General features: G+C 40.0%; 13 protein-coding genes across 31 annotated transcripts; 7 read left to right on the forward strand and 6 right to left on the reverse strand.

Moving 5' to 3' along the window:
• Positions 1 to 2,010: 2,010 nt before the first annotated feature.
• Positions 2,011 to 61,706, forward strand: LOC130906480 (phosphatidylinositol-binding clathrin assembly protein-like). The gene is made up of 19 exons (XM_057820862.1): positions 2,011 to 2,749; positions 20,538 to 20,680; positions 27,865 to 27,940; positions 29,639 to 29,741; positions 33,481 to 33,574; positions 36,209 to 36,320; positions 36,449 to 36,555; positions 42,566 to 42,607; positions 46,557 to 46,642; positions 49,370 to 49,472; positions 49,544 to 49,677; positions 49,854 to 49,948; positions 50,025 to 50,138; positions 50,203 to 50,233; positions 50,317 to 50,458; positions 50,726 to 50,749; positions 52,403 to 52,459; positions 53,791 to 53,910; positions 54,272 to 61,706. Exons 1-19 carry the CDS (start codon positions 2,620 to 2,622, stop codon positions 54,284 to 54,286), a joined length of 1,728 nt encoding a protein of 575 aa, XP_057676845.1. The 5' UTR covers positions 2,011 to 2,619; the 3' UTR covers positions 54,287 to 61,706.
• A 5,225-nt stretch (positions 61,707 to 66,931) lies between these two features.
• LOC130906101 (RNA-binding protein 4B-like) lies at positions 66,932 to 77,769 on the reverse strand. Of its 6 annotated transcripts, XR_009061214.1 has the most exons (10): positions 77,634 to 77,769; positions 76,718 to 76,897; positions 76,424 to 76,608; positions 74,637 to 74,801; positions 74,435 to 74,544; positions 74,005 to 74,280; positions 73,641 to 73,900; positions 67,512 to 69,454; positions 67,226 to 67,290; positions 66,932 to 67,123 (listed from the first exon to the last, which is right to left on the reverse strand). XR_009061214.1 is itself a non-coding variant. In XM_057820037.1 (9 exons), exons 1-9 carry the CDS (start codon positions 77,669 to 77,671, stop codon positions 67,649 to 67,651), a joined length of 1,587 nt encoding a protein of 528 aa, XP_057676020.1. In that variant the 5' UTR covers positions 77,672 to 77,769; the 3' UTR covers positions 66,932 to 67,648. The 6 variants fall into 6 exon arrangements, 2 of the variants coding, with proteins under 2 accessions (XP_057676020.1, XP_057676019.1); XR_009061213.1 differs by having other exon boundaries at positions 66,932 to 67,290; XR_009061212.1 differs by having other exon boundaries at positions 66,932 to 67,449.
• Positions 77,770 to 78,869: 1,100 nt separating this feature from the next.
• Positions 78,870 to 86,999, forward strand: LOC130906839 (ras and Rab interactor 1-like). Of its 3 annotated transcripts, none has more exons than XM_057821502.1 (7): positions 78,870 to 79,013; positions 79,173 to 79,243; positions 82,849 to 83,049; positions 83,132 to 83,246; positions 83,503 to 83,575; positions 83,659 to 83,750; positions 85,294 to 86,999. In XM_057821502.1, exons 3-7 carry the CDS (start codon positions 82,849 to 82,851, stop codon positions 86,259 to 86,261), a joined length of 1,449 nt encoding a protein of 482 aa, XP_057677485.1. In that variant the 5' UTR covers positions 78,870 to 79,013; positions 79,173 to 79,243; the 3' UTR covers positions 86,262 to 86,999. The 3 variants fall into 3 exon arrangements, with proteins under 3 accessions (XP_057677485.1, XP_057677486.1, XP_057677487.1); XM_057821503.1 differs by lacking the exons at positions 78,870 to 79,013; positions 79,173 to 79,243 and adding exons at positions 81,220 to 81,357; positions 81,427 to 81,551; XM_057821504.1 differs by lacking the exons at positions 78,870 to 79,013; positions 79,173 to 79,243 and adding an exon at positions 82,584 to 82,714.
• Positions 85,711 to 99,879, reverse strand: si:dkey-5g14.1 (solute carrier family 46 member 3). The gene is made up of 6 exons (XM_057821506.1): positions 99,761 to 99,879; positions 98,754 to 98,971; positions 93,774 to 94,644; positions 90,479 to 90,562; positions 90,251 to 90,407; positions 85,711 to 89,471 (listed from the first exon to the last, which is right to left on the reverse strand). Exons 2-6 carry the CDS (start codon positions 98,952 to 98,954, stop codon positions 89,339 to 89,341), a joined length of 1,446 nt encoding a protein of 481 aa, XP_057677489.1. The 5' UTR covers positions 98,955 to 98,971; positions 99,761 to 99,879; the 3' UTR covers positions 85,711 to 89,338.
• Positions 99,880 to 100,220: 341 nt separating this feature from the next.
• synj1 (synaptojanin 1) lies at positions 100,221 to 129,292 on the forward strand. Of its 5 annotated transcripts, XM_057821055.1 has the most exons (29): positions 100,221 to 100,416; positions 101,232 to 101,383; positions 101,459 to 101,545; positions 103,244 to 103,511; positions 103,586 to 103,811; positions 105,715 to 105,798; positions 105,965 to 106,042; positions 110,331 to 110,392; positions 112,928 to 113,024; positions 113,099 to 113,274; positions 115,069 to 115,150; positions 115,227 to 115,379; positions 116,200 to 116,365; positions 116,474 to 116,497; positions 118,012 to 118,203; positions 118,278 to 118,362; positions 118,535 to 118,675; positions 118,746 to 118,938; positions 119,027 to 119,185; positions 121,911 to 122,067; positions 122,167 to 122,293; positions 122,354 to 122,645; positions 122,771 to 123,104; positions 123,175 to 123,303; positions 126,742 to 126,783; positions 127,161 to 127,213; positions 127,308 to 127,497; positions 127,562 to 127,770; positions 128,535 to 129,292. In XM_057821055.1, exons 2-29 carry the CDS (start codon positions 101,260 to 101,262, stop codon positions 129,288 to 129,290), a joined length of 4,686 nt encoding a protein of 1,561 aa, XP_057677038.1. In that variant the 5' UTR covers positions 100,221 to 100,416; positions 101,232 to 101,259; the 3' UTR covers positions 129,291 to 129,292. The 5 variants fall into 5 exon arrangements, with proteins under 5 accessions (XP_057677038.1, XP_057677039.1, XP_057677040.1 ...); XM_057821056.1 differs by lacking the exon at positions 105,965 to 106,042 and having other exon boundaries at positions 100,222 to 100,416; XM_057821057.1 differs by lacking the exon at positions 105,965 to 106,042 and having other exon boundaries at positions 100,222 to 100,416; positions 116,209 to 116,365.
• A 568-nt stretch (positions 129,293 to 129,860) lies between these two features.
• cfap298 (cilia and flagella associated protein 298) lies at positions 129,861 to 137,440 on the forward strand. 4 transcript variants are annotated; one of them, XM_057821060.1, is made up of 8 exons: positions 129,861 to 129,908; positions 131,298 to 131,439; positions 135,816 to 135,983; positions 136,074 to 136,141; positions 136,211 to 136,369; positions 136,912 to 137,043; positions 137,106 to 137,201; positions 137,275 to 137,440. In XM_057821060.1, exons 1-8 carry the CDS (start codon positions 129,906 to 129,908, stop codon positions 137,383 to 137,385), a joined length of 879 nt encoding a protein of 292 aa, XP_057677043.1. In that variant the 5' UTR covers positions 129,861 to 129,905; the 3' UTR covers positions 137,386 to 137,440. The 4 variants fall into 4 exon arrangements, with proteins under 4 accessions (XP_057677043.1, XP_057677044.1, XP_057677046.1 ...); XM_057821061.1 differs by lacking the exon at positions 129,861 to 129,908 and adding an exon at positions 130,652 to 130,805; XM_057821062.1 differs by lacking the exon at positions 129,861 to 129,908 and adding an exon at positions 130,680 to 130,805 and having other exon boundaries at positions 131,301 to 131,439.
• Positions 137,441 to 137,494: 54 nt separating this feature from the next.
• Positions 137,495 to 146,780, reverse strand: haus1 (HAUS augmin-like complex, subunit 1). Its single transcript, XM_057821065.1, has 9 exons — positions 146,631 to 146,780; positions 146,389 to 146,563; positions 141,881 to 142,016; positions 141,667 to 141,801; positions 141,364 to 141,487; positions 141,208 to 141,273; positions 141,056 to 141,127; positions 140,929 to 140,976; positions 137,495 to 137,834 (listed from the first exon to the last, which is right to left on the reverse strand). Exons 1-9 carry the CDS (start codon positions 146,649 to 146,651, stop codon positions 137,790 to 137,792), a joined length of 822 nt encoding a protein of 273 aa, XP_057677048.1. The 5' UTR covers positions 146,652 to 146,780; the 3' UTR covers positions 137,495 to 137,789.
• Positions 146,781 to 147,077: 297 nt separating this feature from the next.
• On the forward strand, positions 147,078 to 155,138 carry mis18a (MIS18 kinetochore protein A). Of its 2 annotated transcripts, none has more exons than XM_057821353.1 (5): positions 147,078 to 147,673; positions 147,739 to 147,805; positions 147,888 to 148,010; positions 153,249 to 153,351; positions 154,556 to 155,138. In XM_057821353.1, exons 1-5 carry the CDS (start codon positions 147,439 to 147,441, stop codon positions 154,592 to 154,594), a joined length of 567 nt encoding a protein of 188 aa, XP_057677336.1. In that variant the 5' UTR covers positions 147,078 to 147,438; the 3' UTR covers positions 154,595 to 155,138. The 2 variants fall into 2 exon arrangements, with proteins under 2 accessions (XP_057677336.1, XP_057677335.1); XM_057821352.1 differs by lacking the exon at positions 154,556 to 155,138 and adding an exon at positions 154,151 to 154,369 and having other exon boundaries at positions 147,177 to 147,673.
• Positions 155,139 to 163,114: 7,976 nt separating this feature from the next.
• On the reverse strand, positions 163,115 to 172,504 carry hunk (hormonally up-regulated Neu-associated kinase). Its single transcript, XM_057820130.1, has 9 exons — positions 171,974 to 172,504; positions 169,162 to 169,454; positions 169,036 to 169,091; positions 168,823 to 168,958; positions 168,583 to 168,710; positions 167,852 to 167,978; positions 167,617 to 167,785; positions 167,372 to 167,537; positions 163,115 to 166,816 (listed from the first exon to the last, which is right to left on the reverse strand). The coding sequence occupies exons 1-9, from the start codon at positions 172,181 to 172,183 to the stop codon at positions 166,077 to 166,079; spliced, it is 2,025 nt and encodes a 674-aa protein (XP_057676113.1). The 5' UTR covers positions 172,184 to 172,504; the 3' UTR covers positions 163,115 to 166,076.
• An 866-nt stretch (positions 172,505 to 173,370) lies between these two features.
• uspl1 (ubiquitin specific peptidase like 1) lies at positions 173,371 to 181,452 on the reverse strand. 2 transcript variants are annotated; one of them, XM_057820108.1, is made up of 5 exons: positions 181,274 to 181,452; positions 177,146 to 177,241; positions 176,603 to 176,725; positions 175,687 to 176,538; positions 173,371 to 174,647 (listed from the first exon to the last, which is right to left on the reverse strand). In XM_057820108.1, exons 4-5 carry the CDS (start codon positions 176,497 to 176,499, stop codon positions 173,721 to 173,723), a joined length of 1,740 nt encoding a protein of 579 aa, XP_057676091.1. In that variant the 5' UTR covers positions 176,500 to 176,538; positions 176,603 to 176,725; positions 177,146 to 177,241; positions 181,274 to 181,452; the 3' UTR covers positions 173,371 to 173,720. The 2 variants fall into 2 exon arrangements, with proteins under 2 accessions (XP_057676091.1, XP_057676090.1); XM_057820107.1 differs by having other exon boundaries at positions 177,090 to 177,241.
• Positions 181,453 to 200,852: 19,400 nt separating this feature from the next.
• LOC130906147 (POU domain, class 4, transcription factor 3-like) lies at positions 200,853 to 205,326 on the reverse strand. The gene is made up of 2 exons (XM_057820127.1): positions 205,169 to 205,326; positions 200,853 to 204,975 (listed from the first exon to the last, which is right to left on the reverse strand). The coding sequence occupies exons 1-2, from the start codon at positions 205,250 to 205,252 to the stop codon at positions 204,073 to 204,075; spliced, it is 987 nt and encodes a 328-aa protein (XP_057676110.1). The 5' UTR covers positions 205,253 to 205,326; the 3' UTR covers positions 200,853 to 204,072.
• A 21,350-nt stretch (positions 205,327 to 226,676) lies between these two features.
• Positions 226,677 to 244,224, forward strand: rnf121 (ring finger protein 121). Its single transcript, XM_057821576.1, has 9 exons — positions 226,677 to 226,825; positions 234,642 to 234,679; positions 234,874 to 235,015; positions 238,479 to 238,633; positions 238,713 to 238,820; positions 238,996 to 239,116; positions 241,430 to 241,563; positions 242,207 to 242,308; positions 243,848 to 244,224. Exons 1-9 carry the CDS (start codon positions 226,748 to 226,750, stop codon positions 243,966 to 243,968), a joined length of 999 nt encoding a protein of 332 aa, XP_057677559.1. The 5' UTR covers positions 226,677 to 226,747; the 3' UTR covers positions 243,969 to 244,224.
• A 160-nt stretch (positions 244,225 to 244,384) lies between these two features.
• LOC130906895 (interleukin-18 receptor 1-like) lies at positions 244,385 to 257,796 on the forward strand. 3 transcript variants are annotated; one of them, XM_057821579.1, is made up of 5 exons: positions 244,385 to 244,840; positions 244,915 to 244,977; positions 248,837 to 248,966; positions 249,048 to 249,138; positions 256,916 to 257,796. In XM_057821579.1, exons 1-5 carry the CDS (start codon positions 244,771 to 244,773, stop codon positions 256,925 to 256,927), a joined length of 366 nt encoding a protein of 121 aa, XP_057677562.1. In that variant the 5' UTR covers positions 244,385 to 244,770; the 3' UTR covers positions 256,928 to 257,796. The 3 variants fall into 3 exon arrangements, with proteins under 3 accessions (XP_057677562.1, XP_057677561.1, XP_057677560.1); XM_057821578.1 differs by lacking the exon at positions 256,916 to 257,796 and having other exon boundaries at positions 244,385 to 244,725; positions 244,802 to 244,840; positions 249,048 to 251,984; XM_057821577.1 differs by lacking the exon at positions 256,916 to 257,796 and having other exon boundaries at positions 249,048 to 251,984.
• The last annotated feature ends 3,576 nt before the right edge of the window (positions 257,797 to 261,372 follow it).

The following is a 261,372-nucleotide window of genomic DNA, read 5'->3' on the forward strand; positions in this document are numbered from 1 at the left end:
AGTAAAAAAAGGCTTCAAAGGCTGTCAAAATTCTCTCTACTCATTATACGCTGCCTTTTAGCGCTAACTATAGGTAAAACAGCGTCTTTATAGATTGTAGGCGACAATGCGTGAGTGGGTCGTGCAGTGCATGCGTTAATTATTTAACGTGATTAATTTTTTAAAAATTAATTACCGCCATTAACGCAATAAATTTGATAGCCCTACGTTAAGCCAAAACTACTCTGGATGAGTGTAAGACATTTTGTCTAACGTTAAATACAACTAGAAAACGATTTAAATGAAAAAAAAATATATCTTAAAAAAAGGCATGTCCGCTATTTTTTTGCCGATTCCGATACTTTGAAAATGACGTGATCAGACCCGATCGATCGGCATCCTGATCGATCGGGACATCTTTAATGAAAACCTATAAATGTTGGGTGGTTTTAGTTAAAGCAGACACTGTTTTTACATCTGTGTGATTTTGACAAAGATCGGATCACATTTGATGGTGATTTAATGCAGAAATGTGAGAAATTCCAAAAAGTTTAGATAATTTTTCATATCACTGTATGCAATGCGTCAGCTTTCGTGATAAATTCTATCAACGTGTTTTTTTTAAAAGAGGAATTAACTCAATTAAACATGATTCTATTCATTTCTGTCAACGTGTATTAAAAGGACTCTCCAGGCAGATGGTCCAGAGTGGGAATGCATAGATATGTGCACAAGAATTTTGGTGTTGATTAGTCGCCGTTTTCAGACTCAAGATTACAGCTGATTTCAGTTCTGAGTCAGAGATGTTCTATTCTGATCCTAATGACGAGAAAGTAGAAAAAGCCTCAACTACAAAATGGAAGTCAAAACCTGCTTTTCTCTCAAATTTGAGAGCCAACTCTGCCTTTTTGTGAGGGCTTCATCTCCTCAAATGTTGTTTTAATTGCTGTATTTCAGACAACTTTAGTCTTTTAGATTTCCTTTTATTGATGTCATCAAGCTGAAGCGTCAAGAAAACAGTGCCTGCCCTAAATATGGGTGTCCCAGAATATTCTGAAAGCAATCACGACTGAGTTTGTTAGACGGTGAATTTAGGAACTGACATCATTATTCGACACAAGCTACAGACCTGTTACATAAATAAGTACCAATGTTCAACCCAGTAAATGGTCCCTTTAAGGTGTTAAAGCTTTGTGATGCAACACACTAGTAACTGCTGACGTGCTGCACATGCAATCCGATCAACTTCTGCCACCATTGTTTATTTCATGATGTGACTATGTGAAGGCAACATTCAGTGGACACTCCATATTGGATAAAAACACAAAGTTAAAGCATATGCGCTGAAAATACAGAAAATGTGACCACACAGCCTATTACAGCATCTTGAATTTTTCTCCATTGTTCTGCTGTGGAGTATGTCAGTGGTCGGCAAGCCATTTTAATGGTCCATTAGCACCTCCTACTGACGTTGAAAGGAACTAATTTGAATTGATGCTGTTGGTATTTTGTGAGGGTTTTTGCTGCTACATAGCGGTGGGAAACGGACGCGCACCTGTGTCTTCTTTTTTATTTTATTTTATTTTATTTTATTTTATTTTATTTTATTTTATTTTATTTTATTTTATTTTATTTGCCGTTATATCAAGACATTGTCAAAAACGTACGTCGAAACAGTCCCGAATCCATTAACTCGTATGAAATAACAGGTTACATTGTGAGATTTCAGCCACTAGTGTTTCATGAAATACTTGATAATTTTAAGCAAAATTCATGAGCCATTATTAATAACGAAATGATTGAAAAGGCCACATATTACAAAAAGATATTATGTGCGTGTGTGTGGCATTGGTCGTGTTAAATGAGAAGATGATGAACCAACTGATGCATTGAAAATAATACATCCAAATAATAAAATCGCGTTCTGCTTTAAGATTCCCTCCCCTGACCCAAGATGTGGCCCAATCTCAGACTACTTCTTTAGTCACCTGATTCATTGCACTGCCATTTTGCACACAAGTTTGACGGAGACGCACACATACGGGCACGGACGCACGCACGCGCATCACCAGCCTTATGGGGCGACCTCTATAGAGGAATTTGGGCTTTTGTAAGAAGAGCGGCTGCAGAAAGGGAAGGCTTGTTTGTGCAGGGCGACATTGAAAGGACACGCCAAAGAAGAGGAGGAAGTCCCAAAATGTCCTTTTGTCTCATTTGGACGGAGGAGAGTTGAATCATGGACGATTTGGTGTTGATTTGGTGATTTCCCCCAGTGCCACCTTCCTTCCCCCCCTTTTTTTTGCACTCGCATCAGCATCGGCCGAGGTGCGTTCAGGGACACCCGGGACGTTCCGGCCCTCAGCTTTGTTTCATTTCCGCATCCGATTGCCTTACCATTAAAGCGAATGTAGATTTTTTTTTTTTTTAAATTTTTTTTTTTTAGGTTAACGTATGACTCGTCGGTGCTCCTTTTCCTCCTCTCCTCGCTGAGACGGCAGATCCTCGCAGAGGACATTACCCACCACCTCCTCCACCCCCCCCCCCCCTCCGCTAAAGACATTTTGATCGTCCTCTACTACTACTGCCCCCCCATCCCCGCCACCTCCTCAAGGCTCCAGCCGAAGCCGCTCCTCCTCCACCATGTCCGGGCCGACTCTGACGGACCGGATCGCCGCCGCGCAGCACAGCATGAGCGGCTCGGCCATCAGCAAAGCCGTGTGCAAGGCCACGACGCACGAAGTGAGCGGACCCAAGAAGAAGCACCTTGACTGTAGGTGACAACACACACAAATGCCATCAGTGCAGGCGCGCATCACTCACACACACAAAAGACGTCTTTCGTCCTCTTTCTTTAATTAGGATCCGTCCATCCACTAAATGTGATATGTTGGATGTCATGGTACTCAGAGGCCTAAATGCATTATCATTAAGTCCTGCAGCATTTTCCCCCTTCACATTCAAGTTCACTGTCCACTGGTGCATTACTATCATTTATGCATGTGTGTGTGGTGTCCTTATCTGCACACTGCTGATTGCTTATGCATGCATTCATATGTGTGTGGATTCCTGGCACTATATAGGGATGATTAGGTTAGTAGGTTGTTCCCCCCCCCCCCCCCTTTTGCTATAAATGACTGCATGTGATGGATGGAGTGCATATAGGTATAATAGATCACACTCCTCCCAAAAAGAAGGCAAGGCAGATGCTCCATGATGCACAGTGGTACTTAGGAGTTCATTTGTTTCACGCTTGTAAGTCAGTTTACTCATATATCAAATCAATTATCCAGTTGACATGGGATGGAATGCCATCAATCCCCTTGAAAACATAGGTTTGGTAACATTTGAACTTTTTAATATAAAAGAAGTGACCATGTTTTTGGTCATTTGAATAACATAACATAACATTAGGTATACAAGTGTGGCCGACATGACCCAAAATATGATGTCTACATCCTGTATATGTGAATGCCAGGTCTCGATTATACTGTAATCAGGGCCGGCCCAGCCTATACGCAGACTATGCTGCTGCTTAGGGCCCCTGACCACTAGGGGGCCCCCAATCTGGCAATTGTTTAATTTATATTCTATTTTGTTTAATACAGTTTGCTTTATTCGACTTTTGTGAGTTTTGATACTTGATTACAAGCCTAAAAAAATAAAAGTTCTTCCTTAACTTCTTTCTTTCCTCTTTTAGAAAAAAGTTTGGCGCTATCTACTGTAAGTACTGACAATCATTTGGGGTGAGAAGTTTGAAGTATGCAGTGCAACAAAATCTGATTAATATACAAAATATGGACTTATGGCTTGGATTGCATGTATGGGTTTTACAGTACACTGTGACGAAATGGTGGGCCAAAAATATGGGCCCCTTTGCATTATTTTGCTTAGGGCCCCCAAATGGCCTGGGCCGGCCCTGACTGTAATTATATAATAATTAGATAATTACAATTATATAATATCAATCATTTTTTTTAATGAACAAAATTACATTTATAAAATGTTAATTAAAAACTACAATTTCGGGTTGTTCCGATCATGTTTTTTTGCTCCCGATCCGATCCCGATCGTTTTAGTTTGAGTATCTGCCGATCCCGATATTTCCCGATCCGATTGCTTTTTTTGCCGATAATAATTCCCGATAATTTTTCCCGATCAAATACATTTTGGCAATGCATTAAGAAAAAAATGAATAAAACTTGGACGAATATATACATTCAACATACAGTACATAAGTACTGTATTTGTTTATTATGACATTAAATCCTCAAGATGGCATTTACATTATTAACATTCTTTCTGTGAGAGGAATCCACGGATAGAAAGACTTGTGACTTTGTATATTGTGACTAAATATTGCCATCTAGTGTATTTGTTGAACTTTCAGTAAATGATACTGCAGCCATGCCCCAATGCATGATGGGAAGTGGAACCATGATGGGAAGTGGAACCATGACTGTGCGTCGTGCTACCAATGGATATATTTTCTCTGCTTTGGGAAATAACTTAAGGTATTAAGACAAGGATCAATTGCCGCCTTGCTTCCCCACATTGCTTCCCATGATATTTCTAATCATAGGGAGAGGCATTGCAAGGCTTTAGCCAAATGAAGAAAGGCTCCAAAGGCTGCCACAATTCACTCTACTCATTTAGCGCTGCCTTTTATCTCTCTATATAGGAAAAAACGGCGTCATTACAGATTGAGTGCGACAATGAGTGAGAGAGTCGTGTAGCGCATACATTAATTGCGTTAATTATTTTAACATGACACATTATTTAATAAATTAATTGCCGCCGTTATCGGGATATTTTTGATAACCCTACCTTAAGCCTAAACTAAAGACTCTGGATGAGTGTAACATATTATGTCTGTAACGTTGAATACAATTAGAAAACGATTTAATTTATATATATATATATATATATATATATATATATATATATATATATATATATATATATATATATATATATATATACATACATATAAAAGGCATGGCCGATATTTTTTTGCCGATTCCGATACTTTGAAAATGACGTGATCAGATCCCGATCGATCGGCGATCGGGACATCTCTACTACTATTAAATATATACATATATTTTTAAATATTTATTTGACCATAATAGATGTCCAATTCATTCAAACTGGGAGGAGTGGCTGTGAATACTCATCTTTTATTGCCATTGATGAAAGAGTGGCTTATTAATGGTTATTAAAGTGCTTTTTTTTTTTTAAACAACTAAAACATATTGTGAAGGGGAATTATTATTTGTGCAATAGGCGCTGTGTGTTGGATCATGTGTGCCTTGTCTCATGAGAGTTATAAGGACTTAGTGTCTGAGCGACACTGAGAATGTTCTCATCAATCACCCCCCTTTCCCAAAAAAACAAAAAATAATAAACCAATGGATAGCTCATAACTCAAAAACATATAAGTTAGGGAACTCCTATCTTAACTCTTTCACTATCAGCGCCTCCTAATTCAAGTGGAAGGGATGTCTATTATTATACTTGCCTATGTCTTTTGGAATTTTTCACATTTCTGCATAAAATCACCAGCAAATGTGATCTGATCTTTGTCAAAATCACACAGATGAAAAAAAACAGTGTTTGCTTTAACTAAAACCACCCAAACATTTATAGGTTTTCATATTTTACTGAGGATAGTATGCAAACAATGACAGTAGGGGGGAAATAAGTAAGTAAACCCTCACATTTAATATTTTGTGGGCCCCCTTTTGATAGCAATAACTTCAACCAGACGCTTCCTGTAGCTGCAGATCAGTCTGGCACATCTATCAGGACTAATCTTGGCCTGTTCTTCTCTACAAAACTGCTGTAGTTCAGTCAGATTCATGGGATATCTGGCATGAATCGCTGTCTTTAGGTCATGCCACAGCATCTCAATGGGGTTCAAGTCTGGACTTTTACTTGGCCACTCTAGAACATGTATTTTGTGCTTCTGAAACCATTCTGAAGTTGATTTACTTCTGTGTTTTGATCATTGTCTTGTTGCAGCATCCATCCTCTTTTTAGCTTCAACTGTCTGGCAGACGGCCTCAGGTTTTCCTGCAAAACATCCCGATAAACTTTTGAATTCATTCTTCCATTAATCATTGAAAGTTGTCCTGGCCCTGAGTAAGCAAAACAGCCCTAAAACATGATGCTCCCTCCACCATGCTTCACGGTGGGAATGAGGTGTTGATGTTGGTGAGCTGTTCCATTTTTCCTCCACATATGACGTTGTGTTACTCCCAAACAATTCAACTTTAGTTTCATTAGTCCACAAAATATTTTGCCAAAACGTCTGTGGAGTGTCCAAGTGCCTTTTTGCGAACATTAAACAAGCAACAATGTTTTTTTTAACAGCAGTGGCTTCCTCCGCGGAGTCCTCCCATCAACACCATTCTTGGCCATAGTTTTACATATAGTTGATGAGTGCCCAGAGGTATTGGACTGTGCCAGTGATTTCTGTTGGTCTTCAACAGACACTCTAGGGTTCTTTTTTACCTCTCAGAGTATTCTGCGCTGAACTCTTGGCGTCATCTTTGGTGGACGGCCACTCTTTGGGAGGGAAGCAACAGTGCCAAACTCTCTCCATTTGTCGACAACTTCTCTGACTGTCGGCTGATGAACATCCAGACTTTTAGAGATGGTTTTGTATCCTTTCCCAGATTGATACAAATCAATAATCCTTGATCAAAGGTCTTCAGACAGCTCTTTTGACCGAACCATAATGTACATCAGACAATGCTTCTCGTCAAGACAATTCTTACCAGTTGTGTGTTTTATAGTAGGCAGGGCAGCTTCAAACCACTCATCAGTGATTGGGCACACACCTGACTTGGTTTCAATTGCTCTTTAAGTCTCCTTGGGCAGAGGGTTCACTTACTTATTTTTCCCCCTTTTGTCATTGTTTGCATGCCTTCCTCATTAAAATATGAAAACCTATTAATGTTTGGGTGGTTTTACTTAAAGCAGACACTGTTTTTTTATCTGTGTGATTTTGACAAAGATCATATCACATTTGATGGTGATTTTATGCAGAAATGTGAGAAATTCCAAAAGGTTCAGATACTTTTTCATACCACTGTAATTCATACATGCCCAGCGGTTACACCTTCGATGTACCAGTGTGAACCAGTATAAACCGAAATGATTACAAAAATGCAAGAAGAACTAGTTCCAAAGACTTGAGTCGTTCGTCTCGTCCGTCTTGGTATCGCAACAGAGTTCAAATCAGCAGTTTAACTGTATAGTAATTGGAATGATTGCCTTTTTTCCTGAGGATGCGAGGGGTCTATTTGAGCGAGATGTTAATCTGTATTGCTTGTATGTCGCAATCTGTAATTGAAACACGTCCACTCTTTGACGGTGCAAAAATTACAGAGGGCAGAAAGACCTAGCGGTGTAAATAATGTTGAATTCAGGGAACAGATAGAAAATTCAACTGGATGTTTCTCTTCCATCCAAAATGAGATAAACTGCTAATGTGCTGCAGGCTCATTGGACTCAGTCCTTTTATTGTTGTTCTGGCCACTATCATATTGGCCCTGCAGTTACTAAACAACAAGAGGCGATCCACCTTCAAACCAGTAAATGTCACCGTAGCAACAAGGAGCTTTACAGAGGACGTTCCATCACTGGGGCGGCGTCCAAACGTTGGGAAACATGGCGATTTTCTGATCGAGCGAACCGGCAAGGGGCGACATGAGGTTTTGGCTTGTCATCTGACTAATTCTGACCATTAGTGGGTTTAAAAGCTTAAGTAGAGACCGCACACTCGGCTCAGCGCGTTCGCTTTTGTTTTCCCGTTTCGATGCGAGGCATTTATATAGACTTTTAAGGTCAGGCAAGGACACGGGGAAGAGGTGTGTTTTTGAAGAGACGGCAGCGTGGGTTGGAGCCTTTCGACGGGCCGCTGTACATCACAGAGGATGTAAAGGAAACCCCCCGACGAGGCAGTCTTTGTGTCTTTGAGCAACAATTCATGAGACGAGTCCATTCCCACTCAGCTCGCCTCGTTAAACGGGATCATAAAGTGGAGACGCGTACTTGCTTCTACTAAAGAATCGCTCTCTCCTGCAAATGGAACAGAATCAATGGGGATGAAAATAATGAGAGGCTGGCGTCTTGTCGAAGGGGATTAAAAAACACCTCTCTTTGCGGCAGACGAGTGCAAACAATGCAGCGGAACCTTTCTTTTTTTATTAACTGTACAAGCAATGTTCTGAGTAACATCTTAATTGACGAACAAGGGTGAAAATTGGTGGCCGCTACCCTGTTAAAACAATAAAGCATGACTATAAGCTAGCACTGCAGCAGTGGTTAGCATGTTTGCTAAAGGCGCAGGAATTAAACTGTCTGATTTTACTGTCATGTTTTTAAACGTACCAATTCTGTTAACATCAAATTGAACATTTTGGCTCAATCAGGGCAACTTTTGGCCAATTTAAACAGATGGAAACCAAATTTTAAAATACCTTGTTGATTACTGTATTGAATCTTGCAAATTCATAGGGAGCCTATCTCCGTCAAAGCTGACCGAGTGGAAACACAGACAAAGAGCTTTTTCCGTTGAAAATTCTTGTGAATAAATGCTTAAATCCCTGAATTTATTATAGATATGGACATAAAACAGTCTCAATTCTTGGTAAAAAAAAACAAAACGTGCAGGCAGCATTTATTTTACGTAAATATTGCGAACTATGAGGCTAGTCAGTAAGGAAATTAGCGGCCGCCATATGTAAACAAAGAGCTTTTTCCGTTGAAAATTCTTGTGAATAATGCTAAAATCCCTGAATTCTTTATCGATATAGATATAAAACAGTCTCGATTCTCGGTTAAAAGCAAAAAAACGTGCAGGCAGCATTTATTTTACGTAAATATTGCGAACTATGAGGCTAGTCAGTAAGAAAATTAGTGGCCGCCATATGTAAACAAAGAGCTTTTTCCATTGAAAATTCTTGTGAAAATTGCTTAAATCCCCTAATTCTTTATAGATATGGACGTAAAACAGTCTTGATTCTTGGTTTAAAAAAAAAAAAAAAAAAAAAAAAACAGTTAGCAGGTATTTTACGTAAACATTGCGAAATATAATGCCAGTACTGTAGCGGCTAATTTCTCCCATTGATTTTTTTTCACAAAGTTTCAAAATGCATGCATGGTACAAAAATATAATAATGACCTTGAATCCTCGAACAAATCACTCCTGAGACAAACCTTCCTGTTTGTATGCGGTACAGCTTTCATACTTTTTCAACCTAAATCCAGCGTTAGATCCCTGCATGTGTGGACTAACTGCGACCAACTGCGAATAACTGAAGCGGACTGTAGGACGGCCCCCTACTTGATGGCGTTGCGCAGTGGCTGACGGATGCGATCCGTCAATACAATTATGAAGTCTATGCCTCAACATTTGAAAATGTAAGATTTTTATTTTGCAACATGCATAACTCTATTTTTACTTTTCACGTAATAGATAAATATTTTTATGGTTTACTGCATAATAATAGAGGAATATTGCGTTTTTTCCCTCTGCTGACGATGTAAAACAATCATATTTTAATTCAAGAAAAGAGCACTTTACCTCATAAACGCACAAATACTATAAGCTAGAGATGTCCCGATTGATCGGGTCCGATCACGTCATTTTCAAAGAATCGGAATCGGCAAAAAAATATCGGCCATGCCTTTCTTTAATTTTTTTTTTTTTTTTTTTAATTAAATCGTTTTTTAATTGTATTTAACGTTACAGACATAATGTGTAACACTCATCCAAAGTCTTTAGTTTAGGATTAAGGTAGGGTTATCAAATTTATCCCGATAACGGTGGCGGTTAATTTTTAAAAAAATGTATCACGTTAAAATGTTTAACGCAATTAATGCATGCGTTGCACGAGCCACTCACGCATTGTCGCGCTCAATCTGTAATGGCGCCGTTTTACCTATATAAAGAGATAAAAAGCAGAGTAAAATTAGTACAGTGAATTTTGGCAGCCTTTGGAGCCTTTTTTTTAAATGGCTAATGCCTTACAATCCCTCTCCCTACGATTAGAAATATCATGGGAAGCAATGTAGGGACGCAAGGTATCAATTAATCTTTTCCTTAATACCTTAATGTTATTTCCCAACTCAGAGAAGATATATCAATTGGTAGCACTACGCACAGTCATGGTTCCACTTCCCATCATGCATTTGGGCATGGCTACAGTATCATTTACTGAAAGCTCGATAAATACACTAGGTGGCAATATTTAGTCACAATATACAAAGTCACAAGTCTTTCTATCTGTGGATCCCTCTCACAGAAAGAATGTTAATAATGTAAATGCCATCTTGAGGATTTATTGTCATAATAAACAAATACAGTACTTATGTACTGTATGTTGAATGTATATATTTGTCCGAGTTGTATTCATTTTTTTCTTAATGCATTGCCAAAATGTATATGATCGGGAAAAATTATTGGGATTGATTGGAATTGAATCGGGAGCAAAAAAAAAGCAATCGGATCAGGAAATATCGGGATCGGCAGATACTCAAACTAAAACGATCGGGATCAGATCGGGAGCAAAAAAACATGATCGGAACAACCCTAATGCTTACCAAATGTCATTATCATCCATCTACGAACAACGGAAGAGGAGCAATTTTAGATCGTGTCCTCCCCAAGAAGAAGAACAAGAACAAAGTGTTTGAAAATTATCGTGCAATAAAACTAGAATTGAAAATATTACAAAAATACTAATGTAAAAATGAAAACGGTCCAAAAATGACCACAAAAAAGCTTAGCGGGTAGTAAAACAAGACCCGAAAGAAAAAGCGAAAACACAGCAATCGTTTGCCACTTGCCCGAACTGACTTTCCAGATCATCGGAGTCACGTCGTGTTGAAATGTTCAACTGTTTGATCTTTTTTTGTAGTACTGATCGGATTTTGTGGATCAACCCACACTAGGCCGGGTGATACATTACACTAAAGGGGTGATTCATTGTTGACTCTGCATGCTTTGCTGCTCATTAACCCGGTCCGAGCAGGCTCTCATCAGCACCGTTGTGGTGTCGTGACCTTGACAAAGAAAGATTGGGCCTTACTCTGTGACTATTTAAACCCTCCGAAGTATTTACAAAGCGAAGCGAATGACGAGCACGTCACGCCGAGTAAATGGGATTTCATTAAGCTGCGGCCGCTCGCATCAACGACAGAAGCATGATCCGAGGCATCGTGTCATCACGCCCGGAGTGACCACACAGTGCGCAGCGTGATATCGCAAATATGGCTTGAGGTTGTCGTTTGAATAGGTCGGTTATGATGCCAACATAAATATCGTGATTTCAAATGTCATGTTCCCAAAAATGGCTGCTTTAGAGGGCCTTCTTGTCGGAAGGGAAGAATTCCATACTATTTGGGAGAGAGACAAGTCGCCTGTATCCTCATAAACAGTTGCAAAAAGTGCGTGTCGAAATAGTCAAGAAAGATGAAGCTGTTTGTGGGGTAAATATCGAACGCCATGTAGCAAAGCCTCTCTCGAGCAGTGCTGTTTTTGGCAGCCCTTTTAGTTTTCATCTTTGTCTTAGTCTTTTGGACAAAAGTATTTATTAGTATTAGTCACATTTTAGTAATTTCAAAATGTGCTCATCTACAGAGGTGGGTAGTAACTAGGAGTGCAACGGTTTGCGGTTCAAAGCCGAACCATACGGTTCGCCCTGTACGGTTCAATACGCCTTTATGAACCGCGCCTTTTCGGTTTTGCAATTAATTTATTCCGAACACTTGTGGAATGAATTGGTCGAGCTCTGTGTGCGACGTGAAGCACAGCTGTGGAGAAATTCCCGCCCCGCCGCAAGTAAATGTCCGATCGCTGTCAAGAACCTGTGTAATAGAAGCCGAGTAACGCCCTCTCTCGTTTACAAGCGAAGTGAAAGTGAAACAAGAAAGAAAACAAAAAGCGATGGCGAGCGGAGGAGTGGAGAGACCGAATTTTGAGGAAGCACTGGCTTCTTTCAAATCTGCGGTGTGGCAACATTTCGGTTTCCCAGTGGACTACAATGCGGTGGGAGAGAAAATAGGAGAGAGAGAGAATATTGAAAAAAAACAAAACAATTTGCATTGCTCAGCGCTTGTTCCCTATGCTAATGGCAACACTCGATCGGGATGCTGATCGATCGGGTCCGATCACGTCATTTTCAAAGTATCGGAATCGGCAAAAAAATATTGGCCATGCCTTTTTAATTTTTTTTTTTTTTTTTTTTAATTAAATCGTTTTCTAATTGTATTTAACGTTACAAACATAATATGTTACACTCATCCAGAGTCTTTAGTTTAGGCTTAAAGTAGGGTTATCAGATTTATCCCAATAACGGTGGTAATTAATTTTTTTAAAAATGTATCACGTTAAAATATTTAACACAATTCATGCATGCGCTGCACGACCCACTCATGCATTATCGCGCTCAATCTGTAATGGCGCCATTTTACCTATATAGAGAGATAAAAGGCAGCGTAAAATGAGTAGAGTGAATTTTGGCAGCCTTTGGAGCCTTTTTTTAATTGGCTAAAGCCTTACTATCCCTCTCCCTACGATTAGAAATATCATGGGAAGCAATGTGGGGAAGCAAGGTAGCAATTGATCTTTTTCTTAACACCTTATGTTAATTCCCAACGCAGAGAAGCTATATCAATTGGTAGCACTTCGCACAGTCATGGTTTCACTTCCCATCATGCATTTGGGCATGGCCACAGTATCATTTACGTCAAGCTCAACAAATACACTAGATGGCAATATTTAGTCACAATATACAAAGTCACAAGTCTTTCTATCCGTGGATCCCTCTCACAGAAAGAATGTTAATAATGTAAATGCCATCTTGAGGATTTATTGTCATAATAAACAAATACAGTACTTATGTACTGTATGTTGAATGTATATATTCGTCCGAGTTTTATTCATTTTTTTCTTAATGCGTTGCCAAGATGTATATGATCGGGAAAAATTATCGGGAATGATTGGAATTGAATCAGGAGCAAAAAAAAAGCAATCGGATCGGGAAATATCGGGATCGGCAGATACTCAAACTAAAACGATCGGGATCGGATCGGGAGCAAAAAAACATGATCGGAACAACCCTAATCCTAACATAAATGAACAAATATAAGTCCAAAGTGCACATTGACAGCTTACATGTTCTGAACCTCCCCATCAGAGCAAATAAAACTAAATATGATAAGCCTCCTCAACTCTTTCATTGCTCTTAAAGATTAGATCCATTTTATGTTGCATTGCCCTTAACTAACTTTTTTTTTTTTTTTTTGCTGTTCCAGAAAACATGCACATTTGAACCAATCAGAGCTAAGTATTACTGCTGATTACATGTCAGTATGTCAGCCTCTTGAACGGATAAATGAGTCCAGATGTTTTGCTTTGCTGCGTGCATTCCTTTTTTTCTTAATGCATTGCCAAAATGTATATGATCGGGAAAAATGATCGGAAATGATTGGAATTGAATCGGGAGCAAAAAAAGCAATCGGATTGGGAAATATCGGGATCGGCAGATACTCAAACTAAAACGATCGGGATCAGATCGGGAGCAAAAAAACATGATCGGAACAGCCCTACTTATAACATGTCTCCGGCACCTCAGCCGGCATCACCCACAGATATCACTTTCTCAGAGCATACAACCCCAGAGATGACACCAGTGAAAACACACGGCAGACTTCGTTAATTTATTTGCAACGCTTGACCCGCGTTACATTGTTCCCTCGCGGACATACAGTGGGGAGAACAAGTATTTGATATCAAATACTTGTTCTCCCCACTGTATTTCTCCAACAACGTATTCCCCGACATTTATGAAATGGCACGCAAAGCCATCGAAGATGACTTCGCTAAAGCACATAGTTTCGCCGTGACCACTGATTGCTGGACGTCCCGTGCTACAGAGTGCTACTACCTAATTGTGACGGTCCACTATAATTCATACCTGTCAAGTTGTACGGTCTCAGCGTAGTTTGTACAAGTGAGCACTGATTTTTAAATGTGTACGCCGTACGTTACGTTCAAATTCTGTACGTTTTTCATGCATTACATTTTTTTTCCTCCGTTTGTTAATACGTTGCTAGGCTAGGTGGCTCCAATATTTCCTGACTGTAACTGACAGCCTACAACCTACGCCTAGATATCTCATGCATATAGAACTACGTGCGAAATGACAGACTCGGTAGCATTAGTAAACAGCCGCCATTTTGGAGCAGTAAACTTCTCAGAAAGGCTCTGTTGTAGTGAACCTTCCTAGTGAACCTAAGTAACTTTTTATCTAAAATACTCCTAAATCGGCAAAATCTTGACTTGAGTCTATCTTTAAATGACGAAACAGTTTTAAAATGTTCACGTCATAAGTAGACAGAAGGGAACTAATGCAAAAACGGGAGCAATTTTATCAACTTTAACGGTTGATTCAGAACATTAAATGACCTCCAAACATAGCAAAGGTAACTACGTTTTTTTTTTTTTTTTTTTTTTTTTAAAAATGGGGAAAAAAAACAAACATAAAAGGTAACACCATTTACTTTCCCAAGTAACTTTTTTACTACTGCGTGTGTATTTCAGTAGTCAGTCACTAAACTAGCCAAAGAGCTAAGAGGCATTTTAACAGTCGAACATTTTTACATTTTAAGTGTTTATTTCATTTTCTTAAAAGCAAAGTAAAGGCAGTTAAAAAAAAAAAAAAATGCAAAAAGCAAACCGAAACCGAACCAAAACCGTGATCCCAAAACCGAGGTTCAAACTGAACCGTGGGCTAACTGAACCGTTGCACCCCTAGTAGTAACGCGTTACATGTACTGTACATGTACATCTACAGTAACTTTTTGAGAAAAAGGTACTTCTAAGAGTAGTTTTATTAACCTTTTTACTTTTACTTGAGTAGATTTGTGAAGAAAAAACGCGACTCTTACCCCACTACTTTGGGCTACATAAGAGTCGCTATATTTTCCCACTTTATTTTCATTTTATATTGATTATTTTTTTAGCCAGCGATGCCAAGTAGTTGTAGCAGCTGTAGTAGTAGCAAGTAGCTCTACCGATTTCACCAATGAGACGTCGCAACAATAATCACATGACTCCACTATACCAATCAGACGCAAGCTTGCCGTTCTATCTTCACGACAGCCTGTTCAATCATGTGGTGTCTTTAAACCACCTTAAAAATAACTCAACATGACTCGAAAATGTTGATTTTAACCTCTCTCCCAGTTTTTATTTGGCACCGATTGACCGTGGAAAACCGGAGATATAATCCTTTTAATTTCAAAATAGTAATTATCAGTGTTGTTAATAACGGCGTTACAATATAACGGCGTTATTTTTTTCAGTAGTGGGTAATCTAATTAATTACTTTTCTCATCTTGGCAACGCCGTTACCGTTACTGAGGACGGAATGGCATGCGTTACTATGCGTTATTATATTGGTCGAAAAGTCTGAGGGAGACGGACTCACCGAGACGACAGAGCAGAGCAGGAGAGGGGAGGAGGCAAGAAAGTTGTGACGCCGAGCAAACGCGATGCTAGGTAGCTCCAATAATACCTGTGGTAGCCGATAGCCTACAAACTACGCCCGCATGTTATGGTAGATATGGTAGACATGGTAGATATTACATATACTGTATATAGATATAACTAGATGCAAAATGACAGACACGGCCCTAGATGCAGTAGTAAACAGCCGCCATCTTAAAGCAGTAGACTTTTTAGGACGGCTCTGTTGTAGAGAACCTTCCTAGCGAACCTAAGTAACTTTTTATCTAAAATACTTCTAAATCGGCAAAATCTTGACTTGAATCCATCTTTAAATGATGAAACAGTTTTAAAACTTTCATATGTCAAAAGTAGAGAAAAGGGAACTAATGCAATAATGGGAGCAATTTTAACAACTTTTAACAGTTGATTCAGGGTAAAGGGTAAATTAGGGTAAAGAATTGGGCTCGGGCCAATTATACCAAAAACCTTCACAAAAAACAAAAATGGTTTTTTTTTGTTTTTTTTTTTGAGGAAAAAAAAAAGTAATTATCACCAATTACTTTGCCAAGTAACTAATTACTCTTACATTCAGGTAATTGAGTTACTAACGCAATTACTTTTTGGGAGAAGTAATTTGTAACTATAATTAATTACTTTTTTTCAGTAAGATTAACAACACTGGTAATTATGAAGGAACTCTTCACAATTCAAACTAGGAACTATTTTTTCCACAAGAGGGCACTCATGCTCTCTGGACGAATAGTGCTTCATTCGTGTAATTTTTTTTTCTCTTGTCGGAATTCATTGATTTTTTTTTTTTTTTTTTTGTGGGTGTATTTCTTTGTCTTAGTGTTGTTATGTAATGGGTTATTGTACAGTATCATTATAACAACAGTTCATATAGATAACTTTGTGCTCAGAAAAAACTATACCAAAAAAAACAACAACAAAAAAATCCAACAAAAATATACTGTAATTTTCGCACTTTAAGGTGCTCCTGTCTATAAGCCGCCACCTACCAAATTTGACACAGAAACGACATTTGTTCATAGATAAACCCTTCTGGACTATAAGCTGCAGCTGTCCCAACTGTATTTTGGGATATTTACACGAAAACATATTATCCGGTAACACTTTATTTGACAGCGGTATCATATGACTGTCATACAACCAAATGAACCACCATGAAGATTTGAACCACTTGGCTGCGAAGCTTCATTGATTCAAGAAGCTTTGTTTGGCCATCACTGCTCCCTTGGGGGAGACAGTCAACCTCTACTGCCACCTGCTGTCAATAATGTTGTCGTCCAACATGCCTCCAGGCATGCATCGCAGCACTACAGATGTAAATAACAATAAAAATTCACGTTCTGTGCTAATTATTTCATCAGTTACTCTTCCAGTTGTTTCATTAATTTCTAGTTATGGAATTTGATAACACTTTCTTTGACAGTGGCAGACTGTCATTAGACAATCATAATTATGACATGACACTGTCATGAGCATTTATAAATTCTTATAACATGTCATTTAGTGTTATCTGGCAAATTATCTCACTTTTGAATGGATGTAAAAGAACCAAGCTAGGCATAAATGGAGCTTGTGACATAATTTGCTGGATGACACTAAATCAGATCTGTCATAAGCATTCAGTAATGCCCATGATAGTGTCATGTCATAATATGAAGGTCTTATGACGCAGCTGTCAAATAAAGTGTTACCTATTAACCCAAATAAATCAACAAATAAACTGCACTGGACTATAAGCTGCAAGATTCAAAATGAAGGAAAAAAGTTGTGGCTTATAGTCTGATAATTACGGTAAGCAGTTACTCACAACATTAGTCATTACTTGTGTATTCTTTTCACCAAATACTTTTTCACTTGTACTTGAGTACATTTTTTGGACGACTACTTTTACGTTTACTTGAGTAATATGAAGTAATGCTACTCTTGAGTAAAACTTGAGTACTCTACCCACCTATGCTCGTCTATGCCTAGTTTAAGTCGACGAAATCTCATGCATATATCATCTAGTTTTGTCGACCATTACTCAAAATATTTTCGTCTGTAAAATACAAACGTTTTAGTCCAAACATAAATAAAGTTTTCCAACAACTTTGAATAAACATATATAGACGAGCACATATTGTAGCGTCAACAAGGACAACGCCAACTTCTTGATGATAATACACACTCTGCAGGAAAACTGCATTACTTTCAATTAATTTAACACGTCTAAAAGCCACGAACTGCACGTTAATAAAAGTTGTCTGAGAGTTTATAGTAAGAGGATGCTCGCCACGCTAAATGTTAATACTAACGCGAGTGCTATGCTAATGCAACAAGTTCCATTTAGTGTGTGATCACTCAACACTGACCTTTAAAAGCTAAGGCAACATTGTATCTTCTCTCTTGCCAACATAAGAAAACAAATATTACCCTGTGTTTCAAAACAAGCAAGATGGAATGCAGCCTAGCTTGAAGCACATCCTAAACTCCAGTGAGGAAAGTGAGGGAGGCGCAGCACATCTCACATACTGTGGGGCAAATAAGTATTTAGTCAACCGCCAATTGTGCAAGTTCTCCTACTTTAAAAGATTAGAGAGGCCTGTAATTGGCAACATGGGTAAACCTCAACCACGAGAGACAGAATTAGGAAAAAAAACAGAAAATCACATTGTTTGATTTTTTTTAAAGAATTTATTTCCAAATTAGAGTGGAAAATAAGTATTTGGTCACCTATAAACAAGCTAGATTTCTGGCTGTCAAAGAGATCTAACTTCTTCTAACAAGGTCTAACGAGGCTCCACTTGTTACCTGTATTAATGGCACCTGTTTAAACTCATTATCCGTATAAAAGACACCTTTTCACAACCTCAGTCAGTCACATTCCAAACTCCACTATGGCCAAGACCAAAGAACTGTCGAAGGACACCAGAGACAAAATTGTAGACCTGCACCAGGCTGGAAGACTGAATCGCTTGGTGTAAAGAAATCAACTGTGGGAGCAATTATTAGAAAATAAAAGACATACAAGACAACTGATAATCTCCCTCGATCTGCGGCTCAATGCAAGATCTCACCCCGTGGCGTCAAAATGATAACAAGAACGGTGACCAAAAATCCCAGAACCACACGGGGGGACCTAGTGGACGACCTACAGAGAGCTGGGACCACAGTAACACAATGCGCCGCCAGGGACTCAAATCCTACACTGCCAGACGTGTCCCCCTGCTGAAGCCAGTACACGTACACCCTAACCCTGTCTGCGGTTCGCTAGAGAGCATTTGGATGATCCAGAAGAGGACTGGGAGAATGTGTTATGGGTTAGGGTTTATCAGATGAAAGCAAAATATATTTTTTTGGTAGAAACACAGGTTCTCGTGTTTGGAGGAGAAAGAATACTGAATTGCATCCGAAGAACACCAAACCCACTGCGAAGCATGGGGGTGGAAACATCGTGCTTTTGGGCTGTTTTTCTGCAACGGGACCAGGACGACTGATGTGTGTAAAGGAAAGAATGAATGGGGCCATGTATCGAGAGATTTTGAGGGAAAATCTCCTTCCATCAGCAAGGGCATTGAAGATGAGACGTGGCTGGGTATTTCAGCATGACAATGATCCCAAACACACAACCAGGGCAACATAGGAGTGGCTGTATAAGAAGCATTTCAAGGTCCTGGAGTGGCCTAGCCACTCTCCAGATCTCAACCCCATAGAAAAACTGTGGAGGGAGTTGAAAGTCCGTGTTGCCCAACCACAGCCCCAAAATATCACTGCTCTAGGGGAGATCTGCATGGAGGAATGGGCCAAAATACCAGCAACTGTGTGTGAAAAGCTTGTGAAGAGTTACAGAAAACGTTTGGCCTCCGTTATTGCCAACGAAGGGTACATAACAAAGTATTGAGATGACCTTTTGGTATTGACCAAATACTTATTTTCCACCATGATTAGCAAATAAATTCTTTAAAAATCAAACAATGTGATTTCTGTTTTTTTTCTCCACATTCTGTCTCTCATGGTTGAGGTTTACCCTTAACAATTACAGGCCTCTCTAATATTTTCAAGTGGGAAAACCTGCACAATTGGTGGTTGATGAAATACTTATTTGCCCCACTGTATGACAGAAACTGTGTCCCACTTTAGTTTTTTTAGACAAAAACTGGCATTCGCCTCGTTATGTTCTGGTTTGACATGTTTTTAGCTAGTCATCGTCATGAAAAAACGGTTTGCTGACGAAATATTTTCATCATGGTCATCGGTGACGAAAACAACAATGCTCTCAAGTTATGCAACTTTCACCTTCTGTACAATATCAACTTTGATGTCTGTTGTAACATTTCCATTCATGATATAGCGTATAACACCAGAAAATGACAACAAAAAAAGCATAAGAAAACACTCGTCACACTCATCCTCATACCGATACTTGACAGCTTATGTAATAAGATAATCTTTTAAAGATGTCCGACTGATAGGCCTTAGATCACGTGACGGCCAATGTTCAAATTTGACCTGATTGTCAGTCGACCATCCGAATTCACACACCGGTGCATTTCTACAAGGGTTAATAAGAGAATAACCACAGATGTTTCCACCATTTTGTGTCTGCGTACACAAGCAGGATGGACGTCTCGGGAGGGCGAAACGTCGGGAGTCAACTCGCTTTTGTTCCTTTTCATCTCCATGGGAGGGAGGGAAAAAATGAGGTTAATTATTCATCGCAGGCCTATTCATTTTCTTCACATTATGCGTAGAGGCATGTCGATTGAGTGCCGCCGCTGGATTGACTTTATAATGTAACCCTCCATCTTCTGCTGGGATTTTTTATTGACGAGCTTGGTGAAAAAGATCACGGATTTGTCCATGCAGCTGCGATTCCTAAGTCTGTACCTCGGCTATCGTTAAACAATCATTTGCTCATTGATCTGTCTTCTGGTATCAAACCCTTATGGATATCCCCTCATAAAGGATGTCATTCGTTACGCATTTGGTTATGGCTTATTTTGTTCCATTCTATTCTATGTTGCAGACTTGATCCACTGCACCAACGAGCTGAACGTCAGCATTCCTCATCTGGCGGACACGCTACTGGAGCGCACGGCCAGCAACAGCTGGATCGTGGTCTTCAAGGCGCTCATCGCTACGCATCACCTCATGATGTACGGCAACGAGGTGAGGGCCCTGAACACTCACGCCTATTGATACAGTAGTTCTTTACTCAACAGTTTCCTTTCCTATAGTGTTTATGTATGTGAATGTGATGTTTCAAGGTTATGAAGATTGTGCAATTAATTAACCTGCGTGGCAATGTAAGAATACATCATCGTACGACACAAGTTGCTAAGTTACTGTTATAGTGATAATCAATGGCAGGGAGTGAGTTACCGCATTTCTGGACTAGATTTCACACTTTTATTTCATTTTTTTTATAGTTTGCTTTGCCTGTGACTTTTATGGGAAGGGTGCTCAAGGCAAGGGCGTAGGTTTGCATAGGGGTGGTAGGGACATGACACTACCAACATTTCAGGATGCTCAACTTGTCCCCACCAACTTTAAAGCAACCTTGTTGCATTACACAACCCCTATCAAAAAGTATGGAATCACCAGTCTCGGACGAGCACTCACTCAGACATTTTATATTTTACGATGTCTCTTGAGACCAAAGAGAGGATTATCCAAACTTCTTGAAGAAGGTAACGCGACACGTATGGTTGCCAAAGATGTGGGCTGTTCACAGTCAGCTGTATCAAAAATCTGGACCAATTACAAACAAAATGACAATGTTGTTAAAGTTAAAGTGCATACGACACGAGAAAAAAAAGTCTTAAATAGGATTATTATGTGAATTAGAATCATATTTTGAGACGATTCGACTATATACAACAATTTAGCAAAGCGCAGATGACGAGAAATTAAGTCTTTTAATCTGCCGGTTAGCCACGCCTACCAATATCGGGCCCTAGCATCCCCAACAGGAGGATGACATCAGCAGGGTCATGGTTTCATCTGATTTTGAATTCAGCCCATTGAGGGGGAATTATTCACAACGAGGAAAACGCGACAGAGAGCTGCAAAATGTCATTGTTTCAGTCTCTCTACTCCAAAATTTTTCAGGATATTCTTTTTATCCAAGTATTTTCCCCAATAGCTAAATAAATGGATTGAGAAGGACCAGTCAGCCCGTTGAGCGGGAATTATTCAGAAGGAGGAAAACGTGACGAAGAGAGTCGCAAAATGTCATTGTTTCAGTCCCTCTACCCCAATATTTTTACAGGATATTCTTTTTATCCAAGTATTTTCCCCCAATAGCTAAATAAATGGCTTGAGAAGGACCAGTCAGCCCGTTGAGGGGGAATTATTCAGAACGAGGAAAATGTGACGAAGAGAGCCGCAAAATGTCATTGTTTCAGTATCTCTACTCCAATATTTTTACAGGATTTTTTTTTTTTTTATCCAAGTATTTTTCCCCAATAGCTAAATAAATGCATGGTCATGACAGATAACAGTCTTGTGCCAAATGGAATATGAAATAATAAAAATGCATTTATTCAAGACGACATGGCAAAATTACTCCATAATGGTCAAAACTGTCGACTTCACCTTTACTGTCGCACCTCCCGAACGATATTTTATGCCACCTAAATCGGGCTTATTTCATTTCCCTTCCCTGGCTTCGGAGAATGTAAACAAACCAAGAGGCGTGACAGCTAGTCGACATGCTAACCCGAACCGAGTGATGTTTCAAAGTCTTCGAAGCGGAAAATCACACATAACTAGCCCGGATAATTTCACATGACGACTGGGTTGTCGATTGTCTTCGCCGATCGGCAAACCGCCCGGCGGAGAGCAATTTACAGCTAGTTCCTAGCTACTACGGACAGGGGAGCTCGCCGGGGAAGCAGCTGGACAATGACCATTGAACATTTACATGCCAATTCATGATCAAACGTAAGTAGTCCTTTATTTAAAGAAAGTTTGTACTGTTTACTTTGTAATCGCTGTATTCGCGGCTATTTTTAACTCAAAGTTGCAATTTCTGATCGGTCGGAAATTTTGACAGAAGACCGGGCACTTGAATGAAGAGGGGAAAAAGCACAAGCAGCATGTCACAAACTGCAAGCCACCTACATATTAAAATGATCCCAGTATTTGACATAATACAAAACATGATGTTTACTCACTTCCTGGTAAGTCCAATGGTCCCACAGTAGTAGGGGTTGTTTTGGCCAATATCCACCGGCGAATGGTAACCTTTTGAAACCCCAAAAAGGCGCAAACACATCTCCCTCTTACAGCAAGATTTTTCTGCAGCCGTTTGGTTGGTGTGATGCGGAAAATAAACGTATTAATCCGCAAAATCAGCTGAATCCTTAGTCCTTCTCATACAACACTACGGCTGTATAGTGAAGAGGACTCCTTCCTCTGTACACGTCACAGCGCCCTCTTCCTCCTCGTAGTGCGGGATTTAAAAAATTGAATAAATATATCGATCGCTTCTTCACACATCCAAGTGGTCCATTTCATTCAGGAGCATAAAATACCGCGTGTATTATGAAATAAACATGCTTTTTCGTGTCACAGGCACTTTAAGCGTACTGGTAGATCGAGGAAGACATCCTAATGTCATGAAAAACAACTAAATGCCATATGTCTTGAAAGCAGAAGATGTACAACAAGACAAATGAAGAAGAACTGGGAGGAAGCTGGAGTCAAGGTATGTGACGGAACTGTGCAAAGGAAATGGAATTTTCATACAGGAAAGCTAAAAGGAAACCATCATTGACACTTAAACAGAGAAGAACAAGACTGCAATGTGCTAAGGAGAGGCAATCATGGACTGTGAATGACTGGATGAAGGTTATTTTCAGTGATGAGTCAAGAATCTGCATTGGACAAGGTGATGATGCTGGAACTTTTGTCTGGTGCCATTCCAGTGAGATTTACACAGATGACAGCCTGAAGAAAACAGCAAAATTCCCCCAGTCCTTGATGATATGGGTCTGGGCATGTCAGGCAAAGGCACTGGGGAGATGACTGTGGTTAAATCTTCAATAAACGCACAAGTTTACATTGAAATTTTAGACAGCTTTCTTATCCCTTTAATTGAAAATATGTTTTGGGAAAATGAAATCATTTTCCACGATGACAATGCATCATGCCACAGAGCTAAAACTGTTAAAGCATTCATTGGAGAAAAACTCATCCAGTCAATATCATGACCTGCAAATAGCCCAGATCTCAACCCTATTGAAAACCTGAGGTGGAAATGGAAAAAAATGGTCCACAGCAAGGCTCTGACCTGCAAGGATGATCTGGCAACTGCAATCAAAAAGAGTTGGCACCAAATTGATGAAGAATACTGTTTGTCACTCATCAAGTCCATGCCTCAGAGACTGCAAGCTGTCATAAAAGCGAGAGGTGGTGCAACTAAATACTTGAGATGTGTTTTGATTGTTATTTCTTTGTTTGTTTCTCATGATTCCATATATTTTTCCTCAGATTGGAGTGATTCTATATTCATTTCCCTGCACTTGCTCTATAAAAGTAATATTTACTGACCACCACAACGTTTTTTTATTCATTTCTTCTAGTGTTTCTGAATGCTATAGAGTTGTACATTATTTTTTCAAGCTTTCTATCCGAGTTTGTTCTACATGATAAAATGTCTGAGTGAGTGCTCGTCCGAGACTGGTGATTCCATACTTTTTGCTAGAGGTTGTAGAAGTTTTTTTCTGCCAGAAGCCACTGTAGCTTTCGTGTTTTTTGATGAGTTTGGCTGTGCTTGTGGACAAAAGCAGTAGTGTTTTACCTGAAGGAAGGGACTAACAAAAATGGTGCCTGACTAAGACATTTTTTCAGTTATAATGAATTTCTTTATTTAGACGTACAATGTTGAGGGGTAAATGTTTATTTTTTGCATCTCTAGATAGTTAAGGGATTGGTAACACTTTACAATAAGGGTCCCTTAATTAACATTAGTTAATGCATTTTTAGACAGTAACTCATGTTTAAGTAACATGACATTCATTTAATCCCTTATCTAACATTTTTAAATATATTAATTAACATGAGTTAATGCATTAGTTAATGCATTTTAAGACAATAATGTTTAACTAACATTACAATAATTAATATAATTGCTTATCTAACATTTATGAATATATTAATTAACATGAGTTAATGCATTAGTTAATGCATTTTGAGACAATAACTAATGTTTAAGTAACATTACAATAATTAATATAATTGCTTATCTAACATTTATTAATATACTAATTCACATTAGTTAATGCATTAGTTAATGCATTCGTTAATGCATAACCAGACAGTAACTAATAGTTCGGTAAAATTAAAAAAAATATATATATATATATATAGGCCTATATAGGGTTAGGGTTTAGGGTTCGTGTTTGTTAACTTAAGCATTTATAATTTCTTAGTTAAGGGACACATGTGCTACACTTTACAATAACGGTCCAAAAAGCATTCAGTAATGGCTAATAAAGGTTAAGGGGGGGGGGGGGGGGGTGTAACTTAAGCATTTATAATTTCTTAGTTAAGGGACACATGTGCTACACTTTACAATAAGGGTCCAAAAAGCATTCATTATGGTTAATAAAGGTTAAGAGGGGGGAACTTAAACATTTATAATTTCTTAGTTAAGGGATACGTGTGCTACACTTTACAATAAGGGTGCAAAAAACATTCAGTAATGGTTAATTAAGTAACTTAATTAAGTAATACTTAACTAAGAAATTATAAATGCTAATTTAACAAACCATAACCCTATGTAGGCCTATTTTTTTATTTTTTATTTTATCAAACCATTAGTTACTGTCTGGTTATGCATTAACTAATGCATTAGCTAATGCATTAACTCATGTTAATTAATATATTAATAAATGTTAGATAAGCAATTATATTAATTATTGTAATGTTAGTTAAACATTAGTTATTGTCTAAAAATGCATTAACTAATGTTAATTAAGGGACCCTTATTGTAAAGTGTTACCAAGAGATTATTAACAAGTTTGTATTTATTGTGTATGTTATAGAATTTAAGTTCAAATATTGCTAATTAAATTTGCTAATAAAATCCAGACATTTATTCTGGAACTTTTCAAAATGTTTCTTTAGTAGTCTTTGAAAACAAAGGTTTGAATCGAATGGTGTATCACCTGAACTATTACGTACGAAAGTACGTATAAGTCAATGAATATTTATTTAGATGGATCATTTAGCCTATCAATTAATTAGGTTCATATTCATGAGAAATGTAGCCCTGACCCCCAGTTCAGTCTGTTTGGTCTTATTAATGTCCTGTCCCCAATAAAAAAGTGTACATGCAGGTTATGCTGTTATATGGTCCCTACCAGTGTTGAGACCAAACCTACGCCCTTGGCTGTAGGCCAGTGTTTTTCAACCACTGTAGTGTGCCGTGGCGTAATGTCTTGTGTGCCGTGGGAAATCATCCGCTTTCACCTCATTGATGTAAAACTGTTTTTTGAAAAGCAATCCGCAAATTTGCCGTTGCTGAGTGCCTGTGCAGTACAATGGTCAATAATCATGAAATACTCTTGCAGTTCAGGAGGTCTCAATTGGTAGCTAATTACTGTACTTTGTTGAGTGATGCATAGCAGGTAAGCATAGCGTTGGAGCTAGCGGCTAGTTAGTGAAACAGTAACAATAATAGTGATGGAAAAGGCTTTGTAAAAAGGAATGATGCGAACTCAGAATTGGACCATGGAGAAAATAATTGAATGGCGATCAGAGGAAAACAAAGACTGGTTTTGGTATTGGTATTTTTTTTAAATGAAAAAAGTGTGCTGTGGCTTAATAGAGGTTGAAAAACACGGCTCTAGGTGTGCTCTTTACTTCCAGAGTTGGCAGTTGGTAAATTTGGTAAAAAAGTCATGTTTTGTTGTTAATATGTTACGTTAAATGAGGCCTATTTAGCCTGTTGTTCACCATTTTCTTATTACTGTAATGTATAATGTTTGTTCTTGGTCTCTGATCAGATGAAATTCCCTTAAAAAAAATGAGACTTATATGCCATTAAGATTTATATAGAGTGATCCCTCGTTTATCGCGGTTAATGGGGACCAGAACCTACCGCCACCGCGCCACCGCGATAAGTGAAAAACAGCAAACTGGTGTTGTGTGTGTGTTCAATGTATTTATTCAGATTTAGCAATGGCAAGAGATACATATAAGACATGTTTTTTCACTTTTTTTTTTCCAAAGTATAAAGAAAAGACTTTTATGTATATATATATTTTCCAAAGTATAAAGAAAATACTTTTATGTGTATATGTATGTATATATATATATATAAATGTTTTTTAAGCACTTCATATAACAATTTTGTTTTGAACATGTTAATGTCCCACCGAATTATTTTCAAACAAGAATAAAGTATAAAAATGCTAGACTTTATTAAATCCTTCATTGAGCGAGTCCACTCAAATCCGCTCAAGCTGCACACTTACAATGAGTTGCCACAGCAACTGTTTAACAAGTTAAACGATGACTGACGCATGCTGCGCTTTCAAGCTTCGGGTTCCTGGCATCTGTGGCAAGATCAAAAATTAAACACCTGTCAATCATTGTTAACTTTAATAAGCAACTCCCGTGCACTGCCTGTGCAACAAAGAGCAGGGAGAGGGCGAGTGAGACTACGCGATCGGCTTGGGGCAGCTCATCTGTATTTTTTTTTTTTTTTTTAATTGAAAAAAAATCTGAGATGAGGGCTGAGGGCGCAAAGTTTGAAGCGCGAAGTAGTGAGGGATCACTGTATGTCAGTTTTTCATCTTTATTGTGCATTTTAGGTTGGCGCAACTTACACGCCATTGCAATTTAGAATCCAGAAATTCAGATAAATATGACATGAGTAATGCATTTGTGTAAAATAGCAAGACTACTTAATTATAATATAATGCCACAAGATGAGCCAAATCCCAGTTGAGTTGAAATGAAAAGCTTTCGGGTCATTTTGTGGTATAGCTAGCCTATGTTGAAATGAGGGCAGGAACTTCTACCTGAACTTTTCACAGCCGTCAATAACTGTAGTTACTTTTTTAAGGCAGCCATGCTTTCCAAGTAATATGACGAGCATGGTTGATGAAAGCAGATATTTGATTTCCTGGTGCAAGACCTTTAGTACATCCGAGCCAATTTTACATAGTGAGTCTTTTATTAGGTCTACATCCTTTAAACTCATTCAGAAGAGTTGAGGTCTTTATGTGGACAAATGACACCTCTCCCTCATAAACTCCTGTCTGCGACAGCTGTAACGACGCGGAACACGAGCACGTCGCTGATTCTTCCCTCTCTTCTTTCTCTCCCTCTTCCCTCAGAGACTGATGCAGTACGTCGCCTCCAGAAACACGCTCTTCAACCTCAACAACTTTCTAGATAAGGCTGCGCTACAAGGTGATTTATGACCCCCTTTGACTCAGCAGAGATGTTCTGCCCATTTCTCGGCACTGTACTCCATCAATAAGTCTGCAGTGAGTGCGGAAAAGTATTGGGATGCGCCTGATCAATCAGGGGTATTTTGTCAGATGCATACAAACTTATTCCTAACGCATTTGACTGTACACACAATGATATCCCCACTGACAAGGTCTATATACAGTGGGGTAAATAAGTATTACATCAACCACCAATTGTGCAAGTTCTCCTACTTGAAAAGATTGGAGAGGCCTGTAATTGTCAACATGGGTAAACCTCAACCGTGAGAGACACAATGTGGAAAAAAAAAACAGAAAATCACATTGTTTGATTTTTAAAGAATTTATTTGCAAATCATGGTGGAAAATAAGTATTTGGTCAATACCAAAAGTTCATCTCAATACTTTGTTATGTACCCTTTGTTGGCAATAACGGAGGCCATACGTTTTCTGTAACTCTTCACTCTTTGCTTGGTGTAAAGAAATCAACTGCGGGAGCAATTATTCGAAAATGGAAGACATACAAGACCACTGATAATCTCCCTCCATCTGGGGCACCATGCAAGATCTCACCCCGTGGCGTCAAAATGATAACAAGAAAGGTGAGCAAAAATCCAAGAACCACACGGGGGGACCTAGTGAATGACCTACAGAGAGCTCGGACCACAGTAACAAAGGCTACTATCAGTAACACAATGCGCCACCAGGGACTCAAATCCTGCACGACCAGACGTGTCCCCCTGCTGAAGCCAGTACACGTCCAGGCCTGTCTGCGGTTCCCCAGAGAGCATTTGGATGATCCAGAAGAGGACTGGGAGAATGTGTTATGGTCAGATGAAACCAAAATAGAACTCTTTGGTAGAAAAACAGGGTTTCGTGTTTGGACGAGAAAGAATACTCAACTGCACCATACCCACTGTGAAGCATGGGGGTGGAAACATCATGCTTTGGGGCTGTTTTTCTGCAAAGGGACCAGGACGACTGATCTGTGTAAAGGAAAGAATGAATGGGGCCATGTATCGAGAGATTTTGAGTGAAAATCTCGTTTCATCAGCAAGGGCATCGAAGATGAGACGTGGCTGGGTCTTTCAGCATGACAATGATCCCAAACACACAGCCAGGGCAACAAAGGAGTGGCTTCGTAAGAAGCATTTCAAGGTCCTGGAGTGGCCTAGCCAGTCTCCAGATCTCAACCCCATAGAAAATCTGTGGAGGGAGTTGAAAGTCCGTGTTGCCCAACGAAAGCCCCAAAACATCACTGCTCTAGAGGAGATCTGCATGAAGGAATGGGCCAAAATACCAGCAACAGTGTGTGAAAAGCTTGTGAAGAGTTACACAAAACGGTTGACCTCCGTTATTGCCAACAAAGGGTACATAACAAAGTATTGAGATGAACTTTTGGTATTAACCAAATATTTATTTTCCACCATGATTTGCAAATAAATTCTTTAAAAATCAAACAATGTGAATTTCTGGAGTTTTTTTTTCCACGTTCTGTCTCTCGTGGTTGAGGTTTACCCATGTTGACAATTACAGGCCTCTCTAATATTTTCAAGTGGGAGAACTTGCACAATTAGTGGTTGATTAAATACTTATTTGCCCCACTGTAGGTGTGCTTAGCTGTGTTTGGTTTGGTTTCATAAACCTAATACACCTTCCTGATCCCCTTGCGCTTTAGGATACAACATGTCCACTTTCATCAGACGCTACAGTCGATACCTGAATGAAAAAGCCATGTCGTTCAGGTTAGCAGCGGTGGACTTCACCAAGATGAAGCGAGGGTAATACACTTACATACACAACCGCAAGAATAAACATAGAAGGAAAACTCTCAGGAGACTTGAAGTTCCGCTCTGTGACCTCCAATTTGACCAAATTTCAAAATTGTCCTATATGCTTGTGTGATACATCATTGGAAAGCTTAAAATCTCAATTTTCTGGGGGAAGAAAATTTTGAACACGAGGGTATTAAAAAAAAATAAAATAAATACATTAAACCCCTACACCCTAACTCGAGGTGAGAGAGAATAATTAAATACACCATGATTTTAACGAGATTACTTACCTTGTTCTGATACAAAAACTCCGTGTAGCACGTCTAACCGAGTGTCAAGACACCACTGTGAATGGCCACAGCCGGACTTTTTGGGGATTTTATGGGTGAAACACGGTAATATAACAAGGGTCGCAATGCAGAATTCGCAGACATCGAGGAGTGGTCGAGATTTTCTTTTTCAAATATTTACCCTTTTAAACGTTTTTTTCTTTCAATGTTTCTTTGTTTGGATCGATTATTTATCAACTAAAAAATCGGGAAAATGCGACAGTAACAAAAAAAAAAAAAAAAATACAATTAAGCGATAGTTATGAGGTACAGTTGTGGTCAAAGGTTTACATACACTTGTGAAGAACATAATGTCATGGCTCTCTTGAGTTTCCAGTTATTTCTGCAACTCTGATTTTTCTCTTAGAGTGATTGGAACAGATACTTCTTTGTCACAAAAAACATTCATGAAGTTTGGTTCTTTTACGACTTTATTATGGGTGAACAGAAAAAAGTGATCAAATCTGCTGGGTCAAAAATATACATACAGCAGCGCTAATATTTGGTAACATGTCCCTTGGCCATTTTCACTACAATTAGGCGCTTTTGGTAGCCATGCACAAGCTTCTGGCAAGCTTCTGGTTGAATCTTTGACCACTCCTCTTGACAGAATTGGTGCAGTTCAGTTAAATTTGATGGCTTTCTGACATGGACTTGTTTCTTCAGCATTGTCCACAAGTTTAAGTCAGGACTTTGTTCGAAAACCTTGATTCTAGCCTGATTTAGCCATTCCATTACCACTTTTGATGCGTGTTTGGGGTCATTGTCCTGTTGGAACACCCAACTGCGCCCAAGACCCAATCTTTGGGCTGATGATGTTAGGTTATCTTGAAGAATTTGAAGGTGTCTCAGTAAGATGTGCTTTAATGCTTTTGCACACTAACAGTATTTACAATAATTACACCAATTATGTGTGTTTAAAACTAGGTGTTATGATTATGTTTTCCCATGTAACAGTCTATTCGCTTGTGCTTTAGTGCTTATACAATGAAAAGAGTAAGGTATCTGTTTTCAGTAAACGTCACCATAATGTTTCATTCACGGTTTCTGTTCTCAGTAAACGATACCATAACAGCTATCTCTCGGTAAACGAAACTTACGCATGTGCAATGAATGCTCTCCCACTTGTCAATAAAACATGCGACCCCCAGGGAGGGGCTGAGAGAGGCTCATTGCGGGCGAGCGTACTGAGCTGCCAGCCTTCTCCCTGGTGGCCACCGGTAAAACTCAGGATTCCGTCTCCTGTCAGATCCTTGCCTTTCATCCTTCCCTAGGTGTTTGTTGTTTTCTTAGTTCAAGTATTAAGTTTAGACCTAACATCCTCCTTCTTCATTATCCCATTTACTCTCTGTAAAGCACCAGTTCCATTGGTAGCAAAACAGCCCCACAGCATAATACTACCACCACCGTGCTTGACGGTAGGCATGGTGTACTTGGGGCTGAAGGCCTCACCTTTTCTCCTCCAAACATATTGAGCATAATACTACCACCACCGTGCTTGACGGTAGGCATGGTGTACTTGGGGCTAAAGGCCTCACCTTTTCTCCTCCAAACATATTGCTGGGCATTGTGGCCAAACAGCTCGATTTTTGTTTCGTCTGACCACAGAACTTTCCTCCAGAAGGTCTTATCTTTGTCCATGTGATCAGCAGCAAACTTCAGTCGAGCCTTAAGGTGCCGCTTTTGGAGCAAGGGCTTCCTTCTTGCACGGCAGCCTCTCAGTCCATGGAGATGCAAAACACGCTTGACTGTGGACACTGACACCTGTGTTCCAGCAGCTTCTACTGTAATTCTTGCAGATCTGCTTTTTGGTGATTCTCGGTTGAATCTTCACCCTCCTGACCAATTTTCTCTCAGCAGCAGGTGATAGCTTGCGTTTTCTTCCTGATCGTGGCAGTGACAAAACAGTGCCTTGCACTTTATAGTTACAAACAATTGTTTGCACTGTTGCTCTTGGGACCTGCAGCTGCTTTGAAACGGCTCCAAGTGACTTTCCTGACTTGTTCAAGTCAATGATTGTTCAAGTCAATAATCACTCACAAGAAATTGCTAATTCGTGTTGCTGTATGTATATTTTTGACCCAGCAGATTTGATCACTTTTTCTGTTAACCCGTAATAAAGTCATAAAAGAACCAAACTTCATGAATGTTTTTTGTGACAAAGAAGTATCTGTTCCAATCACTCTATCGGAGAAAAATCAGAGTTGTAGAAATAACTGGAAACTCAAGAGAGCCATGACATTATGTTCTTCACAAGTGTATGTAAACTTTTGACCACAACTGTAGATATCCGTGACCTATTTACAGAAAAAGCGGTTTTGTGGTGTCTGTAAACGGGGGTCTCCAGGGTAAAACGGACAAATTAATATTAATTCGGTGGCTTAATGCTCCATGAAACTGCTATGGCAGCATATAGACATATTGTTCTATCAAACACAACAGTTATTTTGGCTTAAAATACAGCAGTTTATGGGTGAAGGAGCAGAAACTGCTTTTTCACACTTTTGTGTGTTTTCCGCCATATATTATATTAATAGAGGTAAGTTTGTATTCCATTATGATGACTAGGAATGAACAGAACCAAAAGAATAATCAACTCTGTCATTCGGGAGCTTGGTAATGAAATTCAGCCTCCACAAAAGATAATACAATCATGAACATGTTAATCAACATTCTTTCTATTTTGTTATGATCATCACCCTGCTGATTCGCTCTATCGTGGGCGAGTACTCAAAAGCTATATAGTGGTACCTCTACTTACAAATGTCTCTACATATGGAATTTTCAGGCACGCCTCAACGGGAAAATATTGCCTCGAAAGGCAAAAATACAGAACGAGCTGCTCCCCGCAGCTCCCAGAGTTTACGGAACGTAATATACAATCGCTGCTCTGCCCTTGGCTAATGCCCAGCATCTTCCTGGCATCCAGTTGGCTAAGAGGAACCTCTCCTGTATGTGTATGTGTTCATCCCAGTGTCCTCTTTATTCGCCCCCTCAGGTCATGAGGTCTTCAAACGGCTTTACCTGACTGTATTACCTATCATTCTTTAATCTAATCTTTGTTTTTTACATTATGCACAACTCTCATTTGATGTTTATTGAGCAATAAGCCTAATTGTAACATGTACTTGTTCTATGTTTTGATGCATTTTGAAGCTTTATTTAATATTAATGTCTAAATTTTGGGGGGCTTGGAATGGATTCGGGCATTTACATAGAAAATGCTTCTCTACTTTTTTTATTTTCAGTTTACGAAACTACTTCCAGAACCAATTAATTTCGTAAGTAGAGGTACCATTGTATTCCGCATTGGAGGGAAGGTGGAGCCGTGGCTTATTTGAATGAGACATGACCATAATCATATGTATTAAGCATGAAAGGTGGACACAAGATCACGTGTGTTTGGGTGCTTACAGGGCTGACGGCGTGATGCGTACCATGAACACAGACAAGCTGATTAAGACGTTGCCAATCATTCAGAACCAGCTGGATGCACTGCTGGATTTCCAGGTACCGTTTAAGAGCAAACAGATCCATTGGGTATGTTTACATGGACAATTTTATTCGGATTAAAAACCTATTCGGAATAAAAATGCTTCATGTACACACCACATTCAGAATATTCCTATTGAGATGCTATTCTGAACGAGAGGGGTGGTTTATGCCAATTGATAATCCGATCGGCACGTATGTAAACGTTTTATTCCAAAATTTTGGAATAAAACGTCCTTACCTGTGACGTCAGTATTTGTTTTTTTATTCCCAAAAGCTAGTAGCAGCAGAGAGAGCGGAAGGCATGGTAGGCGCAACTTGCGCGAGACTAAAGTGGTCTGTCTATGAGACGAACACATTGCTGGAGATATTAAAAGATCTTAAAGGGAACCTCAGACTTAAAGACCTGTAGGCTCTAATAAGCCACAATTTTTCTCTTTTACTAAAATATGTTATCAGAAACAAATAAAATATTGCCATTGATTTAAAAATCGATAATATTTAGTACATGTTTTGACCTATGGAGGGCACCATGTTTTAGGCACGCAACGGACGCTCAGGGTGATGACTTAGATTGCCACTGTCACTCGAGGAATAATACCGGGTTTTTTACTGCAATTCTCTCTACGCGGCGAGACGTCCAACATATGCTCTCATCGGTTGAAGCGGCGAGTACTTTAGAGTCTTGAGTCTTTTATTACCTTTTCATTGCCTCAAAATACTTATAGCATGTGCTTCCCGTTCATACTTTTAAGCATTGTGTTTTCTTGTGGTAGCTTTAAAGCAGATTGTTGATCTCATTAGTCACATAGCATATTTAAACCAGCGTTATTTGATATTACTACGTTTAAGTATTTTCTTAGGGCATCTTTAGTATGTTCTGTCTGTTTGCATCTAAACAAAACAAGCTGAAAGCGCACGTTAGTACGGTGTTACTTTGGGTGTCAAATTCGCCTCTCATAGGACGTTTTGCCACCGTCGCACATTTTGACAAAACACCGGTTTTGTCCTACTCTCGTCTCGCCCCGTCTTTCCTGTTCATTTTGCTTTTGCTGCTCGTGTTGTGAAATATCGACAGTATTGTCATGGTCTTTAATGTTCCACTCGGTTTCAAATTGAAAGGGTTGAACAGATGACATGTTTATGTCGCTTGAGACATACTCTGGAAGCCTGGCAGCATAACCACGTGATGTTACCGCCCTGCGAAGTCGACAACAATGACGACCTACTCGTTAAACTAATTTTACAAATTGTATAAAAACAAAAACATCAAGAGGGGTTCCAATATCAAATTATTATAATTCATAATAACGTTTATCTTTTAAGAACTATAAGTTTTCTATCCGTGGATCCCTTTAAAAATGTTGCAAGACTTGATGGTGGAAAAACGGGAAAAATACATGAAATAACGCTAACGTTTAATGTCTAAATGGAAAGAACGATGTTTTGTTGACACGGAAGTAAGTAGGGCTTCCTCATCTACTACTATTTTTTCTGGTATAATCGATCATGCTGCCTTCACATGCTGTGGGAATGATGAACCTTACCACATTGGTAATTATGAGTACGTCCTGTTCATGTGCTTTTGTTGTCGTAGCAAAAATACATAGCAGACATGGACTTCATTTTGGTGTGTTGCATGAAAAAAATGTTTTAGACCTATTAATTTATCTACTACATCGAGAAGAGAGTTTGTAACCAAACATTTCATTGAACACTTGGTTCAAAAAAAGAATTTTTTATAAATGTATACACTACGTTATTATGCTGGCGTAAAAAACAAAACAAAAAACGGGTATATTGACGAAAAATCTTTAAAAACTTAGCTTCTTACTATATTTACGTTAATTACGACACCACATGAACGCAGCATCACTCACCTGTCAAAATAATTTGTTCCGACTGACATTCTGATGCATGAACACGCAAGTCCGAATCTGACACAGTGCATCTCATCATAATTTTAATCTGTAAAATAAGTTGTATGCCAAATATATTATGCCAGTTTGCTCTCCCACAGCTATTATACGCGCACTCCCAAGCTATTATGAAGAATACAGTTTTAGCCCATAATCATGTGCTTATATTTTTATTACCGGCAATTGCTCACATTCTGCTGATAAATAGATACACACACATATGTTGATTCATCACACAACGTCTCAGTACTTTTCCACCAAGCCACAGTACTTTGAGTGCAAATGTGTGTTCAAAACAAAGATATCTTGCCCGCTCAAGAGTGTGACTGTTAATTCAATCAAGAGTGTGACTGTTCAATCAATGACTAGAATACTGCCACGTTGGACAACAGTGTTGTAACTGTATTCCGCCCAGCAACAAGCCCTCATTAAAAGTTAGCAGTGCGGGGGAGTTCAGAGAGAGACTTCGATGAGACATTGGTCGCGGAACATGTCTCCTGGCTATCCCAATCTGCAGGTTGAAAAACGTCAACTCTCTGACTCTGTCTCACTTTATGCCCTGCCTTTTGTCAGCTTGCCTTGGGTAAATAACTAAGTTAAAGAACGAGTTTTAGACCCAACAAATCAGAACGCTGATTGAAGAAATTTTGTCCATGTAAACATACAAAGTGTCATGTGTGATGAACCCACGTGGTCTCACTGTGTATGTGTGTGCATCAATGCTGACCTGCAGCCCAACTCCAACGAACTGAGCAACGGTGTCATCAATACGGCCTTCATGCTGCTCTTCAAAGATTCCATCCGGTTGTTCGCTGCGTACAATGAGGGCGTCATCAACATGCTTGGTAAAAACGACACACAATGCACACAGTGGCACTCAAGCTTAAACTATTTTGAATTAAAAAATGCATGATAAGTCTCCTTTAATGACGAAATTGATGACGGTGTTCATGTTGTGACCCTCATTATGCAGAGAAGTACTTCGACATGAAGAAGAACCAGTGCAAAGAGGCTTTAGAGCTCTACAAGACCTTCCTCAACAGGATGACCAAACTGTCCGAGTTTCTCAAAGTAGCCGAGGTAACGTTTTGTCCGGCGCGGGGTCCTCCGAGGTATAAAGAGCGCAGGAATGGAAGATAAGGAGAGGGCAGGAATGTCGGCCGAAAGCTAGTTTAGATTTACTTTGCACTTTTGTTTCCACAAGTTTGTTTTCTAACTTCTTGGGGATTGTCCTGCAAGGTGTATTTGCTTTTTTGGGGGACCTAAGCCAAACTCATTCATGGGTCTACTATAAATATTTAGAATTTTAACTCATTCAGTGCCAAAGAAATTCTCATGCATCGTAAGGAATTCAAATCATCATTGGCAAATACGTATTTTTAGGTGTTTAACGGGTTTTTTGTTCTGTTTGCTTGTAGACTTGGTTAACTAGCCCACCCAATTCAAATGAAATGAAAGGAAATTCAAATGACTTCTATTGCTGCCAATGTCAGCCACTGAGTGAACAAGGATGAAGACAACTCAAAAGGATGAACTACCGTAATTTTTTTTACTATAAAGCACACCACCTACCAAATTTGACATGAAAACGGCATTTGTTCATAGATAAGCCGCACCAGACGATAAGCCGCGGCTGTCCCAACTGCGTTATGGGATATTTACAGCAAAATATATTAACCGGTAACACTTTATTTGACAGCGGCGTCATAAAACCGTCATAATTATGACATGACACTGTCATGAGCAATAATGAATGCTTATGACGGATGTAATTGAGGCTGGGTTAATACCGCAGTTCTTAATGCACAATCCTGATTTTTCGTCATATCTGTTACCGTTCAGACTGCCGTTGTCCGTTGAGCCTGTTAAGTATCATGCATGCGCACTAATTCATAGTCTGAGATGCCTTGAACAAACTGACCCGCATGCGCAGGAGCATCAAAACAAATGGTGGCTTAACATCATTCTAAGGTGATCGTATTTTGATTTCCAAAAAGAGGACACAAATAACAGACATAATTAATCACTGTTTAGTCTTATATTCAAAGTTTATATGGATTGATAGCGTGCACGCACTAAGCGTGCATGACGCACCTACATACGGACAGTTTGCCCCGACTCTCGGCCATGTAAGCAATCTTGAAATACTGCTCATTTGGAGCACAGAGAGAAAACCGTGCATTCTCAGGTTATATCCACCACCCCATTTTATTTTATTTTTTTTAATAACTGTTGTCAAGCAACCTCTTCCCTAAAAGCCGCGTTCAAGCTAGGCGCTAACACACAACCTCATCGCTACCGTGGCGCACTGTCTCTCTCGCTCTTCGCTGACGTAATTGCTGCACGAATCCTGATTTGCGGGACTTGACAGTTCAGATCGCAGCCACATTTTAGAAAAATGCGGCCCACATCGGATTTGAAATGGTCCACTGTTATGCGACTTTTCCCATTCAGACCATCAAGTTAATGCCTCACTTGAGTCGGAAAAACACGAAAAAATCGGATTCGTGCATTAAGACCTGCGGTATGAACCTAGCCTTACTGTCATCCGGCAAATGATCTCACTTTTAAATGAATGGATGAAAAAGATCCGAGCTGGACATACAGCAAATGGAGTAAGTGACACATCCGGCAAATTTTTCTCACTGCTGGACTGAAGCGAATTGTGTCACTAACTCTATTTATTAACCCAAATAAATCAACAAATAACCCGCACTGGACTACAAGCCACTACTTTTTTCCCTCATTTTAAATCCTCCATCTTATAGTCTGAAAATTACAGTAACCCTTCACTCTTTGTCTGTCACTGACAGTGATAATATCATCCAGTCCAAATGGAAACTTTGAATTCAACATCCACAACTACAATTGTCCGACATTATCGATAAAAGAATTTTTAAACGATATCGGATAATATCGACCTCGTTTTTTTCATTATCGGTTTTAGCCCAATATGCATGTTGCCTTTAAAGTGAATGGAAAAGCCTTCTTCCTTTGTACACACACTGGTCACAGCTTAGCACAGCAGTTATGCTTATTGACCATTTTATTTCTCCAAACTAAGATGCTTGGGATTTGTTATGTGAGCAGACAATTTACATTCATGGTGCAAAAATTAAATGACCAATAAATGATTAAAAAAATAATGAATACTATATATTAAGTCCATGACAGGGTGTTCCAAAATGTTTGACCCCATTTCGTAGGCCAATAATTTTGACAATTTTCGTTCGAATGACCTCAAATTTTCACAGCATGTGTAGAAACGTTTCAAGTTTTTGTGTGTAACGTTTGGCATTTCTATCTTTTCAGGTTAAGAAATGCTGTTCACTTCAAAAGAAAAGGCATTTTGCGTATAGAGTATGCTCGGACTCAGTCACCGAAAAACCTTCTTCCCAAATTTTGCAAAAAAAGGCACCAACTAAACAACAAAACAGAGAATTACGACTGCAATGGAAACTGTTTCCGAAGACATGCTGCAGTGAGTTTGTCATGAGCTCGAATACCGACTCGATGTGTGCAGAGTCACAGGCGGCGCTCATATTGCACCTTTATGAAAATCTGTCATAGAACAAACAAATATTTCTACTTTTCTTTGTAAATTTAACCAATAAAACTTATGACCTTCAACATAAAGTGTATTTAGTTTCATTAAGAGCCATCACGTATTTTCCGAGAATGGGGTCTACCATTTTGGAACACCCTGTACTAGTCCTTCTAAAAAAATTAGCATATTGTGATAAAGTTCATTATTTTCTGTAATGTACTGATAAACATTAGACTTTCATATATTTTAGATTCATTACACACAACTGAAGTAGTTCAAGCCTTTTATTTTTTTAATACTGATAATTTTGGCAAAAAAGTCAAGAAAAAACAAAAATCCCTATCTAGAAAAAATGAGCATATCATGAAAAGGTACTCCTAAGAAGCTACTAACCTAATCATCTGAATCAACGAATGAACTCAAAACCCCTGCGAAAGATTCCTGAGGCTTTCAAAAACTCCCAGCCTGGGTAATTACTCAAAACCGCAATCATGGGCAAGACTGCCGACCTGACTGCTGTCCAGAAGGCCATCATTGACACCCTCAGGCAAGAGGCTAAGACACAGAAAGAAATTTCTGAACGAATAGGCTGTTCCCAGAGAGCTGTATCAAGCCACCTCAGTGGGAAGTCTGTGGGAAGGAAAAAGTGTGGCAGGAAACGCTTCACAACCAGAAGACGTGACCGCACCCTGAGAAAGATTGTGGAGAAGGGCCAATTCCAGACCTTGGAGGACCTGCAGAAACAGTGGACTGAGTCTGGAGTAGAAACATCCAGAGCCACCGTGCACAGGCACGTGCTGGAAATGGGCTACAGGTGCCGCATTCACCTGGTCAAGCCAATTTTGAACCTGAAACAGCGGCAGAAGCGCCTGACCTGGGCTACAGAGAAGCAGCACTGGACTGTTGCTCAGTGGTCCAAAGTACTTTTTTCAGATGAAAGTAAATTTTGCATGTCATTCGGAAGGTGCAAGAGTTTGGAGGAAGACTGGGGAGAAGGAAATGCCAAAATGCATGAAGTCCAGTGTCAAGTACCCACAGTCAGTGATGGTCTGGGGTGCCATGTCAGCTGCTGGTGTTTGTCTACTGTGTTTTATCAAGGGCAGGGTCAATGCAGCTAGCTATCAGGAGATTTTGGAGCACTTCATGCTTCCATCTGCTGAAAAGCTTTATGGAGATGAAGATTTTATTTTTCTGCCTGACCTGTCACCTGCTCACAGTGCCAAAACCACTGGTAAATGGTTTACTGACCATGGCATTACTGTGCTCAATTGGCCTGCCAACTCTCCTGACCTGAACCCCATGGAGAAACTGTGGAATATTGTGAAGAGGAAGTTGAGAGACACCAGATCCAACACTGTGGATGAGCTTAAGGCCGCTATCGAAGCATCCTGGGCCTTCGTAACACCTCAGCAGTGCCACAGGCTGATTGCCTCCATGCCACACCGCATTGAAGCAGTCATTTATGCAAAATGATTCCCAACCAAGTATTGAGTGCATAGCTTATATAATTAATTGAAGGTTGACTTTTTTTTGTATTAAAAAACACTTTTTTGTATTGGTCTGATGACATATGCTAATTTTTTTGAGACAGGGATTTTTGGTTTTTCTTGACTTTTTTGCCAAAATCATCAATATTAAAACAATAAATTTGAGTGTAGTGAATCTAAAATATATGAAAGTCTAACGTTTATCAGTACATTACAGAAAATAATGAACTTCATCACAATATGCTAATTTTTGAGAAGGACAAGGAGACATAAAATAGATGTGTAACTGCCCGTTTTTTTTTTTTTTTCTCTTTTAACAAAGAATCGAGAGTTTTACGCCCATATCTACAAGGAATTCAGTGATTGAAGCATTTATTCGCAGGAATTTTCTTCTTTGTTTACACATGGCTAATTTTCGTAACTGACTAGCCTCATAGTTGGCAATATTTACGCAAAATAAATGCTACCCACACATTTTTGTTGTTGTTTTTTTTTTGCTTTTAACCAACAACTGAGACTGATTTACATCCATATCTATAAAGAATTCAGGGATTTAAGCATTTATTCACAAGAATTTTCACCCGAAAAGCTCTGTTTACATCAGGTGGCCGCTAGACTCATTCGCTAACAGAGTAGCATTGTACTTCGACATATATACGTAAAATAAACGCTAACTGCACGGGTTCTTTGCTTTTAACCATGAATCAAGACTGTTTTACGTCCATATCTATGAAGAATTTGGGGATTTAAGCATTTATTCACAAGAATTTTCACCAGAAAAGCTCTGTTTACGTCAGGCGACCGCTAGCCTCATTCGCTAACAGAGTAGCCTCGTACTTCGAGATATATACGTAAAATAAACGCTAACTGCACGGTTTCTTTGCTTTTAACCAAGAATTTTTTTGCCAAAATCATCAATATTAAAACAATAAAAGGCTTGAACTACTTCAGTTGTGTGTAATGAATCTAAAATATATGAAAGTCTAATGTTTATCAGTACATTACAGAAAATAATGAACTTTATCACTATATGCTATTTTTTTTAGAAGGACTAGTATATTGATATGTTTGATATCGGAATCCGATTTTTGGAGTTGGACAATATCGGGATATCGGTTAGTGGTTAAAAAGTCATTATCGGACAACTCTATCCACAACACATAGAATATTGCTCATATACTGTACTGTAGCTGTGCTGGTAGTGAATGAGTTAAAGAATTATTTCTTCAAATCAATGAATACTTTATTCATCTGTTTTTATGAGACCTTTGGGGAGTCTGTAAATGTTGGGGACTCAATTGCCTTCTAATAGGTTCGCTATTGTTCTCCTTGGAGAGAGAATTGGGTCAGATATTCCTAGCTGAGTCAGAGTGACACCGGCAGAGAGCATCTACTGGAGGAAGCGCGGCCTGTAAAAAAAAAAAAAGCCTGCACTGCATGCCTCTTTGCCCTTTCTATCCTTCTGTCTTCTCTTTTTTTAATTTCCGGGTTAGTCCTCACACTTGGAAGGCATCGTCACCGCTTGCTTTGCGCTTCCATTTCGGAAGAAGGTTTGGGAAGCAGACTAACGTTGACTTGAAAGAGCCATTCATGTCTGAATTTCAACAGGTGTATGTGTGTGTGTGTTCCTTCCCTCCTTTTTGCGTTCAAAGTCAACATTAGTTGATGTCACGTGACCTGTCGTCTCGCCTTGCAGCATTCATTTGAAACAGTGTGTATGTGCACACGTATTCTGGTGTGTGTGTGTATATATATATTTATATAGGTGTTTGTAGGTGTGTGCATGTGCCCTCCTCCCTTCCTCATGTGCTGTCTTTTATTTGTTTCAGTCTGCATGAAGTAATGAATGCTCAGGTTTGATTCTTCTTTCTCCCTCCTCCTCTTCCTCCGCACACCTTTTTTCTTTAAAAAAATAAAAATAAAAAAAAATCCCCTTTCTCCCCTAGTCTCTTTGTTTAACTCTTAGTTTTGTGTCGACATTTTGTTCATTTTTATTTTGCCTCCCTCCCTCCTTCCTGCCCTTTCCCTCCCCCCTTCCCCCTTTTTTGTGACACAGCGAGTTGGGATAGATCAGGGCGACAGCCCCGATCTCACACAGGTCAGTCCACATCTCATCTCAAGCAGCGTTGAATAATCCATCCAGTCGATCCCATAATGCTTCATTTTTCCAAAGCGCTCCCGTTCCCTACTCACCCTACAGACCTGTCCACACTGCAGCTGGTCCTCTCTCTTCTTCACTTCTATTTCCGCATCTTCTTTTTTCCTTCCTTCTTATGTTTCAACTTACTCCTAGAGAAGAGAAAGCACAAAAAAGGCAGAACATAATTTTACACCACAGGGGACCAATCATTTCAAAGCAAATTACATTCACTTAGTGGTCAGAAGCAACATTTTAGAAGGTGGTATTTATTGTTTTGAAGTTGCAGGCAGAAACAGCACATGGACAAAAGTATTCAAACACCTGGCCATCCAAGAAATCCAATTCAGAATAGATTCACACACTCAATGGGTATGTTTACATAGGTAATTGTCCTTAATCCGATTGAAATCAATCGTATTAAGTGAATAGGATTTGAGCTGTATACATAAAGTTTAAAGAGATTCACGTTCAATCCGCGTTTGCATGAATCCGATTGTATTGTTCTTTTTGACATGCCCATTATGTTACTCCAGTGCTTCTCAATTATTTTGTTACGCCCCCCCAAGGAAGATGTAAATGTTTCGCGCCCCCCCCCAAACTCTGTAAATAGTATCATTTGTCTATAATATTACTATTAAAAGTACGCCTCTGCCTCACATTGTATCCTTTTTTTCTATTAGAGAAAATAACAGAGATCAACTTGTAAAGTATAACTTTATTAACATTGTTTTGTTTGTAACAGAAAAGACTTAACGCGCATCAATCAATTTGCCTGAATTAAAAAAAAAAAAAAAAAAAAAAGTCACATCCAAACTGTAAAAATACACTCAAGGTACATTTTTGACCATTTGATACTGAAAAATAAACTCAGTAAATAATAACAAATTCAAATTGATTAGAAACATTAACTCATGAGGACAATAGGCCAAAAAATTTGATCGAAAAAACAAAACTGAATAGAAGAAAAAAAAAAGTGTCTTTGGACAGAAGGACAGTTTTGTTTTCGCTACTCCCAGTATCACCTCCAGTTTCCAATGATGTGGTGTTATTTTGCACTGAGCATGCTAACAGTGCTCACTGGTTTACTGATACTGAAAAACAACCAAGCGGCTTATCAATGAGATTGGGGTCTAATGTCTTTAGGTGGCGTCTTAATTGATTTGGCTTCCGGCTGTCCGCTATAATCATTTTTAGACACAGTAAACAGTGGTCTTTCCTCGTCTACCACTGTATTAAATGTCAAAGCCAAAAGGCAAACGGCCCGAAAAAAGCGCATTCTCGGAGGCCGAGGGAGAACCATGGGTGAGGGCGGTCGTCGTGACGATCCCAAGCCGAAAATGGCACCTCTCGGGCGGACACGTGAGAACCAGAGAAGACAGTGGGTCGCTGAGTGAGTCCGGCCGGGAAACGGCTTTCGAAAACGGCGCACAGCTCTCCAGCTCTTCATCAGTCTCTTCCGTGTGCTCTTGCTTACTTCAAAAATACTGCGTGCACTTTGAAAATGAGAGCGCCACTGCCACCCACTGAGTGGATGTGCAAGTACACTTTATTCTAGTAGGGCAAAAAAAAAAAAAAGCATGTTCCCCGAGGTCACACGCGCCACCCCTGGCATCGCTCGGGGCGCGCCCCACTATTTCAGAAGTACTGCGTTACTCCCACAAACCTGTCAACCCAAGGCCGCTGGCAATCTTACAAATAGTGACGTATGCCCTTACAAATTGGGCAAATTTTACAAATTTTCAGATGATTTTTTTCTTTGGTTGAGAATATTTCTTTTTGATAGAAGCAACTTTTTGGGGATTGAATGATTTAGACACAAATGTCCTACCCATAATATGGCCCAAACACAAAAAGGATTGCTTCAATCAAAGAAAACTTTTTCGATGAAAAATTAATCTCAAATATTTTTTCGCATTCAAAAACTTTTTCTATGACTGAAAAAAAAATTTTTTTTGATTGAAGTGATTTTTCTTTTTGAAACTATATTTTTCTGAAGTAACTTATTTTTTGATTGAATAATAAAGACAAAAATGTGGCCCAACCACAAATCAACATTACCTCAATCAAAAAGTTGCTTCAGTCAAAAAAAAAAAAAAAAAAAAAGCAAATAGTTATTTGAGTTTCAAATTTATTTTTGCATTCAAACACTTTTTTTTTTTTTAATTGAAATTACTTTTTGGTTGAAAATATATATTTTGGTTGAAGCAACTTTTTTTTATTGAAGCAACTTTTTTTTGATTGAAAAACACAAATCTACCTTCATATGGCTCCGCCCAGGGGGTACAATTTTTGACTTGGGTAACTACATTGGCACGACACCGGCGGGCGTACCATACTCAATGCATGACGATCTTGGCGAAACGTATTGCCCAAGCAGCCTGATTTAGAATTCCCCTCAAGAATGATTGGAAACAAAAAACACTCAACTTGTCAACTTATTATTATAAATATTCTTGTAAGCTAATTTTATTGCTGACACTACGTCTTGGGGTCATCAACAAAAGTCAAACTCCGCCTATGCTCTTACAATCCAATCACAAAACAATACGATCTGCGTGAATCCGATTGGCTAAGGTGTTTATATTAGACATTTTTAATCGTATTGTTCTTTCAATCGGATTATAAATAGAATTTTCGGACCCATGTAAACGCACCCAATGACTGTGTACTGTAAATCAACACCCCAACAAAGAAGTGCTGCTGTCGCAAGTGAAAATAAATGCTTGACGTGGCACTTGACCATTGAATAAAATGGACGCCTCACTCCAAAGGAGCCTAGACCTCTACCAACCAATTAACAAAGACACTTATCATAATAATAATGCGAGAACAACAGTCATGTAAAAAAAAAAACACTGGCAAACTAACCAACCAAAGAACACAACTCAGTGCAATAAAGAAACAGGTCCCTCTTGCTAGCTGTGGGGAGAGCAGCGAATGGTTTAATGACGTAGGTTTCTGCAAATATGCCTTGGACAGGCGCACATAATGTCCTCATCAGCACTACATATCACAGCCAAAGCCTATTTGGACTTTATGGTTTCAGCCAACTGGGATATGATAAAGCAGAATATCTTGAATTTTGAAGCACAATGCTTTGTTTGTAGTGCTTATGAAGACCTTATACGCGCCTATTCAACGACACTGAGCACTAGATACTGTATGTGTCTGTTTTTACTTTGAAACTTCCTTAGCGTATTCTCTGGAGAAGGACATCCAGAATTCACGTTACTGTCTTTTTCCCCCTTCCTTTTAAAAATAAGTATACCAGACATCTTTTCTTTGCTTGTGGGGTATGTGTGTTTTTGTGTGTGCGCGTGTGTACTCTGTTCTCAAGTAATGAAATGAATAAAAGGTCTGGATGAAAAGATCACAGGTATCACAAGTCACCATTAAAAAAAAAAAAAGTCTTCCCTGTTTTAGTGATAGTGAGTTAATCAATGTGCATACCTGTTTTTTCATCAGACGTTTGTCATTTCAAAGTGAACTTGGTTTCCGCTGCGATCAAATTGTTGCACTTTTTCTATGAAATGGCAAAATCTACCTGTCAATTGGATATGGCCGTGGAATCCAACTTTTGACGTTCCGGACAGTTTTGTATGTTGCTTGTGTTGATTATAAAGAACCTTGTTGCTGGCAGTCTGCATGGCTCAGAGTGTGGACTCTGCATGAGTGGAGCTGATCAGTGCATGCCAGACAACCAAAGCTGATGAAACCAACGACAACAACAACAACAACTATTAGCTGTCGTAGAGTAGATAAGTTTTTAATTTGATGGTGATTTGCTGCTTTGTGAGTGTGCGTATGTATGATGAGCAGGCCAATGACAACAGAAGTGAAAGTGTCCCATTTTGAAAGTGCTTGGCTGTGAATTCTAATATGACTACTTCCCTATTTTCAATTTCAGGCTCCCAGCTCACTTCTTGAGGCTCTGGAGCAACATTTAGCCTCCCTGGAGGGCCGGAAGCTCAAAGACCTCTCCACTGCCAGCAGGTAAACTCACTGAGTGTCGGCTGGTTGCGGTTAGAAGTAGTGTTGCACTGATACCATTTTTTTTGGGCCCCGATACCGATAGCATACCGATACCACTTTGTTTGAAATTTATATATGTACACAAAGTGAATCCAGTAGAACTTTTTATTGCATACCTGGTATGGTGGACAATAGTTAAATAAACCTTTGGCTCTCAAAGGCTAAAATAGTGCTAAATTCGTGAAATTAAAACATGTAAGTAAGAAGGTAAAAATACACTGAATGAATAATGCAATACTAATAATATTAATAATACTTATTTAAACCCTGAGTTTTGGCTCTCAAAGGCCGAACAGTGCAGTCTCTCTATTAGCCTCCCTCTCTGTGCACCAGCAGCAACACACACTTAGCCACTTAGCTTAGCTGACTCCTACAGCACTTTTATAGGCTTGCCACCCGTCCTTTGAAACAAGGAATCGTTCCGAATTGGGGAATAAAAGTTGCGTTCCGTATTGAACCGATACGGAATATCTAAATACATTTCTATGCATTTTGGGAGTTTGGGGGATGTCCCTTTTTTCCGTCGCCTGTACCGCTTTGGGTGCGAGGAGAGCGTCCCTTATTTCTATTTCTGAAAGGTGGCAACCCTACTTTTGAAACAGGTCTCAAATTACTGCTACATTTCTTTCAGTAAAAGACAATCAAAGTAAAGTAGAAGAAATGAGCTGACCAGGGTTTGTTGCTCCGGTCCAGCCGGTAGCAGTTGCTGCTGTTGTAGCCTCAAACTCTTTGTGTTCGTTCACATATCGTCTTCAAATGTTTTATCAAGTTCGATGTATTGAAACTGGCCGATTTAACTCCACCTCTCGAAACTTTCAGGCCGCAAATCTTGCATGCAGCCATTGTACTTGACGGAGATTATGAACTGAAATATTTCCAGATCGCCGACATTTTCCTCTTGTAGTTTGTTTTTCCTACATATGAAAAAGCTCCCCCGGCATTGGTTATGAGCAGCTATTACATATAACACAACAGAGAATGTAGTGAGCGTCAGGAGCAAAAAAGGCTGCGGTCAAGTGTTATCATACTGGACGGGTAAATGGCATCGGCGCCCTCTTTGTTGGTACTCGCCGATGCCGATACCACCATTTCGGGCCGGATCGGCCCCCCTCTACCGATACTGGTATCGGTGCATCTATAGTTAGAAGTCCACCTGCTGTCCCTTGGTTTACATGTTTTCCCGAACAGTTTCAGTTGAGTTAAAAGCCCAGCTACAAGACAAATTAAACTTGAAAGACAAGTTACCACTATACTTCGAGAATTGGAGGACCATTTTACATCCTTCAATGCGACTTTTTTTGTCTCACTCTCATAATGACGAAATTGAATCTCAAATAAAAGTTCAAAATAAAAGTATATTTTTTAAGGTATTATTTGTTACATTGTTTTGTTTCTAAATGAACAAACATTTGTTTTAATCATAGACTTTACTATCAGTTGACGGGAAACAGGGCCGCTCCGTAGAGGGCCTGTTTCCAATAACTTCAAATTCAAATATTTTCAAAACCAAAGCCGCTAGCGACCTGAAAGCAAAACAGGCACCTCCCTTAGGCAAATATGAATCTCCATGAGCAGCGGCATCAAAAACGTCAAAGTCGTTCCCTAATAAAATCCCAATTATTTTTAATATAAGTATAACAAAACTTAAATGGCTATAAAATTCTCAGATTTTACGCTAGATGCACAAAAATCACCAACTGCAGAGATAATCACCTATATTTTCTGGATCAATAGCAATATTTAACATATCATATAAGTGTTTGCCCGAAATAGCGACACATTTTTTAAAATTCAGTGCGAGTTTTCAACAGCTAATAAATCAATCAATTTTCACATCAGAAACTTAACACTTGAGGAAAGCATGCAGAATTGTCTTAATTTTACTCAACAAAAGCAAAATTAACATTTTCTATATACAATCACAGCTTATTTTGGTTGAAATTCGATGTCACTCTTGCCTCAGCACGTCTTGCCGGCTATCTGTCCCTCGTTGTTTTTAGACTGAAATGTTACATAAAATAAAACACGTAAAAACACCCCCAAAATTTTTATGGGCGCAGAAATGTCTCAATTACTAGTTTTTTTGCCATAGAACAAGCAGTTGGCCAAAAATTACCTGATTAATTTAATATAAAGTTACACTATTGTGTATGGTTACAAAATCTAACATGGCACCATAACAAAACAGGTTGAAAATTCTTGTAAATAAATGCGTAAATCCCGGAATTTCTATAGATATGAACGTAAGACAGTCTAGATTCTTGGTTAAAAGCAAAAAAAAAAAAAGGGCAGTTATAATTTATTTTACGTGAACATTTCAAGCTAAAGGTACGCTAATTCTTTCCATTCCTTTAAATGTTTTTTCAAAATGTTTAAAAGTGCATGCATGGTGCTATTTTATATAAGAATTACCTTGAATCCTCGACCAAATCACTCTTGAGACACTCCTGCTCGTATGCACTAAAAGTTTCGTCCCGTTTCCACCTAAATCCGGCGTTAGAACGCAACGTTTGTTTATCGCAGTTACGGGAAGCCGTGGCTCAATGTCTGTAGGAGCTGTATCGTCAACTGATCGTGAAGTCTATATTTTAAATAAACATGTTACAAATAGCATCATATCAGAAAACAAAAGAAGTGAAGGCTTTTTTTTTTTTCAATGATTCTGAAGTCAAAATGTTTCACCATAAGGTCCAGCACTCTTTCAAGCACCGTGTCATCCCTCTCCAGTACTGGAATTTCCCTTAGCCGAATGGATGATAAAATGGAGGACAACAGACTGCAGCAACACAAGGCGAGACATTTTAACCATTTCGCTCATTTAGCAAGAACACAATGGCCGTGATTGCCATTTCATTCATGCAGGATGATGGTCACAAGGTGATTAATATCCAGACGCCCAACGTATCGCCCAGCGCTCAGTCGGTGGGCAGTGCCAACAGCAGTGGGGGAGCAACAGACCTGTTCTCCAGCACACCCCTAGTAGCCGTCAACAACCAGTAAGTTCCTATGAGAAGAAAATTGTTCAAAACAGGATATGCAGCGGGAACTGCCCACACCAGTGGCATATCAGTATGCTGCTCCTCAAGCTAGTTCTGAGAAATTAGTGTTGCTTTGCTGTTGAAAAATGGCAACTAATGTAGTTTTTCATCACTTTCTGTGCTATTTCCTGCAGTGTGCCAAACTTGACCAATGAGCTGTTCACCCTACAGCCCCACTACACACCCCTTCAGACCACACACACTGTGCCCAACAACAACGCCTGGGGAGGTAAAGTACACACATCAGTGTAAAAACAATAAAATCGTTTCCTTCTCAGATGAGTATTGTGTTCTGTATACTGCAGGTGACTTGCTCAAGCCGGCCCCGCCCACTCAGATCCACAGCCCCGGAGCTCCGCTGCATTCTGGGAAGATGATCCCCACAGATTTGGACTCTTCATTAGCCAACCTTGTCGGGAGTGAGTATTGGATCATTGTGCGTAGCGGTTGCTTATTTGGAGCTAATTTGCTTTACTCCTCTAGACCTGCAGTTTGGCGGGACGCCAGCCAAAAGGTGAGGTGCCTTCATTTAAAAACCTGGGCCAATTGATTGCTTTAAATTGATGAAATTCCTGAGTGCATGTTTGTGTTCATCAGGCCTGAGCTGCAGTGGAGTCAGCTGGTGGAGAAGAAGCCGACAGGGGGGAGCGGCTGGCAGACCAAAACAGTGTGCACTAGCACGAACTGGACTCACTCAGCCCATCCCATTGCCCCAGCTCCCATGCCTGTCCCTCAAATGGTAACAATCATAGCCACATTGTGGCGTTTGTGTGATCTCGTTCAGCATTATCTTTCTGAGACACATGATAATCTGTTTTGGGACGATTCTGATTGCAAGACAGGAGCACTTCTCAACGTAGGCTTGATTGTTGGTATTTGGGTACCTTGTTTTAGCACTTATATTTTCTGACACAATGATAAATGGGCTAAAAGTTTGGTTTGTCTGTCAATCAATAGGCTTGATGAATATTTAATCCTTATTTTTTCTTCTTTCTTCTCTCCAAAGAATGGGGTGATCTACACTGGCTATGTAAGTACTTTATCATTCCATGAACAGTGAGGAAAATAAATATTTGAACACCCTGCTATTTTGCAAGTTCTCCCATTTAATTTTCATCGTAGGTGCATGTCCACTGTGAGAGAGATAATCTAAAAAGAAAAATCCCAGAAATCACAATGTATGATTTTTTAATGATTTATCTGTGTGACACAGCTGCAAAGAAGTATTTGAACACCCGAGGAAACGAATGTTAATATTTGGTACAGTAGCCTTTGTTTGCAATCACAGAGGTCAAACGTTGCTTGTAGTTTTTCACCAGGTTTGCACACACTGCAGGGGGATCTTGGCCCACCCATCAATCAGGTTTCTGGGCTGTCGCTGAGAAACACAGTCCGAAGTTTTCTATTTGGTTTAGGTCTGGAGACTGGCTAGGCCATGCTAGAGCTTTGTTATCCTTCTTACGGAGCCACTCCTTGGCATTGTGGCTGTGTACTTCAGGTCATTGTCGTGTCGGAAGACCCAGGCACGACCCATCTTCAATGCTCTGACTGAAGGAAGGAGGTTGTTCCCCAAAATCTCACAATACAGGGCCCCAGTCATCCTATCTTTAATACAGAAAGTCATCCTGTCCCATGCGCAGAAAAATGGTGTTCTTGGGATAGTACTCATCATTCTTCGTCCTCCAAACACAGTTAGTGAAATTATGACCAAAAGGTTATATTTTACTCTCATCTGACCACAAAACTTGCTCCCATGACTCCTCTGCATCATCCAAATGGTCATAGGAAAACTTAAGATGGGCCTTGACATGTGCTGGTTTAAGCAGGGGAACCTTGCGTGCCATGCATGATTTCAAACCATGACATCTTAGTGTATTACCAACAGTAACCTTGGAAACGGTGGTCCCAGCTCTTTTCAGATCACTGACCAACTCCTGTCATATAGTTCTGGGCTGATTCTTCACCTTTCTTAGGGTCATTGAGACCCAACGAGGTTATATCTTACATGGGGGATCCACTCCGATTATGATCGACCGTCATGTTTAGCTTCTTCCATTTTCTAACCATTGCTCCAACAGCAGACCTTTTTTCACCAAGCTGCTGGGCAATTGCGCCGTAGCCCTTTCCAGCCTTGTGGAAGTGAGCATTTTTGTCTCTGGTGTCTTTGGGCAGCTCTTTGGTCTTGACCATGTTACAAGTTTGAGTCTTACTGATTGTATGTTGTGGATAGGTGTCTTTATGCTGCTATCGACCTCAAACAAGCTCATCTGATTCAGGATAATACATGGAGTGGAAGTGGACTTTTAATAGGCAAACTAACAGGTCTTTCATTGTCAGAATTCTAGCTGATAGACAGGTGTTCAAATACTTATTTGCTGCTGTATCACACACATAAATTGTTAAAAAAAAAACATGCATTGTGATTTCTGGATTTTTCTTTTTAGATTATATCTCTCACGGTGGACATGCACCAACGATGAAAATTTCAGATTCCTCCATGGTATCTAAGTGGGAGGAATGGCAAAATAGAATGGTGTTCAAATGCTTATTTTCTTCACTGTATACTGTATGTATATACTGTACATAGTTTGTATTAAGAGATTTAGGGTTGTGTTCTTGATATACACGAGTCTAGTCATTGAAACACGAGATCTGTTGTAACGACTTGAGTCTTTCCCTACAGGCTCCAGCTCCAGTAGCTTTTCCTATGACGACCCCCCAAGTGCCTGTCTATGGAATGGTAAAATAATTAATCATCTATTAGTAGAAATTATTTACTTTTAACTAGGGGTGTAACGGTACACAAAAATCTCGATTCGGTACGTACCTCGGTTTTGAGATCACGGTTCGGTTCATTTTCGGTACAGTAAGAAAACAAAATGCAAAATATAAATGCGCGAGTTGTTTATTACACACTTTTGTGCTTTCAACAATAGGAACATTAGCCTATACAAAGCCAGAATTCTGCTCAAAAAGTAGCGGTTATTTAAAGATAATAATCCAACAACAATTTGCCTTTCAGACCCCGTGTATTGGTCAGCTTTCTTTCTGAAAGACAGAAGAAAAAAGAAGTCCTGTGCTAAAGAGAAAAGCAATCCCAATGACAAAAATTTTAACATGTATTTTACAAATGAAATGCCTCAATGAAACATTTTTTTTTCTTATGAACGGTTTTCAAAAGCTTTATTGGTGGATTTTCTCAAGTTAAAGCACCACACAGAAATTAATAAATTTAATTGTGTAAGCAGGATCTGTGTATTATTCTTATTATTTAATTACAGGCGTTTTAGCTCATTTCAATTTATTTTATTTAAATGGGCTATGTGGTATTCATTTATATTGTATATTTTATGATGTATAACTTTAGTTCCTATGTGAATATTAGTTCCCACTTGTTTTGTTGTGGTAGGAGGGTTTTGTATTGAACACGGGGCCGTGTTGGTTATTATTATAGCAGAGAAGACAGCAGTAAATCAACAAAGACAAGTCAACTGTGCCCCGATCTACCACTCAAGAGATCAGATGGACTCAAAAAGTGGGTTACGATTGCATATTAGTTCGAAAATCGACCGGATCCACCGTATTTTTACACGAGTGACTTCCGGTCTGCCCGATCCTATCTAGTAGTATTGACGCAGGAGGGCCGCGTCTCGCGTCAAAGAATAAACTGCCGTTCTTTCACGTGCGACTAGTTGAGCCGCTTCTGGGACGCGTCTAACACGCGGTCGCACTGCGACTGGTGTGCATTGGCTGACTGACTTTAACGCCCGCGTTTCACTGCGTTCTCACAGCGGCCACGTTGTCGCGCCGTTGACGTTTCTGGGTTATATACTGTCCTACCGTGTTGGTCCTCATTATAGTAGACGGAGTAAATATAATCTACGCAAAGAAACTGTAACCTGATCGACTCACAGCCTCGAAAAGTAAGGGTTACATTACGTCAGAAACTCGTTCGGTACGCCTCCGTTCCGAACCAAGCATCCCGTACCGAAACGGTTCAATACAAATACATGTACCGTTACACCCTTACTTTTAACCCCTTTTTTATTCTTCTTCCCACTCTCTGAGCAGCTCCCCCCTCAGATGAGCCATCAGATGGGGGGTGTTCCCATGATGCCCCCGCAGCCTGTTATGTACAACCAGCCGGTCCTGAGACCTACCAGTCCGTTTGGACCGATCCCGGGGACGCAGGTAATGAACACTGAAGAATTGGTCTATTGGTCTAATGTACTTTTCATTTGCATTTGGGGGCAAGCATATGGATTCCTCACTTTGGAAATGGCAAACGAGAAGTTCTCTATCTGGATAGTTTTTGGATTTCGTAACCAAATTCAATTGAGTCTACCGTTTCATGAAATTCAATGCTAAAGGGTTTAGTGATTTTTTTTCTCATCCTGTTAACAAACCAAAAGCCATACAAAGCTCTCAGTAAATAAGACGCTGCTTAATACAGCCACTGGAAAAAAAAAGAACGGCAGGGCTGTATCAATAAATCTTCACTCTTAGTGAGGTAAGATGAACCAGCGAACCCTTCATCTTCCTTTGTCTGCAGATGCACTTCATGTAGAGATAATGCTGTAACCATGGCACCAGAGCTGAGCGTCACGGAGGATGAGTGAAGACAACAGAAGGATGGCAGAGGAAGAGAAAAGGGACACAAAGAGAGGAGAAAGAACTAACACTCGGCCCTCCTCAGATATCCTCGCTACCCATCCGTGTACCAACAAGTCCCCCAAAATAAAAACGCCAAGAGGCGCCAGAAGCTCAGCACCGATATTCCACTCCCACTATTTGATTGGCCAAAAACGACCCGTGATGACGCTACAACCATTGAAGCTGCTCCATCGTCAAGTCCTGACCCAATATTCCCCTACTTCTTAGACATCCAATTCAATCGTTCCCGTTCCGGAGTTAAAGACACTGGATCGTTTCCTGGCACTTTACTCCGCGTGAACTTTGCCAAGGGTGTGCGTGTGTGTGTGTGTCCCGTGCTGGAAATTTTTATCGTCTTGTACCAATTGGTTAAACCATCTACCTGATGTCGGATATCGTCAGATTTTTTGTAAGCGTTTTTACATGTCGGTGTTCCGCATCATTGTTTTGTATCCAAATCGGTTCTCGTTTGCCAACTTTAGATTCGACCACCATGGGGTGGAAGTGCGGGGGGCATGTTTGTCAGTGTGTTTCTCTTTTAGTCCTGATGTCCAGGTTTGCCAACTGCACTGGGACTTTGGACAAAACGCGCTGAGCCACACCCAGAAGTTGCAAAATTTGGATGTAATAGCCCTGCATTACTTGTTTTTCGGTTTCCCTTTGGCGGCTGTGCAATATCATGCAAAAACCATGTCTTTTTGGAGTGTTGTGGTATCGTGCCAATCATGTCAGCATCAGGAATATGTACAGTAGGCTAATGCTCTTTTTATGTAGACGAATGCACTGAGACCCAGTTAGCGGGTCTGCCATCCAAATTGGTCAAAGGCCCCGAAGGGTATATAACGATGCGCTTTCTGATACTGAGGAAGACATAAGGCCTTTCAACAAATCAGAAAAACTAGTCTAGACTAATTACTGTAGTGTCAAAGACGAGCTTGTTAGTTTTAACGTTTCTGCATATGTCTGAAGGTCGGTGAGACACGTCTAACGTCTGTCTATCGAGGCCCTCACAAGGTGTCAGAAGTGTTCAAAGACTGGTGCCACAAAAAATATTCAAAATCCTTAAAGAACCCCAAGGAAATCAAACGCACTTTTTAAGTCTTCTCTGCCACACATTCGTGCACTCCTGAGAGGATTTTTCCTGGAACTCCGACAGCTGTTTTAAGAGCCAGCGTCATCTTCAAAACAGATCTACTTGATGACCTCCATTTCAATTTGGGAAAGACAAAAAACAGCCAGGTTAGAGAATCAGAGGGGGTGATGCTCATTCTGGATCTAAACCGGCTTCTTGGAGAGTGAATGAAGCAAGTGCCGCAAAATCTCTTTGTGGCTGTGCTTATCGATTGTCTAGACAACATTGAAGGGAAAAAGTCGTAATTAGATATTAGCTTTGAAATCTCCTGTCTAGATTCTTAGTCATCCAGGCCCTGGTAACCAAGGTAACTCGACTGTTCTTGAAAATTGAAGAGTTTTCCTTTAAGCCATGAATAAGGCTTCTGCATTCCTCAATTATTTCAGATCTGGACTCTCTTGCCTTCCAGGTGGGCAATTATGGGGTGCTGTTGCCCGGTCTGGTTAGTGAAGAAAAAAAACCGTCTTGCATACCAATTATTTGTTCGCTCGCATTTCGGCAAAAAAAACTTGTGTGATTCACTCTTCTGGTAAATTGAGGCTATGCCTTTTCTGTTTGAACAAAGCTTTTCTAGTTTGACGTCCTGCCAAGGGCGTAGGTTTCCATAGGGACGGTAGAGACATAACACTACCAAATTTTCAGGGTGCTCATATTGTCCCCACCAACTTTTAAGCCACCTTATTTGCATTATATAATGAGTTCAGTTATATGGGTAATTTAGATTGTCTTTCCATATGTTGTAAGGATAGAATTGACCCTCATTATTAAGTGAATTACTTTCATTATGTTCCGACTTACATTTACCCCAATTCACTTGCTGAATGTGCCGGTCCCTTTTTTTCCCTCAAACGCATGTTTGATTGGCTGATGACTAGAACCCCCACATTCACACAATCGTAAAAGAAATACATATCAACATGCCGCCTCCTCCGCTCCCTTTAAAGAGGAGGGATATTAGACGTTTTTCTCCTTCTTAATTCAACTGTGCATTTTGTGCATTTATTCATGAATTAAAATTTATTTTCTACATGATTTAAAAATATATATATTTGGCGGAAATCACTCAGGTAACTTGAAGTTCCGCTCTGAGACGCCCAATTTGGCCAAATTTCAAAATTGTCCGCTATGCACGCGTGATACATCATTGGAAAGTTTAAAATCTCAATTTTCTGGGGGGAAGAAAAATTTTGAACAGGAGGGCATTTTAAAAAATAAATAAATTAAATAAACAGCAAAACCCGAACTGGAGGCGAGAGCATGCGAGAGCAGAATTAAAGGCGCCACGATTTTAACGAGATCGCGTACATACCATGTTTCGAGGCAAAAACTCCATATAGCATGTATTACCGAGTGTCAAGACACAGTTGTGAATGGCCACAGCCGGATTTTTGGGGCGTTTTATGGGTGGAACATAGTAATATAACAAGGGTCGCGATGCAGAAATCGCAGACATCAAGGAGTGGTGGAGATGTTCTTTTTCATATATTTACCCTTTTAAATGTTTTTTCTTTGTTTGGATTGATTATTTATCATCTAACATATTGGGAAAAATGCGACAGCAACAACAAAATACAATTAATCGATAGTTATGAGGTAAATATCTGTTACTTTTTTACAGACGCCATTTATTTCATTGTGACGTAATTTGTTTAAAATTTGAAAATATGCGAGTGAATAACATTTTTAAAGTCGTTTTCATTTTAAACGAAATATTAGACATCAATTAATGATTCTAAGCTAAAAATGACATTTTGAATAATAAATATAATTACCTTCTTTTTATGGCTAGGTTGAAACAAAATCGGTTGTGCGACGTCTGTAAACGGGGGTTTTCAGGGTAAAACGGACAAATTAAAAATAGTTCGGAGGCTTAGTGCGCCATGAATCTGCTATGCCAGCATATAGACATATTGTTCTATCAAACACAACAGTTCTTTTGGCTTAAAATACAGCAGTTTATTCTAAAGAGAGGTGCAAGAGCAGAAACTGCTTTTTCAGTCTTGTCTGTGTTTTCCGCCATTTTTATTTGCAGCCTATGCACAATTTTTAAAAAAGTTCTTTTCATTGTTTTCCATCCACAAGTCAATTTAACATACAGTGCCCTCCATAATTATTGGCACCCCTGAAAAAGATGTGTTTTTAAGCTTCTAGTATTTTATTCAAATAATATGGGACCTTAATGGAAAAAAAGAGAAAAATCCAACCTTCAATACAAGTGCATTCATTCAGTGGGGAAAAAAATCCCACATAAAGAAAAAATTATTTGACATCAAATAATGTGTGTCACAATTATTAGCACCCCTGATGTTAATACTTTGTACAACCCCCTTTTGCCAACAAAACAAGGTCTGGGAACTGAGATGGCCATGGGAGTAGCTTGCTTTTTGTGTCTGGTGAACCATTTCTGTGTAGATTTGGCCATATGTTTAGGGTCATTGTGACACACATTATTTGATGTCAAATAATTTTTTCTTATGTTGGATTTTTTTCCCCACTGAATGAATGCACTTGTATTGAAGGTTGGATTTTTCTTTTTTTTCCATTAAGGTCCCATATTATTTGAATTAAAAAAATCTATATATTAGAAGCTAAAAAACACATCTTTTTCAGGGGTGCCAATAATTATGAAGGGCACTGTACTTGTCTCAACAGTGAGATCCAACTTACATACTATGTGGCATTGAATATAAGCATACATACAAAACACCCCCCCCCCCCAAACACACATACACACACACAGCACCTCGTCAGTTAAAAATTCTATATAATAAGGCAATGTCTCCGTAGTTCCGCAGCACCAGATAGCCCCAAACCACGCTCCCCAAAAATCTACATACAAATATGAACTTTGGGTCCGGAGTAGCCCCATATCGTATGTCGCTAATGAGAAAGAAAGAAAAAAAAAAAGGAAAAACAAACAAGCAAGGAAATATCGTCATTCCGGAATATGAGGGGCACATTTTTTAAAATCTCACCCCCCAAAAAACACAACCACTGTAAATTTCTTTATATGAAGCATTACTTCTGAGAAATGTACCCAATCTATTCGGTTTTATTAATGTCCTGTCCCCAGCAAAAAGTACATGCAGGTTATGCTGGTATAGCGTCCCTACCAATGTTGAGACCAAACCTACGCCCTTGTAGATGTCTTCTCTGACAACTCCTTCAAATCAGTGGTCCTCTCTTTCCCAAATTGTGGTCAAAAGTCTGTCCTCCCTTTTTGAAATGCATATGAACCGCTGCATCCGTACCCTAAAAAGGTGGCTGTCAATCTTGCGCCACGTGCCTATGCAACAGTTTCTTAGTCTCTCACAATGTAGAGATCATCGCACTGCATAAACTACATTGCAGAGTTTGCTTCTCGATATTTTGTTTAAGATATTTTGGAGGAAATCCAAACTACATCTTGTGTAACACCAGTCCTGGAACCTTTCTGACACATTTTTTCGTTTCTCTTTTGGTACCTGATGACAGGACCGTGTTGCCAACTGCACTGTTGAACTGACAAAAAGCACCGAGCCACACCCAGGAATTGCCAAATTTGGATGTAATCTAAGCTCTTTTACTACTCTTTGTGTTTTCTCCTCTGCGGCTGTGCAATATCATGCAAAAAAAAAAAACATGTCTTTTGGAGTGTTGTGGCATCGTATCCCTCATGTCCACATCAGGATTATGTACAGTAACACTCTTTTTATATAGACAAATGCACTGGGAGCCTTTTAGATCTAGACCGTCTCCCATCTGAACTGGTCAAAGGCCCCCCAAGAGTATGTAACGATATCCCCTCTGATAGTTAAGAGGGAAAAAAGGCCTTTTAACACAGCAGGAAAACTAGACAAAGGTAATTACGGTAGTGTCAAAGACAGGCTTGTTAGTGTAGCAGTACATTTAAGCATAGGACATGTAAAGATCTTAGCGTCTGTTGATCAGGGCCCTCACTGACAAATGAGTATGGATAGCCCGGAATGAGAGGCTTTAATGAGATGTTAAATTTGAACGAGGTCACGAGCGATCATCTTTATAGCACAAAATCTTTTGACTGCACAAAGAAAACAAAACTGCAACTCATTGCTGGGATGTACAGTATGGTCCAACTGGGCAATAATCGATCAATGGTTGTTTTTCTATTTATGTACTCAAATCACTTGGAGGCATTACAGTGTGTGTGACACAGCAGTTTGGAGGTGGCTTAAGAAGCTCTGCAACAACAACAAAAATCCTTCAAGTCAACAATCCCGCCGGGTGCAATTACCTTCCCAGTAGAGTGAGACTGAACAAAAGGCTTCGGCCTGACATTTGGACTAATGTTTATTTCTATTTTCTCACTGTGTTCCAGGGGCTTGTTTCTCAGTCGTTCGCCGACTGATTGTGTGTCCTCTGTATATAGGCGAAGCTGTTCATGTGTGTTTTTAGATGTGTTCGAAAGACGTACTGTATGTGAGACCAATGTATTGCCGAGTCTGTGTTTGAATGGTGGTGTTTTTCAAGGTGTCATAGTCCAGAGGGCTGGTGGGCTTTAGGAGTCGATGTCAAGTCATTTTTGTTTGCGTCCAGAGGAAAAAGGAAAGAGGGGGGTGTCTACGTTCAACTATCACAACTGGTCTATACACCAAGAGTGTCTTCATCGAGGAAAAGGGCAGGACAGGGTCTGTCCTCTTCGAAACAGGAACATTTTTTGCACCAAAGTCATCATCAAACGCGCAGCTTCTTCTACGTCAACGGCTGATCAGAACTCTTTAACATTTGTGGGGTTTTTCTTTTTCTTTCTGGGGAGGGGAAATGAAAGTTTTTGGGTTGATTTGCATGATTAAATGTTGTCTTTTTATTGGCTTGTGTGCCTGGTAAAAGCATGACCATGGTGAACTTTCACTTGTGTGTTCTTTTTCTATTTTCCATGAATTGACATTCATAAATCAACTGTTTTACAATGTAAGGGGGTCTGTAATGGTTTGAAGGCCGCCTTGCATGCATAAATGCAAAACGTGCAAGACAACCCACGATGAACTTCAAACCCGATTACTGTCTTCGTAAAACGTCATGAATGTCAATTGGTTTTTTTCTCCATTGTAGCTAGCCGGACATTGCGGTCTTTATTAAAGCCTTGCTATTTTCCAATGTTTGTGTGTTTCAACAGTCGCTCCTTTTTCATACTATAATGCCAGCAGCAGCACGTGGAGGTTTTGCGAATGAAAGTCAAAGTACTGTAACAATACGTGTTTTGAGTCTGGTCCACATTGTGCAGTGTATCTGACGTGTTTTGCCTAGTCTCGTCCTGTCTGTTTGCCAATCAGCTGATATTAAAGCATTCTCTGTCCGTCAAACTAGGGCGAGATCCGTGAGAAGCCTCAACTGTTACCTTCACAAGTTTAAAACACAGGTCATACAAATGTACAGAATGTTTGAACACAGTTCAAACAAAGCAGGTCACTCAAGTGAACATATCCTTTGCACACAGTTCTACAGCAGGTCATGCAAGTGTACAGATCTTGACAGGCCTCTATAAATTTATTTTTGTAACACGCAGATTACCTTGTCAAGTTTACGCCCTTGTACCTTTCCTCCTCTGCTCAGTGGTTTCCTGCAAGAGACGCAAGAGCTTCATGTTCATTAGTTGGAGAAAACCGCAAGTACCGGGAGTTTTACAAATTGGAATTCCCTCCAAAATGGAAAATATTGGATGAGATATCCTCAAATAACAAGCAAGTTTGCTAGGCGGTTTTCCAACAGCGTCTATTGAATAAATGTAGTTATACTTTTAAAAAAATATTTTAAGCTTCAGAAACAGCAGTATGATTTTTAGAGACACATGGAAACAGCGCATTGCTATAAAAGAACAAAAGTAGCTAATTTGGGTGTAAAAAGGAGTTATGCCAGGTTGAAATAATCATTTATCAGTTGGGAATTGTTTGTTTTTGCATAATGGAAGTCTACCATAACCAGCATGGAAAGGAATACAGAACACATCACCCAGGCAACTTCATACAGCTTTGTCTATGGAAGAACGTTGATGTCCTAGAATTACCTCAGTATATATAACCATCTGTGTAGACTGCTTTGACCGTCTCCACTGGCATTTACATTTGTTTGTGAGGGCATGAATCTATGTGACTCCCTTCTCATTTGCATAAAAAGTAATGGACTTGGCAGGTTTGAAACAAGATGATTTGCGATGTATTTGGAAGAAAATGGAATAAAATTTCATTTAATGCTTATTGTCAATTTTTTTAATGACTCCTAATAGAGGTGGAACCTCTGGGTATCTCACGATACAATCATACGCAAAGTTTAAAAGTGTCAATGCATGTAATTAACTTCCTAAATATTATTTTAAAATTAATAGTTTTCCGGTATTATAAAAGTTTTAACAACAAAAATGAATGAAATGAACAAAAAAAAAAATTATAACGGGTCAAAATTATTTTTCAAACAGATCAAGTGACTAACACCTTAGACCAGGGGTGTCCAAACTTTTTGCAAAGTGGGCCAGATTTGGTGTGATAAAAATGTGGGGAGCCGACCTTGGCTGACGTCCTTTACATAGAACAATATATTTAAGCAAAATTTAGCAAGCCATTCTGTGTGTCACATTTGCTTTATTATTATTTTTTTTAAATTAATAATTTCAACAATCTCACAACTAGCCTTTGTGGCGTACTCTTTCGAGTGTCGGGCTCTTGCGAAATACTGCTGCTGTGAAATTAAACTAGTTTCAAGTTGCTTCAGTTTATCGCTACGTATCTTCCCTGTAATCTTGTCGTACATGTCAGCGTGTCTTGTTTGGTAATATCGCCTCACATTGAAATCTTTAAAAGCAGCGACTGTCTTTGCAAATGAGGCAGACACAGTTGTTGCGTATTTTAGAGAAGAAATAGCCCAATTTCCACCTATCCTTGAAGCATCGGCCGTCGCAGTCAAATTTCTTTTTTTCGTTGATTATTGCCATTTTAGAAAACTGAGAGTAAAGGGTCACACGGGGTAATGTTGCTTAGAGTGCTGCTGCCTTTTAGTGGGTAAATGAGGAGCAGAATTTAGTGTGTAAGCTACTTCATATGCTGGTTGCAGTGCTGCTGACCAATTTATTAAGTCTGTGTGCGGGTCAGATGTTATTGATTTTATGACAGAGGCTGGGGGTCGGATTAAATTTGTCCACGGGCCGCATTTGGCCCCCGGGCCTGACTTTGGGACATGTCTGCCTTAGACGGTCATTTCCTTTGCTTAGCCAAAACCACCTGAGGACCGAAGAGGCAAGATGGATATACCTAATTTTTTCAAACCTAAGCTTTCAAAAGCGACAACAACTATTGAGCAAGAACCAAGGATTGAAAATATAGACCATGAAACGCCAGAAAGCACTGCCAAAATGGTGAGCGGAGTTTCAATTTGCCCCACTAAAGACGCTAATTGTACAACAGAGCCACCACCAGCAGGTGTACCATAGTCAATGGATGACGATCTTGGAGAAAATTGTAGCTGTCCCAAGCAGCCTGATTTAGAATTCTCCTCAAAAATGATGAGAAACAAAAACGCTCATTTTCAACTTATTGTTATAAATATTGTTATTTTTATTGCCGACACCGCGTTTCGGGGTCATCAACATGTTGTGCTCCCCCTACCCCTAAAGTCAAACTCCGCCTTTGGATACAAAATGATTTGCGATACAAGGCGTACGATATCGATTATCTCACGATATGGCGATACAATGATTATTAATACATGGGTCAGGGAATCGTTCTAGAACAGGGGTCCTCAAATACAAATCTTGAAGGTCCACAATTGTTAAATTTGGAGCAAGAACGGGTCCATTTATTAATTTCGGTCAAGTACAAGGCAGGTCGAAGGTGGTAAAGGTGGTTTTCTTTTGACCAAACAAAAATACAATGCACATTCTGATTAAATGAAAATAAATTGACAAAACATTTTCTTGACTTAAAATAAAAACACACACAAAAAACATGTAAGTACAATGTTTACACATGTACACTAAATAATTGACAAGATCTGTCATTAAAGTGCAAACAAAATAATTATTGAAAGTAACTGTTAAACACTGCTCAATGAGAGAAATGGCATTTGGGTGTCACAAAGCTGTTTACTCACATCATCAGCCAGTACTTAAGTGCGTCTTGTGGTTGATGAATCTGTGAGATTTGTTGATTTTTGTTGTCATTCCCTCCCTTTTTTCCTTCGGACATTGCTGCCATCACTTCAGTCATGCACTCTTTTATTATATCTCCATTAGAGAATGGCTTCTTATGTTGGGCCGACACCCACGACACTGAGTGAGCACTCTGTTGCAATTTGTTGTTGTCATAGATTTAACAATAACCTTGCTTGACTCTTGATATGACTGCTTCAACCTTGTAATTTCTTGCCTTTTCAATTCTGATTTAGGTGGAAACTTTTCTTCAAAAGAGCACAGGTCTTTAACATAATGGCGTTTCACATTTTCACTTTTAACAGCGCAATTGTCTTTAAGCATATTAAGCACATAGGTTTGGTATTTGCAGTTGGTAAAATGGGTGCATATTTGTCAGTCCATTCTTCATTGAAACGGCGATTTTCGTTGTCCACTTTTCTTCTCTTGGTCAACTTTGAGCATGACATTTTGTTAGGTTCGGTCTTCAACTGGTGGCATGTAAAAAAAAAAACGGTGGCATGTAAACAAACAAAATAAAGCGCCGGGTGCGACTCGTGTCTCACACTGCTGCGGTCCGTTCACTCTAGCTAGCAGCATGCAGGCTTTCTCAGCCAATCAGCGCATCCATGCACGCTCTCTCAGCCAATCAACGCATCCAGGCAGGCTCTCTCTCAGCCAATCAGCGCATCGTTGACATAGAGATGACAACAGAAGTGGGAACGTGGAAGATATTTGACTAAAAATGAAACTGAATTTAGCGATAGTAGCGTATAGCGTTAGATCGGTGATTCATACAAATAATATATGTTGAAACAGAAAGGTTTCTTTTTTTTCTTTTGAAAAGTGCCATTTGCTCTGGGTCCGCAGAGAGGTGTGCCGTGGTCCGGTCGTGGACTGCGGCACACAACAGAAAGACAAGTTTTCATCCTTCTGCTATGAATTAGAATGAATTTATTAGTAGACGTCCAATATATTTCAAGAGGGAGGTTTCCTCCCAATTCAAACGGATTGGTCGTCTATGGCCGTAAGTGGCAGCAAATGCCAGACAACGAGTAAATTTTGGGGCATTTCATGTCATTTCCTGTTGATTTTTGACCACTTTTCCTTTTGGAGCATTGAGGGGCCACCCAGTGGCGCGGGAAGTGGGGTGTTGAGGGTGCTGCACCTCCCCCTGGTGTTAGTGAGAAAATAAGTGTTTTGGTAGATTCTTCTTCTTTGTTATGTTAAAAAAATAAAACTTATTGAAACAATAGTATATTTAACCTTGGGGATTTAATATACATGTTGAAAAAGTTTTTTTCTTTTTGTTAATACCACCACCTGACACCTTGGCACAAAAACTGAGCGATTTTTGTCTTTATAAAAACAGCAACATTTTCTAAAATTCGAGATTGAAAATGAAGATAATTGTCCTTTGGAGTGTTAGAATAGGTAAGACATGCTGCATTGTAGCCATATTGTTTGTTGTTGCTGTTGAGCTGGCACCATGCAGAGCGCTGTTGGATATTCTTGTGCAATTTATTTGAGTGTTGTGACACAAGTGAGTGTTAAACCAAGGCTCATACAAACTTTTAGTTTTCAAATGTGTTTGTGTGTCATTGCGCCGTCTAGCTGCGGGGATTTGCATTATAATACACGGGCGCTTTTATTTCCAATAAAAAAACTACAACACACACACTGTAGGTGAAATAGAACACTGTCTTTGTTGTAGCCTAGTAGTAGTACGTATACTATTCTGCATGTTTGTGTACTACCATTGTGCACGCCTTGTATGGAGAAAAACCACGACAAATTTGGAAATAAACGGCTGTTTTTTAATGGGAAAAACAAAATAAGATCCTCAGCACCCACTGCTGTGAGTAACTTCCAGCGCCCTTGGGGTCACCTACTGTTGATTTTGAGGTATTTACAGGTCACTTCCTGTTGATTGTGGGTTACTGAACAGGAAGTGACTTAAGATTGTCCCCAAATGAATAGGAAGTGCCCCAAAATCAACAGGCAGTAACCTTTGAATACGCTAAAATGAACAGGACGAGACCAGTAAAAAAAAAACTGAATGTGAATGCTCTGGTTCCAGCGCTAGACTTCCAATCCAGTCAAAATGAATTGAATGTTGAGCGCTGTCAACGGCAGCCAGTGATCTGACGTCGACACAATTCTAATGGAAGATTTTGTTAGCAACCTGTTGGTTTCTATTTATTCTTTTCTTTTTAAAGGTGACACTTTTATAAAACAATGTATTGATTCTTAAGCGGGAGCATAACGATTGCCTTATGGGCTAAAAGGGTTGTGCCTACAGTGATCCCTCGAAACTTCACGCTTCAAACTTCGTGCCCTCAGTCCATCGCGGAATTTTTCCCAAGTGAAAAAAAAAAAGTACAGATTAGCTGTCCCGAGCCGATCACGTGGTCTCTCTCTCCTCCCCCCCTGCTCTTTGTTCGTCAGGCAGTGTGCGTGCTCTGGAATTGCTTATTAGTTAACGATGATTGACAGATGTTTCGGTTTGATGTTGCCTGAGACATGAACTTCAAAGCCGCACGCGTCAATCATCGTTTAACTTGTTAAACAGTTGCAGTGGCAACTCATTGTGTGTAAGTGAGCGGCTTGAGTGGATTTGAGTGGACTTACTAAATAAAGCATTTAATAAAGCAAAGTATTCTTCTATGACTTTATTTTTGTTAATTAATAATTCAGTGGAACAGTAACATGTTTAAAAGTTATGATTATTACATTTAAAGTGCTTTAAAACTATTTATATATATATATATATATATACATACATATACATATACCCATACATTAAAAAAAATATTTTTTTTTTGGGGTGCTCTACTTCGCAGTTTTTCACTTATCGCGGCGGGTTCTGTTCCCCATTAACCGTGAAAAACGAGGATCACTGTATACAAAAATTAATGATTAATATCACGATTCTTGACCTATAATTGAATACACAAAATGATATTTTGAAATGTGAAAATCATTTGACTTAAATTACTTTAATACTATATAATAATAAGATTTTATGGGGGAGAAAAAAGTCACAGGAAAATTTAACACTTATATGCAAAATAAATGTATAAATACAAATTTGACAATTCTTACCCCCCCCCCCCCAAAAAATATTAACACTTGTCACGATTCTGTTGTCTCACACCACGATACAGGATTGTTAAAGAGTATCACGATTTAGATATCGATACGTGTATTGTTACATCCTTATTTTTCACACTCCAAACAAGTAAAACAGTAAAGTATTCACACAGTAAAGAAAGACTGCTAGAACTGTTTAGTTTTTATTTATTGATAATTAACCATTTCAAAAGTACATCGAACAAAATGTCATTTAAAACAAAATGAGATTTTCTGTCTTACATGTTGAGAGTGGCATTGAAAATCATTGTGGTGTGAATTTAGGAGGACAATGAGGAGGTGAGTTTTGAGCGTTGAACCAGCAACTGATCCTGCGCCAGCTTTGTCAGCCCCTGAAATGGAGGGCCTAGCGGTGTTATCGTCAAAGCAAGGCACTTAACCCTAAAGTGGCCACAGTGTAGAAAAAAAACAAAGATCATCCTAAAGTGACCTACCCCTCAGCTCTCGGCGCGACAGATACGCCTGCTTCGATATCATCTTCAAAGATCACACGTATGGTCTTCAGGGGCAGGAATGTATGAGCAAGATTTTCGGCAGAAGTGGTGGAAAAAAAAAGAAAAGGAAATTTTCGGGGGGGGGAAAAAAAAAAAAGTCCAAAAAAGATGAAACCTGAAAACAGGTTGGGACGTTGGCGTGTGTGCGTCAGAATGTCTGCAAACTGTGACACGTGTTATTTTTTCTGGAGAGGCCGGGGCAGGAGTGTGTGGTCTGAGTGTTTACCTTAGCGGGGGGCCACCCCCCATCGTCCACAGCGGTTTTCGGGGGGGGCCTAACGCTGCCGTTTTCCCCCGTCCCGCGCTACAGCGGCGCGTGGTGTACGTCCAGGGCAAGGGCTCAGAGTTTGGCTCCCTCCCACTCTAGCTGCAATAATCAGCAAGAGGAAGAAGGTGGCTTGGAGCAGCAGCAACAACATGGCATGCAACTAACAAGTTTACATGGAGAAGCTGGAATATTGTGGTGTCTGTGCGTGACGATAGTTCGAGTAGTAAGCAACGAGTGAAGCTCAATATGTGGATTGTCACTATGTGTGAAAGGTAATGGAGCCAAATATAAAATTACATCCAGGTGTTTGTGTGCTTTTCCAGACGGCAAAGGGCGACCAAGCGCTATAGATTGTTGAATGGTTCTGCTCAGAACTGAAGGGACACCATTCAAAGTGTCTACTGATATTTCTCACCTCCCTTTCCAATTCATTCTGCGCAACACTACCATTTGCCACAAACCTTTCAGCTGCTTCTACACAAACCCTTCACCTCAATACATTTCTCCCACCAAGCTCCATTTAATATTTCTCAATTGTCAATATTACTGTAGAATGTCAGCTGACAACTTGTCTGATTTGAAAAGTCTCAAATGTATGAAAAGTTGCCAAGACAACACATTCAATAGAGTGCCTTTGGATTGTTGCAACACTGAGCTCACTGGCTTTAAGAATCACCTATAGAGTAAATACTAAAAATAAGACTGTAACCTGGGGAAATAACCTAAAATGTGGTTACATATTTACTCAACGAACTTATTACAGTTAATGCTGGGACTGCAACAGGAAGAAAAGAAAGCAAGCTTTGTGTGGGTTGACTGATCTTTGGAGTATCAAGATAGAGACCCTCCAATGCCAAGATTCGTCTCCACTGGTCAGTCACAATTCTTGAGTTTCTCCTCATAACTATTGTAAATACTGTATAATAGTGTCATCCAACTTGCCAAATCTATCTCATAAAATCCTGTTGAAATTACCCAAATCATACTCTCTAAACAGGGGCCAAATGGGAATGCCTACAGGTGGCATAAACCAAAAAAATGCTTGAATACGCCTTTACAAAATTAAGTAAATAGCCTACATACACAGAAAATAGTCGTTGTCCTGTCAACATTGTTTCGAACACAGACTGAATTCGTGCCTGCTAATTCCAACTGCGAGATTAATCCTGAACCCTGTGACTATTATCTTCAACAAAACAACTCTTCAACAGCTCAACAATTGTACTTCTTGTAAAATTGGAATATTCATTGTTATGTGGAACAAATTCCAGTCGGATGGAGATGCAGTGCACCAAAATGCTTCATTCAAAATTATGACCTTGCTGCCTGCCTTATTTTTCCCTTCGCATTGCGGTCACTTAATTAACCAAACTCCTGTACTCTCACATTTGCAGTTTGGGGTGTGTGTGTGTGTGTGTGTGTGTGTGTGTGTAAAGGGTGGGCGGGACTATCGGTAAGGAGGTTCTGGCGTGTTGTAAGGGTAATCATTGCGCTGGGGCGTGGGTTGCCCGTGTGCGGGTGTCTGCTCATACGGTGTGGTCGCGGAGTAGCTTCCCGCTGCTGCATAAGCTCCGGGTGTATCGTACGCTCCCGCCGCCCTGTAGCCTCCCGATGAATCATAGGCGGCCGAGGCGTCGTAGTTGCCGGAGTAGTTCTGTGACGACGCGTTGTAACTGCCGGGGGGTTCGTAGGTGCCTGGGGGTCCGTAGTCCTGGGTGGCAGGGTAGGACGATGACGCCGTGTATGTCCCGGGGGGCGGTGGGGCGGAGGTGGTGGCATCTGTTGAGGACGGGGGAGGAGGGGGCGGAGGATTGTTGTAGGCATACTGGAGGTATTGGTACTGGTGCTGGGTCTGGTACTGTTGGTATTGATGCATCTGCTGGTAGTATTCTGAATAGGATCTGCGGTTACAAAAGATGGACGCATCAGAAAGAAGACATGAACCCATCTCAATTTTACAGTAAAAGCTGTAATTGTACTTTCAGGGGTACAATCAGAGCTAGTATTGATTTCATTCAAACAAGTGGTGATTTTCATAATACTCAGAATGCTGCTTCTAAATACAGCTAGTCCCCGGGTTACTACGTACCCGACTTGCGTGATTTCGACTTCACGATGCTGGAGTCTCATCCGCCATTTTGTCTCTAGTCATTTTTTTTTTTTTTTTTAATAATGCTGACTTTTGTTTTGTGATGCATGCTTTATTTTGGCGCAGGAAGCATAGAGCTGGTAGTACTTCCACACGTGAGTAAGTGCGCATGTACACACAAAGAAGAACGTATTTGCGCAAAGGAAGAAAAGCGCACGCGCAAACACGAGCAAGAGCATATTTGATCCCACGAAGAAGTCACGCAGCTGAGTGAGAGAGGGGAAAGATTACTGCTACAAGCCTGCAGGCACATTTGTTGCTTGTGAAGCATCCACAGTGGCAACACCTGTATATCACCTTTTGTACTGCATAATGTGCGTTTTCAATTGTGTTTAAATACAGTGGGGCAAATAAGTATTTAGTCAACCACCAATTGTGCAAGTTCTCCTACTTGAAAAGATTAGAGAGGCCTGTAATTGTCAGACAGAATGTGGAAAAAAAAAACAGAAAATCACATTGTTTGATTTTTAAAGAATTTATTTCCAAATTAGAGTGAAAAATAAGTATTTGGTCACCTACAAACAAGCAAGATTTCTGGCTGTCAAAAAGGTCTAACTTCTTCTAACGAGGTCTAACGAGGCTACACTCGTTACCTGTATTAATGGCACCTGTTTTAACTCATTATCGGTATAAAAGACACCTGTCCACAATCAGTCAGTCACACTCCAAACTTCACTACGGCCAAGACCAAAGAGCTGTCGAAGGACACAAAAGACAAAATTGTAGACCTGCACCAGGCTGGGAGGACTGAATCTGCAATAGGTAAAACGCTTGGTGTAAAGAAATCAACTGTGGGAGCAATTATTAGAAAATGGAAGCCATACAAGACCACTGATAATCTACCTAGATCTGGGGCTCCATGCTTGCAAGAGCTCACCCCGTGGCGTCAAAATGATAACAAGAACGGTGAGCAAAAATCCCAGGACTATACGGGGGGACCTAGTGAATGACCTACAGAGAGCTGGGACCACAGTAACACAATGCGCCGCCAGGGACTCAAATCCTGCAATGCCAGACGTGTCCCACTGCTGAAGAAAGTACACGTCCAGGCCCGTCTGCAGTTCATTAGAGAGCATTTGGATGATCCAGAAGAGGACTGTGGGAATGTGTTATGGTCAGATGAAACCAAAATAGAAATTTTTGGTAGAAACAAAGGTTCTCGTGTTTGGAGGAGAAAGAATACTGAATTGCATCGGAAGAATACCAATACAAGAAGTATCGAAAGATCCATATGTATGTATGACCCCGTCGGCACCTTTAGAACTTGTAATGCCTCTCAAAGTCCCCCTGCTGAAGAAAGTACACGTCCAGGCCGGCTGCGGTTCCCTAGAGAGCATTTGGATGATCCAGAAGAGGACTGGGAGAATGTGTTATGGTCAGATGAAACCAAAATAGAACTTTTTGGTAGAAACACAGGTTCACGTGTTTGGAGGAGAAAGAACACTGAATTGCATCCGAAGAACACCATACCCACTGTGAAGCATGGGGGTGGAAACATCATGCTTTGGGGCTGTTTTTTCTGCAAAGGGACCAGGACGACTGATCTGTGTAAAGGAAAGAATGAATGGGGCCATGTATCGAGAGATTTTGAGTGAAAATCTCCCCATCAGCAAAGGCATTGAAGATGAGACGTGGCTGGGTCTTTCAGCATGACAATGATCCCAAACACACAGCCAGGGCAACAAAGGAGTGGCTTCGTAAGAAGCATTTCAAGGTCCTGGAGTGGCCTTGCCAGTCTCTAGATCTCAACCCCATAGAAAATCTGTGGAGGGAGTTGAAAGTCCGTTTTGCCCAACGACAGCCCCAAACCATCACTGGTCTAGAGGAGATCTGCATGGAGGAATGGGCCAAAATACCAGCAATAGTGTGTGAAAAGCTTGTGAAGAGTTACAGAAAAAGTTTGGCTTCCGTGATTGCCAACAAAGGGTACATAACAAAGTATTGAGATGAACTTTTGGTATTGACCAAATACTTATTTTCCGCCATGATTTGCAAATAAATTCTTTAAAAATCAAATATTGTGATTTTCTGTTTTTTTTTTCCACATTCTGTCTCTCATGGTTGAGGTTTATGGGGCAAGTTTATGTGATTGTTTTTGATATGTGCAGACACTAACTGATACGTACTAATCTTTTTTGTATATTGTTATTGCTGTATCAGCAGCTGGTTAAGAACACAAATTTGAAATGCTGTTATTGAAGATGAATGATGATAGATGACTTTCAATTTCATTTTTAGTTTCATTCAGCAAGTGTTGATTTCAAGAGCCGCTGAAAAAAGTCAGCAAACCACACGGACGTCTGACATCGTCATTTTAGAGCTTAGCTCGCTGTCTTGCTAGGACTTAGCTCCAACGTCTTGGCAAGGACGGTACAATGACGTATAATACATGTTTTTGGCCGGGTATTTGGAGATTTGGGGGGCATTTAGTGTTACTTAAAGGGTTAATTCCGACTTACGTGGAAAGTATTGTTATGTCGCCAGCGTAGGAACGGAATCCGTTCATCACCCGGGGACTACCTGTATCGGGTATTCCACAACGCCTCTAAGGCTGAACAATTATACAAACTCAGACATCACAATGTAGTAATTGTCAAAACGACAGCTGCAAATAAGGGGGAAACAATGTATAATGCATGTATTTATAGACTGCTTAAAAAAGTAATTTTAACACGACCTAGGTTTACGCCATATTTGTTTGGTAGGACTTTATCATTAGGGGTGTGACAATATATCGAAAAGGTGATATATATGCTCCCGCCAAGAATCAACATATCGTTTTAAAACAGGTATCACTGTTAAAAAAAATATATATTTTTTAAATCTTTCATTAGAATAGTGTCTATGTAGCTCACTGGCTGCCATTGACAGCACTAGACATCCAATTCATTTTGACTGGATTGGATGTGTAGCGTCGTCATTATCAATGGCACTGAAACCAGACTAGTGCTGCATTATTAATCGATTAACTTGAGTATGCGATTAGAAAAAAATATTCAAATTTCGTTGCTTCGATTATTCGTTTAAAGTGGCGTTGTAATGGTTTATTTTGAAAGGGTTTGCATTTCGTTTTATTGATTAGGATGGATACACAGCCCTCTGGTCTGTCTCTTTTCACATGGCTGAATCCAACTGCTCCCTGTTAAGACCAACATAAGCTAAATTTTTGTTTGAGCTAATGTTTTTTAATGCATTCATAATTAGTTTATAGGTATATTTAGCCGTTTTTTGTGGGAATATGTGTCTGAACCAAAAACAAAAAAAAACAACAACAAAAAAATAGCATTTTATAGGATTTAAGCTAGCGAACTTTTTCTTTGTAAGGTCGCCTATTGCTCTTTTATTGTAAATAGATCCTTATTTTTAGGAAAAAATACACCGTTTGAGGCTCGGCTCAGGTATTTTAATTTTTCATGTTCCTTATCCGATTACGCGATTATTCGAACTAACTAGTCCATCGATTAATCGACTACTAAAATATTCGATAGGTGCAGCCCTAAAACAGAGCATTCACAGCCAGTCTTGTCGACATTTACATCTGTTCATTTTAGGGCATTTGCAGGTTACTTCCTGTTGATGAAGAGTCACTTACGATTAATGTGGGGACAATCTTGAGTTCACTTTATTTTCAGTACCTCAAAAAATCAACAGTAAGTGACCTGTAAATGGCCTAAAATCATCAGGAAGTGACCCGTAAATTACCCCGAAAGGAAAAGGAAGTGAAAGAAAATCAACAGCAAATCACGTGAAATGCCCCAAAATGAACTCATTGCCTGGCATTGGCCACTGACGGCCTTAGAAGTCAAATCCGTTTGAAGTAGGAGATATGGCATTTGCTGCCACCTGCCCACTTTAAATGGGTTGGACGTCTACAAGTGAAAAACTTTCTAAGTCACAGCAGAAGGATGAAATAGTGATTTGGATGGATGATAGTGTACCTAGCCATAGGATCGGCTCCTTCAGCAGTTACAGCAGAAGGGTCTTCAGGTATCCCGGGCGGCGTCGGCAGGAGAGCCCGGCGTTTGGCACGATTCTGTGTGAAGGAACCTGGAGACGGGTCAGGAAGCAAGGGCGCCCGGGTCCCTCTGATCGGGCTGCGGTCCCTGTCCGTTTCTGAAGGTGACGTGTTCGTCAACGTTGACGTGGTGGAATTTGATGCTGCTGTTGTTTTTCTCCCTGCTTGCTGCTCGGCCAGAACCTGACCCATGCCCCCCAAAACGTTGCACATTTAAAAAAAAAACAAAAAAAAAACCACCCAAAATAAGCATGATATGCCATTCTCTAATGGCTTAATCTAAAGACCTTCTGTCCCTCCTGGAAGAACTTGGCTCTTGCGGCCTCAAAAAGCGTTGTTGGATCCGGCGTGTTCTGAGGCTCGTAATCCTCAGCGGAGGGCACAGCGGTGTGATTAGTCATGTCCTGGTACACCTGATCAGCGACAGATCCATAAACCTGGCTGGCCAGAGCACCATATATGACCCCATCGGCGCCTTTAGAACTTGTAATGCCTCTCAAAGCGGCGTAAGTAGGATCAAAGGACGTGGTGTTATAAAATGAGTTGTGGACGCTTTGCTGAACCTGTAAAGAAGGAAAAACAGGAGAAAACATTTAAGCCGGATAGATACCTTATCTACAAATCATTCTGTTATTGGCATTTAAAACAGAAAATGGAACCATTATAAATGTTATAACTGTTCACAGATAAACCATGTGATGCTTATTATTCACTCACTTGTATTGGAAGTCCGGCAGCAGCCGCTGCTGCTGCTGCGAGTACGGCAGCGTGACTCTGGTGATGCTCCAACGAGCCAGCTGGCCGAGGAAGCAGACCTTCTCTACCCCCTGCCAGATAGAAAGGCGAGGGAAACGTTAGGACGTCAGAGATGTATGTTACGCTTTTTTTCCCTACAGAAAAACACACAAACAAACTGAACCTCCAGTTGTCATGAGCTGGTTGACCAAAGGTTGCGCTTTGGAGAGCTCTACAGCCAGCTGACGGCCCTTGAAAATGGTCCCGTTGAGGGAGTCGATAGCTGCCATAGCCTCCTCTTTCCTTTCCATATGCACAAAAGCGTAGCCCACATTTGAACATAATCGGGCTGTGGAAGGCACAAAAAGAATTAGAGCTTCAACTAACTTTTTCTTTTCAATTATCAATTAATCAGACAATTATTTTTTCAATTAATTGATGAATCAGGGTGAAAAAAAAACATTTAATTTGCATCCCTTTATTAAAAAACAGAACATTTGAAATGAAAGGTGCAGACAATGCTCAAACAAACTGATTCCGATTTAGTTTCTGTTTTGGTCTTTAATGTTTTTTCAAAGTAAAAATTGATGTTTTAAAATGTCTAATTTGGACTACACAAAGACAATCAGTCTGGACAATTTGATATCAACCAAATGACTTTATTAACCAATTATGTATTCTATTCATAACGATTTCCTGCCTTTAAACGTCTTTGTGTAACGTGAAAAATGAAGTGCCTATACGGGACATACAGGGTTTGGATAAAATAATGGAAAAACACCTAACATTTTGGCATCATAATCATTGAACATAAGTGTTAAAGAATGGCATGAGGAACATTCCGATGAAGTTGAGCACCTCGTATCTCAACATCATTTAGCATTTATGGTCAGTTTTTGAGTTTCAATTTGGACGTTGATTTTCACCGCCATCGTCTCTAAAAGAGTTAGAAGGTATTCTAACTAACAAATTGCTTAAAATGCCTTTGGAAACAATTCACAAGTTGTATGAATCAATACCTCGGAGAATTCAGGTTGTAATTGCCGCAAAAGGCAGACCTACACCATAATAAATTAGTTTTTGTTGAATTTTTAAGGTGTTTTAAATATTATAACCCACTACTTTTTTCCTAACTTTGCATCCTTTGCCTTATAGTCCAATACAGTTTATTTGTAGATTTATTTGGGTTACTACTAGATAACACTTTGTTTGACAGTGGCGTCATAAGACCGTCATAATTTTGATATGACACCATCATGGGCACTGCTGAATGCTTATGACAGATGTCATTCAGGCAAATTATGTCACTAACTCCATTTATGTCCAGCTCGGATCTTTTACATCCATTCAAAAGTGAGATAATATGCCGGATAGCACTAAATGACATCTGTTATAAGCATTAAATAACTTCTCAAAACAGTGTCATAATTATGATTGTCTTATGACACCACCGTAAAATAAAGTGTTACCAAATACCACAACTAGTAATTAATGAAACAACTGGAACAGTAACTGAAGAAATAATTAGCACAGAACATAAATTTTGATTGTTATTTACATCTGTAGCGCTGCAATGCATGCTAAAGGCAGGAGGTTGACTGTCTCCCACAATGGGGCAGTGATGGCCAAATGAAGCTTCTTGAACCATTGAAGCTTTGCAGCCAATTGGTTCAAAGCTTCATGGTGGTTCATTTGGTCTCATGACAATCTTATGATGCCACTGTCAAACAAAGTGTTACCGGTTAATATCTTTTGGTGTAAATATCCCATAATACAGAGTGGACAGCTGCGGCTTACAGTCCAGTGGGGCTTATCTATTAACAGATTCTCGTGTCAAATTTGGTGAGTGGCTGCTTATAGTCAGGTGTGCCTTATAGTCCGAAAATTATGGTAAATATTAATGCATTTACTGTATTTTTACACACATCTTATGGATTATTATTTTTGCATTTTGGAGAGTGTGGGTGTCACCTTTGACTTTATCACAGTCTAAAACTCTCCCAAAAGTTGAAAAGAGGCTGTGCAAGTCATCTGCAGAACACGTCGCACTCAGGTTCCCCACAAACACTTTGGTGGAATTGGGAGGACGTGCCCGTGATTCCTCCACCACAAGGGGCCTGCCTCTGTACTCCTTGCCGTCGAGATGCCGTATGGCCCTGAAGCGGCAAAAAAAGGGAAACCATGGTATATTTATCCATTTTAATAGAAAATGGATGTCTCCTTCAAATTGTCAGTATTTGAGGGACTATTTCACTGTAATAATACCTGTCGGCAGCTCCCTCTCCTTTCAGGGTGACGAAGGCATACTGTCTGAGCAAGGAGCAGGTGTTGATCTCGCCATAGGGAGCAAAGAGTTTGTTGATTTCGTCTTGTGTCGCGTCTAAAGGAAGGTTGCCCACAAACAACTTAACGTTGTCTCCGCTCATCTCTTTAACAGCCAGGCATCTGCAAGAAAACATTATAAATATGAAAATTGTTGATTAGCAAGTTCAGAGGTGTAGATTCCTGCCTTAATTTCTGATTGTCCTCAATCTGCACGATAACGTTTGACACTTGATTGACATTCAGGACAACCAATGTAACTTTACTTTGATAAGCTGGAGAGCACAAAAATCAAAGAGGTTGCTTAGTTGATCATTTCTACTAAACTTATGAGGTTTTAAAAATAGTGCATCTGATTATTACTGTTAGATTTAATCGCCAACTAATGCATCGACGTGTATGGCTGCTACGTCGAACAATTTCAAAACAAAGCTAACCAAAGTTGAATATCAGACTTGACTTGGGTTCACATGGATACTGCTAAATGAATAAACCCGCTAGCTTCACGTCATGGACGCAAATGTGGGCCAGATATACTGTGGGGTGGGTAAGCACACCAATAAGGACTATCCAACCGGGGATATTCTAATAAAAGCTGTAGTGAGAAGCGACGGAGCTGCTGGAAACGACATCTTGTAGCGACTGCTGACGATAGCCAAACTAGCTTAAATATGCTAGCAATATCACAACGCCAGAGGACTATATAAGCGTCTTTCGTTTGCTTTTTCCTAATTACAGCCATAGAAGTGTAATAACAATTCGGTTCTGCGCGAGTTGATCCCGCGGTGTCACTATTCCTCGCGCGTAAAGAAGGAATAGCGATGATTTTAGCTCAGCATTTAGCCGTCGTAATGCTTACCCAACGCGGTCCGCCGAGCTGTAGTTCAAATTGCACATCCGGCTCGGGTTTCCTTGCGGCCGCAGGGGGGCGCCCTTTTTCCACAAAATAAGACAGTTTTCGCCAAAAAGAATGATTATTAATAATAACGTGTCAATGATAGGCAATTGGCTCAACAAAATAAAGATAACTTTAACGTTAAATTAAATGTCTTGGAAACTGAGCACTGTGACGTCACGGTGAAGATACTCAGTGGCGCCTCCAGAAATTTTTCATAGGGGTGGCCAGATGGGGCCACTTAAAATCTTGGGGTGGCACACCAAAACTAAAAGCCATAATTTCAGGTTTTCATTATATTATTGCAGTAAAAAGATCAGGGAAAAACTACAACAAAAAGTTAAGGACACGGCTACTGATATACTTTGGTGTATTGTGTAATATTTGATGTCACTAATGATTTAATGTGAATAGTCCATAACTGTCCAGTCAACATTTTGAGTTCCCTACAATTCTGTTTTATTGTGTTATCTATATATTAGGCATAAAGTGTACATTTACCAAAAGAAAATAATTACTGGGGAAAAGCAGGTGCTGGCAGGTACAAATAAAAGCAAGTACAGAAGCAATCATATCTTAACTGGGTATTTCCTAACACAATGTTAATGTGACACAAAAATAATTATTGCTGAATGAACAAAACATAAAAAGTACTTCCCAACAAGGATACGATATACTGGCTAGCGGGGTGGCCACCCCTGGCCACCCCCTGGTGGTATCTTAGATCAGGGGTTCCCAACCTATTCCACTAAGGCACACTGTGGGTGCAGGATTTCATTCTTACCAAACAAGATGACAACACTTTTTCCCCAATCTGGTGTTTTACAAGTGCAATCAGTTGATTGCAGTCAGGTGTGGCTTGTTTTAGCAGAAGCCTCATTGGTTCAACTGTCTCTGCTGGATCGGCTGGAACAAAAACCAGGACCCACAGTGTGCCTTGAGGACTGGGTTGAAAACCCCTGTCTTAGATACCTAAGTAACCTAACCCTAACCCACACTTTTAGGAGAACATTCTTTAATTTAAAAAAAAAAAAGGTTATTGTAATAGCTCTGTATATTTTTTTAAATGTTTAGTTAAATGTTTATTTTGCATAAAATATGTCAATCCAGTCCACCATTGTTTCCAGGTGAGAGCAGGTGAGAAGGGAGGAGCCACTGAAGGAGGTAATGAAGAGGAAACGAAGGAAGAAATAGGAGGAACGCTAGAGCTTGGAGCACGCGTTATAACAGGGCACAGTGTTATAATATGTGGAGGTGTATAATAACACTACCAGTTAACATGGATAATAATAGAACGATGTCGGGCTATCCAAAACGACAAAAAATTGTGGAAGGAACAATCAGGTAAAAGATTTCTTTTGTAAAGTTGAAGAGTACTTTTAATTCTGATGTTCAAATACAAACTGTATCCCTGCCTTATGGTACATAATGCATTGTAATGCTGTTTTGGAATATATGCGCTTGTGTAAGAGTAGGCTGAATTTTCCACACTTGTTCCCACAGCTCACCATAAGCTCCGTCTGCATTTGTACCAAGTCTGAACTTGCTGTCACGGTCCAGAATTTATCACGCAGGTGTGTGCAAAGCTTCCTGTTGTAAAAGTCATTGCTGTTGCTTGTTGAGTTTGCACGAATCACATTTTGGTTTTCAGGTAAAATTTCAGGATGAACCTCAAACACACTTCACTGGTTCTTGGTATGAAAGAATGGTTGTGCAAAAAGTACAAAACACACCCGTATATTGGACGCCGTTTGTAAAGCAGCAGATGCTGAAAATTACGACATTTTCTCGCATTTAGCGCCACACAGTGTTTAAAACTTGGTGTACATTTTTTGAGTCACTTTTTTTTTGCACATTTACAACATTATTTAGCAACTTAAATATTCATTTTAAAATGTTTTGTACCTGAATGTTTAAATCGAGAACTAAATATTTAATTTAAATCTTAAATTTATATCCTATATCCTAAAGGCTAAATCTGGAAATGGTTGGAACTAAATATTTAGCTTAATATGCAAATTCACATGACTGGAGACCGGAAGTAACAAAATAAAAGCTGGAGCACACAAAATGCTCTTTCTCCTAAATATGTATTTTACCTATATATTGTTATTATCACAATGACTCATGTCTAAGAGCAGACTGCCACCGTTGAGCAGGTTTTATTCATTTTCAAGCAACATAAACAGACAGTCTCAGCTGCTCCACCAGCTTTAAGTTTGTTACTTCCGGTCTCCAGTCATGTGAATTTGCATATTAAGCTAAATATTTAGTTCCGACCGTTTCCTGATATAACATTTAGGATATAAATTTAAGATTTCAATTAACTATTTAGTTCTGGATTTAAAGAATCAGGTCCAAAACTTCTTATCTAAAAATGAATATTTAAATAATGCTGTAAATGTGAAAAAAAAACCTCTTAAAATTTCATACCATTTTAAACACTGTGTGGCGCTAAATGTGAGAAAATGTGCTGCTTTACAAACGGTGCCCCATACCCGTAAACCCAATACTGCTATCTTTTTATGACTAGTATACAGGGCCATGCAGAGACCGATGGAGGGGCAGTTGCTGATAGATCAAAAAGGGCACATGAACAAGAATTCAGCACACCCTTCAACAAAATAATTTACACTTTAATCAGCTTTACAGTACTATAATTGGCTGTGACTGTGATAGACTGTAATTGCGAGGCGGGAATAGTGAATAGAAATCAACACTGTCATCAACACTTTCTGGCTGTGTCTCAGTCTTTGCCTCTTTTTCTTCCTTCAACCTCTATATCAAAACTTCCTTCTTCAACTTGTTATTCAGTTTACAACAAACCACATCAGATGTTCACTGAACCACAGTAAGCAGTGTTTTCAAAACTATTATTTCATTATTATCCATATTTGATAACTCTAGCACCTAATAATTAAAAAAGTAATGAAATAAAACGTTATTGAACAATAACATTGTAATTGTGTTTATAATTGTTCTATTTTATACCAGAATGTCCTTGCAAACTGTGTTATTCTTACCTACTTTTATTTATTTTTTTATTTATTTCCCCTTCAGGCATGACAAATCCAAACAAACATACAGCATTTATATGTGTTTACAATTAATTCAACCCGAAAAGAAAAGGGCTGACGAGAGAAGCCGAAGCTTATTGAAACCCGTCCCCAGTATACCTTAAAGGACGCAGAAAATATCAAATTTTTGACATTCAGATTTCGTAATGATCACAAGTTTATTATTATTATTTTTTTAAACTAATAACCATCCCCTCTGATTGTTCATTTTCCCAAAAGTCCTTAGTCGATCGATGTGCTCGTTATGTTGATTAGATCCAGTAGCCTAGTTCATTATTTATTACTTAGTTTATTCAGTTGATTCGAACCAGAAGATTGGGAATAGCTGAGGACCGATGGTAGGCCGTGTCCGCCACACTCCTTTTGTTGACTTAATCCTCGTCGCAGTTTTTGTTCCTTGCTGACTCCAGACGAACATTCATCTCAAGGTTGCGCAGCTTCGTAGTAGGTTGCATCGCCATTTCGGTTGTGGACTCATGGCCTGGGGGACTGGCGTCGCTAGGTCCTTCAGAAGGACCGTCTCAGCGATCACTGTCCCACTTGGCACAATCAGAAGCTGCCAGCAGCGCACCATAAGGAAACATCCTCGATATTGTTCCTCTTCGAGTGTGGTCAGACACAGCGGCCGCCATCTACCCCAGCTATCCTCCACAATATCCAGACGTTAAAATGTTTTCCAGGCAGGCAACGCGTTGTCCAGATTCTGGCAGGACAGTGGCCAATCGACCAGTCCCATGTCGTTACAAATTTGAAGAATTTGAAGTCAGTTGTCTGTGCATTTACAGCCAACAGATGATATGACCTTGTGAGTTCTATTTGCATTGGCTTTGAGTTCCCTTTGTTTTTTTTTTTTTGTCTTCCATTGTTTTGGGTACACTCGGTTTTGCTTCCAGCTTTGAGTTGCCACCCAGACATTATTTAACATTTGTACAAACCAGACATTATTTAACATTTGTACAGTTCTTATTATGTCCGAGTTAGCTTGAGTCAGCAACATAATTATTTAATAAGGTTAACCTATTGTGCATTTCACACAGCTGACGAGGGATCCACTGCCTTTTGCAGCCTAATCCAGCTCCCTATTTATCCCTCAACCTCATTTCCTCATGAGGCATGTCTACATAATGAAATATTAACCTTAAATTTAAAAAATCAGATTCCCGGTGGCTTTTATTTTTAAAGCTGTCTTAATTTCTTTCTCTCTCAATAACGGTGTGAAGAGAGAAAAAGAAGACAGAACGCTTAACAAGGGTGGCTAGCGGGAACAATACAAAAATATTAATTTTACCACAAAATACATAGAAATGGAATTACCAAATTATCACATTAAGATTCATACAAACACAGGAATCACAGAGAATGAAATAAAGGGACTGATTGCAAATATTAAATTTTGATCAAAATGAGAATTTAAAGATGTGTACCTTTCTCGATAACGTTGTGAAGAAAACGGACAAATATGGTTGCCTATAGAGAGTAGAGACACATGAATCGAAAAAGCGATAGGGGGTTAGGGGTAATAACAGTAATTAAAGTAGAATACTATACAGGAAAAAATTACATATTATTAATTATTGTTTTAAAAATCCTCACAATAGAACCTGGTGTAACCTGGTTTTCATTATTTGCTCGAGCACTGTTTATAAGGGTAACACCGTTTGTTTCCAACCACCAGATGTCCTCGGACTCCTCACCACACACCCAGGTCAAAGAAGAAGAGCGTGCAGGGGTGGGGGGTGTTATGCAGCGGCTTAGCGGCACACAGACAGCTTTTTTTAAAAAGTGTTTTCGGTGTTCAAGTAAAGTACTCGATGGCGTGCGTGCATAGTCGGCCAGGACGCACACACAAAACCAAAAAAAAAAATTGTCAAAAGGGGCACTTTGGGCATGTAGGGGGAGGTGCTCATGCACCCTCTGCCCCCCCTGCACGTGCCAGATTCTTGGTAGAGAACAACGATTGTACAAAAAGTATTAAAACATTTCAGAGTTGGACATGTGAATTCAAAAGTTTAATTTCACCTGTTATCCTGAAATTACACCCGAAAACCCAATACATTACTGCCATCAAACTAGTATATGTGATTTATTATTTGGTTTTGTAGATGGCAAAACCAGAGGAGCCTCTGTATGATTTCCCAGAGCCGACCCAGGAGTCAGAGCACAAGTTTGCAGGCCACCAGCGAGGAGGGTCTCTGCGTAACGTCAGCGTCCTGGACCGACTCTTGTTGACAGTGCCCGTCTGGCTGCAATTGTCAATCAACCCTGCCACCGCCCTGCACATCCTGCAGAGAGAGCCTCCTGGGGTCAGACACACGCAGAATTTCACTCCTATTTTTTCCCAAGCTTCTCTTTATGACTTGGCAGTTTGATGCTATGCCTTGCCAGACCTTCCTGGTCCGAAAGTCTCGCACATCCCAGACTAATGTGCTTTGTGTGCGCCTGGTGGATGACAGCGTGCCGTCATTTGTGCAGCAGTTTGGCATCAGGGAGGAACATTCAAGTAAGTCAAGACATTTATTCATCCGTCTTCTCTATTGCTTATCCTCATGAGGGTCGCAGGGGTGTTGGAAGCCTATTCCAGCTAACTATGGGCGGGAATCGGGATCGACCCTTAACAGGTTGCCATGCAATCGCAGACAATTACTGATAATGCAGTTAGAGGCTATTTTTTTCCATTAAAGACCTACTTTTCATGTGTTTGCCTTCAACCTCATAAGCACGTGAGATACTGACGACAGTTAATTTGTTGATTTCAGCTCTCTCCCTGGAGACATCAGCGATCAGCTTTCCAGACCTCCCGAGACTTGTTTCATTCTATTGTGTCAGCAGGTAAGGTTCATTTTGTAATCATTCTAACCACCATGCTTTGTCTTTTGAAAAGTTTATAGTAACTCATTTTACTTATGTACTAGAGATGTCTTACCCTTCCCTCTGGAGCTTCCCGAGGCCATTGCTAAAGCAACTTCCCACAAAGAGCTTGAGTCTATCTCTCACATGGGAATAGGTTGGTTTCTTAAAAATATACTATCAGCAACTACAGTGCACGTGTATTATAAAATAATGGCCCTCTGTCACCTGTTTCTCCAAATGATGCATGTCTATCATAGAAGAACACACACAATCAAGAAAGATTGCTACATTTTGAACAGAAAGTCAGGCATGAGAGAGGCCCAGCAAGTTTAAAATGTCAATGACACACACAAAAAAAATCTTACTGATCATAACACATGACACAAAAAAAAGTCTCAAGAAACCATGCCCCAGACTTAAAGGAGGGCAGTGATTTTAATGGGAAAATTCAATGAAAAAGGGGCCTCGAAAGACTGAATAAATTAGCTACCTTTACCGGTTTCACAAGTCAAAATGAAATATGGTGTACATTTCATAGACATCTGTGTTATAAGTTATAACTAGGGTTATTCCGATCATGTTTTTTTGCTCCCGATCCGATCCCGATCGTTTTAGTTTGAGTATCTGCCGATCCCGATATTTCCCGATCCGATTGCTTTTTTTTTGCTCCCGATTCAATTCCAAACATTCCTGATAATTTTTCCCGATCATATACATTTTGGCAATGCATTAAGAAAAAAATGAATAAAACTCGGACGAATATATACATTCAACATACAGTACATAAGTACTGTATTTGTTTGTTATGACAATAAATCCTCAAGATGGCATTTACATTATTAACATTCTTTCTGTGAGAGGGATCCATGGATGGAAAGACTTGTGACTTTGTATATTGTGAATAAATATTGCCATCTAGTGTATTTGTTGAGCTTTCATTAAATGATACTGTGGCCATCTCAAATGCATGATGGGAAGTGGAACCATTACTGTGCGTCGTGCTACCAATTTATATATCTTCTTTGCATTGGGAAATAACTAAAAGTGTTAAGACAAAGATCAATTGCCACCTTGCTTCCCCACATTGCTTCCCATGATATTTCTATTCATAGGGAGAGGGATTGCAAGTATTTAGCCAATTAAAAAATGGCTCCAAAGGCTGCCAAAATTCACTCTACTCATTTTGTGCTGCCTTTTATCTCTCTATATAGGTAAAACGGCATCATTACAGATTGAGCGCGACAATGAGTGAGAGGGTCGTGCAGCGCATACATTAATTGCGTTAAATATTTTAACGTGACACATTTTTTAATAAATTAATTGCCGCTGCTATTGGGATATTTTTGATAACCCTACCTTAAGCCTAAACTAAAGACTCTGGATGAGTGTAACATATTATGTCTGTGTAACGTTAAATACAATTAGAAAATGATTTAATTAAAAAAAAAAAAAATTATATATAGTGGGGAGAACAAGTATTTGATACACTGCCAATGGATTTTCCCATTGGCAGTGTATCAAATACTTGTTCTCCCCACTGTATATATATTAAAAAAAGGCATGGCCGATATTTTTTTGCCGATTCCGATACTTTGAAAATGACGTGATCGGACCTGATCGATCCCGATCGATCGGGACATCTCTAGTTATAACATTGTTATTTTCTGAAATACAAACCCATTCATTTCTTATCCTAGAATTCTGGAGCTCGCACCTCAACGTCCGGGGGCCACGGGAGCCCCCGAAGACCCAGATGAACAAGGAGCCAACGCCAAACTCCTCAGTTTCTGCTGCTAATCCACAAACAGCCTCTTCAGCTCCGCCTGCTACACAGACCGACTCAGCCAACCAGACAACTAACTCTGAATGTGACCAAAAATCAGACCCGAATTCTGCCCTTTTCCGCGAGTTTTGTCCAATTGAGACGCGCAGCCCCAGGGAGCTAGACTGTGGTTTGGGCCTCGGTGCGCTCTGCTTCATCAACCCTCTTTTCCTGCAGTCTGACAGTATCCTGTCTAAGAGACGCCTGATGAAACGCAGCTTCAAGGTGCGGGTATCCACTGAGACATCCACCCTAATGTTGCCCCCACTTGCTCCGCCGCCCCCACCACCTCTTATGCCCAAGACTAGTAGAAGGTGTAAAGCCTGGAAGAAGACTACACCCGCATCCAAGGACTCCCAGTCATCACACCCCTCATCTGTAATGGAGGAGGAAGTAAAAGCCCAACTCCCATCACTGATGGAGCATACATCTGATGACCTGGACTACATGAAGCCATCCTCAGCCATCACATCTTCGGTATCTCCTGGTCCAGATGATTCAGCTCCGCCTCTTCCCCCTAAATTGTCTCCTTGCTCCCATAACCCCCCCACAGCTTCACCACCACCACCCTCGCAATATCAATACCCATCTCTTTCACCAAGAGCTCCCTTCACACTCTCTGCTTCCCCCTATCAGTCACCATCTTTCTCCCCGAAGGTGCCCTTCTCTCTCTCACCCTTCTTTTCCAATTCCTTGGCTCAGCTGGTAGAAACCAGTCAAACACCGGAGGATGAGTTCAGGGAGGAAGAGGGAGTACCAGTAAATCAGGATAATGGAGTAGAGGATTTACGCAAAGAAATGGAGGTTGCCTTACTGGATGACACAGAAAGCTGTGGTTCCTGATAATTAAAATACAGTACCTATGCATCTGGGATAAAAGAGAAAGTTGTTTTGACTTAAGAAACAAAACCAAAGATGAATAAGAACACAACAACTTCACGAACAAACAAGTGACAAGCCAAGACTGACTCCATATTTGCAGTTCTGAGTTTTTTTTAAATTTGGTTTTAGAATGGTTCTGATGCAGTTCTAGACAGGGTCTTTTTGTGGTTTTCCATTGTTTCCTGGCTGCTTCCGACTGGTACTTGATATGGTTTCTGCAAGTTCTTGACTGTTTCTTGACTGCTTCATGATTGAAATTGACATGGTCTTTGACTGGTTCAGACTTCATTCCTAGCTTGTATCTTGATTCAAGGTACTTTTGAATGTGATTCTTGTATCGCTTCTGGACAAAGCGCTTCTGGTAAAACAAACATAATAAACTCGCTATTTGTACTGTTAGGACTTTTGTATACATCTTTGTACTGGACATCTGATAAAGTGTTCAATGTTCGCCATCAAATAGAGCAAAGATTACAGGCATGTTAGCACAAAGTCAGCGTTTTTTTCCTTTTAAGTTTAGCTTATTTTTCTTTTGGTTTTCTATGATAGCCGCCTCCTTCATCTGCAGTTGTATGAATGGATTTGAACATTACCAGAAATTTAATGAAGAACTGAAATTGCCTGCAAAATATCAAGATCTAACCCTATCAAGAATAAACTTGGTACTTACAGAGTGTAGACGTAATATATGCTTCCAAAGTCTAGGTTAGAGTTTCAGAAAAGGTATTCAAGACCGGGTTTGGGTTTGAAGCTAACTTCCTGAGAGTGTTTCAAATAGAGTTGGTTCAATTCAAGGTTAGGGTTGAAGGTAAGTTAACCATTTATATTAGGGAAATTTGATAGAGTTTAAAACTGGGTTACAGTGTGTATGAAGCAAGGGCGTAGGTTTGCATAGGGACGGTTGGGACATAACACTAGCAACTTTTCAGAATCCTCAAATTGTCCCCACCAACTTTGAAGCAACCTTATTTACATTATAGAGTCACTTCAGTTATATATGTAATTTAGATTTAGATTTCTATCCTTACAACATATGGGAAGACATAGACCCTAACATTTTCAAGTGAATTATTTTCATTATGTTCGGAATTACATTTAGCCCTTTTCACATGCTAAATCTGCCGGTCCACATTTCCCCCCTCAAACGCACGTTTGATTAGCTGATGACTTCATCCCCCTTCCCGCTACACAGATGCACACTCACACAGCACGGATAGATTCATGTCGACAACATGGCGCCTCCTCCGCCCCCTTTAAAGAGGAGGGATATTAGATTTTTTTCGGCCAGCAGCAGCCACTGTAAGTACTGTAAAAGACGTCAAAGTTGTGGAGGTGGGGGAAACACCACAAATTCTGCTACTGAAAGTCTGACCTGCATCAGAGTTAACATAACATTAAACTTTGTGAACTTGCTAACCTGCAAAACTTCTGCGGTCAGGCCAGCCTCCTCAAGGAACAGGAAATTCAAGATAGCCGGCTGTCTTTTGGATCATTGTTTACATTATGTGCATTACGGTAATGAAACGCGGTGGCTTCAGAGTAGTGCTGCAACGATTAATCGATTAACTTGAGTATTCTATTAGAGAAAAAGATTCAAATTAAATTTTGCTGCTTCGAGTATTCGTTTAAGTGGCGGTAAAAAGGGTTATTTTGAAAGTGTTTGCATTTAGTTTTATTGATACACTGCCTTCTAGTCTGCCTCATTTCACATGGCTGAATCCAGGTGCTCCCTGTTAAGACCAACATAAGCTAAGTTTTTGTTTGAGCTTTTTTTTTTTTTTTTTTAATGCATTCGTAACTTAGTTTATAGGTATATTTAGCCTATTATTGTGGAAATAAGTGTCTGAACCATTTGTTAAGAGCATTGTAAAAAAGTTTAACTAGCAGAATTTTGCTATGTAAGTTAGCCAATTGTTCTTTTGTTGTACATATATAGTCATTTTTTATTTATTATACCGTTTGAGGCTCAGCTCAGGTAATTTAATTTTTAATGTACCTTATCTGATAACTTGATTATTCGAACTAATGGTTCATCGATTAATCGACTAATAAAATTATCGAAAGCTGCAGCCCTACTTCAGAGTGCAAGTCCTTATATTAAAAAACAAAAAAACAACAAAAAAACAAACAAACAAAAAAAACGGGTCGCTATCAAAGAGTGTGTCAACTTCACGGAGACACTGACATGACCATGAACATGAAGTGACATAAAAAGAAATCTGTGAAATGAAATCACACATCAGAATTTCATGAGATACTGTACTTTGGTTCAAGTCGAGTTAGTCCAGTATGCCTCAGATGTAGATCGGTCCTTGGATCTCTCAAATTTTTTTCATCACTTTTTCCCGAATTACCTTAATATTACAATACTCGAGTCTAGGTGTACTCCATTGTCCCCTAAAAGTGGACCCAGTCTTGGAAAGCTCCCCCGTTTTTTTAATGAAGGGACTTGCACTTCAAAATGTTTCTTGTTGTTGTTGTATCGCCTGAACCCAATACACATGAAAGTTAATACAAGTCAATACAGATTTATTTTGCAATGATCATTTAGCCTATGAATTAATTAGGTTCATATCGGTGAGAAATAGAACCCTGACCCTCCTTCACCCAATCAGTTTGGTCTCATTAAAGTCCCGTCCCCAGCAAAAAGTGTACATGCAGGTTATGCTGTTATTTCGTCGCTACCAACAGACCAAACCTACACACTTGGTATGAACAGAACACTTGACATATTGCACAATACGAGTGCGCCGTCTCGTAGTAGCAGAGAAAAATATTACAATCCATTTAATTTGTTTTTAAAAGCCATGATATGTTGGCACACAGCACACTGCATTGAACCTGACCCACATTTGCATTAATATTTGACATTTCATTGTCATTTAAAGCAATTGTTCTCCCGAGTTTCGCTGAGGGAGCACGACAAGAGCATGCAGGATCCTACTGTACATGTGGTGCTTCATGTAAAATGGAAGACAACCTGTTTTTGGTCAAATGCGGGTACATGAGGAGAAACTTAAGTTCAAGGTTGGGGTTTTTCAGCTTAGCAGCGGTTCGCGGTCGTCGCTGTTTTCAGGTGTGTCTTTGTCCGTTTCACCACGTTCCCCTTCCTCCTCGTTTGCTATCTCCGTGTCATCATTGGCCAAGTCCGCTCCCATCGCGTACACCACTCTGCAAAGATGAAATATTTTAAATTAATGGTTGCTATTAACTGCAGTTAAACCGTGGTTTAAAAGCTAGAGTTGAGTAATTAAGACTGGTTTCAGCTAGCCAGTGTTGTCTTGGAATCATTTTAAAGTGTGTTTTCAGTCATAAGTGATTGAAAGGTTCCATTAGCACACTTAAAAACACAAGCATGAGTGACTTTGGTTAGGCTACCACTTGTGTAGGACATGAGTCCACTCAGCACAATGCTGGACCAACACACTTCAACGTGTTTTGATAAGGTTGAGCAACTTTCCTCTCAAATAGAATGCTAAGCACTTTTTCAGCAAGCGGCCGAGTTGCTGTTATGTGCATAAGTCACCAATATGAAAGTGTAGCTTAAAGTCCACCTAATAGTTGAATCTGAGTTCATAAGGGTGCTTCTCAAACTTGCAGTCATGGGCTGAAGGAGACGCATGGACAATATCTTGCAGTCTCTAATTGACATTTAAGTGTCAGTATTTGTGTGGCTGACAAAATTTTGACATTAGCAGTTGTAAAAACAATAAATAAAAAGAATGAAATAATAACTACTGAAACAAAAGAACATGTATTTTGCCCTGGGCAATTTTTATTTTGTTTGGTTTGTGCTTTTTAAAGCTCTTACGGCCTACTGTATCTTAAGCTAATGTTTTTCAACATTGGACTAACCCACACTCTTAATTCCAAGCAGCACCGTAATAAATGGAGTAAATAAAGGCAGGTCTTGGGGCTGACGGGGGGGGCTCACCAGCTCACTCACTCACCCCAAAAATATGGTCGGTATTGCGCAGAGCCCGGCACCCAGCAGAAAGGCTAAACCGGGGTACCAGGACACCGTGGTGGCGTACAAGGTATTGAATACGGCCACCGACACGTTAGCCGTCAGGACATCCGTGAAGGAAAGCAAGGCGAACAGGGCACCTGCATCAAAAAACATTGGAACATTTCAAGGAGAACAAGCGAGCGGTGAAATCTCGCTGGCTGGCGCTCACCCTGTTCTGACTTGGAGATGATTTTTGACATCATTGATCGCAGCACAGCAAACGGCATGATGGACAGGAACATTGGAACTCTCGCTAAGAAAACATAAAACTCAGTATTCAAAATAAGACCTCTCCATGACATGCACACACTTGGTCGACCAAAAACGGTAATATGTATACTGGCAGCAGTGGTTGCCAGAATTTTACCATTAAAGTAACGGGAAACCCCTACCGTAAGTACAGTAATTTTCAGAATATACAGTAAGCCGCTACTTTTTTCTTGCCTTTGTACCCTGCGGCTTTAAAAAGGAAGCGGCCTTTTTATGGATTTTATTATTTATTTATTTTTTACAAACATGCTTTCTTGTTAAATTTCTTTCCTTTTTTTTTTTTTTTTTTTTTTTTTAAATGATAATTACACATTTTTACGGAGCCCCTAAAGCAGGGGTCCCCAAACTTTTTCCTGTGAGGGCCACATAACTTTTCCCTTCTCTGCTGAGGGGCCGGGGTTAGTTCGTAACAGAAAAAGTGTGACGATTGCAGGAGTGCCTAAATGTAAAAATTTATTGTTTTTCAGAAAGCCACAATCAACCCTTTCTGAATTCTTCACGGAACAAAACTAAATAAAATAAAAATTATAATATAATATAATATAATATAATATAATATAATATAATATAATATAATATAATATAATATAATATAATAACACTATTAATTAAATAGATAATAACCAAATAACCCTCTCTGGGTTCTTCACAGAAAAAAGCCAGGAAATAAATAATACTATTGGGGGGAAAAAAAACAAACAAACCCCTCTCTGGTATTGTTTAGGGGCCGGACCAAATGTGGAGGCCGACCGTACCCAGCCCGCGGGCCGTAGTTTGGGGACCCCAGCCCTAAAGGTATATCGACAGAAATTAAATTTAAATTTAAGCAATCTGTTGTGCACCAGAAACAATCTGGTATACATTAGCATTATATAGCATTTAAGCTAGCAGAATTTTTCTATTTAAGTTAGCCAATTGTTGCATCGTTGCAATGCCTCTCATTGTTGCAAAAGCGAGAATGCTAGTTTTAGACCGTACGTTGCTATCTTAACCAAGAAGTGGGTCAACATAGACATGCCCTCGCAGACAACTCACGTTATTACTCCTTTTTTCTGCTGGTAATCTTTCAAAATAGAATATACCGAGTAAACACTGCTGCTAAGGAACTTGTAAAAATGACTATAGCCATTACGACATATTAAGGATGTTTTCTTCATACATTTCCCGAAGCCAAAAACTCGGGAGGAAAAAATGTGAAGAATGGATAAACTTGTGTGGACGTCAAAAGATCAGTTTAACGCCCGCAAGGTGAAGCCATTCACATTCAGATGCAGCAAACATTTTGTAGGGGGCCATTGTCCTACAGAGGACGAAGAGGTAAGCCATTTTGATATTTTTACTTATTTTTTATCGTGGTGTTTTGCCATGCTGCTTCTGTCTGACAATGAATGACCTGAGAAAAACTAAAATGGTATCTGACTGCCACTTTTGTTACCTTTTCTGTTGTAAAAACAACTTTAGTAAGGGGGAAGTGTAAATAAATTATAGGATTTGTTATTAATGAAAAAATTAAAACTGTCACTGAGTAGCACTTGCGATCGCTACACAAAAATAGCAATATAAATGACCCCCAAGAACGGTCAGAGACATAAGACAACCAGAGGATATAATATATAAGAAAACAGGAGAATGTCATTGTCAGTGGCGTAAGGCAATGCACACAAGAAAAAGGTGTCGATAAAAAAGCTACCTAAGGATCAGGTCAGCTCTTTTTCAGCCCTCGACTTTCAAGCCATTTCTTTAACTGAACATTTGTATGTTCTTCCACATCTTTACCATTGAATTTGGCACCAGGGACATCATTTTCGGACAGAATTGGTAGGTTTAACTCAGTAAACATGTCGTTCGTACACTATTTCCATGCATTTACTATTATGGACAAACAGGAGGTTGACCCGCCTAGCAATAATTGCTGAAGTCATGAATACTAATGAGCAAAAGTGACCTGTTGCTTGGGGTACGTATGTATACCAAATAGTTTCTGGTGCGCAACAGATCGCTTCAATTTATTTTATTTCTGTCAAATTGACGATTTTTTAAATTAAAAAGCATATTGTTCTTTCAACGTACAATACGAAGAGATTTTACAGATTTCTGTTGCTTTTCCTTTTTACAAATAAAACGACAAAAAAGCCATTTTTTTTCAATGTCCCTTTTAAGAGCTCCGTATATTTTAAAAGACTGGCTTTCCAAATTTTGCCATGACATAGCTCTCAGCCGCTACACCAGCACCGATAAAGCTTGCCAGAAGCTCGTCAGACTTACTCAAAAACTCATGATTTTATAGATTAATATGGCTCCATCTGATACTATATGCTGCTACAAAAGAGTAATTTTAATGGATGGGCATCCACTATTTGCTACGACAAGAGAACGCGATGCTAGCGTTGATTAGCCGTTTTCAACTAGTGCTCGGGGGACTTCATTGCCACAGTATGCTACAACAAAGCTGCTAGATAAGGGCTAGCGCTAGCTGGTAACTGTTTTTAAGAGGATTTCATCCACTTTAAGTTGTGAAGGCAAGGTAAAGTGGATTTTATATCTTTGCAAATGTAGTGACCTGCTTTTGAAAGTTAGTTTGTTTTCAAGCATTCAGACAACACGAGTTGGTGATATTGATGCTTGTTTATCTGGTTGATAATTATATTTTTGATCAATCAAATATTTCTGTGCAACACATATGTAAATATCTAATGCTAAGATATGGACACCTGCGGCTTATAATCAGGTAACGCATATATGTAGATTAGATTTATTGAAGAAAAATTTGGTGAAATTTGGCTAGCGCGGCTTATAATTAGGTCCGTTTTATAGCCCAGAAATTACCATACATGAAAAATTTCCACACGTTATCTGTTTGATGGTGGCAAGCTATTAGCTCAGTAGTCAGCACGCTTGACTGCCACGGTAATGTTGCGGCATCAAATCCTGATTGGAGAATGCTGACATCACCATCACAGTTCAAATGCAGATTTTTTCACAGTAGTTTGTTGTTATTTTGACAGTAAACATTGAAGGTTTTATTGTTTTTTTAACAGTACAATTCTGGCAAACAAAAGATGCTGATATTTTACAGTGAATTTGATAGGTTTTTCTTATAATTTTTTTTTTTTTTTCAGTAAAAAGCAGCTAGCACACTTTTTTCAAGTCTTGAACAAAGCTGACAAGTTTCGAGAATGTGAGTAGGAGCTTACCTAGAAACATCATCAGCGTGGTTTTGGAAAAGGCCACTATGATCATACCGGTGGCCAAGGAGAGGATGCCCACTAGCACGGTGAGCAGCTGAGGGGCGCCACAGTAAGTCAATGCAGCTACGCCCAAAAAGCTGAACAGGAAGATACTGCTGGAGAGCGCGGCGCCATAGCCGATGAGAATCTCGGTCCAGCACAGCGGCTCATTTAGCTCGTATAGAGTCAACAAGGAGAAGCTTCCCACATAGGTGAAGGACAAGCTGGTGAAGATCAACAACAGGAGCGCCAGTAGCATACGCCGCTCGGCACCAGCATGGGCGAACATCCCGTAGATGGCGGAGAACATCTTCCGCACTGCCAAGCACCGGTCCGGCTCAGCATCAGCTGGTCGTGTCACCGTCTCCTCCAGGAAGAAGATTGCGTAGAGCAACACCAGGACCTGGCAGGCGGCCGAGGTCAGGAAGGGCCCATTGAAACCCGTTGCCCTCAGAAAGTAGCCTGTGGACAGTGCAGCCACGCCCGACAGCAGCCCGATCATCATATCCAACCCGGCGATGCGTAGTGTCATCTTCCGCCCACTGCCGCCGCTAAGGTCGGCAACATACGCGAAGCACCCTCCTAGGAAGGTGCCCAGGCCCCCGAAAAGGGAGAACAAGAGTGAGGCACCCACCAGCAGGTAGATGTTGAGCTGCAGGTAGGACACCAGCAGAAGGGACAGTGTGTACAGCAGCGTGCCAACCAGCGGCAGGACAATGGCCACCTTACGCCCAGCGCGGTCGCTATACGCCACCAGCAGGAGGGTGACCAGCAAAGAGGGCGCCACTGAAAGAATCTGAGTGTACAGCGAGAACAGCGAGGCCTGCTCCTGCACTTTCTGCGCATGACATAAAAAGACAGAAACAGTTTTTGTATGAGGAACTGTGACAAAGCTGACAAGGAAGAACTATTAACTTATGACAGTCCAAATCAATAGAAATCGAAGCTATTTGTGTATGATTTTATTTGGGAGGCACAGAGACTGAATTTTGAGTGCTAACTTGTGGACTGCGCTTGATTATTAAGTATGCCATTCCTTTAAAATCCAACAAAGATGACTATGATCAACCCTAGTGGGCTTTCCTGGAGTGAGTATTTTAGTTTTGTTTGTCCCCTACAGTGTCAGGTTCCTTGTGTTTTAGCTCCTGTCTTGTCTGTCAACCAATCAGCTTCATTCAGCAGGTCCAGTCCAGGTCTTCCTCTATATCTTGTCAATTTGTTTGTACTTAGTTCCCTGCTTTCTTTCAGCCTCTTCTGACTCCTTATCACCCTTGTTCCTTGTCTTTTCCTTTAATAGTGAGTTTCCCCCATATTTTTGTCAATTTCTTCATAGGCTTCATAATGCACTGACAGGACACGGGGCACGGAGCCGATTAATAGGGGGCTTGCATTGTTGCTGACTGAGTGGAATCACAAACAAAGAGCTTTTTTCATTGAATTTCTTTGTGAATAATCGCTTAAATACATGAGTTCTTTACAGATATGGACGCAAAATAGTCTCGATTCTTGGTTAAAATCACAAAAAAAAGTGCAGTTCAGTTAGCATTTATTTTATGTAAATATGTTGAAGTACGATGCTAGTCTGTTAGTCAATGTGGCGGCCGCCTTATGAAAAGAGCTTTTCCAGTGAAAATTCTTGTGAATAAATGATTAAATCCTTTAATTCTTTATAGATATGGACGTAAAACAGTCTCAAATCTTGGTTAAAAGCAAAAAAAACAAACAAACAAACATGCAGTTAACATTTATTTTACGTAAATATGTCAAAGTACTATGCTAGTCTGTTAGTCAATGTGGCGGTCGCCATATGTAAACAGAGCTTTTCCGGTGAAAATTCTTGTGAATATGTGCTTAAATGCCTGAATTCTTTGTAGATATGGACATAAAACACTCTCAATTCTTGGTTAAAAGCAAAAAAAAAAAAAAACACACAAAAAAAAACGTGCAGTTAGCATTTATTTTACGTAAATATGTCGAAGTACTATGCTAGTCTGTTAGTCAATGTGGCGGCCGCCATATGTAAACAGAGCTTTTCCGGCGAAAATTCTTGTGAATATATGTTTAAATCCCCGAATTCTTTATAGATATGGACGTAAAACACTCTCCATTCTTGGTTAAAAGCAAAAAAAACGTGCAGTTAGCATTTATTTTACGTAAATATGATGTCGAAGTACTATGCTAGTCTGTTAGTCAATGTGGCGGCCACCATATGTAAACAGAGCTTTTCCGGTGAAAATTCTTGTTAATAAATGCTTAAATCCCTAAATTCTATATAGATATGGGCATAAAACAGTCAATTCTTGGTTAAAAGCAAAAAAAAGTGCAGTTAGCATTTATTTTACGTAAATATGTCAAAGAATGATGCTACTCTGTTAGACAATGTGGCGGCAGCCTTACAACAAAGAGCTTTTTATGTTGAAAATTCTTGTGAAAAAACAATTATCTTGAATCTTCGAACAAATCACTCCTGAGACAATCCTTCCTGTTTGTATGCAGTACAGCTTTTGTACTTTTTCAACATAAATCCGGCGTTGGATCGCTGCATGTGTCGCTGCAACCAACTGCGAATAACTGAAGCGAATTGTGGGATGGCCCCTTACTTGAAGGCGTGGCGCAGTGAAGGTCGAATTTGACCCATCAATTTCATCATGAAGTCTATGATTTCTTGGGTTTAGCTAGTCCTTTTCTGGACATTATTTTCAAACAAACATTTCTTGAGTACTTAGCCCATAGCAAAAATTTGCTACTCATCTGTAGCTTAATCTCGTCTTGTGAGACAAATTAGATCATCTCAAATTTATCTAATTCTCTGCTTATTTGTTTCTGAGTTTGTGCTCCTAAGGAGCAAGTGATGAGTCAAACTGAGCCAAGACATCATCGAGACAAAGGAGATTGATTTGAGAAAACCAGATTTGAGCAATATTTGAGAAGAGAAACTCTCTTAATTAAAAATACTTGTACAGCACCTTTCGGACACTTGGATACTATATCTCATCTAACTGATGGTGATGCAACAACATGGGTTTCAGTGTCTCACAACCTTTAGGTTGGGGAACGATTCCTCTACCACTGTGCCATGCACAAGTTCAAGTGATTGTGCTCGATGTGACGCGACACATCAATGGAAAGCAACTTCAGAAACCGCATGTAGCAGCGATGAAGAAAATGTATTATATTTTGGTTCATTTAATAATTTATTTATTTATTTGATATTTCAAAAAAAACTTCCAAATCGCAGACATGTTGCCTGTTAGCCAGTAGTTTTAGCGAGACATCGTCAGCCAGCGTGTTGCCTGTTTTAATCCCGTCATCAAAAAGAGGACTAAGGTTCTTCACACTATTTTGTGGTAAACTTTCGGTCTTCCAGACCAAAAACCGATATGGATTTGTAGCGGCCAATAGTTTTCGGCGCCGAATTTTCGGTCAGATCTCTAATTTTTACAGTGAACAAGATGAACCGAATGAAGTTTGAACCAGATGTTATTTAACTATTTGACGAATTATAATATTTTCTCGGATTTTGGTAGGAGATGAATTAAGATGTGATTGGACTAGGGCTGCAGCTATCGATTATTTTAGTAGTCGATTAATCGATGAACTAGTTAGTTCGAATAACGAGTAATCGGATAAGTAACATGAAAAATTAAAATACCTGAGCTGAGCCTCAAACGGTATAGAAAGAAAAGAAATAAAAAGGCTCTAAGTACAACAAAAGAATAAGTAGCTAACTTACATAGCAAAAGTCTGCTAGCTTAAATGTTATAAAATACAAATGTTTTTTTTTTTTTTTTTTTTTTAAACAATGCTCTTAACAAGTGGTTCAGACACATATTCCCACAAAAATTGGCTAAATATACCTTTAGACTAGACTACGAATGCATTAAAAATAACATTAGCTGAAACAAAAACTTAGCTTATGTTGGTCTTAACAGGGAGCAGCTGGATTTGGCCATGTGAAATGTGGCAGACTACAGGGAATTGCATCCACCCACATTAATAAAACTCAATGCAAACGCTTTGAAAACAAACCATTACAACGCCACTTTAATGAAACGAATACTCGAAACAGCTAAATTTAATTCGAATATTTTTTTCTAATCGAATACTCGAGTTAATCGATAAATCGTTGCAACACTAGATTGGACATGTCAGAGCAGATACTACTCTTTCTTACAATAAAGGAATCTTGAAAATCCAAAATGAACAATGCAGACTGGAGGGAGATCAAACTGAGAAATATTTGTGACGGGCACAATGTAATGTTGCTCTGCGAGATCAGTCAAAGAGGCAACTTTGAGCTAAGTTGAAGAAATAAAATACTTTGCTCATCCGAATCTTTTACTGAGACATTACTGAGATAGTGACTCCAACTAAGGAGACAAAATTGAGACGCATTTGAGATCGACAGAAGTACTCATAGTTGTCTCTTGGTGAGATCTTGAAAGGAGACAACTGTGAGACTTTATTGAAAAATTGTGCCAGTAGAACTATTCTCAAGACCTTCTCATGTAATGCTCTTACATTCATCATCATCATCATCATCATTATCATCATGATCATTACATACTGAGACAAATTTGAGAAAACTGAGAAAACCACTCTGGTCTCGATTTTTGCTGATTCATTTCCCAGAGATGTAAATGAGACATGAACAAGATCTCATCTTCAATTTTGCTTTGCTATGGGGGGTCAACTCTCAAGTTGCTGAAACTGACACCAATATTGTGTTTGGAACTTAAACTTCAGGCTATTTCTCTGTATGCTCAAGGGTATAGGCAAAGCAGAAGTAAAAACTAGCAGAGCGGAAATTAACTTATGCACACCTGACAATGAGACTAAAATTAGTCTTGTGACACATGATCTAATAAAACCAACAATTTTATGCACAAGCTCGCCACTTTGCAAATGCGCTTCTATCCCTGGCTTGTCTCGAAACTAGCAACTCGCCTGGAAGTAGTAGGTGTGGTTCTGGGGATCACTGGAGTTAGCGGCGGCACATGTGGACATGTCTGAGATGGGGTAAGTGCTGTTGGTCAGCTGCTGCCACAGACGCCGGTACACGTACTGCTGCACCAACGGATACGTCAAGTACGACGAAAAGGCGTACAAGGCCACCACGGGCTCCACCAGGTAAAGACCCTTCATCATGGGCTGGATTCAGTTGTCTACCCCCCCAAAAAAGGACACAAAAAGGTTGAATGGTCAGCAGAAATAAGCATGCAGAACTGTCACAGACTGATGGTGAAGTATAATCACGTGGTGTGTGGGGACACTTAATATTTGTCTGCTGATGTATGCTCATTATGTCATAACAGACGTTCCACAAGCATTCAAAATCCAAGTTGTCTTTTACTGCTACTTCAGTATCTTTAGACAGGCTTAGTTATCAGGCTTGAAGATATAATCTCAGTTTTTTCCCTAAAAAAATCAATTTGGTCTAGACTCATAAGCAAACACAGTGCCTTAAACTGCAAAGTCAAATGTTACCATTTTCAAGTGTAACACCATTTACCATTTGTCAAAAAAAAAACAAAAAACCCCCACTCAATTCTTACAGTTGTATTATTGAAAATCTGCACAAATACATACTTATTTCACATTCACAGTTAAAAAAAAAAGTGGCAGTATGCATTTATCCTCATCTCTGCCCTTTTTATTTAAATGTTTATTGTCAAAAAGTACACAATGTGCTTTACTGACTGATTAATAACCAGTGCTTGCTATTTCAGCAATGAATATATACAATCTAATGAATTAGTATATCTTCCCAATCCAAAAGTCATCATATTAGAAGGACGGTGTTATGACTTGTTCATAAATAATAACAAAGTTATCTGGGCAGACACAGCAGCTTGCGCGAATGGAGAAATACTGTAGATCCATTTCCGTCTCGAGATACACACAATGCTAAAAACACAAAATCAATATTCTACAAAATACAGATAGCTTCTTACCCTTCGAATTCACAGTCATAAGCATTTTGCTCCTACGATTTTCACGGTGAAAGAAACCGGTTTATCCTTTATCGCTGACGGTCAGAGACGGTCGTGTTGTGAAACATCGAAGCCCCGCCCACCTCCAAATTCGATTGGACAGTGTGCGTATCAGCCGCCCATTGGTTAATTTAGAAGGTCAATGATGAAGTTAGTGGGACAAGAACACCTTCAGCCCACCACATATTTCATTTAATAAGCAAAATCGATATTTGTGTAGTTGTATTTACGAGTTACATCAGTGAGTGCTTTTGAAATTCGTTGAATTTAGCTGTGAAAGCAGCTAAATCCCGCCCATCTTCATATCCGATTGGACAGTTACCGCCAAATGTCTGCTATCATTGGCTAACGTATGATGTCATTTATACAAATGAGTTGGACAAGTCCATGTTTGACATTCCTCTGTTGAATAAAAGACAATATTTTATATTGCGCCAAATGGTGGTATCAAGATATTAGACGTGAACATTCAAGTATATTTATTGTAGCTATTGTGTTTTGCTATGCCTGGTCACGCAAGGAGCTAGCTTAGCCTTGTGTTGGAATGTACCATTGTGGCAACGCAGCGGGAAGGATTTTGTTGTGACAGCGGAGTCGCTACCCGGCGGTGAGATTCGGTAAAAGCTTCCTTTTGCTGTACCTGTTGTGTTTATAAATATGGTTTCGTATTGACACAAATTAAACTAGCGCCCTGACAACCTTTGACGTTATTTTTTAATGTTCATTGGTCGCCTAGACAGAGTATTTATTTAGATAAATGCCGGTTTGACGCAACCGTACACATTACAACGTAAAGCAAGCGAATCCGCGATTAGGGCTAGCGAGCTAAAGCTAATTTAGCTTAGATGATTCGCCCTTTACTAAATTTTAAACATGATATATATTTCAAAATAAAAATTATAGAATCAACAGCCACAACGCGGTCAAGTGGGCGCTGCCTCCTTGCTCATTTATTGTGGTTTTCAATAAAAGTCGTGACTGTCCGTGTGCGCCAACCGGCCTCTTGTGTCCCCCCCAAAGGCTTTAAATCTGTTCACAACTGCGATTCTCGGCGGAACATTGCCCTGACACATTAACATTTATTTTGATAAATTGACAATCGAAGCGCAGGGTGTGTCGAATTGGAATTTCGAAATCATGCTCCATCCGCAGTCAGGAAATCAATCGGATGGTAAAAGAAGAAATGGCAGCATAGTACGATAGTGTTGCGCACGCTTGCCTCGCAGGTTCGAATCTGGGCTTCGACCTCTGTAGTATGGAATTTAAATGTTTGGTACACCCACGTTCCAACAGCATGCATGTCAACTTTGTTGTAGTCTTGCATTCATAGTTATAATAACCCTAACCTTTGCTTAGATTCCGACGTTAATATTTTTCATATTTGGATTGCCATTCCTCCCAATGTGAGTTTTAGGTCTTTCTTAAATCACAGTTATAGGTCATTGAATCTGCCATCCGCAATGGCCTTCAGTAAAGGTTATCGCATCTACCACAAGTTGGACCCGCCTCCATACAGTGTCATCGTGGAGACGAGATCCAGGGAAGAATGCCTCATGTTTGAGTCCGGGGCCGTTGCCGTCCTCTGTAAGGAGTCCCCTTAACTGCTGTGCCGTTTTACCTGACCGCCAGTCTCACATATTGCTTCTCTTTCTTTTCTAGCGGCGGCTGAGAAGGAGGCTATTAAAAACACGTATTCCAAAATCGTGGATGCCTATGGGATCTTAGGTGTTCTGCGCCTCAACTTGGGTGAGCAAGATTTGCCAAATAGTGTCACGTGAATACACGGGCGACCGTCAAATCCCGCTTTAGAGCCTAACTTGTCCTCTGCATGACCTTGAAGACTGCCATCACAGCAATAGGAGTGGGAACCTCTTGGTATCTCACGATACGATTTGCGATACAAAGCTCACGATAACGATGATCTGACGATACAACGATTATCGATACATTAGTCAGGAAATCATTCTAGGATATTCTACAAACAACTAATTAACAGAAAACCAAGCTTCTGCTGTGAATTGGAATGAGTTTATCAGTAGACGTCCAATCCATTTGAACTGGGAGGGTGGCAGCGAATGAACGATTCGCTGCCATCCCTCCCACTTCAAACGGATTGAATGTCTATGGCTGTCAATGGCAGCCAATGCCAGGCAATGAGTAATTTTGGGCCATTTAAGGTCATTTACCTGTTCATTTTCAGTTACTTCCTGTTGATTTTGGGGCATTTTATGGGTCTCTTCCTGTTTATTTTGAGTAACAGAACAGGAAATGACCCAGGAATCACCCAAATGAAAAGGCAGTGACTCAAACTCAACAGAAAATGACCTGTAAATGCCCTAAAATGAACAGCAAGTGACCTGTAAATGCCCCGAAAATCGGACATAATGACTGTGAAAGCTCTGGTTTCGAATGAACGAACGTTCCCAGTCCAAATGGTTTGGGCGTCGAGCACCGTCAATGCAGCCTTAGAGACACTATTATGGTGGAAAATTTTGGTAGCAACTTGCTGGTTAATTTTTATTTTTATTTTTTTTAGACATTGACACCTTTTCAAAACGATATCTCGATTCTTGGCAGGAGCATATCGATAACCTTTTGGGAACAAAGTATCACGATTACGGCTGTCAAACAATTAAAAATTTTTCATCGAGTTAATCACAGCTTAAAAATTAATTAATCGTAATTAATCGCAATTCAAACCATGTATAAAATATGCCATATTTTTTTGCAAATTATTGTTGGAATGAAAAGATAAGACACAAGACGGATATATACATTCAACATACTGTACATAAGTACTGTATTTGTTTATTATAACAATAAATCAACAAGATGGCATTAAGATTATTAACATTCTGTTAAAGCGATCCATGGATAGAAAGACTTGTAGTTCTTAAAAGATAAATGTTTGTACAAATAATAGAAATTTTATATTAAAACCCCTCTTTATGTTTTCGTTTTGATATGATTTGTAAAATTTTCAAACAAAAAATAAACTAGTAGTTCGGCATTGTTGATGTCAATAATTACACAATGCTCATGGTGCTGAAACCCATAAAATCAGTCGCACCCAGGCGCCAGCAGAGGGCGACGAAACACCAAAAAACACAAGTAACAAATGGACATGACACTGTGCTGTCATTTTAATTTGTTTGAGCAGGGCATGAGCGTTAAATGCGTCAAATATTTTAACATAATTAATTAAAAAAATTATAATTTTGAAAGTCCTAATCATGATATATCACCATTTCGATATTTTGTCACACCCCTACACAACAAGGCGAAAATCTTTGTACACAAATAATAAACCTCTTTGTGATAATTGAAATTCTTCACAATGAAGTGGTGACATCGTTTATTAAAAGAATGTTTTACACACATTAAAAAGGCAGCAAATTCTGTTCATGGGGCTTTCAAAAGGGTCCCCCTGTTTGTGTCCGGCAGGTGACTCCATGCTCCACAGCCTGGTGGTGGTGACGGGCTGCAGCTCGGTGGGCAAAGTGCAGGAGTCAGAGGTGTTTCGGGTGACGCAAACAGACTTTGTGTCGCTAAAGAATGACCCTGGCGACGAGGAGCGCATCGGCGAGGTGCGTAAGGTGCTCAACTCGGGCCACTTCTACTTCGCTTGGTCAGCCTCGGGCATCAGCATGGACCTCAGCCTCAATGCGCGTCGCCGTATCCTAGAGGACACCACGGACAACCGCTTCTTCTGGTAGGAGTTGTCATGTCAATCTGGTGCTAAGCAGACTGTTATTTTTTTAAAATCTTTTTTTCCTTATTTTTTAGGAATCAGTCCCTGCACCTCCACCTGAAGCATTACGGCGTCAACTGCGACGACTGGCTGCTGAGGCTGATGTGCGGTGGTGTAGAGATCCGCACCATCTACGCCGGACACAAGCAAGCCAAGGCCTGCATCTTCTCCCGCCTCAGCTCGGAGCGTGCTGGCACCCGTTTCAACGTGCGCGGCGCCAACGACGATGGACAGGTGGCTAACTTCGTGGAGACTGAGCAGGTGAGCGCCAAACACCCGTGCATCATTCCCAAGTCGATCGTGACGTGTACACGCTTGGGAGGGCGGTCATCTCATCTGCTTCTATGTTTCCTCTTTCACGTCCTGCCAAAGTGCAAACTTTGTTTGCGCGATGGTTATCTATTTACCGCAGAAGGGCTTACTTTCTGTTGACTTTATACTGACCAGAATGTCTGTCTCTGTGTTTCATCTTTAGCTAATTGCATCTTGTTTGGGTGGTAATTAGTAATCTGCCCATTGAGAGCTAACTTGTATTCACATTTGAGGTGTCATATTTTTTAGAGGATAAGTTACACCGGAGTATAGACCCTACTCACCTACGTCACAAAATGACGTGTCGCTGTATCCGGCCGCCATATTGTACCTATTTTTTAGACCTATTCTCATTGTTTTCAATTAGTCGTGCAAGTTATAGAGCAATTCATGGAAACCCCGGTGTTATCTGACGCTGTAAACTCATTGGATGCATTGCATAAAAGGCGTTACGTGGAAAAGCTTCAGTTTATCCATTCGCCAGATCCGTATTTGATGCCTAAATCGATGTTTTTTGACCCGTTGTCTTCGCCATCTTTGCCTGACCCTGATATTTACAACTATCTTGTCCACACAAAATCAGCCTATTCTCACGAAAGTTTGAAAAACTTTAAGAGCTTGGAGGCTTATAAATGCTACGTTGCTGGTTGGGTGAAACAGGTCCTCGTACACAAAAATTCGGCAGGAATCTTGTGCTCGGAAGGTGAGTTACGAAATTTTCAATTCAAAATCTTTTGTTCTTGCTAACATCTACTGTCAAGTCTAATGTATTTCATGTCATTTGTCAATGGAGCTAGGGCTTTTAATGTTTATATGGTTTAGCGATAGCACTCTCACTACATACATATATAATATGTAATAAATATGAAGTGCGATAGCACTACTCCAGATTGTCCCTAGTTGAATTTATTTTTTGGCTTTTGACCTCAATAGTGAAATTGTAAATTAATTGTATGACAACTGTCTGATTATCCCCTTATAATTATATATTTTCAGGTAGTTCATTCACAACGTCTGAGTGTATGTTGTCGGCGATTAGCCTAGCAATGATCTTAATTGTGGATTGTCAGCCCAAAACCCTCTAAATATATATTAAATGCATCTTACCAGATATAAAATGACTACTACATAATCTGCGGTAGTCGTTTGGAGCCCAGTTTTATCGTCGAATTGCAGCAGTCAATCTCGGTCTCCTCTCCGGGTCTCTCGGAATACGGTAAAACTTCAAGTCTCTCCGTCTATCTTCTCTGTTTTGGCAACCGACCGCCACACACGACTTCACCATTTTGATTATTAATGTTAACGAGCAGAAAAACACGCCATAATAGGAGGAATTTACGAAGCGCTAATGCATTAACATGACGAGTATACGGACAACATGGCGCGGGGGCGTGGCTGTGACGTCACGTGAGTAGGGTCTATAAGTTGCGCTACCAAAAGATGCTCAATGAATAGGAAAAAAAAAATTAAGTGACACTGGAGTTAAATTAAACTTTTTTCGGGGATTTTATATTTCATCAAAGACCTAACACTAATATTCATTCAAGTAATATTACAAAAATGGAGAACAACAGGCTAATTTGGTGTCTGTTAACAAAATTTATTAATTAAATTTCCTTGTTTTATTTATGCACTGTAATTATACATAGAGTTTGCACACTTAAGAAACCTCTGGTTTCTTGAATCCAAGACTTCCACAGGCCATTCTGTGTAATTGCTGAACAAATTATTAGAAAACGTACTTTAGTTTATTGTGATATACTTCAAGTACAGTATCGCCATCCTTTCACCAAGCTCCAGTTTGTTGTCCTTTTTGGAGTGTTTGATTTGACCTTATGCTGGCATCCAACAGGCCATCTTTCTGGATGACAGAGTGTCGTCGTTCATCCAGATCCGTGGCTCTATTCCGCTGTTTTGGGAGCAGCCAGGGATCCAGGTAAGAAAGCAAAGGAAAAGCAGGTAAAGGAAAGCAGAAACGGCTGAAAGCGCCCACATGTGAATGAGACCTCAGTCTCTCTGATAAATTCAATTAGGAATGTCGCGTTTGACTCCGCGTCGGCACCCAGACGTTGCCGTTTAACCCGTTTTCGTACTCTGTTCAGAAAAAGTCCCTTAAGGGGGTTTTGTTGCACCTCAACGACAATCGGCAACCAAATCGACACGATGACAACCTGCACTTGGTATAAGGCTGTTTTTATTTTGCTGCTTGATGCGCTATTGGTGGTTTTGGGCGCACTCTTTTAGGGAATCTGTGCTTTGTCAAGCCAATCAAATCCATTGATGATGATGATACATCCAATCCATATTAACTCCCACTCCAACTGGATTGGACGTCTATCGCTGGCAATTGCAGTCAATTGTAAAACCCTTTTATACAAATGACTATCTTTGAGCCTATGATTGGCTTGAATTGGCCATTGAGTTTACAGCAAATGGGAGGAAAATCCTGCTGTTATTCTTTAACACTTTAAATCAGCCAACTACATGGAGACAACACTTTTTTTCTTTTATTTGACATTGCACAGCATGATGGAGTTTTTTAAGGCGAGGCTCACTGTTGGTGGAGTCAGCAATGGGTAAAGGGCATCTTTCTGTTTTCCTCAGCTCCCCGACATCTTTGGTCAGGTGAGAGCCTGGTCTGAAAACATCCCCCAGCGCATAGCGCTTCCCTTTCATTTAATAGTCCGCCTTCAGTTACATGCCGGCCACTAACTCAAAAGCAAACAAAGGTGGCGGACAACCGGGGCTTGTTTTCAGACGCTTTATGTTAGTGCTTCCTGCTTTTGCCACCAATTTCCTCTTCCTTAGCTTTGCAGAAGAAACATTCACAAGTTGGTCGTATCAGTAGTTAAAATTGCATATTGCTCAACTCGCAAGAAATGAGAATGGCTCGGGGGCGAATAGGATAGCAGGAAGTTATTAAATATGTAACATGCCAGGCGACACCAACAGGAAGTGGTGACAAAACGAAGAGTGCTACACCTTGTCATACGACCCCCCAAAAATCTGGAGGACATCTTTAGGAAGAGAAGAGGGCGGAGGGAAAAAAAAGAATCTTTGCTAAGATGACAAGCAGAAACCTGCTGAATTCCTGTTAAGCTTTACAATGAGTCACCAAACAGCAAAGTGGATTCCAGCTTTTTCCAAAATGGAGGAAATTAATTTCAAAGTCAAAAATGTTGTGAAAATCCATAGACTTTACCTTTAAACAATAGAATATAGTAATACACCAATATAAGAAAATGTGTAAAAAAATAAAATAAAGTGGAAAATATAGTAATAATACAATGTAATAAAAACAGGTGAGCAAGCTAGCATGTGATCACATTTGAGATGAATCAATGGAACATGAAGCTTTACTGTCGACAGTGGTATGAAAAAGTATCTGAACCTTTGGGAATTTCTCAGATTTCTGCTGAAAATGACCATCAAATGTAATCTGATCTTTGTCAAAATCACAAAGATGAAAAAAACAGTGTCTGCTTTAACTAAAACCACCCAAACATTTATAGGTTTTCATATTTTAATAAGGATAGTATGCAAACAATGACAAAAGGGGGAAATAAGTAAGTGAACCATCACCAGTGTTTGGAGTAACGCCGTTACGTAACGGCGTTATTTTTTCAGTAACGGGGTAATCTAACTAATTACTTTTTCCGCCGTTACAACGCCGTTACCGTTACTGACGGTCAAAAGTGGTGCTTTACTTACTCTGAATAAAATTGAAAAAACAACCAGCCGTGTCGAGTCGACTCTCTGCTCTGTTGATTTGTCATCCAAGACTTGGGGTGCGTTCAGGTTCGAGAATAGCGCACGTACTTCTGACTCCAAGCTGTTTGTCCCTGCTCATTCAATTAGACAATGCTTTCCAAAGTTTGGTAACGTTTCTGTGTTTGCTACACCTGATGCTAGCCTCGTTCCCATCTCCCACTGTCAGCCAGCAATAATTCTGCTTCCATCTTGAGGACGGCAGACGCTTTGAAGGTGACGTGAATTGTCGGGAAACTAGCCTACCTGAATGCAGCCCCTCGAGAGATGCGATGGAAGTGATTGTGATTGGCTGAGGGTTAGAGTCGTGTGTCGTCGTAAGCCAATCAGAGCCGGTAATTTCACAAGCAAACCAGAACAGCGCGTGCGGCAAACACACACGCAAAACAGATGCACAGGGTCGGGATGGCAGAGCAGTCAGAAGAAAAATTGTCCTTTAAGAGGTGGAGATATAGACACTATTTCAAGTTTATCGAAATTAAAGGAAATAACCTGCATGTAATGTGTAATTTATGTCCCGGGGCAAAGCTTTTGTCGACATCTGTGGTAAGCAATTCAAATCTGCTGAAGCACCTAACAAGTTAACTACCTGTCTGTTCTTCTCTATTCCACTGACTCGAATACTGCTCAGAAAATTTCAAATTCTTTGACATACAACAAGTTCTTTTATGTAACAAGTTAACTACCTGTCTGTTCTTCTCTATTCCACTGACTCGAATACTGCTCAGAAAATTTCAAATTCTTTGACATACAACAAGTTATTTTTAAAGTAACGGAAATTGTTACTTTCCCTGGTAACTAGTTTCTTTTACTATAGAGTAATTCAATTACTAACTGTTACTTTTTGGAAGAAATAATGAGTAATGTAACTAATTACTTTTTTAAAGTAACGTGCCCAACACTGACCATCACATTTCATATTTTGTGCCCCCCCCCCCCCCCCCCCCCTTTGGCAACAATAACTTCAACCAGACCCTTCCTGTTGCTGCAGATCAGTGTGGTACATCAATCATGACTAATCTAGGCCCATTCTTCTCTACAAAACTGCTGTAGTTCGGTCAGATTCCTGGGATGTCTTGAATGAATCGCTGTCTTGAGGTCATGCCACAGGATCTCAGTGGGGTTCAAGTCTGGACTTTGACTTGGCCGCTCCAGAACGTGTATTTTGTTCTTATGAAACCATTCTGAAGTTGATTTACCACTGTGTTTTGGATTATTGTCTTGTTGCAGCATCCATCCTCTTTTTAACTTTAACCGTCTTACAGACAGCCTCAAGTTTTCCTGTAAAACATCCTGAAAAAACCTTTAAATTAATCCTTCCATTAATGATTGCAAGTTGTCCAGGCCCTGAGTTAGCAAAACGATCCCAAATCATGATGCTCCCCCCACCATGCTTCACGGTGGGGATGAGGTGTTGATGTTGTTGAGCTATTCCCTTTTTCCTCCACACATGACATTGTGTGTTACTCCTAAACAATTCAACTTTGGTTTCATCAGTCCACAAAATATTTTGCCAAAACGTCTGTGGAGTGTCTAAGTGCCTTTTGCAAACATTAATCGAGCAACATTTTTTTTTCTCCAAATTCTCTGTGGAGTCCTCCCATGAAAACCATTCATGGCCATAGTTTTACATAACATTGATGTGTACACAGAGATATTGGACTGCGCCAGTGATTTCTGTAAGTCTGTAGCAGACACTCTAGGGTTCTTTTTTACCTCACTGAGTATTCTGCGCTGAACTCTTGGCATCCTCTTTGGTGGACAGCCACTCCCTGGGAGAGAAGCAACAGTGCCAAAATCTCTCTCCGTTTGTAGACAACCTATTTGACTGTCGATTGATGAACATCCAGACTTTTAGAGATTGTTTTTGATCCTTTCCCAGCTTCATACAAATCAACAATCCTTGATCGCAGGTTGTCTGACAGCTCTTTTGACCGAGCCATGATGCACATCAGACAACGCTTTTCATCAAGACAATTCTTACCATGTGTGTGTTTTATAGTGAGTAGAGCAGCTTTAAACCACTCATCAGTGATCGGGCACACACCTGGCGTAAATTGTTTGGTAAAAATTGGTTTTAATTGCTCTTTAAGTCTCCTTTAGTTAGAGGGTTCACTTATTCCCCCCCTTCTTTAATTTTTTGCATGCTATCCTAATTAAAATGTGAAAACCTATAAATGTTTGGATGGTTTTAGTTAAAGCAGACACTGTATTTTCATCTGTGTGATTTTGACAAAGATCAGATCACATTTGATGGTGATTTTATGCAAAACTGTGAGAAATTCCAAAAGGTTCAGATACTTTTTCAGACCACTGTAAACTCAAAACCTGTGCTGATCTTAAATCCTTTTTTTTTTTTTTTTTTTTTAAATGATGACATTCATTAACCTTCAAAACGATCATTTAAATTGTGCCTCAAAGGTTTTAACATCCTACATTTTCATTCAATCCAGTTAAACATATTTCATAAATGTAATGTTAATCTGGACCCAATGTTTGGAGTCATTTTTGTGTTGACCTGATAACAAATGAAACAATTCAAACATTCCTTGGTGGAGGTAGAAGATGCTAGTTTAGTGCTCCTGAGTCCTATATACCCTGTGCCACTCTTGAGGTCTTTGCACAAACACCCTACTTTGCTCCTAAATGCTCACATATTGTCTGTACTGATGCATCCCTCTTGCTGTGTCTACCTCACAGGTTGGCTCTCACCGCGTCAAACTCTCCCGAGGATTTGAAGCAAACGCGCCGGCCTTTGAAAGGTACTTTTGTACCCATTTATCATCCGCATCGCGAAGGACGGAGTAGCGTTCGATGAGATAGCCGAGCTAACAGCCTACAAGTCAAATTCGTTGGCCTTGTGTTGTCAAAGCTCTTTCTAGCTGCTAGCAGACATTTTGTGTTCCTCTTCCTAATCTCTGCGCCACACCTTGCACGCTTCCAAGCTTATCAATTTTTGTGGATGCTCTATCAGTGTCGAGCGGTCGCTGACTACCATGTAAGACAAGTGTGACTAATCTCACACGACTGAATTCAAAGAAAAACAAAGAAGGGTGATGACAAGCCTAGCAAATGGACGTTTGGTAGCAATTGGTCAAAGAAAAATACTGTATTTTTCGGACTGCAGGGTGTACCATCAATAAAGAAGTTTATTTTCATCCATAAGGCGCACCTGATTACTATATTTTTAGACTAAGTGGCACCAGAGTATAAGTCGCACCAGCCAAAATGCACAATGAAGAAGGAAAAAAACATGTCTCACCGGAGTATACAGGAGTATACCATGGGGCAAATAAGTATTTAGTCAACCACTAATTGTGCAAGTTCTCCCGCTTGAAAATATTAGAGAGGCCTGTAATTGTCAACATGGGTAAACCTCAACCATGAGAGACAGAATGTGGGGAAAAAAAACAGAAAATCACATTGATTTTTAAAGAATTTATTTGCAAATCATGGGGGAACATAAGTATTTGGTCAATACCAAAAGTTCATCTCAATACTTTGTTATGTACCCTTTGTTGGCAGTAACGGAGGACAAACGTTTTCTTTAACTCTTCACAAGCTTTTCACACACTGTTGCTGGTATTTTGGCCCATTCCTCCATGCAGATCTCCTCCTCTAGAGCAGTGATGTTTTGGGGCTGTCGTTGGGCAACACGGACTTTCAACTCCCTCCACAGATTTTCTATGGGGTTGAAATCTGGAGACTGGCTAGGCCACTCCAGGACCTTGAAATGCTTCTTACGAAGCCACTCCTTTGTTGCCCTGGCTGTGTGTTTGAGATCATTCTCATGCTGAAAGACCCAGCCACATCTCATCTTCAATGCCCTTGCTGATGGAAGGAGATTTTCACTCAAAATCTCTCGATACATGGCCCCATTCATTCTTTCCTTTACACAGATCAGTCGTCCTGGTCCCTTTGCAGAAAAACAACCCCAAAGCATGATGTTTCCACCCCCATACTTCACAGTGGGTATGGTGTTCTTCGGATGCAATTCAGTATTCTTTCTCCTCCAAACACAGGAACCTGTGTTGCTACCAAAAAGTTCTATTTTGGTTTCATCTGACCATAACACATTCTCCCAGTCCTCTTCTGGATCATCCAAATGCTCTCTAGGGAACCGCAGACTGGCCTGGACGTGTACTTTCTTCAGCAGTGGGACACGTTTGGCAGTGTAGGATTTGAGTCCCTGGCGGTGCATTGTGTTACTGATAGTAGCCTTTGTTACTGTGTTCCCAGCTCTCTGTAGGTCATTCACTAGGTCCCCCCGTGTGGTTCTGGGATTTTTGCTCACTGTTCTTGTTATCATTTTGAGGCCAGGGGGTGAGATCTTGCATGGAGCCCCAGATCGAGGGAGATTATCAGTGGTCTTGTATGTCTTCCATTTTCTAATAATTGCTCCCACAGTTGATTTCTTTACACCAAGCGTTTTACCTATTGCAGATTCAGTCTTCCTAGCCTGGTGCAGGTCTACAATTTTGTCTCTGGTGTCCTTCGACAGCTCTTTGGTCTTGGCCATAGTGGAGTTTGAAGTGTGACTGACAGAGGTTGTGGACAGGAGTCTTTTATACCGATAATGAGTTAAAACAGGTGCCATTAATACAGGTAACGAGTGGAGCCTCGTTGGACCTCGTTAGAGCTCGTTAGAAGAAGTTAGACCTCTTTGACAGCCAGAAATCTTGCTTGTTTGTTGGTGACCAAATACTTATTTTCCACTCTAATTTGGAAATAAATTATTTAAAAATCAAACTGTGATTTTCTGTTTTTTTTTTCCACATTCTGTCTGTCATGGTTGAGGTTTACCCATGTTGACAATTACAGGCCTCTCTAATCTTTTCAAGTAGGACAACTTGCACAATTGGTGTTTGACTAAATACTTATTTGCCCCACTGTATAAGTCGCAACTGAGTATACGCCCAGCCAAACTATGAAGAAAAGTGTGACTTGTAAACCAGAAAATACTGTATAAGGCGCATTAGTGCATCAATGTACTGCATTTTGTCATTTGTTCTTTAACTTTTAACATTGTTTTTGTTGTTTTACTGATTAAGTAATAAATTTGTTTGATAGTTTTATTTATCGGTTATACAGGAGCAGTATAATCGTGTCCAATACAATACAAAATATGTTCAAAGTCATTAAGCACAACCAGATTTCATACGTAAGGTGCAATATCAAATTCTCGGGAAAACAAAGGATTTTAACTTCGCCTTAAAGATAGAATAGAAATGACTGAGCATAAAATGGCTTACGTTCTGCGTCTCTTCAGACAGGTTTTGTTATCTTCTGTCTTTCAGGCACTTTACTGCCTTGAAAAGGCTGTACGGCAAACAGGTGATCATCAATCTGCTCGGCAGTAAAGAAGGAGAACACATGCTCAGCAAAGCCTTTCAGGTGAGAGTCAAACATCATTATTTACTGCCATTGACGAGGCTTGATGTGCAATCCATTTGGACCATTCTTCCCAGAGTCACCTGAAAGCGTCGGAGCATGCCACGTCCGTCAAGATGGTCAACTTCGACTACCACCAGAATGTGCGGGGCGGAAAGGCAGAGAAGCTGCACAGTGTGCTGAAGCCGCAGCTCGGCAAGTTCCTGGAAGAGTGTGGATTCTTCTACTACTCAGGAGAGAGGGGCATTACGAGGTGACGAAATTAAGGCATTCATAGTTCTACATGTTTTAATGTGTTTGAATGTCAACTCCACCTGTAACTAGTGGTGGGAACCTCTTGGTACCTCACAATACGATTTGCGATACAAGGCTCACAGTAACGATAATCTCACAATATATTGATATAAAAATTATCGATACATGGGTCAATAAATAATTTTACGATATTTTACTATATAAGTAATAAACAGACGAACAAGCTCTTTTCATCCTTCTGCTGCGATTTAGAATGACTTTATCACTAGTACAGGTCCAATCCATTTGAACTGGGAGGGTGGCAACGAATGAACGAATGTATGCATAAACACTTGCTTCTTTGTTGTACATCTCCCAAAATTTATTCTGCAATGTATTAAATGTTCGAAACGAGATTACTTGATTATTCGAAGTAACTAATCGATAGATTAATCGATGACTTAAAGCAGGGGTCCCCAACCTTTTTTGCACCACGGACCGGTGTGATTTGAGTCTTTTTTTTCACGGACTGGTGTTCTGTCAAATTTTGCACCCTTAAAAAATTTACTCCCAAAGCTTTTGTGGCGGTGAAAAAAGCCCTCTTTAATATTCAGTTGGACTCTCAATGTTATCCAACAGTGCTAAAAAACTATTTACATCATAAACATACATGTGCAACACGAAAATGGCGTAAATTAATGCTTAACGACACGGCGAAGTCGTTAAGTGAGAGAGCTGCGTGCAGTTGTTGTGTGCAGGTAACATGGCAAACATAAGGTAATATTCCTTTCTTTAAAGAAAGTTTGTAGTGTGTACTTTGGAATCGCTGCATTTGCGGTCATTTTTAACGTTACGCGCATGCCAAATTTGTCAGAACACCGCCAATGTGCGGCAGAAAAATACAGCAAATATACAATAACATTTGTTTTTAGCCCCGTCGTGTTAAGTGCAGGGAAAATACAACTCACCCGCTGAATAAGTGGGAGGCCTGAGCTTGTTTCGTTGAGATGAGATGGTCCCGAGATGGGAGAGTGAGAGAAGCCCGCTTCACAAAGATACGATGGTGGAAATTGTAGCACAGCTTTCAGTGCTCTCCTAGTGATGTCAGGATATTCCGAAATGACTTTAATCCAGAACCTGGGTAGAGTTGTTATCTCAAATGTATGTTTAAGGTCGCCGTGATTTGCGATCTCTACAAGCTGATATTTCAGTTGCACAGACATGCTCGAATCACTCGGTTTATTCACATACGGGTCACAAATCCACTCCTTTGCAGTTCGTGGGTCTTTAGTGTTTGGAAGTAGTATAGATTATGTTTTCTTCGAGGTTGTAGGCTCATCTTCTGGCTCGTTGGGTTCCTTTTTCCCCGTTAAAAATCTGTCATATTACGTCTGTTTTTCAGTCATTCTAGTGTGGGGGCTAATTATTTCCGGGAACAAATGTGATGCGCCCTCCCTACGTCATACATCATTATCATGGACAAGCGCACATAGATATACAAAACAAGATGTAGTGCTAGCAGTCCAATCAATGGATTTCTATGACGACATGCTATCCTGTAGTATTGAATCTAGAGTAGACAGGGATATTGGTGTGTTAAGGGGCGCACGCCAAAGTTAATTTGGCCAGAATGCAGTCGTTAATAAATTATTATTTATGTGCGGTCCGGTAGGAAATAGGCCACGGACCGGTACCGGTCCGCAGCCTGGCGGTTGGGGACCCTTGACTTAAAGAATACAAAGTGTCACAATATATCACCATTTGGATATTTTGTCACATTCCTACCCTCAACACTTGTGTGTGTTCTTTCTAGGAGCCAGTGTGGCACCGTCAGGACAAATTGCCTGGACTGTTTGGACAGAACCAACAGTGTCCAAGCTTTCTTTGCCCTGGAGGTGGAGTAGCGTCCTCATGAAAATTTTACTCCAATGGTGTCCAGTTTTCATTGATGGTATTGCATCTGCGTCTCAGATACTGGCGAAGCAGCTGGAGGAAATGGGGCTGACGGAGAAACCTCAGCTAGTGGCCCGCTTCCAGGAAGTCTTCCGGACCATGTGGTCGAGCAACGGCGACTCGATCAGCAAGATCTACGCTGGCACCGGCGCCCTGGACGGCAAGGCCAAGGTGCCGCAGCGCTTTAGTTCTACATGCGGTTTTATTGAAAGAATAGCATATTGCTGTGTGTAGTATGTATGTACTGCGTGCTGTTGTAACTCTGCTGTCTCTTTCTGCCTCCTTCCGGAATGTTCCGTGTGTGCGGTAAGTTGACGCTTGAGCTTCCCACTCTTTTTATTATTTTCCCCGAACCCTTGGTTGTGCTTTTCCTGACTGGATGGGATGAGTGGCTTTACTTCTTCTGTGGTTTAGATTGGTTTTAAGGAATATTTTTATCTCTTTTGGTGAAAACTTCTGATCGTCTTAAATGTTGAAGGGGTTCTTTTTTGGCAATGTTTCCCATTCACTTACGGAGGAATAGGAGTGCTCAAATTAAATTAATAAATCCATAAGTAAATAATGTGTCATTAAAATGTTATTTGATTTTTTTAACGTTCACTTGATTTCAACGTTTTTATTAATATGTAAATTTACTGTAATTTCTTTAAATGTATATTGTTTATGTAATCAATTTGCATTTATTTTAGTATTCATTTCAATTTTAATGACATACTTATTTAATCAAATTGGGCTCTGCTGGTCCTCCATACCTATCGTCAATCATGCAATTTGAGATGAGGTGATCATTTGTTCAATTTGCACTGAACACCTGGCTTTTGAAAAATGGCATTTTCATAAACTCAAGGCACTTTTAGAGCATTTTTGTTTGGTGTTATTTTCCTCCTATTAAATGTATTGGGAAGGTACCATTGTGTTAAATGGAGCAAAAAATCTATTCGCCGCACTGACTGTTATGGGTCCACCGTCAAATCAAATGTATTTATTCCAGGGCGGAAAGCTAAAAGACGGCGCCCGCTCAGTGACCAGGACCATCCAGAACAACTTCTTTGATAGCTCCAAACAGGAGGCTATTGACATCCTGCGTCTAGGCTCTACGCTCAACAGCGACCTGGCCGACAAAGCGCGGGCCTTGCTCACCACATCCAGCCTCTACGGTAATTCAAAGGAACATTTATTTTGCCATGAGATGGTCTGTCCTGGTTAGTGTGTGCTTAGAGCTAACGTGGCTTTTTCTTCTTTCTCTCCACGCTGCGCTCTGTAAGTCACGGAGCCTGTCTTACAGTCAGGTAACCAAATTGAAGTGGATAATGTCCTCCACTGTTACCTAATGCTCACTGGATGTTTCAATGAAACGTATCACACTTACCCCCACAATTCATAGCAGTTGACATTTTTAATAAGTAATAATTAAAGAACTCACTTTTTTGCTGTAGCCAAACATAATCAGTTTTTTTCTGCAACTTTCTCTTAAAAAATCAGTTCTATGACTATCAAAGACTAGTCACAGAGTCATTGTAAAGTACGGGTAATGCGAAGATATGTCTGACAGGCTGTATCTGTGAAGCAAATGTGAATCCAAAGTGTATTTCAGCTTTCCACTCAAAAAGACGCCAATGGCAGTACATTCCATGGGAATAGAATTACACTGCAAAAACACAACTCCTTAAAACTAGTTAAATCCCTTGTTTTCAGCATAAATATACTACAATAAAGTGAAATTATCTACCAGTGCTTCAAGTAATATGAAAATTAGCTAGCTCAAAATAATCTTAACAGATTTATTTTAAGCAATACATTTGTATATTTAATCTTAAGAAAAGCTTGTTTTTCAGAAATGTTCTTATTAGGAAGCAATTTTCTTGATTTAGGTGAAAAATTACCAACTTTTAGCTGTATTGGCTTCAAGCAACACTTGGTAACTTTTCAGTTTTGGTCGATTTTAGTGATGCCGGTGGAAAAAAGCGGTAGTGTTTTGCCTTAAGGAAGACTGCATTTCCCATGAGGACCAACGCACACCCGTACAGTGTTGTAAAATCATCAATCAATCAAAAATTATTCATTAATATTGTTAGGAATATATGCTAACAATAAAATTTTTAAAAATCATGTGCGTACAAACGTTTCCAGGTAAACCCAGATGACATCCATCTGGTGACCAATTAGTTCCCCACACATACTTACCTCTCACTTTCAAAAAAGGTCACTTTTTTATTAGCTCAAGGTCTGTCCAGTCGCCACTCAGGTTGTTGCTGTTGTTGCTTTGAAGCCCTACTCTTCCATCATTCGTGAACCAATTGTCTTGAAACTTCGTGGGTATATAACATGGGCCAGTCTATATCAATACTCCGTGCCCGATTTTTGATATTTTTGTGTCAGGGCTGAATAATTGCGGACTTATTGTTGACTTCTTTGCCTCCAAGTTGTAAGCTAGCCAGTAGAAGGCATGCGCGCACAACCTTCAGCTTGTAGTACATTATGGTTGGGCACACTTGTGCTTGTTTTCCCTAAAAATGTACTTTTTCTGTAATATTGCCCAAAATCAATTTTCAATAGCAAACAAAAACAAAATAATAATAAAATGTAAAAAAATAAATAAATAAAATTCTGCCTGTAATTTTTTTTACATATGTCAGCTTGAATGCCATTTTACATGTTTTTTTTTGTTTGTTTTCTCATTGCCCCTTGTGTTAAATCATTTTCACACATTGAAAGTGGATGCATCGCCCATCATCAGTTGTTGTAGTTATTTTCTTCAATAGAATCTATTGACAAATGTTTGTGCTTTTGCCCTTTTCCTCAGCCTCCCCCAGGGTTCTTCTTGGCATGTGTCAGAACCACCGCAAGTACACACGGCCCAAGCAAATCCGGGTCTGCGTGGGCACGTGGAATGTCAACGGCGGCAAGCAGTTCCGCAGCATCGCCTTCCGCAACCAGACTCTGAATGACTGGCTGTTGGACGCGCCCAAGATCGCCGGACACCCCGACTTCCAAGGTGCCCAGATCAGTCCGGATGGAAGTTATGTTTCTTCTGATCTACTATCGTGTCTTTTTCCCTTCTACTTACAGAGAGCAAAGCCAACCCTGTGGATATATTTGCCATTGGCTTTGAGGAAATGGTTGAGTTGAACGCAGGAAACATCGTCAGCGCCAGGTAAACACAAGCTTGAGCGTATATTTTATAATTTGAAATAGTCCACGAAAAAAATACTAAAATTTGCAGTTTCTGGAAATTGACTTGCAGAAAGGCATATTTTTTCATGAATTTTGAAGCCAAAATGTCCTCTAATTCTGCAATGTTCTGATCTTTCCTAATGTCCCGACAGTACCACCAACCAGAAGCTGTGGGCCGCCGAACTGCAGAAGAACATCTCGCGTGACCACAAATACGTGTTGCTGGCGTCGGAGCAGCTAGTGGGCGTGTGCTTGTTTGTCTTCATCCGCCCGCAGCACGCACCCTTCATTAGGTACCGCCGCCCAACCTTTCGCACTCGCCGTGAGTCCATTCGGAGATTTTGACACTTGCCGCCATTGCAGGGACGTTGCGGTGGACACGGTGAAAACGGGCATGGGCGGCGCCACAGGGAACAAAGGGGGTGTGGCCATCCGGCTGCTTTTCCACACCACCAGCATTTGCTTCGTGTGCTCACACTTTGCGGCGGGACAGTCGCAGGTCAAGGAGAGGAACGATGACTACAATGAGATCACGCGCAAACTCACTTTCCCCATGGTAGGAGCTAGCACCCATGCAAAGATCTCGTTCATTGACAGCCATAGACCTTTTTGCTATTTGACCTGGGCCCTTCATCTCCCCATAGGGTCGGCTGCTCTACTCTCACGACTATGTTTTCTGGTGCGGAGACTTCAACTACCGCATCAACCTTCCCAACGAAGAGGTGAAAGAGCTAATCAGGCAGCAGAATTGGGATGCACTGACTGCTGGTGATCAGCTCTTCGACCAGAAGAATGCCGGAATGGTACGCATTGCTTCCCACTCCATTTGTTTGTCTTGCCGGAACCGTGATATGAATGTGAATTAAGGCTTCCTGCCGCAACCAAAGAGAATATTTTATACAGGTAATGTCCGGGTTACGACGTACTTGAGTTGTGTAATTTCAACTTTATGACGCCGGAATCTCCTCCGCCATTTTGTCCCCAGTTGGTTTTTATTTTTATTTTTTAGTCTCATAAACAGTACCTTATTGTACCTCACAGTATCTTATTGTTTATTAATATGACGTGTTCTTTCCTCACTAAACGTGAAGTTGTTCAGCTTTACAAACAGCAAACAAGGCAATTGTGCTTTTTGAAGCTTTTACTTCCTTCACTTTTGACAGTTTGTAAAGCTGTAACCCGAGAGCGACCATGTTTTGATTTCCAAAAAAAGAGGACACTCGGCCCGGCCTCGAGATACATAAATTTTACTCAAAGTTCACTCAAAGGTGCCTATGTCACTTTAATATATTTAAAGTGTGTCTCCTCCGTCTGGATAGAAAAATTCAGTTTTATTAAAAAAAAATGTTTTAAATCAAACAAATAATCAAACAATAAAAACGCAAAAAAAATGGTTTAAAAATAATAATAAAAATAATTATATAATGCAGACCCGTGGAAATGTATGTATACAGTCTTTGACTGCGCACGCATGCGCAAATTTGTATCCAAAGTAAAACAAAGGTATTTTTGACTTACCGTATTTTTCGGACTATAAGTCGCACATGAGTATAAGTCCCACCAGCCATAAAATGCCCAACAAAGAGGAAAAAAACATATATAAGTCGCACGAGAGTATAAGTCGCATTTTTGGGAAATTTACTTGATAAAATCCAACACATAGAACAGTTATGTCATCTTGAAAGGCAAGTTAAAATAAAAATACAATAGAGAACAACATGCTGAATAAGTGTACAGTATGATAATATTACATGATGCATGAACAACGAAATGCGAATGAGGCCGGTATGTTAACATAACATACGGTGGGGAGAACAAGTATTTGATACACTGCCAATGGGAAAACCCATTGACAGTGTATCAAATACTTGTTCTCCCCACTATAGCTATTAAAAGTTATTCAGATAACTATAGCATAAAGAACATGCTAACAAGTTTACCAAACCATCAGTGTCACTCCAAAACACCAAAATAACATGTGAAATGATATAATAATCTGTTAATAATTTCACACATAAGTCACTCCTGAGTATAAGTCGCACCCCCAGCCAAACTACGAAAAAAAACTGCGAGTTATAGTCCGAAAAATACGGTAATTACTCTTTAGGGTACATGAGCATTTGATTATACAGTATACGTATTGACCGTAAAAAACTCTTGTTAACATAGATGACGGAACCCTGAGGCACAAGAAACTAAGGTACTTAGAATATAATACTAACATTCAACCAAATACACGGACGCAGAACAATTACTATTAGACTAATACAGTACAATATACTGTATCTCTGTGTACACATACTGTATAACCCAATATACAACAGGAGACACATGATCGACATTAATAAGAGATAAACTTACAGCCATTCTTCCTTCGAGTGGATGGCGAAGTGTATAAAACACATGGATGCGTCGGATGGCTTTTTCAGTGGAGACTTTTTATTAACAAAACAGAACCAGCGTGGGACACTGCCACTTAACACGGCGTTCCCGCGCAACATCAACACCTGCCTCGCTCTCTCTTTCTTTCTGCCCAATTTCTTCTTCTACGCTATATTTGTAATGCCAGTCATATTGAAAAAGGATAGCGGCCTCTTGGGGTTGGCGGTAGCATAAACGTCTCTTAGAACTACTCCTTCTCCCCCTACTAGTAGGAGCCACGTAAACGCAGGCAGGCGCCACCCCCCCAGCGGCCGGAGGGATTCTCTTCAAATTGATCCTGTGAAAAATAATGAAAACCGGATATTTTCATGAATTTTTAAGCCCCGGCCAGAGATACGGACCGATGTGAAAAGTGGACATGTGTGGGCAGGACGTTTGGTCACCCTATGTAACCCACATATATACACTTAGTTCAAAACTGCACGCATTTTAACACAAAAACACTTGACACAAAACAATTGGTGTTCAAACATCCATCTAGTCTGATCAATATGTAAATTTAGTAGATTAAATTAGCCTAATTTGCCTAACAAGAGTCCGCTACGTTAAATGCTCTGAATGCTAATGTATTTACAATTCTCATAGCAAATCGCTCACACATAACTCCACACACTGTAGCTCTAAACTTAATTACGAATTCATACAAAAACATATATTAGCTGAAACAACTTACAGCCTGATGTAGGCCAAACCAGAGCGCAGCTTTCCTTTATCCATGTCAGATATCTAAGTCTGCTCCTCAGTCATACAATGCGACAGTTCAGCGAGACCCAACGCTGCCACCAGAGGGCAGTGTATCCTCCGTCATGAAACAAAACAGTACTTATGGACTTTTTGGAAAGTTATTTTGAAATTTAAGGGTACTTAAATGGTTCATTCCGACTTGCGGAAATGCGGGTTACGTGGCCAGAGTAGGAACGGAACTCGTTCGTAACCCGGGCTCTACGTGTATTAAGAATACTTGCTTTTAAGAGGCTTAAAAAGATTTTGTGAATTTTTTTGGTCGAAAATGCCTCCAAACAATCAATCAACTATCAATTCATTTCATCATCGATTATTTATAATGAGGAAGTTCTCCCTTCCCAGGTGTTCCGTGGATTCACAGAGGGCAAATTGGACTTTGCGCCCACGTACAAATACGACCTGTTCTCTGAGGACTATGACACAAGCGAGAAGTGCCGTACACCCGCCTGGACCGACCGCATCCTCTGGAAGCGCCGCAAGTGGAACTTTGACAAAACGGGTATGCCCGCATCCAGCTCACTTCAATTAGGACAGGATTTTGCATTTGCTGTCATTCTACAAGATCCAAGTCAGGATGTTTCTTTGTTCGGACGCGCAGCTGAAGAAATGAACGTGGTGGGTGCGGCGTCCACGTCAGCTGAAAACGAGGACGATCCCGGTTACCCTTGGAGCCCCGGGACCCTCAAGTACTACGGCAGAGCTGAGCTCAAGACCTCGGACCACAGGTGTGCGTGACCCAATCTCTCCCTTCTAGAGAATGAGATGTGCTGACAGTGGGTTGGTAGGCCGGTGGTGGCTGTCATGGACGTGGACATCCTGGAGGTGGATCCGGAGGCCCGGCATCAGGTCTACAAGGATGTCATTGCCCTGCAGGGTCCACCGGACGGCACAATCCTGGTGTCCTTGTGCTCTTCCGGACCGGACGACTTCTTCGACGACCCACTCATCGACGAGCTGCTTGACAAGTTCGCTAACTTCGGCGAAGTCATCCTCATCAGATTTGTCGAGGAGAAGATGTGGGTGACATTCCTGGAAGGTTACTCTGCTCTGGCCGCTTTGTCTCTCAGCGCCTCCACTGTAAGTTGGACCTTTTATAATTATCGCTCCATATTTTGGGTCACTTTATTTTTCCGAATCATCCAAAAAAGCTTTGAACTCGATAAAAGTTTCACTTTTGACAAAGCTGATAGCGATTCTCGTAGGTTCTGGGGAAGGTGATCGACATCCGCCTGAAGAGTCCTGGCTGGATCAAGAGCTTGGAAGAAGAGATGAGCGTGGAGCGGATCTGTGGGAGCGTCCCCGCCTCGGCCAGCTCCAGCCTACTGGCTGAGGACGCCGACCTTGGTGATGATGACTATGACATGGAGGGCGACGTAGATGAGGAGCTGGAGGCGGTTCTTCCCCAGCATCTGCAGCCTTCCCCTGGCTCCGGAGTGGGCTCCTCACCAGTACCATCGCCACGTGCCAGCCCCTGCGCCTCTCCCACTCACGGAGACAGGCCCGGACGCAGTGCTCAACCTGTGCGACCGTCACAAGGTAAGCTTTATTTTCTGCGGCTGGCGATGACTCGGCCTGGCACTGAACGATTCCTCCTTTTACGCCCCAGGACCTCCTGTCGACTTCCAGCCCGGGGCACCGACACCTCAAGGCCTGGAACCCAAACGTGCGCCCCCACCTCGACCCAATGCGCCCCCGGCAAGACCCGCGCCCCCTCAGCGCCCGCCGCCGCCCTCAGGTAGGGAATTACCAGATAAACCAATTGGGCTAAGAGAAAGCATGTTCATGTGAACAGTGCATAGGATTATTCCATGAGACATATTCCTTCAGTATGATTTGGATAGTGGCAGTGTTGTTTTCGTCAACGATGACGATAACAACAATTTTTTGTCAATGAACAATGTTTTCATGATGATGACGTGAAGATGACGAGCTAAAAAGGTATCTTGGGAGACTAAAACGTAACGAGATGGATGCCAGTTTCAGAGAGATCCAGATTGAAAATTGGCCATCGTTTCCGTCATATGTTCACAATGTGTGACATTTTCTTATCCTACAGTGGGGAGAACAAGTATTTGATACACTGCCGATTTTGCTGGTTTCCCCACTTGCAAAGCATGTAGAGGTCTGTAATTTGTATCATAAGTTCTCTTCAACTGTGAGGGACGGAATCTAATACAAAAATCCAGAAAATCACGTTGTATGATTTTTAAATAATAAATTTGCATTTAATTGCATGAAATAACTATTTGATACATCACAAAAATCGAACTTAATATTTGGTACAGAAACCTTTGTTTGCTATTCCAGATACCAAACGTTTTCTGTAGTCCTTGACAAGGTTTGCACACACTGCAGCAGGGATTTTAGCCCACTCCTCCATGCAGATCTTTTCCAGAGCCTTCAGGTTTCGGGGCTGCTGCCGGGCAACACGGACTTTCAGCTCCCCCCATAGATTTTCTATCGGGTTCAGATCTGGTGACTGGCTCGGCCACTCCAGGACCTTAAGATGCTTCTTACGGAGCCACTCTTTAGTTGCCTTGGCTGTGTGCTTTGGGTCGTTGTCATGCTGGAAGACCCAGCCTCGACCCATCTTCAGGGCTCTCACTGAAGGAAGGAGGTTGTCAGCCAAGATCTGGCGATACATAGCCCCATCCATCCTCCCCTCAATATGGTGCAGTCGTCCTGTACCCTTGGCAGAGAAGCAGCCCCAAAAAATGATGTTTCCTCCTCCATGTTTCACGGTTGGGATGGTGTTCTTGGGTTGTACTCATCCTTCTTTTTCCTCCAAACACGACGAGCCGAGTATAGACCAAAAAGTTCCAATTTTGGTCTCATCCGACCACATGACCTTCTCCCATTGCTCCTCTGGATCATCCAGATGGTCAGTGGCAAACTTCAGACGTGTCTGGACATGCACTGGCTTCAGCAGCGGGACCTTGCATGCGCTGTAGGATTTTAATCCATGACGGCGTATGTGTTTCCGATGGTTTTCTTCGAGACTGTGGTTCCAGCTCTCTTCAGGTCATTGACCAGGTCCTGCCGTGTAGTTCTGGGCTGATCCCTCACCTTCCTCATGATCAGTGATGCCCCACGAGGTGAGATCTTGCATGGAGCCCCAGAACGAGGCAGATTGACCATCAACTTGAACTTCCTCCATTTTCGAATAATCGCTCCAACAGTTGTTACCTTCTCACCAGCTGCTTGCTTATTTTCCTGTAGCCCATCCCAGCCTTGTGTAGGTCTATTATTTTACCCCTGATGTTCTTACACAGCTCTTTGGTCTTGGCCATTGTGGAAAGGTTGGAGTTTGTTTGTTTGAGCATGTGAACAGGTGTCTTTTATACAGGTAACAAGTTCAAACAGGTGCAGTTACTTCCGGTAATGAGTGGAGAACAGGAGGGATTCTTTAAAAAAAAACTAAGAGCCGAAATATTTACTAGTTGGTAATGTATCAAATACTTATTTCATGCAGTTAAATACAAATTTATTATTTAAAAATTATACAATGTGATTTTCTGGATTTTTGTATTAGATTCCGTCCCTCACAGTTGAAGAGAACTTATGATACAAATTACAGACCTCTACATGGCTTGCAAGTGGGAAAACCAGCAAAATCGGCAGTGTATCAAATACTTGTTCTCCCCACTGTATGTGTAGTTAGCACGCATCCTAGCAATGTTTTGGTCATGTCACACATGACGTGTCGCACGGCCCCAATGCACAAACGCTCCACACGTGTTTCCACTCCAGGCTCCTTTTGTGATACTTGTGTCAGGTGCTGCTGGGTAAGTTTTGTTTTCTTATCTTGGCAAAATATGCCATGTTGGTGTAGCCTTTAAAGGTCTGTGCTGAGTGATCATCACACACTAAATGTAACTTGACGCGTTAGCATAGCATTCACATTAGCATTTACTGTAGACATGTGCCGATTACCAGTTTCAAGGTATAGCGTGGTATGAAAACGTCAGTTTCAAAAGCGCAAAAATTGCCCCAAAGGTGTTAGGTATTTTTTATGTCCCAAAAATGTAAAGAGAAATCCCTCACAACTGCAAGGCTCAACCCTTCCCAAACGGTAGTTGCTCAGTGTCAGTGTGTCAGCTGTGCTACACGATGGCTGGAGGAGATGAAACTCCTGAACTTTTTCCCCCATCGAAGAAAACGAAATCGGTGTTATGGGAATACTTTGGCTACAGAAAAGTTACAGATTGCCGTGGCTTATGGGAGGAGGACCAACCGACATGTAAAAACATGTTTGCGGAGGGTGGTTGCTGAGGATGCAATACCTCCAATAGGATTTCGCATTTATACAAAATTAAAGGTTAGTAAACAGTCATGAACATTTCCCACCAGCTACGAGAGTTAACACCAGCGTGTGTAGTGTGTCTAGCGGTGGTTTTTGTCTTTCTGGCAATTGTCTGTGTTGAGAAAGAGAGTGTGTATAATGTAAACATGATACGAGTCATACACACGTGCTTTTTGTGGAAAATAATTGTATTGTTTTTGTTCTGATAGTAATAATGTTGAGCTGTGGCTGTGGGTTTAGGCTCCTGTTTAATGGAATTTTTTAACCCAGATATTTCAAAGTAACACATTTTAGTGCTGTAATTGCAATACCGTGAAACCGTGAGATTTTATACCGTCAGAATATCAGACCGGCATATGCCTAGCATTTAGCGTGCTGAGTGTCATCTTGAAGTTTTGGAAAACTTTTTACATACAGTTCGTGGCGTCCAGTTAAGTTCAATTAATTGAAAATAATGTAGTTTTCCTGCTGAGTGTGTATTATCATCACCAAGATGGTGATGTACACGCTACAATTATGTGCTTATCTGTCAATGCTAATTCAAAATGGTTAGAAACCCATTATTTATTTATTTATTTATTTATTCGTGGAATAAAACTTTTGAAGTTTACAGACAAAATGTTTCATTGATTATAACTAGACGAAGACGAACAAATTTTGAATTGACTAAATTATGACTAAGACTAATAAGTATTTTTGTCCAAAAGACTAAGACTGAAATTAAAAGGGCTGCATCGTGGGCAGTGACATGCATGTCATGGGCTCCATTTTGAAGTGATCATAAAGGTCCATATTCAGACTTCTAGGGGATTCTTCGCATTACTTTTATGTGTGACAATTGTGTGTTTTGGTTTCCGTTGTGCTGCAAAGGATCAAAAAGCCCGGCTCTTCCTCGGCCTGACTCCGCCGCAGGTAAGTGACATAAAGCAGCTCGAATTTATACTTAAACCAGGGTCAAGCATTTCTTTGTCAAAATATTATAGATGTAAAACCCTGCCTTTTCAAGGACAAAAGACTTATTTATTGGAGGAAATGGCCCTGTACTTTAGATTTGAAGTTTTGTTTTTATTACTTAGGGGCATTTAATTTTTTTTTCGTGGAAATATCAGACTTTTTTGCAAAGGCAGAAACGTTTTGGCCCATGGACCTACTGCTGGACCCAACAGCAATGAACATTTTCACAAGTGCCTTACTTGCATGTGTTGATGTCCTCCAACTTTGACATTCACTCCTTCATACATGGGGGGCAACTTGGTTTGACTTGCATTTGTCTGTCGTAACCCTTTCAGGTCGAGGTCAGGTCGCCGCTGGGCCCCCTGGACCCGGAGGTGCCTCCCGGCCGGTAGGTTTCCAGTGCAGCTTTTCACAAAAATCTTCTTGATAATGATGCTCCTAGACTTAACAGTGGCATTTCAATGATACCTGGTTTTCTACAGAATTTGCCCCCTCGAGCCGGCGTGATTAGCGTGCCTCCACAGTCACGTCCCTCTCCTCCGTCCCACCCCGGAGCTCCCCGACCCATCCCAGAAGTTCACCCAGGAGCACCTCGACCCATGGCCGACACCCACCCCGGGGCCCCTCGACCGGTACCTGGTGCCCCGGCCAAAGCTTCTGACCTTCCTCTAGGTGAGCACGCATGTTATGTGGCTTACCAAGCAAAATACTATTGAGATGAAACTCAATTCTGCAGCGCCATCCACACCAGCGGGAGCCGCTCCAACCGTGCCTCCTGCTGTGAGAGCGACGGTACCTCCGGTCCAGTCCCAACTGCCTCCCCCGATGCAACCCACGCCTGCCGCTGCTCCCGCGCAAACTTTGGCCTCTCCAAAGCCACCGCCCCGTTCCCGCTCGCATCATGCTCTACCCCCAGATGGCGCCAAAGCCGACTCGGCCCCGCAGGTGGGTGCCAGTGCCGATTTTTGTCCCTCTCTCTCCCAGCTTTGACAAAATGGACTTTCCTTCTTTCCTCGCTCGTCACAAGCTTAATACATTCCTTTCGCTTTTCTTTCTCTTGATTTGTCGATCCTCTCTCTCGCAAGCCGGAGAAGCCTTCCGGGTGACAGGTACTTTTCGTCTATCGTCCGTAGCGCATCTGAACCCCACCCCCTTTTTTGTACTCCTGAGTTTCCTTTCTGCCAACTCAAGGACAGAAATGTGTGCTTTTTTTATATGCTAGGATCATTTTTGGTATGATTTCACTCATCTGTGCTAGTGTTCATGTGTGCTAGCTCGACGTGGGCTATAAAATGTCCTTTCTGGCAGGCAGGACCAGTCTTGGAAGTCTCTACTTCCTTTTTTTTTTAAGCAAACTTATCGAGCACAGTGGGTCTTAAAATGTTTGTTTCCACCAGCTGTTTCAATTTGTACCTCTCCAATGGAGAGTTCAGGTACCCAAAATTTTGTAGAGTAAAATCCAGCTTCTACAAGGCAGCACCAGTCCACTCCTTGACCTCCTTTTGGGCACCTTACGTTTCAATTGGCGCCCCATTTTTGGTACTCTTATATGGTGCCTTAAATCTGGTACACAGTACTGGCTGTTCTGCCTGACGCACCCTCCCAAAGTTTAGAACTGGACTGGAGCCTTCTGGTGGAAACATAGTGCCATAACAGATGGTCAGCGAGTAAGCTATAAGATTGTAATTGATGTTCGCTTTGTGTGTCAGACTAACGGGCTGAACGGCGTCCAATGGAAGCCTATTGACTGGGACCCCCTCGATTTCCTGTCCATGCCATCATCCCACCGGCAAAGCATCCCATCCCCGACCTGCGGCTCCAACCTGAGGGCGCCGCCCGCTGTCCCCTCCTCTTCAATGTCACGGTCAACCTCGCCGGGTGCCGCCCTCCTTCCGCCGCCGCCGCCTGCCATGCCCCGAAGTCGTTCACAGGAAACCCTGCGCGCTTCACCCAACCCCTATCCTGCTGAGCCGCTTCCCGCCCGGCCCAAGAGCACCAACCCATTTGTCCAGACGTCCGCGCCTCCCCCCCAGGGCCTCTCTCGTAGCGCGTCCCTGTTAGTGTCCCTCCCACCCGTTCTTCCGCCACGTCGCCAGCCCCCCAACTGGGTCACCTTCAACGACGACTTCCCCCTCCCGGCTAGAAGTGCCACCTTGCCCCCGAGTTCCGCCCCCCGCTCCGAACCAGACTGGTTGAGTAACATGGCGCTCCCGACACCCCTTGTCCCCGAGCCGGACTGGTTAACCCCTACGCCGGCATATCCCGCCTGCTCGGCAAAAACTCTGCCCGCTAATGCCACCCTATACCCCGAGCCGGACTGGTTAACCCCAACCCCTGCGATAGCAGCCCTCCCGAACCTCCCTCTTCCCCCTCTCCCGTTGCGGACCGGCACGGCGGTCCCCATACATCCCGAGGGATCCAGTCCGAGCTGCCTCTTTTTCCCCAGAGAGCCGACAGAACGGTGATCTAGACATGTATAGATCTATAATAGACATATACAAATATGTATACAGTATATATGTGCGTGTGTGTTAGAGTATTTAAATTCAATTCCACATCAAGAGCCGGAACGTGCACGCATACCCCATCTGTTTTAAAAATATACGCATTTTTAAATGAGCTGTGGCCGCAGTTCTATACAGTATATCAAATATATATCAAATACAAGCTCCTGTGAAATATCAACGTGGGTTTCAGTACTTTCCAACATTTCTCGAAGCAAGGTTTATCAAATGTTTCGCGGCATGTCTTCCAGCAGAGCTCAGTGCTGACGGCATGTTTTGGCATAACGCAGTACTATACCGCCGTATAGCGCAGGTGGACTGTATTTTCAAACAATCTGCGGCTGCGGTTCTACTCTATGTGCAATAGCAAAACGGGGTCACGCTGTGCTCACTCTACTCATGAATGTATGCCGAGTCCCACAACTGTCACACTGTACGAATACAGTTGTTTATGTAGAAGCCTTTAGTGTGTGTTTGCACAATGATACTTAAGCCACTGAGGTTGAACACCTGACACACATTCCAAATTTGTTATTTTGTTCAAGAGCAACAAGCAGGTGTGCACGTGTAGTGCGTATGGTACGTGATGCACACAAAGGCTACATTCTTCATTTTGGTCTTAAGATTCCAGCCGACTCTCAGATATGTGGTAAAAACTGTGGCGTGTTATGTGTGGTGTTTTCAGGGTGCTTTTATTTGTCAGTTGTAATGCACAGTAACGTGAGAGTGTTTGAAACCCGCAACAGGAAAATTCATTCTTAGCCTTGTTTGGAAAGGTGACCAGTGTTGACTTAAAATATGAATGAAAGCCAGCTTCATTATAGTGTTTCAGTGAAAATATCCATTCACTGCCATTAAAAGGCATCATTTGTGTGTGAAGTAGAGATATCGATTATAAATAGATCTATATATCCTAGTGTCCACAAACCAGCAGCTTTTCTTTGTGTTGCATTGGAGATTTTATTGGCCACAAAATGGCTCCCTTTGTGAGGTCTGTGTCCCCCCGATGCCCCCTTTTTAATGAATGGCCGAAATCCATCGTAAGTTATATGAGTGTACCGGTAAACATAATCTGTATATGTATTGTATTAAAGAGAACACAAAAGTCAACATTGAAGCGGCGATTCATATTTATATCCGTGAATATTCCATATTACCATACACGTCGATTGCACATGTATGTATAAAGGCAGTTTATGTTGTATGTATGCAAAAAAAATAAAAATGAAAACGAGTGGTAGTGGTTTTGGTTTAATTTAGAAACAAATTATTTGCAGTTTTACAATCAGCCTCTGGGTGGCAGAAGTTGTGAGTTGGCCATCATGGCCTGCCGCGCATGAGGCTAACAAAGAAGAACTTGGAAGCGAATCGCCAATGTGAGTTTAGAAACATAAGTTGCTAAGTCACCGAGTGTAAACAAATGTGAACGTCTGTGAGTGAGCGTGGACGTTTTGGTGGTCTTTTGCGCCGTCACAGGTAAGTGCGGACTTTATAAATATCCTTTTTAATACTCAGCACGAGCTAAAAGCTATATTAATACTGCGGTCAACGAGTTGCTAACCACTAAATTGCATTTTTTTACGCAACAAAAACTCAAAAGATAAATTTTGAACTAATTTACAGTCCATTTACTATAGTGAAAATGTCTACGTCATAATATTGGAACGTGACATCACCGTAGGATTTCGTTGACCAATTTTTCGCGCGCCTAGTAAAACGTTCAAAACAAAACTTCAAACAAGTCTTGCTCTTTAGTCTTAACATTTATTTGCGTGGTAGCATTTAAATATTTTATATGAGTATTTATTTGTTTGAAAATTCCTTAAAATTTTGTGTTTAATGGTGACCCATTGCACTGAAGTGTGCTTGCAAGCTAGGGGCTAGCTTGCGGCTGGTTCTCGAATTTAGTCCCGCCCACTTTGGTTGTTACCATAGTTACGGTGTGTTTGGTCATTACATTGTTTTCAGAAGATGGTTATTCTGCACGTCAAGCGCGGGGACGAGAGCCTCTTCCTGTATAGCACCAGCGTGCTCGAAGCCATCGACGTGCTCGTGCGAGACATCACTGCCATTTACAATGGGAGGCTCAAAGTGGACCGAATTTGTGCAGGCAAGACACTCTTTGACTAAAGCGTATTGTAAAAAAAAAAAAAAATTCTACGTCACAAATGACATATTTTAACATGGTATGAGATTCTGACGGTATGATAACCTGAAGCAAAAATATCACGGTTTTACGGTATCACAGTATTACAATTACACCTCTAAAAAGTGTTATTTTCAGATACCTGGGTTAAAAAAAAAAATACTTTGAACTATTTTTCAAAACAACATATTAGCAAATTGGAACATAAGTATCATGACTTATTCAAAATAAAATTAAAATAAATGCAGTCCTTCAGTTGAGCCTAAACCCTCAGCCACAGCCACATTATTATCATCAGAGCAAAAATAATTGAATTATTGTCCAATTTCCGTATTTGTTTAACCACAGCTAGACACACTAAACGTGCTGGAGTTAGCTTGTAGCTTGTTTGAAACATTTATACCGGCGTTTACTAACCTTTAATTTTGTATAAAGCGGGTAGTGGTCATGTATATGCAAAATCATATTGGAGCGAGCCCTGTCACGATAACAAAATTTAGTGTGCGATAATTTATCTCAAATTATTGCAATATTATTGCGCCCCCCCCCCCCCCCAATTTTTTTTAACCAATTTACAATAACACAGTGAGAATACAGTATATATTAATAGATCAAGTACACCCATTGACACGCGATGTTTACTCTTAAATTCAAAAATACTTTTTAAGAAATCACAACTAACAACAATAGACCATGCATCTTTTAAGTAAAAGACAACAATATTAATACCACACAGAATAAAATGTATTTTTCAAGAAAAAAATAAAATTGCACTTAATAACTTAAGCATGTAGGCAAATGAAAACTTTTCCCCTCATAGCTTCTGCTATGGCGTTCCATGTGTAATATTCTGATTAGATGTTTTCCGAGGCACCCTGAAGCGCACGCAACGGTGATGTTGTTTTGTTCATGTGATGCGCTGATTGGATGTTTTCCGAGGCACCCTGAAGCGCACGCAATGGTGATGTTGTTTTGTTCATGTGATGCGGCAGTGAGAGACACACAGCCTTCCGAGAGCCTCAGGTTGAGGAAGTGTTGTTAGCGCCGTATTAATAAAAAAACAGTGTCAGCACGTCGTGTGTTTGATATCATTGCCAGAAAAACACACATAATAGGACACCATACAACTTCCTTTTTAATGTTGTCCTTATAATGATGATCTGCTGCATCATAAATCCCTTTGTGACTTTCCACTTCCATGATGGAGCGTTCTTCGTCCATGCTCGCTGGTTAAACCGTGAATAAGCAACTAGGCTGTTGACTCCAGGCTCTGCTCTGCCCATTTTGATGGATGCGTCTCCGGCAAAAATAGAAAATAGCCTAAATCAGGGGTCCCCAACGACCGGGCCGCGGACCGGTACCGGTCCGTGGCGCATTTGGTACCGGGCCGAGTAGAAATAATAAATATTAATGACTGCATTTTGGCCAATTGACTTTGGCCTGTGCTGATTTCCACACCAATATCCCTGTCTACTCTAGATATACAACTACAGGATAGGAAGTTGTCATAGAGATGCATTGATTGGACTGTTAGCAGTACATCTTGTTTTGTATATCTATGTGCGCTTGGCCTCGATAATAACGTATGACGTTGGGCGGGCACATCACATTTGTTCCTGGAAATAATTAGCCCGCACACTAGAATGACTGAAAAACAGACGTCTTGGACAGATTTTTTACGGGGAAAAGGGAACCTGACTGGCCAGAAGATGAGCCTACAACTTCAAAGAAAACAAAATTGTTGCTACTTACCAATCACTAAAGACCCACGAACTGCGAAGGAGTGGATTCGTGACCCTCATGTGAATAAACCGAGTGATTCGAGCATGTCTGTGCAACAGGAATATCAGCTCGTAGAGATCGCAAATCAGGCGACTTTAAACGTACATTTGAGACAACAACTTTACCAAGGTTCTGGATTAAAGTCATTTCGGAATATCCTGACATCGCTAGGAGCGCACTATAAACTGTGCTACAATTTCCAACATTTTATCTTTGTGAAGCTAGCTTCTCTTGCTCTCCCATCTCCGGACCATCTCGTCACAATGAAACACGCTCGGGCCTCCCACTGATTCAGCGGGTGAGTTGTATTTTCCCTGCACTTAAAACGACGGGGCTAAAAACAAATCTTATTTTATATTTGCTGTATTTTTCTGCGGCACATTGCCGATGTTCTGACAAATTTGGCATGCGCGTAACGTTGAAAATGACCGCGAATGCAGCAATTCCAAAGTACACACTACAAAGTTTCTTTAAAGAAAGGAATATTAACTTACGTTTGCCATGTTAACTGCACACAACTGCTCGCAGCTCTCTCACTTAACGACCTCGCCGTGTCATTAAGCATTAATTTACGCCATTTTTGTGTTGCACGTGTATGTTTATGATGTAAATAGTTTTTAGCACCGTTGGATAACATTGATAGTCCAACTGAATATAAAAGAGGGCTCCACAAAAGCTTTAGGAGCAAAATTTTATAAGGGTGAGAAATTTGACAGAACACCGGTCCGTGAAAAAAAGACCCAAATCACACCGGTCCGTGGTGCAAAAAAGGTTGGGGACCCCTGGCCTAAATCATCCGGCGGGCTCTGGCACGCCGGAGATGGTCCGCAATCAATCCAGAGCACTGACGCGGCCGGTATACGTTGAACAATAGGATATAATGGGAACGGATTGGCTCCAGCGCTATTTTTTGCCGGACCTGGATCGAAGATTCATGTGGCGTAGTTGGTAACAAGGAAGTCGAACTTTCAACAGCAGCCGCACGCGCATGCACACGAGGCGATAAATTGCAGCGGAAAAATTACCGCTATCATTTTGATTTACCGTGCGATAAATGGAATTATTGCATATTGCGACGGGCTTAATGGCGTACCGCACGCAGGCTATTTTTAGACCGTGACGTCGCATCGTAAAGCGGAAGTAAAGCCAAAGTGGGACATTATAGACCCGCCCTCGCATAGACCCAACGTAAAAAGTGCTACATTTCTCCGGTAATCTTTCAAAAACGAACATGCCGATCACGCATTGCTTTTTTGGAACTTGTAGAAACGACTCTAGACAGTACGACACATGAAGGATGTTTTCTTCATACGTTTCCGGAAACCAAAAACACGGGAGGAAAAAATGTGAAGACCGCATCAACTTGCGCGGACTTTAACACCAGCTCAGCGAATCCATTCACGTTTCATATGTACTAAACATTATGTTGGGTCGGCATGGTCTTTCAGAGGACAAAGAGGTAAGCCATATTTATATTTGTAGCGTAACGTTGTGCCGTACTGCTTCTGTCTGACAATGAATGACCTGAAAAGAATTACAATGGTATCGGACTACCACTGTTACCGTTTCTTTTATATATATATAAAAAAACAACTTTAGTAAGGGGGAAGTGTGAATAAATTATAGGATTAAGATGTGTTATCAATGAAAAAATTTAAAGTGTTCGTTGGCTGTCACTGAGTAGCATTTGCGATCGCTACACAAAGCTAACTAAATTACCCCCAAGAACGGTAAGAGACGTAGGACAACCAGAGGATATATAAGAAAGAAAGGGCTGATGGTAAAGGATAGCTTGTTGAAACAGGAAAATGTCATTGTCAGTCGCGTCGATAAAAAAAGCTAAAGCTATGCTTAGGTTGGCTCGTTTTTTCCATCTTTTTTCAGCCTTCGACACTCAAGCCATCTCTTTAACTGAACATTTTTATGTTCTTCCACATCTTTGCCAGTCAATTTGGCACCAGGCACATCATTTTCGAAGAGAATTGTTAGGTTTAGCTCTGTAAACATCTCCTTCGTACACAATTTCCATTCATTTCCTATTAGGGACAAACGGTGGCTTGTCCCTACTTAGCAACAGTAGCTAATGTCATGAATATCAATGAGCGGAAGTGACGTGTTGCTTGCGGTACGCCATTGGAGCTTTTGCCTTCTCTTGAAGCCATCCTCCGCAAACATGTTTTACATGTTGGTTGGCCCTCTTCCCCTCAGCAGCAGCTCAACTTTTATGTAGCCGAAGTATTCCCATATCAACGACTTGCATTGTGTAGCACAGCTGACTCACTGAGCAACAACTGGAGGGCTAGAGGTAAGCCCAGCAGTGAGGGATTTGTACCCTTGGGACATTAAAAATAGCTAATAACGTAGGAATGGTATGACAGAAAATTTTAGTGGTTTTGAAACCGTGACGTTTTCATACCATGGTATACTTTGAAACCGGTAACCGGCGCATGTCTAGTTTATGATTGTAACCTGACCAGTGGAAGCCATTCATTGTGGCACGCAGGTTATTTTATATAGAATACATTTATGTCTTTAATCAGATTTCTCCACCTTTTTAGAAATGGGCGAGCTTGCCGAGCACGGCGTCACCCTGCCACCCAACATGCAAGGACTGACGGATGAGCAACTGGTGGACCTGAAGCTAAAGGACGAGTGGGAGGACAAGTGCGTGCCCAGCGGGGGCGCCGTCTTCAAGAAGGACGATATCGGCCGGCGCAACGGACACGGTGGGAGAACGTCGGCCGCCTTTAAAGAAAGAACATGTCGGTTGGTCTTTCATTTTGGAATTAAATGTTGAATTGCCTTAATTTTGGCAGCGCCAAATGAGAAAATGAAAGCCGTGCTCCTTAAAACTGTGGACGAGGCAAAGGCTTTAGTCTCCAAGGTGAGTCTCGAGCGCAAATATCTGCCGAATAACAACTTTCCCGCCTTACTCGGTGATTGTTTTTGCCAGAAACAAGTGGAAGTCAACGTGTGCGTGACAATGGCAATGGTGAAGGAAGCGCTAGCCCAGCTGCGGGGTGCAGTTATGATCGTGTACCCCATGGGGCTGCCTCCACACGACCCTGTCCGGATGGAGTTGGAGGACCGCGAGGACCTGGCGGGGACGCAGGTGAGTCCGCCAGTGACAATTAGGGTACATGGGGCAAGGAATCATTCTAGGATATAGTACAAAACAACGAATAAACAGAAAAAACAAGCTATTTTCATCCTTCTGCCGTGAATTGGAATGAGTTTTACTAGTAAACGTCCGTTCAATTTGAACTGGGAGGGCGACAACGAATGAAAATTCTGCCGCCCTCTCACTTCAAACGTATTGGACGTGTACTTGGGATGAACTCATTCCAATTCACAGCAGGCTGTATATATGCTCTGGTTTCAGTGCTTTTGGCGGCACTAGATGTCCAATCCGGTCAAAATGAATTTAATGTCTAGCACAGTCAGTGGCAGCCAGTGAGCTAACGTGGACACTATTTATAATTGAAGATTTTTAAAAAAAAACGATATATCGATTCTTGGCGGGAGCATGTTGATAAACTTTTGGCCTACAAAGTATTGTGATATATCACTTTTTCGATATACAGTATTGTCACGGCTTTAGTGACAATCGAGACTTTTTAAGAAAATGTTTTGAAAAATGTGGCCGTCCGTCAGGCGTCGCTGCAAGTGCTGGAGGAATCTGAGTGTCAGCTGTGGTGGGCGGCCAAGGAAATGCAGCGGGACAAGAAGCTGCGGGACTACATCGGCAACAATGACAAGACCAAGCTAGTGGTCAAGCTCCAGAAGGTGAGGATTTGAAGGAGTGAGAGAAGAGCAGCGTTTTGTGACATTGTGGTTTTACTGTACAGAAAGGACAGGGGGCGCCGGCGAGGGAGCCTCTTGTCACCAATGAGCAGCACAAACAGATGATGATGCATTATTACAGAAGGCAGGAGGAGCTCAAGGTAAGGGAAGTGTGGCACAAAACAAGCTAGAAAGTAAATTTTGGATATGAGTTAATTCCACACCCATCCCCAGAAATTAGAGGCGGCAGATGATGACAGCTACATGGACTCTCAGTGGGCAGACCGCCAAGCCCTGAAAAGACAATTTCAAGGCCTGAGCAACATTAAATGGGGACCCAGGTAACCATTTGGACCTTTCCCAGCCCATCAATTTCTAAATAAAAATTCCCACACTGTGACTCCGTTGGATAAAAGGCTTCTTTAACGTTGAAACCGCTCTGTAGTATTAATGATGAGGACAATACAATGTTCACATCATATTTATTCTTCATTTCAACAAACTTGTTCATTTCTATACACTTGAAAATCTTACTTTTCCACTTTAGAACATTATATAGAGCAAGATGATAACTAATTACCAATGTACTTATCACTAAAATGAATGCTATTAGCATACTTATACTTTTAAGTCCAGGAATTAATATGAAAACATCACAAAGAAATGATCTTGGGAGCCATGTGAGACCTTGGCAGAGGTCTTTGCTGCACAAAAATCCACAGATATTCTGTCAAGTATGATGCTCCGCTTCACTTGGAGTCCATGCGCATCTCCATCTGGGCATCGAGCGCTGCCTACAAACATGGGATGAGGGAAATGCTGTTTTCAGATTTTCTGTCCCGACAAATATCAGGGTTCCCGCGGGGTCTTAAAAGCATTGAATTTATGAAATTGGAAATAATACCTTTAAAAGTCTTAAGTATTGAATTTTCATATCTGGGTCCTAAAATTTATGATGTAACTTCTCCATGAATTATATCTCCTCAAAAGTGTCATTTGGATTAAATAACATAGCCTAAATCAATAAACGGGGCCGAGGCGCTAATCATTGAGAATGCAACGCAGCCCTGGGTCAAAATCCCATCCCGCTGAAGTCCCGACAAAATGTCATGCTGTACACTACAGATTTTTTAAAACATTATACATACACACATACAACATCTAACATACATTTCATATCAGAGAGATGGGGAAATGTAAATTCACCAAAGCGTAGTTGAGTAAACAATCCTTTGAGCCTTTGACTCAAACCAGCAGATAGCAATGTGTTAGAGGCTTTTTGCATCATATGCAAAAAAATATATATATATTTTTTTAAATCAGCTGGGTACAATGGGCACGAAAGCGCTAGTCTCTCATGCTAAATTGTCCAAGCACATACCCTCCAAGAGAGAAAAGAAACAAACTCCCTCCATTGCCGGCGTTTTTCAGTCTGCCTGCAGAGGTGGGTAGTAATGCATTACATGTACTCTGTTACATTTACTTGAATAATTTTTTGAGGAAAAAATACTTCTAGGGTAGTTTTACTAAGCCATACTTTTTACTTGAGTAGTTTTGTGAAGAAAACGGCTACTCTTACTCCGCTACTTTGGGCTTCACAAGAGTCGTTACATTTTTCCTCTTCATTCTACATTTTTTTGCCTGCGATGCCAAGAGTCGCTCTACCAATTTCACCTTGTCATTATATGATTATGCCAACCTGTTCAATCATTTGGCATCTTTAAAGCACCGTAAAAAATGAAGTATTTGACAGAGCGCTGCCCTCAAGATGACTTGAAAGTGCAGATTGAAACCTTTCTGTTTTTATTTGGCGCCGATTGACCACGGAAAAACAGAGATTATGATCCTTCATAATAGTAACTATAAGGGGCTATTCACTATTCAAACTAGGAACTATTTTCTCCACTAGAGGGCACTCATGCTCTCTGGTCGAATAATGCTTAATTTCTGTCATTTTTTTTTTCTCTCGGCGGAATTCAATGTTTTTTTTCCTCAGTTTTTGTTATTTCTTTGGCTTAATGTGGTTATGCAATGGGTCATTATTGTACAGTATTATTGTTGAAAGAAAAAATACCATTATAAAAAAACAAAACAAAAAAAATGTAAGCAGTTACTCACAATGTTACTCATTACTTGAGTATTCTTTTCACCAAATATTTTTCTACTTGTACTTGAGAACATATTTTTGATTACTACTTTTACTTGAGTAATATTATTTTGAAGTAACGCTACTCTTAATTGAGTAACATTTTTGGCGACTATTTTATTTTTTGGCTGAAAAGCCTGAAGAGACAGAAGGTAAAGTTAGCCATCAAGCTGCTAATGTAAGTAAAGCGATAGCAGCTAAGACTAGCTAGCTAGCTGCTAGTGCTGCAGCCCTCCTGCATCCCAGCCCGGTTACAATTACTAGTGGATTTGCGAGAGCGGATCTACGCACATTGTTTGGGTCCACAGCAGCCATGAAAGCAGAGGTTTTGTGCTTGCCCGAGTTGGGTCCCTTTTTTCAGGACACCTTGAACTTCATGTCCAAACGGTTGTTTTCTTCACTGACCAATTATAATCCACAGTTTGGACCCAAAAAGACAAAAAAAATCCCAAAATATTTTTTCAAAATTTGTAAAGTTGATGTCCCATTGACAACCAAACATGCTCGACCAACCGTTTTGAAGCTTGATAATATCTATTCAACTTGTTAGGATAAACATTCAATAGAAAAAAATAAGATTGAATAGTTTTATGTTTGACAATTCAACACAAACTGCAGGTATGGTCATAGGCGTTTTGGGCATTTACACATACTATGGTCAAAACAGGTAATATACAGTGCAAAATAGTGAGAAAAAAGATTATATATATCATCTAACACACAACAGGTTTGGAGGATATCTCTTTTTTGAAGTTAAGTGTTGTACCTTCTCGAACACACATCTACATAAAATTGAAAAGATTATAGTGAAGAAAAAATATATATAACATTGGAAAAAAGTATTTTAAAAAATACTGACAAGTAGTTCAGTTCACTTGCAATTTTTCAGGCATGCGACCCAATAAAGTTTTTTTTTTTTATTTTTATTTTTTTTATTGCGCACTCAATGTGGTTTAGATTCATTCTGCACGTTTCAAAGGCGCTCGCTCAAACCAACCGGGCGTTGCTTGCTTCGCATGTCTCGCTTTCATTAGTTGGCGCCTCGCTCGGAAATTTATTAAAAATGATCACATTCGGTCGTCCTTCGTGACATCACAACGGCTCTCGGGATATGTAGTCTTTTGTGCTGCTTTCGGTTTTGAAAAAGGACAAGAAATGATGGAAATATGGAGATAGATACATGGTCCATGCAGCGTTTTAATGCATATTTATGAGTGCAATAAAAATATAAAATTCAAATGACATTATCTCCCGTTTTTCTTGGTCGATTGACTTCAAATAAAAACTGGTGTGGACATCAACTTCCGCACTTTCAAATGAGACCAAGCAGCGGCACGTGGGTGACGTAATTACAGTGTGACGAAGCTTCAAAGACGATATGTGTAAACGCGTCGCTGCCGACACGTTCGGTGTTAAAGGGTTAAGATGACGCTCGCCACGCTAAATGCTAATGTTAACGAGAACGCCTCTACTTCGCCTGTGGTCTGTGTTTGCGGTGTTGGTGTTGCGTGAGTAGCCTATTCAATACGCTGCATTCTTACATCCTGCACACGTGCCACATTTCCACTTTCGAGAAATAAATTAACACAAATTCACAGATTTTGTTTTTCTAAGTCAATATGGCTGTGAAAGTTATTACGTTTTTTAAAAAATGGTCTTAATTACATCTTAAAATGTCTTAAATTTAACTTGAGGAAACCTGTAGGAACCCTGATAAATGAAGACACGTGCCAGATTCTCACCAGCTCTCTTTTGGCCTCTTCTATTTTGACTCGCGCCAGGGACGGGTTCTGTGGTGGAAAACATTCCAATCAATCCAAACAAAAGCACTTTTTTTCTTCGAGTGCATATTGCAAAGGTGGAACTAACTGGAATGAGGTCCATGAAACGCTGGAGTTTCTTCCTCAGGGGTTCAATTTCTGCTTTCAGCGCAGTCACTTCCTGTTACGTGGGAATAATGTTCATGTTAAATAAAACAGGAATGTAAACATGGTAACTGAATTCAGTGCTTTTGAGTTAACCTCCGATAGCTGGACTAAAGCTTGATGGCTGAGTGACTCTTTCATGTTCCTAGATGCCAGCTGGGTCTGAAACATTTACACATCGTTCATCACATCACGCCAGCCCGACATGTTATGTTTCAATCCAGCCCTCAATTTAGGATTGTTTTCTGATACCTCTTTGCCCTGGCGTTTATTGTACGTCTCTTGAGCTTTCTCTTTGAGAAAATCCATGTTGAGCGACCTCCCTTCCGCTTTGGCGCTCTCTACCGCTTGAGCGTCACACGCTTTGTTCACATTGCTGCGGATGACATAGATGCATCTTTCAATTGTTTCAGAGAATTAATTAATTACAGAAGATTAAACGGTAGATTATGGATGGATGGAAATATTTCTTCTAGAACTAATGTTTTTGACAAATCATGTCAATTTTCAAGAATAAATTGCCTGCCGATATATTCACAAGGACAAAAAGCATACTCCTGTAGTCGTCCTCGCATCACCAGAGCGTCGCTCAGCTTCTTTCGGAGCACGAGGAGCTCGCGCTCCACCTCGGCGTCCGCCTTCTTCGCCGCCAAGAGCCGATCGGTTAGGCAATTCAACGCCGGCATCCAACTGCAACACCAAGGGTAACCGCAAACCGTCGCGTTACTTCACTGCGGTATTCGGCGCTTGGGTTAGCCGTTTGACGCACCTGTAGAGCGACGTGTCTCGGAGCGCCAGGACCGTGACGTTGTCCGCCAGAGAGGACAACAAGTCCTCAGATGACTTGGACAGCAAGGCGGAGGAAACGTCCAAGCCTTGCTCGATGACTTCCTGGAGGTGAGCACCTACGAAAACACAGACCTGAACACCAATACTACTAGGAGTGGGAACCTCTTGGTACCTCACGATACGATACGATATGCGATACAAAGCGCACGATAACGATGATCTGACGATATAGCGATTATCGATACATTGGTCAGGAAATCATTGTAGGATATTCTACAAACAACTAATAAACAGAAAAAACAAGCTTCTGCTGTGAATTGGAATGAGTTTATCACTAGTAGACGTCCAATCCATTTGAAGTGGGAGGAATGACAGCGAATGAACGAATGCCCAGGTTGTAATTTGTCCGTTTCTACAGGTATCAACAAAATCTAATTTAATGCTTTTTAATGCCGCTTTAAAATAATTTAATGCCCATGCCTGACTGGATATAGTTTCACACACACAAATTGTAAGTAGAGTTGGACGGCAATGACTTTTTAACAGATATCCCGATATTGTTTTATTATCCAACTCAAAAAATCCAATACAGACATCAAATTATGGCTACTAATTGTATTGTGATGCCCCACTGGATACTTTGTAATAATGATACATGTAACAACTTCAAGGTTTTCCAATAAACATTCTGTGAAAAATAGGAGAACAACTTTAACTGAAGTTCTGGAAAAAGTGCCTATATTGCACTGCTATATTTATTGTTCAAATCAAAATAATGCAAACATCAAGTGCAAAGTGCCAATAAGGCACTGCCATATCACATGTGGCTCACGTAGTGCTTCTGGCTCAAAATGTATGTAATATAATGAGTTTATAATTCATTATTTTTCAACCTTTTATTGTTCATGTAAGTTTTGCACCATGACTGCAAATGGTCTGCTCACATAACAAATCCCAAGCATCTTAGTTTGGAGACATTTAATGGTCATTAAGTATAACCGCTGTGCTAAGCTGTGACCTGCCCTTGTACAAAGGGCAAAAGGCTTCTACGTTCACTTTGAAGGCAACATGTGTATCGCCCCAAAACCTAAGTCGATATTATCCAATATCCTTTTAAAATGCTTTAATTGGCTAAACTCTACTAACTCTGATAAATGATGTAAAAACGTTTTTTAACCATCAAATTTACATAATTTTAATGGCTCAAACATTAGTTAAATGCTTTTTAAGGCCTGAATTTGGACAAAATTTAATTACTTTGAATGCTTTTTAATGACGAGCATAATAGGGCTACACAAAATATCGTTTGAACATCTCCATCGCAACATGCGCATGCACAATAGTCCCATTGCAGGATGTGCAATTTTATGTTTTTTATGTAAACTTTTGTTTCTATTCATAAAAGCAGCAATTGTGCAGCGACAGCTTTTTGGATCCCTTTTATATACTCCAATCTTCATCATTCACAGATAAACCCCCTAAGCCTCGATCAGGGGTGTCAAACCGATTCCACGAAGGCCCGAGAGAGTCCTGGATTTCATTTCAATCAAGACTGCGCAAAAAGATTAACCAATGAATTTTCTGCTGGAACAAGCAGCACCTGACTGCAATCAACTGATTACACTTGTAGGAGATCAGATTGGTGAAAAGATGACCTCTTCATTGGTTGTAACGAAATCCGGGACCCTCATGGCCCTTTGTGGAATTGGTTTGACAACCCTAGCCTAGATTAAACGGTATTATATGAACACAAGGGATGTCCCGATTAAATACTTTTACACTTAAGTCTGAGTCACCTGATTTTGAGAATCTGCCAATACAGAGTCCCGATCCGATACAAAAAAACAAGTTTGTTTTTTGCTTTGACGCTCACGCTGCCGAGAACAGCCTCTCACTTACACAATAAACGAGTTGCCACAGCACACTTCAGACTGTGACCAAGCCTAACGATGATTAACACATTTGTGCCTTTGATCGTAGAGCTAAGGAGGCGTCTCAGGCCAGATCAAAGCTAAAAACCTGTCAATAGCCACGTTTACATGCTGACTTTTATTCATACCGATTCAAATCATTCCGAATGGAAATTTTACATCAGCTGTTTACATGTCACTTCATCTATTCCGATCCAGCGTTTACATGTGACTGCCTTTATTCCGAAAGGACGTTTGACAACTGCCGTCTGACATGCGCAGATTAATCAAAACAAAGCGTCACGTTGCAAAACATGGAGATCGATCGTCAGATCAGCTGCTGTTTTAACTTTTCGAGTGGAAACAAAACTTCAGAATGATACGCCGTTCATTTAAAAAGTTGTGTGGGTGCGCTGTGCGTGTGCTTGGAAGCCATGTTGCAAGTGACGTTACTTACGACACCAAGTGACGTCACCACGTCAGTACGGAGCATGCGCAGAAAGAACGCTACCAGACACCATTCCGCTTCCCTGTTTACATGATATAATTTTACTTCTAATCGGTTTGGGAAAAGGAATATTCCACCCCTGTGAATCGGAATGAAATTCCATTCGGTTTGGGCCTGTTCATTCCGATTGAGGTGTTTATATGGAACACATTTATTCGGTTTTGAACAAATATTCCGATTGTAATTGGAATATTTGGCTCCATGTAAACGTGGTAAATGACGGTTAACTAGGGTTGTTCCGATCATGTTTTCTTTGCTCCCGATCCGATCATTTTAGTTTGAGTATCTGCCGATCCCGATATTTCCTGATCCGATCGGGACATCTTTACTGGTGACCAAGAAAAACAGTTTGGTCGCACTGCTTAGCAGAAGGGAGAGTGAGAAGCAAAAAAAAAAAAAAAAAAACCATTGGCAGTGTATCAAATACTTGTTCTCCCCACTGTACATATACATATATATATATATATATATATATATATTTTAATTAAATATTAAATATTAAAAATCGGCAATCGGTCCGATTTTCAATCAAGTTTTCGAATCGGGAAAAGACATATGCCGATTACCGGTTTCAAGGTATCCGTGGTATGAAACGTCAAACTTTTAAAACCGCAAAAATTTTCCGCCATACCGTCCCTAAGGTAATAGCTATTTTTTTAATGTCACAAAAATGCATGGAGGAATCCCCCACTGGGAGCGGTAAGGCTCGACCCTCCCCCACCGGTTGTTGCTCAGTATCAGCGAGTCACATGTGCTACACGATGGTTGGAGGAAGTGAAACTCCTGAACTTTTTACCCCGTCGAATAAAACGAAATCGCTGGTATGGGAATACTTCGGCTACAGAAAAGTTAGACGGCCACGGCTTAGAGCAGGAGGGCCAACCGACATTTATACATGTTTGCTGAGGGTGGCTGCCGAGGATACAATGCTTCAATATAATTTCGCATTTATACAAAATTAAAGGTTAGTAAACACTGTCATGAATGTTTCCCACCAGCTACGAGAGTTAACTCCAGAGTGTTTGTGTGTCCAGCAGTGGTAAAACATGTGTTTTTTTTCCTCTCTGGCAATTGTCTGTGTTGAGAAAGTGTGTGTGCATAACGTAAACATGATACGAGTCATACACACGTGCTTTTTATGGAAAATAATTCAGTTATTTGTGTTCAGATGGTAATAATGTTGAGCTGTAGCTGTGGCTTTAGGCTGACCTAAAGGATTGCATTTATTTTCATTTAAAAAATATTAAGGCTGTCAAAATTATCGCGTTAACGGGCGGTAATTTTTAAATTAATCACGTTAAAATATTTGACGCAATTAACGCACATGCCCCGCTCAAACAGATTAAAATGACAGCAGTGTCATGGCCACTTGTTACTTGTGTTTTGTCACCCTCTGCTGGCGCTAGGGTGAGACTGATTCCAAGGGTTTAAGCACCATGAGCATTGCGTAATTATTGACATCAACAATGGCGAGCTATTAGTTTATTTTTTGATTGAAAATTTTACACATTTTATTAAAACGAAAACATTAAGAGGAGTTTTAACAAAATTTCTATAAGTTGTACTAACATTTATCTTTTAAGAACTACAAGTCTTTCTATCCATGGATCGCTTTAACAGAATGTTAATGCCATCTTGTTGGTTTATTGTTATAATAAACAAATACAGTACTTATGTACAGTATGTTGAATGTATATATCCGTCTTGTGTCTTATCTTTCCATTCCAACAATAATTTACAGAAAAAATATGGCATATTCTATAGATGGTCTGAATTGCGATTAATTAATTTTAAGCTGTGATTAACTCGATTAAAAATTTTAATCATTTGACAGCCCTAAAAATATATATATGTCGGAAAACACAAACAAGGCTGAAAAAGCAGTTTTTCTTGAACTGGGTGGGTTTTACTGTATGACTGGGCTTGATACGGTTTCCGATCTGGCAACCCTGAGCACAGATATTCGTTGTATTTGAATTGATTAAATATAGAAGTAAAATGGGTGACGAGATTGTAGTCACGGAGAGAATTATTAAAGTTCCACGTGCAGGTCTTGACATTTCGGCTCACCCTCAGCCCCGTACTCAGCCGCTTTGTGGTTGATGTCTTCGGCGAGCAGACAGATGTGGCGGCACCTGACGTCGCTGGACCGGGCGAGCTGGTCCAAAATATCCATTGTCCTCGCGTTAACCTCCAACTGAGAAAACGCTAGGTCGCCGAACATTGACGCTAGCCAGCGTCTGCCCTGAATCAAGTCACAAAATGAGCGCACCATTGAGGACAATAAGTAAAATGCGGACATAACTCCTTACCCTCTGGATCTTTTCACTCATGCCGAGGAGGTACGTAGTAAAGCGACCAATGTCAACTTCATGTATTTTCCATTTCCCCGCCACCGACAATTTTAAAAAATTCTTTCCGTTTTTGTTCCGTGTTTGTTGCCCAATCAGAAGACAGGTTCAGAGTACTTCCGTCCCCCCCCCCCCCCCCGCGTAAATATATATATATATATATATATTTATAGAAATGGTACACGAATACAGAGTTAGAATAAATAATAGTAGTACGCAGTTCATTTTCAGTTCACGATTAAAAAAAAATTTGCAAAAAATCTCTTGGAGAATCGAGAAATTTAACTCAGGTCGCCATCTTGCGTCGGGGTACGTCTATGGTTCACTCCTCGTTCTAGTGGTCCTTAAGCGGACAAACAATTTAATCATTATGGATCTCAATTTCATTGATAGTTTTGAAGTTTGGCCTACACACTAAATTACTGTATCTCTGACGTTTATCGGTTGAAAATTAAGCAACTACTTTAATGCACTGGCTAACAAACGACAACGCTCATCACAGCGTGTATCAACACATCTACTTTTACATACACGATATCTATGCTCCAACCGAATGGAATTCTCACGCCAGGAGTTCGCTTAGATTTATGTTTTTTTGTTGTGTTTATTGCTGGCACAATTGAGAAATACATACTTTTTTCATGCATACATGTATTTATGATGAAACGTCATCAATGCATGTGGTTAAACAGACCAATCACGGCATTCTGTGTTGGTCACGTGACGCAATGTTTTTGTAGGTCTGGAAGCCGCGAATATTCAATTAAAAATGGCGACAGGGGGAAACTTTTTAGCTAATAGCCCCAAAAAAGGCTACGACGCGTACGAAACGTATATCGAAGACCCCTCCTCCGTCGAGGAGAAATTATTCGGCCACTCGGCGGAGGAGTCCGACGACAAGGACGCTCCGGCAGTGTTCTTCTGCGACAAATGCAAACTACCTGTCGGGGATTCTCTGTCATGGGACGGCAGCGACGACAAACGAAACCACATTCACCTCAAGCGTAAGTCTTCACCAACTTGAACCCAGGAGGAACACATGGCTTGACAGGTTTTCTTTGGTGTTTAGGAGTCACCGAAAACGTGCTGGTTTCAAAAGACGCTCGGCTGCATGAAGATAGCAAAGGTTCTCCCTGGTAAGGAACCAACATTCCAGTCGAACAGTGGAGTGGTTGATTATTATTACTGTATTTTTAAAAATAACAATTTTTTCCCCAGTATAATTGTGGATTTGGTGTGTCGGGGGTGCCAGACTGTTTTGGGGATGATCTACAAGTCCACACCAATAAGCATGGACCACAAGAGATATACTTTTTGCTTCATGGTGGCAAAAATTGGCAGGTTGGCATTTCCAGATGATAAACCTCACAGCTGTTACTATATAAAGATGACTTTTTTATATAGTAAGAACAAAAAAATGGTCTGGTCAAGCAAAATTAAAACAATACTCCTTCAATTAAAATAGATAATATAATCTTTACTGTCATTATAATATCCAACAAAATTAATGTGCCAAAGCAGTCATTGCAAAAAAAGATTCAAATCATACAAACAAATACCTTCCCAGTATACTGTATATTCTACACATCTAAAAAGTCTTAAATCCAATACCGTAATTTGAATTCGACCTTCAAGCAACACGAGGTAACTTTTCAACCTTTATAAATTTCATAACATTTGTGATCATAAGTCAACTGACAACTAGTTGAATGACACCTCTTTTATATCTTGAGGGGGTCTGTATCACTTTCACTGGCACTAATTAACTGAGGAGGGTGGAAGGAACTCTGCCACACAAAAAAACTACAAATGCGCTGACTGCTTTATAGGAATACGTCACTCTGCCCTTTCCCCATTCATTATAAAGACGGCGGCCGATGCCAACGCTTTCACGCGAATTCTGCAAAGATGGCAGAGCAACAAAACGTTTTGTCTGAGGGAAAAAAGGCAGGCTACCAGGATAGACAGAATAAATATTGACCCGACTTTCAATCGTTGGCATGACCCCCCCCCCCCCCCCAAACCAAACTCGTCAGCGCTGACAAATTTGGGTGAGGTGCAGGGGTTAGCCACACTAAGCCACATGGTTGCTAATATGCTGTTGTTTAGCCACAACTGTATTCATTACCTCATTACTATTCATCCTTCACACAGTCGCTGGAAACAGAAATGTTGTTTAATCCATCTGCAGGTGACCGGGAGATTGATTTTTGATTTATTGATTGATGGTTTTAGGACACTACGGGTGTGCGCTGATCCTCATGGGAAAAGCAGCACTGGTCCTCGTGGGAAACGCAGTGTTCCTTCATGCAAAACACTACTGCTTTTATTTAAGAGCGTCTCTAAAATTGACCAAAACTTAAAAGTTACTAAGTGTTGCTTTAAAATGTCTAAACTTTTCCTAAAATTTCATATGTCTTAAATACAATATTGAATGGTCTTAAAAATTTATTGATATCACTTTTATTTAGAACAGGGTTCACTAAATCCGGACCTCGGTGCCACTTTTCCTGTCGTGTTTTCCATGTCTCTCTCCCCTAACACACCTGAATCAAATGAGTATGTCATCAGCAACCTCTCCAGAAGTTAGATAATGATCCTGATTATTTTGATTCAGGTGTGTTGGAGGAGGGAGACATGGAAAACACGACAGGAAAAGTGGCACCGAGGTCCGGATTTAGTGAACCCTGATTTAAAACATGCAGTATCGGACCGATAATTATCATACACCTCTAAACATTGGGCATTAAGGCATTAGAATCCCATTGCAAATCTGAAAAGCACAAGGTACTGCTCATAAAATGCCAGGAGCATTCACCGTTTGTGGTTCACATAAGAGAATGTTCGAGGGTTTCTGGTTAGGTTAAGAATTTTGTATCGCAGTGTGAAAGAGCTGGGAATAAATTCATCTATACTTTGCAAGTAATTCCGGGCTTTCAGTTTTCCTTTAAATCTTTTGTACATTTTTTGCCGGTATCGATGTAAAATCGGTCTTAAAATTTATTCATTATGGTCTTAAAAAAAGTCTTTAGGGCTATGTACATACCGCAGGTCGTGATGCACGAATCCGATTTTTTCGTGTTCGTCCGACTCGAGTGAGACATTAACTTGACGGTCTGAACGGGAAAAAGTCTCATAAAAGTGGACCATTTCAAATTCGATCTACCGTATCTTTCGGACTATAAGTTGCACTTGGGTATAAGTCGCAGCAGCCATAAAATGCCCAACGAAGAGGAAAAAAACGTATATAAGTCGCAATTTTGGGGGAAATTTATTTGATAAACTCCAACACATAGAACAGATATGTCATCTTGAAAGGTAATTTAATAAAAATACAATAGAGAACAATATGCTGAATAAGTGTACAGTATGATGTTACATGATGCATGAACAATGAAATGCGAATATACTGTCCTCACCAGGATGCTACGGCTCGGTCCTAGCTATACAGCGAGCTAAACTCCCAAATGATGATGCTGGACGTCCCTATAATTTGCTGAATCAATTTCGTCCTCCATACCAAACAGGTTCGCATCAACGTGAATAAATGATAATTAGGTGCTTTTACAGCAATGACACAAACGGTTAGCATGCGTTCGGTAGCATCAGCACATCGTTCAAACAACCACACAACTGGCTCTAAGTGTCCGATCGCGAGTGGAAAACAGAACTACAACAGAAAAGACGATACACACAGGCGTTGCCCCTGTAGAGATATTTTACAAGCATAAACAATACACGTAGGTTCGCAGCCGTGTCTCTCTCTCTCCCTCGCACGCCCACTTGCTCAGAGACACTGAGTTGCTGTCCATCTTCTTCTAGCGTGTGAGCGCTCTTCTTCGCGTAAACAAGTGCGAGTGTGCCCCCACTTGGGCGTGAAAGCGCCACAAACAAAAAGCATGTATTTCAATATAAAAAAGTAAATAATACAATTGAACACACATTGCCAGAGGCAGAACGCGAACGTGGCCATAGCTATTAAGAGTTATTCAGGTAACTATAGCATAAAGAACATGCTAACAAGTTTACCAAACCATCAGTGTCACTCCGAAACACCAAAATAACATGTGAAATGATATCATAGTGTGTCAATAATGTCACACATAATTCGCTCCTGAGTATAAGTCACACCCCCAGCCAAACTATGGGGAAAAAAAACAAACTGCGACTTATAGTCCGAAAAATACGGTAGGTCACTTTCGTATCCAATCTGGGCCACATTTTTTCAGAATGTGACTGCGGTCTGAACTGTCAAGTCCCACAAATCGGAATTCATGCAGCAATTACATCAGCAAAGAGCGAAAGAGATAGGGCGCTACGGTAGCAGTGCAGCTGTGTATTAGCGTTAGCACCTAGCTTGAATGTGGCTTTTGGGGAAGGGGCAGGCTTGACAACGGTCATAAAAAAAATAAAACGGGTTGAGGATAAGCCAGAGATTTGCTCGGTTTTCTCGCTGCTCCAAATATATATATATTATATAATAGATTTCAAGATTGCTTACACGGCCGAGAGTTGGGGCAAACTGTCCGTATGCGTGTCATGCAGTAACAGTGCGTGCATGCACGTTGGTAGCCATATAAACTGAATATAAGAATTAACAGGGATTATTTTTGTCTATTATTTGTAGGAGTGGGAACCTCTTGTTACCTCACGATACGATACGATTTGCGATACAAAGCTCACGATAACGATGATCTGACGATATGGCGATACATTGGTCTGGAAATCATTCTAGGATATTCTACAAACAACTAATAAACAGAAACACAAGATTTTGCTGTGATTTGGAATGAATTTATCACTAGTAGACGTCCAATCCGTTTGAACGTCTATGGCCGGCAGTGACAGCCAATGCCAGGCAATGGGGTCATTTTGGGCCAAATAAGGTAATTTATCTGTTGATTTTCAGTTACTTCCTGTTGATTTGGTGGTATTTTATGGGTCACGTCCTGTTTATTTTGCGTTAGAGAACAGGAAGTGACCTGGGAATCACCCAAATGAATAGGGAGTGACTCAAACTCAACAGGAAATGACCTGTAAATGTCCTAAAATGAACGAGGATGACTGTGAATGCTCTGGTTTTGAATGAACAAATGTTGCCAGTCTAAATGGATTGGGTGTTGAGCACCGTCAATGCAGCCTTAGAGTTAACTGAGACACTATTATGATGGAAGATTTTGACTTGTTGGTTCCTTTTTTTTTTTTTTTTTAAACAGTGACACGTTTTTAAAATGATATCTCGATTTTTGGCAGGAGCATATCACATATTAGAATATAACGGCGTTACTAACAGCGTTATTTTCTTCAGTAGTGCGTAATCTAATTAATTACTTTTCTCATCTTGGCAACGCCGTTACCATTGCTGAGGCGGGAAAGGCGTGCGTTACTATGCGTTACGATGTTGGTTGACTGATGCGAGAAAAGTCTGAAAAAGACGGACTCACGGAGACGAGAGAGCAGAGCAGGAGTAGGGAGAAGGCAAGGGAGTGTGACGCCATTGCAAACGTGATGCTACTATACTAGGTGGCACCAAGGTGGTGACTGTAGCCGATAGCCTACAAACTACGGCCACATGATGCTTCGGGAGATATCACATGTATACAGAACTAGATGTAAATGACAGACACGGCGGCATTAGCAACATGTATAATAAAGAACTAGATGCTGTAGTAAACAGCCGCCACCTTAAAGCAGTAGACTTCTCGGGAAGGCTCTATTGTAGAGAACCTTCCTAGCGAACCTAAGTAACTTTTTAGCTAAAATGCTCCTAAATCGGCAAAACTTAACTTAAATCTATCTTTAAATGATGAAACCGTTTTAAAATTTGCACATGTCGAAAATAGACAAAAGGCAACTAATGCAATAACGTGAGCAATTTTAACAACTTTAACGGTTGATTCACAACATTAAATGACTTCCCTACATAGCAAAGGTAACTATAGTTATCGCAATATCTGCAATACTCCTGTGTCTAGTTAACTTTAGGGTAAAGAATTGGGTTAGGGCCAATTGTCCCAAAAACCCTTTTAACTTTTTATTATAATTTTTTTTTGTGTGTGAAAAAAAAAAAATGAATTATCACCAGTTACTTTGCAAAGTAACTAATTACTCTTACATTCAGGTAACTGAGTTACTAACGCAATTACTTTTTGGGAGAAGTAATTTGTAACTGTATTTACTTTTTTGAAGTAAGATTAACAACACTGTTTGTCACACCCCTAGTTTTTTGTGTCCTCTTTTTGGAAATCAAAATATGATCACTCTTGAATGACGTTGAGCCAGCATGTGTGGTCATTTATTCTGATTCTCCTGCGCATGCAGGTCAGTTTGCTCAGTGCATCTCGGACAGCGAATTAGTGCGCATGCGTGATACTTGAACATAACTCAATGGACAAAAGCAGTCTGAACGGGCACGTCCAAAAAACAGAAATGACAAAAAAAAAAATCGAAATTGTGCATTAAGACCTGCAGTATGAACCTAGCCTAAAAGTCTTAAATTTGGCTTTTAGAACCCTGGAGAGAACCTGATATCCATGTTTACATTTTGATCTTGATTATTACTGTTTTTTTCTGGACTAGTTATGAATTGGGTACCGCTAGCCAGATGTTGTCAGGAGGGGGCGCCAACAGGCAGCCGGTCACTCTGGAAGTCAGAGACGACGTTGAACGGCAGCTCACTGAGGTAACAAAAACAAAACATCACGCCCACGCCCTTTGTCCCAGCCACCTAATCGATATACATGCATCACAGCCATCTCCACACACTCATCTGATGTTAATAGGTATGCTTCTTTATTGATGAACATCTACAAAGAAATTATGCAAACAATATATACAGTAGATCTTAATTCATCGCCATCAATCTTCTCATTCAACTCTCCATTTAACGCTCGCCCCTTTTTTTATTATTATTATTTTTTTTAACGTTTTTGTTTACCTTGGTTTTGAATGGCCTTTGTTGTATGTGGAAGTACCGAGATAGTCCTGTAAGTGGCGCTCCGGCCTTCTTGCATCGCCAAGACAAAAGGAGAACGTGTGTAGGAATTTTTGTTGCATGTCGTCAAGATACATATGGTCATAATTGGAAAAGTACATCATACAACTTTTATTAATAGTCCAGTCACTCACAAAAGCAAGCAAAGCATTTTACATGAGTTGACTCCTTAAAAAAGAACAACAATGGAATTAATTAAAAATGATTGGCATATTAAAACTAAGTTAATATATACATGATAATATTACGACTCTTATAAATGGCAATGATAAAACTATTTTAAAAAAGAAAAAGTGAGCTCAATGTTCTGCAACCATCAATATGTGGGGCAGTGAGGGTCTATGGGGTTCTGTTATTTATACACACACAAGCAGAGGAGCACATGGCCAAAAGTGCATGTGGTTTGATTACCCCTCCCCCAATGATCTTCCGTCTTGTCTTTGTTTTAATTTCCCACCCGTCCACTTTCTCACCCCGGCTGGCCAAGATGAAGATGATGGTGTTGTCGATGGCACGTCACTTGGAGGAGCTGGAAGTTAAAGACAAGGCCTGAGCGCAAACCAGACTCCTCCTTCTCCTCAGAAATCGCTTCCGTCAGCAGTTTGGGCATCGATCAGGGACCCTTTTGGTCTGTTGTGTTTATTTTTCACTCGTGTTGGCAGTTCAGCAAATAAAGACTTCTTTTTTCACGTCAAACACCATGGGTGGTTTCGTGCTTATCCAACCTTGCTAGATTTTATCTGAGAACTTGTGTTCTGGCCTGGTGGAGTGCTGTTGTTTCGGTTAGCAACAGTAAAACCAAACCTGCAGAATCATCCGGATAATCAGCATCTTTAGCTGCCTAATGAGGGGCTTTCCTCCACGAATGGGTCTGATGGACTTTTCCTTTCAGTGTCTTGACATGCGGCTTCTCTGGTCGAAATGCGCCTAGCAACACTTCCCGATGAGGCATCGCCCTCCACCCCCCCACCCGCGAGGTTTCATCATCCGACAACAACGGCGCGGTCGCCACGGCAACAGGCGCCACGCGCTACCTCGGCCGGCCCGAAGCGGGAGGGGCCGGCGTGCACGCGCGCCGGCTAATCTGTTTTTCTCCCGCCCGCCTGACCCCACCCTTCCCCCGCCCTGACTGGGAATAACAACACACAAAGCAGTGGAGGTGCAAACAGATGTGCGTTTGTCAGCATGCGCTTAATTGGAGCCCAGAACAAACAAACAAACAAACAAACAAGTACCACAATTTGAAATGGAAATGTCTTCTTCCTATATATTTGTACATGAGCTCATCCAAACAGGGCTAGAGATGAGGTCAGACTGAACATGTGGTCAGATATGAGCTCAGCCAGAACGTGACTAGTCTGCAAAGGTGACGCTAAACCTGCTTTACACCATTATTCCTTATATTTCTATGAAACTGTGAACATACTGTGTGTTTCAGTACAGAAGCCAAATGACCTTAAAAATGTTACATTTATGTAATATTACTCATCTAACCTTTTTTAATATTAAAATAAATGCTTTTTCAATAAATAGAGCATATTTACTGTTCCTACCTATTTGTCCTTCAATTATTATTTTTTTAAGCAAAATCAAATACAAAATTAAGAAAATATTTGCAATGTATTAGTAAAGGAATATTTAAAATTTTTTAAATGCTTCAAATTAAATAATTTAAAAAATGAATATTAGCTGTTTTTCCCTGTTTCCTTTATTTAAATTAAAACCATTAAAAATTAAGAGAATATTTAATGTTTCTTATGTTAACTATGGAAAATGTAAAAACAAAAAACTTCAAAATTTCAAATTAGAGGAGCTTTCAGAAAACAACCAAATTAAAAGCATTGCCGTATTTGATAGACTGGACTAGTGGTGCAACGATTAATCGATAAACTCGAGTAATCGATTAGAAAAAAGATTCAAATTAAATTTTGCTGCTTCGAGTATGCGTTTAATTAAAGTGGCGTTGTAACAGTTTATTTTGAAATTGTTAGTTTTATTGATTTAGGTGGATACACTGCCCTCTTTCAAATGGGTGAATCCAGCTGCTCCCTGTGAAGCCCACATAAGCTTTTGTTTGAGCTAATGTTTCTTTTTAATGCATTTGTAATTTAGTTTTTAGGTATATTTAGCTGTTTTTTGTGGGAATATGTGTCCGAACCATTTGTTAAGTGCATTTAAAAAAAAAAACATGGGCATTTTATAGCATTTAAACTAGCAGATTTTTGCTATATAAGTTAGACAATTGTTCTTTTGTTGTACATAGATCCTCATTTATTTACTTTTGTATATTGTTTGAGGCTGAGCTCAGGTATTTTAATTTTTCATGTACCTTATCCGTTTACTCGATTATTCGAACCAACTAGTTCATTGATTAATCGATTACTAAAATGATCAATAGCTGCAGCCCTAGACTGGACACAAAGTTCATAACCCGAAATATGACCACTCATTTCTGATCATATCACTTTGCAAATTTGAGTTAAATAGGCCAATTTGTTATCAAGCTAAGGCAAAATTCCTTTTCTGAACTTTGACCTCACTAACTCCAAATTGAATCACATCTTATTACAAACATTCTGCAAGTTTTATCCCTTCCCAATTGAAATGTAAATAAACACAAGAAGAGTTGTCTGATATTATTGGGTAGCCGATAATGTTGGCTGAAGAAAGCATTGAAAAAATATCGTAAACTAGCGACATCAGTTTTCGGCCAATATGTATGTTGCCTTTAAAGTGAATGTATAGTCCCTGACAAAAGTCTTGTCACTTATCCATTTTGTAGAAACAATTGCTAATAACCTGACTTTTAATTATTCAATTGGTTTCAGAAATGGCTCATATGAAAGCTAAGACTCTCAAATGATGTTGAATGTACAAAAATATATTTGTTTCACTGAAAAATGATTTATCATTTAACGAAGACATAAAGGTCAAATTTTGGCAAGACAAAAGTTTTGTCGCCTACAGAAAGTAGTGTGAAAATTGAACAAAAAATGTACTTCAAATACAAAAATATGTTACATAACATAAGCGAATTAATCCAAATTTAATATTTTGTATGATATTTCACCCTGCAGATCTCTCAGGGTGCGGACAATTAAAAAACTGTGTGGCATTTGCCAGGCCACAGCCTGTCAAAAGGGTGGAAGCTGGAAAAGTGGCGAAAGGTGGATTTTTCAGATGAATCTTCCATTGAATTACACCACAGTCACTGCAAATATTGCAGGAGACCTACTGGAGCCCGCATTGATCCGAGATTCACTCAGAAAACAGTGAAGTTTGGTGGTGGCAAAATCATGGTCTGGGGTTACATCCAGTATGGGGGTGTGCGAGAGATCTGCAGGGTGGAAGGCAACATAAATAGTCTGAAATATCAACAAATCTTAGCTGCCTCTTACATTCCTAACCATAAAAAGGGACAAATTCTGGAGCAGGATTGTGCTCCATCGCATACTTCAATCTCTACCTCAAAGTTCCTCAAGGCAAAGAAGATCAAGATCCTCCAGGACTGGCCAGCCCAGTCACCAGACATGAACATCATTGAGCATGTCTGGGGTACGATGAAAGAGGAAGCATGGAAGACAAAATCCAAGAATGTTGATAAACTCTGGGAGGCATGCAAGACTTTCTTTGATGTTCCTGATGACTTCATCAATAAATTGTATGAATCCTTGCCGAACCGCATAGATGCAGTCCTTCAAGCCCATGGAATAATACATTCATTCATTTTCCATGCTACTTTTCCTCACGAGGGTCGCTGAGGTGCTGGACCCTATCCCAGCCAACTACAGGCAGTGGGCAGGGTACACCCTGAACTGGTTGCCAGCCAATCGCAGGAGACACACACTCATACCTACGGACAATTTAGAGTGTTCAATCAACCTACCTTGCATGTTTGTGGGAGTTCCCGGAGATAACCCATGCAGGCACGGGGAGAACATGCAAACTCCACACAGGAAGGCCAAAGCCCGGGATTGAACCCCTGATCTCAGAACTGTGAGGCGGAGATGCTAACGACTCCGCCACCGTGCCGCTGGAATCATACAAAATATTAAATTTGGATCTCACAGCACCACTACTTAATTCGCTTATGTTATGTAACATATTTTTGTATTTGAAGTACATTTTTTGTTAAATTTTCACACTACTTTCTGTAGGCGACAAAACTTTTGTCTTGCCAAAATTTGACCTTTATGTCTTCATTAAATGATAAATCTTTATTCAGTGAAACAAGTATATTTTTGTACAATCAAAATCATTTGGGAGGGTCTTAGCTTTCATACGAGCCATTTCTGAAACCAATTGAATAATTAAAATTCAGGTTATTAGCAATTGTTTCCACAAAATGAATAAGCGACAAGACCTTGGTCAGGGACTATAGACCCCACTCACATGACGTCACAACCACGCCTCCGCGCCATATTGTCCGTCAGCTCGCCGTGTTTACGCATTACCGCTACGTAAATTCCTCCTATTATGGCGTGTTTTTCTGCTCGTTAACATTAATAATCAAAATGGTGAAGGCGTGTGTGGCGTTTGGTTGCAGTAACAGAGTAGACGGAGAGACTTGAAGTTCTACTGTATTCCAAGAGACCCGGAGAGGAGAGCGAGATGGACTGCTGCAATTCGACGAGAAAACTGGGCACCAAACGATCACCATAGATTATGTAGTAGTCATTTTATATCTGGTAAGATGCATTTAAAATATATTTAGAGGGTTTGGGGCTGACAACCACAATTAAGATCATTGCGAGGCTAATCGCCAACAACATACAGTTTCAAATTCAAGATGCTTATTTCTTCCACCATCTTTATTTTTTTAATAATATTAGCTGGTAACAAGTGAAAGAAGCTGGCCTCGTCTACGGATCATCAGTTAAACAGGGGTGTCCAAACTTTTTGAAAAGGGGGCAAGATTTGGTGTGGTAAAAATGTGGGGGGCTACCTTGGCTGATTTACGTAGAACAATATATTTAAACAAATTTTAGCAAGCCCTTCTGTGTGTGACATTTGCTTTATTATTATTTTTTTAATTCATAATTTCAACAATCTCGCCTTTGTGGCGGTCTCTTTCGACACTTGGGCTCTTGCGAAATACTGCTGCTGTGAAATTAAACTAGCTTCAAGTTGCTTTCAATTCTCGCTGCGTATCTTCCCTGTAATGTTGTCGTACATGTCAGCGTGTCATGTTTGGTAATATCGCGTCACATCGAAAACAGCGACTGTCTCTTTGCAAATGAGGCAGACACAGTTGTTGCGTATTTTATTGAAGAAATAGTCCAATATCCACCCATCCTTGAAGCGTCGGCCATCGCAGTCAACTTTTTTTTTTTATCGATTGTCGCCATTTTAGAAAATTGGAAGTAAAGGGTCACACGGGGTAATGTTCCTTAGAGTGCTGCTCTTAAAGTTTTTCAAAGTTTCGTGAGAATAGGCTGAGTTTCTGTGGACAAGATAGTTGTAGATATCAGGGTAGAAGATGTCAGGCAGAGACGGCGAAGACAGCGGGTCGAAAAATATCGATTTAGGCCTCAAATATGGATCTGGCGAATGGATCAACCGAAGCTTTTCCACATAACGCCTTTTATGCAACACATCCAATGAGTTTACAGCATCTGAAAGCACCGGGGCTTCCATGAATTGCACTATAAATTGCACGATAAATTGAGGCCATTGAAAATACGGACACACAATGACGGACAATATGGCGGCACAATACAGCGACACGTCATTGTGTGACGTTGGTGAGTGGGGTCTACAGAAGCCTCCACTGTACAAGGGCTGGTCACAGCTTAGCACAGCAATTATGCTTACTGACCATTAGATGTCTCCAAACTAAGATGCTTTGGGATTTGTTACGTGAGCATTATCGTTATTAAAGCATCCAGTGAGCCATCACAAAACAACTACTCATAAAATCCACGACAGCTTATATCGGTATCAGCTTTTTGGAGTTGGACAATATTGGAATACTGGTTAAAATGTCATTATCGGACAACTCTAAACACAAGCATTCAAAGACCTAGAGAACTGAAAACATAAGCTCCGCTTTCCGTATGTTTCACCCTAGTGGCAGGGATAATGAAAACGATATTTACTATCAAGAGGCTCATGAACTGATTTGGACAATTTTGAGGTTAACAATGTCTCTCAATGACTCATTGAGTATCAAGTATGTGTCAATTAATGTTATAATTTGCTGGTCAAGTTATGTCTGTAGCGTTCAGTCAGTCATCCTAAAGATGTGTTTCCCTGTAGTGCATGTGAGGGGACACCAAACCTTTCACCTTTCAGTCTTTTCCAGGACTGTTTTGATTACTTAATATAAGTGAGAGTAAATATAAGGTGTCTCTTAGGTTACGTGACCCTAAAGATATGACGTGAACCTTGAGGTGAAGCTGCTATTATGTAAATGAGGTGAGGTGCGTCCGACTAATGAGCTCACGGCGATGACAAATCTAGACGGCTATCAGCCGTTGCACAGCTTGCCGCCTTTATTGCACCACTTGTGGTCTGAACCAATCAGCGAGCAGCCCCACAATGAGTAACGCACAGGCTGTCGCTCCCCGTTTCCACCTATGAGGAACTTGTGTTGCCATGGAGGCAATGAAGCCTCCGTCGGCCAATGCCGTCGTCCCGCGCACGGCCAATGGCGATCAGAGTTGTCGGCGCACGCCGGCTGCGGATTGGCTCACGGCACCTCTTTGATTACATTTTCCCTTTTTTTCCTCTTGTTTTTTTACGAGGAGGGAAAGTGGGGGTGAAAAAGAGCATCTCAAGGAGTTTCACCTGTTTTGCAGCTTGCAAAATCAACACATTTTGACAACACAGCAATACGGCAAAAGTCATGTCGAGACACTTCCAGTGGCATCAAATTTTGGGAGAAAATGTGGCAAAAGAAGAGGCACTTAAAACTGACTAGAAATCGAACCGTGGTTGATGCATGTCATAAACATTTACAGGATTTTAATTATGCAGTCCAATTGCGAAAAGGCACTTTTTTAAATATGAAAATTAATAAAATTATTCTGTACATCTGAAAAAATACAATACAAAAAATGGCGAAAAAGATACATTTGTTCTTTTCAAATCATCAATCAAAAATTGAAAAATATCCATAAAAAAAAAAAAATCTTCATTTGGCCATTTATTTGCATGGCATCTACAAAAGCTGAAATGTTCTCATCATTTTTTTAAAAAATAAAACATTTTAAAAAAGGAATTTTTTATAATACACTTGTGAAACATTAAATTTTAGAAGTAAATATCTTTCTATGCGTCTGAAAAAACTAATACAGCCAAAATTTAAGAAAAAGCTACATTAGTTTCCATATTTTTTTTAACTATACAGCAAAAATGAATAAGGCGAAATGAGTAAACACTCAGGTGACTTGAAGTTCTGCTCTGAGAACCCCAATTTGGCCAAATTTCAAAATTGTGCTAAATTCATGCGTGATACATCATTGGAAAGCTTAAAATCTTAATTTTCTGGGGGAAGAAATTTTTTGAACAGGAGGGCATTTTTTTTGAGCACGCGACAGCATAATTATAGACGTCGTGATTTTAACGAGATTTTATCGCATACTTACCTCTTTTCGATCCAAAAACTCCATGTAGCATGTATCACCGAGTGTCAAGACACAGCTGTGAATGGCCACAACCGGATTTGTGGGGGATTTTATGGGTGAAACATGGTAATATAACATGGGTCGCGAATCTCGCAATGCAGAAATCTCAGACATCAAGGAGTGGTCATGATTTTTATTTTCATACATTTACCCTTTTAGATGTTTTTTTCCCAATTTTTCTTTGTTTGAATTGATTATCATCTAAAATATTGGGGGAAATGTGACAGTAACGAAAACAACTTTTCTTTACAGACGCCAATTTTTTCATTGTGACGTAATTTGTTTAAAAGTTTAAAATATACGATTGAATAATTTTTTAAAGTGTTTTTTTAACTAAATATTAGACATCAATTAGTGATTCTAAGCTAAAAATGTCAGACATTTCATAATAAATACAATTACTTACCTTCTTTTTATGGCTAGGTCGAAACAAAAGCGGTTGCGCGACGTCTGTAAATGGGGGTTTCCAGGGTAAAACGATCAAATTAAAAATAGTTCGGGGGCTTAATGCGCTATGAATCTGCTCTGGCAGCAAATAGACATTGTTCTATGAAACACAACAGTTCTTTTGGCTCAAAATACAGCACTTTATTTTAAAGAGGAGTGCAAGAGCAGAAAATGCTTTTTCAGTCTTGTCTGTGTTTTCCGCCATAAACATTTATGAAAAAAAGATTAATCTCACTCATAAGCCTCCTTGAAATGTTCTCACCTTCATTTTTGTTTTTCCCCTCCTTCAGCTTACAAGAGCAAATGCACAAAACACTCCAAGTCTATCTCACTTAAGGTTGCAGTTATTGATTATTTTAGTAGTCGATGAATCGATGAACTAGGTAGTAGAATATTTGAGTAATGGGATAAGGAAATAAAAAATAAAATACCTCAGCGGAGCCTCAAATGGTATAAAAAATGAATGAGGATCTAAGTACAAAAAAAAGAATATTTGGCTAACCTTCATAGCAAAAGTCAGCTAGCTTAAATGCTAACGTTTTTTATTTTATTTTTTTAACAATGCTCTTAAAAAATTGGTCAAACACATATTCCTCCAAAAAAACGCCTAAATATACCAATAAACTAAATTATGAATGCATTAAAAAACATTAGCACAAACAAAAACTTATGTAGCTTATGTTGGTTTTAACAGGGAGCAGATGGATTCACCCATGTGAAACGTTATGTCATATTCACCATTGCCACTAGAAGGCAGTATCTCCACCCAAATCAACTAAATGCAAACACTTTCAAAACAAACCATTACAAGTCCACTTTAATTAAACGAATACTTGAAGCAGCAAAATTTAATTCAAATCTTTTTTTCTAATCGAATTACTGGAGTTAATCGATTAATCGTTGCAGCACTTATCTCACTTTGCTTTTCCACTTGTTTGCCCCCCCGCAGCTTATTGCAACTAAACAGAAAAACAAAAGGCTCTGACGCCCGTTCTGCATTATCCGCTTAAAAGCGTGCTGTTTGTGTCATCCTTGGCATGTGTTGACCCCCCCCCCCCCCCCAATTTGTCTGGTCAGTCCAATGCGACCCAGAGAGATTTACGGGGAGCCGTAGCTGAGTGGATTAACGTCTACAGTTTGTGTTTATGACAGCAAAGCCGAGGGGGGTTGTGAAATGTGCGTGAAACCCCGCGCGATGTCCTTCAGCTGTCGTGGGGGTCTGGCCTTTTGTTCAGTTCCGCGGGACACCCAAAAAGTACTATGCTAATACTTCACCTCAACTGATAACACGAAAGATTTGTAGAATGACTTTGCGTGGGTACAAAGATAACCACAAAAGAAAGACAGGACAAAGTTTGTTTAGAGTTGAATATAAATATTTGAAATCAGTTTATACAGCATAGAAATCTCTTGACAAAGCAACAAAAGCGCCCACGGTTACAAAATGTTACAAAAGTCTTCCCCCCGAGTCGGTACAGAGTTCAGCTTTAACACAATTTTTCTAAAAGAAGTATAAAGACAGTGACAACATTGCATGCAACTTTTCCATCCATTGCTTAACAGTGCCAAGCCTCCAATCCAAAATTGATAAGCTGGCTTCATGAAGGAGGAAGTAGTCAAACTTTGTATTTACATGATCCTCATTCTTGGCAAAAAACTCCACATTTGACGTAAACACTTAATAACTTATTGCACAACCACTGTTAAAACCTCTTTTGTTAACACCCACCTTCTCAATAAGGCTCATTTGCATTGCGTTTGGATATGAATTTTTTAAACGTTATCCCAACAATAAAGGTCATTTTTTTGGTTTCAAGTAGACATGTGCCGATTAACGGTTTCAAGGTATACCGTTGTATGAAAACGTCAAGGTTTCAAAACCGCAAAATTTTTTCCATCATACCGTCCCTAAGGTATTAGCAATTTTTTATGTCACAAAAATGCATGGAGAAATCCATCGCTTGCAGTTGGACGGCTCAACCCTCTCCCACTGGTTGTTGCTCAGTGTCAGGGGGTCAGCTGAGTTGCACGATGGCTGGAGGAGGTGTAACTCCTAAACTACCTAGACTACTAGTCGGCAGTGGCTTAGAAGAGGGCCAGCAGACATGTAAAACATGTTTGTGGAGGGTGGCTAGCGAGGAGGCACTACCTCCAATATGATTTCGCATTTATACAAAATTAAAGGTTAGTAAACACTGTTATGAACGTTCCCTCCAGCTATGAGAGTTAACGCCAGAGTGTTTATTGTGTCTAGTGGTGGTAAAGACGTGTTTTTTTTTTACTCTGGCAACTGTCTGTGTTGAGAAAGTATGTGTATAATGTAAACATGATACGAGTCATACACACGTACGTGCTTTTTATGGAAAATAATTATTTTTGTTCTGATGGTAATGTTGAGCTGTGGTTTTAGGCTCACCTAAAGGACTGTATTTTAATTTTATTTAGAATATTTAAATAAACATACTAGAGCTGTCCCGACTAGTCGACGAGCACAACATCCCGTCGACATAGTCCACGTCACGCAACCTACCGGTACTTTAGCTTGCTATAAAACATTGGCAGTCGTCTCGTGAAAGCAAACTTGCGGTTAAAAGGGGACACTTCAAACATGAAAAATCGCTGGTTAACAGCATTTGCAAACGAAAAAATAACCAAAAAAAATCTATTACTGACAGTACACGCAATGACAAAAAGTGCTCTTTTTGCGGAGTGTAAAGCTGAAGTTAGCGGTTTACCGAACGTACTTCCGGTGAACATTTCAAAATAAAAACATGTCATGTTCGTCATATAAATAGTGATTTCTGGAGTTAATCCCACATACTTCCGAATTCAGATTCTACACTAAGAATACCTTTAAAATGACACCCTTTATGAAAAATCTGATTGGCAATGAATAATTATAATTATTATAAAACTATTATATATAGTACTATATTATATTAATGCCAGGTGTTTTTTTTAAGAATTGTTTTGAATCATGTTGGAAAGGCAAAGTCAGTGTTCTGAATCTGTTTACATTCTATTCTTTTGCACTAGTTAATTTTAATCAGCATTTGAACTCATTGTTTGTGATTTATTATTGTTATTTACGTGTTTATTTGTACTTTAATAATTTAAGTGTTCCAATATGTTTTTGTATATTGATAAGAGTCAACAAAAATTTCATTGCTAAATTAGTAAAAAAATAAATAAATAAAATTTAATTATTAGATTAGTCGACTAATCGTAAAAATAGTCGGCTGACTAATCGGGAGAAAATTAGTCGTTTGGGACAGCCCTAAAACATACTTATGTTCCAATTTGCTAATGTAAAATCCTGTTCAATTGATTTTTTTAAACCCACATATCTCAAAGTAACACATTTTAGAGCTGTAATTGTAATACCATCACACCGTGATATATTTCCATGAAGTTATCATACCGTCAGAATCTGATATCGGCACATGCCTAGTTTCATGTGGTGTAATTTGTCACTAACATTGGTATCGAGAGCCGAGCGTCGTGCAAAACAAATCCACCCTTCGATAAACAGGAAGTCGGCCGTTTTGTGCTGGTCCTGCGAGAAAATCGGCCTGTTGCCAGGCTAAACTTGTGCCTTTTTCTGCCATGATTTTCTCCCTGCAAACTCTTGTCAAAATGGCTTTGGTGTGTCCTGCACAGTTTGCGATCGGCAGACTTAAGCTTGTATAAAAAGCCGGGACGAAAACAAAGAGCGGGGGGAAAAAAGGCGCGTGGCCGAGCATGAGGTAAGCGGCGTTGGACACCGTGGGGTTGGGGGAGAGGAAGCGAGGCCGATCAGCCAGTGCCTCAGTTTCATATTTGTTTTTTCGTGTATTATACAGTCATCGTGTGCAAGTGCTGTCTTCGAGAAAGTGATTCCAAAACTCAAAAAAATGAATTGCCATTGGCTACAAAAGAAAGTACCACCCTCTAAATCAGGGGTGTCCAAGTCTGTTCTCAGAGTCTGCTGTGGGTGTAGATTTTCATTCGAACTGATTCAGCATAAACAGTTTCTGCTGAAACAAGCAGCAGCTAACTGCAATCAACACTCGTAAGACACCAGATTGGTAAAAAGGTCCTCTTGGAATGAAAATCTGCACCCACCACAGCCCTTTGTAGGACAGTTTGTACACCCTTTCCCAAATATTGCGTTTTTTTGAGTGTAGTACTTTGTGCCACAAGTCTGGCAGCTACTAGAAGAGGCACAGTGGACTGTCACACTCACTGTAATTTTTGGTGGTGGTTTTTCACTATTTTAAATTGTATGCCTGGACGCAAGAAAGGTTGGGAAACCCTGACCCAAGAGCGATTGCTTTGGAATCTCGATGTGTTTTCAAGTCAGCAGAGAGTCTTGAGGGCCCCTGATGCGCACAACAGAGTCTGCATGGGATACGGCGGTGGGGACACCACCTCCTCCAGCACCTGCTCGGGCCGGAAGCTGAAGGGCTGTAGCCGGATTTTCTTGTCGGCGCGGGGGAACTTGGTGCGCTGCGTGGGGCTGTCGGGGTCGCTGCCGCCGCTGAGGTTAGATGGCGGACTGAAGGCGGACAGCGGGTTGAGCGGGCTGAAGGCCGACTTGGGCGGGCTAAAGGCCGAGCTGCCCGGGGGACTGCCCACCGTGCTGGGTGGGCTGCCGCTGGTGTCGGAGGAGAAGCCGCCGCCCCAGTCGGCGGAGGCGCTCTTCTTGGGCCGGGGGGGCACAATGAGCACGGGCGGGCTGGGGACGGTGGCCTTCTTCAGGTAGGACGAGTCGGGCTGGAAGGCGGACACGTGGCGGGGGGGCGACAGCGTCCCGTTGGTCAGCTTGTACCAGGGCGCAGGGGGCGCCTCGTCCACCCGCTCGGCTTTGGACAGCGAGCCGAAAGAGTGCATGCCGATGGGCGACGGAGCGGGTGGGGCCGGTACACTGTGCTCGGGGCTGCTGTTGTTGACCGGTGGCATGGTGGCCAGCCGCCGTCGCGGCGTGTGGGACGAGAAGAGGGGCTGGATCTCCAGGTACTCCATGGACGATGATGCCACCGTGCCAGGCGGTGCGAGCGGCGAGTTACGGTGTCCGCCGGTCAGAGCACGCAACAGACCTAAGGAATGCAAACATTAGAACTCAGCCAAACCAGAGGAAGCGTGTATGTCCACTCCATTGTCAGAGCACCTTGAGAACTGCCTCTACCAAGTCATTTCTTTCACTTTCATGAAATCTTTGACCAATTGCATCAAATTAAAGGCAGCGTCCAAGAAATTGGAAGACTTTTCAGAACCGGACCCAGCGAATTTAAAACTTCACAGTTAAGTTAAGGCACGCGATGTGACCAAATAAATTCAGACATTTTGTTCACTACTTATGAGTGTTTAGAAGCAGCCCTTCTCACATTGTGGATATACACGTTTCTTTTGTTGATGGTGACAATGTTGAATGGATTCTATATGAGATTCTGAGGGTTACACATGGATTGGCGGTGGCTGAGACGCTTCCTGATGGAAGGGGAGGTGGATGGATGGATGTACAGAGAAACAATGCAGGGATGGGAAGGTAACAAGTACATGCAAGTGGGCTCGACCTACCCTGCGTGGACAAAGGGAATATGCAGACATGAGACGGAGACGAAAGATTCAACGGTTGCCGGCAAGGGGCTCACCTGTGCGATGTTTCTTCTCCTTGCTGGGCCCTTTGCTGACTGCCAAGTACACTGGCGTCTGCTTGGGCGGAATGGTCAACTTGTCCACGTGTTTGCGCCATTGCGTCTGGAAGTACTCGTTCTTGGGTTTCTCTCCCTTCTTTTTCTTCTCCTGGAACTGCATTTCCTGTGGACACCCCAACAACAGTCAGACCAAAGACAATTTTGGACTAGAAAGTAAAGACTTTTCTTGCAGTTTCCCGTACTCTGTACTCTTTGGAGAGCCGCTTCATCTTCTTGTTGAGCAGGAAGTAGACTGCCAGGGTGTGGCAAGCGCGGTTCGTGAGGACAGCACTGAGGACCTCGCTGTGCTTGTAGGCCATCTTCTCAGTCATGTGCAACAGGACCGTGTGGTTGATCTCCTCGATATGGATCCTTCACATAGTGAACCAAAGTTCAGAAATCAGAGTGTCTAGACCAATTGATTTTTTTTTCTTTTACCTGTTGAGGTAGGGTGCCCCTGTGTTGCGGTTTGCCAGCTGCAGCCACGAGTCGGCCATCACCTGGTGGATGTTGGGCCGTTTGTTTGGGTCAGGTTCCAGGAGCTTCTTCAGCAGGCAGATGGCAGCTGAAAACAGATTTTCAAGGTCCTGCGCTCAAGCCTCATTGGAAAAGTTCATTGGTGGCCCTTGTCTGTCCCCACGTTACATAAGACAGACATGAGTCATCAGCATTTATTCATTTACGCTTATGTAAGTGGGTTAAGCCAATTGTTGATGTGCTTATGAATTCCAGTTAAGGTAGAAGATAAAAATACTATTAAGCCACCGCCCTAAGCATATTGCGTCAAGACAAGGTACGACCTGTAAAAAACATTTCCTCATTGGCAACCGCTTCCCGCTGCTCATTTTATTTTTAGGACCTGCTCGTTCATTAGTCTGCAGACAGATTTACAAGCGCAAAACCTTCACAGTGACACCGCTTACATCAATCCAAAGATTTTTTTATGAGCACTTACATCAAGTCATTGAGCAGTTTGATCAAGACTTTCAATTACTTCAATCGAAGGATTCTAATGTAAATGTGTTTTTTGTTTGTTTGTAACGATTCAGTCAAACTCAATCCAATTTGAAGCCACTTCCATCCAATAACTTGTCTTTTGTCTCATGAAACTGAAGACCACTTGAATAAAATGACCTCCGGAGAGGGATCGTTGCAAAAGGCATGGCTACCTGTGGAGAGCGAGGGCGGCAGCGGGTTCATCTCCTTGTCCACCATCTTCTGGTGCAGCGCCCGCAGACTGAAAGGCTCCACGGTGAACGGCAACGTCCCCGTTAGCATGGCATACATGTTGACGCCTCTGCCAGACAAACAAAGCTGTCTTACATGATTGACTGGAATTCGGTCCAGATTTAGTTTAAACTGGTTCTTTATTTTGAAGTGTTTGTTCAAATTTAAGAAGGTGAACTCACATAGACCAGACGTCCACTTTGGGTCCGTATTTCTTCCTGGAGAGCAGCTCTGGGGCGGCGTAAGCAGGACTCCCACACTGGGTACTGAAGGGGTCCGAGTAGCCCAGGATGCCAGCGCAATTGCTTAGCCCGAAATCTGAGAGGGCAGGCGAGAATAGTTTTATTTCCTAGGATTATTCTCACATTTTACAGGAAAGTGGATTTGCTTTTTACCGATGAGCTTGATGTTGTCCTGCTCATCCAACAGTAGATTTTCGATCTTCAGGTCTCTGCCACGGAGGAAGAGAAAAGATGTTTAGATGCGCCCACTTTTGAATGGAAGGGGAGGGTAGGTGTTACCTGTGTACGACGCCGGCCCGGTGCAGGTGCTCAACGGCCAGCACCAGCTGCCGGATGTACTTCTGTGTCTGCCGCTCGTCCAGCCGCTTGCTGTCGTAGATCCGGTTCATGAGATTGCCACCAGGGCAGAGCTCCATTACCAGGTAGTAGCTGTTCTCAGTCTCCAGGATGTCCAACAGCTGCGTGATATTGGGGTGGCGAATCATCTGCTGGATGTGGCCCTCGCGACGCAGGTTCTTTGTCACATACGAGTCTTTCTTGGCCTTGCGCTTGTCAATCACTTTCACCGCCACCTGAACAGCCCAATTGAGAGCAAATGTTTGCAAAAATTCAAAGATGGCCAGTTGAGAGGTAGAAAAATGATTGACCAATTTAAACTTTGATATTTGATGACTAAATGACAATGATGTATTAATAACTGTGGGTTAGAATCTCAAGTTCGGTGTATGTCTACAGTCCATTTGCATCCTGGGAGAAGTGACAGGTGCTGGGACATTCTTTTCCTGCAGCTGTGTTCCCACACCCGTAAAGCAGAGTGAGGCCTGAAGACATTTGCTTAAGCTTCATTTGCAGCTGACATTTCAGGGACTCAATTTACATCACATTCCCGTCCCGCCTGGATGACATCATCACTCGCCATTCCGACCCTCATTACATTCCGCCGGCAAACTTTTCTCCTTGTCTGGACGCAGGTTGAAGAACGCAGACGTTCGTCCCGGCCGCCCCCAAATCAATCAAACTAAAGGGCGACTTATTAACGACTTGCTGTCCTTCACTTGACTGTCCAATGTTTGTCCTTTTGTCTTTTTGTGCAAAACCACCTTCAAATCACCTTTTTGGCAACATGCCTAGGATTATTTCCAGTCCTTGTGTTTATTTTCTACTCTGCGTTATTACTACTACTTGGCATTTAACACTATTACAGGCTGACAAGAAAAAGAAAAAAACGCAAAATACACATTGTTTACAATAGAGTGCGTTGGGGCGGGGGATGGTGACTGTATATACAGTATGGGGTTGACCGTGGGGGTTTTAACCCAACGGGGGTGGGCTCAGTTGTTTACCAAGCGTCCCTCAGACAGAATAAGGAGGGGCAAGGGGAAAGTGGGTTAGATCTAGCACAGACATTCAAAACATGCGAGCCCACCTCGCCTCACTTTCATACGCGTGCACGCGTGTTAAATGGGCGCTTTCCAGGGATGCCCCCCGATGCCCCGCCTCGCTCGCTCGCTCACTCGCTGGTTTTGTCATTGCAAACGTTTGCATCATCCCAGACAAAGAGCAATGAACTCACTGGAGGGTACGTCACACCGGTGCTCCTGTTGCGCTTCGCAAAGCATTCAATAAAAATGTCTAATTTTTTTTTTTTTAAACATTATCCGAAAATGTAGCTTTTACTTATAATTTTAATTCATTATCTTGTCCATTTTTTTATCCTTGGGGAAAAACCATTAATTCACATGGGTGTCCAGGTTTTTTTTCTAAAAATGTCGTCTTCATCTTTTGTTATTTTCCATGTAATAGACACTTTTTCTTGGTGGAAAAACTCCAATACATCCTCATGATTTCCTGAGCCCCCCATACATAAAGATGACTTAACTTATTGGCTGCCATTGACAGTGATAGATGAACCAGAGTTGCTCTATAAATATACTGCTTTTGAATTAATTTTGGCATATTAACACTTAGAATACTTAAACACAACAACCTTCCTACGATTCGAATGCCATTTCATAAATTAACTCATTGGCTGCCACTGACTGCAATAGACGTCTCCTACAAAGGCAGGTGAAGGATTCTCGGCAAGGCCGAGACAAAGGCGAGCAACAGCGTGGCCTTGAGCAGAATCCAGATGAGGTCCATTAATCACAGGAGCGTGGCCGTCAACGCACACGCAAGCGTTGGCGGCGCCTTCTGATTGGCCACCCACTTCCTCATCCTTCCCTCATCATCAACGGTGAGCTCACCGCTGCTCCTCATGCGATACACGCGCACACAAAGGACGGACTGAGAGAGGCCATGTCAAAACAAAAAGCTGATGCGTGTGTCAAACACAAAAGACGCCTCCCATAGATTGACAAAATGGCACCTTGACCCTGACAAGGATGAGCAGTGTGGAAGATGGATAGGATCATTGGCTGACATCTGTAGCGAAAACCATTTGCATTCTTATTTCTCATATGCTGCCTATAATTGGTTATTTCTGATTAAAACTCAGTACAGGTGGCCAGAAAAAAACAAAAATAAAAGATTTTTCTAGGACAAAAGTTTTTTTTAACAGTACAATAAAATAAATATTTCACCAAGAAAAACAATATTTACAAGCATACATTTATTGAGTTATAGAATTACCAGCAAAATCTTATTTTTATTTGAAAATGTAATAGAAAAAAGGATGAATGCCATAGAAGACATTTATATAGATGTATAAATCATGATCATAAATTTAGATTTAATATTTTTCCTAACATTTTTTATATTATTCATAACTTTTTTTTTAAATGTAAACATGTTTCAAGAAAAAAAAAAAATTCCGAGAAACTCAAATTCTGATAGTAAAAAAAAAAAAAAAAACAGCTGAAAACAGTGGCTAATTCTCATAAAAGTCCTCTAATACATAGATTAAAGTCACTTTTTTAATCGTAAATTCACCTCAATTAAAACTCATTTTTCATTGGTAAAGTGATATTGTTGAAGTAAGAAAACAATCATTTTAAGCTTTGTATGCTACGATATAAGTACGTAATCGCACGTTCTGAGGTGGAAAAATAGTCTTTTGTGGGGTGAGAAACAGGTGTCTGGCGTGTCGTACCTTTTCCCCGGTGAGGGCGTGCAGCCCCTCCCTGACTTTGGCGAAGGACCCCTCGCCAAGCTTCCTGCCGATCAGGTAGTTGCCGACCCTCTTGGTGTGGTAGAAGTTCTTGAGGATGTCGGCGGCGGGGCTACTGCACAACGTGACCGGCAGCGGGGCGCCCTCGTCGGCCTCGCCGCCGGACGACGCGTCGCACTCGGCCACCGGCATGATTGCCTGGCTGACTGTTCGCCGCTTCTCCGCTTCGTTAACGGGAAACTGGATGAAACCCGATTGTGTCCTGGGTGCCGACTAATTATAAGACACTGCCACCTGTTCCATCCAAAGGCATGCTACGACCACGTGGCGACCTTTCCACTGTACTAAACCTATCTCTGTATTTCTTTCCCAAGCTAAAAGTGAATTTGTCAACAGTCCTTTGTTTGTTTGTGTGCGTCTACGCACCCGATCGCTCGCTCGTGTTTGGATTTGTGTTTGGCAGTTTGAAGAACATGCGACTTTCCCGGTTCGAGAGGTGGTGGAAGGGGCAGAACAGTGAGGGGCGGGGCTACATTTCTCTGGCCAATACGCGCACATGTAGGCGGGTCTCGAGCCTTCCGGCCAATCAGCGGGGTTTAGGATAGACTGTCAGGAAGAAAAACACACCCTGAAGAAAAAAAACAAAACAACCACATGAACAAAGAGCACGTTGGAAAACATGCAGAAATACTCGAAAAGTCTGTTTATAGAAATAGGTATGCGGCAGTCTATTTATGCAATAAATATTTTTGGAAGTTTATTCGAGGGGGAGCACATTGGGAGGGAAAATAATATTTTTTTTGTGAAATGAGAAAATACATTTTCTCAAAAGCAATTATTATTTGGTTTAAAAAAAAAAAGGTCTGATTTCCAAAGGATTTTTTAAAGGGAATATCCTTTTTACGGGAAAAAAAAAGACTATACCATCATAAGAGTCTGATATTGATTTGATAGCTGGCATGGATTTTGGCTCGCCACCGGCACGTTACTCACACCCATTTGTTTGTGTTCTACGAAGGTCGAAACTAAAAAACAAAGGCCATGCAAAAGAATAATGCCGCCATCTATTGGCTTCAATGTGCACTGCAATTCCGACAAAAGTGTCTAATTCACAACGCCACTACTGTATGGGGGGGAAATGATTCAACCATTAACAAAAGTACAAACAAACAAAAATCAAAATTTAAATACCGAAAAGCGAAATGACTTGGACAAACGTGAATAGTCAGATCTTGTCCGTCATTTCAACATATTGTTAAATTGAAATATCAGTAAATATGAAAAAGTCAATATCAGTGCTCTTTATTTTGGCGTCCGCATTTCAGAATGCACTTAAAAGTCAATATTTACAATGATGTCATTCCACCACAGAAATGAACTCAAAAACCAAGAGCTTTATTACAAAATAAATTAAAATTGTACAGATTTTACAACTGACCATTTGTGTACAGGCAAATTGTTTCTTCTGAAAGAATTAGATGCTAGAAAATTGTTTAACTTTTTCGCTGCAATTGACAGCAAGAGATATCCAATAGGTTTCGACTGTGAGGCCAGACAACCCTGTTCAAATGGATTCGACATCTATCGCTGTCAATGGCAACGAATAAGTAAAAAAAAAAAAAAAAACAGACCATAAAAAAATATGAGGATACTTTCCAAAATGTATATTTTGAGAACTAGAGCCACGGTTTCTCTTGATTTCAACTAGGAAAAACTATTTGTGCCGTTACTAGGAAAGAAAAAGTTCTAGTTCTCTGAGCGCCTCGTTCTCCATCGCTCGCTGAGTCTCCGTTGCTGTTGTCAGCAGAAGCTCATCCAGGAAGTCGTCCGTTTGCGGCGGTAGCGCGTCAAGGGTCCCCTCTCGGCGGGCGGCGAGCCCGTCGAGAAAGCCTGAACTGTCGGGTGAGGGGGCGGTGGATGACAATACAGAGCTGCGCATGCTGACCGGCGAGATTGTCGCTGTGCTGTCAGGCTGACGCGCAAGCAGCTGGTTGAGTTTAGCCAGCTTCTTCTTCTTGGCCTTCAGCTTCTTCAGCAGCTTGCGGCGCAGTGTGTCCGTGTCGCTGCCGCAAATATTGACGCTGCTTCGACAAGTGCTTTTAGGCAACGACGGTGGAGACTGGACGGTGGAGGTGAATGCACGGAACGTCTCGGCTGCTTTCAGCGGGAGGCCGGCATCGTCTTCGGCGTGGAGTAAATGAGGTTTGGGGCAAAGCGGCGTAGGGATGGCTGGCGTCCTAAGTAGCACTGGCGTGGAATAACTGGGAGGGGATCGGACATGAGCAGTGGGCACAGGAGGGGGCTCGTTGGCAGTCCGCCTTTGATTGTCAGGCAGGAGGCTGAGCATGTCCGACAAGCGAGAGTCAGGGATCGAAGGCGGCGGTTTGGTGGAGGGCACGTGCGTCGCCATTTGAACGATCGGAGGAGGCGGCTGGGAATCTCCAGCATCCAGTTCTTGTGGTTTTATCCTGCACTTTCTCATCGGTTGTCGTTTGACTTGGGAGCCCTCTTTGCTCATCTTTCCAGCTTCCTCTGAAGCTGGGTCAAAATCCCCATCTTTGGCCTCGCCAGGTTCTTTGTGTATCCCGGAGGAGCTATCCGGTATGGGAATACAGTCCGGAAGTGCTTCTTGATCCATTGCCGGCTCAGTTTGGATCTGTAACAGAATTTTTTTTTCATGTATGGTTTATACCAGAATTGGATGATATTAAGCCTGTCACGATATGCAATAATTCCATTTATCGCACGGTAAATGAAATGAAGGCGGTAATTTTCCCGCTGCGATTTATCGCCTCACATGCGTGCGTACGTGCATGCATGCGTGCGCATGCGGCAGATGCGCAGCGGACGTACTGTTAAAAGTTCGGCTTCCTCGTTACCAACAGCACATTATGCTGTGACGGGGATTCCCTCTGTTTTATTGACTTCTGGGTATGTTCGTTTTATACATTTGAGTTTGCGTGTCCATCATTCAATGCAGGGAGGCGGGGCCGAGTGCACTGTCGGCGCGAGCAAGCAGAGTGAGGAAGATGAAAATGGCCGGAAAATGCTTATTTCCAAGCCAAACACCACAGCCCCGGTGTGGGAATATAAAAGACCTGTAGTATGAACCTAGACTTAGTGAAGCCAAATTTTTGTTACTGCTACTTAATTAACGTATTTTTCTCTGTTGTTGTTGAAGTGCAATTGTTTGTGTTACTACAACTTTATACCTCTGTGCCTAAATGCTTAAGTTATTGAAGTGCAGTTTTATTTTTTCTTGAAAAAGACATTTTATATATTCTGTGCGGTATTGATATTGATATTTTCGTTGTGATTTCTTAAAAAGTATTTTTTAATTTAAGAGTCAACGTTTATTGCGTTTAAATGGGTGTACTTAACTTAGTTACTACTAGTAACTTACTTAGTATTAATACAGTATATACTGTATTCTTACTGTGTTATTGTAAATTGATTTTTAAAAATGGGGGGGGGGGGGCAATAATATCGCATATCGCAATAATTTATGATATAATTTATCGCCCACTAAAATTTGTTATCGCGACAGGCCTAGATGATATGTTGTTTTCTAAATTCTTTATGAAATGAGCCTTCACGTTACTGATTTTTGTACTATAAAAGCTCATTTTACAGATTAACGATAAAAAGAAAATCTAACGGTGAGTGGATACTGGACAAAGCCAGCGACAACATACCTCTTCCAGGGTAAGTGTGATGATGTCATCATGGGACAGCCCCTGGAATGCGTCCAGTAGCGAGGCTGAGCCGATGGACACGTCCTCGTGAGTGCCCGTCGTCGTCACGTTTGTCTCGTTATCCAGACTCACAGGCTCATCCACGGAAACATCTGCTGGCTTGTCGGCAGAGATCTCCTGCGCTTTCCAAAAGAGAGGGTGCATTTCCTGGGTGGGAATAGGCAGCACGGGATTAAGCGCCTTCTGCGGGTTATTCAAGTTGTTATACTCCAGCAAGGATTCAGATTCTTCGATGGGAGTGTTGACGGGTTGCTGGATGTGAGTGAGGACGGGTTGCTCGACGTTAGCAACGACGGGTTCCTCAAGGGGAGCATCAACGGGTTCCTTGAGACAATCGTTCACAAGTTCCTCCTGTGTAGGCGCGACGACAGGTTCCCCAACATGAGCATCCACTGATTCCGTAAAGATATCATTGACAGGTTCCTCGACGCAAGATTCAGTGGGTTCTTTGAGGTTAGTGTTAACATCTTCGAGAGCGCTTCCACGTTTGCGCAAGGAGTTGCAATCCTCTTCTGTTGTCGACATGATAGAAGACGGAGAGGGCGGGTTTTCCTCTGACGGACAGCGCGCCGATTGCCCATTGGCTCGCTCGCCACGCGTCACGGCAACCTCAGGACGGCTTTCCGCATCTGCACCGAGTGCATCCGGGCGCAGGCGCTTGACTTGGACTTCCCCAGAGTCGTCTCGGTCTTCCAGCTGTAATTTTCGCTTTTTATCTACGACCACCGTCTCCGCCGGGACCAAACGGGCCATAACTTCCTCCAGAGGACAACTGACCAAGGGGAAGAGGCACTATTGCGATGACAAGAGGTTAGCATGTAGAAGGTAAAAAGTGAGAAAGTTTAGAAGTGCTGACCTGTGGCTCCGTGCATAGCGTGATGGACTCGTGCAGGTTTAAGCGGTATGAGCGCAAGGTAGAGCTCTGACCTTTGGACGCACACCACGGACAGTGGTCCAGAGATCCCACCCTCTCTTGGACCTTAAAAGAGAGCATTTAAGGTATTAGGAACATATGCTCATGTACATTTATAGTGAACATTTCTTGCGTAAACATTTTCTATAAAATATTTTAGAGAAAAACAAGTATGCCTCTTTTCATTTAGAAAATGTAAGAGCATAATTTTACAAAGCAAAACAGAAAAATGAAAAATATAAACTTTAATGTGGATAATATCCACATTAAATGACCAAGCAAACCTTTCGCCTTTTACCAAAGATTTCCATGTTATTTTTTTTATACAATTTGAAGTGACACTGTGTTTGACAGTGGTTTTCAACCCAAATTCAGCTTTGCGCAGGTGACAAAGAAGTTGAGAGGATGGCAACCAGTGCCTCACACTGACTTTTCCCAAATACCCCACCAGTGGGGAGGCCCGAGCCCCCGAAGCGACATCTTCACCGGGCATGGTCACGGCGCCGCTCCTCCCGAATTCCATCGCCTGCTGCCATTCCGTCACCAATCTCACCATCACAACCTGGCTCTCCTCCCAGGTAGCTAGAGGAGTTCAGAGGGACACATCACCTCATAAATAAGACAACATCTACTCATTTGTATAACGAAAAAAACAACAACTATATTTGTTTTATTACTTAAAAATAAAAATACATTTCTTTCAAATTAGAAAAAATAAGTCAATATTCTTTTCTAAGTACAGTTGTAACTCGACATACGATCGCTTCGACACACGATCTTTTCGACATCTGACATAATATTTGACACGCCATTTGTTTCTACATCTGACGACATGCTCGATATACGATTTATGCAGCACCGCAGTTTCTTCGTTTTGCCGGAAGATGGACGCACGTCAGATTATTTTACCAGAGAAAACACTGGTTCCAAGGTTAGTGCAGGTGGTGAAAAAGGTGACGCTTACATGCCATTGATGGTGATAGACGTCCAGTACATTTAAACATTAATTCGCCCCTCCCAGTCAAAAAAGGATTGGACATCTAGCGCCGTCACGGCAGCTAATGAATTAAATGAGTGCCTTGGAAGCATAGCTGAGATTGAGGGGAGGCAGGCGGGGCAGTTCACCACCTGGTGGCCAAAAAATATCATTGCATGTAATTGACTTTCTTATAAGGTAGTCCCCGGGATACAATGTACCCGACTTACGTGATTTCGACTTTACAACGCCGGAGTCTCATCCGCCATTTTGTCTCCAGTTTTTCTTTTATTATTTTTTTATGATGTTGACTTTTGTTTTGTGATGCATGCTTTTATTTTGGCGCAGGAAGCGTAGAGCAGGTAGTACTTCCACACGCGAGTAAGAGCGCATGTAAACACGAAGAAGTCGCGCAATTGATTGAGAGAGAGGGCGGAATGATTACATTTGTTGCTTGTGAAGCATCCACAGGTTTAGCACCTGTATATAACACCTTTTGTACTGTTCATAGTGGGTTTTCAATTGTGGCTGAATACTTAGGGCGGGTTTATGTGATTGTTTTTGATGATGTGCGGATGCTAAGTGATACATGCCAGGGTTTCCTCTACATATTAATTATTGTGGCGCACCGCCACACCAAAATAAAAGCCGCCACGCCGTGCGAAAGAGATGTTTAATAAAAAAAAAAAAAAATAATAAATAAATGTTAAGGCCGTTTCAAACTAGCGGCCTAGTGTGAAGGGTTCAGCGGCAACCTATTCATTGTGTATTGTAATGTCCGTAACTCTGCGAGGCCCCCTTAAGAGACATTCGGACGAGGAGCTGTGACGTAGAGGGAAGCGAGATAGCGGTCGCATGTCACGGAAGCCCGTTGTTATTTTGTTATTGTTTTTCTTTATTATCTTTATTTATTAAGCCTATACATCTAAAGGTTGGTCATTTTTCACCAAAATTAAGGGGGGAAAATGCTTTCAAATAATGTTCTGAATATCACTTGTTGAATTAAGAACATTCCTGACGAAGAAAAAAAAAAAAAAAAATTAAAATAAGTTACAAATAGCTGTCTGAAAATAATCTTATTTCAAGAAATCTGAGTAAAATTTACTTAAAGCACTGGCAGATAATTTCACTTACAGTATTTCTTGAGGTGGGAATCTTTTTGCACCTAACGATTCGATTACGATTCAGAGGCTCCAATTCGATTATAAATCGATTATTGATGTTAGCATACCTCCCCGCTTTTAATTTTTTGCACATTAGTTTCAAAATTGTTCAAAAATCCTCTCAGGCTAAACCAAACTAATATTTCAGGATCAAGTTAACAGTTAAAAACTGAAAATAAAATACTCAAGTCCCATTCTGTATCAGCAGCTTTAAACTACATTCAATTTATTTAATGATGTGAATCAACCATTAAAGTTGATAAAATTTCTCCCGTTATTCCATAATTTCCCTTCCATCTATTTTCGACATGCTACAACAGAGCCTTCTAGAGAAGTCTACTGCTTTAAGATGGCGGCTGTTAACAACGCGGCATTTACTAAACAACAAGTCAGTCATTTTGCATCTAGTTCTTTTTATATATTTTAACTCCGCCGTTGTCTGTCATTTTGCATCTAGTTCTACATTTATGTGATATCGACTATAGCCGTATGTGGCCATTTGTTTGTAGCAACTAGCAACTGGGCATTGTCTGAACCAGCTGTAGGCCGCAGTCAGGTATATTGTTTTTTTTTTAATCTAGCGGCATGAGTTGAACATGATATTTACTCTCGGTCCGTTCCTCATTGCGTCCCGAAGACCGCGCTAACTGTGTTTTAAGGTCTGCTTTACCTGGTATAATTCAATAATCAGAAGTTGGATGTTTGTGAATCGTTCTCGAATCTTCCACGGCCGAATCGCGCATAATCTAAGAATCGGAAATTTCGCAGTAGATTGAAAACAAGGGAATTTAGTCATCTGCCAATCAAACGTGCGTTTGAGGGCGAAAAAAGGGTGTCAGTGGCAGTCTGAACATAATGAAAGTAATTCACTTAATAATGGTGCGGTCAATTCTATCCTTACAGAATATGTGAAGACAATCTAAATCACCTCTATAATTGAACTCATTATATAATGAAAAAAGGTTGCTTAAAATTTGGTGGGGACTATTTGAGCATCCTGAAAAATTCCTAGTGTTATGTCCCTATGCAAACCTACACCACTGGTCCATCAACAGAAGTACTATTACTGTTGTGTCAATGTAGTACATATTAAGGCCAAATAAAAAGGACTACGAAATGTAGGTCATACTATTGCTACGAGAAAAAAAAGTCGTAACATTGCGTAGGTTAATGTAACTGTAATCAGCTACGCATTTTACGTACGTGAACTGTAGCTGAGAGCTACGACATTAGCCTGGCTCATGAAATATTTCAAATAGATCTTTGTTATGGTTCTTTTTGGGAAGCAAAATGTGAAGAAAAAAAAAAGTCATGATATGACGCAATTTTGCCGAGGCAGTCCGACTCCGATGCAGCCCACCACCGAAGCTTAAAAAAAATCCTAGGGGAAACACTGCATGCTAATCATTTGTGTGGATTGTTATTGCTGTATCAGCCGCTAGTTATAAACACAAATTTAAATTACTGTGATTGAAGATGCAACTAATTTAATTTCGTTTGCGTTGATGTCATGAGCAGCTGAATAAAATCAGCAAACATGGATGTCTGACATCGTCATTTCAGAGCTTAGCTCGCTGTCTAACTAGGATTTAGCTCCAACATCTTGGCCAGGACAGTACAATGACATATAATACATGTTTTTGGATAGTTATTTTGAGATTTAAGGGGTATTTAAAAGGTTAATTCCGACTTAAGCAGAAATACGGGTGATGTCACCGGCGTAAGAACGGACCTCGTTCGTAACCCTGGTACTACCTGTATGTTAATTTAAAATAAAGACCAAGCTGGTAAAATACTGCCGATAAAATTTATATGTTGTAGTAATAAAACAAACAACAAAAATGAATGAAATGGACAATAATCCTACAAAGTATTTAACAATGGGTCAAAATTATTTTTCGAACAGATTATGTGACTAGCACCTTGGAGATGGTACTTTGCTTTGTTCAGGAGTCAAAATTGATAATTGGAATTTCTTTAAACCTAAACCTTGCAAGTTAATTTTATTGCTGCCACTGTGTTTCGGGGTCATCAACATATTTTGCCCCGCTCCCACTAAAGTCAAACTCCGCCTCTGCATGTAAGGGTAAAAAAAAATACAGTATTAAAATATACATATATTAGTATTTATATATTTTTTGCATTAATGGGTTATAAAAATTAAGGCCATAATTGGGCATAAACTTGATTGTTTTGGTCCTTTAAGTTTGTAGCATTTAGTGCAGTATGTCATTTTGACAGAACACTCAGATCAATATTAACCTTAGAATTGTCTTTTCTCCTAACCCAACAAAAACACGAATTTAAAAGCCTCTCAAATTTGTAGAGTCATCCGAGTAATTATAATAATTAGTTTGTCCAACTCAAGAATAAAACCAAAGTAGCGTGTCGTCCCAGCCGGTTAGCTTGCTAGCATTTTAGCAAGCACGCGGCCGTACAAGTCGGTTCCAAGTTCAAATAAATGACTATACGTACCGGTCCCACGCTTGGGTTGAAGGTCATCACGTTCATCCCAAAAACAACAACACAAATATTGATTTAAAAAAAAAAAATTAGCATGAGCCGACACATGAGAGTATGAGCATAGAGAGGTTCTATCGTATTAAAAACGATGCACTTCCTTCCGTGTGTGCAACCCAATTTCTCTGTCCTTCTCCAACAAATTAACAGCACAATAGTTCCGGAGAGTTTATGAAAATAGGATTGTTGTCAACAGTTTAACCACTAGAGAGCAGTGTAACCACTAGAGAGCAGTGTTGTGTGTTATTTGCCTTTAAATCATCAGCGTTGCTCCAATACTTCATAGAAGAGTGACACATCACTTTGAGGCAATTACTTTGTAAAAGGTTAACATTACCATTAACATTTTAGGCCTACATAACCCAAAATGTGATTTAGTTTAGTTTAAGTTAGTTAGTTTATGAGTTTTTTTTTTTTTTTTTTTCAAACCAAAAATAGTCACTTGTCCTAAAAAGGGTTAAATTGATTGTTTGTTTGTTTGATTGCAGCACATTTTTTTTTTCTAGATTTATGAATTTTAATCGTTTGGAACCATCTTTTCTGTTAATCGCTTTTTGACATAACATGAACCACCGAACCTCTAAAGCTTTTACACTTACATCACAAAAAAAGCAATGGAGATGACCATTCATAACACTTATAATTAGGGTTGTTCCGATCATGTTTTTTTGCTCCCGAGCCGATCCTGATATTTCCCGATCCGATTGCTTTTTTTTGCTCCCGATTCAATTCCAGACATTCCCGATAATTTTTCCTGATCATATACTGTACATTTTGGCAATGGATTAAGAAAAAAATGAATAAAACTCGGACGGATATATACATTCAACATACAGTACATAAGTACTGTATTTGTTTATCATGACAATAAATCCTCAAGATGGCATTTACATTATTAACATTCTTTCTGTGAGAGGGATCCACGGATAGAAAGACTTGTGACTTTGTATATTGAGACTAAATATTGCCATGTAGTGTATTTGTTGAGCTTTCAGTAAATGATACTGCAGCCATGCCCCAATGCGATGATGGGAAGTGGAACCATGACTGTGCGTTGTGCTACCAATGGATATATCTTCTCTGCTTTGGGAAATAACTTAAGGTGTTAAGACAAAGATCAATTGCCACCTTGCTTCCCCACATTGCTTCCCATGATATTTCTAATCATAGGGAGAGGGATTGCAAGGCTTTAGCCAATTGAAGAAAGGCCCCAAAGGCTGCCAAAATTCACTCTACTCAATTTGCGCTGCCTTTTATCTCTCTAAATAGGTAAGACGGCGTCATTACAGAATGAGCGCGACAATGAGTGAGAGGGTCGTGCAGCGCATGCATTAATTGCGGTAAATATTTTAACGTGACACATTTTTTAATAAATTAATTGCCGCCGTCATCGGGATATTTATAATAACCCTACCTTAAGCCGAAACTAAAGATTCTGGATGAGTGTAACATATTATGTCTGTAACGTTAAATACCATTAGAAAACGATTTAATTAATATATATATATATATATATTAAAAAAAGGCATGGCCGATATTTTTTTGCCGATTCCGATACTTTGAAAATGACGTGATATGTCCCGATCGATCGATCGGGACATCTCTACTTATAATGTTCCTTTTTATAAAGCAGCCAAACTGTTTATTAGCTACTTTGCTACAAAAGCTTAAATCAAATATGAAGGAGCTGCAGTTAAATATTCAACCCACAAAGAAGTCTTAAAGAAACTGTTGTCTTGTGGGGGTGCACTCAAGCACTCGGGCCTTGCAGTCCCAGAAATACATGAGTGTAGATGCACAGCTCTCTGGGATGAACACGTTTAAGCACTCTTCTCCCTCTTGCAGCCGTCAGCCATTGATGTGATGCAATGTGAGCGCTATATGGGCGAGAGGAGGGGTATGGATTGCGCTTCCTGTTGCTGCTTAGGTCCATGCGCATGAGCTCAACCATGCTGCTCATTAATAGTTCAAAAGAATCTCCTTCTCTTTTTGTTATAGGAATAGGGACTACACCTCAAACTTTATAAATCTCCTAAAGTGAGATGTACAGTGAGGAGCAAAAGTATTTGCACCCGTTGTTATTTTGCAAGTTCACTCACTTAGAAAATAGGCAGACGTCTGAATTTTCAATCATAGATGCATTTCCACTCATAGAGACATAATATGGAAAAAAAAAATCCTGAAATCACATTGTATGATTTTTAAAAATAATCATAGACTTCATAATATATTGACATGACACGGGGCACAGGGCTCATCCGTAGGGGGCCTATTTTCAAAAACTTCAAATTCAAATATTTTCAAAACCAAAGCTGCTACCGACCGAAAACCAAAACAGGCACCTACCCTAGCCATATATGAGTCACCATGAGCAGCGGCATAAAAAAATTCAAAGTCGTTCCCTTATAATCTTGATTAATTATTTTTCGTAGAAGTACAACAAAACTTAAAATGGCTATAAAATTCTCAGATTTTACACTAGATACACAAAATCACCAAATGCAGCGATAGTCACCTATATTTTCAGGATCAATAGCAATATTTAACATGTAAGTTTTTGCCCAAAAGGGTAACTTAAATTTTTTATTTGCTGCACGTTTTCAACAGCTAATAAATAACTCACTTTTCACATCAGAAACTTAACACTTGAGGAAAAAATGCATAATCAATTATAAATAATATCAAAATAAATTATTAATAAATTCTACATACAATCACAACTTATTGTATATGGTAAATGGTGTTACACCCTTATTGTCATTATACAGCTGTACAATTAAAATTTTGAGCATCTCTTTTTACGGTGTAGGATAAGAAAAGTTAAAATCTCAAAAAAGATTTGCAAGTATAAAGTATGAAATCTAAATAAACATAAATATAAAATGTGAATGCGTAAATATGTCGAAGTACAAAGCTAGTCTGTTAGCGAATGTAGCTAGCGGCCATCTGACGCAAACAGAGCTTTTACGGTGAAAATTCTTCTGAATAAATGGCTAAATCTCCGAATTCTTTATAGATACGGACGTAAAAAAGTCTCAATTCTTGGTTAAAAGCAAAAAAACGTGCAGTTAGCATTTATTTTACGTAATTATGGCAAACTATGATGCCAATGCAGTAGCGGCTAATTTCTCCCATTGATTTTTTTCACAATGTTTAAAAATGCATGCATGGTACAAAAATATAATAATTACCTTGAATCCTCGAACAAATAACTCCTGAGACAACCCTTCCTGTTTGAATGCGGTAAAGCTTTCGTACTTTTTCAAAAATCCAAGCCTAAATCCAGCTTGGGCTGCAGTGTGTGTTGTCTTCGAATGGCTATTACTAAATGAAGTGGACTTTGATACAGCTCCCTACGGGAACGCGTGACGCAAAGGATGACGGAGCGTCATGTCAATAGATTTTGTACCGGGGTTCATAAGTATTTGTACCCCTGAGAAAATCAGTGCTAATATTTAGGGCAGAAGCCTTTGTTTGCAATTACAGAGGTCAGACGCTTTCTGTAGTTCTTCACCAGGTTTTCACCAATGGAAACAGGGATTTTGGCCCATTCCTCCACAAAAAAATCTTCTCTAGATCTGTCAGGTTTTGGTGCTGTCGTTGAGAAACACGAAGTTTCATCTCCATCCAAAGATTTTCTATCTGATTGAAATCTGGAGACTAGGTAGGCCACTCCAAACCTTGATATGCTTTTGACGCGGTCACTCCTTGGCCAGCTTAGCTGTGTGCTCATTGTCATTGTCATGTCTGAAGATCTAGTCACGACTCATCTTCAAGTCTCTGACTGAGGGAAGGAGATTGTTGTTGAAAATCTGACGATACATTTCACCATTCTTCCTCTGGTTTATACAGTACAGTCGTCCTGTCCCCTTTGTCGAAAAGCAGCCCCAAAGCATGAGGTTTCCACCACCATACTTCACAGTTGGGATGGTGTTCTTGGGATTTTACTCATCCTTCTTTTTCCTCCACACACAACGAGTAAAGTTTGCACTAAAAATTTCTACTTTGGTCTCATCTGCCCACATGATTTTCTCACATGACCCCTTTGTATCATTTGGATGGTCCCTGGCAAACTTCACAACTAACTAACTTGACAGTAGCCTTTGAAATTGTGCATCTAGCTCTCTTCAGGTCATTGACCAGCTCCTGCCGTGTAGTTTAAGGCTGAGCCCTCACTTTTCTCATCATTAGTGATGCCCCATGAGGAGAGATTATACATGGAGCCCCAGTCCGAGGTAGATTATCAGTCATGTTTAACCTTCACATTTTCTAACAATTGCTGCAACTGTTGATTTATTCTCACCAAGATGCTTTCCAATTGTCCCATAGCCTTTTCCAGCTTCGTGGAGCTTAAGAAATTTTTTCTCTGGTGTCTTTCGAAAGCTCTCTGGTCTTGCCCAAGGTAGCAGTTGAATTATGATTGACTGTGGGGTGCACAGGTAACAATAATGAGGTCAAATTGGTGGTGGGTGGGTGGTTACGCATGGAGTAAAGGTGGACTGACAACTCTTTGAGAGTCATAATTATTCCTGATTCTCAGGGGTACAAATACTTATGAACCCCAGTAAAATACAAACAAATTATTCATAAATAATAAAATGCAAGTTCCAGATTTTTTTTTAGATTATGTCTCTATGACTGGAAATGCATCTATGATTGAAATTTAAGACGTCTATCTCAGTTCTAAGCGGGTGAACTTGCAAAATCACAAGGGGTGCAAATGCTTGTGCTCCTCATTGTATATACAGTGGGGCAAATAAGTATTTAGTCAACCACTAATTGTGCAAGTTCTCCCACTTGAAAATATTACAGAGGCCTGTAATTGTCAGCATGGATAAACCTCAACAATGAGAAACAGAATTTGAAAAAAAAAAAAAAACAGAAAATCACATTGTTTGATTTTTAAAGAATTTATTTGCAAATCATTGTGGAAAATAAGTATTTGGTCAATACCATAAGTTCATCTCAATACTTTGTTATGTACCCTTTGTTGGCAATAACGGAGGCCAAATGTTTTTTTTTAAACTCTTCACAAGATTTTCACACACTGTTGCTGGTACTTTTGGCCCATTCCTCCATGCAGATCTCCTCTAGAGCAGTGACGTTTTGGGGCTGTCGTTGGGCAACACGGACTTTCAACTCCCTCCACAGATTTTCTATGGGGTTGAGATCTGGAGACTGGCTAGGCCACTCCAAGACCTTGAAATGCTTCTCACGAAGCCACTCCTTTGTTGCCCTGGCTGTGTGTTTGGGATGATTGTCATGCTGAAAGACCCAGCCACATCTCATCTTCAATGCCCTTGCTGATGGAAGGAGATTTTCACTCAAAATCTCTCGATACATGGCCCCATTCATTCTTTCCTTTACACAGATCAGTCGTCCTGGTCCCTTCGCAGAAAAACAGCCCCAAAGCATTATGTTTGCACCCCCATGCTTCACAGTGGGTATGGTGTTCTTCGGATGCAATTCGGTATTCTTTCTCCTCCAAACACGAGAACCTGTGTTTCTACCAAAAAGTTCTATTTTGTTTTCATCTGACCATAACACGTTCTCCCAGTCCTCTTCTGGATCATCCAAATGCTCTTTAGCGAACCGCAGACGGGCCTGGACGTGTACTGGCTTCAGCAGGGGGACACGTTTGGCAGTGCAGGATTTGAGTTCCTGGCGGCGCATTGTGTTACTGATAGTAGTCTTTGTTACTGATTATTATTATTAGGCCCAGCTCTCTGTAGGTCATTCACTAGGTCCCCCCGTGTGGTTCTGGGATTTTTGCTCACCGTTCTTGTTATCATTTTGACGCCATGGGGTGAGATCTTGCATGGAGCCCCAGATCGAGGGACATTATCAGTGGTCTTGTATGTCTTCCATTTTCTAATAATTTCTCCCACAGTTGCTTTCTTTACACCAAGCGTTTTACCTATTGCAGATTCAGTCTTCCCAGCCTGGTGCAGGTCTACAATTTTGTCTCTGGTGTCCTTCGACAGCTTTTTGGTCTCGGCCATAGTGGAGTTTGGAGTGTGACTGACTGAGGTTGAGGACAGGTGTCTTTTATACCGATAATGAGTTAAAACAGGTGCCATTAAAACGTTAGACCTCGTTAGAAGAAGTTAGACCTCTTTGACAGCCAGAAATCTTGCTTGTTTGTAGGTGACCAAATACTTATTTTCCACTCTAATTTGGAAATAATTCTTTAAAAATCAATCAATGTGATTTACTGTTTTTTTTTCCCCATTCTGTCTGTCATGGTTGAGGTTTACCCATGTTGACAATTACAGGCCTCTCTAATCTTTTCAAGTAGGAGAACTTGCACAATTGGTGGTTGACTAAATACTTATTTGCCCCATTGTATATATTGTTTATTTTAATCAATTAATGACTATTGATGTAAAGCTTTCCTGTTTTTTTCCACAAAAAATGACTTTTGGGCTCAAAATGGTTAATCCGGCTTTCAGGTTTGGTGCTATAGCGTCACCTGTTGCTCTGGCATGCACTCAACAGCTTCCAAAAAGTGGTTTGATGTAATTTGACAAAAGCAGATTTTGAAGGGGGGGAAAAAAGAGATAACTTTCTGTTGAATTGTTGGAATAATCAGAGAAAAGAGCCTTCAATCAAGTGTATCAACCTTTTATTCCCATAATACTTTCAACACACACATCGGGTTGTTAAAAGACATTTTGCTGTATCTGGATGTTTTGTTTCTAACCTTCTTTCTCTCTATTTGTGTGCAGTCAGCTGCTTTTGGTCCAGTTGCCTCAGGGCTGGCTTGAGGGCCCGGGGCCTCTGGGATCAGACGGCAGGGCTGGTTGGGTTGAAGCGGGGGGTGTTGCCGCAACCGCCAGGGGCCTCGGCTGCGCGTGGCAGCTTTCATGTGCGTCTTCAAAGAAAAAGAGGAGGGAGGCGGTCGCTGCCATTGTTTGAGAGTGCTCGCCATCTTGTAAGAATTCCTTCCTTTTCCCCCCCAATGCTAACATGTGGCATTTCCAAGCATGTCCTTCACATTAATAAAGGTGTTACCGCACTTTCCCTTGGATTACCATCAGGGGTGAAAGTGGCTAGAATTTCTTGCTGGAACACCCCGATGTTAGGGTCGCCACGGAGCCAAAAATGGTATTTATTTTATTTATTTATGTTATTTATTTTTTCATTTTTGGGGGAGGGGGGTCAAACCTCTTAAACTACTGAAATGCAAAGAAAATTGCTTTAGCACAGTTATTTCTATAACACATACAAACACAGATTTTCATTCAGAACTATTTTTTAATGATTTGCAAAATAAAAGTTAAAAACAGCAATAACCCTAACTTCCATCTCCTAATTTTTATTTTCCCTCATTTCCTCACATACTAAATGCCAAATCTCAATCTTAACTACTTAAGAACATAGGATATATATTAAAATTAGAGTTAATGTAAACATTTCCTTTTTTTTTTTTTAATACTCTTTTTAATAATAAAGATATAAGTAACATACATTCAGAAAAATAAGTACAAATGACTTATATCATGCAGAGTGAAATGGAATATATTTTGAAGATCGCGCAACATAGACTTTTTTAAATCATAAGGAAATTAATAAGTAGCCCAACATGAATGAACAAATATAAGTCCAAAGTGCACATTGACAGCTAAGATGTTCTGAACCTCCCCATTAGAGTAAATAAAACTAAATATGATGAATAAGCATCCTCAAGTCTTTCGTTGCTCTTAAAGATTTGATCCATTTTCTGTTGCATTGCCCTTTTTTGTCGCATCAATTCAACAAACTTCTTTATTTTTGCTGTTCCAGAAAACATGCACATTTGAACCAATCAGAGCTAACCATCTCTGCTGCTCACATGTCAGTATCTCAGCCAATTGAACGGAAAAATGAGTCCAGGCGTTTTGCTTTGCTGCGTGGATTCACACATTGACGTGACTCATCATCGTCAGACTCAGATAACTGCAGCAGCTGGGGAAACCTCCATGCCGTCCGTGGAATAAAATCAATAATAAACATTGATGGAAACGGATTACGCTACACAAGCACTTTATTATGCTTGTTGTTAACAATTGTGTATGTAAATCTGATTTTGGTAGATGGTTTTCTTCATGGAGCTGAAATGCATGTGTGGCAGTTTAGCATTTAAAAAAAAAAAATTTACATAGCGTTTTGACAGTTGCCGTCATATTTTCGGAATCAAAGCACCGTGTACCGGAACAGCATTCCGGGCCTGAATCTTATACCGGAACTGCGTTCCTGACCGTTCTGGCCCACTTTCACCCCTGATTACTATAGAGATCTCAATGAAGGCTGAAAAAAAAACCAGAATATAAACTGCATGCATAACATAGTAACCTATTTGGAGGTGGATGCTCACAATAATATTCATTTGCTGAAAAATGTCGGTAACACTTTATAATAACTATCCATTTTACTAGTTAATAGATCATTAGTAAACTGTTGATAAATGATTTGTTGTTGATTTGTGAAGCATTTGTTAACAGTTTGTTAAGCATTTACAGGGTGTTCCAATATGGTTGAACCCCATTCTAAATGCTCATGCTAGTTGATGGATCTTAATAAAACTATATAAACTTTATGTTGAAGGTCATAAGTTGTATTGGTTAAATATACAAAGAAAAGTACAAATATTTGTTGGTTCTATGGCAGATTTTCATAAATGTGCAACATGAGCGCTGCCTGCAAAATGCCTGATCAAAATGCCTTTTCTTTTGAAGTGAATGGCATTTCTTAACCTGAAAAGATAGAAATGCCAAACGTTACACACAAAAACTTGAAACGTTTCTACACAAACTTTGTTTCAGGTTAAGAACACCCTGTAAATGCTTAACAAACTGTTAACAAATACTTCACAAATCAACAATAAATCATTTATCAACAGTTTACTAATGATCTATTAACTAGTAAAACGGATAGTTATTATAAAGTGTTACCAAAATGTCCCTTTTTTTGTTTTTTGAAAAGCCCCAAGATGGCACAACGAATCGCCAAAACCCTGTCCAGTATAAAAGCAGGTTTACTTTGTACTCTTTGGTTCAATCAAAAAACCTGTAAACCATTTATTTTTAAAAGAAATGTAAGAATTTTGAATTTTTTAAGTCTGTAGGGGAGATTTACCATCTAATCCATTACTACAGTACACCTACATTCCACAAAAATGGATGTCATGTTCACCCTCGCACCCTCTGCCTGCAAGGCATTAACTCATGGCTCTCCTGTAACTTTCAACTACTCAGCTCCAAATCGGAAGTCCTTCATGTAGGTACCCCCAACATGTTTACGAATGACAATAACTTCTCTATTACCATCAACAACATACCCATCTCTCCTTCTAGTCAGGTTAAGAGTCTAGGTGTCATCAGTGGCGGAACAAATGTGAACAGGGCCGGGTGCCATAAGTAAAAACGGGCCCCCTGAGGTGAACATCCGCTGGGTGGGGGTCCTAGGAGATGATTATTTGCGGGCCCCTTGACACTTTCGTGTGTGGATGGTCTAATGTGTGGGGCTGGGGCAGTGCTAATATTTTTCTGCAGGCAACAACCAGTTGAGCAAGGTGGTGGAGGTGTATTACACGGGCATGAAAATCTCTCATCATCAAATAAAGCGGAACTAAAACACAGTCTACGCACACCCCGAGAGGCCTTGGCCCCGGGTACCGCAGCCCCTCCAGCACCCCCTAAGTGGGTGTCATCCTCGAAACCACACTTTCCTTCTGCTCATATATTAAGGATATCACCAGATCATCCGACTTCCACCTTTGTAATATTTCTCATCTCCTCCCTTCTCTCACTCCCCCCAACACCGCTGCTACTCTTGTTTGCAGTCTAGTCACTTCCCAGATTGACTATTGTAATTTACTGCTCTTCGGTCTCCCAAATAAATCCCTCCAGAAACTGCGGCTCCCCCAAAACTCATATACTTGTAACCTTCTTTGTATTAACACTACCCCCCGTCTGCTTCACTCTTCTTCTACCCTCTACTTTTCTGTCCCTTGCTCCCGTCTTACAACCTTTCGGGTCCAGAGCCTTTAGTCACTCAGCTCTGGAACTCCCTAACCTCCGACCTTTGCATTATAACTGCTTTCTCACTTTTCAAATCCTGACTCAAAACATATCTGTTCATTCTTTCTTACCCACCTTGATCCTTAGCTCTGGTTTGTCTCAACCTCTTGGTTGTCTTTTACCTAGATCTTTTTTTTTTAATCTGCATTTGCTAATTTCAATCTATCTCTTGTACACTGTCCTGCATGTTTTGAAAGGCTCTTCAAAATATAATGTGTTATTATAAGAACAACAGAAAATTAACATGTCAAAACTTTTGGTCAAATTCACAAGTTGAAGGCATTCAAGTTTTTTTAGAATGTTCTCAGCAAGCCTCCTTTGCACGCAACACGCCGGGGCCTCCTTGCTTTGTGGTTGAGGGTCCCACGGGGGCTCCCTGTTGTCACGACGCTTCAACGTCAGCCTTGTGTCAGACTGCCAAGACGTGCGCTCACCTTGGTTCCGGCCGTGATAAGTTTGGACAGTAGTCATGACGGAATGCCAAACATGTCCGCTTACGTTTTCCTCTCTATCCTTACATATTTCTTCCCCCTGACTTTCAAATTTCCGCTTTATGGAGCCCAACATTTTCTTGGAGAGGGTAATTAACTGCGCCGACATGCTCTTCAGACTATCACCTCATCCCCTCCAAAAAAAGAAGAGGAAAGAAATCACACCAATGCGAATTATTTTTGGCTGGCTGATCTTATTCCTCAAGGCACTTTGATAATGGAGAGCACTTTGAATTATGAATGGAGTGGATCTTAGTCTTCTGCAGGCCTGAATAACATCATTTTTGCCTCCCCATGTCCTTTGTCTACGGGATTCCACGTTCCTACCATGTTTCATTGTGGGGATGCCTTGCACACAGGGTTATTATTTAGCATTTATAACACATTTCACAGCATTTCCAACATGATTTAGGATTTTTTTTCAGGGGTGAAAATGTATTGAATAACACTCTTTATTGCCACTACCACTGAAAATACAATGGAAAATGCCACAAACGGGCAACTACTTTAGAGTGTTCAATGAAAAAACACAAAACAGAATGAAAAAAAAAAAAAAAAAAAGATAATTTACACAAAATTCCAAAAATGGGCTGGACAAAAGTATTGGCAAGGCAAGGCAAGGCAAGGCAAATTTATATATATAGCACAATTCAACACAAGGCAATTCAAAGTGCTTTACATCACATGAAGATCATAAAAATCACATTTAAATCAATACAACGTAAAAACCAAGACAAAAGATCGCATTTAATCACAAATAGAATAAAAATAAATAAATAAAAATAAAACAAAAATATAACAAAAACTACTACTAATAATAATAATTGAAATCAGCAATGGAGATAAGCACAAGAGGAATAGAAAGCAGGTAGATTGAAATATATAGCCAGTTATGGATATGCAGTGCTAAACAAAAGCGTTTTTAGCCCTGATTTAAAAGAGCTAACAGTTTGAGCATACTTCAGACGTTCAGGTAACTTGTTCCAGAGGTGAGGAGCATAATAACTAAATGCTGCCTCACCCTGCTTGGTTCTTGTTCTTGGAATATGCAGAAGACCCGTTCCAGACGACCTTAGGGGTCTAGATGTCTCATAGGAATCTAACAAGTCAAGCATGTATTTTGGTCCAAGGCCATTAAGTGTTTTGTAGACGAGCAGTAGTATTTTATAGTCTATCCTTTGACTCACTGGAAGCCAGTGTAGCGAATTCAAAACCGGTTTAATGTGGTCCAGCTTCCTTGTATTTGTGAGGACTCTGGCTGCAGCATTCTGTACTAGCTGCGGCTTCCTGACTGATTTTTTATCAAGACCCGTAAATATACCGTTGCAATAGTCCAATCTGCTGAAAATGAATGCATGCATAAGTTTTTCCATGTCTTGTTGAGTCAGAAGCCCCTTAATTCTGGCACCCTCACCGCCAAACCTTTAGACAAAATAACTGGTAACAACCGCTTCAGGTATCCATCAATGAGCTTCTTACAATGCTCTGCTGGAATTTTAGACCATTCTTCTTGGTCTCTGAGATGCCTTCTCCAAACTGCCATTTTCAGATCTCTCCATTCAGGTCTGGACTCATTGCTGGCCACTTTAAAAGTCTCCAGTGCTTTCTCTCACACTATTTTCTACTGCTTTTTGAAGTGTGTTTTGAGTCACTTTCCTGCTGGAAGACCCATGACCTCTGAGGGAGACCCAGCTTTCTCCTAATGGGCCCTACATTACGCTCCAAAATTTGTTGGTAGTCTTCAGACTTCATAATGCCATGCACACGGTCAAGCAGTCCAGTGCCAGAGGCAGCAAAGCAACCCCAAAACATCAGGGAACCTCCACCATGTTTGACTGTGGGGACCATGTTCTTTTCTTTGAAGGTGTCGTTTTTTTCCCTATAAACTCTATATTGATGCCTTTTCCCAAAAATCTCTACTTTTGTTTCATCTGACCAGAGAACATTCTTCCAAAACGTTTTTGGCTTTGTCAGGTAAGTTTTGGCAAACTCCAGCCTGACTTTTTTATGTCTCTGGGTCAGAAGTGGGGTCTTCCTGGGTATCCTACCATAGAGTCCCATTTCATTTAGACGCCGATGGATAGTACGGGTTGACCCTGTTGTACTCTCGGACTTCAGGACAGCTTGAACTCTTTTGGATGTTAGTCGAGGTTCTTTAGCCACCATCCGCACAATCTTTCGTTGAAATATCTCATGAATTTTTCTTTTCCACATCTGGATGTGGAAGATCTCTTCATCTTCGGTTAATTGATGGCGCTCGCCCTCCTGCTGCTTATTGGCGCCCTCTGGATGCACCGTTTCTCGGTGAGAGTGATGCGGCAACACAAAGAGGAAATGGAGATTGCTCGTAACATCGGCGACGCTGTCAACAAGGCCTGTGATGATTTGTCCCTGGTGAAGAGGTAACAAGTAGCGTTTAGTGATGCCGCCACTCAAATGGTGACGAAAATTGTTACTGAGATCCGGGACCAAGAAAGGCTCGCTTGCGGAAACCAGGCCAGGGTTGATGACGATTAACCCACCTGAGCGGATTGCAGCGGATGTCGGCCTCCGTGATTCCCTCGGCTATACTGTACCTTCATACACAAATCTGACAATCACCCTGATCAATGAAATCACACTAATCGACAATATTGCTAAGTGCTATGGCAAATCAATAACTTTTGGGAAGAAAATTCATGTGGAAAAAACAAACAAACAAACAAACAAACAAAAAACAAATAGAAAAGCTCATGTAATAGGATGTATGCAACTCTACCATGTTTGATTGTGTGTCTTTGGCTGCAAGGGGACGGGTCTTGATAAGCATATGCCTCTCCCGTCGGCCCTTGTCTTTCTTCGGGCTAATCATATCACATTTTGCAACTGTCAATGATACCGATGATGATGACAATAAACATTTCATTTCATTTATCTAGGGAGGTTAGCTACAGTGCCTTGGGCTTTACGCTTATTGATGACACTCCGCACGGTAGACACAGGAACATTCAGGTCTTTGGAGATGGACTTGTAGCATTGAGATTGCCCATGCTTCCTCTCAATTTTGCTTCTCACGTCTTCAGACAGTTATTTGTTCTTATTTCTTTTCCCCATTCTCAATGTGGTACACACAAGGACAGAGGTTGAGTCAACTTTAATCCATTTTTACTGGATGCAAGTGTTATTTAGTTATTGCCACCAGCTGTTATGTGCCACATGTAAGTAACAGGTGTTGTTAATTTCACAAATTAGAGAAGCAACACATGATTTATCAAAGGGTGCCAATACTTTTGTCTGGCCAATTTTTGGAGTTTTGTGTAAAATGATAATGATTTATTTATTTTATTCATTCTCTTTTGTGTTTTTTTTTCATCGCATACCAGATAAATGAAGATATTACTCGCAAAGCATTTTTAATTGCATTCATTTTCTGGAAGAAATTGAGCATTATCTGACAGAATTGCAGGGGTGCCAATACTTTTGGCCAGCACTGTATGTAGATTGGCAATACAACAATGGTTATATACTGAGGAGTGACCTACATGTGGCATATTCATAATAACCTAATAAATACTTCAACGTGGAAGTACTGAACATACTTTTGCTGGAAGCGGAAGCTATTAGTCCGTGATACTGTATAGTGACTTTGAAAAATTTTGTTCCAAAAAAAGAACTGAAACTGAAAAAAGATTTGGAAACACTGGCGAAATAAAGACATAAAATCAAATACTCTATGTCACTTCTTGCATTTCTGTTAATAACTGAATTATTTAAGTCATTTCAGCCTGCAATTTTTTTTCTCGTTTCAATTATTCATCTCATTTTTACATTATTTATCACACAGTGCTAATTTTTGTTTCCTTAAAAAATGTCTGAGTGAAAAGAACCGATTCTCATTTCACGCCGGCTGCGTTCGGCCCAGCTGGGCTGAGTAATCACATTCAGGCAGAATATGTAAGGAACACTGCTGTATCCTTGTATGATGGAACCAATCAAAGGCTTTGCTTTGTTTCTAGATGCTGTTGATCCGGAAGGTCCTCACAAAAGAAAAACTCCATGCAGTTACAGACAGATGGACATCATCTCCATTTAGAAGACATCCATCATCCAATCCTCAGGTTCGTTGTGTGTGTTCGTGCGCGTGTGTTGACAGTGTGTTGTCATGACGCTGATAGAAGATGACTAATAGAGTAGCGGGGTAGCTGTCTTCCTCATTCGCATTTGTTGCTACTGGCTGTGAATGAATTATTGATTTTTTGGGGTGCTCCCTAACCCCACACATGCACAACATCCCACTCTTCTCTCTTACATTCCAGTACGCCTCTAGAATGTCAGCCATTTTGTGTGTGATTTCAGTCTTCTAAATTCAATATCTCAATGAAAGGGAAAAAAACAGACCTAACAAATGTTCACGACTGTAAACTAAGATCTTTGAAATGTTTTGGGACCCGTCCACTTTAGACCAACTTTCATCCCTGTTCTGTCAACATCCGCTCCCTCCACGATATTTACTGGAAGTTTTTTTTTTTTTTTTTTGAAACAACAACTTTTCAATGCAAGCTTGTTGCATGACAACCTACTCCGTAAATAATTAAAGTGCGCCTCCGTCGCCACACAACACAAACGTGGATACACACACACTTGCCTTCAGATCCACTTACCAACACGGCAGCTTCTCATATCAAGCAGACCATCCATTATTCACAAGGCCCAGACCCTGTTTAACCTCTTATTGATGTCCCCCTTATAAGTCTATTTATTTGAATGCACCCAACGGACATTCTTGGCAAAATCTAAAATATGCTCCCATTGCCCAAATTATTCACACAATCAGGAAAAAAATAAAATAACTTATGTGACATCTCTTTTAACACAATCAGCACAGTCAATAAAGCAATTTACATAGAGATAATTAGAGCAGGTTACAATTATCTGTTCTATAATAATAAAAAAAATAATGTAATTTCTAAAAAAAATTTGGATCAATAAACTCATACGATTATTGTATATGAAATTATTCATTCCGTGTGCGTATGTGCCTAGGAGGAAGACAGTTTTATTTAATTACAGTATAACAATGCATGTATTTCTTTTAGCATAGATTCCACCATCAGTTGACAAGACCGCTCCCACAGACATTGCGTCACCCCTTCCCGTAGGGGGCTGACCCAGGCAGAACGTTGAGTTGGCTCTGACTGTGATAAACTGCAACACACGCTGCGTTCTAACGCTAGATTTAGGTGGAAACAGGACAAAGATTTTACAAGCGGGCAGGAGTGTCTCAAGAGTGATTTTGTCTAGAATTTAATGTAATTAGCGTATTGGCCCGAATATAAGACAGTGTTTTTTGCATTGACATAAGACTGAAAAAGTGGGGGTCGTCTTATATTTGCGGTTTGGACATTATACCCATTCACGACACGAGATGGCGCCAGATATCATTGAAGCGATGTTCTGTCATGACAGATCTCAGCTACCCTCAAGTTTAACCAGTTTGCATTATTTTATTGCAATGTTTTTCCATTTGTTTCAAGACTGCAGTTAGTTAGACCTCACTTTGATGGATAATGCAGTTAGTGCAATTTTGTTGTTTTATCACAATAGATTGGTTTATTTACATTTCAAAAACCAGAAGCCATTCATTTACGTATGTGATTGCACTTAATTTTACATATTTAAATGTTCAGATATTAAGATTTGAATGAGGCAAAATAACATGCTTTTTCTCTCAAATATATTGTTATAATCATTTGTTTCGGATGTTCTGTAATTATTTTCTGTATAAAAATTAATTTGGTGTTCAAAAAGTCTTTTTTCAAACTTGAGTCTTGAAAAAGAGGCGGTCGTCTTATAATCAGGGCCCTCTTATATTCGGGCCAATACGGTATTGTATTAAATAGCACCATGCATGCACTTTGAAACGTGAAAAAAATCAACGGATAAAATTAGTCTAATTTTGGCTTTAAATATTTACATAAAATAAACGATAACTGCCTGTTTTTTGCTTATAATCAAGAATCTAGATTGTTTTATGTTCATATCTATAGAAATTCTGCGATTTAAGCATTTATTTACAAGAATTTTAAATTTACAATTCTCTTTGTTTTGTGACGGCCGCCATGTTGGATTTTGTATCTCTACACATTAGCGGAATTCAACCTAAATGAGTTGTGATTGTATATAGAAAAATGCTAATCTTGCTTTTGTTGAGTAACATTAAGATGATTCTGCATGCTTTCCTCGAGTATTAAGTTTCTGATGTGGAAATTAAGTGATTTATTAGCTGTTGAAAACTAAATTGAAAATTTATAAGATATGTTAAATATTGCTATCGAACCTGAAAATATAGGTTTTTTTTTTTTTTTTTGATCTAGCGTAAAATTGGAGAGTTTTATAGCCATTTAAAGTTTTGTTGTAAAATAAGTTTTTTTTTTTTTTTTGTGAACGGCTGGTCATGGAGACTCATATATGCCGAAGGGAGGAGCTTGTTTTGGTTTTAGATCGCTAGCGGCTTTAGTTTTGAAAATATTTTAATTTGAAGTTTTTGAAAAAGGGGCCCCTACAGATCGGCCCCGAGCCTCATGTCTCGTCAACTGATAGTGAAGTCTATGCTTTTAGTTATTTAGTTAGTGTGATGTAAGTATGTATTGTTCGTTCAAAAAGTTTTGGTCATGGTACAGAAAAAAAAAAAAATTAATATTTTAATTAGAAGTTTTTGAAAAAGGGGCCCCTACAGATCGGCCCCGAGCCTCATGTCTCGTCAACTGATAGTGAAGTCTATGCTTTTAGTTAGTGTGATGTAAGTATGTATTGTTCGTTCAAAAAGTTTTGGTCATGGTACAGAAAAAAAAATAATTCAATTTTCCCTTGGAATTTTGGCAAAGACTATTCAACTACAGTGGTCCCTCTACATACGAATTTAATTCATTCCAGGACCTGGTTTGTAAATCAAAATGGTTGTATGTCGAGCGGGATTTTCCCTTAGAATACATTATAATTCGATTAATTTGTTCCACAGCCCAAAAACCTACGATAAGTCCTTCATATATACTGCCGGTACAATTACAAATACAAATCGGAATTATAAAAATATAATAATAATGATGTAACGAATCAGGGTCTACTGTGATGGTTGTGTTTTGCATGCTGTTCCTGAACGCACCGTGTGACCGACAAGAGTGAAAGAGGGTGGAAGAGTGGGAAGTTTTAATTTTCTCTTTTTATGTTCTGTTGTTGTTGGCGTCGGCTACAACGGACAATAGCCGTGTTGTGTTGCCCGTGACCTGATCCCGGATTAAGCGGATGGATATTACGATTTTTATTTATAATTGATTTGTTTTGGTATGGGTAATTTGTATTTGTAATTGTACCTGCAGTATTTATTACTATTATATATATATATATATATATATATATATATATATATATATATATATATATATATATATATATATATATATATATATATGTCAATTTAATGTCAAATAATGCTGCATTGTCATGACGCTGAAACGGGGATTTATATTTATTCTATTAACGTTTTCGAACGAGTCAGACAACTTTTAGAAAATAACCAGTCATTTATTCCATTTAAAAAGTGAATTTTAAAGGTACAACAATTCTTTCAATGATGTGCTGGCTTGTGTGTGTGCCCATACACTCGCCGGCCACAATATTAGGCACACTTACAAAATGCACCAACTGTAATATGATCGCCCAAATCCCCCCCCCCCCCAAAAAAAAATGCATTGGGCAGGTGTACCTAATAAACTGACCGGCAAGCGTTCGATAGTTCTGATGGCTTTTAAGAATGCATAAAACTCTTGCTACAATGCTCCGAAAAAGATAATAAAATATAGTGTGCTATTAGCTAAATGAATAATTCAACGTAAATAATCCACACAGCAACCATTCGTTGTTGTTTCAGGCAATGGGGGACACATTCAGTGATATTTACACAAAAACGTGATGAAGTGATGCCATCAAACACCCACTCAGTACACATTAAAACAGTCAATTTTGTTCCAGTACTAAAGTGACTTAATATCCCTGAAGTGACATAAGGTGTCTGGTGTAGTTCTAGTATTGTACAGCACAATTGTGTGTTCAACAAGTCCTCTTTCAATGCTTTAAAACAGGGGTTCTCAAACTAGGGTCTGCGAGGTTTAGCCGGGTTCCGTGAAATCCAGTCTAATAAATTTCTGAGTATTAGTATTAATGAAGTTGGTGCTTACATATCATATCAGGACTGGCGAGCCTAAAAAAAGCCATTTTCTTCCTTTTTATGGTGTGAAGACTCAGGACACACGCAGACCTTAACTTCTTTTTTTTGTTCATGCTTAAGCAAATAAAGTGTAGTTTGGTGCAAAATATTCCATATTTTACGGAATATAATGCGCACCGGATTACGAAGTACATTATATTAGAGTTTATTTTCATATATAAAACACACCTGATTATAAGGCGCATTCATTTATTAGTGTACATCATTGTTTGATTTGTTTTTTATCTTCTAACATTATTGTTTTATTTATACTTGTATTATTTTTTTGTTTTGAGCACTTTACTGAAGTAGTATAGCACAGTTAAGCTCCAAAAATAGTTTTGAGATCATTTAACACAACCAGAATTTATACATATGGCGCATTGGATTATAAGACGCACTGTAGCTTTTTGGGACAGTGCGCCTTATACTTACTCTGAAAAATACGGTACATTAATGAAACATAAATGAATAAATACTTAAATACAGGGTGGGGCAGAGCAACTTGCTTATTTAAATTTGGTGCCTTGAAGTGATGGTTGCTTTGAGGATGGTAGGAATGGACTTATTTGAGAGAGTGGTGATTAAAGTTTGGTTCTTAATGTGCGTTATTTTTTGTGTTTACACAATGAGCATCACGGAGTAGACGAAGTTGGAACACGCTTTTGCTGTTGAGGCATTTTTTTTCAAGCAGTCAGGCAATCGTCGCAACGCAACGTGCATTCTGTAGACATTTCACCCCCCCGTGGTCGTGTTCCTGGTCGGCAGTCGATTGTTTCATGGGTAAACAACTTCAGGGACGTAAAGAAAAAGAAACCTGGCCTCCCAAAGTGCCTCACACGCATTTTCACAAGCAATAAATTTGCGTAGATTTAAGGCCCAAGTACACTGCATGCGTGATCGTTGCGTTTCCGGTCCGACTCCGGTAAAAAATAGCGCCGGAGCCAATCCGTTCCCATTATATCCTATTGTTCAACGTATACCGGCCGCATCAGTGCTCCGGCTTGACTGCGAACCACCTCCGGCGTGCCGCATGCCCGCCGGATGGTATAGGCTATTTTCTATTTTTGCCGGACACGCATCCGGCAAAATGGGCGGAGCTGGGCCTGGACGTAACAACCCAGGTGCCTAATCACGGTTTAAACACGAGCGAAGATGGATGATGAGCTCTTCATCATGGAGGTGGAAACCCACAAAATCATTTATGATGCAGCAGATCCTTTCTATAAGGACAATATAAAAAAGGAAGCTGCAAGGTGTCCTATTATGTGTGTTTTTCTGTCCTGATCTCATCATGATGCAGTCATGTCTGTCTCTTAATTCCAGATTAACTAAAATATCAATATGCAAAGAAAATATGTGCTCTCTCTCTGCTTCTCTGATGAGTATAGACTCCGTGTGTTTTTCGTTGTTTTAAATGGCACATTATCGCACGCGATCATGCGAGAGCTCACGGGGGGACGAGGTTGGCGGACCGCAGCCGTGCAGCAGCCGGTATGATTTACCTGTTTTTGACGGACTGCGTGGCACGCAGGCAACACTGAACCGGACCGGAACCGCAACGATCACGCATGCAGTGTACTTGGGCCTTAAGTTCCTGCACCATAGCTAATTTGTAGGGATGAAATTTCAATTTTGCTTGGAGGATTCATCTCACAGAACAAGCAGACAACCCAAAAGCAGATGCATGTTTGCCGGTAGACCGTCGGGGAGATCTCAAAACAGATTCTCTCACCCCGTCAATGTTTTGGGTTGTCCTTGCTGTTCGTGGGAGGCCAAGTTTCTTTTTCTTTACATCATCTGTTTCCCTGAAGTTGTTTACCCATGAAACAATCGACTGCCAGCCAGTAACACGACCACGGGGGGCAATATTGAAATGTCTACGGAATGCATGTTGCGTTGCGATGATTGAGCGACCGCTTTAGAAAAATGTCTCAACAGCGAAAGTGCTTTCCAACTTCGTCCACTCCATGATGCTCACTGGGGTTCCTGAAAAATAAACACAAAATAAATAATGCACGTTACGAACCAAATTTAAGCCCCACATTCTCAAATAAGCCTATCCCTACCATCCTCAGAGCAACCATTGCTTCAGGGCGCCAAACATAAATAAGCAAGTTGCTCTGCCCCACCCTGTATTTGGCTGTTACTTTGTGTTACATTGTGAATTTGTGTGCGAATAATTGCCCTATGACTGAATGGCGACCACTTCAGGGTCTACTAGTCTGCCTTTTATCTAAAACCAGCTGGGATAGCGTCCAGCAACCTGCGACTGATCAGGATAAGCGCTGCTGAATCGGGATGGATGGATGGATCATAATTACTATAGACAAATTTATGATATATTTCAACAATAATTTTCATTTGGATTCTGAAATCATGAAAAATAATGACAATCAAATAATCCTATTTAGAGGTGCAATCATTATCAATTAATCAAAAACTAATCGACTAGCAAATTAATCGACAATTATTTTGATAACCAATTAATCGTTTCGGACCTTGTTCACCTTAAACTTGTTTAAATTCTTGAAATTATAGCATAAATATAACTTCTCTGTTGTCAATACAGTGATCCCTTGCAACTTCGCGCCCTCAGTCCGTCTTGGATTTTTTTTCAATTAAAAAAATAAAAAATAAAATAAAGATGAGCTGTCCCAAGCCGATTGCGCTGTCTCACGCTCGCTCCCTCCTACTGCTCTTTGTTCGTCAGAGAGTGAACTGGAGTTGCTTATTAAAGTAAACGATGATTGACAGACGGTTAAGCTTTGATCTTGCCAGAGATTAGACCTTCAAAGCGCATCATGCATCAATCATCGTTTAACTTGTTAAACAGTTGCGGTGGCAACTCGTTGTATGTACGTTATTTAATTATACGTACTTTGGGGAAAAAGGTAGAAAAAAAAACATGTCTAATATGTATCTCTTCCCAATGATAGATCTGAATAAATACATTGAACAAAAAAAAACAACAACAAAAAAAGTTTATTTTGGGAGGGGGCGCTACTTCGCAGTTTTTCTCTTATCGTGGCAGGTTCATGTCCCCATTAACCGCGAAAAACGAGGGATCACTGTTTTATCAGATTTCTTCATTATATTAAGTCAAAGAAGGACATGAATAAAAATCTGCTTTTACTTTGGAAAACAAAAATTCTTATTTTTGCCAATCTTCGGACGTAATACGGTCCAAACTAGCTTTTTATTAATAAGGCTACAATAACTAATCGATTAACAAATTAGTTGCCAACGAATTTGTTAATAAAATATTATTTTAGAAGGAAATAGTCATCCATTTTCACTTCACTGTTACTTACAACATGCCTAAAAAAACTTCAAGGTAAATTGTGAAGGTAATTGAAAGAAGTGACATTTATCCGAGTAATCGATTAATCGCTTAATTAATCGTCTGATTAATCAGTTATGAAAATAATCGTTAGTTGCAGCCCTAATTCTAATGTACGTACATTTGAGCATATTCACTGTAGTCATGCCCAAATGTCCAAATTTGTTCAATTTTTATTCTTTCACTCATTACTTCACTCATTAATATTTATTTCTTAGGTGTGTTATCATTATTATTATTATTATTTTTTTTTAGACATTACGGACAAATGGCTAGCTCTCTTTGACGATGCAGTGTTAATGACTCAACAAACATTTGTTGGACACCCTTGAATTAACGGAAAGAATGCGAAATTGGTTTCAAAATAAAATATGTGTAAGGTCATTTAGGAGTACACGTGCTAGTCATGCATTCAATTTTTGTGATGTTCCTTGAAAATTTTTCCCTGGAGCCCAAAAGTTTGAGAACCCCCCACAAAAATAATGCAATAAATTGAAGAAAAAAAAGAGATAAATCCAAAAATTCAGAAGTGGAGAGCTGCTGCCGTCTTTTTTAAATCCCTCGGGATTGTCCTTTTCATGAGTCGATGCATTTTAAGATTGAGGATGCGTTCAGAGTCAGTGCACGGCCGAGTACTTCATGCGCTTCTGCTTCTGCCTCTGGTTGCAGAACCAAACTCGCACTACGTTCTTTTTCAGGTCCAGCTTCTCGGCGATGGCCGCGATCTTCTCCGAGGACGGCCTGGGCTGGATGGCGAAGTAGGCCTCCAGGGAGCGCTTCTCAGGGGCGGCGATGGAAGTGCGGCGGCGGCGCCTAGCGTCCTCCGCCCCCCCACAGAGCCCTCCTCCTAACGGCTCTGGCGCGGCGCTCCTGTCCCGGTGCGCCGCCTCTGCTTCCTCCAGCCAAGCGTGCAGCACCGGCTTGAGGGCGATCATGTTGTTGTGCGACAAGGTGAGCGACTCGAACCTGCAGATGGTGCTCTGGCTAAGGGAACCCACGCCGGGGATCTTGAGGTCGGCCAGAGCCGAGCCCACGTCGGCCTGGGTCACGCCCAGTTTGATGCGCCTTTGCTTGAAACGCTCGGCGAAGGCTTCCAGCTCGCGCGGGTCCGACTCCACCTCGTTGTGAGGGTGGCCCATGACGGCCATGGCTTGATGCAGCTGCCCCATGCTTTGTAAGTGGTGATGGTGGTGATGGTGGGGGTGACCCAAGCCCGGCTCAGGCGCGCCCATCCCGCTCACGCCTAGGCTACTGGAGAGGTGCTCCAGAAGGTCCCCGGCTTCCAGGCTCGGTCCCAACTGGTGGCTCTGGAAGTTCTGGTGATGGTGTGAGGCAATGATGGACGAGATGGTGGAAGAAGAGGAGGAAGATGCGGCGCAGGAGGGCGCGACGCTCATGGTATGGAAGCTGGCGTCTCTCCTTGCCTGGGAGACGAGGATGCCGTCAGCCGCCGCCTGCAGAGCCTCCGCCCGAGCCAGCAGGCTCTCCTCCACGCCGCCCCCCAATATATTGGCCTGGAGCTGCGAGCGGCAGCGCACACAGTGGGGGAGTCAGTGGGGAATTGTGTCAGAGAGGAGGGTCATAAAAATTAATATGGAAGGGAGGGAAGAAGGGAGGAGTGTGGAACAAAGTCATGTCAAATCACATTTACACATTTTTCCCTCAGCGACGACTCCCTCCCATCCCCGTCCGCATGCCCTGGCGTCGACCTACCTGAGGCTCCTGCGCGCAAACTCTTCGCATGCCGTCGTGCAGGCTCAAGTGCTGCTTGCCGTCCACGGTCATCATCATCATCATCCTTTCTTGTTCTACCTCCCCTCTTGCTCCTCGTGTTCTCTCCACAGGTAGTCCCCACTCTGGACTGAGCGCATCCGTTTTGGCCCCGCGACACCTCTGTCTCGTCCTCCCCCCTTCCTACTGCACTTTATTCAGCTCCGCTTAAAACAGGTGGGCATCCGCGCATGCGCAAACAAAGTAAAATAGCCAGCTGACTCATTGGTTGCCACTGACATTGACAGATGAACCAGAGTTTTGCTAAAAACGACATACAACTAACCACTTACGGCATACAAACAAACGAAGCACTTCAACAACCCTCCTAGTGTTCTTAAGGCTTTAATGTTATGTCCTAAAATTAACATTGGCTGCCATTGTTGTACAGATATAAAAGATGTACAGTACGCCTATTTATTCGATTGCCACATTTTTCTGAAGTAAGACCAAGATAATTATTTCAAACCCTTTTCCACTCTTTATATCTTCATTCATTACAGCGGTAGTATTTTTTTGAGGAGGTAACAAACAAAACAAGACAAAAAGAAGTTGGAGAGCACCTGAACTAAGTAACACTCGTGGCAAAGGAGCGATGCCGCTGTGAGTCTATCTGATCCTACTGCTTCTTTCAGTTGGTCAATAATGCAACAGGCAGTGTGGCGGGCAGGTTGGCATCCATTACCACTCTGGTGCTAATATTCGTTACACTGGTGACAAGAGGCGGGCAACCAGAATGAATAGGTTTCCGGATAGTATCCCTGTCCTAGTTTTGTGTTTTTAGTGCATTTTGTTAAAATGATTCGATCATGCTGTGCTATTTGGGTCTAGTCGCTGTATTACGTGTGTCAGAGTTTTGTCTGCGTAGCCGGTTGTAAGTCGGATCCGTTTCCAGTTAGGGTTGGACTACGCCAAGGCTGCCCTATGTCCCCGGTTCTGTTCATAACTTTTATGGACAGAATATCCAGGCGCAACTGAGGCATTGAGGGGTCCGGTTTGGTGGCCTCAGTATTACATCTCTGCTTTTTGCAGATGATGTAGTTCTGTTGGCTTCATCAAGTCGTGACTAGAGATGTCCCGATCGATCGGGATGCGATCGGGTCCGATCACGTCATTTTCAAAGTATCGGAATCGGCAAAAAAATATCGGACATGCCTTTTTTTAATATATATACTGTATATATTTTAATTAAATCGTTTTCTAATTGTATTTAACGTTACAGACATAATAAGTTACACTCATCCAGAGTCTTTAGTTTAGACTTAAGGTAGGGTTATCAAATTTATCCCGTTAATGGCGGTAATTAATTAAAAAAAAAAAAATTATCACGTTAAAATATTTAACACAATTAACGCATGCTCTGCACGACCCACTCACGCATTGTCGCGTTCAATCTGTAATGGCGCCGTTTTACCTATATATAGAGCTAAAAGGCAGCGTAAAATGAGTAGAGTGAATTTCGGCAGCCTTTGGAGCCTTTTTTTAATTGGCTAAAGCCTTACAATCCCTCTCCCTTCGATTAGAAATATCGTGGGAAGCAATGTGGGGAAGAAAGGTAGTAATTGATCTTTGTCTTAACTCCCTATATTATTTCCCAATGCAGAGAAGATATATCAATTGGTACCACTACGCACAGTCATGGGTGCACTTCCCATCATGCATTTGGGCAGAACAGTTAAATGGCTACAGTATCATTTACTGAAAGCTCAACAAATACACTAGATGGCAATATTTAGTCACAATATACAAAGTCACATTTATCCTTTAAGAATTACAAGTCTTTCTATCCGTGGATCCCTCTCACAGAAAGAATGTTAATAATGTAAATGCCATCTTGAGGATTTATTGTCATAATAAACAAATACAGTACTTGTGTACTGTATGTTGAATGTATATATTCGTCCAAGTTTTATTCATTTTTTTCTTAATGTATTTGATCGGGAAAAATTATCGGGAATTATTATCGGGAAAAAAAGCAATCGGATCGGGAAATATCGGGATCGGCAGATACTCAAACTAAAACGATCGGATCAGGAGCAAAAAAACATGATCGGAGCAACCCTAGTTGTGACCTTCAACTTTCACTGGAGCAGTTGGCAGCTGAGTGGGAAATGGTCGGGATGAGAATCAACACCTCCAAATCTGAGCCCATGGTCTTCATTCGGGAAATGAGTATGGGTATGAGGCCCTTCCCCAAGAGGAGAAGTTGAAGTATCTCTGGGTCTTGTGCAAGGGTAACGGACGAATCGAACAGGAGATCAACAGTCGGACTGGCGCGGCGTCTGCAATGATGCGGACTCTGCATCGGTCCGTGTGGTGAAGAGGGAGCTGAGACAAAAAGCGAAGCTCTCTATTTACCGGTCGATCTACTGTACGTTGTACCCTCATTTATGGAGTGAACAAAAACAAGATCTCGGATACAATCGGCCTAAATGAGTTTCCTCTGCAGGGTGTTCGGGGTCTCCTTTAGAGATATTATGAGAAGCTCGGTCATCCAGGTGGGCTGCTGCTCCTCCGCATTGAGAGTAGTTGATGAGGTGATTCGGGCATCTGATTAGGATGCCTCCGAGGCGACTCCCTGGTGAAGTGTTCCTGGCACATTCCACTGGGAGGACCCAGGATTTGCCGGCTGGCCTGGGAACGGTAACGCCTTGGGATCTCCCTAGAAGATCTGAATGAAATGGCTGGGGAGAGGGAAGTCTGGGTTTCCTTGCTGAAATTGCTGCCCCCACGACCCAACCTCAGATAAGTGGGAGAAAATGAATAGATGCGATGCTATTAGGTGACAATCTACAGCTGACCTCTCAGTCTCAGGATAAGTGGTATTTCTAAAGGGGTAGATTGCTAATGAAGGACTAAGATCTAGAAATACTGATCTTGTAGTGCTCTACTGAGACTGCATGTCACCACACACACACTCAAGCTGCCAACCACTATTTTACTTTAAATAAAGCATGAAATCCCTTTTCTCACCCTCACTTTCCCCACTATTAGACACCACGGTCATTTATTATTGAGTGGTCATTGTTTGGGAACTGTCATCATCATCATCTGTGTGTGATACTAAAGTTGAAGATCGTGTGTTGTCATTTTTTGTTTCCTCGGGTGTCATTTAAGACTTGAGCCCAAGTCATTACAAGATCACACTACATTTCATTAGTTTTATAGGAAGGAACATGAGTCAATGACAACACCGAAGTGGTTAGGAGGGGTGTGACAAGATATCGAAGAGGTGATACAGTATATCGCGATACCTTGTAGCCAGTGCTTAATTTGTAAATCATAAGGTGCCAGAACGCAAAGTACATATGACAGCACAGGAATGACGAGACAGGCACAGGACCTGGAAAATACGCAGAAAATGGTGCTGAAACCAACACGCAAATGCCCACTTGCCATGTTGTGGGACTTACAAGCCTCAATTTCAGATAATATCCATGGTGTAAATGTTATGACAACAACTTGCAATTATTTATGCTATACTATACATCATGGGCAATTGCCCACATAACCACAGGTGGGACTTACAATACACAGTCAGCAATTAGTTTCTCAACAGGTGTATCTTGTAAAACAACAGGGAATGATGCAAAATCCCCTAAAATAAACCCTTTGCCACTGATGGCCACAGACGTCCAATCTAATGTTCATTCGCTGCCGTCCCTCCCAGTTCAAACGGATTGGACGTGATAAACTCATTCGAATTAACAGGAGAAGCATAAGGATAGCTTATTTTCCTGTTTATTAGTTGTTTTGTCGAATATCAGAGAATGATTTCAAAATAAGTGTGAACCAACCTTCCACAGTGCAAACCAGTTAGTCATTCCTTCCAATCAACAAGTTAAAAGGGAATGTAAAGAAGCCTGCTTATTGGCGTCACAGCACAAATTTGTTTCAACTTCCAAGCGTGGAGCCTTATTCGTGAAAAGATGATTCCCTCCCAATATTTTGTGACATATATTGGGGTTCACGCTAAGGTCACAAGACGTACTTGACTGTGGCCTCAAAAGCTGTAAGCTAAAACACCCAGCAAAGGATCTCTCCTGACAGCCCTGCCGCTTCCCTCAGGAGGTCAAAGGAGTGCAGCCTCTATTTCCAGTGATAGCTTTTGTAGGTTTAAAAATTAAGGCGTGCTGCAGAGTGGCAGAGAGCAAAACCTGCCTATAACAGGGGGGAATCTCAAAAGTTTATCCTTCACTTCAAAGTTGCACAGCGTGTGAAACTCTTGTGTGATTTGAAGTCAGCTGCACTGTATTACTTTGGTGTCGTCTATTGGTGCCAAGTAACTATATTGAAGTTAATTGAGTAGCACCATGAAGGAAACAGCCTGTTGCATCTTGGTCCCAAGGAACTTGCCCTTGCTAGCCCTAATACATTATCTGTGTGGTATTAAATATTTGTATATAACTATGTTGTGCTGCAACTATTAATTGATTAATTCGCTGTAATTTGAATAGAAGAAGAGGTTTGAATCAAATTTTGAATGACATTGTGATGGTTTGTTTTGAAAGTGTTGCATTTAGTTTTATTGATTAGGGTGGATACACTGCCCTCTTGGGGCAACAGTGAATATGCCATAACTCGTCTATTATGGCTGAATCCAGCTGCTCCCTGTTAAGACCAACATAAGGTTTTTTTTCCCCCCACTAATATGTTAGTTTATCCATTCATTATATACTTTGGAAGTATATCTAGTAGGTTTTTGTGTGGGAATATGTGTTTGAACGATTTGTTAAGAGCCTTGTAAAAAAAAAAAAAAAAAAAAAAAAGTTAGCATTTTATAGCATTTAAGCTAGCGGACTTTTGCTATGCAAGTTAGCTAATTGTTATTTTGTTTTACTTGGATCCTCATTTATTTATTTATTTATTCATATCATTTGAGGCTAAGCTCAGGTATTTAAATTTATTTTTTATTGCATTTATTGCTCTTGTGAAATGAAAGTGCAATTCTGTATAGTTTGAAGAAACACTCAGGAATTTTATTTTTATTCGCATTTAATGCTCTTTTGAAAGGCAAAAACACTTGTTTTTTGTTTTACATATCTCAAAAATGGATTCTGCAACACATTAAATGTTTCTAATCCGATTACTCGATTATTCAAACGAATTAATTGATAGAATAATCGATTACCTAAATAATCGATAGCTGCAGCCCTATATCTATGCATTTCATGCTTGTGTTTTTATGTGTACTTGGTACTATGTGTAGCATCAAATTTATGGACTAAATTAATAGCAGTTTGTCTAATATGACTGTGTTGTCTTGGGAAGGGAAGTAATAATCATATATGCCAAAGTTTGGAGAAGGGGTGTGACAATATATCGAAATAGTATCGCGACACTTTTTATCCCAATAGGCAAGTCTGGTTCTCGAGAGCCGCTATCCAGCTTGTTTTCCATGTCTCCCTCCTTGAACACACCTGAATCAAAGAAACAGGATTGTTATCAGGCTGCTGCAGAGCTTGCTGATGAGCTGATCATTTGAAATTAGGTGTGTTAAAGAAGGGAGAAATGGAAAACAAGCTCTATAGCGGCTCTCGAGGACCGGACTTGCAGACCCCTGCAATAGGTTATCGATATGAATTGAAATATTGTTTCAAAAGGTTGTCATTGTTTGAAAAAAAGGAACCAATAGGTTTCTAGCAAAATTTTCCAGACTGAATAGTGTCCATGCTTTCTCATTGGCTGCCATTGATGGCGCTTGATACCCAATTCATTTCGAAATAAATGGATTGGACGTCTACAGCCGTCAATGGCACTGAAATCAGAGCACAGCCAGTCTTCCTGATGTTGGAGGTATTTACAGCAGTGGTGGAATAGTACATTTCTTGTGTATCTGTACTTTACTTGATTACAAATATGAAGTGGACCTTTTTACTTTTACTTCACTACAATTGACAACACATATCTGTACTTTTTACTCCACTACTTTTCAAATTGTCAACTGCATTACTTTTTGTTTGTTTGCATTTTTGCATCGTGAGAAAATACTTTTACTTTCTCCTTGGAAAGTACATTTTAAAACAAGTCTTTTTGTACTTTTATTTAAGTATTTTTTTCTTATATACCTGTACTTTTACTTAAGTATTTTTGTTATTTTTGCTCCTGTATCTGGACTTTTACTTAAATTGTATCCTATCGTGAGCTACCCAGAGGTTCCCACTACTAGTTTGGACAGTAGTATTGAATGACTCTAAAATACTGACTACCGATAGCACTGGTCTACAAAATTTTATAGAAAATCTGTTTCAGAGATTAAAAAAAAAAAAAAATTGGCTAAATCGTACTTGCTGTAGTGACATGGATTGGAAAATAAAAGACTTTCGTGCTGGTTTGCTAAAGTTTTCAAGATATTTAATGTTAGTTATTACAAAGATACATTGGTGTAATTACATGGTTGGACAAAATAATGGAAACACCTTAAAAAATCAACAAAAACTAATTTAATATGGTGTAGGTACACCCTTTGCGGCAATTACAGCCTCAATTCTCCAAGGTATTGATTCATATAACCTGTGAATTGTTTCCAAAGGACTTTTAAGCCATTCTTCAGCTAGAGTACCCTCGGACTCTTCTAGAGACGATGGCGGTGGAAATCGATGTCTTAATTGAATCTCTAAAAAACTGACCATACTAGTAAATGCTCAATAATGTTGAAGTCTGGGGATTGTGCCGGCCATACGAGATGCTCAACTTCATTAGAATGTTACTCATGCCATTATTTAACAGTTATGTGCAATGATTATGATGCCAAAATGTTAGGTGTTTCCATTATTTTGTGCAACCCCTGTTTATCAGTTTCACAATGTGCTACATTTGACATGAAATGGATGAAATAGGTCTATATTTTATCCACTTCCAAAACACTAAATTGCTTGGATTTTAACATTTCAGCCGGATATTACCAAAAAACTAAAGCCAATTGACACATTTGACCTAATTTTTCTTTTTCAGTTACCCAAATTTACTACATAGGCTTTACCATCAGTTGATGAGACAGCTCCCACAGACATTGCGCCACGGCTTCCCGTAGGGACTGTGATGAACTCAAACATGCTGCGTTCTTCTGACGCTGGATTTAGGTGGAAACGGGACAAAAGTTTTACTGCAAACAAGCAGGCAGGAGTTTCTCAAGAGTAAATTTGTCAAGGATTGAAGGTAATTATTATATAAAATATAAAATAAAATGCCCATTTTTGTTGTTGCTTTTAACCAAGAATCTAGACTGTTTTACGTTCATATCTATAGAAATCGTGGGATTTATGCATTTATTTACAAGAATGTTTAACTTAAACGCTCTTTGTTTTGTGACGGCTGCCATGTTGGATTTTGTATCCCTACACAATAGCATAACTAGCGGGCCAATTGCCCGTTTTTGGGCAAAAAAATTGTAATTCAGCTTTTACGCGTTTTATTTAATGTAACATTTCAATCTAAATACTTTCAGTGCAGCACCATGGGGAAGAAGTGTTGGGAAAACTACAAGTCTTTCAAGGCCGGCTACAAGTCTACCCAGAAGGTGCTGGCGCCCTCTTCGATTGAGAAGCGGAGCGTCGGGCTCATCATGGGGATCGTCAACGTCTACACGGTCCCCGGGCAGAGGCTCCTCACCATGACCACGGGCAAGGACTGTCAACTGATAGTGAAGTCTATGGTTATGTCTCACTACTTTTATCCGAAAGCGGAGTTTAAGGGGGGGGGGGGGGCAGGTGGGCCAGGCCCCCCTGGTGGCCGTAAATTGTCATTACATGTAATTGACTTTCTTACATATATATATATATATATATATATGTGTGTGTGTGTGTGTGTATATATATATATGTATATATATATATATATATGTGTGTGTATATATATATATATGTATATATATATATACCGTAATTTCCCGAATATAAGGCGCACCCGTGTATAATGCGCACCCCAAATTTACTTGTAAAATCTAGGGGAAATTATTGTACCCGTTTATAACGCGCACCCTAATTTTAGCACCAATAAATAGAAGAATACAAGAAAACAGAGCTTGTGTACAGATACAGAGATGTCATTTTACTGACTGGTGAAACACAGCTCAAGCATAGCACATTGGTAGTTCAAAACATTAACGTGAACTGACAATATTTACGGTAATAATATGATTTGACAACTTCTCCAACTTACCAGAATCTAGGAGAAAACAAAACAGATGTGACTTTTCTTATAAAGGCTGCTGTATAACTTGCTCGTTTCCTCATGATGAATAAATGTTTCTTCCATGGATTGATACGGTAAAATGAAAGTGAGAACGTAAGTCAGAAATCCGTGAGAGCTCATAGCTGTCAGCACGACAGTAACAAAAGAAACTATTGTTATTTGGGTTTGAGTTTCCCGAGGGACCGATATAGTTGACGGACACAGGAAGTGTGTGTCCTTACATTTGTTATGGTCCGAATTGCGGAGCTGCAATAAACGTCGACTCAAATGAGTTCAAGAAACTAAATTCTGTGCTTTATGAAGAGTGAAAAAAGCAGAATTTAACACAGACGAAATCATTCGGCCGATTAGAGTGAAGTATTACCGAAACAAAACGGTGACGTCACGTACCGTAATGGTCGGCAACGGGTGGCCGCGTACGTTTCTTCAACACAACGTGGCCGTGTCAATGAAAAAAAATCAGTTTATATATACGTATATATGTAATACATATATATTTCTGTCTCCATCCATGTACCCGTTTATAATGCGCACCATGAGTTTACCAGTTGATTTTGGGGAAAAAAAGTGCGCGTTATATTCGGGAAATTACGATATATATATATATATATATATATATAAAAGTTGTAAAGCAAACAACAAAACTGAATGAAATGAACGAAAAATATATTTTTATAATGGGTCAAAATTATTTTTCGAACAGATCATATGACTAGCACCTTAGACGGTCGTTTTATTTGCAGATTACTAAAAAAACAAAAAAAATTAGGGGACTGCAATTTTATTTTTCAAATGATTTTTTTCTTTGTTTGAAAATATTTTTGGAGATTGAAGCAACTTTTTGGGGGATTGAATTATTTAGACACAAATGTCCTAACTATAATATGGTCCAAACACAAAAAGAATTGCTAAAATTAAAGAAAACGTTTTAAATTAAAAATTAAGTGTTCAAATGCAAACATTTGAGTCTCAAATATTTTTTCGCATTCAAAAACTTTTTTTCTCTGATTGAAATTTTTCTTTTGTTGATTGAAGTGATTTTTCGTTTGAAAATATATATTTTTTGTTTGAAGCAACTTATTTTTGGGACAAAGACACAAATGTCCCAGCCAAAATGTGGCCCAAACGCAAAACAACATTACTTCAATCAAAGAAGTTGCTTCAATCAAAAATAAATAAATAAATAAATAAATAAAAATTCAATTAAAAAAAAAAAAACAATTTTAAATTGAAAGAAAATTAGCTTTCGCATGCATTTTTTTGAGTTTCAAATTTATTTTTGCATTCAAATAATTTTTTTTTTGATCGAAGACACAAATTTACCTCCACATGGCTCCACCCAGGGGATACAATTTTTGACTGGGGTAACTACATTGGCACGACACAGGCGTGCGTACCATATTTAATGGATAATGATTAGGGTTGTTCCGATCATGTTTTTTTGCTCCCGATCCGATCCCGATCGTTTTAGTTTGAGTATCTGCCGATCCCGATATTTCCCGATCCGATTGCTTTTTTTTGCTCCTGATTCAATTCCAATCATTCCCGATAATTTTTCCCGATCATATACATTTTGGCAATGCATTAAGAAAAAAATGAATAAAACTCGGACAAATATATACATTCAACATACAGTACATAAGTACTGTATTTGTTTATTATGACAATAAATCCTCAAGATGGCATTTACATTATTAACATTCTTTCTGTGAGAGGGATCCACGGATAGAAAGACTTGTGACTTTGTATATTGTGACTAAATATTGCCATGTAGTGTATTTGTTCAGCTTTCAGTAGATAATACTGTGGCCATGCCCAAATGCATGATGGGTGGATGTAACACGCCTTTAGCAACCATGACTGTGCGCAGTGCTACCAATTGATATCTTCTCTGCGTTGGGAAATAACATAAGGTGTTAAGAAAAAGATCAATTGCTACCTTGCTTCCCAACATTGCTTCCCATGATATTTCTAAACGTGGGAAGAGGGATTGTAAGGCTTTAGCCAATTAAAAAAAAGGCTCAAAGGCTGCCATAATTCACTCTACTCATTTTATGCTGCCTTTTATCTCTCTATATAGGTAAAACGGTGTCATTACAGATTGAGCGCGACAATGCGTGAGTGGATCGTGCAGCGCATGCATTAATTGCGTTAAATAATTTAATGTGATACATTTTTTAAAAAATTAATTACCGCCGTTATCGGGATAAATTTGATAACCCTACCATAAGCCTAAACTAAAGACTCTGGATGAGTGTAACATATTATGTCTGTAACGTGAAATACAATTAGAAAACGATTTAATTAAAAAATATATATACAGTACTGTGCAAAAGTTTTAGGCAGGACACCTGCCTAAAACTTTTGCACAGTACTGTATATATATTTTTTTAATTATTAAATTTATTAGGATCATGGAAGCTTCCACTTGGGGAAAATATATACATACAGTATATCCTGTATATACATAATATAATAAAAATATACAGTACTGTGCAAAAGTTTTAGGCAGTGTCCTGCCTAAAACTTTTGCACAGTACTGTATATTAAAAAAAAAGCATGGCCGATATTTGTTGCCGATTCCGATACTTTGAAAATGACGTGATCGGACCCGATCGATCGGGATGGACATCTCTAATAACAATCTTGGCGAAAAGTATAACTGTCCTAAGCAGCCTGATTTAGAATTCCCCACAAGAATGATTAGAAGCAAAAAACGCTAATTTTCAACTTTTTATTATGAATATTCTTGTAAGTTAATTTAATTGCTGACACTGCGTTTTGAGGTCATCAACATGCTGTGCCCCCCCTGGCCCATAAGTCAAACTCCGCCTATGCTTTTAACCAGAAAGCATTTTTTTAAAAAAACCTTGGAAATGTGCAAGCTGACCGTAAAATGATCACGTTCAGTCAAAAAAAAAAGAAGTATGAGAAATTGAGTTTTGCGAAAGCCAATAAACACATTTAGTTGTATGATACTTTCCCCATGTTTTCCCCTTTAACCTCTGGTCAAAATAGTTTCTTTAACTTGTGACTTGACTTCTTCTCTCCATCTTTGCCTCACTTTTCAATTAGACGTCCCGTCTCACGTCTCTTAAGTTTACTTGCTAACCTCTCGGAAACCTTTTCTTCCATTTGGTCCTTCACTCACTTCTCACTCTCATCGCTCCCGCCCCTGATTTTTGTACGCGGCGTCTTAAACTTTAATGAGATGGCCTCCATCGGTGCGAGAGAGCGTTGAGTGTCTGATTGGGCTTCGTTAGCATTTAGCTCTTCCTCTGGGCTTGCTAAAGTGGCTGCGCTTTTAATGTGCATGGGGAAGATAAGCTTGGGCCGGGAGGAGGGCTAATGCATTTTTTAACCACGAGCGAATTTAGAACCTACAGGGATGAAAGTAGGCGGTGGGAAAGCCATGTTAAGCAGGGTGTTACTATCAAAAGCGGATGTTGTGACACAACAAGCCACATCTGTGTGTTGTTTCAGAGGGACATAGTGGGGATAGTGTGAAATTCACATGAATAAGAGCTGCCTTAAGATGGAGTTTAAGGCCAAACTTTGTATATCGTAGGCCATTTACATTAATCTCCTAATTTTATTATTATTTTCTTCTTGTTAAGTGTCGTGCTGTTCTAAAATCTTTGTGTTCATATTGACTTTTCTACTTTGAGTTCATCAGTGTTGATTTTGTCAAGTAATAAAAATCAAAACAAAAGCACAGGAAAAATTTAGCATGCATTGCGAGGGCTCCCTCTGTTGGTAAATTTTCTCCTCTACATCTTCATTTTGTTAAATCATCTCATCCAGGGATCCCCAACATTTTTTGCACAACGGACTGGTGTGAAGTTGGCCTTTTTTCATAGACCAGCAATGTGGTGCACAAAAATAGAGCAAATATAAAATTACATGACGGGGCTAAGAACAAATGTTAAGTGCAGGAAAAATGTAATTCACCATATGCTGAATCAGTGGGAGACCTGAGTCAGAGCTGGGCCGACCCAGCCTATACGCAGACAATGCAGCTGCTTAGGGCCCCTGACCACTAGGGGGCCCCCAATCTGGCAATTGTTTTATTTTTATTCTATTTTGTTCACTACAGTTTGCTTTATTTGACTTTTGTGAGTTTTGATACTTGATTACAAGCTTAAAAAAATAAAAATTCTTAACTTCTTTCTTTCCACTTTTAGAAAAAGGTGTGGCGCTATCTACTGTAACTACTGACAATCATTTGGGGTGAGAAGTTTGAAGTATGCAGTGCAACAAAATCTGATTAATATACAAAATATGGACATATGGGTTGGATTGCCTTTTTGGGTTTCACAGTACACTGTGACGAAATGGTGGGCCAAAAATATGGGCCCATTTGCATTATTTTGCTTAGGGCCCCCAAATGGCCTGGGCCGGCCCTGGTAAGAGGATGAACTTAAAGTGCCTATGACACGAAAAAGCATGTTTATTTCATAATACACGCGGTATTTTATGCTCCTGAATGAAATGGACCGCTTGGATGTGTGTGGAAGCGATCGCTATATTTATTTAGTTTTTTGAATCCCGCGCCATGAAAATGCGTGACTTCCGGGAACAAGTCTTGAGTTGAGAAAGAGGGCGCTGTGACGTGTACGGAGGAAGGAGTCCTCTTCACTCCTCTTCACTATACAGCCGTACTGTTGTATGAGAAGGACTAAGGATTCAGCTGATTTTGCGGATTAATACGTTTATTTTTTGCATCACACCAGCCAAACGGCTGCAGAAAAATCTTGCCGTACGAGGGAGAGGCGTGTGCGCCTTTTTGGGGTTTCAAAAGGTTCCCATTCACCGGTGGATATTGATCAAAACAAGCCCTACTACTGTGGGACCATGGGACTTACGAGTAAGTGAGTGAACATCGTGTTTTGTATTATGTCAAATACTGGGATCATTTTAATATGCAGGTGGCTTGCATTTTGTAGCTGAAATGCTCTTTGTCCCTTCGGCCGACCACCGGCGGCTTGTCGCACATCCCCCCGCCGGGAGAGCACTATACTCGGCTTATTCCCCTCTTCATGCGCCCGGTGTTCTGTCAAATTTTCCAACCGATCAGAAATTGCCACTTTGTGTTAAAAATAGCCGCAAATACAGCGATTACAAAATAAACACTACAAACTTTCTTGAAATAAGGGACTACTTACGTTTGGTCATGGATGAGCATATTAAAAGTTCTCCTCATACACATTAGCTGCACATGTTAGCTGCACAACAACTGCAGCCACCCTCCTCCACTGAGTCTCGCTGTTTACGACTTTGCCGTTTAGTAAAGCATTATTTTGCCGTATCTCTTTCCAATGCTGAATCTGAAGAAATACATTGAAACCTTTTTTTTCGGGGGGGGGGGGGTGCTACTTCACAGTTTTTCACTGGCGGCGGGTTCTGGTCCCCATTAACCTGAAAAACGAGGGATCACTGTATTTGATACAGAGAACCGCCGTCAACATGACTACATGACGCGGATTTTAATCTCTCACAGGTTTTATTTGGCACCGATTGACCACAGAAAACCGGAGATATGATTATTTCAGTTTCATAGTAGGAAATCTTTTCTCCACTAGAGGGCACTTACAGTATGTTCTTTGGACGAATAATAATTAAGTTTTGTAGATTTTTTTTTCTCTTGCCGGAATTCATTTTGTTTGTCTTTCTAATTTCTTTGGCTTAATGTGGTTATGTAATATGCTATAGTACAGTATAATAATAACAGTTCATATAGTTAACTTTGTGGTGAGAAAAAAAGCATACCATTGTTTAAAAAGCAAAAAACATTGTAAACACTTACTCGCAATGTGACACATTACTTGAACATTCCTTTCACCAAATACTTTTTTACTTGTACTTGATTACATTTTTTGGATGACTACTTATACTTTTACTTGAGTAACATTTTGAAGTAGCGCTACTCTTACTTGAATAAATTTTTTGGGTATTCTATCCACCTTTGATAGTGTTTAAGTGTTAAATACCTCTAAATTTCCACGTGCAACACACGCACATACAGGTGGGCAAATAAATATTTAGTCAACCACTAATTGTGCAAGTTCCCCCACTTGAAAATATTACAGAGGTCTGTAATTGTCAACATGGGTAAACCTCAACCATGAGAGACAGAATGTGGAAAAAAACCCAGAAAATCGCATTGGTTGATTTTTAAATAATTTATTTGCAAATCATGGTGGAAAATAAGTATTTGGTCAATACCAAAAGTTCATCTCAATACTTTGTTATGTACCCTTTGTTGGCAATAACGGAGGCCAAACGTTTTCTGTAACTCTTCACAAGCGTTTCACGCACTGTTACTGGTATTTTGGCCCATTCCTCCATGCAGATCTCCTCTAGCGCAGTGATGTTTTGGGCTGTCGTTTGGCAACACGGACTTTCAACTCCCTCCACAGATTTTCTATGGGGTTGAGATCTGGAGACTGGCTTGGCCACTCCAGGACCTTGAAATGCTTCTTACGAAGCCACTCCTTTGTTGCCCTGGCTGTGTGTCTGGGATCATTGTCATACTGAAAGACCCAGCCACGTCTCATCTTCAATGCCCTTGTTGATGGAACGAGATTTTCACTCAAAATCTTTCGATACATGGCCCCATTCATTCTTTCCTTTACACAGATCAGTCGTCCTGGTCCCTTTGCAGAAAAACAGCCCCAAAGCATGATGTTTCCACCCCCATGCTTCACAGTGGGTATGGTGTTCTTCGGATGCAATTCGGTATTCTTTCTCCTCCAAACACGAGAACCTGTGTTTCTACCAAAAAGTTCTATTTTGTTTTCATCTGGCCATAACACATTCTCCCAGTCCTCTTCTGGATCATCCAAATGCTCTCTAGCGAACCGCAGTCGGGCCTGGACGTGTACTTTCTTCAGCAGGTGGACACGTCTGGCAGTGCAGGATTTGAGTCCCTGGCGGCGCATTGTGTTACTGATAGTAGCCTTTGTTACTGTGGTTCCAGCTCTCTGTAGGTCATTCACTAGGTCCCCCTGTGTGGTTCTGGGATTTTTACTAACCGTTCTTGTTATCATTTTGACGCCACAGGGTGAGATCTTGCATGGAGCCCCAGATCGAGTGAGATTATCAGTGTTCTTGTATCTCTTCCATTTTCTAATAATTTCTCCCACAGTTGCTTTCTTTACACCAAACGTTTTACCTATTGCAGATTCAGTCTTCCCAGCCTTGTGCAGGTCTACAATTTTGTCTCTGGTGTCCTTCAACAGCTCTTTGGTCTTGGCCATAGTGGAGTTTGGAGTGTGACTGACTGACTGACTGACTGACATTGTGGACAGGTGTCTTTTAAACCGATAATGAGTTAAAAACAGGTGCCATTAATACAGGTAACGAGTGGAGCCTCGTTAGACCTCGTTAAAAGAAGTTAGACCTTTTTGACAGCCAGAAATCTTGCTTGTTTGTAGGTGACCAAATACTTATTTTCCACTCTAATTTGGAAATAAATTCTTTAAAAATCAAACAATGTGTTATTCTGTTTTTTTTCCCCCACGCATTCTGTCTCTCATGGTTAAGGTTTACCCATGTTGACAATTACAGGCCTCGCTATTATTTTCAAGTGGGAGAACTTGCACAATTTGTTGTTGACTAAACACTTATTTGCCCCACTGCACACACCGGACAATCGTCAAAGAATTCATCAATCTGTTAGAAAACAAAGTTAGTCTTTCATGTAATTCTCAGTCGTCTTGTAGTTCTCAAGTGGCGAGACGTTCATCGGACTTATTTTACTCTTGCTCAAACAAACATCATCTCGTAAGACTTCAAACTGCGAAGGTGGGTCCAAGAATTACAGCACATTTCGTACACAAAGATTGATACAAACGCGTCTTGTCCCCATCCATGTCGTTCACATAATGCGTATTAAAAAATTAAGCAACATGCCTGTTTCTTCTTAAGGGCTTCCTCTGCTTCCAGTGCTTTCACCGTTTCCCCAAGGCACTTGGAGAACGGCTTGGAAGCAAGGGGGCCCTTTTGGGTGTTTGTCAGCACAGGCTCCAACTAAGTGCCACGCGCAGCGAGACGGGAGAGAGACACATTAAGGTCATCACATGGAGGCAGGAGACGCCATGCAAACAAGACTTAACTTTTTAATGCTGTTTGCTTAAAACTTTTCTGAATGCATGCAAGTATTCGTTTTAAATTTCATGTTTTGTACTCAACCATAAAATTTAGGAACAAGTATTATGGATTTTATAATTTTGTTTCCTACCAGGAGACATGTTAGATTTCATTATGTTCTCCAATAGTCCTCAGCAGTGACTGACTGTCTCCTCTCTTTCTGTCCGTCCATCCGTCCGGTCAACAAAAATGTTTTTTGCATTGATGAGAACTAGGGCTGTCAAACGATTAAATTTTTTAATCGAGTTAATCACAGTTTAAAAATTAATGAATCGCAATTCAAACCATCTAAAAAATATGCCATATATTTCTGTAAATTATTGTTGGAATGGAAAGATCAGACACAAGATGGATATATGCATTCAACACACTGTACATAAGTACTGTATCATAACAATAAATCAACAAGATGGCATTAACATGATTAACATTCTGTTCAAGCGATCCATGGATAGAAAGTCTTGTAGTTCTTAAAAGATAAATGTTAGTACAAGTTATAGAAATTTTACATTAAAACCCCTCTTAATGTTTTCGTTTTAATAAAATGTGTAAAATTTTCAATCAAAAAATAAACTAGTAGCTCGCCATTGTTGATGTCAATAATTACACAATACTCATGGTGCATTAAATCAGCTGCACCCAAGCGCCAGCAGAGGGAGACAAAAAACACAAGTAACTAGAAACTGCAATTTCGGGAGAAATTACTTCTGGTCTTTGCCATGTGGAGATACAGATCTTAGCCTCAGCCTAGGTTGGATTTAGGGACAATTCGGGGACAATATCAGGTCACTTCCTGTCTATTTGGGGACATTTATGGGGCCTGGGATAATGATATCGGGCATATGGGAACATTTGGGAGGCGTGGCCTATTCATATCATGTAATTTGGGAGCATTTGGGGGCGTGGCCTAGTCATGGCCTAGTCATATCAGATCATTTGGGAACATTTAGGGGGCGTCGCCTGATCATATAAGGTCATTTGGGAACATTTGGGGGGCGTGGCCTGATCATATCAGGTCATTTGGGGGCGTGCCCTATTGATATGTGGTCATTTTCTGTTGATTTGGGGAAATTTAGTTTTTTCCCCATTGAAAATAAATGGGAAAAAATTTTTGGGACGTCCATGGCTGTCAATGGCAATGACTTACATAGCCGTCAATGGAAAGCAAGTACATTGGCATCAATACAATGGAGAAACATGCCCGTCAATGGCATTAAACAAAGTAAATGTCATGAGAAATGAATGGGAAATTTGGACGTCCATGGCCGTCAATGGCAGCACCCCCTATAAGTGTCAATGGAATCGGGGACGTTTGGGGGACACGTCTTATTGATATCTGGTCATTTTTAGTTGATTTGGGGAAATTTTGTTTTCTCCCCATTGAAAATGAATGGGAAACATTTTGGATGTCCATGGCCGTCAATGGCATCGACATCCACATAGTCAATTGAATCCAAGTACATTGGCATCAATAGATTCGACATGCATGGCCGTCCATGGCATCAATGCAATGTAAATTCCATTGGAAATCCCATTGGAAGTGAATGGGAAATGTTCCCATTAGAAATGAATGGGAAAGTTTTTGGCAAATTTTCGGGGAACCATAAATTTTTCCCAAATTCTGTATACAATCTTTTATGCCCCTCACTGAATTTTTGATGTCCAAATTATGTGATTTGGTCAAAAATTGTAGGACAAGTAGCGTTTTGAAATTTTTTTAAAAAATCGTTTACGGGTGAACAGAAAATTTTGGAGGGCCGTTTGACAAAAAGCCACAGTCACACGAAAATTCCGGACGTGTCGATACCTGAACGGTGCCAATCGGTGCAGGGGTACGGGCTGTGCAGCGCGCTGAAAAAATGCGGAGAATAAGTTGATGAATAAAAAAATAATAATAAAGTCGCAGAATAACATCTGGCTTTGCCAAAAAGGCAAAGAAAAAAAACAAGTAACCAGTGGACATGACACTGCTGTCATTTTAATCTGAGCGGGGCATGTGCGTTAATTGCATCAAATATTTTAACGTGATTAATTTAAAAAATTAATTACCGCCCATTAATGCGGTAATTTTGACCGCCCTAATGAGAACACTTGTTCCACTGGCGGAACAAATGTGAACAGGGCCCAGGGGTAATGAGCAAATTATCGGCAAATTATCTTACTTTTGATGTAAAAGATCCGAGCTTGACATAAATGGAATCAGTGATCAAATTTGCTGTATGACATGTAATGACATCTGTCATAAGCAATCATTAATGCCCATGACAGTGTCATGTCATAATTATGACAGTCTTATAACGCCGCTGTCAAATAAAGTGTTACCTATTAACCCAAATAAAAACAAACAACAAATAAACAAATAAACAAATAAGCAGCAGTATACTAGAACCCGCAAGATTCAAAATGAGGGGGAAAAAGTAGCGGTTTATAGTCCGACAATTACGGTACCCTTTAATGTTCTAATGCAGTGATTCTTAACCTTGCTAAAGGTACCGAACCCCACAAGTTTCACAGGTGCATTCACCGAACTCTTGGAAATTTCATAATAAAACCATTTTCTAAAATTCAAATTAGAATTCAAAACCTAGCGAGCTAACATCTAAGTGAATTCCTATTCAAATTTCTTCCAGATTTCAAATTTACTACACATAATTTTGCCTTTTGCTGTTGATTTTCACGTTGGTGAATGAAATTAGACATTTCATTTCACACTGTTCCTTTTTTTTTTTGTTTTCATGTCTACGTTCTCATTTTATTGTCGCATCACATTCAATTTTTGTGGTGTAAAATGACGCTTTTTTTTTTTTTTTTTTTTTTTTAATTTTCTATGCAGTTCACGCTGTTTTTAGGTCAGGTCATTTATACTTCCTCATACCAAGTGCCAGTCAACCTTCCACTGAGCAAACTGATTTCTCCTCCCATTAGACAGAGCATAGGCGGAGTTTGACTTTTGTGCCGGGGGGCATAAATGTTGATGACCCTGAAACGCAGTGTCAGCAGTAAAATTAATTTACAAGATATATGCTCGGATAGTAGCTTAGCCCATGCGCGTACATACAGGCATCCTAGCTGTGTGTGTGTGGGGGGGTCTGTGTGTGTGAGCGTGCACGTTTTTCTGTGTTACCTAGTGGAGAAGTACACGCTGCATCCTTTTTGACTGAATATTCCAGCCAGAACCATTTACTCTAAGTTGAAAATGGCCGTTTTTTTTTTTTTTTTTTGTCTCAGGTGTTTTTTTTTTCTTTCGGCGAAGCGAAGCAAATGAACATCTCTAAGGTGCTAGTCACATGATTGTTATGAGAAATAATCTTAACCCATTATAAAAAAAAAAAATTGTGGGGTCATTTCATTCATTTTTGTTGTTTGTTTTATGGCTTTACAACTTTTATAGACAACATTTTACCAGCAAAGGCTTAATTTTAAATTCATATACAGTGGTACCTGGACATACAATCTCTTCGACACACGATCTTTTTGACATCTGACGTAAAATTTGACATGCCATTTGTTTGACATGCTCTAAACACGACGATCTATGACAGCGTCGCAGTTTCTTTGTTTTCCCGCAAGACGGATGCACGGCATTGTCTTGTGAGAGAAATCACCATGGGTTCCAAAAATGTTAGTGTAGATGGTGAAAAAAAGAAAAACGGTGATGCAACCATTGAAATGGAGATGTAAATGACAGAAAAAATATGAGCGTGGTGTGCCTATCCATGAACTGGCTCGACAACACAGCAGTAGAATGTCTCCTCTCGACGGTCCTCCCTCCTCCGACCTCCGTTCGCCAGTCTTGTTAAGTTAAGGTGACAATTATTATTATATTAAATGCCAAATCTCAATTTTAACTTCTTAAGAACGTAGGATGTGTATTAAAATTTAAGTTAATGTAAACATTTACTTTTTTTTTAATAATAAAGATGTAAGTAACATACATTCAGAAAAATAAGTACAAATGACTTAGAAAGTGAAATTGAATGTATTTTGTAAATCGCGCAAACATTGACTTTTTTAAATCATAAGGAAATGAATAAGTAGCCTAACATAAATGAACAAATATAAGTCCAAAGTGCACATTGACAGCTAAGCTCTTCTGAACCTCCCCATCAGAGCAAATAAACCTAAATATGATAAATAAGCCTCCTCAACTATTTCATTGTTCTTAAAGATTTGATCCATTTTATGTTGCATTGCCCTTTTTTGTCGCATCAATTAAACAACAGTCCAGGCGTTTTGTTTTGCTGCGTGCATTCGCACATTGACATGACTCATCATAGTCAGACTCAGATAACTGCAGCAGCTGAGGAAACCTTTTTTTAATTTTTTTTTTATACATAGCGTTTTGACAGTTGCCGTCATATTTTCGGAATCAAAGCACCGTGTACCGGAACACAGAACAGCATTCCGGACCTGAAGCCTATACCGGAACTGTGTTCTGGCCCTGAATCTTATACCGGAACTGCGTTCCTGACCGTTCTGGTCCACTTTCACCCCTGATTATACACAATAAAATGACAGTACTCCGGGGACCGGTGTTGTGCTGAAAAATAGCCGCCCCGCGTGAAATGTTCCCCTGACGGGAACGCTTATTTATAACGCTTTATTGAGCGTTTATTTGATTTATTTGTTTGTTTGTTTATTTAATTATTGAGCGCCCACACGTCACTCGTACAGCTTTTTCTAATCGAAGGACATGGAAAAGATTTTCTTGTACCGTGAATATATGTATTATTTTACTCTGCTTGAACTAATAAATGTCCTACCTGTGTGACTGACATTGAGATATGGTCGTGAAAACCTGTAGACTAATACATTTCTGTTCAAAGATGGTTACGTGGCCCAGTCCACGATTTGTTACTAAGATAAAGTACTAGTATTTTGTCTAATTTATTTATTTAAAACTGATTTTACAGTCGTAAATCCATTACTGTAATGCGTCCATGAAAACATTTTATGTTTTCACCTCAATAAAGCGTTATAAATAAACGTTCCCGTCAGGGGGGACATTTCACGCGGGGCGGCTATTTTTCGGCACAACACCGGTCCCTGTGACGCGAATGCCAAATGTAAACTTTATTTTGAAGTCCAAACCCAGAGGAGGCAATACCGGAAGTGACTATGTGACATGTTGCTAGTCTACCGCTAATGGCTCCCGAAAGATAGAGCCCGACTCTGAAGATGGCCGGGGTGTTTGAGGTAGAGGTGGATGGGGCAGAGCACGACCATGGGTTGGAGCATCACGATAAGCCAATGCAGGTGGGTGTGACGTTTAAAACACTTAGCAGGTGTAGTGGATCGAGTTCCTTGAGCGGTAGTTGCTAACACGTTAACGCCGAGTTAGCTTCTACTACCAGGTTTAGCCCAACGTCAGCACTCGTACCCTCTGTTAAGCTCTCTGCTTAACAGAATGAGGTGATTGATCTTCCCTGCTGTCTTCATCACCTTAAACCATTGGCTTTCAGGTGACAAAACATTTTACTTCACAAAGTACAAGTCAACAGTACAGTTTTTAGGCTAGCTCGTTGGCAGGTTTTTCCTGGCTGTCTGTTGTCCTATGATTGAAGTAGGTCATTTTTACTTAGAAAAACTGTTTTTAAATTCACAATTGAGTGCACACAATGCAAAAATAGAATGCCCACAAAACCTAATTTGTGACCTTTAGGCATACAGATGACATGGTCGATGAGGGTCAAAGGTAATGTGATTTAATGACTTATCTAAGGTGTGGCCATTGGTCTCTATTATCCGAAATTAGCTTACGTCCAACATGAGTACCACGAAAAACACGCAGACGCGTATCACGCCCACTTTTGTGTTTTCAAGGGAGGCAGCACTGCGTGGAAAATGTATTCTATTTTGACAAACTACACAGTGGAAAAATACCGTTTCATTTAAAAATGTCATATGATTGCCACAATATTTGAGATTATTTCCCTAAACACTGCCAGCGGTTCAAAGAAAATTGAACACTGTACTTTTCAGAATACAGTAATTAGGAGTGTGACAAAATATCAAAATGGTGATATATTGTGATACTTTGCATCCCAAAAGTTGATCTACTAGTATATGCTCCTGCCAAGAATCGATATATTATTTTAAAAAGGTGTCACTGTTTAAAATAAATAAATAAAGAAGGGCTGCAGCTATCGAATATTTTAGTAAGTGAGTATTCTGCTAAAAATTCCATCGATTAATCGAGTGATTGGATAATACATTTTTTAAGGTAAAGAGCAATAATAAATATACAGTGGTCCCTCTACATACGACATTGATTCGTTCCAGAACCGTGTTTGTAAGTCGAAATTGTCGTGTTTTGAGCAGGATTTTCCCATAAGAATAAATTATAATTTCATTAATTCGTTCACAGCCCGAAAACCTACACTAAATACTTAATAAATACTGCTGGTACAATTACAAATGGCAATTACACATAGCAAAACAAATCTATTATCAATAAAACCAGTAATAATAAAATAATAATAATAATTCCAATAATAATAATAATTCCTGTAATAATGTTACGAATCAGGTTCTAATGTGACGGATGCGTTTTGCATGCTTTACCTGAGCGCACCGCATCGCTGACAGAGAAAGTGAGAGAGGTAGGGAAGGGTATGGAGGTAGATTTGTGTCTTTATTATTCAATCAAAAAAAAAGTTGCTTTGATCAAATAAAAAGTAGCTTCAATCAAAATATATACTTTCAATCGAAGAAAACGTCACTTCAATCAAAAAAAATGTGTTTGAATACAAAAATAGATTTGAAACTCAAAAAAATATATTTGAAAACTATTTTTCTTTGATTGAATTTTATTTTTTTGATCAAAATCAAGTTTTTTTTAATTGAAACACCATTTTTGATTGAAGTCATGTAATTTTCCGTTTGGACCACATTTTGGCTAGGACATTTGTGTCTTTATTATTCAATCAAAAAATAAATTGCTTCAAACAAAAAATATATATATTTTCAAAAGAAAAATCACTTCAATCAATTTTTTTTTTAAATCAATCGTAGAAAAAAAGGTTTGAATGTGAAAAAATATTTGAGACTCAGAAATTCACATTTGAACACTTTATTTTTCATTCAAACTGTTTTCTTTGATTGAAGCAATCCTTTTTGTGTTTGAGCCATATTAGGGGTAGGACATTTGTGTCAAAATCATTCAATCGCAATAAAAGTTGCTTTAATCAAAAAACTATTTTTAATGAAAGAAAAAAATCATTTGCAAAAACTTTTTTTTTTAAAATATATTTTTTATTTGAAATATATATATATATATTTTTTTATTGAAATGTCACTTTTTTTGAAAAGCAAAAAGTTTTAAACTTATTTTTTTCAAAGTGGAAAAAGTTTTGAACACACTTTTTTTTTTTGAAGTGGAAAAAGTTTTGAAGGCACTTTTTTTCGATTGAATCATTTTGACACAAAGATTCTCCTTCAACGCTAGTTCCGGTGTGTTTGATTGGCAGGTAGCTGAGCCAATGACATAAAAGTATGAAGCAAGCATAATGGCCACCAGGGCTCCATCCAGCCATCGGAGTCTGTTGGAGTCTAAGCCGAATATAGGGCACCGGTACGGGCGTGTGACATCGGCATTTCACCGGAGTACCCGCAAAGGTACGGTGCCCTGTCGTGGCACACTGGTCGGACCCCGATATCACCCCCCAGGCGCGGAGGCCGGCTGTCGAGTGGACGCCCCGCGAATGACACGGCACTCATTCAAAGCTGAAGCGATGGGGCTGCCGGCGTGGATGCCGGCGACTCGCCGGTAGTCCACTCGCTTACTGGGCAGGCTAGTGTCGGGCCACTCGCCGACCACTCCCGTACCGGCGCGTCGCGGACACTCCGGTTGGAACCAATTGCCAACCGTCACGTCAGGGCAGCGGGTGAAGTTCGCCGTGTTAAATCACATTAAGCAACAGGGCACCGTACTCCGGTGAAATGCCGATGTCACACGCCCGTACCGGTGCCCTATATTCGGCTTAGACTCCAACAGACTCCGATAGCTGGATGGAGCCCTGGTGGCCATTATGCTTGCTTCATACTTTTATGTCATTGGCTCAGCTACCTGCCAATCAAACATACCTAACTAGCGTTGAAGGAGAATCTTTGTGTCAAAATGATTCAATCGAAAAAAAGTGCCTTCAAAACTTTTTCCACTTCAAAAAAAAAAAGTGTGTTCAAAACTTTTTCCACTTTGAAAAAAATAAGTTTAAAACTTTTTGCTTTTCAAAAAAAGTGACACTTCAATAAAAAAATATATATTTCAAATAAAAAATATATTAAAAAAAAAAAAAAGTTTTTGCAAATGATTTTTTTCTTTGATTAAAAATAGTTTTTTGATTAACGCAACTTTTATTGCGATTGAATGATTTTGACACAAATGTCCTACCCCTAATATGGCTCAAACACAAAAAGGATTGCTTCAATCAAAGAAAACAGTTTGAATGAAAAATAAAGTGTTCAAAGGCGAATTTCTGAGTCTCAAATATTTTTTTCACATTCAAACCTTTTTTTCTACGATTGATTTTAAAAAAAAAAAATTGATTGAAGTGATTTTTCTTTTGAAAATATATATTTTTTTGTTTGAAGCAATTTATTTTTTGATTGAATAATAAGACACAAATGTCCTAGCCAAAATGTGGTCCAAACGGAAAATTACATGACTTCAATCAAAAATGGTGTTTCAATTTAAAAAAACTTGACTTTGATCAAAAAAATAAAATTCAATCAAAGAAAAAGTTTTCAAATATATTTTTTTGAGTTTCAAATTTATTTTTGCATTCAAACACATTTATTTTGATTGAAGTGACATTTTCTTCGATTGAAAGTATATATTTTGATTGAAGCAACTTTTTATTTGATCGAAGCAACTTTTTTTTTGGATTGAATAATAAAGACACAAATCTACCTCCATAGAAGGGTTTGTACTTTCTTTTTTAAAGTGCCTACAACAAGAGAAAAAAGTTTTAAATAACATTATTATGTGAATTGGAATCATATTTGGAGACGATTTGACTATATACAACAATTTGGCAAAGCGCAGATGACGAGAAAAGTCTTAATCTGCCGTTTAGCCACGCCTACCATTGTAGGGCTCTAGCGTCCCCAACAGGAGGATGACGTCGGCAGGGTCATGGTTTCATCAAATTCACAATTCAGCCCATTGAGGGGGAATTATTTTAACAGGATATTCTTTTTATCAAAGTATTTGTCCAAACCGGCTCACGTCGGAGGAGCGCGTAGCTGCCACAATGTCAACACGATTATGGCATAAAATAATGCTTTACTACACGGCGAAGGATGTAAACAGTGTGAAAGTGGTGTGCAGTTGTTGTGCAGCTAACATGACAGGATGTGTCTGAGGAGAGCTTTTCTACATGTCAGTCCGTGATCAAACAAGCCGCCGGTCATCGGCCGTGTGTCATTCTTGGTGGACAAGGAGCATGTTAGCCACAAAATGCAAGCCACCTTCGTATTAAAACGTGTGCCATGATCCCAGTATTTGACAAAATAAAAAACTCACTGTTTACTCACTTCCTCGTAAGTCCAAGGATCCCACAGTTGTCGCACACTTCTTTTGGCCGATCTCGGGGTGAACGGGAACTCTCTGAAACCCAAAAAGGCTCACACGCCTCTTCCTGGTGCAGCTACAAAAGCCTACAGCCGTTTGGCTGGCGTGATGCGATAAATAGACAAATTAATCCGCAAAATCAGCTGTTCATTAGCTGTTCGCTGTTCGTCCTAAACCCCCGAAAGTAACTCATTTTCATAGCACGGGATTCAAAAATTGAATATATAAAAATAATTGATAATTGATTGAATTGATAATAATAAATGAATATATAAAACGATTGCTTCCACACACATCCACCTCCATTTCACCACCTGCACTAACCTTCTTGGAACCTGTGTTGATTTCTCTCACAAGAAAATCTGCCATGTGTCCGTCTGAGGTGCTGTCATGTCGTTGTATTTCGAGCATGTCATTGGATGTAGAAACAAATGCTGAGTCAAATTTTACATCGGATGTCGAAAACATCTTGTGTTGAAGCTATCCTACAGTGCCTTGCAAAAGTATTCGGCCCCCTTGAATCTTGCAACCTTTCGCCACATTTCAGGCTTCAAACATAAAGATATGAAATTTAATTTTTTGGTCAAGAATCAGCAACAAGTGGGACACAATCGTGAAGTGGAACAACGTTTATTGGATAATTTAAACTTTTTTAACAAATAAAAAACTGAAAAGTGGGGCGTGCAATATTATTCGGCCCCTTTACTTTCAGTGCAGCAAACTCACTCCAGAAGTTCAGTGAGGATCTCTGAATGATCCAATGTTGTCCTAAATGACCGATGATGATAAATAGAATCCAAATGTGTGTAATCAAGTCTCCGTATAAATGCACCTGCTCTGTGATAGTCTCAGGGTTCTGTTTAAAGTGCAGAGAGCATTATGAAAACCAAGGAACACACCAGGCAGGTCCGAGATACTGTTGTGGAGAAGTTTAAAGCCGGATTTGGATACAAAAAGATTTCCCAAGCTTTAAACATCTCAAGGAGCACTGTGCAAGCCATCATATTGAAATGGAAGGAGCATCAGACCACTGCAAATCTACCAAGACCCGGCCGTCCTTCCAAACTTTCTTCTCAAACAAGGAGAAAACTGATCAGAGATGCAGCCAAGAGGCCCATGATCACTCTGGATGAACTGCAGAGATCTACAGCTGAGGTGGGAGAGTCTGTCCATAGGACAACAATCAGTCGTACACTGCACAAATCTGGCCTTTATGGAAGAGTGGCAAGAAGAAAGCCATTTCTCAAAGATATCCATAAAAAGTCTCGTTTAAAGTTTTCCACAAGCCACCTGGGAGACACACCAAACATGTGGAAGAAGGTGCTCTGGTCAGATGAAACCAAAATTGAACTTTTTGGCCACAATGCAAAACGATATGTTTGGCGTAAAAGCAACACCCTGAACACACCATCCCCACTGTCAAACATGGTGGTGGCAGCATCATGGTTTGGGCCTGCTTTTCTTCAGCAGGGACAGGGAAGATGGTTAAAATTGACGGGAAGATCGATGCAGCCAAATACAGGAACATTCTGGAGGAAAACTTGTTGGTATCTGCACAAGACCTGAGACTGGGACGGAGATTTATCTTCCAACAGGACAATGATCCAAAACATAAAGCCAAATCTACAATGGAATGGTTAAAAAATAAACGTATCCAGGTGTTAGAATGGCCAAGTCAAAGTCCAGACCTGAATCCAATCGAGAATCTGTGGAAAGAGCTGAAGACTGCTGTTCACAAACACTCTCCATCCAACCTCACTGAGCTCGAGCTGTTTTGCAAGGAAGAATGGGCAAGAATGTCAGTCTCTCGATGTGCAAAACTGATAGAAACATACCCCAAGCGACTTGCAGCTGTAATTGGAGCAAAAGGTGGCGCTACAAAGTATTAACGCAAGGGGGCCGAATAATATTGCACGCCCCACTTTTCAGTTTTTTATTTGTTAAAAAAGTTAAAATTATCCAATAAATTTTGTTCCACTTCACGATTGTGTCCCACTTGTTGTTGATTCTTGACAAAAAATTAAAATTTTTTATCTTTATGTTTGAAGCCTGAAATGTGGCGAAAGGTTGCAAGGTTCAAGGGGGCCGAATACTTTTGCAAGGCACTGTATGTCGAGGTAACACTGTATGTGAGAAAACGACATTTCACCTAATATTGAACCGTTTTTAGACAAACAATGTCTTTACTTTAGATGTACATTGTTGAAAACAGCCAACAATTGCATCTCAGATGTGACTAGAAAAAAAAAGTTTTCACTCAAAAAACCTAAGATCTTATAAAAAAAAATTGATTTCTTGCCTAAAAATGTCATTACGCTTGATAACACACATCACTTGAAAGTTAGGTGATTTTCCCACGTGTTTCTATTGAATTTCCATTTGTGTCGAGCAATTTTTAAGTTCAAGTTAAGTTTTAAGTTAGTCTAAACTGTAAATCCTGATAGGATTTTGAGTTTTTGCAGTGTTCAAAATAAATGTTTGATACCTAATGTATAAGAGCACATTAGGCACCAGTGCTACTTGGTGTTTTATCCATCAATGACTACAGAGCTAAAATTGACAGTTAGCTTTATGTTTTTATTTGACAACTTCATCCCTCTACAGTGTTGTTTTTACAGATTAAATAAAGCGACAGTAGTCGTAATTAATTGAAACCTAGCCCTCCGCACGGCTAACATTACGTTAGGAAGGTACAGTAACGTTAATCTTATTTATTAGCGTTCCTTTAACTTAATTTTTACCTTCTCAGGTATCGCTCTTCTGCTCTCGGAGTAAACAGGGTGCCTTAAAAGTAGTCCTGGCCAAATGTCATGCTTATAGCAGGCAAAATTAAACGATTCCTCAAGACAGAGTGAATTCCTCGATCAATTTTTTAAATCGCATAACTCGAATTATTCGAGTAATCGTTTCAGTTTTATATGAAAAAAACAACAACAACAACAACAAAAAACAATTTGCGACCAAAATATTCCGCTAGAATAGTGTCTCTGTTAACTCAATGGCTGCCTTTGAGTAACTTGACGTCCAATCTATTTGGACTGGACTGGACTTGAAACCACAGCATTCGGAGCCAGTCTTTGTGATTTTGGGGTTTTCTTACAGGTCGCTTCCTGTTCATTTTAGGGCATTTACAGGTCACCTCTTGTTGAATTTGAGTCATTCCCTATTCATTTGTGGAGATTCCCGTGTCACTTCCTGTTCTGTAGCCCAAAATAAACTGGAAGAGACACATAAATGCCCCGAAATCAACAGAAAGTGACTGAAAATCAACAGCAAATTCCCTGAAATGCCCCAAAATTCAATTCATTCGTTGTCATTGACCGCCGTAAACGTCCAATCCGTTTGAAGTGGGAGGGATGGCAGCGAATGCATGTTCGTCCGCTGCCATCCCTCCCACTTCAAACGGATTGGAAGTCTACGAGTGATACTCTTTCCAATTACCGTTTTCACTGCTCAAGTCTCGGCAATTATTATAATTTTGTCTCTCCTTGTTTACAGTTTGACTTGTCGAAGCTCACGCCTGAAGAGAAGTGGAGGTTTGTGGCTTGTCAACGATAATTCTTGTAATCCAAATAAAAGAGCTGTAATATCGAGTTCCACTGTATTATAATTTGCCCTTGGGAGACTAATGACCTAAATGACAAATATGTTTAAAAAGTAGATATTTGCCTGAGTAGATATTAATTGAGAAAGTTTTATTTATCTTACGTTCTGCATGTTTTTCCAACAGAGTGGAACACGCCAAGATGCACGCCAAACACAAAGGCCACGAGGCCATGCACGCCGAGATGGTGCTGATCCTCATCGTCACGCTAGTCATCGCCCAGCTCGTCCTCGTGCAGTGGAAACAGAGACACCCCAAATCTTACAATGTGAGAAATGACACAACATCCTATGTTTAAAAAGAATTGATAACTGGGTAGCATTTATTGGATTAAGAATTTTTGCTATCATTTAGAATTTGATCATTGTGAGACATGTACAGCCCAAGTATTGTGCTGTACTAAGACAATGTTGACATTGAGTCAACAAGCTGCAGAGGGCACATTAAATTGAGGACCAACCAGTTTGCTGCTGGTTATATCTGCAGAATGTCCAATTATTTGTGTGGGTACACTGGAACCACTATGTTGAGCATGCACTGTTCTGGAAACCTCACTGGCCTCTTTTTATGTTTTTTGTCAGATAATGAAATGGAAATAAAACAGGGTCCTTAGTTTGTGATTTTTAACTGTAACAAACAGTGCTCAGTGGACCAGTTTGAACAGCAGTTAGGCTGTTTGTTACATTGCGTGCTCAGGTACTGGTTTCCTTCGTTTTTATTTCACCTTTTTATAATTTAAATTTTTTTTTCAGACAAAAATGTGTATTGCGTATATATTAGGACTGTCAAACAAATACAAATTTTAATCGAGTTAATGACAGCTTATAAATGAATTAATTGTAATTAATCGCAATTCAAACCATCTATAAAATATGCCATATTTTTCTGTAAATTATTGTTGGAATGAAAAGATAAGACACAAGACGGATATATACATTCAACATACGGTACATAAGTACTGTATTTGTTTATTATAACAATAAATCAACAAGATGGCATTAACATTATTAACATTCTCTTAAAGCGATCCATGGATAGAAAGACTTGTAGTTCTTAAAAGATAAATGTTAGAACAAGTTATAGAAATTTTATATTAAAACCCCTCTGAATGTTTTCGTTTCATTAAAATTTGTAAAATTTTCAATCAAAAAGTAAACTAGTAGCTCGCCATTGCTGATACCAATAATTACACCATGCTCACTCATGGTGTAACACATAAAATCAGTTGGACCCAAGCGCCAGCAGAGGGCGCCAAACACCAAAAAACAAGTAACAAGCTAACATTACACTGCTGTCATTTTAATCTGTTTGAGCGGGGGCATGTGCGTTAATTGCGTCAAATATTTTAACGTGATTAATTTAAAAAAATAATTACCGCCAGTTAACGCGATAATTTTGACAGCCCTAGTATATATCATATGATACTGTCATGCATTCCCTGCCATTGACAGCAAAAGACCTCAAATCCATTTGAACTGTTGTCAGTGACAATATAGACTTCATAATATATTGACAGGGCGTGGGGCCGATTCATTGGGGGCCTATCGCCGTCGAGCTGACCAAGTGGAATCACAGACAAAGAGCTTTTTACGTTGGAAATTCTTGTGAATAAATGCTTGAATTCCTGAAATTTTTATAGATAGAAACATAAAACAGTCTCGATTCTTGGTTAAAAGCAACAAAACGGGCAGTTAGCATTTATTTTTTATGTAAATATGTGGAATGTGATGCGAGTCTTTTAGCCAATGTGGCACCGCCTTATCATTATTCTTGTGAATAAATTAACTCCAGTAATTCGATTAGAAAAACGATTCAAATCAAATTTTGCTGCCAGGAGCATTCATTTAATATAAGTGTTATGGTTTGTTTTGAAAGTGTTTGCATTTAGTTCTATTGAAATGGGTGGATACACTGCCCTCTAGCATTTAAGCTAGCAGACTTAGTATGCTATGTAAGTTAGCCAATTGTTCTTTTGTTGTTTTTTTAGATCCTTTTTTTATTGCTTAGTTTCAGTGTTCTTAGGCTACGTCTTCACTAGGACAGATACTTTTTAAAAACTGTCCACACTACGTTTAAGATGCGTTTATAAACTGCCTGCATTTGCTCAAAAAGGAGCAACCTCGTATGCAACGTCATTGTCCGCGCGGGGTCATCTCTGAACCGGAAGCTCATCATTTTTCGGCGTTGTTTGATGTCTTTACCGAACATATTCAGGGCGTAAGATTTACAAGCTCTTCCAGTTGTGTAAAAAACAGCAAGAAAGCCGCATCTATACCATTCGCCTCCATTGTTTACAATGCTGTAAATGCACACAAAATATGGCAATGGCGCGCTCCATTACATCACTTCCTATTGCTCCGATTATTACACATATACCCCAGCTACATTAGGCGGCGGGTCCGTAGTTTATGAAATTACACGGCCCCCTAGCCCGTATAATAAAATCTCCAGACAAGAGGTTTATTAGTGTAGCCGTCATGCCGTATACTCTTAAAAAATTGAACGTTTGAGGCCATTATCCATTATGTTAGCTCACTGGCTGCCATTGATGGCGCTAGACGTCCCATTCATTTTGACTGGATTGATGGACGTCCAGCGCCGTCAATGGCACTGAAACCAGAGCATTCACAACCAGTGTTTTGTGGGCATTTACAGGTTCCTTCCTGTTGATTTTTGGTCACTTCCTATTAGGGCTGCAGCTATAGATTATTTTAGTAGTCGATTAATCGATGAACTAGGTAGTTCGAATGATCGAGTAATCGGATAAGGAACGTAGAAAATTAAAATACCTAAGCTGAGCCTTAAACAGTATTAAAAAAATAAAAAAATAAATGAGGATCTAAGTACAACAAAAGAACAATTGGCTAACTTCCATAGCAAAAGTCCACTGGCTTAAATGCTATAAAATGCAAACTTTTTTTTACAAAGCTATTAACAAATGGTTCAAACACATATTCCAAAAAAAAAAAACAACGGCTAAATACACCAATAAACTAAATTACGAATGCATTAAAAAAACATTGGCTCAAACAAAAACTTAGCTTATGCTGATCTTAGTAGGGAGCAGCTGGATTCAGCCATGTGAAATGTGTTATGTCATATTCACTGTCGCCACTAGAGGGCAGTGTATCCACTGAAATCAATAAATGCAAACTTTCAAAACAAACCATTACAACGCCACTTTAATTGAACGAATTCTCGAATCAGCAAAATCTAATTTGAATCTGTTTTCTAATCGAATTATTCGAGGTAATCGATTAATTGTTGCAGCACTAAATGCCCCAAAATCAACAGGAATTGATGTCAAATGCCCCAAAATGAACTCACTGACTGCCATTGATGGCCATAGACGCCCAATCTGTTTATACATTCCCACTTCAAATGGATTGCACGTCTACAAGTGATAATTCTAATTCACAGCACAAGGATGAAAAGATCTTGTTTCTCTTACTTGTAAAATATTATAGAATAATTTCCCGACCCATGTATCGATAATAGTTTTATCGCCATATCGTGAGATAGCTATCTTCAGCCTTGTTTCACAAAACATATTGCACTCAATGAGAAACATACTTTTTAGTGCGAGTCTGTTTTGTCTGTCATCCTCCATGGAGGCCATTCAATTTTTAGGTGTGCACTTTGTTGAAATTCAAATTTCTAGTAAATGACTTGTCCATTGTTATTTTTTCTTCTCCCTGCTTTACGTCTGTCAACATGCTGCTGTCTTGTAGCTGGTGACTCTGTTCCAGATGTGGGTAGTTCCTCTCTACTTTACTACCAAACTTCACTGGTGGAGGTTCCTGACCACGTGGTTTATCTTCTCTGTCATCACAGCATATATTACCTACCGTGCCACTCGCAAGCCTCTGGCCTGCACAACGCCAAGGTAAAATGCAACTTTACGCGTCGACTAGTTGAAAATACAATGTTGTCGCTAAACAATGTTGCCTTTTGGTCTGCGGCAGATTGGTGTACAAATGGTTCCTCCTCCTCTACAAGATTAGCTATGGCACCGGGATAGTTGGCTACACGGTTGTCATGTTTACTCTTTTTGGTATCAATCTTATATTCAGGTATGTCCTGAAAAATAACCATAAACACTGTTTAAATGATATTCCTTGCAGGGCTGGCCAATAGATGTTACTGTTCGGTACTTTTGTTGGTACCCTGAAAATAATATTGGTTAGTTTGTTGGGTTAGTCTTTATCATACAATGCTAAAAACACAGTTTTTCACTTTTTTTCCCAGGATAAAGCCAGAAGATGCAATGGACTTTGGTGTGTCTCTGCTATTTTACGGGCTGTACTACGGTGTTCTTGGAAGGGACTTTGCAGAGATGTGTGCTGACTTCATGGCGTCAACAGTCGGTGTAAGAAACTCACTTATTTTGCTCATTGTTGATGTAATGACTGAGGCTCCAAATGTAGAGTTGTCTGATATTATCGGCTAGCTGACGATATTGGCTGATTAAAGCGTTTTAAAATGATTTTGGATGTTGTTACAATAAGGTTTCATTAACGGTTTTGGGTCATTATGCATGTTGCTTTCAAATTAAATGTAGAAACCTTCTGCCTTCGAACAAAGGCAGATTACAGCTTAGTACAGTAGTTACATTTATTGTCAACAGGATGTGTTCAATTTAAGATGCTCTGGATTTGTTATGTCTGGAGACCATTTGTATTCATGGTGCAAAAATGCAATGAACAATAAATGATTGAAAAATAATGAATTATTAATTCATCATATATAACGACTGCGTTACCATACAGAAATGGTCACTAAGAAAACTATAAAAGTTAAAAAAAAAAAAAAAAAAAAAAAATTAGTGCAAAAGGCCAGCAAAATGCATTTTGGGAATTGTCATTGCATTGGCATATCCTATGATTAGCCACGTTTACATGCTGACTTTTATTCATACCGATTCAAATCATTCCGAATGGAAATTTCAGATCAGCTGTTTACATGTCACTTCATCTATTCCGATCCAGCGTTTACATGTGTCTGCCTTTATTCTGAAAGGACGTTTGACAACTGCCGTCTGACATGCGCAGATTAATCAAAACAAAGCGTCACGTTGCAAAACATGGCGATCGATCGTCAGATCAGCCGCTGTTTTAACTTTTCGAGTGGAAACAAAACTTAAGAATGACACGCCGTTCATTTAAAAAGTTGTGTGGGTGCACTGTGCGTGTGCTTGGAAGCCATGTTGCAAGTGACGTTACTTACGTCACCAAGTGACGTCACCACGTCAGTACGGAGCATGTGCAGAAAGAACGCAACCAGACACCATTCCGCTTCCCTGTTTACATGATATAATTTTACTTCTAATTGGTTTGGGAAAAGGAATATTCCACCCCTGTGAAACGGAATGAAATTCCATTCGGTTTGGGCCTGTTCATTCCGAATGAGGTGTTTATATGGAACACATTTATTCGTTTTGAACAAATATTCCGATTGTAATTGGAATATTTGGCTCCATGTAAACGTGGCAATTGTCTGCCTGTATTTTTGATGATTTGGTTGCCCCCTAGTGGCTGTTTGGGGTAACTAGTGTAAACGTGATTTAATTGAGAATGGTTTCTTTTATTTAATAATGGACATTTGGACATTTCAGTTGAAGTTGGTCTCTTATTTTTCACAAAATGTTTATTTTATTTGGAAAACCTTGAAGTTGTTACATTTAGCATTATTAACTCTATACAGTTTGAGCTTTTCCCCCCAAATGTTTTCCTTTTTTTAATCTCATAACTTGTTGAAGTTGAAGAATTTCAAATGCCAAAAATATGGAAAATCACACACAAATCTTGATTACTGATAAACTATAAATGTCAGTAAGTTTTTGACAACTGATCATAAAATTGTAACATCTTGGCTTTAATATGTCATATTGCGCATCGAGGTTGAGCAAATGAGCAGGGAGTAATTTACATTCCAAAAATAGCAATTTTTGAAAATAGTTTGTAAACAATAGACATTATTGTCATTAAACTTGAAAAATGACATTTTATATTCATTTCAATGAAATGAAACTTCATCTACGTCTGTTCATCCCCGGTTCCTCTTCCTCTGAATCCATGTCCCCTCTTTCTGGACACTCCTCCTTCGTCTGAATAATTTACTGCTTGTGCTCGCCTTCTACGGACTGGATGGTCTTCTCCTGGCGTTCCACATCTTCTTCTACCCCTGCCTGGTCGTTGAGATGCGATATTTCCAATATAATTGTGATCAAAATTGATTATTCCAGCAGAGAGAGGATATAAAACTTTGCGGATGCAAAGTGGCGGCAACTGAGGTGGACTGAATGGATTTTTCTAAACGGCTCAGCAAAACTCGTTTAGTTACGATGCAACAGTGCTTCCATCTGGTGTTGAATGAAAGAGATACGTCTATACAGTCAAAAAATTACGTCTTTAAGTCAAGTACAGCAGACGTTATGGCTCAGAGAAATCAAGGGGGCACCAGCGTCCCTATTTGTACAGCGCGGAGTGTATAGGGTTAAAGTATCCAGTGTGGCATCACAATACAAATAGCAGCAACGCGTTAAGTGCACGACCGCATATATCTGTATCGGTTTGATATCGGATTTTTGGAGTTGGACAATATCGGGATATCAGTTAAGAAGTCCTTATCGGACAACTCTATCCAAAAGTGATGGTTTTTCTTTTGTCCCTTTCTTTTGTAGTATTACAGTGCGTCGGGAATGCCAACCAAGCATTTGTCCGATAATATCTGCGCCGTATGTGGTCAAGCTATCCTTGTTGACGTCAGTGAAGAAGGCATCATAGAGAACACATACAGATTATCATGCAACCATGTGTATCCTTTATTCTTAATGTTTAAATTTGAATTTGAATGCTGTTTATAAGCTGTGAACAACAGAGAACTGAAGTTTTTTGTTTTATTAGGAGGCGGGGTCTAATAGATAAACAAGTTTTTTTTTGTAATCACTGATTTTGACGTATTGTTTTTTTTTTTTTTTTTTTTTTTACTGCTGACTAATTTCCATGAAATTGTTGTAATTGTTCTGAACTGGAAACAATCTGTGTACTTGTTGACCTTTTGTTACATCAATTGGTTCATTTATTTTAATCACCTTACTTCCTCTACAATTTACTGCCTAGACCACATGCAAGCATAAGTGTTTCTAAGGTCAGACATTCTGTGTGTTCCTTGTTTTGAAAATGTGTGCTCATGTGATTTTTTTTTTTTCAAGTAATACACATGGTATTACTGGATTCTGACTGTCAGGGATTGCTCAATAAGGAAAGAGCTCCGGTATTTCTCTTCAAATGCTAAGCAGGTTATTGGCATACATGGTTTCAAGATCAGAAAGACTCATGTCTCCCAGTTACAATTTTCACTGAAACTTTTTATTGTTTTTTTTTTTATTTTATTTTTATCATGCTGTTAACAATTCCATTCCCTTTAAGAGTCTGATTTGCCTTAACTTCACAACTAGTTTCCATGAGTTCTGCATAAGAGGTTGGTGCATCGTCGGAAAGAAGCAGATGTGCCCGTACTGCAAGGAGAAAGTGGACCTGAAGCGAATGTTCAGTAACCCGTATCCTTTTGTCAAATATACTTAACAAGCAGTATGGCCCCGCATTGCTTGGGTGAAAAAGTGAAAAATGGCACTTCGATTGGTATTCCACGCTAAATGGAGGACTACAGAGATCAAAACACTCCCAGACACATAACGTACAACTGTGTAAAATTTCAACAAAATCCGCCCAGCTGTTTTGGCGTCCATAAAACACAAAACACAATGACAACCACATAGACAAACTCTGCTTTTATTGAGATAAGATATCCATCCAAAAGGAATCCTTTGGTAATATTTTGGAAAATTGTACTTTTTAAAAAAATCTTTAAATCCAGCATCTACTTTTTTTTCTTTTTAAATGAAGCGTCTTGTGGAGTATTAAAAGCCGCAACGTTTGATCACAGCACATTTGAAACCGTAAAGTTTGAAAGTCAACTGCGACATTGCAATCGTAAGAGACACGTCTTTTGTCCAAAAGATGGCACTATAGTCTCCACAATGAGGTCACATTTTCTATGCTGTTTTTTTCGTTTTGAATTAATTTTCCACACTAAGTGGAGGCCTACAGAACTCAAACCTAAGAACACTCCCAGAAACCTAAAGTACCGTTTTTTTCTGACTACAAGTCACACCTGAGTATGTCGCACCAGTAATGTAAAATTTCTATAACTTGTCCTAACATTTGTCTTTTAAGAACTACTAGTCTTTTCATCCATGGATCGCTTTAACAGAATGTTAAAAATGATAATGCCATCTTGTTGATTCATTGTTATAATACAGTACTTATGTACAGTATGTTGAATGTATATATCCGTCTTGTGTCTCATCTTTCTATTCCAACAATAATTTACAGAAATATATGGCCTATTTTATAGATGGTTTGAATTGCGATTAATTAATTTTTAAGCTGTGATTAACTCGATTAAAAATTGTAGTCATGTGACAGCCCTACTGTGTGTATATACTATATATATATACAAATATATATATATAATGAATTTTATTAGGATCATGGAATCTTCCACTTGGGGAAAATATATACATACAGTATATCCTGTATATACATAATAAAAATATACAGTACTGTGCAAAAGTTTTAGGCAGGTGTCCTGCCTAAAACTTTTGCACAGTACTGTATATATATATATTTTTTTAAATAACCCGATCATTTTCACCCGATTTTGATCCTCCGATAAACGGCCCGATGTCCGATCACGTGATCGGATTGGGTTCATCCCTATCATTTACTTTTGAAACACTACATAACCAATTTGTAGTCCAGTGCAAATCTCAAGATTAAAGTGTAATGCCAGACAACCTACACCTGTGCTTAATGCAGAAAAATGATTCTTGTTTTCCATTTCATAATAGCTCTGTTACACAAAAAGTTCCTCTTCCTTTTTTGTGGCACGAATGTACGCGTTTGACCACAAGAAGAGCTGTACAAATTACTATTTACCTTGAACACCGCCTTACAGCTAATAAACAGGCATCATAAGAGACTATAAGATGACTAAAATACTACTAATTTTTTTTCCTTGACCTAAAATTTTGTAGTTGGGAAAGGCCTCATGTCATGTATGGCCAGCTTTTGGACTGGCTCCGCTACTTGGTGGCCTGGCAGCCTGTTATCATTGGCTTTGTGCAAGGCATCAACTACGTCCTCGGTCTGGAGTGATCGGCAAATGCGGGAAACGGACGGACTGCATCACGGAGAAGAAAAAATTCTCCGATTTAAATAACTGGGAGCCTGGCAATGAACTGAAGCATTCATTCAAAAGTGTCTGTACTTTTTGTATATATTTTTAGGCTTACAATGCCAGGACTAATGTTTCAATTCATTAGTAATTCCAATTTCCTGTTAATTCTCATAATTTGCAGCACACCCTAATTGGTTTTTGCAACTAATGCCCTAGTAAAACTGTTCATAATCATTAGCTGACTACCTTTTACTCATATTTGTTAGCCCACTTTTCATTTTTGTGTTTGATGAAAAAGAATTTATTATTGAAAATCAAGCATTTTAATATCGCTGGTTTAACAGAATTGTTTTAATAATTTAACCTAAAAGCTTTTTAAAATTTATGGCAATACAACTTTACTGCTCACTGGTTGTGGGATCAATTCTGATCAATTTCTATAAGAGTTAGACTTTTGACTTCGACTCAGCTGTAAATTAAATTTCGTGTCAGAATACTTGAGGAAAAATGACAGGAATAATTTGGGTGTAGTTAGATTTTAGTGACACTATATGCCGTAAACTATAAAGTGCTGTAAGGACTTCCCCTTGAAAATTACCTTTGATATTCAATAAGGCAAAAAGGAAGTAAATCCTCTGCTGTACAGTATATAAAGAAATCTCACGCATGAGTTGAGTGAGCATTCAAGAAGAAACACTGGATGAATTGCTATGATGTTGTCCTCGGTCTTTAAAGGTAACCCAGTTTGCAAATAGCCACCTTTTTTTTTTCTCAGTGTTGATGATTGTAAAGACGTCTCTTCCTTCCACAGCTCTGGGGTTAAGTCTATTTCTTGTAGATGCCTCACCAGGTATGGTCAATTCAATTTGGTGGGTTGGTGTCTACATTATGTTGTTCTTAATTTGAGACAATTGTCTTTGGCAGTGTTTAAATACGCAGCACCAGTCATCGTTGGACCTGACCACGTTCAAATAAAGGCTCAAATAGGTAAGGCTTCATTAGCACATGAGCTTTGGACAATTTAAACTTAATGATTATGAGCCCTCACCCTTTGCTCGAGCTGCTTTTAACCCTTCGAACATTCATTTAACTCAATGACTCATTGCAATTATACAAGGGTGCAGGTTTGATCTCAACATTGGTAGGGACGTTGTAACGGCGTAACCCGCATGTACACTTTTTGCTGGGGATGGGACATTAATAAGACCAAACAGGCTGTGAACGGGGTTCAGGCTACATTTCTCACCAATATGAACCTAATTAATTGATAGGCTAAATGATCAATGCAAAGTCTATTGATTTATACCAACTTTCACATGATACACCGTTCGATTCAAACCTTTTGTTTTCAAAACTACTAAAACGTTTTGAAAACTTCCAGAATAAATTACCTGATTTTATGAGCAAATTTAAATTGCAATATTTGAACACATTGTATTTCACGTGTATGTTAATATAAACTTGATTAACGTTAACAGTAGAAAATACGGTATACAGTAGGATATTTCTTTCAAAGCAGATTCCTCCTCGAGTTCAAAATTCCCAAAGATTAATTTTACGCTAACTCTGATGCAGGTCGGACTTTCAGTAGCAAAATTAGTGGTGTGTTCCCCACCTCCACGACATTGATGTCTTTTTACTAGGGCTGTCAAAATTATCGTGTTAACGAGCGGTAATTAATTTTAAAAAATTAATCCCGTTAAAATATTTGACGCAATTAACGCACAAATGCCCCGCTCAAACAGATTAATATGACAGCACAGTCAAAGGTGTACTTGTTGTGTTTTTCGGAGTTTTGCCACCCTCTGCTGGCGCTTGGGTGCGACTGATTTTATAGGCTTCAGCACCCATGAGCATTGTGTAAGTAATTATTGACATCAACAATGGCGGGCTACTAGTTTATTTTGTTGATTGAAAATTTTACAAATTTTATTAAAACGAAAACATTAAGACGGGTTTTAATATAAAATTTCTATAACTTGTACTAAAATTTATCTTTTAAGAACTACAAGTCTTTCTATCCATGGATCGCTTTAACAGAATGTTAATGTTAATGCCATCTTTTTGATTTATCGTTATAATAAACAAATACAGTCCCTATGTACCGTATGTTGAATGTATATATCCATCTTGTGTCTTATCTTTCCATTCCAACAATAATTTACAGAAAAATATGGCATATTTTATGATGGTTTGAATTGCGATTAATTACGATTAATTTTTAAGCTGTAATTAACTCAATTAAAAATTTTAATCATTTGACAGCCCTACTTTTTACATTACTTACAGTGGCTGCTGCTGGCGGAAAAAAACTTCTAATATCCCTCGTATTCGAAGGAGGCGGAGGAGGTGGCATGTTGTATTTGTCGGGCCGTGAATGCGTGTGTGTGTAGGGGGGGGGGTCAAGTCGTTAGCCAATCAAATGTGTTTTAGGGAAAAAAATGGACTGCCACATTCAGCAAGTGAAAATGGGTCAATCTAAGTCTGAACATAATTGAACTGTAATTCACTTAATAATAGGTCAATTCTATCCTTACAACATATGGGAAGACGATCTAAATGACCTATATGACTGAAGTCATATATATATATATAATGGAAATAAGGTTGCTTAAAGGTTGGTGGGGACAATTTCGGCATCCTGAAAAGTTGGTAGTGTTATGTCCCTACAGTCCCTATGCAAACCTACGCCCTTGCAATTATGCCAGCCTCTTCCAGTCAAAATAGGTTGGACATCAAGCGCAGTAAATGGCACAGAAACATGAGCATTTACAGAACGTCCTTCCAGTTTAAAATTTTGTGATTTTTTTTTTTAAGTGATTGGAGGCCATAACAAGAATGTATTTCAGAGAATATTCATTTTAGTTGAATGTTTTCATGGACATTTTATTATTGGTGTATATATTCATAAAAAATAATATATTATTATAAATGACAATAATTCTAGTGGAAACCTGGCCTCACCAAAATGTCATGTCCAACATTTTGGGTGATGTAGACCAGGGGCGGAGCTTAGGGGATGCTCTGGGTGCATTTGCACCCACGCCCCTTAGCGTTAAAGAGGGCGCGGTTGAGCGATGGCAGGATCAGACAGAAAGGTGAGACGATGTGCAGAGCAGTGGTGGAATGTACTTAAGTACATTTTTGTGTATCTGAATTTTACTTGAGTACAAATATGAAGTTGTACTTTTTACTCCACTTTTCAAATTGTCGCCTTCGTTGGATGTTACTTGTTTTTCTCTGTGTGTTGATAGTTTTGTTTTCATACCTTTAATAAGCAATTATATATATATATATAATTAATTATTTAATATATTATTATATATTATTAATTACTTAAAGCAATTATACCATTATTGAGCACGTGAGGAAGCAGCACGAGTACAGGCAAGATTAGGCAGCTGAACGAGATATTGACCAATAAAAAAACAACAAGCGCCTTCAAATGAGTGCTGCACACTCTTGGATAGTAGGTGGGTAAATGCGCCTGATAGTTGCTTGCAATCCGTGGGTAAATGCACCTGATAGTTGCTTGCAATCCGCCATTAAGATTATTAATCTTATGTTTACGGAGCAGTCAATTTTATTTTTTCCATTCTGCAGGGTTGTGTAATATATTTAAACCATATGAAATATATCATTTTTGCATTGGGAGGAAATACTTTTTATTTGTAAATTTTAAAACAAGAACTTTTCTACTTGAGTAAATATTTTCTAAGGTACTTGTACCTAGGGCTACAGCTATCGATTATTTTAGTAGACGATTAATCGATGAACTAGTTAGTTTGAATAATCGAGTTAAAAATTAAAATACCTGAGCTGAGCCTCAAACGGTATTAAACATAAATAAATGAGGATCTATGTACAACAAAAGAACAATTGGCTAACTTACATAGCAAAAGTCTGCTTGCTTAAATACTATAAAATGCTAACTTATTTTCCCCAATGCGCTTAACAAATGGTTCAGACTCATATTACCACAACAAACGACTAAATATACATAGAAACTAAATTACAAATGCAAAAAAAAAACATTAGCCCAAAGAAAAACTTAGCTTACATTGGTCTTAACTGGGAGAAGTTGGATTCAGCCATGTGAAATGAGGCAGACCAGAGGGCAATGTATCCACCCTAATCATTAAATGTAAAGACGTTCAAAATAAAACGCCACTTTAATTAAACGAATACTCGAGGCAACAAAATGTTTTAATATTTCTAATCGAATACTCGAGTTAATAGATTAATTGTTGCAGCACTACTTGTACTTTTACTTAAGTAAAAAAAGTGAGTACTTCATCCACCACTTGTGTAGAGCTGTAATCGAGTGTTCAAATATTAAAAAATACCCCCCACTCTGGCGGGCGTATAGGGGGCATAGTTCGGCAAGGAGGGTCAAATAAAGGTAAGATGATGCACAGAGCTGGCATATAGTGTTTAAATGTTAAAAACTCTCAACCCTCCACCCCTCTGTTTGGCTGGTTGTCTGGAGGGACCTGTAGAAAACTTTCCAGTTACACCGCCCTAGACCCACGCATTGGACGATCGTCTTGAAGGGCCCGCGAATAATTATCCCCTCGGACCCCCACCCGCCGGAGGTTCACCTCGGGGGCCCCCGTTTATATACTTAACACACCCGGGCCCTATTCACATTTGTTCCGCCACTGATGTAGGCCACACTTGTATACCCAATATTAATACAGTATACATCACCCAAAATGTCATGTCCACGTATGTGGACGCTAGGTCCTTCTAGAGTTGTTGTGTTTTTTTATTTTAATGATGGAAAAATAGCAACAACCCCAAATTATTACTATGTGCATAATGTGTGTTATCTCCTTTATAATAGGACAGTCAATGGTTCTCAATTGTTCAGCTTTGACCAACTGTGGCAATGATGTGGCTCTCCTCTACTGGCTCATCAATGGCTCATTCCCTGAAGACATTCACAGCAATGACAGAGTAACAGAGTTAGAGACGTGAGTATTCAAATAAATTACCCATTTAACTCGTGTACATTTGATCGCTTACAGTAGCTGTTAATGATTGTGTCTGCCTAGATCCACATTGGAGGATGATACAATTCAGTGTGGAGGTTTGCTACTGAAGAATGTCACCTTAGAAGACTTCAACACCACATTCACCTGTGTGGTGAGCACGAGTATGGGATTGGCTAAAAAAATTGTAACACTAACAGCTAACGACAGTGACATTTACGCATGGGAAAAAAAGAAAATGTTGCTACCACCATTTTTTTAAACTACTGTGCAGACAAAAAGTATACCCAGATCAGTGTCCTGTTTTTTTGTGATCTAAAATGTTGAGAATTAAGACCAATAATTCTCAATGTACAATGCATAGTTGTTTAGTCCCCTATTTTGTCCTGCAGGGGGCAGAATATTATAAGAGGAGGTGCTAAGGCAGCCTGAGCGTGATGATGATTTACTCAGACTTTCTGTCTCATTTGTACCTTGTGGAGATGACGTCTTCTTAGTCTATTTTACTTGAGTTGCCCTCATTTGTCATTGCTCCGAATAAGCGTGTTCAATCTTTGTATTGCTTGCTATGAAATGTGCAATCCACCAACAATTTTAGAATAAAGGTTCGCTTTAAAGTGCACCACATGAAACAAAATCAGGCTATCTTTACATGGCATCAAAGATTGCACCTGTCTTGACCTTCCTGCTGATTTTGGTGTATTTTGAAGCATTCCAAGGGGGTCAAAGTCAAATTGAGCTCAAAGGGGCTGCAGAACAAAGAATAACTATAATAATAACTTGGGTTGTCCCGATCATGTTTTTTTGCTCCCGATCCGATCCCGATCGTTTTAGTTTGAGTATCTGCCGATCCCGATATTTCCCGATCCGATTGCTTTTTTTTTTGTTGCTCCCGATTCCCAATTCCAATCATTCCCGATAATTTTTCCTGATCATATACATTTTAGGAATGCATTAAGAAAAAAATGAATAAAACTCGGACGAATATATACATTCAACATACATTACATAAGTACTGTATTTGTTTATTATGACAATAAATCCTCAAGATGGCATTTACATTATTAATATTCTTTCTGTGAGCGGGATCCACGGATAAAAAGACATATTTCTTAAAGGATAAATGTGACTTTGTATATTGTGACTAAATATTGCAATCTAGTGTATTTGTTGAGCTTGCAGTAAATGCTACGGTAGCCATTTAACTGTTCTGTCCAAATGCATGATGGGAAGTGCAACCATGACTGTGCGTAGTGGTACCAATTGATATATCTTCTCTGCGTTGGGAACTAACATAGGGTGTTAAGAAAAAGATCAATTACTACCTTGCTTCCCACGATATATGTAGTCGTAGGGAGTGGGATTGTAAGGCTTTAGCAAATTAAAAAAAGGCTCTAAAGGCTGCCAAAATTCACTCTACTCATTATACGCTGCCTTTTAGCTCTATATGTAGGTAAAACGGCGCCATTACAGATTAAACGCGACAATGCGTGAGTGGGTCGTTAATTGCGTTAAATATTTTAACGTGATAAATTTTTTTGAAAATTAATTACCGCCGTTAACGGGATAAATTTGATAACCCTACCTTAAGCCTAAACCAAAGACTCTGGATGAGTGTAACATATTATGTCTGTAACGTTAAATACAATTAGAAAACGATTTAATTAAAAAAATATATATATTAAAAAAAGGTATGTCCGATATTTTTTTGCCGATTCCGATACTTTGAAAATTACGTGATCGGACCCAATCGATCGGCATCCCGATCGATCGGGACATCTCTAATAATAAAACCGAAGAACCACCATAGGTTACCTAAAAAAACATTGTCACCTGCATATCCATACTGTTCAGTTATGGATGTGTTCTAAGTCAAATAACTTCAACTTTTATTTGTTTAGACCAAATCCTAACAACAGTTATCTCAAGGAGAAAACAAAACATGTTTTAAGGTGCAGTAGCCCTACGCTGGATTTTGACCCACTTCAGCATTGTAGGCCGAAGAGACCAATGTTTACATTTGGAGTAAATTAGACAGGTGCTTTTTTTGCTTCCATTTATTTACCAACTCTTGCAGTACTTCACATTGAAGAACACATGCGAGGATGGGGGTATTATGAACAATTTTTTTCGCGCATTGTTCTGAATGTACTTAAAAATGAATTAATGCAGTTGGCTGTGGAAGCTTTTTTTTTCTACAAACGTGCTGTTGTGGATGTAATTATTTCCCCCCCCCCAACGTATTAGGGCAGGATCTTCGGTTTAAAAAACAAAACAAAACAAACAAAGCTGTAGATGTACACATAGCATTAGTGAGATGCATGTGACAATGTTGTGGCATTAGCAGTGCAATGACTGACATTTCCAGTGTCAGTTTTTCCGTGCAAATTTGAGTATGGTGACGTCTCGGTGTCTGTTTTGGCTGGTATATTTCTATGTGTTGTCCAAACATGACTCAAACCAATTTTTCTGGTACCATTTCATCAATCTTCGGATATGATTGAACCCAATCGCAGGAATAGTATGTGTTACAGCCTAAACCTTGAGGTAAATCCTTTTTTCCATTGAATGTTAACAGACAGAGCTCATGGATATACCTTTGGGATGCTGGTAGACTCTTGAGTCTGTCATATTTATTGGATGCACTCTGACCTCCAGCAGACACTGCTTCCCCAAGTGGAACCTTGGTCGCGGCAGCGCTTTCGCAGTTGTCAATCAACCTCTGCCACTGAACATGACATGCTGCTTTTTTTTTTTTTTGTAAAGGTTTTCGGTGTCGGCTTCTACATTGTTATTCTGTAACTGCAGAGAAACCACACGCGAGCAATAATTCAAACATTGGGCAACCAATATTAGGAGTGGGAACCTCTTGGTAGCTCACGATACGATACGATTTGCGATACAAAGCTCACGATAACGATGATCTGATATGTCAATACAATGATTATCGATATGTTGGTCAGGAAATCATTCTAGGATATTCTACAAACAACTAATAAACAGAAAAACAATTGGAATGAGTTTATCACTAGTAGACGTCCAATCCATTTGAAGTGGGAGGGTGGCAGCGAATGTTCATTCGCTGCCATCCCTCCCACTTCAAACGGATTGAACGTCTATGGCCGTCAGTGGCAGCCAATGCCAGGTATTTTTGGGCTATTTAAGGTCAATTAACTGTTGATTTTCAGTTACTTCCTGTTGATTTTGGGGTATTTAACAGGTCACTTCCTGTTTATTTCGAGTTACACAACAGTAAGTAACCTCGGCATCACCCAAATGAATAGGCAGTGACTCAAACTCAATGGGAAATGACCTGTAAATGCCCTAAAATGAACAGCAAGTGACAGAATGACTGAATGCTCTGCATAGGCGGAGTTTGGCACAACATGTTGATGACCCTGAAATACAGTGTCAGCAATAAAATTAACTTACAAGAATAATTATAATAATAAGTTGACAATGAGCGTTTTTTTGTTTCCCATCAGTCTTGAGGGGAATTCTAAATCAGGCTGTTTAGGCAACACTTTTTGCCAAGATCGTCATCCATTGAATATGGTACGCCTGCCGGTGTCGTCCCAATGTAGTTACCCCAGTCAAAAGTTTTATCCCCTGGGCGGAGCCATATGGCGGTAGATTCGTGTCTTTATTATTCAATCCAAAAAAAAATTGCTTCAATAAAAAAATTTTTAAAAATGCTGCTTCAATCAAATATATATATTCAACCGAAGAAATGTCGCTTCAGTGAAAAAAAAAATGTGAGTGCAAAAATAATTTGAAACTCAAAAAAATGCATGTGAAAGCTATTTTTCTTTGTTTTTTTTCCCCTTTTTTTGGATTAAAGTCACATTTTTTTGATTGAAGCAACTTTTTTGATTGAAGCAATGTTGATTTTTGTGTTTGGGCCACATTTTGGCTAGGACATTTTTGTCTTTATTATTCAATCAAAAAATAAGTTGCTTCAAAAAAACATAGGTTTTCAAAAAGAAAATCACTTCAATCAAAATAGAAAAAATTTCATTAAAAAAAAAAAGTTTTTTAAAAGCGAAAAAATATTTGAGATTGAAAATTTTGCATTTGAACACTTAATTTTTCATTGAAAAAGTTTTCTTTGAAGCAATCCTTTTTGTGTTTGGGCCAAATTATGATTAGGACATTTGTGTCTAAATCATTTGATTCCCCCAAAAAGTTGCTTCAATAAAAAATAAAAAAAATTCCAATCAAAGAAAAAAATCATTAAATATATATATATATTTTTGGTAATATATTTTTTAAATTACATGCAAAGCAAATGACTGTCTAAGGTGCTTGAAAAAATAATTTTGACCCATTATAAAAATATATTTTTTGTTCATTTAATTCATTTTTGTTGCAGTTTTATTGCTTTACAACTTATATATATATAGATATAGGAAAGTGAATTACCGTATTTTTCGGACTATAAGTCGCGGTTTTTTTTTCATATTTTGGCTGGGGGTGCGACTTATACTCAGGAGCGACTTATGTGTGGAATTATTAACACATTATGATATAATTTCACATGTTATTTTGGTGTTTTGCAGTGACACTGATGGTTTTGTAAAGTTGTTAGCATGTTCTTATGCTATAGTTATCTGAATAACTCTTTATAGCTATGGCCACGTTCGCGTTCTGCCTTTGGCAGTGTATGTTCAATTGTATTATTGACTTTTTTTATCTTGAAATGGATGCATTTAGTTTGTGGTGCTTTCATGCCCACGTGAGGGCGCACTCGCACTTGTTTACGTGACACGCCAGAAGAAGACGGACAGCTACATAGCTCTGAGTGAGTGAGTGGGCGAGTTAGCTAGAGAGAATAGACGGATGCGAACCTACTTTCATTGTTTATGCTTTTAAATCATCTCTACAGAGGCAACGCCTGCGTGTATCATCTTTTCTGTTGTTGTTGTGTGTTTTCCACCCGCGATCGGACACTTAGAGCCAGTTGTGTGGTTGTTTGAACGATGTGCTAATGATAGCGAACGCATGTTAACCTGTTACTTATTACTAATAGTACCTAATTATCATTTATTTACGTTGATGCGAACCTGTTTTCTATCGAGGACCAAATTGATTCAGCAAATTATACGGACGTCCAGCATTGTCTTTTGGGAGTTCGCTGTATAGCCAGGACAGGCCGTAGCGTAGGACAGTATATTCACATTTCGTTGTTCATGCACTGTACACTGTACATTTATTTAGCATGTTGTTCTCTATTGTATTTTTATATTAAATTGCCTTTCAAGATGACATGTCTGTTCTATGTGTTGGATTTTATCAAGGAAATTTCCCCCCAAAATTCGACTTATACGCCGGTGCGACTTGTATATGTTTTTTTTCTCTTCGTTGGGCATTTTATGGCTGGATCGACTTAGACTCAGGAGCGACTTGTAGTCCGAAAAATACGGTACATGCAATGATACTTATCAGTCACCAGGGGGGCTGGCCCCCTCTTAAAATCCGCTTATGATGCCCTGGTTTTGAATAAACGAACGTTCCCAGTCTACTAAATGGATTGGGTCATTGGCAGCCTTATAGTTAACTGAGACACTATTATGGTGGAAGATTTTAGTAGCCAGTTGTTGGTTCTCTTTTGTTCTTTCTTTTTTTAAACATTGGCACCTTTTTAAAACCATATCTCGATTCTTGGCAGGAGCACATCGATAACCTTTTGGGATACAAAATATCACGATATATCAGATATTTTGTCACACCCCTAACCAATATTAAGGGTTAAGGTGTCTTGACATATCATTTAAAAAAATGTTGGAAATCTTTTTAATAATTTGACAAAGAAAACACAATGTCTGTTAGGACAGAGGCCTTTTTTTTTGGAAAATTATTAACAAAGAGCAGCAAAATAAGGAAATTTTTTTGCTTGAGGTCTATTGAATGTATTCGCCTTTTTTTAGGGCATTCATTGAACTTGTTGTTCATTTGCCCCTCTCAGCCAAAATGGATTGGACATCTAGCACCATCAGAGCCAATCAGAGCCAATGTCTTTTTTACATTTTTTTTCAGTAAAAAAAAAATGGGGGAAAAAACAGTAAATATTCTTATTCAAATTTATTTTTTAATAGCATAAAAAAGATAAAACTGCTATTACTGTCTTGTTACAATGTTTTTTTTTCATTAACCCTTAGATGCATAAGTGGGTCAAAAATGACCCGGTGAGGTTGTTTTATTGAAATATCTTCGGAATGAAAAATTGTTATCAATTCATATTCCAGGTATTCCTCAAAAAACATGTTTTTGATAGAATGCCATTCAAATTTTTGATGAACTTTTTATACATTTGAAGAAATTGTCATTTTTGTATTACTACCATAAGCATCCACAAGTGGGTCAAAAATGACCCACATGCATTTTCTATGGAATCCAACGGGAATCTTTCATTCCTATCAACTTTGGCTGTCAGGAATAAATTTACCGTGGACCACACAGACTAGGTATGTAAAAAGTGACATCCCTTAAGAAGATTATTTTACACAGCAAGAGCTGAGACGTATACTGTAAGTATTATGTCCATATAATATTTTGTGTGTGTGTCTTTTATGACTCATTATTATTTATCAACAAATTAACCTACTTCATAATTAGCTAGCTAACTAAGGCTAGGTTCATACCGCAGGTCCTAATGCACAATTCCGATTTTTGTCATATCTGTTTTTTTTTGGCGTACCCGTTCAGACTGCCTTTGTCCATTGAGCCTGTTCAAGTATCACACATGCGCTCTAATTCGCAGTCCGAGATGCGCTGAGCAAACTGGCCCGCATGCGCAGGAGCATTGGAGCAGAGAGAAAACTAAGCATTGTCAGGCTTATTCTCAACCCATTTTATTTTTCCATGACTTTTGTCTAGCACGTTCCTTCCCCAAAAGCCGCGTTCAAGCGAGGCGCTAACGCTAATGCACAGCTGCACCGCTACCGTAGCACCCTGTCTCTCTCGCTCCTTGCTGATGTTAGTTGCTGCATGAATTCCAATTTGGGGGACTTGACAGTTCGGACCGCAGCCACATTCTGGAAAAATGGGGCCCGGAAGGGATTTTAACCACATACGAAAGTGACCAGGATCGAATTTTAAAATGGTCCACTTTTATGCGACTTTTCCCGTTCAGTCGAGTTGTAAGAAGGCGAAAAAATCGGATTTGTGCTGGATTTACAGCTGAAATGGTCCTACAGATGTTGGATGATGGAAAGGCAGTGACTCAAGTTGGACTCAAGTGTCCGAAATTTCTGATGATGAGGACCCAGACTATTGTCCAGGTGGCAGTGGCAGTTATCCACCTGGAAATCCAACTGAACAGGATCAATCTGACTCATAAGATTCCACTCATGTGTCCTCTGAAGAAGAAAGTGTCCAAATCATGGCCAACAGAATGAGTTGGTAGGGCTCTTACTAGAGAGAATTACCTCCCACCCAGGGCAGAACACAGAGCCACAATACCCTCAGAAATCGGTCAGTGCCTCCACAAGGGCTTAGCACCGCTGTCTCACCAAAAAGATGCATGGGAGCTCTTCATCATTGATGATAAAATACAAGGAAGGCTGAAGTCTATTGCAGTTTTTTTTTTTTTTTTAATATTAATTGAATCATAAAGATATTTCAAGCATGAAATCATTCTTGTATGCCCCTAAATATCATTCTAATTAATGTACAAGTGATTATTCTTCACCAAAATGACATAAAAACACATTGGTTCAAATATGGGTCATTTTTCACCCACTTATGGAAGAGTATAGGGTCCAGTAACTTGTGCATCTAAGGGTTTAAAATAAAGGATATTTAAAAAACTTATTAATGCTTTTATCATTAACTTTAAAAGTGTTACCGTCAAGCAAAGTAAAACATGAAAAGTAATTGTTATTTTAAAACACACTAAAATTACTCGACCTTTTTTTCCCCTCCTATTCCAGTGTCAAGACTGAGTGTTCGTGCACGGAATATATAGCGAGTTGAAGCCTGGAGCTGTATCCAGTACAGCAGTAGGAAAAGCAGCACCCTTGTCTCATTGGTGACCATCTTTCCACTACACTGCCCTTTGTATGATGGAAGCTGAGCAGCCACAAAGAAGGCAGGAGAAAACATTGTGTTTATGGGGGGTTTTTCATGCCCAAAGGAGTGGGAGAAGCACACAAGGCAAAGCTGAAATGGCATGTGGCTAGATTAGGATAAAGGGTAACGAACGGGTTGATATTTTCTTTGAAAAAGAATGTCCAACATAAAAAAATCCAGTATCCTCTGTTGCCAAATTTACAGGTGATCAGTGACTTGGACTTTAAATGCTAGCGAGACCTTTGCGGCGTCATTTTTCCTCAAGCACACGGTCACCTCTGATGATGCTATTTATAAGTTTTTGCCCTATGATTGTATTGTATTAATTAAACTCATCTAGCCTCTGAGGTAATTATGTTTTATGATGGGACAAGGTTGTATAGAGGGAAATTTTGATGTTAGGTAGTAATATGTTTGTTCAATTGAATGCTACATGCCAAAGGCGTAGGTTTGGTCTTAATATTGGTAGGGACGATTTAACAGCATAACCTGCATGTACACTTTTTTGGGGGGGACGGGACATTAATAAGACCAAACATATTTGGTGAATGGGGGTCAGGGCTACATTTCTCACCAATATGAACCTAATTAATTGATAGGCTAAATGATCAATGCAAAATAAATCTGTATTGACCTATACTAACTTTCACACTGCAAATTTATAACGTCTTAATCTGATATATTCTTTAAAAATCTAGTCAAATAATTTTCTTCATCTTTTTTTGAGTGTTAAAAAAATACAGCGGGGAGAACAAGTATTTGATACACTGCCGATTTTGCTGGTTTTCCCACTTGCAAGCCATGTAGAGGTCCGTAATTTGTATCGTAAGTTCTCTTCAACTGTGAGGGACGGAATCTAATACAAAAATCCAGCAAAATCGGCGGTGTATCAAATACTTGCTCTCCCCGCTGTATTTTTTTTAACAGTATGCAGTCCCTGACAGAAGTCTTGTCGCTTATCCATTTTGTAGAAACAATTGCTAATAACCTGACTTTTGATTATTCAATTGGTTTCAGAAATGGCTCATATGAAAGCTAAGACCCTCCCAAATGATGTTGAATGTACAAAAATATATTTGTTTCACTGAAAAAAGATTAATCATTTAATAAAGACATAAAGGTCAAATTTTGGCAAGACAAAAGTTTTGTCGCCTACAGAAAAGTAGTGTGAAAATTGAACAAAAAATGTACTTCAAATACAAAAATATGTTACATAACATAAGCAAATTAAGTAGTGGTGCTGTGAGATCCAAATTTAATATTTTGTGTGACTTCCATGGGCTTGAAGGACTGCATCCATGCGGTTCGGCAAGAATTCATGCAATTTATTGATGAAGTCATCAGGAACATCAAAGAAAGCAGTCTTGCATGCCTCCCAGAGTGCATCAACATTCTTGGGTTTCATCTTCCAAGCTTCCTCTTTAATCCTATCCCAGACATGCTCAATGATGTTCATGTCTGGTGACTAAGCTGGCCAGTCTTGGAGAATCTTGCTCTTTTTCCACTGCAGCAGAGCTCCACGAGACCTGGTCACCTTAAGTCCCTGTGTCAACCAGAACAGTCTGTCGAATTCTGTCTAGAAATGGCCTCCATGGTCAAATCAGTGCCCAGAAGCCAGCATTAAACAAAAGACAATTAAAAAAACGTGGCATTTGCCAAGGCCAACAGCCTGTCAAAAGGATGGACGCTGGAAAAGTGGCAAATGATGGATTTTTCAGCTGAATCCTCCATTGAATTACACCACAGTTGCCGCAAATATTGCAGGAGACCTACTAGAGCCTGCAGGGATCTGAGATTCACTCAGAAAACTGAAGTTTGGTGGTGGCAAAATCAGGGTCTGGGGTTACATCCAGTATGGGGTGTGTGAGAGATCTGCAGGGTGGACGGCAATATATAAATAGTCTGAAATATCAACAAATCTTAGCTGCCCCTTAGATTCCTAACCATAAAAAAGGGACAAATTCTGCAGCAGGATGGTGCTCCATCGCATACTTCAATCTGTACCTCAAAGTTCCTCAAGGCAAAGAAGATCAAAATCCTCCAGGACTGGCCAGCCCAGTCACCAGACATGAACATCATTGCGCATGTCTGGGGTAGGATGAAAGAGGAAGCATGGAAGACGAAACCCAAGAATGTTGATGAACTCTGGGAGGCATGCAAGACTGCTTTCTTTGATGTTCCTGATGACTTCATCAATGAATTGTATGAATCCTTGCCGAACCACATGGATGCAGTCCTTTAAGCCCATGGAAGTCATACAAAATATTAAATTAGAATCTTACAGCACCACTATTTCACTTATGTTATGTACATATTTTTGCATTTGAAGTATATTTTTTGTTCAATTTTCACACTACTTTCTGTAGATGACAAAACTTTTGTCTTGCCAAAATTTGACCTTTATGTCTTCATTAAATGATAAATCTTTTTTCAGTGAAACAAATATATTTTTGTACATTCAACATAATTTCGGAGGGCCTTTCCTTTCATGTGAGCCATTTCTGAAACCAATTGAATAATTAAAAGTCAGGTTATTAGTGGGGCTGTCAAAATTATCGCGTTAACGGGCGGTAATTAATTTTTTAAATGAATCACATTAAAATATTTGACGCAATTAATGTACATGCCCCGCTCAAAAAGGTTAAAATGACAGCCCAGTTTCATGTCCACTTGTTACTTATTTTTGTCTCCCTCTGCTGGCGCTTTGGTGCGACTGATTTTATGGGTTTCAGCACCATGAGAATTGTGTAATTATTGACATCAACAATGGCGAGCTACTAGTTTATTTTTTGATTGAAATTTTTACAAATTGTATTAAAACGAAAACATTCAGAGGGGTTTTAATATAAAATGTCTATAACTTGTACTAACATGTATCTTTTAAGAACTATAAGTCTTTCTATCTATGGATCGCTTTAACAGAATGTTAATAATGTTAATGCCATTTTGTTGGTTTATTGTTATAGTAAACAAATGCAGTACTTATGTACAGTATGTTGAATGTATACATCCATCTTGTGTCTTATCTTTCCATTCCAACAATAATTTACAGAAAAATATGGCATATTTGGTTTGAATGGTTTGAATTGCGATTAATTACAATTAATTAATTTTTAAGCTGTGATTAACTCGATTAAAAATTTTAGTCGTTTGACAGCCCTAGTTATTAGCAATTGTTTCTACAAAATGGATAAGCGACAACTTTTGTCAGGGACTTGTTGAAATTCACCTCCCCAGTCAAGCCGCACGGAAACAGCGACAGCCAAAACAAGTGCCGCTCGGCCGATGCTGCCTCACGTGCGCCAACCGGGAAGGCGGAACTTTGCGCGTTCTCTTCTTATTTTAACCCTTTGTACTGACTCCATGTTTCAAAAGTTTAAAGAAGACTCACCGAAAACAGGTTGACAATTTATTCGTCGACAATGGTCAAAAACAAGGCAAAAACAGACAACAGAGGGAACAATGCTGAATCCAAAGCAAGGCTACATAGTAAATGTTTCCGAGCAGCAAATCTGTCTTATGTCAGTGTCCAGTGTTTTTTAAGTCCGTGGGCCGGCCGAAGGTGTGTCCGGGCGTTACTTTGGGATCATCCCTCTGTGGCCGGTTTCGGGCTGTGTAGGTTCGTGCGTGGATGGGATGTGGTTGCCACAGCGACCGACGCTGGTCTTGTCGTCACAAGCGCCTGCTATCAACTTTGTTTATCTGGGCTGGCTCTACTTGTTTTAGGACAAAGCGCGCTGGTCTTTGTCCTTGTTCGTTTGTCGGGAGGACTGATTGCCAGAGTTGGTGCGTCAATCTTGCCCGTGGCGCCCACGTTGGGCTTCTGTGATAAGATGGCGTCGTGTATCTATTCTGTTTCTTTAAACTATGGTGTGCTATTTTACAATAGGTGTGTCAGAGTAGGGCAGTCCTACAGTGAATATGAGAAATAATACTATTCCCTGATTGATTATATTACGTGTGTTCGAGTAATGCAAACTGTTAGACGGTGCCTACGCGTAACGGTACCATTTTTCCTTTTCCCCCTCATGAGCACCGATAAGGTGATGAACTTTACTGTGTCAAGAGCACTGAGTGAAGTCTGCCTAAACTATAGTTAGATGAAAGTGTTAGACTAATGCAAACAATAATGTGGTGTGTGCGAGAAGGGTACCTTTTCCCTTCAGACTGTATGAAATAAACATGCTTTTTGGTGTCATACGCACTTTTAAACGTGGGTTCTAAAAACCCTGTCCAAAGTGAAGATTGCGAATTCTGTGTTTGTGGCGCCATCATGTGGGCACTAATAACTGAAGATTTAACTGGAAATGAAAATGAG

The sequence above is a fragment of the Corythoichthys intestinalis genome, chromosome 18 (assembly GCF_030265065.1).
Source record: "Corythoichthys intestinalis isolate RoL2023-P3 chromosome 18, ASM3026506v1, whole genome shotgun sequence".
Taxonomy (NCBI): domain Eukaryota; kingdom Metazoa; phylum Chordata; class Actinopteri; order Syngnathiformes; family Syngnathidae; genus Corythoichthys; species Corythoichthys intestinalis.

Excerpts from the sequence above, each read along its gene's own strand:
- LOC130906480 (XM_057820862.1), top strand. The coding sequence starts at position 2,620 with ATGTCCGGGCCGACTCTGACGGACCGGATCGCCGCCGCGCAGCACAGC. Across the intron at positions 27,941-29,638 it reads AGATAAGGCTGCGCTACAAG|GATACAACATGTCCACTTTC; the intron begins GTGATTTATGAC and ends CTTGCGCTTTAG. Across the intron at positions 33,575-36,208 it reads ATGCACTGCTGGATTTCCAG|CCCAACTCCAACGAACTGAG; the intron begins GTACCGTTTAAG and ends GCTGACCTGCAG.
- LOC130906101 (XM_057820036.1), bottom strand. The coding sequence starts at position 77,671 with ATGTGCAATTTGAACTACAGCTCGGCGGACCGCGTTGG. Across the intron at positions 76,898-77,633 it reads AGCTCGGCGGACCGCGTTGG|ATGCCTGGCTGTTAAAGAGA; the intron begins GTAAGCATTACG and ends GTTTTCTTGCAG. Across the intron at positions 74,802-76,423 it reads AGACTGTGATAAAGTCAAAG|CCCGATTATGTTCAAATGTG; the intron begins GTGACACCCACA and ends TGCCTTCCACAG.
- LOC130906839 (XM_057821502.1), top strand. The coding sequence starts at position 82,849 with ATGGCAAAACCAGAGGAGCCTCTGTATGATTTCCCAGAGCCGACCCAG. Across the intron at positions 83,247-83,502 it reads CATCAGGGAGGAACATTCAA|CTCTCTCCCTGGAGACATCA; the intron begins GTAAGTCAAGAC and ends TGTTGATTTCAG. Across the intron at positions 83,751-85,293 it reads TATCTCTCACATGGGAATAG|AATTCTGGAGCTCGCACCTC; the intron begins GTTGGTTTCTTA and ends TTCTTATCCTAG.
- si:dkey-5g14.1 (XM_057821506.1), bottom strand. The coding sequence starts at position 98,954 with ATGATGAAGGGTCTTTACCTGGTGGAGCCCGTGGTGGCCTTGTACGCC. Across the intron at positions 94,645-98,753 it reads ACCACACCTACTACTTCCAG|AAAGTGCAGGAGCAGGCCTC; the intron begins GCGAGTTGCTAG and ends TGTCATGCGCAG. Across the intron at positions 90,408-90,478 it reads CATCTCCAAGTCAGAACAGG|GTGCCCTGTTCGCCTTGCTT; the intron begins GTGAGCGCCAGC and ends TTTTTGATGCAG.
- synj1 (XM_057821055.1), top strand. The coding sequence starts at position 101,260 with ATGGCCTTCAGTAAAGGTTATCGCATCTACCACAAGTTGGACCCGCCT. Across the intron at positions 101,546-103,243 it reads TGTTCTGCGCCTCAACTTGG|GTGACTCCATGCTCCACAGC; the intron begins GTGAGCAAGATT and ends TGTGTCCGGCAG. Across the intron at positions 116,498-118,011 it reads GGAGCCTGTCTTACAGTCAG|CCTCCCCCAGGGTTCTTCTT; the intron begins GTAACCAAATTG and ends CCTTTTCCTCAG.
- cfap298 (XM_057821060.1), top strand. Across the intron at positions 136,370-136,911 it reads AGGACCTGGCGGGGACGCAG|GCGTCGCTGCAAGTGCTGGA; the intron begins GTGAGTCCGCCA and ends GCCGTCCGTCAG. Across the intron at positions 137,202-137,274 it reads GAAGGCAGGAGGAGCTCAAG|AAATTAGAGGCGGCAGATGA; the intron begins GTAAGGGAAGTG and ends ACCCATCCCCAG.
- haus1 (XM_057821065.1), bottom strand. The coding sequence starts at position 146,651 with ATGAGTGAAAAGATCCAGAGG. Across the intron at positions 142,017-146,388 it reads GGCTGAGTACGGGGCTGAGG|GTGCTCACCTCCAGGAAGTC; the intron begins GTGAGCCGAAAT and ends GTGTTTTCGTAG. Across the intron at positions 137,835-140,928 it reads AAGAGGCCAAAAGAGAGCTG|GCAGCGCTCGATGCCCAGAT; the intron begins GTGAGAATCTGG and ends CCATGTTTGTAG.
- mis18a (XM_057821352.1), top strand. The coding sequence starts at position 147,439 with ATGGCGACAGGGGGAAACTTTTTAGCTAATAGCCCCAAAAAAGGCTAC. Across the intron at positions 147,806-147,887 it reads GATAGCAAAGGTTCTCCCTG|TATAATTGTGGATTTGGTGT; the intron begins GTAAGGAACCAA and ends TTTTTTCCCCAG. Across the intron at positions 153,352-154,150 it reads TTGAACGGCAGCTCACTGAG|ATGAAGATGATGGTGTTGTC; the intron begins GTAACAAAAACA and ends CGGCTGGCCAAG.
- hunk (XM_057820130.1), bottom strand. The coding sequence starts at position 172,183 with ATGCCGGTGGCCGAGTGCGACGCGTCGTCCGGCGGCGAGGCCGACGAG. Across the intron at positions 168,711-168,822 it reads AAAGTGGACGTCTGGTCTAT|AGGCGTCAACATGTATGCCA; the intron begins GTGAGTTCACCT and ends TTTGTCTGGCAG. Across the intron at positions 167,538-167,616 it reads GGCTCTCCAAAGAGTACAGA|GAAATGCAGTTCCAGGAGAA; the intron begins GTACGGGAAACT and ends GGGTGTCCACAG.
- uspl1 (XM_057820107.1), bottom strand. The coding sequence starts at position 177,215 with ATGGTGAGATTGGTGACGGAATGGCAGCAGGCGATGGAATTCGGGAGG. Across the intron at positions 176,726-177,089 it reads TGGTGGGGTATTTGGGAAAA|GTCCAAGAGAGGGTGGGATC; the intron begins GTCAGTGTGAGG and ends CTCTCTTTTAAG. Across the intron at positions 174,648-175,686 it reads TCACACTTACCCTGGAAGAG|ATCCAAACTGAGCCGGCAAT; the intron begins GTATGTTGTCGC and ends ATTCTGTTACAG.
- LOC130906147 (XM_057820127.1), bottom strand. The coding sequence starts at position 205,252 with ATGATGATGATGATGACCGTGGACGGCAAGCAGCACTTGAGCCTGCAC. Across the intron at positions 204,976-205,168 it reads TTTGCGCGCAGGAGCCTCAG|CTCCAGGCCAATATATTGGG; the intron begins GTAGGTCGACGC and ends TGCCGCTCGCAG.
- rnf121 (XM_057821576.1), top strand. The coding sequence starts at position 226,748 with ATGGCCGGGGTGTTTGAGGTAGAGGTGGATGGGGCAGAGCACGACCAT. Across the intron at positions 234,680-234,873 it reads ACGCCTGAAGAGAAGTGGAG|AGTGGAACACGCCAAGATGC; the intron begins GTTTGTGGCTTG and ends TTTTTCCAACAG. Across the intron at positions 238,821-238,995 it reads GGTATCAATCTTATATTCAG|GATAAAGCCAGAAGATGCAA; the intron begins GTATGTCCTGAA and ends TTTTTTTCCCAG.
- LOC130906895 (XM_057821577.1), top strand. The coding sequence starts at position 244,771 with ATGATTGTAAAGACGTCTCTTCCTTCCACAGCTCTGGGGTTAAGTCTA. Across the intron at positions 244,978-248,836 it reads TCAAATAAAGGCTCAAATAG|GACAGTCAATGGTTCTCAAT; the intron begins GTAAGGCTTCAT and ends CCTTTATAATAG. Across the intron at positions 248,967-249,047 it reads AGAGTAACAGAGTTAGAGAC|ATCCACATTGGAGGATGATA; the intron begins GTGAGTATTCAA and ends GTGTCTGCCTAG.